Source organism: Brachionichthys hirsutus, chromosome 18 (assembly GCF_040956055.1).
Source record: "Brachionichthys hirsutus isolate HB-005 chromosome 18, CSIRO-AGI_Bhir_v1, whole genome shotgun sequence".
Taxonomy (NCBI): domain Eukaryota; kingdom Metazoa; phylum Chordata; class Actinopteri; order Lophiiformes; family Brachionichthyidae; genus Brachionichthys; species Brachionichthys hirsutus.
The window spans coordinates 9,039,469-9,244,457 of record NC_090914.1 but is presented as its reverse complement, the minus strand read 5'-3'; the positions used below and the strand labels follow the sequence as shown (position 1 = coordinate 9,244,457).

The following is a 204,989-nucleotide window of genomic DNA, read 5'->3' as shown; positions in this document are numbered from 1 at the left end:
TACTTATTTTTCATTTTCTTCGACAATAAAAGACAGACAAGGATTTCTGACACGTGTGGTTGACTGACTAACACCTGGAAATGCTTCATGCCACTCTTGTCTCCTCACCGTTCCCACTAACCCTGACACAGAGCCAGTTAAGGTTGCCAGGTCTGGAGGCTGGGGGGGTGTGCACGGCTTTTATCCTCCTCTTGTCTGGATGCGTAGACTTTTCCTCTCTGCTCTGGGTCGCAGGACAAGCAGAAAGGAACAGGAAGATAAAAGAAACCCTGGAACGACATCTGCCTGGAGTATTCAATGCTCTTTTCAAATATGTTTAATCCGACCTGCTCAAATCAATATACTCATCCGATGTGGGATAATCAATGTTTCTTGGCACCGACGCTAAATCGTTGGGCTCTAAGGGAGCAAAAAGATCCACAGCCTTTATTTGACAGATTTTTGAGGATTGTGTGAGCGCAGAACTACGCAGGGTGTGTATCTGTGTGTGTCTTCCTCAGACTGAGTGTGTGCTAATGATTTTCATCTCCCAGGCTACGGTTCAATCCATTAGGACGAGAGTGGATCTGCCTTGTCTCAGCTCCGTATTGATGACATGACTGAAGCGTAGGAGACCATTTATATAAAAAAAAGAATGACAAATAATTGCTTGAATGCATCAGGGATGAATAACATGACGGCGTTTATTGAATCCATTGCGCTGCCTCTCCCATCTGACCCTGGATCCCATTTGTTTAGGCTCACGGATCTGATGAGGTGAAAACTCGACATTCCTAATTCCTGATGTTGCACCGTGAGCGTATGCAGAGGATTTTGCTCTTGGGTGTGGCTGGATGAGCTCATACTGGATGTTTTAATGGATTTTTTTTTTCTACCAGAGATGGAATAAGATGATGAAATTCTGCCTCCTCAGCGCTCTGAGGCCTCTGGGATCTCACTCATTGTGCTGCCCTGATTTCTCTGTCGGTCTCTGCAGCAGCTTTCTGGAGAGCGTTCCTCTCAGTCGAATGTATTCTGATGTTTTTTCTTACGCCTCTGATTCATTCACTTGGTGAATAAGTCACAGTCGCAGAGGTCATGTGTGCAAATCCAGATTTATCTCAGGAGGAGCTGCACATTCACGCCGCCGGCGCTCAAAGGCCGCATTTTTCTTTGTGATAGAGTCAGCTGCTTTACGTAAGCTGCAGGCTCTTACTTTAAATGCATATCATTAATTTAAAATGCATGATGAGTCTTCACAGGCAGTGAAGACAAATGTGTTGCAGTGACGGCGTAGATTTCACATGAACATGGTGCAGCCTTACAGATTATTTTACAACTGCTTACAACTCCAAATTTAAAGGACACGTTGGGAACAGATCCACGACTGTCGTTGAGCCAAAGCTGGAAGCAGCTCCAACAGGAGCAGCTGCAGCTGTCAGATATTTGTGCAAAATGAAGGAGAGACTCGTCTTCGAAATGAGAAAATGTCAAAGGAAATCAGATTTGTTTCTCATATCTGTCAGTGTGAGGAACGGACCTGACCTAAAGTCTGAAGCATATTGAGCCTTTCTTTTCACATTGTGCAGTTGTGTGTGTGCTAACTGTTATTTGAGGCAATGGTGAAGATATTTAAACAAAGTCTAAAAAAAATGTACCCAAACTCTCATTTTTGATTTTTGTCTGAAATGTCCTTTAAATCGAACTTTAATTTAATTTAATTTTAACACGAGCGATAAAGAAAAGGGCAAGAGGAGAAAGAGAGAGAGAGAGAATCTCGTGCGTCAGAGGTGGTGGAGACACCCCTCATCATCCCCCCACCCCTCGGAGACTCACCTGAGATCAGGTTAAACACCCCCCCCCCCCCAGTGGAGCCGGTGGGTGACGGACGTGTGCGCGCGTTAGCGGGCGCGGGTGGAATGACCCGGCGCTAGGACCGTGGCTCTGTCAGTGCGCAAATCCCAGCAGAGCGAGGCAGCGCTCCGACTCAGGAGCCCGATCCAGGGGGGGGGGGGGGGAGACAGAGGCGATCTGTCCTCACCCATCACCGGCCGGAGCGGCTGCACCGTCAGCGCAGGGCGGACCTGAACCAGCCGGGCTCTCCACCGGAGCCCTCCGTATGGGCTCACCATGCGCAGGATACGGGCCAACGCCATCGCCATTCTGACCGTAGCGTGGATCTTGGGCACGTTTTATTACCTGTGGCAGGACAACAAGCCCCCATCGTCGCCTTCGTCGTCTGTGGCGCAGACCCGCGGCCGGGGCATCGGGCCGAAAGCGGTGTCCGGTCGTCTGGAGATCCACCGGGACGACAGGACCATCCCGCTGATAGTGAGTGAGCGCTGCTGGGGGGCTGCAGGAGAGCGTGTGCTGCATGTTGACGCACAGCTGCGTCCAGCCACGCCATAAGTCTGTCTGTCTTACATGCCGCACAGTCAGCGCGCTGCTCGCGCGTAAGAGGCTTTCCGTAAGTCCTGCGCGTCAAACCATAACGCGGAGGCGCTTTCCCGGTTTGCGGCAGGCGAGGTGAGAATCGGCTTTGACACGGAGGAGAGGCGGAATCCCTGCGCTCTGCGCGCCAGCCTGTCGGCGGAGGTCAGGTCTGCGTCCGGCGCAGCGGGAGGTGTGACCGGAGGAGCGGTGGCCATCGGGCATGCGGGAACCGAACCGCTCCACGGTCAGAACTGGTACCAGTGCTGGTACCGGGTCGAGTCCAGCAGAGCAACTGATCAATACACAGACTAATGATTGATTGATTTTAGTCAGGCACTTGCAATTTTCTTTGTGCGTTGGTTTTGCTCCATTTGCGGGCAAAACAGGAAACGGGAAGATTTCATTTCGGGGAATTTAATTTAATATCTTTAGAATTTTTCTTCCCTGACTGAAATATGAAATCTGATTTAATTTTAAAAAAAATCGATTATTATTTGTGTGTCTTCACTTAAATCCTTACATGTGACAACTTTTCAAGTGTGATGCAAATATGCAGCTTATTCTTTTTACATGACCTGGTCCCGTGACGTCACGTGATGACAACAAAACATAAACAAAAGCAGCTGCTGTTCAGGAGATGAGCTGAACTTGCATGTATGGATGCTCTTTCGTTCCTTGTTTACAAAGCGCTGATCTTCAATGTCAGTCGTTGTTTTGAGGTCGGCGCCGGCATGTGATGTGGTGGCAAATCCCAAGATGAGGACAAACAAGCATGGAAGCGTTTCGATTCATGGGAGAGGGAACGCCGTTCAGTAACCGCCGGTCAGACTGGAATGTTTCCACGGTTCTGTGTGTCGGCTTTCATTTGCTCAGCAGGTCGTTCACCTTCTCCAAAGTCTGCGGCTCTCTGTGGTTTGTTCAGGTAATCTGACCTGGATCACAGGCTGCAGGTCCAGCGGTCCACCCGTCCAGCACCGGGCTGGCTGGCTCTCTGTCTGTCTGCCTTTCCTTTTCTCTCTCCATGCTTGTGTTTTTATTCTCTTGAAGTCGTTCCAAATTCTTCCACCTTTCTACCTGCCTTTTCTCCTTTTGTCCTGTAGTGAAAACAGCTGCTTGTCCTCTCTTTACACTGAGTGTGTGTGTGAGAGAGAGTGTGTGTGGGCACTGCTGTCAGTCCGAATCCACTTTCACACTCACGTTAACCAGCCGCCTCCCTGCAATCAACACGCCCGCCATCATGGCCTCAACATCAGCAGTGCAGATGCTGGAATCATCCAGACGCACGTCGGCCCGCGTCTTCTCCGTAAACGCGACACGACTCTGTTTGATATTCATTAGTTTGCCCTCAGGTTTAAATGCTCAGACCTTAATCCACTTACTTCCTTTCTTCTGACTAATCCAATGACATTTTTAGACCGGACATGTGACCAAGAACGCTTATCACAAAATAACCGGGTTAAATGTCGACAGGCTCGTCTGAGAGAGGATTCATTGCATTGTTTCCATTACATCCAAGAATCCTGAGCCAGTTTACAAAATCAAATATATTTAGGCATCGACATTTTGTGTCTCGTGGTTTAGAACATGAAAACAGCCTTGCGAGGATGTTTCCCTGGATTCAAGTTTATTTGTAATTCAATTTTCAACACTTGGAGAGAACGTTCCTCCTTCCATGCCTTTTCAAACAACCAGGAAATAGATTCCAGGCGCAGCCGCAAAACAAAAGAACAATGACCAGAAACATATTCTGTTTCATTCATGTGAATGTGAAGGACAATGGTTGTTTGTCTTTTTTTTGCGTGTGCTATGTTCCCCTGCTCGATGCTAACAGTGTCTGACAGTAGTTTTTTTAGGGTCTTAGTCAGTGAATGCAGCACAGTGATGTCAAGATTCATTTCTCCGTGGGTGAGTTGTGGTAACGTTCAAGCTGTTTCTCCAGAGAGATTGAAAATGAGGTCAGTCTCACTTGAACCTACGGGAGCTTCTTCCGAATCCACCATGCAGCCCGTCTTTAACGCGAGTCTTCATCCCCTATCTATCATCGCATCCATTGGCTGTTCACTAACCTCCCACTCGGGAGTGTTAAGTCCCCTCGTGGAGGAAATCCTGTTAATTACAGAGGATTTATAAACTGTATGCTCTGATCTGATGATCCCTGTTTGCCATGCGGCCGCTGACACTGTGACCTGAATTTTAAAAATCTCATTTCGCATTTTAATCATTTGGCGATGGAATGACAAGTTTTAATTCTAGTACCAACAGCCTTGCAGGACTGGGGTTCTCTTTGTGTAATCCCTGTGACGTGGATATTCTGTCACCTGCCGGCTGTAAAATGTGCCAAACAAGCTAAACCCATTGGACGTTTAGCCTCGCTTTACTCACACACCTGGTTGTGTCCTCCACAGGTGACCCAGCCCCAGCGGGCGGAGCAGCAGTCCCAGCTGCTGGGAGGCTTCGATGAGAAAGCCTACCTGGCTAGTAAGCAGCTGAAGCCGGGGGACGACCCTTACAGGGAGCACGCCTTCAACCTGCAGGAGAGCGACCGGCTGGGCAGCGAGCGAGGCATCAGGGACACCCGCCACTACAGGTGAGCAAGGGTTAACGCCGCCGGCTCAGTCAGTCTGCTCCATCAGGGGACCGAGCTACCTGAGCTGCACGTCTCAGACGCTTCGACGGAGTTTAGTGGAGTTAGTTAAGTTTTCCAGGACACTTCAAGAAGAAAGACGATGCAATAAAACTGTGGCGTTTTTTTTTTTTTTTCAAATGTAATTATTTTCGGGACATCTCTGATGTTACGCTCCAAATATAACAAGAGCAGAAGCAAAAGTCTTCATAATTAGTGCATCGTAATTAAAACATGTGGATGAAACGTTTACATGTTGTCTTCATACCTGGGCTCAAAACTCCCAGCGCCAGGTAACAGATTAAAGCAGAGGGTCAGAAACAAGTACGCTTGTTGCCTGGCAACTGGGTATCTCCATGTCACCGCAGCAACGATGCTACGGCAACTCCGCAGGGCAGCAGTGCAAATCACATCTGTCCAAAGTGCTGCCTGTTCTGAGTCGAACTCCCTCAGGTGATTTCCTGTGACGTTAAACCGGCTCTGGCTGTGGGACTATTTTCTCTGCAGGTGTGCTTCCCTGAATTATGACGCAGAACTTCCCTCCACGAGTGTCATCATTACTTTCCACAATGAGGCTCGCTCCACTCTTCTACGCACCGTCAAAAGGTAATGAGGTCGGACAGGAACAGGCAGGAACAACCACTTACGCTTCCTGATATCCATTTCCCCTTGTTTCCCTCGCAGTGTCCTGACGCGAAGTCCTCCGCCTCTGATTCATGAGATAATATTGATCGACGACTTCAGCACCGACCGTGAGTTTCTTCCTCATTATTGATGGTGAACGCTGTGTGCGAAGGTTAAACTGATGATAGGGGGCGTAGTGGGCCACACCCTGCCTGTCAAGGTGGATCAATACATTTTGAAAATGTGCTTATCTAACGCCGGTGAATCAAGGTTTTAGGAAAACCTAACTTTAGAAGCAGAATTGTATTCTTTATAAAAAACCATCATCACACGCCGGCAAGCTCTTATCTAATTCCATTTCCAAGTGCAGTTTATGAGCATGCTTGGGAAGGATGTTCTCGCTCCCATCGCATCAAATATGACAAAGAAGGAGAAGAAAGATACAGCTGAGGGGCTGAATGAAGCCCACAGTGGTGTCTCCCAACGATTCACGGTGGTCCCACCTGAAAGGGCCACTAGCTTCATTAAGTCTCAGATACACACCAATAGTTAACCGTCTTCTAATCCGGCGGTTAATGAAAATAAGGCCAAAATTGAAGAATATTTGTTTTTCGTGACATCCTAACTTTTTATGATTTTTGAAGTGGCTCAGAGACATCAAAGATGTCTCTGAGTGGCTTCTCTGAGAAGCCACTTCAAAAATCCAGCTAGAAACAGGATCCATCGCTTGGCGATGCCTCTGCTGCAGTTTTTTTTTTTTTTTTTGCTGTACGCCATCAAAGCCTCTTTGTTGCTTAAAGCCAACCAAAACGTGGTGCAATCTGATAAGATTGTCCTCCTACATTACTTTCCTTTTAATCTTTCTGCCTTCAGGACCCTTGCTAAGTGTTTCTAGTCCAGAAACACATTTAAGGTCTGTGTTGAATTGACTTTTATGGCCGGAGAAGGGGGGGCTGCTTTCAATAAGAGCACAACGCTTTTTAACTCTGTTGTCCTACCTGGGCGTGCTGAAAGCAGCGATACAATTCAATCTGGATATCAGCGTGTTTTAGGCTGACACTAAGGGTGCTAGTCTCCGTAATCCAGATATTTTCTTGCTAATTATTACGATTTATAATTAGAACAAATATATTAAAGCCAATAAAATAGACTAATAGAGGCTTTAGAATGCGTCCATGTATAATTCAGTCAATTTGGAGAAAGATTTTAAACCTGCCCGTAAAGGGAGATACAAGATGATCAGAAATAAAGCAATTCATTTAAAGTTTGGAGCCGTAGCATCTGTGCTTCTTAATTCCCGTCTGTGGCCCTGGGTGGCAGCTCCTTTTTATTCTGCCTTCTGTTATGAACGTGTGTGTGATGGAAATGTCAAAGGAATCTTCCAGCGCTGGAGAAAGAGAAATAATAGGAAAGAAGCGTAGGTGGCGGATAATGTCAGGAGACAGGTGTGGCTTTGAGGACGTCTGATATCACAAAAAAAAAAAAACAGAATTAAAGGCGAGCGCATCGGGAGGATTTGCCTACTTTTAATTGGCGATGAAAAGGAGACAATAGAAATAACACAAGAGCGGCGTGAGAACAGCGTTATCTATAACTGGCCTTGACATTCAGAGCATAAATCTGTGCATCGCTGTGAAATGCAGATTATAGTTTCACGCAGCTGTGGATTTAGAGGCTAAGCACGTTTGAGTAATTATTCCCCTTGGTCAGCATTAGGCAGAAGAATTACCCGCTTTATGCCTTTAGACTATCCGCAGCATTTTCTCTAACTCCCACCACATGTCGGGTGTCTCTGTGGGACACACATCGGCTGTGTTCACGCTCACAGGTGTCCGAACTCGCCAGCGTTTCATCACCGCTTTTGTTTCTCTCCATCCTTCATGCCATGAGGTCAGAGCGGAAACGCCTCAGAGCTACTTCTTCTCTTTGACTGAGACTTTCACTTCCTCCCTGTTTTTGAATTTCAGGATTTTATGCATTGATGTGAAACCGCTGCGGGTTCCTGTTTGTGGCTTTTAAGCTTTGATCCAGTCTGAACTAACAATCCTTTCATTAGCCAGCTAGTCTGTTTCTCCCCAGCTCTTTTCTAAAGCTGCTTTGCTACGTTTTCGCTACAGAATGGTTCAGTTAATCTGTGGTTTCAAGACCAATTTAAAGGCAGCCGTTCGATAAAATCCCCCAAAATCACTACAAGATGCGAACTAACATCAGATTATTTCTTTAGGATTGCACGGTTCTTTTTTAGCTTTAATGAGAGTGCAAAATGAAATCCAGTCCAAAAAATGGGCAGGCAACACGTCTTTAATTACCAAAGATCAACAGAATACAGACCTAAAAACCAGAGGGCAAGAGCGCAAAGCACAAACCGGAAGAAGCAAAGGTAGAGAGGGCTGGTGCAAATGTTCAGGGAAGGGTAGATTAAGGATAAGAAGTTGAAGCCGACTGTGTTGAACTGCTAAGTGCATGTTTAATCAGCATCACACACACATCAGATCCATGTCCCATTACCTTTTATTCTTAATGTAATGTCTCCCTGGATTATTTTATCTTTATGGTTCCTTATTGATTTTGTTAAGAGGCTGATTTGCCTCCAAATAATTGAAGATGTAGAAATGCAGCTGAGGCCCTCTGCTGTGTCGAATGTGATGGTCTGGCTTTTCCAAGCAGCTGTGTTTCAAATTGTATTTTCAATAAACCCTGAAGGCGAAAGAGTCGGGGTGGAAATCTGTAAATGAAGCTCATGTGACCGAGACTAGCCTTTCTGTGAGGTTTCATCCCAAATGGGTTGTGCTCACGACGTTATCTCCACGGCGCAGCAAAGAGAAGCTTTTCTGTTCGGCATTTTTTTAAAAACTACATTGGTTGTGTAAGTGTGAGGCTGTTCCACAAAGATGTGCTGAAGATCCTGTTATCTGGCTGCTCCCAGGAAATGTGTGTGTGTGTGGGGATTGGAGCAGCTGTTCGCTGTCAGGTTGGAAGCACAAGGCTCACAGTGCTTTTCCACTGCGTTTGGAATAGTGTGTGTGCTTTATTTGTAATCTTCCCATACTAAAATAGTAGTTAAAGCGATCCGGATATTGAAGGGAGGTAATTAAGACGGTCCCAACAGGTAAGGTTCTGACAGTATGGTCGGCAGATGTGACCCGGCGGGCGACGTCTGGAGGAGGCGGAGGACGGATCATCCCGTCTGAGCGTAATCCCATTAAGGCTTGCTTTAAAACGTTGAAAACCCGGATGGTAGTAGCAGCACACGGATGCAGCTGTGTCTAATAACTGTGTGTAATAACTGTGTGTAATAACTGTGTTATGCATGGACTCACTCACTATCTGGCTGAATGCACACAACATCTGCTCAGTGGGGGTGATCTTTGACTTTCTGCTCTCCTTCCCAGAGCGGTTAAACCCCCTTCCTCTTCACTCCACACACACACACACACACACACCAGCTGTCACCTTCTTATGAGCGACACTGAGTCACTAATACACTCCTCTTCATCCAACTACAATCTGTCAGGAAGTTCACGCTCACTCTCTGCTGCTAATGCTAATCCTGTCCGGGATGTGTCTGCATGTGTGTGCCTGGTTGGAATGATGTCTATCCGTATGTGTGTTCCTGAAGGCCTGCAGCAGCCGGGGGTGCACGCCGGCGGGAACAGCCTGCTTCCTGGATGTGTTTATGTCTTTCGTGGTCGCTTTTGTTTAGGTGTTTCTGAATATTTATGGATGGACGTGACACATTTGAGGTCACGCACACACCGCTGGAACTACCTACCTACTACTCTGTGTGTTTTTGTGGGTTTGTGAGTGACGGAGTTGTGAGTCGAGGCGACGAGGTTGTATGTTTTTCTCAGTGTGTGTTCTGCTAACACCACAACATCCCATCTCCTCTGATGCCTTCCAGCTGAAGACTGCCAGCTGCTGTCTCGGATTCCCAAAGTGCGTTGCCTGAGGAACAGCAGGAGAGAGGGTGAGTTTGGGAGGGGGGGGGGGGGGGGGGGTTGGTTTAATGAAAGAGACCAAGCTCCAAGGCGCTGTTGTTTTAACCAAACCAGCGTGAAGAAATAAGACTTGAACTGTCCCTTTAATTAAATTAACCCCACATCATTAAGCTATTTAATAACTCTGTCCATGTAACTGTCTGACCTCAGTGCGCATTTGACTGGGACTGAAAATGAATAATGAAATGTGTTAAATAAGAGTCCAATATGGTGTCTCTTTTTTTTTTTTTTATTCCCCTTGAAAGCAGATTAAAAACATTATAATGATTTGCGATTTAATAAAGAAAAACACATTCCTTGTTTGAGAAATGACGTAAACTCGATTATCAAAAATAGTTTTAAGGCTGCACTTCCTGTTAGTTCAACAACAAGGTCTGACATGACTTAATGGACATGCACCACAATCGAGCTGAAATAATTCAATTCCTGAATCAAACTAAATCTGGAATCACCAAAAGGGCAGCGGTGTTGCTGATTTGTAGGATGGCCAGACGGCTTTGTACTCGAGGCATTTGAGCCTCATGCTGACAAAACGCAGGGAAGCTGAACTCATTAAACGAGGGGCGAGGATCCCGTTCCTGTGCTTAAAAGTAATGAACCCAACCCAGCAGATAAAGAAGGTTAAAACACACTTAATAGATCGAGATTTAAATATTCTCTCCAGCAGCATCAACATTCTGAGCTTGTGATCAAGGTACGCTCGTGGAGACACCTTTACACATATTAGTTTTTATGTGATCCTGTAAACAGAGAAACAAACATGTCGCCCTTGGCGGAGGTAATCACTCATGGCGGCTCCTTTTTTGACGCGCCCTGTCGACCGAACGCCGCCGTTGATTTCCCCCGAGATGTCAGAGATTACAGGATTTGCTCCTTTTGTGTTTATAATTGCAATCGTGCAGAAGATCCACATCCAGGGCTGCTTATCTTTGTAGCGATTGAAACATTAAAATGTGTTAATTTCATGAGGTGTTCTTGTTTTTCGCCTGGGTGCAAAAGAGAGGCATTAATTAAGTGTAAAAGCTGGAGGAAGAAGATGATCCTGCTCCTCCTCAGTTCCGTGTTAAATGCAAATTGAGGGGCAAACACACCTTCGTTCCCATTCATCGCCCGCCTGCAGCAATTATGTTCCCAACTCGGTCTTCTTATAAATAGATTTTTGCTCTCAGCTCCAAATTAACGCGTTCTTCCCCAGCAGACAAAGCAGTTGATGGGGCAGAAACCCATTCTGTTATCCACTGCAGACTAATCCAATTAAACGGTTTCATTTCAAAAAGGATGTTTATTCTGTCGAAGTTTTTCCACTTAAAGTTGAATATCCCAGAATTAAAAAAAAAAAGGGGGGGGGGGAGCACTCATTTGATCAGCATAAGTGTTTGGAGCCTAAAATGATTTAAAAAGTGGAGAAAATGTGAGCTGTGGAGACCGTTTCAACTGCTCAAAACGTCACTTGTCATTAAAGACGACAGTTTCTGCCACTTTTATGATGTCCAGGTTTAAATCAGGGACCGACCGTCAGAAGAGGCGGAGACTTGTGTTTCTGTCACAGTAAACAAGATTCAGTCATGTGTGCAAAGTATTATTAAAACTGGAGTTTGTTGCATTCAAGGTTTAACTAGATGTGTGATGTTGCGTGCTTAGATTCAAGCAGGAGACTAAAGTGAACCAAGTCATCACGTCCCAGTTCTGATTGGAATGTTAGTGGCCTTTTGGGATTTGTTGGATAAAGGTATTATGGCTGTTTCCTCTAAAAACGTTTTTTAGACTAACGACTTCTCTAAATCAGACCAGCATGACCAAAATCACATCATCAAAACCTCCAATTTAAAATCAAATTTGGCCTCAAACTGGGCCAAAAACAGAAAAAAACAAACAATGTGTTTCACTGGAAAACATCCCTCCGTATTATAAAACGTCATCCAATCAATCTGTACGTGATTGACTGGTTCCCGTTCTTCCCTGTGCCTCCCTCAGGTCTGATCCGATCGCGTGTGCGAGGAGCCAACACGGCCTCGGCTTCCATCCTGACCTTCTTGGACAGCCACTGCGAGGTCAACACGGATTGGCTCCAGCCGATGATCCAGCGAGTCAAGGAGGTACACACACACACACACACACACACACGTGATGCACGATTTTTTGCTGCTTTCCAGGCTTGGTTTTATTGACAGTAATGAAATCTGTTGGCATCAAATGTAGTTGAATAAACACTTCATTTGTGCGGTTAAGATTTGAATCACACTATACTAGATGCCACTTTGCCATTGCTGGAAACAGTGTGGCCCCATTTTCCCAACCAATCCCTTTGCTGCTCGACTCGGGAGCGCTGTCCGCGGCGTACATGGCTTGTGGCGTGCACGGTGAGACTGTTTGCTCTCGCTTCGGGCTTGCAAGCTAGTCCTCTTTACCGATCAGTCCCTTTTAATGCGGCAGGAATATTCCCTGCATTCACCGCCTCCCGCAAATGTAATTATGCAACCCACCGGGGACGCTGCCGTCGCATCCTCGCAGGAATGTTTTGTACTTCAGGATAAAACGGGGATGGACCAGCTGCTCTTCGTTCTGAAGGGGCTTTGTGCTCATTTTGTATTTTCATATGAACCTCCGGGGGCATGAGTCCTCTGTGGGTCTCATCTCTGTGTCCTTTTCTGCATCAGTTTTGATATAATCAACACGTGCAGCGCATGTAAATGTCTGATTTATGGACTCGTGAGCACCTGCAGGGACGCACTAAGGGACACCTGCGAGGCAGGTATAATGAAGAGAGCTGGGGGGAAATGACCTTCATCACTTATTAATGAAGGACAGGTTGTCCCCTCCCCCGGACACGACTACTACTGCTGAGTTGAAATGCAGTATAATGAGTTTAAAATTCCTATGTGTGTGTGTGTGTGTGTGAAAATTGCAGCACTCTGTAACAAATTCAGACACAGACAGAGGACCGAAATATGGAGGATAAAAATATCTGCTTATGGAAGTGCAACCTCTTCGTGCTTTTCCAAATCACAGCAGCTCATTAAAAGCTTAGTTAAATGTCTGTTGCTTAAGGCTTCTCCAGGCATCACTTTTCATACTGCTATCCGGCAGCGTGGCATTTCACACTCGCTCTGCCCAGAGTTCACCGGAGGTTCAATCTCTGAGCAGAGAGAGGAAGGGCTCGAATTGGAGAAAAGTCCTTTGGATTGTGCTGACGTTAAACTGCTTCCCTGCACCAAATGCCCTCTGAGCAAACAGGAGTGTGTGCATACACACCGACGCCATCAGCGATCAGCGTTTAGCTGATCATTTGAGCTCACAGTTCACTTGGCATGAATTTGTGAAGAGCTTATTTTCATCACACCATCCGAAACACTTTTTTTTTCAAACACCACACAATTCAGGAAGTGATTTTAAAGTTTAAGTTTGTCTTACTACCTAGGAGGTCATCATTTAAATGGGCAATCCTTCTTCTTTCAGTTTAGTTTCCACCTCAGCAGCCTGCTCTGTTTTTTTCATTGATTCATTCAGATGCAAAACTACTTGAAACATGACACATTTAATCCTATTCAAGCGCCGATCAGCGATCTGTCTGCCTCCCTCCCTCCCGTGCAGGACCATACGCGAGTGGTCAGCCCCATCATCGACGTCATCAGCCTGGATAACTTTGCGTACTTGGCGGCCTCGGCTGACTTGAGAGGAGGTCAGGACACGACACACAAAATCATTCACAGTGATGACTGACAACGCACAGCTGTAACACAACCCCCCCCCCCTCTGTGTGACACCGTAATCTCTGCTGGATCAGTTAAAGCCACACGATAGATAGGCTGGAGAGTCGCTCCAGCGGGCGGAGATAAAACGCTTTCATTCCAGAGCTTTGACTTGATGTGAGATCCCCTTCAGCGGGAATCGGATCGGTTTTACTCTTCTCTGCTGTTTTATTGGACCTTTTATCGCTCTTTTTTCTCTTCAGGCTTTGACTGGAGCCTCCACTTCAAGTGGGAACAGATTCCCATTGAACAGAAAATGGCCAGGAATGACCCCACACAGCCAATCAGGTTCATCTACGACTCTCTTCCTTTCCTCCCCTTTTATGGACGAAGAATCCAGAAAAACAATACCACAGACCAACATTATGTATATTTATAAATTATAACATCATTCATTAATACATACTTTTCCCTTTAACTCCTACCCCAGTTAGCTCAGCCCTATAAATAACAATGTGAAACACAGTAAATGTGGAAAACCTTGTGCTCGCTAGGACTCCTGTCATCGCTGGTGGGATTTTTGTCATGGATAAGAGCTGGTTCAACCACCTGGGCCAGTACGACACCCACATGGACATCTGGGGAGGAGAGAACTTTGGTGAGCTCATTGTTCACTCTCGTTAAAGTCACCCAGCCCAAAGATGCAGCAGGTGGGAAGTGATGGAGAGCATGACTAGACTAACTGACTTGACCGTCCTGCGCCTGTCTTCCTGCAGAGCTTTCATTCCGGGTGTGGATGTGTGGAGGAAGCCTGGAGATCCTCCCCTGCAGCCGCGTTGGTCACGTGTTCAGGAAGAGGCATCCGTACGACTTCCCAGAAGGCAACGCTCTCACCTACATCAAGTGCGTCGGTTGGTCTGAAAGAAAACCTGGCTTGCTACTTGACGCTGTGCATTTAAGTGAATTTTCACACCAAATCTTCAAGTCATTGTTAACATTTTAAGTATATTTCCTTATTAAACTGCTCAAAGTGTTGCTCTTGGCGGCAGCGGCAACAAAGATTTAACATTCTCTACAGGAAATGCTTTTGTAAGAGTAATATTTATACAACTTTATAGGCCATTTGTCATGTTATTTCTTTGCAGTTGTGCATCCAGGCCTGTTCCTCTGGGAGTTTGTTTGTTTTTTTTATTCACAGATTGAAACCCAATAAAACAGCGCTAGCGTTTTCCCGACATAAAAAGCAAAAGCATGAGAAACCCTGGTTTAGGGAAGCAAGAAAATGTCTTGCACATTTGCCACAATAAGCTACATATTTATCAACTTAAGCTAGAAGAAACAGCTGTGAGTACTTTACACAAGTCAGAATGGAATGGGACGAGCCAAACGGCCCCATCTGCCCTTTTCTACAGCCTCAGAGTCACAGAGAATTTAAGATGAAACTCCCGATGCAGACGGGTCTCCGCCTGTCGCCCGCAGCATCGTCATGAGTTATGTGTTGTGTCCACGCAGGAACACCCGGCGGGCCGCTGAGGTCTGGATGGACGAGTATAAACAGTACTACTACGCTGCGAGGCCGTCGGCTCAGGGCAAGGCCTTTGGCAGGTTTGTCTACGAACTGCCTCTCTCCTCTGTCCTCCAGCAGATCGGGGTCAAACATTCAGCAGATATAAAGCACCGTCCGACAAGACGCCTGTCTCCAGTGCAGCAACTAATGATGTCCATTACAGCATCACGTTTTGATCAATCATTCAATTGTTGTATCCATGAAGGAGATTATTTTGTATTGTCAAGGAGGGACTCTAAATTATTTTACACCTCCAACAGTCTCACATCTTAATGTATTCACACATTTTATTTATGAGCCATTTAATGTTCTATGTATATAAATATATAGAACTCCTTCTGTATGAGAAACCGGAGCTAGCAAATGACGATGAGCGTTTATATTTGGAAAAGTTACTTAAATAGAAAAGATGATTAGCAACATTGTCCTGCTCGTAAGTCCCTCTCTGTCATGAGTAGAAACGGGTTAGAACTCAGAACGATCATGTCCCTCCATCCTTTCTTGTCTTATTTTGTCTCCCTGCAGCATCACAGACCGCCTGACGCTGCGGAGGAAGCTGAACTGCAAACCGTTCCGTTGGTACATGGAGAACGTCTATCCTGAGCTGAGGTAAGCCGCTGCTGTCCCTATTTTCTGCTTTCTTTCCATGTTTCCATGTCAAAAAGAAGGAAAAGGAGATGGAAAAAGGCAGGAAATTATCCTGCAACTCCGTCGGGAGTCATCTCCTCGCTCAGAAGCAACGATCTAAATATATGTGGTCAATGTGGGAACCTCTGAGTGAGTTATCGGTGTGTAACCCACCAGCCTGTCCGGGTGTATCAGATCGATGTCATGCCTCATGATGATGTGGCCTCATGAAATCTGACTGTCTATTATTTATAAGTATTATTGTAATGGGGCGGCCAGCCATTCCCATCTATCTGTTGCTTATCATTGCAATGAGACCTTTTGTTGGCTTCCCTCCTCTCTCTCTCTGGTTCCCTCAGGGTCCCAGAACAGGAAACGGTTCACAGTGTGCTGAGACAAGGCGGCTTGTGTCTGGAGACCCACGGCATGGATTCCCTTGTTCTCGCAGAGTGCAGGGGCATCGGCGCCAACAGGCCCCAGCCGCAGGTCAGGACTCTACCAGTAGGGGGGAGACTGGGGGTCGTACGCGTAACACCAGTTAACGTGAAAATGTGCAGGGAGACCAAAAAAATCTGTCATTGAAAACATTTATACCTCCGACAAGGAGGTTATGATTTTGCTTGCCTTTATCTGTCTGTCTGTCTGTTAGCAACATAACTCAAAACGTTACAGCCGGATCTTGATGACATTTTCAGGAAATGCTGGGAATGTTACCAGGAAGAGATGATTGAATTTTCGTAATAATCCAGAAGAGATCCTGGATTCTGGAAAATATGTTCTTCAATATCTCAGTTGATTATTGACTGATATTTATGGAATTTGAAGCTACCGTGTAGGGTTGGAACCTCTATCTTTCCACCGAATTTTATCCGGATCGGCTCTGGACGATGGATTTTATCATGATTTTTTTTTAAATGGGAGTACACTTGCGAGGTCTGCGCTCTCTGAATGCTTTTCTCGTTTTGAATGTGCCACTTTCTTGTGCTTGTTTTTCAGAGATGGGAATTAATAGAGCCTCTGATCAGGCAGCAGGACGTCTGCCTGGCCATTTCAGCCTTCTCGGCGGGGTCAAAGGTCAAGATGGAGCCCTGCAATTCAAAAGAGCCCAAACAGGTGGGGAGAAACGGCGCTAGCGAGTCACACATTAATGTTACGGAGCATTTCATTTTCTTCATTAAGAAGTTACTGTCATTCGCCAAGGGTTAACAAAAGAATCGTGACCTACGGCGTCGGTCCCGTGACAGACGCTCGGAGGCTGAAGGACACCAATGGAGGAGCAGTCGGTTTTAGTAGATGCAGAACAAGCACCCATAACTCCACTCCACGCCCCGCTCTTTCCCAGATCGCCCTGTTGTGGAGCGTTAGACACTGGAGTCCCACGTGGACATCAGCGTTGATTTACCGAAAGGGAGTCGTTAACTCAATCCATGTGTATGAGTGAGGAAGACCACTGCCAGGTCATCTCTTCTCGCTCTCAATCCTTTGAGAGTTCTTTGGAAGCCCGCCCAACAAAGCCCAACACACAAATGGTCTCTGCCCTGGGAGACGTTTGGCGTCTTTGTCCTGAGTGTTTAAACCCCTAGAAATGTTACTCAGTAAAGTAAAGATTGAAACGCTTTCGCTATTAACTATTACCTTTTGTCTACAAGAAGATGTGAGTGACTTTTAGTGTGATGATTTGAGTTCCGGACCCAAGTCTAATCTTGGGCGGTTATTATTTTTGTCACGGTGATGCAGCTTTTAGAATGTCATGAGCTGGAGTTTACTGGTCTAAACGCGACTTTAGAAACTTATTTACGCACTTGTTGTAATAAATGACTGGGAGCTAATGCTAACAGAGTAAATATTTAGTCTTTAAAAAAGACTAAACAATTACTCAATAAATAATGACAATAATCACAAATATATTATGCAGTTGTTTTTTTGTATAAATATATCTTTGAACGTCTCCACTCTCCAACCTAATGTCAGTTTGCAGTTCATGCCTCACCCTTATTGCACTAATCATCAAAGCTCCCCAAGTTTCCTCTCTGCATTTGTTGCACAATCATGCGCACGTTTTTTTTTTTTTTTTCATGCAACAGTACACGCTTGGTGTACTTGACACACAGATTCACTCCTCTTCGAATGGATTAAGGATTCACCTTTCGTTCACCTCTGGCTTGTGATAAGCCCTCTGAAATCTGTTGCCTCGGGTTGACCTCAGTCTCTTTAATCCTCCAGCTGATAAACAAACCTGTAGGCCAGGTGAACCACAGACAACCTCCAATAAATCTGGTTGCTGGAATTCAAATAGAAATAATGTTGTATCAGATTGGGAAGTATTTTAGAGAGTGAGATGGTTAGATAGCTCTTTGGCGTCTCCCTGTGGTCGTTTTCCAATTGGATGGATGGATTTGCAACCTTTGGAATCTTATTTCTCACTAGTTCACCAACAAAAAATAGTGATTTTGACAGGTATGTTTCTAATTTTCATACATAATTTCTTAGTTTACTGGATCTTAATCTTAATAGTTCACCAAGTTGCCGTAAATTGTTGGTGCAACAGAGAACAAGTAACAATTGAAGCGAAGAGTAAAAAGCACAATATTTCTCTGTGGAATAAAGTGAAATAGAAGCTTGAAGAAGTATGAAATGAAAACGTAAGAGTGTCAGCACAAAGTTTGTGCTTTCATGACTAATTTGATGACTGAACAAATATCTCCTTCTCTTTTGGGATGCCAGTTTGCTGCACAGTGACTTTCCACTGAGCGCAGCCAGTCATTCATTCAAGTGATTACCTTTATCCAGATCTTACTCAGTCCATTAATCAAGTCTATATTTGTGAGCTAGCAATAACACAAACCAGACGAGGCGCAGACGTCTTTCCATAACTTTCCATAACTCCACCTGACGGGGACGAATCCCATCTTTCTCTGTTTCTCTGCAGAAGTGGAAGCCTAAACGCACGGCTCTGCAGCACGTGGTCAGCGGCCTCTGCCTGGACAGCCAGGCCCCGGCGGGCCCTCTGGTCATCATGCAGTGCCGCCCCCAGTCGGCCAGCCAGTCCTGGGAGCCACAGATTATCACCTGAGCCATAGCGGATGGGGGGGACGGACGGACTCCCATCTGCAAACCTGTCTGCCGCCTTGCTGAGGGATGAAGGAAGTGAGATCTGTACTTTTGTGATGTCATCGTCCGGCTCCTACTCGTTGTGTGTCGGTGACAAGACATTTCAGGCCTCGTTGAGGTCTTTCGTGTACAGAGCTTCATCCCTCCTATGGATGCTGCAGTCCTTCTATGTAATCTAAACGTATCACTGAAAACTGTTGCACATCTCACTATTTAATTTCTGCATCTATCCTGGTCATGGATTTTCTTACAATTGGAATAATGGTCATCAAAACAAACTAACACAAACTGGACTGCAGCAAATGTGTTGGGTTGCACCTGACCCAGTCCCAGTTACTGCATGTCCTGTTGCCTAGTCTTAGTCTGATGACTGGTTGGACCGGGGCAGTTTTATATACAGCCAACTAAAATCTGAGCTTTTTGTTCTTGTTGTTGTTGTTGTTTATTATTATTGCTGGATAGAGCCATCATCAATCACTGTCGGGAACATTATTTATTGTTTTGCATGGTCAGACCCAAAGAATGTTTTTTTTTTATGTCTCTATAATGTTTTCTGTAAATATTTGAAACAGATATTGGCTTGTTTTTTTGTGTAAAGTAATCTATATGTTGTTTGGAGAATAAAATGTTCTGGTGCAATATATTATTTTATATTTTATAGGACGTGACAAAATCAGGTTGCGTTAAAAAAAAAAGAAAAGAAATAGGATTTCTTCAACCCTAGACAAAGTGGCACCAAAAGTCCCAATGAAGTTACAGAGAGTGACCACTAGAGGGCAGACGATCACCGCAGATGTACGAACGGCTCGCCGGCCACTATTTTAAGACTGTGCGAAGATGAATGTTTTAGAAGTTGTTTAAAAGGACTTTTGAGAGTTTTGATTTATTTAACTATAAAAGAAGAGTGACCACAGAAATGTGTGTGTCTGTGTTTAGGAGAGAGACATGCTGCAACTTCATTGTGCAAGTGTGCATCGGCATGACAATAATCAACTTCAACAGGCTTGACAACTTTTTGTTAGCCAAAGGTTTTTCTTTTTTCTTTTTTTTGGCTTTGCAATCTACCTGACCTCAAAACATGTCACACCGCAGCTTAGACGGTTTCGTAAAACTATGTAAGGAATGTGACTTAATGCTGATAAACCTCTGGCCTTTTGAAGGGGCCATGGTTTCATCATGGAGGTCAAAGGGTATATGCAAACAGCACAAGTATAATTTGGATTCGTCTTTAGATTAAGTGTGAAAATTATTATTATATTAACTTATATGCATTGTAATGTAAACCTATATAAAGTGTACAAGGGAGGTCTTGTGAATGTTTTAGTTTTGATTGTCAGTCAGGCCAATCTAGAAGCTGCACCGATAATTCTAAAGTAGCAGAAGAATTCAGATTTTTCTTCTTTAGTAAAAACAAAAAAAGAATATTCTACAGCCAGATGTAGTCTGTTTATGTAAAAAAACTACTTTATGCTTTCCGTCAAATTGTGTGGAGAGGCGGCCCGTGGATCAGAAAAGCTGAACAGACATGATTTGTTTGGCCTTGATGGACACGCTTGACTGAGTGCCAGATTCTTTGTTTGTCAGCAGCACAAAAAACAAACTGTGGACGGATTTAAATTCTACCTGGTGGTGGAACTATGGTGCATGAGCCAGAAAAGAATCCATTAAAGTTTGCAAGGCATCTACCTTGACGGGGCCATTCCAAGCTACACAATCATTTAACATTGTGTAGAAGGCTGTTTTACAGGATTTTACACAACAGAGACTCATAAACTTTGTGTGCAGGTGAGCGGAATGTTTCAAATCTCATGGAATTAAAATACTCGAGTATTGCAGAGGTGCGTCAAGATTGCAGCCCAGTTAACTGCAGTACTCGAGTAAAAGTACTTGATACTCCACTACCGCTCCACCACTGCTCTTGAGCAATGCGGTGGAAGTCTCGCTCGAGGCAGGTCCGCTCTGTGGTCCATCGATCACCTGCGATTGGCAACCGCTGACCAATGAGGTGTCGCGGGGGGCGGTCCGTTGCTATGGACGAGGTTTGGCTGAGTTAACGTGTAGCAGCCATTCAGCAGCAGTGGCTGAAGTGATTGGACTACAAGCCTCTTCTCCCCCCCCCCCACCCCCTCCATTCAACACTTTCTGTGGAATTCTACTTATTTTGGAGCTGCGCCGTTCGTGGGACACAGGTGACGGCTCAGCGGTGATCAGCGGTGAGTAAAGATATCTGGATTTCAGCCACCCTTGCCTGTAAGTGCTTGTTAGCACAGAGAGCTAAGCAGCGCTAGCTTAGCGGCTCGCAACCCCCCCTCCCCCGTAGACTTACGGCATCTGGGTTAGCTTGCGTTGCCCACCTGGCTAGTGACAGACTGGACTAAATGTGAGGTGTGAGGCTGTGTGCCGTCATCACGACAAACATTGATCCCTGATACGACGGAATGAGGTTTGCTAGCTAACGCCAGATGAGCAGCTAACGACGCCCAACTTTACCTGCCTCGGTTAACTTTAAGGGATGAACGCACGTCGGCGGAATGAGAATAAATGACGGAATCAAGTATCAGGAGGCACCAGATTCTACCCTTTTTTTATCTTTCATTGTGTAGCTGTTATTAGCGCGTTTGACATGCGTAATCTTATACACAATAGTTAAGACATTGCTGTTTTATAATGATGTGAGGAGGAGGAGGAGGAGGAGGCATGTGATGTGAAAAATTCAGCTGTGAATCTATTTTGTTGAGCAATTAGAAGATGTCTATTGTTTAATTTCTGCCTCACAAATGTTAACACTTTAATATTTATTTATGTTTTCTGTGATGGTGATGTGGAAATGTGTTTTTTTTTGCAGTCTGTTATCAGTAGTTTCTTCTTTTTTTGACCCACTTGTCAAGTTGAATGACGCCGTACTTCATCTGTCATGTCGTGCAGTGTTTATTTGCAATGAATGTACATATAGAAAGGTAATTAGGGAACTAAAATTCCTGAGGCAACTCATGATCGAGCTCATTATTATTGGCAGCCTGCCGCAAAACCCACTGTGCAAGTCTGTCAGCTGTTTGGGAGGAGGTGACTGTGAGAGTGGGTCTGCAGCTTTCTTCCTGTGGAAGACACCAGCAGTACAATCGGAGGAGGAGGAGGAGGAGGAGGAGGAGGAGGAGGAGGAGACCCTTTTCTTGTCAGTGAGCTGTACACATTGAGTAGCGATGCAACACGGAGGGATGAAACTTCAGATCGATAACAAAGCAATCAAACGGCTCCAGTTCTGTCCCCTGATAGCAGAGAGGTATTCAAGCGTTGTCAATGTCGTCTTAGCTCTCGTGTTTATCTCCCACACATGTAAATGATCTGTGGGCTTGAAACCGTCTCTTGACTTCTCGCTCGCCTTGCTTATTTTTCCTTTTTAGCTGCAGTCGTCCTCTTTCGTCATCACCCTTAACCTTTGCTTTTTTGTCAACATCACAGCTCACTGCACGTTGTGGACACAGCAAGCATATTGGGAATGACTTGATACAACACTCAGGCGTTTGCTTATTCAGGTCAATACGTGTGGGAAGGCCGGAACACAAATCAGATGGGTATCATTGATCTGGAGTGAGTATGTGATCCATGAATGTCAGAGAAGGTGATGAGAATTGAGACAAGCTACATTTGCTACCCTGGGATTAAGTGCACAAATGCACCGGAGTGTGTTTTTTTTTTTCTGGTAAAACAGATAGAAATATGCACTTGTTGGATCCGAACACAGAGCTCCATATTCTGAGCTGATTGGGACTCGATCCAACAGAGACACTCTGATATGATTCAAGCAAACGGGATGTTTTGGAATCTGGATCTCAAGTGAGCAGCTGACCCCATTTCAAAATAAGTAGCCTAAAATAGCTTGTGTGGAGCTGCGGAGTTGAACTGAACTTGTGTATTTGTTGTGTTGGTTAGTAAGCAGTGCTATTCTCCACCACAGAGGGAAATGGTTGTTGGTACCCGGAGCAGATCGCACACCGGCCCAGACGTGCACAATATAAATACTTACTATCGGGTCATGGTTCTGGATGGTTTGTTTATTTGAACATTCTAAGATCTGTTTTTTGTGGGTTTTATTTATTTATTTACATTTTTGTACCGCAAATCTTCACCAACCAACCCCCAAGAAGAGAAGTGATCACCTGTACCACTGTAATTAAACTTGGACTGCATTTCCTTGAAAGGAAATGACAAAGGCTGCTTCCTTTTCCCCCTTTTGCCTCCTTTTTCTATTTCCCATTTTAGCATCCACCAACGTGATATTAGATCATTTGTGATTATTATTATTATTTTCCTGGGATATATATTTTGAAAAAAAGAATGTTTTGGATGGTTGTAGATTGATGTGTTCAACGTCCCGTTTCATTCTTCAGGTTCTTCTGTAGTTGTAGCGCGTGGCTCTCGCTGCACCCATTTCAAAAAGGAAAAACAACAGTGCTGGGGTTTTGCTCTGCACTTCATGGAAGTTCTTTCAGGGTCCCCTTTTGGGACAAAATCGAAATTAATTGGGTCCAAGGGGCATTGAGGTCCTCATTTTGCCTTGAATGTTCCGGCTGGCCGGGTTGGGGGGGAGCGTCGCTGTATACTCGGAGTTGCCTTGCAGGTTTGCGCCGGTATCACTCCTCCCTGGATTTGGTGAGAGACTCAGGGGCTCCCTTTGTCTCTCCAGGCAGCTATATAGAGTGATACCTGATCTCCCCTGGCTGGAACAGCTCATGCTTTATTCAGCCCTGTGATCTCTGGTTTAATTACTAGTGACCCATCATGGACGGTGGGACATTTGGACTGTTTACAAGAGCAGACGAGCCTTTTGTCTTAAGTTTGTATTTATTAAACAAAAGATGTATTAAAATGTTCTTCTTTTTTTTTCATTAAGTTGCTGCAACATTAGGAAATCAAGTCATTCCTGCCTCTGCTTGTCATTTCGTTGTATAACCTGCTTGGCAGAGATTTCACTTTTGGATTTCAGGAATTTGCCTTCTGAGTCTGATTTGTAACCCATCCTTATTCTCGTCCTTCGTTCTGACTCCTCAGACCATCCAGTATTACATTTACCACTAATATCAAAGAGACGTGTTACTTTAGATTATAAAACACAAATAGTGACTTTAGATCCGGCCCTTTTGGGCTTTGTGGAAGAAGATATCTATATATATGAATGAATGAATGAACGACTGGGTGGACAAGATGTGTGTGTGATGTGTGTCCGTAGCGTGTTTAACATCGACACTATTCTATCCGACGTTGTGCACCTCATCCATTGGCCGATCAGACAGTCTGCACATGCGATCTGTTGTTGATTCCTGGCCTTCCATGGCCCCTCCCACGGCCCCTCCCACTGCCGTCACTCTTGACGTGGATCAATGTTGCCTTGGCACCGGTTCCCTGGTAACCACTGTATTGGTTGGTGTGTGATAGTACATCGAAGAGAACAATATGATCTAATAAAATGATCAGTGTTTCACCCGTCAAGGCTCAATGATTCAGAGTCATATATTGAGGATGGATGGATGAGTGTCTTCAGAAGAATAGAAGCAGACGGGAGTCGTGTTTGATGCTCGTCCTCAAGCTGCTGCCTGAGCGTTTTCATTAAATTCTGCTCCAGAGTCTTTAATAATATTTCTTTCCAGTTTCCAGTCTTTCTTTTATTATTATTGTTTCTTCTCGTCTGTACTTGAATGCCACCATTTGTCTTATTGTGTGTATTTCCACCCGTCATCCCCCCCACCCCGCGGCCGTTAATTGGTTGTGGAAAATTCCAGCAATGACATGCCATATTGGATTAAGACGGATCAAAAGTAATGTATAGAAGCAAGTAAAGTGGCCTGATCTGGCACACAGACACTCCTGATCTTTGATTTCATTACATCTCGCAGTCCTTTTTTAAATTTTTTATCTGAGACCTCTTTATCGCTAAACGGTTTTCTTTATCACTCAGACAATATGGAAAACAATCTTGGTGGGTGTAGTTACTATTAACGGTGAGTAGAAGGCGTCCTTGTGGCGGTCATTGTAGCGTCGACAGTGGAGGGAGTAGCACACAGACGCACAGCATCATAGCCGAGCCTAATCGTAATAGATGAAGAATTCTTCACAGCACAGAACTCTATTATTAATGAGCTGAATATCATGTTCTGCCTCATGTAGCGAGGCTTCTTGCTTATAAATCATAAATCACAACCGATGAATCCAAAAACATTGCACTTGCGTCTAAGGCGTCTCTCTTGCACAGCATGTGAAGTCGGGAGCAGGTAGTTGCATCTTTCCCCGGCGGTGGGGAAGGCGTTCTCAGTGCACAGGTGCTGCGTGGAACGCCGTTTTCCTTGCGTTTGGAGCGCTGCCGCTATTTGTTTACCACGGAATCACAGAGACGGGTGTGTGCGCTGCATGCTGCCGCACATTTGTTCCATGTATCCCATTGCAGGCAGCACAGGCATAAGGCGTGAGCGATCGCAGGTTCACACGCTGCCCACCGTTGCACCGTTCCTCCACCGCTGAGCGGCCTGTGGAGAGCGATGTCAGGCTTGTGAGAGCGCCACAGTGCTGAGTCGACAGGAGGGGAACAATTACTGCACTGTGCCACCGCTCCGTTTGGCCGCCTCCATGCGGCAGTTCAGCGAGGGGCACCGCGGGCTTTTGGCTCAGTGAGTCGTGTTGACCGGCCATTCGCCTGCTGGTCAGTGACCCGTTGTGCCCACGGTGCCGGCTGCTCGTCAGCCCTCTGAGTTCTGCTGATTATCTCACCGTAATTGGTGCCTGGGCGCTGGCTGATCAAAGTGCACAGCTGATTGTAGAGGCCTGTTTTTCCCCCCCATCCCTGCCTGTTCACCCATCTTTCCAGGGCCTTGGTGTCTGTCTGACTTTACTCTTACGAGCTGAGGATACAGAGCTGTCCTTTCTTTTCCCTTTTCGAAATTCGTACTCCTCTATAACTTAAATGTGTGACTATGGAATTCTGAGTAGAACTTCAAGGTTGAACCTCTGGGCACATGTTGCGTAAGTGTGTCTGTGTGTGTGTGTGTGTGTGTCAGTCATGTGACTTGGAAAGCCTTCCCCGAGCACGACGCCTCCGCCTCCTTCGGTTGCCGCGTCGCCTTCCAGTGAGTCAGAAGCCTTTTACTCACAGTTGTATGGCACATCCTGTCTTCAAGGTGTGGCGATCAATGATCAATGACATCATTCAGTTCAGTCCTCGGTTGGAATGAAAACCTTTAATCAAGCATGGCTAGATCAGACTTCTTGGAATCCTGCTTCTGTTTTCATATTAAAACCTTATGCTGGGAGCGCTACCGAAGAGTCTGCCAAAATGTTTGGAAAAAGAAGGCGTCTTCCACGACCGTTGAATCATTCCTGGCCCTTGAAATAAAGCTCTACGCCATGGAATATGTTGCTTACTATTTAGAGACCGTTTCTTACATAAGTATTAGCCTTTGTGAGGTTAGCCTTGGAGCGAGACTTGAAGTTTAGTACCCTGATGTCATCGGTATGTCTGTCTGCTGTAACTATAGAAACATTATTTATCTTGAATTGGAAACATTACTTTTACTTCACTACTTTTATTATTATTTATTATTATTATTCACCTCGTATTCAGAGTAAAACAGTCTAATCAGGAGCAGATTGAAGATGCGCCAGGTCGATGACGTCGGCAGGTGAACTCTTCCTCTGTGTCGTATACGTTCTAGACTCGTAACTATGAGTGTGTAAGTCTGTGTGTCCTGCCCTGGCCATTCCAAGTCTGCCCCCCCCAGCAGGAAATTCCTGTTCCACTCTGTTCTCCCATCATGCCTGCTGCTGGACAAACTCTGCTACTGACTGACTAATGGAATTTCATGAAAAGCCATATTTTTGACTCGGTAGCTGGACCCCTGGAGTGTTTCCTACTAGTGTAATCTGTTCTTCCTCTCTCCCTTGTCTCTCATCTTCTGCTCTTTGTCCTCTGTATGCAATAGCGCAGGTTCGAGGACCCTTATCCACACATCCCCTCTTTATTTACACCGGACAAACTTTATTTCTCTGTAGAATGATGATGTTTCACATTTTTTACTTGTCTGACATTTTCATCTCATCTTCTGCTCGAAGGATGAGACTTTCGTGGAACTTCTGTTGTCTCCCCAAATACGGAGGTATCTTTAATTAATTTTCATCCCCCTTGTGTAAGCCACAACTTGCTGTTAGCTTGCTTTTTATATCTTCTGGTTGTGGATTACAAAGCTAACATGCCAGTGAAATATCCCCTCCCAGTCTAGCGCCTCGCCCGCTCCTTCCTTTTATAGATGCATTGCTGATTCAGCGCTCTTTTTACCGCCGCTGTTAAATTGGAAGCAAAACATAAATGATTAAATAAACTTTTCTGCTTCCTCAACATTTATACTGAAGAATAAGGCGTGTTTATTAGGCTGTTTCTTTTCTCTTTGACCACATCTGAAATTTGAATTATTCAGCAACATGGGATTACAAATGATGGTTACTTATATTTATAATCAAAGGTGGATTTTTGCTGCACTCCTTTCACGTCTTGCAACCACATATGAGCTTAGCTCTGTCATCATATTAACATGCAACCTCATGATAATGCAAAAAGCAGCTACCAGGATATCCACCGTATAAAAGCATATTGTAATGAGTCTGTAAATCACCAGTGACAGCCTGATTTAACATTTTCCCATGTGCATCAGCAGCACTATGAACAGGACAGAATTTTCTCCATGTATTCTGGTATTAACGGAGGATTTGTCTGCGGCTGTCGAGCCTGTTTCATTGCCCCAGGCCAATGCCCTGTAATCATAGGTTCTTTAAAGAGGGGAGGCTGCTTGTTAGCTGTAGTGCACCCTAACGGAGAAGAAGGGGGCTGAATCGGACGAGTGTAGGAAGGAGGAGAAAAAGCATATTTGGGAAAACAGGGGCCTTGGTTTTGCCACCAAACAGAAAAGGAACTGCAACCGTTTAGCCTCGTGAACATCCTCAGCAGAAGCTGTGGATCATGTGGTCGGGTCACAAGTAAAAGAGAGAATTATTTATGTCTCTATTTTCATGTTGTTGTGCTCAAAGTAATGTCTTCCCTCGGGCCTGCTCGGCTTCTTCAGTGGACTTTTGCTTACAGGGATTGTTTTTTCTTTGTGGTTCTGATCACCTTTTTGAGAACAGAGCCTGCTTTGGATTGGTGCTTAAATGGGGAGCGTATTCAGGGTTATGGGCGGCTAATGGTAGCCGTGTGTGTACATCAGCAGGAGTGCCCATTTTGAAAACCCTGCCAAAGATTGCCTCTTACTCCCCCCGACATAATCACTTAGAAATGATGATGCTGCTGGAGGGGAAGAAAGGAGACTTAACGGTCCAATCTTTGGTGATTGCCGAGACCCAAATAGATCATTGTGCGTGTGCCACTGAATCACGAACATCGCACAAGAACTGATAACTTCCTGTTGGATATTTAATTCTCTCCTCTGAGTCAGCAGCTCTGAAGAAAGCGTGCTCTGCTTCCCGTCTATTTGCACATCGCTGCCCTGCTTGTTATCACGCCGGAACAACCAGACCTGTTTGGCTTCACACCGTGCATCTGTGTCGGATGTGATTTGACACAGCTCGAGCTATTTAGCACTTTTGAGTTAGAATCTCAGCTTTTCTTGAGCATATTCGGCTTCCAATTTGTCATTTTCTGTCGTTCCCTGTCAAGAGGATGGCTATTTTTTTCAGTGTAAGCAAGCCATAGGTAGGATTAATAGATCACGTATTAGCAGCACTTTGCTGAGGCCCTGGTGAATATGTAACATCGGCTGTGTTCCCTCGGGTCAGCGCAGTGTTGGGTTGGGTAGAACACGGTGTAGAGGATGTTGCCCTGATTTCTCCACCTGGCTGCAGCTCTTCTAATGGCACTTTACGCCGTAATGGAGCCTGACTTGTGAGCTTTTGCGCGCTGTAATTTAACATTTTTGATGTATGCCAGGTTTGGGTTTATACATCTGTGTATGCTCTGCGGTTCTTCCGCTGTGTGTGTGTGTGTGTGTGTGATGAAATGATGTCAAGGAGAAAAGTAAACATTGTCTGCATGAGTCTCTTTTTCGCTCCAAGGTTTATGTAAAGTTTCCCAGGAGAGGTCACTTCACCGTGGTTCACTCCGAGTCAATGCCTGCAAGGAGGTTGGGTTCCAGCCCAGTAGTTTGCGTTTGCACAAGACTGCCCCCCCCCCCCCCAAAACGAAGAGGGACGATAACAGTTCTTCTCAATTTAAAAGAAGGACACATGACTGTTTCAGGTCAGCCGGGGGAATAATGTAGTAGCCGCTTTATAAAATCCTTCCCATGTCCGTCACTTTAGTGGGCGCCTATATTGCAGCCCACCATAAAGGGGGGGAGGACCAGTCGGGGCACCCAGACCTCTACATCAAACCCCTCCTCGGAGGACGATGCTTATCAGCAACCCCCGTTTAAAGAATAATAATCCAGCGGCAGTCGGATCCCTGTTTCCGTTCTCCATCTCGCCCCTAACCCCGTTCCGTCGTGTGTACTCAGGAAACGGAGGTCAACGTGCCTTGCTGGGGGGGGGGGGGGGGGGGGGAACAGACTGAAGGACTCTGAAGTGATTCAGTGTCAGGCAGGGAATGAGCGGACCGTGCAAACAGGAGCCAGCACTCGCCATTCCCACCATTTCCTTCCCGTCAGCCGCCCATTTGTGCTTCGCTGTTGTCTCTTGTTCTTGCTCGTGTTCCGGCTCTGAAAGAGTTTGAACATCCTGAAATAAAGGCTTTTCAGGATCTCATTTCCCCGCTGACTTGTTATTTGTTCAGCATGCTCTCATGCAAGTAGTTATCGTTGTGAGATAAAGAATAGGTTCAACTGTAGGTTAAGTTTATAGCCTTGTCATTGTGGGTTTTTGTTTTTATCGTCTTGGGTCTGGTTGCATCCCCTTTTTTTTTGTGCCTGGCAGATCAAATGATTCAGATCATTTTAGCGACGGTGATTGTGGTAAGCATACAGACCGGTGAAGCGGAGGAATGTTTTGATGGAGCAGCTGGCTACGAGTTCCGCCTGTTTACTGCCAGCTTTCCACCGGCGTGGGCACGCTGGTACCACTGCTGTGACCAAATGTGTCTCTCTTGAGGAAAAAAAAAAAAGCTTCTTTCATTTTGGTCGTTCCATACTATAACTTTGCCCCCGACCGGACGTTCTGAAGAGCGAGCAACATTTAGGTCAGGCAACCCGCCCTTTGATGGCACAGAATAATTATTTATCTGCTGATGTATGTGACCCAGATTACCACATTGAAGGATTAGCCTGATTAGCATTACGTAATATAGGGAATCAACAGGAATCTTCATCTCCCTTTGTTGTCTTACTTGAACACCAAATGTCGATGTCATTAAATTAATTTCAGCCCCGAGCAATAATGTTAGTTTTGAGTTGTGCAACTTTGGTTGTTGACAGTTTAATTGCCTTTGTTGTGCAATTTTGCTGGGAATATTACTACCATAAACTCTTCCAGCAGTATGCCACAAAGTCGGATGTCCCTGACCTTTGATCATCCCAGTTCTCTCAACCTTTCCCATGCGTTCCTATCTTGACTTTCCTTTTCATCATCATCCATGTTTTCTCCTTGGTGAATTTTTTCCCCTTCCCACCCATCCTTTTATGTAAGTATGCCAAGCTACAAAATGGGGCCCGGAAAATTGGATTATCACATTTTTCAAATTCTCTCTTCACACAGCGGTTTGGGAGTAGGATGGGGAGCATGATCACCTCGAGACCGATGCCTAACCGGGTTCGTTAGATACGAATGGGAGACGAGCTTTGCATTATGGACGGGCATCCATATTGGTTTCAGCGTTACTCTCCATACCATGAACTCTGAGCAAACGGTGTGAAACACTCTGAAGTGCCCGTCTTGAACTGCCACCCATTCCTTTTCCCTCTCTGCCTCTTTGCCTCTCTCTCCTTCCCCACCCCATCTGTAACATCCAACCGTTATACTCATCCCTGGTATTCCTCTGCAAGTATTAATCAGATTTCCATTCCTGGAGAGATTATTCAAAGGCTGTTACGTCTACAACCAGCAGCAGGACTCCCCTCCCTCCTTCCTGAGAGGCGGCACAGACCGCCGGAGGAAAGAAGTATCCCGTTAGTTCTCCTCTCCTTTCCTTCCGTGTTCCGTAGGAGCTTCATCACGTGTGGAATTGCACACGAGAGTCTTCGGACGGCTCTTTGCTCTTTGTTTTTTTCATGTGTACATGGACACACACAGTATAAATGGTCTTTATGAAATCGTCCTTATGAGCGCCGGGAGGGGAACAGCTCGAGATTTTCACTGTATGATTTGTGACGGCTCCATGCAGCGGAGTTCAGATCCTTCTTTCCTTTACCTCCCCCCCCCCCCCCCTCTGTCCTAATCCCACTCTCCGCCTTCCCATTCTACATTTGTTCCTTGTTTAGTTTTTAAAAAGCAAATGAAAGGAGTTGATCTTTTTGGATGCCCTAAAAGCCGGCGCTCCTGACAGATACGCCTCAATGCTGTCAGTGAAGAAGATTCTATTTGTGACCCGTGGCTTTGAAGGAACTGTTGGAGCAAAACTATAAATCCAGACGTAGTCTACTCGCCCCCACGCTGATGGAAAGTTGGGTGAAGTTTCTTAGTCTGCAAAATATTTCTGGAGGTTGAAAGCAAAATTGACGCTTCTACTGCAGGTAACTTTAAAATCCTTGAGGTCACGAAGTCGCAAAACTTTTTAATCCGTTTGAAAAAGAAACATTTGAAGAGGAAGTGCATTTTAATTCGACTGTAATCAACACAAACCTCAGGCAACTGTTCACGTGTCTTTGATCTGCTGTCTCTCCGCAGCTTCAATGTTTTCCAATTCTGCTCTGCCTTCAGTCTGTCCTTCTCGCAACTTATCTCAACTTTTCCCGTCCTTAACCTTCATTTCATCTCGCCTACCTCCGTCTTTGGTTCTCACCTTCCCTCCCCCAGACACTCCCTCTTGCGCGTCTATCCAACTCATGGAAGTATTCAGATTTCCTAGTCGTCCTCATTCCAAGCATGTTACGTTTTCACATTCCTGCGACGGTTACACATTATTCATATTTGAAATGTAGGCTGTCCTTCCCACACTTGCGTAAATGCGGCATCGCTCATATCCCTGCCTTCTCCTTATTTGTCTCTCTCGCTGCAGCTGAGAGAAGTTGTGTGGGTTGTTAAGTTGGCAGAAGCTGAGGTGCTAAGTGATTTAGAAGGTGAGTTCGGCGATGCGCTGTGAGAGGAGCACGGAAACGTTGGTGTATCGCTGGGATGGCGTGGATGTGCGAGGCTCGTGGAAAAACCCAAAGACTTGAAGAAATCCTCTGTCCAGCCGAGGAGAACCGAAGATCCTGTATGTGGAAGTCACAACAGGTGATCGCGCTCACATAAAAGTGGGGGAGTTATCGATTAGTGCAGCTTATAATTATCTTAGCGCGGTGGACATTGACAAACTTGTTTGCCATAAAACAGATGTTTCAAACTTTGGCAGTGAGATATAGTGAAACCTGTTTAATAGGTCACTCTGCGGTGTCACAAACTCACACGTGACTCAGATCTGTCTTGCTTTCTTGACGACGTGAAAGAATCACATAAAATCTCTTATTGTGGGCTTGTGACGTCGCCGTTTGTTGTGCGTGGGGGTCAGTTTAGGAGTGTGGCAGCTTAACGTTACCAGCTTAAGATCAGGTCTTGCCACAGTCGAGCGCCACAGCTTTGCAGCGTGAAAATGTGTTAACCTTTATTCACAACACGTGCAAACATCATGCAGGAACACTTCAATTTGCTGCAGACAAATCCAGCTCCTCCAAAGATGACCTAAATAAACCGCCAGCGTGTTCGTAGTGAGGGATGAAGTGAGATTTCTCTCCTCCCTCTCATTCAGTTGTCTGGATTCCGAAGGCGTCGCTCTGCTGCCGGATGCATTTTGTCCTATGCTAGTTATTATGGTTCCTCTTGATAGTTTCATGTTAATCCTGATATTTCAACAAGCTCCTCCCAGGATGACAAACAACTTCCTGTTCTCTGAGCGTTGCTGGCTTCATGGCTATCTTGTGTCTAATGACGATTTCATATCTGCGTGTACAGAATGGAAGTATTGTCTGTTGCTATTTGCAGATCAGAACTTGCCACTGGTCAGGCGACTATATATGTTTTGAAAGTTGTGCTTCATTCATGAAATGTAGCTGTCTTATAAATGGCGATTCAGTGGCCTGAGACTTTCCGGTCTCCTCCTCCGGGTTGCCGTCGCGCAGCGACAGAAGTAAGTGTGACGTAGTCGTGCATTTTGGTGACCCGGTGGAGGCCGACGGCTTCATTGTGTGCTGCCTGCTGAGCTGACTCGGAACAGATAAAGAGCCTTACACGATGGGCTCACAGGACAGGTTTCACTATGCAAACAGACAGCTCTGTCCAGTGTGTGTTTAGCAAAGTAGGCGTGTGCACGAGGGGTTCCGGTGTGTGTTTATTCGTACAGACAGTCGGTTCTCCTGGATTAAAGAGCTTTAATCCCGCCCGATCTCCCCCATCAACTCAGAGGTGAATGGGTACACCGCGTTAGGCGGTGTACCTCTGAGTTTCCTCTGATCACGTGTCAAAAGTCAGAATCTCACGGCTGAGTGGCTTCTGCTCCTCGGCTGTGATTGGCCGAGGGCGATGTGAGCCAGGCCTTCGATGATGGATGCACCTCTCACTTTTAGTTTGGATCAGCAAATCTTAAAAGGGCCTCCGGTTTTGTTTTGTTTTTCCTGCTTTCTAATCCGAAGCCAAGAACACATGCATGGTTCAAAGTAAAGTAGTGCTTTTAGTTGTATTAATTGTGTTGAAGACAGCAGTTTGACTGAATGGCATGAATCTGTTTTAGTCCTTTTAAAATATGTTAATTGAGTTCATTATTTTGAAAACACATTTTGCACCCTGCTGCCTGTCTGAGTGACAAATGAGGGCGGGTGTATTTGCTGACGCCCGTTAGCTCGAGGAATATCGGTGTCCTCCAGTGATGAACGAGAGCATAAACAGAAGGAGCGCAGTTATCCTCTCCGCCGCAGCGCTTGCTTCGGTTGTACAATGTTCAGCGCTTTTTGGTCAGTCAGTCTCCTTTGTTACTGCCGACATTAAAAATATACTCCTTTGGCCTGAAGCGCTCGTCTCTCATCGGGTTAGAAGCTCTACGATGAGGCGGCGCGGACCGTTCTCCGTGTTGTCTGTTTTCTTTCAGCTTCCCCCTTGTGGGTCTGAGTGACACCGCTTCTTTGTGTTGTATAGTGTTTAAATCATCCCTTTTTACAGACGCTCGACAGGATGCGTGAACGCGCCAGTGTCGCGCTGTGGTTCAGCTTCTTATCCGCTGTCAAATGCAGGAAGTTGACTAATTTCCATGTTCGCCTGCATTATTAGCGGCACCAGAATGAGTTAATATCCCAGACTTGGAAGCTTTTATCATTCCTTAATCTGTTCCGCTGTGACCTTCGTTGTCTTTTCAGCGACCTCTCCAGCCGGTGCTGCACATTTTGTGTCGAGCTGCCCCTGACGGCCCATTTCCCACCCTCTGCCTTCACTCGCAGGGAGCTCAGCAATGAACAAGCTACGGCAGAGCTTCCGTCGGAAGAAAGACGTCTACGTGCCAGAGTCGAGTCGGCCGCACCAGTGGCAGACGGACGAGGAGGCGGTCCGCAGCGGCAAATGTAGCTTTGCAGTCAAGGTGACTCTCCACAAAACACACACACACACCTCAACACAAAACACAGGTTTCACAGACTGTGACCTCGCCGTTGCGCATTCATGTCTCTGAGAATCCTGCTCAGCACCCGCCTCCTCAAGGACGCTGCCGGTGATTTAATTAAAAACATTCAGAGACTGTGTGTGTAGCTTTTATCCAAGATGCCTTCTGAACATTATAGGATGTGCGTGCAAAATGGCTTCCTGGTCTCCAACGGCAAAACCACTTGGATCATCAAGTACACAAAGAAATGAAGTCGTCTTTAGCTGACAGAAGACAATTCGAGCAGCTCTGCAACCGGGCAGCGGAAGACGCACCGCTCAGTCGCTGAAGCTGGATCAGCCTGCAGGCGTCTCCTGGACGCTCTGTGCTGCAGTTGATTGAGTGGAGTTCTCTATATTGTGGCAACAGAACTCTCTACTTTTGCAAACAGGAGTGCAATGATACACTTCCCCTCATCAAAGGGGTCCACAAACTGTCCTCGCTCAGAAGAAAGGGGAACTCAAGAACCGCAGAATTGGAAAAAGCGAGAGTTTTCAACTGAATATGGAAACGAATACTAATTTCCTGCTTCCAGTTTTTTTTGTCTGATGCTGTTGAAGTTGTTTTGAGCGGGTGTGCACTTTGTCCCGGCTTCTGAATGTCCCACACAGACACTCTCCACCTGCTCCCTATAAATTGTCTCCTTTCTCCATACTGAAAGCTGAATTAGTTGCGCTCTTCCTTCACACGCCGTTGAAGTAGATGAAGTGCTTCTTACGTTCTGTTTCAGATTGCTGCCCCCCTCCTGCAGGAGCGCCGACTGTGATCGCTGTCTGAAATGGGTTCTTACAAATTGTCTTTTTATAGCTGTCATTAACGTACGGTGAGATTTTGCTTCCTTAACATGCTCTGCCGCTAAATGATGAATGAAGCAACACTGTTGTTCATTTTTTAAATCTTTTACAATTGCAACTATTTTTGTGCAGAATCTTGAGCTGCTCTAAGGACGCGCTGCACGCTGTTGACGTAGTGAAAGCGGTGCGATGAAGAGGTCATGCTTTACTTCAGTACTTCTTCAGTCACATGCTCTATTCCACCGGCGGGGTTTTGTTTTTTTCCCTTTCATCACTCCGGTGCAACCTACCATGCTACTCCTCTGGATGCCTCCTCCTCCCTGTCTCCTGCTCTAGGTGCCTCACAGGAGCCCAGTTGTGTGTGGGTTGGAGGAGTTGCGGCGAAATTCAGTTTGCCGCACTGTAGGCAAACTGATAGAGGGTAGAAGAGGAGATGTGCTGCGTGTGGAATGGCCTTGTGTGTGTGTGGGGGGGGGGGGGGGGGGCATGATGGTTCACCATGATGGGGCGAAATGAGCCTTTAATCCCTTTACAGTCATAGCATAAGACCATCTGTGTTACATGGAGCTGCATTGTTAGCATATTTATGCTTGTGTGTTTCCAAGTAGAAATTACAGCGACAGTAATTAATGCCTCGTGGGTTGACGTGCTATATTATTCAAATGCCTTTGGTTTGAGCTGCCGATATATTTCACGTCTGCTAGATTCCAACCGTTGTTCACACATTAGCGTTTGCAAAGCTGTGCACAGCAGGGGTTTATTATTTAATCCAACTGAATTATCACTGAACCAATTTTATGGCCAAAAGTCTGCTTTAATTCCTGGAATCCATCTGGAGCACGTCCAGAGGATTTCCCCGGCCAGGCTAATAGCATTGATTCTCCATTTGATATTGATAGATATTTGTGAGGTGAAAGCGTGCCCCCGTTACCGCTCATCATTGATCGTCTACAGCTTCATATTCACAATGTAGAACCTGTGACCTCTATCTCATCTCATCTCATCTGTCTGTCTCTTTATTTATTGTCCCACGTCTTGTCTTGAGTCGCATGCAATGCCGAGTAAATGTGAATTTTTAAGAGCATCCCACGGTTTCCCATGATATTTTCTTTGTTTTACCTCCGTCAGCCCTTTGCAGCTAAAAGAGCAATCGATGGAGAAAAGTGAATACAATATTTCATGATGTCGTTCCTTATTAAGCTCCAAATTAATTTGCTCGCTACCATCTTCCCTGCAACAGATGGGTGCAGCTCTCACATCACTGTTGACGCCACAGCGGATGCAATTCATCCTATTTAAAATGTGTCTCATCTTGCCTCACTGTAGGATTAGTGGAACTAATCCCTGAGTAGGCTCACAAGTAAACCTGAATGCTGAACCAAATTATCTTACACGTGTACGACACACACAATTTCTTCTTCTCTTTTTCTCTCTCTCTCAAACGCTTCGGTTGAGTGCATCTATTAAATACGAGCGCCCCCCCCCCCAGATCGTTGCTGCTAGCGAGTTACTAGCACGGCAAAGATGCTACTATAAAGCATCTGGTTGTGACACTTCATGCCTCCCCTGCGCTTGCTCATCTCGTCTTGGCCAAGTCCGCGGGCCGATATCCTGTAGCGACGCTATCTGCCCACAGCTGCCTCTGTGCATCTCTGTTGTCCTCAACACACACGTTTCTCATCTCTGCGCGTGTAAACGCTGGTGTCTGCTTCCGTGCACATTCCCATTCTAAAACGCCGCCGGTGCGGCTCACATCCGTGACATCATGTTCTCAAAATAGCAGGGCCATAAGGCACAGGGAGACGGGGCGTGGGTCAGCGTCGCGCGGTGCGAGTGTATCTCGGAGGAAAGGGTAAGGACTTCCTCTCCGGCACAATGGCTTCTGTGGGAGTCGGGGTCGTGAATCCAGAGCGACACGCAGCAGGGTGAGATGCCGCTTCGCTTCCGGAGGGGCAGGGAGGGAGGGAGCGAGGGTCAGCTGGAGGCTGCATTTCTGTTCATTCAGTTGCAGTTAAATCCACTCGCATAAGATTCTCAAGTCACAATTGATCAGTTAAAAGGGTTCAATCATTCATTAAATGATGACTAGAAGCGTTATAAAGGTGACAGCATTACCTGGCCCGCATTTGTCTTTCATGAAGTGAGTCCAGTGAGTTGGAAGGAATTTTAGGACAAAAGAAAAGACAAAAACCTGTCGGGTGCGTCTCGGCTTCACATTCACGGGAACACAGATTACCTGGTTGAAATAAACTTGCCCAGGTACATAAATAAATTAGGAACGTATGAATCCACAGCCCCAGCCTGTCGTGGGATTTGTGACGGCTTTGACTGAAAATCTAAATTGTCATGTTATTCCAGAGCTTATAATCGTAACTTGACCTCAGAAGAGAGAGCTTCTGGAAAGTTTTGTCACAGCGTTACTCACTTCCTGTCCCTTTGTCTCTGCCTTGCAGTACCTGGGACATGTGGAGGTGGAGGAGTCCCGAGGCATGCACATTTGTGAGGACGCAGTGAAGCGGCTGAAAACGGTAGGTTTCGCTAAGAACCCCCCCACTCCATGCTTTCAGGAACAAGGCTGCTGAATAGCGATCATGCCACTTCCTTGAAGCGATCCGTTTCTTATCTTTTCCTTCACTGAGCTTCCAGCATCCCACTGACTCCTAACTTTTATAAAGTAGTTTTGCTCTGTTCCTGCCTCCTCGTCTCTGTGCATCAAGGCTACTGCCATTCGTCATTGAGGGTCTCCACCCATCTCGGCCCTCACGCGACCCCCGAGAGGTGTCCTACATGTCCCTTAATGTCTCTCCTACGCTGTCTTGGTTGGAGGAGATGGATCGGCGTGTATTTCCTGCTGCAGTCGATTCCGGGGGACTTTGGTGGGATATTTATTTTATTGTGTGTGTGTATTGTTTTTGCAACGAAGCTCTCGCCATTGCATTCTTGCCGTTCATCCCTCTTGAGCGGTGACCTGGATGTCGTGGCGTACCTGCGCACAAGCGAGGCTCGCCTTACAGGAAATTCCACAAAAGCAATGACTGCTAGTTGAGAACTTGAGCTGACTAGGCTTTTCTGGAAATGCATAAGAACGGTAAAGTGGCATTCGTGGGCTCTGGGAAAGCTCTACACAGACGGAGCGGTGGAGGGGTAAACAGAAAAGTATGGTGCTGTGCAGCGATTGGGCCACCATGCTGTTATCCCACGCTGCACTCTCTACAATGATACAGCTAAAAAAAGACCAGCGCCTCGGCTCACACGGTGAGGTTTGACTCCGGGGCTTTCAGCTGGTGGTTGGAATCGTAGATGTTTTACCTCGACGCCGTTTGAGCCCTGTTAACTGTCAGAAAAGGCATGACCCCCCCCCCCCTCAGCAGAGAAATGGGAGTAGTAGTACCGGTAAGAGGAATACAGTAAAAATAATATACAGCAAGCTACTATATCCGCCACCAAAGAATCTGTAACCATCAGGGTCGTCAAATAAAAGCGTATGACTTCAGTTACAGGAAGTGTGACGTCTGTCACTTCGGTCAGCAGCGTTTAAGGAGTTGAAAAACGAGCCCAGTGAACTTTATGCTATGTACAGCCTCGTCCCACCAGCATCCGTTCAAGCTAACCTCTAGCTCATGTAGCTTGACGCTACACGTGTCTGGCACAGATGCCAGCTATCTGTGTTAAAACTAGAATGCCCAGACGAGACGAGGGCCACCCTTCAAGCAGGTATACAATTACAGAGGCCCCGTCGGATCCCGGCTCATCCCCAACAGACTCTTTAATAAGCTGACTGTTGCCAGGCAACACATGCAGTTCCTACCAGCAGAGGATAGCACTCAGTATTTCCCTCAGCCAGTCAACGCCAGAAACTAATAATTACTCTGGTCAGCAACCAGACTTGACACCCGTTGGCACTTAATATCTGGTGAGGCTCGTTTCCTGGAACTAGCAGCTGGACCAAACACCAAACAGCAGCTCCCAGCTGGGTAAGAAGGGAGAGCAAGCACGCATCTGCGTTTCCCCCGGCGACGGGCTGCAGTCGACTCCGGCGTAGAATCTGGCCTCTGAGAAGATAACGAGAGATTTGTCATGGTTCTGAGATCCATGGCTCAGAGAGGAGGAGGAGGATGAGGAGGAGGAGGATGAGGAGGAGGAGGAGGAGGAGGAGGACGAGGCTGCACTGCAGTATCATCAACCTCCAAACTTGCCTTTAGCATTGTCAACACGACATCACTTCCTGCTTCTTCCTGGCCAGCGGCCCGGGGTTGGAGGTGCATTCTGTGTTCTATTAGTGGGAGTGTTTTAGCTGTAACTCAGGAGCTTGTAGCGACCCGGGAGTGTTTCCTCCGAGACTGGGCGGGGCACCCAACCAGGAGATGCTGATGTGCTGGAGGAATTTCCGTTGTGTTGCGTTGGTGCGTGAACACCCGGTAAACAAAGGCGGCATTGCCGACAGGGTATCGTCCATTCACCGAGGTGTTCGGAAGCTGCTTCTTTCATCGACGGTTACTATAATGAAAGTAAACACTCTTAACAGGAACATTTTCTCAAATCATGACTTCAGAAAATCAAGTACATTTTTACATTAATTGATTTTTCTCAATTGAATCAGGTGTTTTCTCACGATTGTGAGAAAATTCATCAAAATGACCGAACAAATTCAAAATGCTGAAACTTTCTCAAAGTAATGGCTTAGTAATGACACGGCATTTCAAAATAAGAGTCCTCTTCCAGAAACATCATTATTCTTTTGAGGTAATGCATTATTTTAAGCGTTTGTTTTTTTTCTGACGATACTGACTCATTATTTTGTGACACTAATTTGACTATGAATGTTTAAAAAACGTACATTTTCTTCCCACCTTTGTTTCATTTTCACCTTGTCATCTTCCTCTCGATCTTTCGCTACTATCCTATCTCCCTCCTGTAGTTTCATCCCAGCTCATACATTGAATGCCTGAATATTGTGTCACCTTTTTGTTTGTGTTCGACATAATATTTTGTCTTTTTAAGCAGGTTTTTATTGTGGTGTTGCAGAGAAATGCCTTTGAACCCCCTCCCCTCCTCACTGCCCTCCCATTGTGTTGATCTCACCCCTTTAGAGGCTTCGTCCCCCCTTAATCGTGGTCTACTAAAACCGCTCTGTGATCATTTGCATTTCTGTACAGCACTAACATGCGCTGAGCTCATTGCAGCACTGGCTAACACGCTAAATCATGCATTAACACCGTGCTCGTGGGTGCCGTCTCCTCCATGGCCGTGTATCAGGAGCAGAGTTGAGCTCCTTTTTCACGGTTTATGGCAAGGAGAGGAAACTCCCGGGGACGAAGGAGGATTAAGACCTGGCCGGGGTCTGGTTGAGGTTCATTTCTGTGGTTGTTGCAGCCTAAACTTGACCCGCTGATTCCTGACAAACGGGCGAATCGCAGGTTTGACTCGGAGGTCAAGCTGCTGTCCGTGGGAATCGGTCTCTGTCGGCCGCATGACCGCGGAACGGCCACGTCTCGGTCTTGGGATCTGAAAGAATGGATGGGATTGGGGATTATCCCCCTCCACGTACTTGCACAGGCACGCACCTGAAGATCTGCCGCCTCCTCTGTCCAGACAGCTTCTTGTGCTGTCGTCGACACGGGATCGCGGTACTTTTGTTGGGTTGTTGTTGCTTGTTTAAATGCCTCGCAGTCGGGGAACAGAAATAGGGTTTACTAACCGTTACCATCATAAAGACGATAACAACCGCACCATCAGGCGTGGAAACGTCCCTCACTGTGGATTCACCTGGAGTTACCTGATCCGTCGCCTCACTCCTTTACTCACAACCCGGCTTCATTGCCACCAAAACAAAAAACCAAATCAACCCCCCCCCCCCTCTGGGCTCCAGACAAATCTTAGACTTCCTAGGTAACATTTTCATGCCTTGTTCCTCCCCCATCTCCCTCCACCCTTGTCACCCATCCTACCCTGTTTGTTTTTTTTTGCCACACCCACTTCCAGGACAGGAAATTCTTCAAAGGATTCTTTACAAAAGTAAGTTGTGTGTGTCTGACTGTGCCTCTTTCATAATGAGCAGCATCGTCATTATTATTAATGTTCTTTTTTTCCCTCCTCTCACGTAACACCTTCACCGTTTGATCACATCTAAAGCCTGGATAAACACACACACACGTAATGATGCATGTGTCTTTGAGCAGGTGGGGGCAGTTTAGCCTGAGGTGGGGCACTTTGTGTGTGCGTGGTTTTGATTAACAGGCGTGCCTTCTTTCCCACCAGCCCTTCTTCCATGATTCAATTGAACGACGAACAGTTTGTGTGAATGAATGCGCGCACACACACACACACACACAACTCTTTACTGTCTTCATTCTAACCAATGAGGGGCACCACTGTCCACCGCATCAGCGCACCAACCTCTTTCATTATTAAACACCTCACTCAGAAAAAAACCCGACTCCTTGGTTGGATCTTCTGTTGTGTGTCTTACCTGGTGCTTTCTCTTTATTTACTTGTGTGTGTGTTGATGGATATATTTTTTTCATGAATAGGTGCCAGTGGGGGGAAAGCTTTTTTTTTTTAAAAATTTGGTGAGGAATGGAGAGGCTGATAACGTTTCCTCATTTCTGACTTGTCTCTGCTCCTGTGTTTTGTTCGCAGGCTGGAAAGAAGCCGGTGCGGGCCGTGTTGTGGGTTTCAGCGGACGGTCTGCGAGTTGTAGATGAAAAAACAAAGGTAATGAGTCCCTTCAGGCTCGCAAAAACCCCTTCATCAGAAATAAAGATCGGTCGGGGGGGGGGGGGGGGGGGAGTATGCGAGGCTTTAGTGAAGGAGAAAGCAGTTAATAATCAGACTGAAGCTGTCTTCCTGTCTAGTGACCTGCAAAAAGACCTGCTATGAAATATGTAGTGGCTGCACCTGCAGCAGCAAATAATCGTGACGGGTACACTGACCCCTGCTGGAAGGCGCCGGTGCCACAGTGAAGCGGCCTTACGCTGCAGAGCACAAACTTTAAAGAGAATGAACCCGCTGCCGTGCGGTCATCGGCGCCGGCGGTGTTCTTTGAGCCACGAAAACTGTTGCGTGGAACATTCTTGTGTGGGCTGGTGTCAGAGATTAGCCCATCGTTTCCCGAGTTCAGTCGTTTTCAAGCGCTCTTGAACTCGATCTTTCACATCGCCTCTCATTACGCAGTCGTTCAGCCCACGTTTTGAATTAACACAGTCGAGCATCACTTCACTCCCACCCGTAGATTTGAAGCACATTGATAACGAGTGGAAAATGGCTTTTGCAGGACCTGATCCTGGACCAGACGATAGAAAAGGTGTCGTTCTGCGCTCCGGATCGGAACTTTGAGAAGGCGTTTTCTTACATCTGCAGGGATGGCACCACGCGACGCTGGATCTGCCATTGTTTCATGGCCGTTAAAGACTCTGTAAGAAGTCGTTCTCATAGTACAATGCAATTTGATGATATTACACATTGATCACCTCCGTTTTAATTGATTATTTTTATCTGACCTCCCTAATCTTTACAAGCTTCAGTTTTTTACGTAATTTTAATTACGTAAAAACGTAGTTTTATGTATATCTTGTCTCGTCTCCGTTTGGCGTTGCCTCTTTCAGGGGGAGCGCCTCAGTCACGCTGTGGGTTGCGCGTTCGCCGCCTGTCTGGAGCGAAAGCAGAAACGGGAAAAGGAGTGCGGTGTGACGGCGACCTTTGACGCCAACAGAACCACTTTCACCCGCGAGGGTTCGTTTCGTGTTACCACGGCAACGGAGGCGGCAGAGCGGGAGGAAGTCATGAGGCAGCTACAGGATGCTAAGAAGGGTCTGTAAATGTCGTCCCATGCTGGAGAGTCCATTCTAGTTCGGAATGCTTTGGTTTTAGCCCCGCCTCCAGCTGTTGCGTCCTTGTTTACCGCCGCTGTCTTCCAGCAGCAGAGGCAGATGTGATCGTCCTTGGGAACTCAGCCACCAGTCTGACAAACACCTCAGTCCACCAGACGGGAGGCTCCCCGTCCCCCACATCCACCCCGCCTCCCTCTGTGGGCGCAATGGGACCCCAGGCGATACCACGCCGCCATGCACCGGCCGATGTTATTGCCAGGCAGGGCTCCTTCAGGGGCTTCCCGGCGCTCAGTCAGAAGACTTCGCCCTTCAAGCGGCAGCAGTCACTGCGCATGAACGAGCTGCCCTCCACCATGCAGCGCAAGTCTGACTTCCCCATGAAGAACACAGGTGACTTTGGCTTCGTCACCCTTCAGTCCCACGCGCGACTTTTACATCTGCTTCTGATAACGTTTGTCTGTTTCCCCTCCAGTCCCCGAAGTAGAGGGGGAAAACGACAGCATCAGTTCGCTGTGCACGCAGATCACTTCAGCTTTTAGCGGACCGCAAGAAGACCCCTTCTCCTCAGCGCCGATGCCTAAACCAGCTTCATCCCCGCAGTCTCCTGTGGCGCCAGGTAGCAGCAAGCACACGCCCAGCACCTTGCGTCCATGGCTGGGCATCTCATCTGTGAAGGCTGTGGATGAGGGTTTTTTAAGTAACCCAAAAATGAGAGTGAATTCCAAATTTACAACCGAAGTGTAATTAAGGTCTCTAGAAGTTGATCTAAAAAGATGTTTACTTCATTTTCAAAGCTGAACTCGTCACTTTAGCCTCCACGCTAATCACACTAGCTTACATCCCATCTGAGGACTCTCAATCTTACCTCCAACAGCTTAGCTTAGGAATCTCTGTGAAGAGTTAACTTTAAAAGAAAGGGTGTCAAATTAATCTTTTCGAATTAAAGAGGTCTCTCTGGACATTTGGGTTACACTACTCAACTCCATTTATTTCCCATGTGTGATTAATACTTGTTAACTTTGCTAATTAACTGCACGGTCAGATTGTGCATGTCTAACAAATGACGTCGCTCCGCGTCAGCGACACGCCAGCATGCTTGTTCTAGCGTCTGTCTCCCATCTGCTGTAGTGAGCGGCTCAGCTCCCGCCTTCTCTGTTCCCGCTGCTGCTACTGCTAACCCCCCACTCCTGCCCACTGCTCTTCCCGCCCGAGAGACTAACCCCTGGGCTAAGCCCCCGGCCTCAGCGCAGCCAGGTGAGTGAACATGTCTCTTTGCGTGTCACAACGAGCGGCGGGAGCCTGCTGCCGGGCGTGAGTCACGCTTTACCTGCTTTTCTCTTTTCATTTTTTGGGCTTTTTCCCTGATATGTACACGTGTTCTTCCTGTCAACAGGAAGTAACTGGTCGTCCCCTGCTCCGGTGATCATGGCCCCGCCCACGTCTTCTCCAGCGATGCCCTCCCACAGACGCACACCATCAGAAGCAGACCGGTGGTTGGAAGAAGTCACCAAGTCGGTCAGAGCCCCGCAGCCTAGCCCGGTCATGGCGGCAGTCCCGCCTCCCTCCCAGCAGTTCACTGCCCCGGCGCCGGTGCCTGTGGCGTCCGTCCCCCCGGTGGCGTTCATGTCCTCTTTGCCCTCTGCTGTTCCCATGCTGCCCCCGCGCCAGCCTGCCTTTCATGCTCAGGTTCCAGCTTCCTACCCGATCCCAAACGGGCTTCCGTTTCCTCAGCCCAGTGTGCCTGTGGTCGGCATCACTCCTTCGCAAATGGTGGCTAACGTGTTTGGCTCAGCCACGCAACCCCAGTCGTTCCCCGCGGCGGCTCCCGCCACGCCCCAGCACGGTGCCCAGCCCGTCAGCCATGCCAGCCCGTTCATCAAGCCTCCACAGCCCACCGCAACGAACCCTGCTCCCGTCCAGCCGTCCAACGGTAGCGCGACCTGCGTCGGCGCAGACAGCTGGGCTGCTCTGACCCAACGTGCGCCACCTTCCCCAGCCACACAGCCGCTTCCCCAGCCGCCAGAAGATGCCTTTGAGGCCCAGTGGGCAGCCTTGGAAAGCCGCTCGCACCAGCGCACCACGGCGTCCCCGACAAATCCGTTCTCCACCGAGCTGCACAAAACCTTCGAGATCCAGCTCTGAGGATTGTGTTTAGGCCATGGAGGTTGAGGAAGCGGATAGGGGACCCGATTGCAGAAGAGTCTCTTTTTCATCTCTGAGTGGGGGCGGCAAGAACGGGGAGAGGGTGGAGAGCAAGGGCGCGGCTAACCTGACATTTCATTAGCATCGTCTCTATCGTTTTGTTTATATTGTGGAGCGAAATGCTGTTGTAACCCTGTGGAATATCTGTGCTGAGCCACACCCCACCCAGATGCGGCGGCTCCCATACCTTCACCTGCCTTTCGTCGGCCGGGCTCCCACCATCCTCACTCACCTGACAGAAGAGCTGCAGCACTGAGGGAACTCTTCCCGATGAGAAGTTCTCAATAATAACTTTTCAATCGGAAAGATAGATTAATGCCAAAATCTTTATTTTTATGCATTAAATATATTTTAAATAGCTTTGGAATCAAACAGAAGAGTTGTAAGTACTAATAGTGCCAAAGGCACAAGCTAGCTGAGACAAGTCCACGTAAACAAGAAATGACCGTATATATTATACATACATACATATATATATATATATATAAGTATAAAGAATCTATGCTGTACACACAGCTCACAGCAGTGCTAATTTTTATTGTGGCGTTCAGAGATTTTGTGAAGGGGACAGCTGCTTTATTTTCTGGGTTTTATTTTTGAAGAAAAATCTCTTTATTTTTGTCTTTTGCCTCCTGTGATTTTAATGCAAAGAATCTCACTTAAATAGGGTATCATTGCAGCAACAATCAAAGTGGACCTAGCAACGGTGCCGGTGCCCAACTGGTTGCCTCTCTGACCTGTGCTCAGTTTCTAATTAGTGCACATCAGTACTTAACGTTTTAGTTCTTCTGTCTCACCATTCTTTTATTGTGCGTTTGTGGTAACCTTTTTCTTTTTACACCGGATGAGTCATCTCATGTTTCTCCACCTCCTCTGTTGTCTTTAAGCCATTCATTTCTATTTTTTATTTTGCACAAGCACTAAAGAAGAGGCTTTGAGGTGAGGCTCGGGTTAGTCAGTTGCGTTGCTGCAGGAGGCGAGAGGCTGCATTTGCTGACCTTCCAGGACCTTCAGCAAAAAACTACAGGGAGATAAAAGTGGTTTCATTTCTCAATGTCTGGTTTCTCTCTGTCATGTTTTTATTTTATTTTTAATCAAACCTGTGAATATGATCTATTACCTGATCTATTTTTCCATTTTGTAATTATTTCATTTTATTCCACATGTTTGGCTGAAGCTAAAGCGTTGAATAAAAACTGATGGTGGTAGAGAAGATGGATCTATTGTTTTTGATTGAATACCGTCATGTTTTGAATACAAACATGATGTATTGGAATATTTAAACATTGCTAAGTAAACACATGGGGTACCAACTATTACCAAGGATTATTTATGAAAAATTGTAGAATGAAGAAAGAACTCTTTACATTTTGGAGTGCATCCTGAAAAAAAGAAGGGGGGGGTTATGTATGATTAAATTTTATCCGGTCATTCTCAGATCAATTAGATAATAATAATTCTGCAGCATGGCCTAGAATGGAAGCAGCATCGATTTTGTTGTCGATCGTCTCGGTTGTTGGTCCGTCCTGCCGCCAGGGGGCGCTGGCTGAAAGCGACGTCCTGCTGCAGCAGCATCCTCATAAATAGAGCCCGGAAGACCGGGTTCACAGTTTATCATGGAAACCTGTCGTTGTGTTCGTTCAAAGTGAAAAGGTAAGCCTAAAGCTTTACATAGCAAGTCCTTAACTGTTCATATGCATCGATATGATGTAGCACCGGCCTGGGACGGCGCGGACTCATCGAACTACCGATGTAACCGGCTAGCCGTGGCGGTAAGCAGGCTAATGTTTCCTTTAGCAGAGCAGAAATGCCATGCTGCTGTTTGACAGTCTCTCCTTTTAAGTAAAAAGTAAAACGTTTTGGGCGAAATAAAACAGGTCGCAGGCGTTCGCGTCATGCTGTTGTCACAGGACACGTTGAAAACTTATAGTTCACTCTTAAAATGCTAGCTCTTAGGTGCTGCAGAACGGAGCAAGGCTCTAATGCTCGTAAACTAGAGCTCGGTGTTGCGTATGAGCCCCACACATTGGTCACTTGAAGCTGAACTTCAATCAACCGTTGTTTCTTTGGTGAGCGTAAGGCTGATTGGCCAAATCGAAACGCGTATTGGCAAACTAAGGAGCTAATCTGTCACACGTCTGCGTCGTTGACGGAGTAAGAACAATTCCAGATTAATCCTGATCACACGCGTGACTTGTCAACTGTTGCCCGACACTTGCAGCTTGTTTGCGGACTGGGTAATGCAGGACTTGTCCACGGGGCCCGGGATGTTTGTGCTAATAAAGTTGTGCGTTGCTGCATACTGCCTTTCTGCGCTAACACGTTTTGTGTAGTATTTGTACTCCTCGTTTCTGAATTTAACATCTGTGGTCGGTTTTTTTTTTATCCCGAGAGATGCAGGCCTTGTCCGGATCACAGAAACAAAGCCAGGCTTGCGTGGGGGTCCACTGACACCGGAAAGGTGAGGCACCGCGACCCTTTTAACAGCAAGCCGCTCGGGGCATGAGGAGAGACTGGATTTGTGTTTCGTGTGTTTGTGGCTCCAGGGTTGCACTTTTCAGCCGACTGCCGATTACAACCAGTCGGCATGTCTCGCCGAGGGCCTTTAGCTGCTGTCATCACCACGGTCCTGGGGGCAGCCCTGGGGGGGCTGCTCATGTGGAGAGTTTACCGCACAAAAAGGAAAAGGCTGCCTTCCGTCCAGAAGGTGGCTGATCCTGGGGAAGCTCCGTGTCCAGTGGGAAAGACGATCGCAGCCACGGTGTGCCAATGCGCCCGAGCTCCACTGCAGGAGGAGGAGAGTCGGAGCCCACCGCTGCCCCCTCCTGTACGGATACCGTCTTACGAGCAGCTGCTGGGTGTGAAACCATTGATGGTGAGCTCCGAGGAGGAGTGGCAGCGGCTGTGGCCGTCGGTGCAAACGGAGTTGGCGGTCTACCCGGTGCTGGGGCTCGACTGTGAATGGGTAAACGAGAACGGCGTAAGAAATACATCTTGCATGTTTTTTTATAACCGAAAAGGAAACCTCCACGCTGATTGTAACCGTTTGGCTTCTAACCACGCTCGTGTTCCCGACCTGGCTGCTGTTGCAGGTGTCTGTTAAAGGCAGAGCGTCTGCAGTCTCCCTCTTGCAGATGGCCACGTGCACGGGTCTGTGCATCCTGGTGAGGCTGCAGGCCTTTCGCATCAGCCAGCAGCCGCTCCCCGTCAACTTAATTAAAATCCTCGGTGACCCACGCGTTTTGAAAGTTGGCGTCGGGTGCTACGAGGACGGCAAACGTCTGACGCGCGACTACGGTGTGGCGCTGTCGTGCACAGTCGATCTGCGCTACCTTGCCTTGAGACAAAGGTAGAATCTGCTCGCTCTTCAAGCGCTTCAAGTGTCAGTCGGTTTTTGAATTTGCAGGTAAAGTTCTAACGCTCTGCCTTCCCAGGCTCGCTCCCGTGAGTAACGGCCTGAGTCTGAAGTCTCTGGCAGCCGATCTGTTGAACGTGTCTCTGGATAAATCTCTGGCGCTGCGCTGCAGCGACTGGGAGGCGGATCAGCTGACACTGGACCAGGTGGACTTTCATTGCGTAGCGGCGCTCCTCACAATTTTTACATTTCGTATTTTAGATGAGGAATAACTCGGCAATTCAAGGAGACTTTGAGCGTAGTGTCCAATAAATGCAATCGGTTCAAAGCTTTAAATGGTTGGATGTATTTGGCAATTGTTTGATTTGTCCTCAAGACCCTTCTGATTAGCTTAGTCTCCATAGCAACAGCTGCAGAGACCGGTAGAGTTCAGATACTTCTGTTTGGAGCAGAAAAGAAAGGACTAAACTTGAACCAGTCGAGATTCATTCTGTTCCCGTTTTCATCTAAATCTCCGTCCTCGTCCGCGCAGATGATCTACGCTGCCAGAGACGCCCAAGTGTCCGTCGCGCTCTTCTTCCACCTCCTCGGCCTCCGCTCTGAAGCCGGTTCCGCTTCGCCCAGCGGGAGCTCGTACGCCGAGCTGACCACCCGCTGCCAGGACCTGGTGGACGTGCCTTTCAGAGGTCAGGGAGACGGAGACAGAGACAACGGGGCTGCCGATGGAGAGAGGAGGCGGAGAGTGCGGAAACAGCCCGCGTCTGAAAGCCCAGAGGCTGGAGATCAACAAGTCCCAGACCCTCGAAAGAATTATAAGAGGAAACCGCTGGGTGTGGGCTATTCCGCCAGGTGAGGAGCGATCCGCCTCAAAAAACAATGTAATGCTTGATGCCAGTTTCTTGATCATTCATCTGTATGACATAATTTAAAATCTATTGATTGCTCTCTGACGTTTTGCTGTGGGTGTATCTGCTGCAGAATAATGTCGCCCTGTCTTTGTGTCTCAGGAAGTCCCCGCTCTACGATAACTGCTTCCTCCACGCGCCGGACGACCAGCCTCTGTGTACCTGCGACAAGAAGAAAGCCAAATGGTACCTAGATAAAGGAATAGGAGGTACACCGGATAACTCCCACGTGTCACCATGGAAACACAATGTCTCATGCCACGTTTCTGAGCATTTAATAGAAATCAAAATAAATCTCCGTCAGCCAGGAAAGGCAGCTCAAACGTGTCCGGAGATTATAACCCACGTCCTCCGCTTCTGTCCCAGTGCTCCAGAGCGAGGATCCCTTCGTCGTGAGGCTTCTGTTTGAGCCGGCAGGACGTCCCGACTCCCAGCAGGACTATTATCTGACCGCCAAGGAGAATCTCTGTGTGGTCTGCGGCAAAGCAGATTCCTACATCAGGTGTGACGTTTGAGTTTGTCTGAAAGTGACTCGTCGTTTCTGAAAGATTCAACCTGAGGCTTTATTTTTTTTAACATTCACGTGGCGTGACGATGGAACTCCTGGTTTCCTCCGTCTCCACAGGAAAAACATTGTGCCGCACGAGTACCGGCGGCATTTTCCCATCGAGATGAAGGACCACAATTCCCACGACATCCTGCTCCTCTGCACCGCCTGCCACGGCGCCTCCAACGTCCACGACGCCGTCCTGAAGCAGCAGCTGGCCGACGAGTTCGGCGCTCCTCAAGGCTGCGAGGAGGGAGTTCGTCTGCTGGAGGACTCGGACCGGCGCCGGGTGCGCTCGGCCGCCCGCGCCCTGCTCACCGCCGGGAACGGGCTGCCGGAGCGGCGCCGCGACGAGCTGCAGGATCTGATTAAGAACTTCCTGAACATGAATGAAGCGGAGGAGCTCACGAGCGACACGGTGACGCAGGCGGCGGGTTTGGAAACGCGGTGAGTCTCGAGTCGATCCGGAATCCCTTCTGCTACGCCCATAAGAGCCACACCTTTTGTAATGGCGTTTCTACGCAGTCCCTAACCCGTGCTTCTCTCCTCGGAAGGATTTTTAATGAGGCGTACGTTCCTCATGGTCTGAAGGTGGTCCGGGCCCATGCCAAGAAGGGCCTGAAGGGCCTGATGGGTCTGGAGCGCCGCTGGAGGCAGCACTTCCTCTGCAACATGAGGCCTCGCCACCTCCCTCCCCTCTGGTCCGTGGACCACAACCACGGCAAGTTCCTCCGCAAATACGGAGCGGACCTGCCCGTCAAGCTCAACTGAGAAACCGGACCAAGAAGTGGAAACGGGGTTTTCGCATTCCGTCTAAACGCCGGTTGGATTTCTCCATTTTACAAGCCAAATATTTTTTAGTAACAAACTAAAGGCTTTGATGTACGACCCAGGACAGAAATGACGCCGGCTCGTGGCAGCTGTTGAGTTGCCACCGGTGTTTCTGGGAACCAGCCAGATGCTGCTAGGTGACCACCTGGACCCTGACCCAACCTCACGCCTCCTCTGGGGAGAAATCCAGCACTGAATCTGAAGAACGCCGCTCCGCCGCCGCGGGCGCCATGAGATTCCCTATTTTTTAAAAGATGAAAGGTATAATATTTATGTAATACTTAAATGTAAGAAACTTATTTACAGTAAAAGCTGCGGCCTGCTCTTAATTCCCCCTAAATATGACCCCCCCCACCCCCTGCAGGTTTGCAGCTTTTACATCCATCAATTGAGACTCGATGCAGAGCGAGGGTCATTTTAATACGACCTTAAATGATTTGGCGCGTCACCCTGCTTTTCGTTTTCACTCTATTGTCGGTCAGTCGATGGATGAGATTCCCAGAAGCCCATTGAGGAGATTAGTTTCTTCTCGAGGTGCCTTTGGGCCTGAATGTCTGTTTGCTTTTGCAGTTGGAGATGAATACTAACCACAGTAAAGCTGGCCGCTCCGGTCGATCATTGAATCTCCTCGTGTTCGCGTCCCGCTCGCCGGCGCTCCTGATGGCTGGGGCGCCGCCACGGTTCATGTTTTTTTTTAAATGCGCCTCTTAATCCCCAAACCCGACTGGAGTCGCGGCGGCGGGACGTGACTTTTGTTTACAGCCACTTCACTACGACGTCGTCTTTCAGAACCCAAACTGCACAGAATGGAAAAGCTGCCAGCTCTAATGTGACTTTGAAAAAAATGTCTTTAACATTCAAACCTAATTTGTAAGGTTAGGAATTTGAATCTTGTTAAATCCCAGCTGCTTTTGTGTGTTTTTGTTACCCTTGAATGTGAATGATACAGAAAATTAAAGGTATTGTTTGTATTCATCATGCGACTTGTTTATCAGTAAATTCTTTACATACAAACACGACAACATTCACTTTTCTTTTTTTTTACAAAATCACAGTTTAATAATAAATAGTCTGTAAAAATGAGTACAAAAGCTGTTTTCGTAACATTTCATATGAATCATTCGTGACTTTCGGGTCAAAGGAATCTCCGTCAAGAAGGACATTTCTCTCTTTTTTTTTTTTAACTACAATCTAGTTTTGCTGAATTAAGGCCTCTTGATTTTGGCATCAGAACAATCTCTCAGTCAAATGTTTCGTATCTGGAGTTGAATTATCGTAAAGTTATGAGCTCCCCTGGTTTCACAGTTTAAGAAATAAATATACACAAATACCAAAATGGCTCAACATGCAGATGTGATCCCTTTATCCTAAAATGCTGAGAGAACTAAGCACACTTCTAACGGTCAGTGTTGGACACTGCAGACAGTAACAATGACACATGAGGCTGGTTCATCCACAGCGATCCCACCAAAGCTGACATGAGAAAAAACAAAAGAATCTCAGGCAAATATCAGGAAATACTTATAATTCAATAACCTTGATTTAAAACATTGTCAAATTTGTGAGTTTTCATTGGTGGATGAAATGTTTCGGCATTATGTTGCTACATTGCTGCTAATTTTCATTTAACTTGGCATAGCATAAAGGAAAGTAAACAAATGGCGTGTCTTTATTTACAGCATTTTCTTTCCAATGTGTTAACGAGTTTCAGCTGCACTAATCGGCATATATTGTAAATTCATTTTCAAGTCTGTAAATTAGCACATTTTAAGGGTCAGAATGTCAGGAATGGCGGCCTGGATGTTAAGAGGCTATGCTACGATTTGTAGCCATGTATCATAGCATTAAGGCGGTAAACGCATAGCATTTGTTAATTAGATCAACAGTTGATGGTAGATGGATGTTGTGATGGCTTTGAATTTGCAGAACGTACATGAGATTGGTATCAAATTGTATTTCCCAAATAGGAAACTAGGATGTAAATCCAGTACTGTGTGTCCAGCCGTACTACTGCAGAGGATTTCATCATTAAACTACTGCATATTATAAATCCTTTTGTTTATTCAACAAAAGACCATTTAAAGACATATTTAAAAAACAAAAAAAGACCGTTTAAGACACGAGAAGGCGTGTTTGATTTAGCCCCAAATCTCTGGATGTTGTTTTACTACGAGGGGACACATTCCTTTCTTTGCAGATTCCATTTCCGTAAAAGTACTGCACGCACAATGAATTAACAATAAGGCATATTCCAAACATGTCCAATTTGCAAGCCAAAAAACATCAAATGATGAAGCACATTTTCAATTTATATGACAGAAAATTTGTTGCAGCTTTTAAACATTTTGACCTTCAAGGTAAAACACCAATCTGCAAAGAAAACATTGACGAGGGAATGACCTTCATTCTCTCGAACAGAATTTCCTCACAGACAAGCAAGATTGTCGCTTTAACGTAAGATGTTGCAGAAATCATAATTGCTCCATGGCGGCCGTGTTAAAACAAAACTCGTTAAAACGAACTATTAACGTAATAAATAAACGAAGCAGATGATTCTCTATAGTTTTTGGTCAAAGGCTGTTGGATGATGCAGAGAGGCTCTGCACAGTGTGTTGTGGAAAACAGCTGCAGTTTTGGTGACTTCTTTCTTCGTCTTTTTTTTTTCTTTGTCATTTAACCCCCCCCCCCCCCCTAAATTGGGTTTTTATCAACTTGCTCCCGGGCCAATGGAAATCGAGGTGAAGCTGCTTGGTGCACACAAAATTACATATAGAAAAGATATGGCGCAATACAAGCGTCCAGAGAATCCTAAAATGATTCCAACTTTTACTCTGGACAGAGATTTTATTTTATTTTTTAAAGGTGTAAATGCAAACCAGTTTTACATCTGGGGGGGGCGGGCTTCTGGACGCTTGGATTAAATCCCACAAATGATGCAAAAACGCCTTTGCAGCATTCTCCTAAGCGATTCAAAGAAAAGCTCGTCTCCAGATGTGCCGCCAACCTAAATTAAATCGGAAAGGGATGCTTTTCTTTCAATCTCATCGCCGACAGATGAGCGTAAACATCTGGATCTGATCTCTCACGCTGCCACGCCTCTTCTTTTTCCCATCTGCACGGAGGCGAGCGGATAAAGGCTGATTTTTCAACATTTAGGTGAACGACAGGTTTCAATGACAAAATAAGCATTGTCACATTCCTCCCGTTTTCCTCCCTCCCCCCTATAGCTGCACCAACGCTGCTCCCCACGACCAAACTCATTATTGCTTGCTTGTTAAGACAAAGTATGAGAAATCACTCGTGTCTCAGTAAAATACAAATGCTTTCACAGCCAGACTCCAGCATGACACAAAAAGCATGACGGCCAAAAAAACGTCTTTTGTTTTCTCCCCCCTCGGGTTCTTTCTGCTTCTCCGAGGACAGACTCCAGTTAGTGGGAAGAAGAGACACGTCGTGGACGTTTGCTGGTGTATTCAGGATGTCACAAATTCTTTGGAGTTTCATTCAATAAGCTGAGATGAATGAGCCTGCAGGGTTTGTGTTTTTTTGTGTGTACTGTCCCATCGCAGGATGAAATGTCACACATTCCCTTTAGATCCACACAAACTGACTTAAATAAAGACACACACACACACACAGGTTCACACACACACTGGCTTTCTCAATGCAACTCATCTGAAAACACAATTGGCACGGATTATCAAAATAAATACCCTGGAAGGAAGCTTGGCACTATGCAAAGGAAATTTCACATTTTTGAAAGAAATCTTATAAAAAACTATTAAATAATCTCATTCTACTCCATGTTGCTCGTCATCCTCACTATTACTTATATTCTATATGCTGATGAAGGTTGCACCAGTGTCGTAAACCTCTGAATGACTCAACTACCACTGAAACAATATAGCTCCTATTCAAATACGTAGATATGTAGATATTTTTTTCCACAAAGGTACACCAAACTGAAGTATCTAACACCTATCGGACTATAGATAGTGCCGTTGTCTGCATTTCTTTAAGTGCCTTTTCATTTTTCCCCTCCTCTCTCTGTCGGTTCCGTAAAAGAAATCTCTGAATCCCAGGAACAAAACCTCACCCCCCCCCCCCCCCCCTCCCCTTTTCTTCCCGTGTCCCGTCTCGGACCGGTGTTTCTGAATCTGCGTCTGTCAGGACACATTTACCTCACAGGTGTCCCTCCAGGATGCTGGTGACAGCCTGGTCCAGCGAAGGGCCCGCAGGGACCCTGGTGGGGGCAGCAGAGGGGCCCTGCAGGCGCTGGAGCTCCAGGATGCTGTCGATGGCGCTCTGCAGGTGTTCACTGAGCATGTTGTCTTCCTGGAGGGGAGGGGGCGGCGGCGGCGGCGGGCTGAACCGCTGCTCCATTCGAGGAGACGCATCCAACCTGGAACATTTCAGTTTTGGAGCGCTGACATCTCTGGGAGGCGACTCGAAGGAGCCAGCCGGCGGCTCTGGCATAGAAAGAGGGTCTGGGGCTTTTAGTCTGGAGGTGGGCGACGTGCGTGGGACGTCCCGCGCCGTGTCACAAGGCAGCGCACCGTTGGGCTGAGGTCGCTGGGGCGCTCCCCCGGGCGCCTTAGAGTGCCGTTGGTTCACAGCTCCGCCGCCGTTGGTCAGCTGCCCCGTGTGGTCCCGCTTGAGTCCCGGGTCACAGGCCGAGTTGTGGACCACCTTACGGGAGCCGGACTCCTGCTTGATGGTGAGTCTGAGAGCCCCGCGGGAGCTGGAGCGGTACGTCTTCAGGCCCGGGGGCCGGTCGGACAGTCTGGACCAGGCCGGAGGGGAGGAGGGGGCGGAGGAGTGGGAGCCACGGGGGGAAGATGCTGATGTAGCCAAGGCCATCGTAAACGACTCTGGAATAAACGAGAAGGACATTCAAACCTATTTTTCCTTTATTCCTGCTTCATTGTTTTACAAGCAGACAGAATCAGCCATGCCTGACATCACATTCTCCAGGATACCCCCCCCCCCTCCTTTGACAGCTTTTAATTAACATAACAGCCCTGCTTTAATTTGCTCCTAACCTCCCATGTAATTTTCCCATCATCATGCGGAGTCATTCTCAGCACGACCCCCCCCCCCCCGCTCCGCATTGACACAGCTTAATTACACGTTCACATCTGGGAGCTGCTCCGAAGCCAACGTGCAGGTTAAGTGTTGCGCTCCGAGGCTCGGCAAAATTAAGCAAAGAAAACACAAGCGTGTCACAAATTAATCCCCCACCCCCGCAAAAATTCCGTCTCAGCCCTGGGAATGGAAATATAAAGGCAGACGATCACATTTCCACACGGGTGGGTCGTGCGTCCCGGCCGGTCACCCACCTGGATCTCTGCGCACTCGCCGTCTGTCTTCCGCCAAAGCGCATCGTTCCGCCTGGAGGAAGAGACGCTCCAGCATCACCATCTCCGCCGAGGGGCTCTCCTGCTGTGGAAAGCGGCATCACGCGTATCAGGTTCACCCCCCGGGATGAAAGCTCTCACTGCTCAGGTAAAGAACGGGTCTTACCTGGGCTTCTCTGACCAGTAGCTGCCTGTATTTGTTGACCATGTCCTTGGTGCGTTTCAGCAGGAAACCGGACACCGTGTCAAACTCCTGGTCCACTGCGAGTCCCCAGAATAAAGTCAACCAATTAGTTCTAATAGGGCTCTGGATTCTGACAGGTTCGGTCACAATTCACTGATTTGTAAGGAAAAGTATTTGGATCAATATCAGATTTTCACAATAAAACTCAGTTTTCACTGGGGGGGGGTGAACAGTACCCCTCTCCTCCTCCTCCTCCTCCTCCCCATCCTCTGTTAAATATTAGTGCATTCATTCTTATACGGTGAAAGGAGCTGCTGATGGGACAGAGAGTTGGGAGATGGTAAACATAGATGTGTGTTAAAATAGCGATGCCCCCCCTGGCGTTGTTGGTTGCTACGAACCCGTTGTTTTCACCTCGTCCATCTTGGGGGGGGGGGGGCAACTTAAAAGCCGCACAACCCGGGTTATAATAATTATATCTGCAGCACGCCCCTTAATTGATCTTTCACATTTCACTTTTTAAATCAGCCTGACCTAAACTGAAGTTGTCCTGATTGGGCAGGTGACCGGCGCAGGCGTGGTACGGCAGCAGGCGTCTCACGGCGTCCCTCAGCGTGGAGAAGGCCGGCCCGGTGAAGGGCTTCTGAACCGCTGCGTGGTCCAAACACATCCGCTGCTGGAACCTGGTGGAAAGCGACAAGAATGTGGCATCAGCCGTAAGTAAATCCTGGTTTAAAGGGGTCGGAAAGCGACGGGATGCGCCTCAGAAACCAAACCCGCTCTTTTATAATAATGCTGAAACGACTCCTTGGATTGTTTCTTACCTGTGCCGGAGCATCGCTGGTGTGAGCCTCTCCTCTCCATGCTGCTCCGGAGGACCTGCCAGCTGGCAGCCGGGTAACATTTTGGGGAAAAGGTCAAAGGATGGAGAGGAGTGTATTTTACAGTCATTAATGAAAACCCACAGACTCATTCTGAGTCTTGGCACAAAGTTTAACATCCGTTAACCAATATAGAGCTGAAACTGTGAGGGTTTTTCTTATTTATCTCCAATGTTCTGTTGCTCTTGCTCCTGTTTTATAAATAATAATACATAAATTATGAGCTCTCAGTGGCTAAAAAAATAAACATGGCCTTTAGATAAACAAACCAATATATTGATCATCCTTCTTATATGTTTGGGCTGCATTTCCCACCATTTTAAAATCTGATGTACATGGTATTTCCAAAATTAGCTGCACTTTAAGGATCTTTTGCTCACCTCGGCGCCCGTCTGCTGGCTCGTCTGGGAGGGGTCGCGCTCTCTGGGAGGCGGGGGTCTGTGAACCTGGACGCCCTGGGCTGCAGGAGAGGATGGACCGATGTCGAGAGTTAAGGGTTTACTCTCCACGACCAAGGCAGCTGTTGGCTCTGAAAAGGAACAGAACCAGGAGGGGGAGGATTGGGTCGGAGGTGATATGAGATCAATCGCAGAGTATTAGAACTCACTGTTGCGTGTGTGCTGCTGGACCGCAGCGTCGTCCCCGTTGGAGACTCCGGCAGCTGTGGGTTCAGGCTGCTGCTGAGGCACCGAGACATGCAGAGGGGAGGGACATCCGTGGACCGTGGCGTCGACGGGGGGCTGAGGCTGTGAAACAGACATCTGGACCTGATTCTGGGCAAATAAGGCCTGTGAGACCTGGAGCTGCTGATGAGGGATCTGGTACTGGACTTGAGTCCCGATGTGAGGCTCAAGAGCTGGGATCTGTGGGACGGAACCATCGGGTTCAGACAGAGCGATCTGAGACCCGGGCGGAGGGTTGAAACTGGTCAGAGCCAATCTCTCTGTGCTGGGGAGGAGCGGGGAGGAGCAGATCAGGGATGTGTCCTCCGGGTCGGAGTGGAGCGGTGAAGCCTGGTCCGACAGGACGGTGCAGGAGTCCCGTCCAGAGACTGTTTGGATCTGTAGTTGGGTCTCTCTGTCTCGCTCGCTGGGGACGGGGGAGGCGAGCGACTCCATCGGCACCACCGGCAGCGCTTCGGCCAACAGGTCGGATGAGATGGGAGAACTAAGTGCTTGCTGTGGCGGGAATGATGAAGACAACGAAGACGATCATAAATATGTATCTTAATAGGAATAATTTTAGATTAAAATATAATTTGAAACAATAATAGTTTTCCTCATCACATATTTCATTCAGCGTGTTCTGGAAAGGAATGAAGGATGTGTGATATTTAAAGTCCGTTAATAAAATCACCTGCAGTATAGATATTACTACGATCAGTAAAGGACAAAATATGGCAGATAGATGACTTAAAAAATTATATTCAATCATCTCCCCACCTGAGCGTCGTCACAGTAACGAATCAGCACAAAGATCTCATCACGGAAGTATAGCAAGAATTCACTTACCTGTTGCAGATGCTGCATAAAGGCCTTGTTCTGACTCATGGAGCGGGCCGCCGCCTCCACTGCGTGGGTGATGTCTGCCGGGGGCATCGGGAGTTTAGGGATCCCCACGGCTGGGTCGGGGCCCAGAGGTGGTTCAGGAGGAGGCTGCAGGACTGTAACTACAGCCGGAGAGGAGGTGGGCTGGATGGAGACGTGCTGGAGGACGTGTCCGTAGGGCTACAAAGGAGACAAACCAAGGAGTTAAATATTGAATAAAACAAAAAGAATAGATATATATATATAATCTATATTCTTATTTGTGCACATCCCATGAAGCTTCATGAAGTCCTTATTTAGTCAAACTTTATTTGGATCATTCAAAAACGAGACTAAGAGAATTATTTTAGCCATTTATTTTACATTCATCTACGATTTAAGTCACGTGTCCTCCTTCTCCTGTTAGCCTAAGACTTCATTTAAAACCGTTTCATGTTCCAGAATAATTAATCCAAAAAAGTAAAGGTGAGTTTTCACAAAATATTTTAATAGAAAACAATAAAAAAGGTTCAAAAATCAAGACCGGAGGATTAAACATATTAAAAGACGGCAGCCTGGTTTGCTAACACAATCGGAGGACTTGATCCCCGTCCCCAAAGCGGCGGCGTCTCACCTGTGGCAGTTGGTGGAAAGTCTCCTCCGAGGCGGTCCGCTCCTCTTGGATGGCTCTTTCAGGCACCAGAACCACAGAGGCCTGCTGGAGGCTCAGCTGGGATTCCGCCTGAGGGGTCGGTGCTTGGGCAGCGAAGGGCAGCCCCTGGACCATGGAGGGGCCGTTAACAATCGAGATGGAAGTGAGATCTGGGGGGAGAACCCCTGAACTGTTGATCAAGGTAATGTGGTTTCCAAGAGCGGGGCTGTGGACCAGGGCGGCACGTTGCCCCTGCCCCCCTGCTGGAGTGTAGGTTCCAGCCAGTTGCGCTGGCATCTGGAAGACGGTCGGAGGCGCTGACTGTAGCTGCAGCGGTCCAGAGAGCACAGTGGCCCGGCGGAGCGCTAGCTGCCCCGCGGGGGTGGTGAAGACGGGGCTGAAGTTCAGCTGTCTCTGGGGCACGGCTAGGATCTGAGAGCCATCTACGAGCTGCCCAGCGGAGGGCGTCAGGCTGTGGATGGACGGGGCTTGGTGACTGGGGGTCAGCAGCGGCCGAGCTGCACCGGCAGGCTGGGAGATTGTAACGGGACACTGGCCTGGAAGGAGGAACTGGTTCTGTCCTTGGAAGAGTCCCTGAGGCTGGAGCACAAAGGAGCCGCCCTGGTTGACCAGCTGCAGGCTGACCGGTTTGGGGAGCTGCTGGGTGGGCTGCGTCGGTGGCGCTGCGGGCTTTTGGCCTGGGGGCTGGGACAGTAAGATGTTCGGTGAGGCAGTCCCAGGGACGAATGTAAGTCCTGGTGTGTGTTTTTGCCCAGGAGGCTTGGGACTAATCTGAACCAGTCTGGGCTGAATGCTGATTGGCAGTTTGGGTTGGATGGGAAGAGGCGCACGTTGCAGAAGGATCCCCGGCGCCGCCGCCGCCGCTCTCAGGGGGGTCGGGGTGATGAGGGGACGGCTGGTCACATTGGGAACAGCCTTGTGGATGATCATACTAGAGCCCTGGGCAGGACTCAGGGAGAAGGGGGTGTCCGGAGGAGCAGCGGGGAACACGCTTCCAGGCAGGAGTCCCATCAGCTGAGGAGGGGCGGCGGGTTTTAGAGAGGGGCAGCCTGGACCGACAGCCAGCAGGGAGGGCTGCGGAGGGTCCACTGCTGCTTGTGTGTCTCTGGGCAACGCTGGGGCGACGGGCAGGGTCGCGGGCTTGGATAGGAATGGTACAGTCGGTGGAGAGAGGAGAGGGGTCGGTGAGTACAGAGACAAGCTGTCCCCGGTTTGGGACAGTCCCGCCTCCAGAGCCATGGTCTGCTCCGTGATGTCGGCCTCCTGCAGGCTCTGCTGGAGGATATCGCACGCCACCGCCGCCTCCTCGGCTTCCTCCAGTTCTCCCTTTTTTGCCTCAAATTCAGCCCCCACAGGCGTCCCGCCCCGCAACACCTGTGGGTCTTCTCCACCCTCCGGCGATGACAGGAGGGCCTCCTCCAAGAAGGACAGGTCCACACAGCCGGGAGGAGGCGTGTCTGGGGAGTCGCTGCCATCTCCCAGCAGGGAGACGGGGCTCTGGGGGGGGAAAACCAGCGGGAGACAGACAGAGGAGGAGCAGACAGACGACAGGATCGGGGAGAAAGGGAGCAGAAAAGGAGGGGGGAGAGCGGCGCGATTAGCGGGAGCTAACAGGGAACCGTTTCTGGAACAGAAGGACAGGAAAATGATTCTCTCCTGGGGGAAATGGCGGTTGTTGTGACGCTGCTGGCTGTGGATCCAGACACTCACCGGGGCATCTGCGAAGAGGGAGGGCTCCCCAGAGGAGGCGTTAATGAGCAGGTCTTCAGTCTGCAGCTGGTGGGGTGACATCAGAACATTTTAGGCTGGCCTCTGCGTTACTCGTCTGGACTTTATTCATTTTCTCTTTGCTTTACCTCGTTGGTCCCATGAAGGAAGTCGTTCAGGGCTTGAGGGTCACTGCGAAGACGGGGGAGATTCAAATCGTATAAAAACAACAACGCCAACAGTTGATCTTGATGTTTAATCGCCAGGGTGGTTTATACGCATGTCTGAAGTGTCAGACTCACCACAAAACATCAAGGAGACAAGTCCCATCGTCATCCTCCATGTCAACTATAGGAGGAAGAGCAGAGCAAATGCAATCAGGTGGAGCATCTTCATCACCGGAACAAGGGATCGATCAATGACGGAACTCTTTTGTTTTTGCATGATAAGCTATAAATTCACACTCCAGATCAGATCTGAAAAAGCATCGAACCACCCCTGCCCTTAAATAATAATGAATCCTCTCCTCTGGCTCCGGATGATGATCCGGATTCAAAGCAAGTTCTAATGGATTGCTCCTTCAGCCAGGGCGACGTCATCGGACGCGCTCTCAGTTCACAACACCAGCAGAACTTTGTTGTCTTGCGGAGGCGTCCACCTGTTTGTGTTGTCCCCCAGTAGATGAGACAGTTTCAATATCGAGCTTTTTTTAACCTCGACCTGTGACCCTTACGCCAGCTGAGGAGTTATGAGAAGTTAAAAGTTTATTCTGATTATTTTCCTAGATTATTTGTGATCAGCAGCAGCACCGCCCTTTGAATCGATGTCCCGGGACCAGAATATAAACCTACTTCATCAATAAGAGGCCCCCACACAGAGCGGTCGAGCTGAGTTCTGGTGGCGGCCTCATGGAAAGTGGTGGCCGGGCTTCAGCGTCTGGAGACGCAGGGCAACCAGGCCGAGGCGGCGGGATGGGGACGGGTCCTCCCTCTGCTGCAGCATCGCTGCGTCCTGGGGGGGGTGCGAGAAGCCGGTGGACACGCTGGATGACGGGGGGGGGGGCAGACGCCACATGCTGTCAGGTCACATGGGGTTACCACAAGCCAAAAACCTATCCTCTCATTGGTTAGACGTAAGATCAATATCTGCTTTGGAGACATCTGGACCGGCGCGTCACATTTCTGGACCGTATCGATCACGCCTGAGGCGGATGAGGGGAAAGCTATTGTTGTGGCTATCGCAGACACGAGAAGCTGTAAATAGACCCCCCCCCCCCCCCCCCCCCGCGCCGTGCGTGTCACCTGTCCTCTCTCCTCATCGTGGATGGGGGGGGGACAGCGAGGAGAACTCAATAACTGAATTACGCACAAGCCTTGCGCTCAATTTCCCGAGGAGATGCCGATAAAAACGATCCTCTCTCGCCGGTTCCGCTGACGGGTTTTCTGTTTACACCGCGACAGCCGCATTAACAGCCTCAAGGTGCCGCATCAGCCCAATGAAATCACGGCAAACGACCCCCGTCGAAACCCGCAGCGGCAGAGCGCGCGTTATCCCCGACAACAGGACGGCGCTCCGCTGATGCGTGCGTTAAGATGAAGGATGCGGAGCTTGTGCTGTTTCTCAGATCTTTACATATATTCCCCCCCACCGGAGTGGGGTCCACGGCAGCTGCTGTAAATCATATCGCGCTAACAAAAGACGCCTTGTGTTGGATTTCCACGCAGCCAGCCCCGAGCGATCCATGATCGTTGTGCCATTAGAGTAATTCAGCCATTCACAAAAAAAAAAAAAAAAAAAAAAACCAAGCAAGAGGAGGGAAACTCACCCCTTCTTTGTGGTTTATTGTCCTGTCAAGCGGGCCTCTGCGCCATCGATTCTCACTCAGTGGTCTTTTCAGATGCTAAAGGGAGGAGGAGAGGGTGGGGGGGGTAGGGTGGGATAGAGGAGGAGGACGGGTGTGAGAAACAGACTGGGCGAGCCGATCACAACACAAAGGTGCAGAAAAACCGAGAGGAGTGACCGCCTTCTGCGCCCCACCAGGCGGCGGACACCTTCCAGCGTCCCCCCCCCAGCGACCCCCCGCCAGATGTGCGTCGCGCATTTTATTGATTTTCTCTTCTGTCCCCGCAAGTCCAGAAAAGTGTAAATGGTTTTCCGATGGAGAGATGTGGAAAATCAATAAATCGAGACGCACATTCATTGCGCCAAAGGGAGGAAATTAACGCGCGCGACACGGCAACGCAAATTCCAAAAGAAAGTAGGTACATTACAAAGTAGTACTTTCCGCTCAAGAGGGAGAAGAAGTGAAACCATCGGGAGAGCAGAAAGAGAAAAGGGGAAAGAGGACAATAAGACGGGAGAAATGCAGAATGAGTCGTGGATAGCGCGTAAACTCAAAGTGTTCAAGATGCAGTTAAAAAGAAAAGAGATGAATAAAATAAAATTATACAATAATACAAAGGACACAATCGCCTCTTATTCTCTCTGAATGGAGTCTAGTATTGCGTGAAATTAAAGGGATTATCATGAGAACTACAGCAAAGTGAAGCGACATCCTCTGCAGCATTTATCATCAGGCAGCAGGTTGGAGAAGAAAAACACTTTACACTTTTTCCCTTTCGGTATAATTTTCCTTAATTATGTCGCATCATTTGATTCTTATTCCTGTTTTTATTTGGAATACTACTTTTCAAAACTGTACGAGACATGGCAAATTGTCTTTCTCATGCCAACCTCTCATTAAGAAGAAAAGTCAACTCAGAGCTTCCATTACTGAAAGGAAATATTTATTAATAAGTCAAACTTCAAAATACAGAAGACACCTCCACAAGAAAGAAACTTTATTATAAAAAAAAAAAAAACTTCTGGAAACAACTTCAATGAAATGGTTTGAATCTGAGAAAGGCGACGAAAGAAGATCTGGAGCTCGCTCCTCCTCCTCGGCCTTCACTTCGCCGCCAGCTGGGCCTGACGGCGAAGCAGCACGTAGATCTTCTCTTTGATCCAGTCCTTGTTGTACGGCTGGTACGTCTGCGTGTCGGCCCGATACCTGAAGCATCACCACAAATCAGTCAAATACTTTTCATGTTAAAAGGGCAGCTGAAGGACATTTTCTCACAGGAAGAAAAGATAAAGAGCCATCCTTCCTGATTTCTGTTAGCTTGCCCTCTCCTCCAGGTCCAAAGTCACTGAAGCGGGCTGACGGTTTGCACTTAAAGGGGTTTTAACATTCACAGTTGTTTCTCTCAAATTAACTAAAACGCTAAACTGAACTGACATGACTTATAGCTTTGCCCGCTGTTGCTGGATATCTGCAGTGGCGTGACTTTGAATACCCGTACTACATCTTCTGAAATCACTAAATCACTAAAATAAGCTGATCTTGACAACAAGATGGGAGAATGGTGAAATGACTCCATTCAAAATATCTTGTATTCTGGTTAAAAGGTTATGACAGGCATTAAAGTACTCCACTTTGTTCTGCCAGCAGTCACGTTTTTGTGTTTAATCCTGCAGAATAAAGTTACTGCACAAGCCTGTAGCACAAACAGCATTTGTAAAAACTGTATTTAGATGCAAGCTAATATTTTTTTATTTGATCTCATTGTGTTAAGAGTTGCATCTTTACATTAAACATTTTTTTAAAAGCCATTAATGTCTGGAGATTGTTTCCTTGTCCAACGTACACCAAGCAGCTGAGGTCAGCCAGGTCATCGATGAAGTCAAAGAGCTGGCTGATGTCATACGTTATCGACGGACTGTTGGGATTCACTCTCTTTAAATGCTCCTCGTACATCTTACAAACACCTGGGCAGGAGACAGAAAACACAACATATACAATATAACAACCCTCTTTACATAACGTGTAGGGCAATGATCTATATATGTAGAAAACAGAGTCACTGCTTTTGTTTACAAGCATTCTGATTAAAAAATAAAACAATAAGAAATGCCAGCCTATGGTGACTGTAGGAGTAAACTAAAAGCACCATGATCTCACCTTCCATGCACTCGTTGACAGATTCATAATCTGCATACGTCCTTCCCTCTGGTCTCTTGGTGGGCTGCACCAACAGGATGGTGTGGGACTGAAAGAAAAGACACTTGGGCTTTGTCTTAAATGCTAACACTTCAAATAATTACTATTTATAGCCAAACTAATCTATTAAAGAGGCAATACATTCATGGATGGATTCACTACATGACATAATTAATTTGTCAGGAAATAGACTGCAGCTATTCACCAAAAAACGTGAACCCCTAGTTTTCGCCATTATTATATTATTATAGATTTATTTAAATGTTAATAAATCCGAGACAAAGCAAAGAGGCGCACGATTGTGGCTATGGATTTATTTACATTAGCTGCATACTAGCCACCACTTATTAAAAGAAAAGGTCGAGTAAATTGACTATTATAGCGATAGCTAAGCGGTAATAAGCATTGTGGATGCGGATCGTTGCAGCTGTTCGAGTGCCGAAATGTCCCCCTCGTATATGCTAACGTTAGCGACGATCTTACAACCTCATTACAGCCTACTTTAAATAAAATGCAAAATCTACTTTATCTAATTAAATGTCTCCATGAATACAAAAACACAAATTATACGTCGTATCGCGTTATACTAACCATTGCTCCAATGTTTCAAGCCGGTTTCAGTCGATTTTATCGGGCCTTGCCTCCTCACGAACGACGTGACCTTTGACACCGGAAGAACAACGAGCCGAACGTCGTTCTTATTTTGCAGCGGTTCAATGTTCTTATTTTTAATTTTAAAAAGTGGTTGTTCGAATGCTAACATTCATAAGAGTTAATTCAGATAAAATTGTAATTTAATATTATTAGGAATATTATGTAATTTAACTGTCTCCGACGCTCTATGTCTAATATGCAAATGTTTCCAAGAGACTAATATAATATAGTGGAAACAAATAACAAAGGTTAGGAAAAAAACACACTAATAAAACACACGAAATACAACTTTGATACGCAAATTGTCAATTTAAACCAACGCAACAGTAACACTTAAAACGCTGAACCGACTGTCTGATCTTGAACGCACCTTGGTCGCGCGAGAGCAGGAAGTATTTTACTCTGTCGGCCCGGATGCTTTGTGAGAGGGTAGGATCAACAAAAGGGAGAAAGTACCCGGTTTATAAACCTTCTTGGGGCTCCACCAGCACGCCGAAGGAAGGAGGTTGTTTTTGATTAAAGTAGGTGAATTAAATTAATTTAAACCCGCTGTTCAGGAACTGCCTTTTGTTTTAGTTCTCCAGCCTTTGTAGCGTTAGCCTCCAAGCGCGGCCGCTGCCTTTGTTTTTGGTTTGCCGCTATGGCATTATGGCTAACTAGCCATTCGTTTACAATACAATGCCCCTGTTTTTAATAATGATATGTAATTATGGTATACTGCTCTCTATTTTATCAAGTAACAATAACAAGATGTGGCATTTAACCATTAGTAAATAATAATACAAATTAACCGGCGTTTATTCTGTGCCATAAATGTTATATTCCCATCGTAGGTACTGGCTCTTTGCACTCTCCCTTTTTCCTCCCGTAACCTTTAAATATTGATAGATCTATTATCTGAAGTGACTTGGAAGCAGGATTTATGGATTTTTCGAATCACTGTCAAGATCGGTCTTTGAAAACCATTAGTTCACGTAACACCCTCTATTTGAGTCAATGCTGTCAGGAGAATGCTTTCATCATACCCATTTTCTGTTCTCTTTCATCAGGGCAAAATACTTTGGCTTGCATGTAAGGACAACAGACTGCCGAGCCAACCATGACGAGCAATGCAGAGGATATCGAAAACAATATGGTCAGTTTGACAGAATGCGTCACGTTTTCTATAAAACAAGGATCCTGTCTGTGCTGGTGGGTAAAGATTAGCTAATGGCTAATGTTCTCATCTTAAATGACGGAAACATCAGTTTGTTTGTTTTTTGGTTGGTTTGTGATGTCAAGCATTGGATACACTTTGTCGTCATATAAATAATTGAAATGGTTTGCTATGCTCTGATAAGAAATAAGTCTTGGACTCTGAATAAGTAGAGACATTAAGAACTGCCTGCATTTATTACTTGCTTTAAATAAAGGGTAGGGCCTCCCGCGTTGTGAAGTCAAAGTCCTGCTTTACTGTCTCAGTGCCGTTAACTAGAGTTTGATAAATCTTGTGTTTGCTGCATTACGACATGCAACTCGGTCTCAGAACTACAAAACATGTCATGCAGCATATTACGGTCGGTCAGACCAAGATTTTCAGCGAGGTCATTCTTGAGACAGACCAGTATGTTTAACCAGTATGGTTATTTTGTGTCGCAGCCCGTTTAGGAGCTCTGGGTGTTTTCACTCGGAACACTCCACGTATCCTGGTGAGATTGCTCAATGTCTGCTCCTCCACATGCCTCGACTCGCCTGACGTTTTAAGTTCACACACTCTCCTTGATTTTTCATTTTGTCCTGATGGGACAGATCCCGAGGTTCAGTGGGAGAAAACTCCATGTTGTTATGAGGAACTGGCCGAGTGAGTGTAAAAAAAGCAAACACGAATCACCTGATAACATTTAGTCCATCCTGTGGACACAAACAGATGAAATGCTTCAGATGAACTTTGATAATATGGATTTACATATGATTATATGCAGATGTGGAAACAGAAATGGAAGAAGTTAGATTGTGACTGCTTTATTAATTTGGTCAATTCTGTTCTTGCAGGAAGGGTTTCTGAAGCTCGCTTAACTTTTAATCATTAAATGTATAAAGAGTGACGATAAAGCTTTTTTTTTTTAGTCTGGTGCCCATTTCAAAAAGCAAACGTGTACTGTTTAAGTTCAGATTGCATATTGTGCCAGCTTGTATTTCATATTTCAGGTTATTTTTGTCTGCTATTGTCATCTCTTTGTTTAGTACACAGCAGGGAGCGACAGGAATCGCAGGGAGAAAGTGTCGCAGATTGGACCAGTGTTGTCACGGTTACTTTAACACTGCATGCTGCCATACAGTGTGTTGCTGGATTAAATTATCCCTAGATGGAAGATTTGTTCAATAGACATCTTCTTGTTTGTTCTGGGCGTTACATGTTCGTGCAAAGATGGAAGTTCAGATGATATTTCCTCATTCCTATGTTTGTCCGTGAAATAAATTAAATTCCTGTGCATTGAGTTCACTAAAAAGTGATTGTTCTCCCATATCCAAAGGACCAACAAGAGCCCAATATGACCCCCGAACCTCCCCAGCATCCGCAGGAGGTGGCAGGGACCAGAGCACGATCCAGAGGAGGCTCAGGACCTGGAGGAGGCAACGGTAGCGGACCAGAACAGAACGGGCAGCCCCCTGCCCCTCATCCGCCGCACGTGGTTGAGACCGAGGAGGACGAGGATGAAGAGTTAACCTTGAAATACGGGGCCAAGCACGTCATCATGCTGTTTGTGCCCGTGACTCTCTGCATGGCTGTCGTCGTAGCAACCATAAAGTCTGTCAGCTTTTACACCCAGAATGATGGACAGAGATTGTGAGTGTCGTCGTTTTATTGGACTAAGGGGAGAAACGAGATTTGACTTGTGCCAGAGGCAAAGATCAATGTCTGCATTTGTGTTTGATTTATTTTTCATGAATTGCAACCCTACCCTTGTGCCACTAGGAGGCGTCAATGCAGTATATATCATACATAAACTGCTAGAATTAATGGGTTTTTTTGGGCATATTTTTATATCCAGATCAATTTAATCATTCTGAAATCAAGTCACTAAAATTGTTTACAAGCGGCTGTAAAAAAAAAAAAAAAAAAGAAAACCCCACTGCACGCAGACAGTATATAAAATACACTGCAGCATATAAACTATTGATATTTTCTGTCCTGTAATGTATTATTTCTTCCGTTGTGATTTAATCTGTCGCTCAGGATCTACACGCCATTCCCTGAAGACACAGACACCGTTGCCCAGAGAGCGGTCAATTCCATCCTGAACGCCACCATCATGATCACCGTGATCATCGTCATGACTTTGGTGCTGGTGCTCCTGTACAAGTACCGCTGCTACAAGGTACCGGCGGCAGCTCCTCACATCACATCACATCATTGGTAGACTTCTGGGGGAGAGTATTGATAACATTGGTGTAGGTAATAATAATTAATTTGTCTAGTGACCCCCACCCAGCCTGGTTGTCCTGGTAGCTTAAACATAAATAGCTTCAAGTTTTTGCAATCACCAATTTTCCATTAAATCCCGTGACGCTGCAGGTGATCCAAGGCTGGCTCTTCATCTCCTCCCTCCTCCTGCTCTTCTTCTTTTCCTACATCTACCTCAAGTAAGCCACACAATCTTATAAATGTCAACATTTCAACGTTGGATGCACTGGTTTCAGGAATGTCCGTCCCAACAGGGAGGTTTTCAAGACCTACAACGTGGCTATAGACTACTTCACCCTCGCGATGATTATTTGGAACTTTGGTGTGGTGGGCATGATGTGTATTCACTGGAAAGGCCCCCTGCGGCTCCAGCAGGCCTACCTCATCATGATCAGTGCCCTCATGGCGCTGGTCTTCATCAAGTATCTGCCACAGTGGACTGCTTGGCTTATATTAGCAGTCATTTCTGTCTACGGTAAACTCCTCCTGCCTCTTTTGCTTTGACATCCGGTTATTTATATCGTGCTCCCTCTGATTGGTCATCGTCTCTCTGGACTTCTTTCTTTCAGATTTGTTAGCGGTGCTCTGTCCCAAAGGGCCTCTGAGGATCCTGGTGGAGACGGCTCAGGAGCGGAACGAACCCATCTTCCCAGCTCTCATCTACTCTTGTGAGACAAAAGACTCGCATTCATTGACGTTTCGTTGCAGGAAAATAGAGGCGGGGGGGGGCTGTTAAATATTTGACGTTTTAAATCATTCCTTTATGAAAACACCCGGAGGTATGAATAGTTGTCTCATTAATCCGCAGCTTGACTTTTAGTGTTAAAAAGTACTGCCCTTTCTTTATCGGGTTTTAGCCCGATCTTTATTTAAAGGATTCTGTTAAATCTCTGCTAAAATTAGACACCTTTTTAATATCTTTCTGCTCTCCAGCCACAATGGTGTGGCTCGTCAACATGGCCGACACTGAAAGGCCACCGGGGAACTCGACAGACGCGGCGTCACCTCAACAAGAGCCTCAAGAAGGTGAGCGGGTTGGACGGCGGCTTGAACAACAACAACAGCGCGCTCGGTGTTTATCCTGACGGTTGTCCGTTGCTCGTAGCCGTGGCGTCGCCGACTCCCTCCGGTGTGTCTCAGGACGATGGAGGCTTCACCCCCAACTGGGTCGACCAGCAGCACCACCAGCTGGGGGTGCTCCACTCCACCGAAGAGACGAGACGCGAGGTCCAGGAGATGCCTTCTGCTCGTCCCGTTGAAGATGACGACGAGGAACGTGAGTGCCGAGGGGGGGAACGTTTACGCTGATTCATCCGGTGTCCAGGAGAGCAGGCGTCGTCAAAGTTTTACTGGTGGAATTCTCTTTTTTTTTTTTGCTTTGTCCAGTCCGAGTCAGTTTTCCTGCGTTCATTACTATCAGGTATTGGTTTGAGGGAATTACATAATGATCGATTTATATTGATCTATCAACCCTAATGCGAGGCTGAGCTCTTGAATTCAGAGCGAAGTATTCCCAGATCATCCGCCTCCTCCATGTGTAGCCATCATCTTTCGGTTCCTGTGAAATTAGTATGCATGTAAAGACGACGCACGTGTTTTTAGTTAGGAGGCAGCTATTCACAGAAAATGCTCGGTTTCATGGGGGGGCCATTCGAACACACGGCTTCAATAAAGACGGGGCCGGATGGCTTATTCCAGAGATTACAGACATGATTCCTGTGGGGCTGAGGTGGATCTCATACTTAAACCTTCTCCTGTGATCTCAGGGGGCGTCAAGCTGGGACTTGGAGACTTCATCTTCTACAGCATGCTGGTGGGAAAGGCGTCCGCCACAGCCAGCGGCGACTGGAACACCACGCTCGCCTGCTTTGTGGCCATCCTCATTGTGAGTGACTTCTCATTTCGGTGCCTCTGAGGTCTCATCCGTCTCGTTGCACGGTCTCACATCGTGTTATTTCTTCTGTGTGTTGCCGCCACCGCAGGGCCTCTGCCTGACCCTGCTCCTCCTCGCCATCTTTAAGAAAGCGCTCCCCGCTCTGCCCATCTCCATTTTCTTCGGGCTGGTCTTCTACTTCGCCACAGACAACTTGGTGCAGCCCTTCATGGACAAGCTGGCGCTCCACCAGTTCTACATTTAGCAGGACGCTGCTGTGCTAGCCGTCACCCACGTAGCCCTCAGGCCAACAACACGAGAGCAGGCCCCTCGCAGTCGGGCAACAATGGGCAGTGCGGGGTCGCCTCCAGCCCCCACATCTCCTTCATCATTTACGATGATGGGACACAAGTTGATTTCACTCCGCCTTTCTTTTCTGGCACCGTGGGAGAGGATTGCCCAGAATAGCGGTTCTTAAATATTTTATTTCTCTTTTTTAAATGACATTTCTCAGCAGACTTGGGACCTCATCTTCACATTGTTGATGGCTGGTCTCAGACTCCAGCCAGCCTGGGAGTGTGTTGCTGTTATTTATGCTTCCTTGTTTGCAGCGCGCTGCTTCACATGTTTCACACTGGGAGCTTCACGCTACAACTATGGGTTTCTGCAGCTGCCGCTGTACAGCTGTCTGACTCGGTGACACCTTAGCGGTAGATGATTGGCAAAGGGAGCTGGGTTCATTACATCTCTCTTTGATCAGACTTTTATCCCCCCCCCTCCCCCACCAAAACCTGAGCTACCAGCAGCCCCAAACGAAACCCAAGATTAAAAAGCCTTCATCAAACCAATGGATTGGTTGTTTGATTGCGCTTGAGCCAGACATGCTTTCCTCGCTGCCGTCACGATCAACATGTCTTCTTGAGCTCTTAACTCAATTCACACCCTCAAAAAATAAATCGAACAAGACTTTTAGAACTGTTCTCACCAGAGGAAGGTGGAAAAATGTCTCTCAAATTAAAATATGAGTCGTTTTGTGACAGCAACTCACAGATTTTGGGTTTCTGCTCTTAATTTGAATTGGCGGCCCGCGCAGGGCAGAAAACGCCAAACCCTGACACCTCAGACTTGCCTGCCATGCACGCTGATCAGTTCTGCTGGAGCAGTTGGAAGTTCGGTGCCTTGCTCGAGGGCATTTCAGTAGCAGTCGCTGATGTCATTGGACAGAAATATGCTTTTCCTTTTGATTGAAATGTTAATTTTCTCACCCTGTCCAAGGATTGTAACCTGTGATCTTCTGGTTATAAGCTCTGAACCTTTAGTTTATATCTGCCCTGATGACACTGGCCTGGTGCTACATCAAACCAACCGTATCTTCATAGATACTATTGTTTTCTTTCCAAAATATGCAGACAAGAAACATTTAATTTGTTGAAATGCAAGGATAAATTGTTTTTTTTTTATTCTCACACTCAACAAAATTCTCAAAAAACAAGAAAGCTGTGCATCAGAAAAAAATCCTTATGAGTGAGAGAGATGTAGATCTAGTTTAATTTGAAACGTGAAATTGTGAACATTTTTGGAACATAATTTAATGAAGTTAAAAAAAACAGACCAAAAACAAGGTGAAGACGTGACTTCAATGATATTTATGAGACGGCGCTCGTTGCTGAAGCGGAACGAGCTGCACTGATTGCTAATTCGTAGTTCCGCTCAAGTTTCACGCAGACGGAGGAGAAGAGGGAACAATGTATCGATATTTGTTTAGAACCTTTTTTGTTTTTAGGGAAATTGTTCACATGCATATGTGTGTTATGCAAGGTTATTCAATTCAGATTTTGTTTTTAAATAAACAGTGAAACTCAAGATGCTCTTTTTATTGCTCTAAATGTGACACACTGTTCTGAGGTCTGTAATTTAGGGTTCTGTTGTTTTGTTTGTCTTCCATGCGGGCCTCTGCAGCCCTTGTCGACCACGACGTGACACTTGTGGCGATGAATGTTGTCTTTTAGCGAGGAGTTGAAGGAACACATTCACACAACTCCCTCCTGGGATTGACAAAAAAGCACGTATTCCAGATGGTGGGAATATTGTGGAATTTCCTCAATGTGCTGATGCCCTGGCATCCTAGGCTCGCCGTCGGCCGTGCCAACCCGCTGACGGGCGCTGCTGGCACTCTGCCTGGAGCGTTGGATGCATAAACTGTCGCCATGGGGACCATTTGTCCCTGCTTTCCTCGTACTGTGACCTATCTAACAGCCTTCTGTGAGGACTCATTCTGGCATGTGAGTTAATTGCATGAGGCTTCATCGACTCCAGACACCTGTTCCATTCAGATTGTTACAACGTGCACTTAAAGCTGTTTGGACTCCTGCAGAGAACCAAACTTTATGTTTTTCTAACCCATCGCACCCTTACAGGCGGTGATATTAGAATGAAATGGTGTAATCTGCATCAGAACAGAAAACTTGATGGAACCAGGACGGAAACCGGAAGATCTTTAAACACTGGGTGTCCATGTAGGCTAAATTAAGCACAGCCCCCCCCCCAAATATATTTAGATTTTAAGTCCTAAAGGAATGGATGTAAACCTCAGTAATTTAAATGTTTACTTTAATGCTGTGGCTTAGACCTCCTTTAAGTATTAGTTTCTATAATTAAAACAAGTGCATGCTTGGCTGCACTGCTCGGTAAAGATTTTATTTGATGATAGCCACGGAAAATTATTTTTAGCTGTTCAGTGGCTGAAAGATGTGGGTGGTCACGTTGTAAAAACTACCTGATTATCCAACCTTTCCTGGCCTCAACTTTGTGAGAGGGTTCCTCCCTCCAAACCGGACACAGAAAAGGAAGCAAATGTGGCTTAATATATGTTATCATTACCTCAACGTATCCTCTGTGTTCAAGCCAATGCAAGATTACACAGAAAGCTGCAGTTTAATGGTTTCTTGTTCAACCTTAGTCCTCGTACTTAGTACGTGCTAAGTAGATGTGATTTTCTTTGAATGCCTTTTCAAATATGTACAGAAGAATAATTACAAATATATTAACCCTACACCCAGACTTATAAGCTTGTCAATGCGGTTATCTGTCAATAAAACGTTTGTATATTAATAAAAAAAAAAAGAAAATCATAAAATATACTTTAGGGGGTTTACTGGCTAATTATTTCAACCTGCTTTCTCTCTTTATGCTTAATTAGAGCTAACCATCTCCTGACTGTATATTTTAATAAGCAGAGTTAAATTGACTAAAGCTGCCCTTTGGTAGGTTTTTATTTAAATCTGGTAGTAAATGTGCTTATTGAATCCCGCAAAAAGCCCACATCTGCCTTTTGAAAAATGTGTTTACATTCATTAACAAGAGTTCTATATATGGTAATGATATATATAAAATTATTTTTCACATGATGGAAAAACATCTCTGGAGCTGTTTCACACTGCCTGAATGACTCCTAGACAAAATAAATCATAAAACATGAAAACAGTACACAAGGCATGTACACATTACCAAGACGTATTTTTACTCAAGCCCATGATTGCATAACTTTCTCTTCAGTAGTTTTGGGTTTGGAACCACAGAAGGGAGGAAGGGAATGGTGAAATGGTTTTGGGAGGCAGATTGGCAGATGTTTAAACACAGCTCTGGTGGTGGCTATGCTGGATTTTTCTTTGAAAACCAAACTATGCAGCTTTCCAAGCTATTTTGATGCCATTTTACTTTTCAGTCATGCTGTCAGAACATTTGTGTTATTCAGAATAATTTAATCATTGAAAACCCATAATAAATAATGGAAGTGTTCAGTTTGGAACTCGAGACTGTAGGCCATCTTTAAGAGTACAAAACACATACTTAACCTTGTTTTATCTTGATGATCATTGCTTCTAAACACAATTTTGAAGTGAATGCATTTTTAAAAAACTCTATCTCAAGTTTTAACATGTGGTCTTATGCTGTTATCCCTCAAAACCCAAATTACTGTATTCAAATTTACATTGGTGGTGTTTTATAATCGCTTATTTAGGTTTAGCAGAGCTCCACAATAACATCACAAATCAAAATAATTATTTTAAGTATCCTCTGCAATTAACATCTAAAAGAAAAACATGATTGATTTTGTCATAATTCTGTGCATTCTTAAGATGACCGGAAAACATTTTAATGCCATGGAAACAGTTAACAAAGCCCTAACACCGAGAACAAGACAATATATATATTTATTATTATTAATAATAATAATAATAATAATAATAATATATTCTTATTGTATTTATATTATTATTGTTTATTACTATTATTATTGTATTTATATATTATAATATATTATATATATATAATAAATAATATTCCAATTCTCAGCATTCTAATTTCATTTAGGTATTTAGGTCAAAAATGTAGGTCAAAGTATCAAAGCGTTGATTGGCTGAGCGGAATGTAGGCCAAAGGTTGACCGGATGTGCAGAATGTAGGTCAAAAATGCAACAATGTAACAGCGTTGACCTGGTGAGCGGCGGATGACGGATTTCCGGTTCCGCGTGATGACGTTTCACAACATCCGGCATGGCAACCGGAAGCCTTGCTTCGCTTCTGTTTACGAGTTACGGAATATTTCATGGTGTTAAAATATCTCCTGTTAGTTAAAGTGTAGTTTCAGTATATATTTAAACTATGTCGACGCTGCTGCAGAATATCTCTGGGAAATTGGGCTTTATTGATTGTAGCATCATGTAATCGAGAGAAAGTAAATAAATAGCGTTACTGTTAGCTTAGAGTTAGCATTGCTAATTATACTGTGAAAAGAAGAAAATATGACTTTTAAACAGGCAACCAATTAAATATAAACCCCTGCTGAAAGCGTATACACCCTATTATATACTTATATCATGAAAATTGTCTTATTTTGCATCGCATGACAGTTATATTACCTTGTTCATAAGATTATGGAGGTTTTTATGTAATAATTCAATTGCTCGAAAATGTCAAGTCTTATATAAACAATAAAAAACAATCAAAACGAATGACATGACAACACTTGATTTCAATACACTACTGAAAAGGTCTTCATTTTATGAAAATATTAGAATTAAATGTAAATTATTCATGAGCTGCTCCCAGCACAACACACGCCAGCTCCTTTAAGTCAAGTTGCATTGTGCGTAATGTATTCAAAATATGTTAACAGTGAAGAAGAAAGTATTGAATTAAAAACAGATTCATTCATTGTTTTGTAGCTTCTGTTTCATTAAGTAAAATAAATGAATGGACTTACAAATTAGTGTCTTTGAGATTGTAAAGTAACATTTAGCATCTATTTTCAGACTAATTATAATCCTGCCTGTCAGAATCACTGACAGGCATCTCTTCGGATGAGCTCTCTGCACGTACAGTGGGAGAATATAATAATGTGGCTTTAGGAAAGTGGGAATAAAGTTTTACCACCCCCCATATAGGCTTATGGCAGCCTTAGAACAAACGAACATGCTGATTAACCGTTATTTTTATCGTTTGAAATTACATACTGTGCGTAAAACGACCCCATCTCTGTTAGGAAGGGCTGGATGAGCTGCCGGTTAAATGAGGCGCCGATGACGCCGCGGAGGAAGCTTCCTGTTTGACAGGCGAGAGGGAGAGAGAGGACAGCCCGATAACGCTCGTCGGATCCAGGACACCGCAGCGCCTTCCAGACGCATCTCCAAGTCAACGCTCCGGAGAGAAACCCGCTGCGCACGGACCGTCCAACAAAGAGCTTTTGGAAGCACTCAGGACAGTGAGTAGTCGAGGAAATGCAGCCTAAATGTAACGGGGTTTTTTTCACATGTCCGATTATCTGTTATTATTGCGCATGGGAAGAATTTGCTGCTTCGAGTTAAAAAGAAAGATAATTGTTTTATGAGTAATAACCTGCTGTTGATGTTTGCAGTTCATTATGAATATAAAGGTGTTCAAATATTTTTAATAAAGTCATAATAAATCACAATATACAGCTTAAAAGTCAGACAAATATATTTTTTTAGAAATACAAACATCCTTCTAGAAATCATAAGACACTGTTTATTTTGATGGAATTAGTAATAATGAATGAATGTGTGGCCAAAGATGAAACATTTTATTAGCTCATATAAAAAATGAGGCATTTGGGGATGTCTCACAAACCATTTTCAGCAGCTGCTATTTAGTTCTTCTCAACCTTACCAAAATGATAACCGGTCAAATCAATAATTGATTCACCAAATTATTAATTCTAATCATTGATCTGGGACGGCATGTTCATTATTTGCTGATTCCAGCCTCTCAAATGTGGACCAGATTGGTTTTGTTGCCTTGAATTACTTTATTTTAAAGTACGGTATTTAATGTTTTGCTTGTAAATACCGAGCAGCGGATTTAAAGGAACAGTTCAGTCTGTCCAAGCCCACAAAACATTTTTAGAGCTTCATGACAAAATATCCTTTAAACATTCCCTTAAATGACTGAAGAAGATGGAGAAACACTACAGTCTTAGATCTGGAAATACATTATTTCCACCATTACAAAACTTCTCTGAGCAGATGATGACTTAAAAACATGTAATTCTATTTTAATTAATAGGAAAGAAGGGTCAACGGCTCGATTAGTAATGAAAATGATTATTGTGGCTGCATCAGCGTTAGTGAATACTTTCTTCATCTCTACAGTAATTAAATGTAAATGACTGGCGCTCAGACAGAGGTGAACAGTCCCGGACGAGCGCCACCCAAGGAAATTGCTCAATTTTGGGCGTTTGGTGTAGTCAGTGTTTGTTTTTGAGATCAGACATGCTGACTGTCTGTCTTTCAACTCTGACATCACCCCTCTGACTTCGCCACAGTTGTTCACGGAGGTATGTTCCTGGCCGTAGTTAACTTTCCTATCTGTTGGGGCAGAGGAGTTTCGACAGACCCTCTATTTTCCCCGTAAAAACAAACAAAAATAAACTTTATTTCATTTAAAAGTGTCGAGTTAGCAGAGGGTAATGATTAGCCTGCTGTTAATGGAGATCTCAGGGAAAGCTTTTAATTATACGGGTATGGCTAAAATATATATATTTAAACATGTCATTAGACCTGAATGTACATATTTGCATAATTTTCACGTAACACTGTCAACGGTTGCAACTAACGTGGGTTCATTTTTTTCAGGCGATCACTTTCACTGGAGAGTTACCTTGAGAACGAATTAATGCCAAGGGTATATATTATTATGTTTACATACAATATTCCACATATATAAATACACAACATGTAAATGCATTACTATCAGAATACACACAGCTCACATATCAAAACACAACTAACATATAAATACACTGCCAATGCAACATTTTCCTCATAGACAGCCCAGATCCAGCTGTTTTTCTGTTAGCTGCTGTGATCGGTGGCTGCAAGCCAAACCACTGATCATAATTTTTGCATCACGAAAGCAGATTTTTCTCAGACATGTCTTGTAAATGTTATTTGGCGTTCAGTATTGTTTCTCACTGCTCTGACTAATTTCCAGTAAAGTTGCTCAACAAACTGCCGCGGCGACTAATTCAGTCTGTCCTCGCTTTTTTTTATTTTTCCTTCTAGGGAAAAAGGAAGATGCTGCTCTCCGTGGTAATCTTCCAGCTGCTCTTGGCTCCAGCGCTCACGGTAAACTCCCAGAGGAAAACATAAACACAGAAACAATTATAGCTGCATGCTAAGGGTAGCATTGAAACCAGAGACGCCTGGATCTGTCAATCATTTTAAACAATGCTCATATTTTTTCTTTATCTGACCACTTTGATCATTTCCCATTCATGTGACTTTGAAAAGTTCAATCTTGGCATGTGACACCTGCTTTGGCTGTGAGGCTTCATGTTACTGTTTGATGTGAACCACTGCCTTGTGTCCAGTTGCCCCGTGTGGATCACTGGGAATCCTGGGGTCCGTATGGAGAATGCAGTCGAAGCTGTGGCAGCGGCGTAACCGTGAGAACCAGACGCTGCAACACCTACAGGTATGCCTCCCTATGGATTTTTAATGCACCTACACGAACATGCCTGTGTGAATACAGTTTTTTTCCCCCTTGTATGAATAAAGCTGATTGTGAGCGTCCCAGGCACGGACAGTCCTGGTTTTTGAAAGAATTCCTTGAAGTCGCAAAGGCGTGGAATTGTCTTCCAATCTGCACCAACTGCAGGAAGGAACCCTTTCACATTAAAAGGTCCTCTTTGCTGCTGCAGAGGGTTGGATGAAGAGTGCATATCTTATAGCTCTAGAAAGCAGGAGTGGTTTTAAAGAAATCAGGCATCTTCATCATCAGTAGTTTATGAATTGTCATCAGAAATGTGATAAAGATCCAGATAATTATCATCTAGATATAATTTCTTACCTTTTTTTTTTTTGCCATTGTCATGAAACAATTATTGCGCGATCAAAATAAAGAGGTGTATTTATTAAAGAGTCAAACACCAAGAATGCTGCTTTATTATTTAAAAACGAAAGCATGTTTTAAAGCTCATCCCGGCGGCGGCGGTGGAGTCGAAGCACAAAGTAGCACGAAATGGAAATATTCCATCAAAGCAGGGAGGTGGCGTCTTTGGCAAGCTGTTTCTTTAACGTGTCCGGACAGTTTTCTGCTTCGCCCCGTTTGACATTTGTTGCATTTGAGTGAGGTCAAAGCGTAGGAAAATCTGTCACTTTAAAAGTTTGCACAAGCACAGGTTGGTGATGTTTGACGCGCTGCTGTGAGTTTTCTTGCCACACAATTCCAGCCAGCGACGTGTTTGTGCAGCGAGCCGGCCTGTTTCCTCTTCAGCTGAATGAAGGATGAATTGTTGTCTCTTGTCGGCCGGCTTTTCCCGGATCTCGCCTCCAAACACTATGATTAGACGGCTGTTGACTCGTTCTGCAGGAATTCTGCCCCATCAGTCATTTTAATAGGATATTTCCTGCCCTCCATCCAAACAGTTCCTACAATTCACATTTGAGCAATTCCTGGTCTATAACCATTTTGAATTCTGAGTGATCAGTTATTTTGAGTGAGTACCCTTTTCGCCTGTCATTCCTCGTACGCCTTGACGGCCTTAATGTTTATTTTGCGCTCCCAGGCGAACGGTGAAAGCTGGATGTTGTCGCTGAGTGTTAGGACATGTTGTGGCGTCGGCTTTGCTGCGCTGACGGGAGCGTTTTGTTTTTTTAAGGCTCGAGGGCAGGTTCTTTTCTGAGGAGGTGATTTACAGTAATCATGAGTTATCAGACAGCCAGAATCTGCTCACCGCCGCGTGCGACGACGTTTGCGTTTTAAGGTCAACGGCGATGATGTCAAGGCTTGGCCTTCTTCTAAAGTTTAAGACTGAAAGAGCAGAGTTTGTAAGAAAATGATTTCGAGGTCATGCTTAATCAATTATTCATCACAAATCTTTTGTTGATCATTCATGTTTGAACAGAACTGATGGAGGACACAACTGCGTCGGCCCAGACAAGTCTTATCGCTCCTGCAACATCCAGGTGAACAAATATGTGACTGCTTCTGTTCTGTACTAAACCTCTCTATAACGTTTTATTATCATGTATGTATAGCCTATAAACGTTCTTATCCACGCAGCCTGACTTCATTTTAACCTTGTGATCAACCTCACCTGTCTCCCACTGTTCCATGCAGGATTGTCCGGAGGGTTCCAAGGATTTCCGAGAGGAGCAGTGCTCGCAGTTTGATGGGACTGACTTCCAAGGGAAGCGCTACAAGTGGCTCCCATATTATGGCGGTAAAAAGCAAAGTGAAAGACCAGCTAGTGGGCATCCGATGTGGAAATATATCATCTCATATCACAGCCCTTATCCTAATTTCAACTACAGCGGAGAACCCCTGTGAGCTGAACTGCATGCCAAGAGGAGAAAACTTTTTCTACCGCCACCGCACCGCCGTGGCCGATGGTACACCCTGCCACCCCGGGAGGAGGGATGTTTGTGTGGGCGGAGTTTGCAAGGTAAGCTTTATTCAAGCACTTTTTGTTCATTTCTCTGATCAAAACTGAAATGAACTTCATTTATATTAGTTTTGGTCATTTGTTTAAATCTAATGAAAATAATTTTGAGGGGAAAAAAACAATCCTTTATGCACTAGTTGAATGCACACGTTACAGCTGGTGGACGTGGAACACTTTTTTGCTGTTGATGGTTTCGTCTACGGAGGTCAATCCACAGCAGAATCAACTCCCACATCTCTGCAGGGAAACATCAGTGCGTCTCGGGCACCACCAGCTTTCTTTTTGCTGTAAATCATTCCCTTCTTTTTCCCTGTTCAGCGTCTGGGCTGTGACAACGTGCTGGAGTCTCCTCAGCGGGAAGACCCCTGCCTGCAGTGCGGGGGCAACGGACAGTCCTGCACCCGCGTCAAGAACAGCTTCTCTTTGAGCGACCTGCCGACTGGTAAGCTGCACATTTTGTGACCTGGCAACACACGACCAGATGTTTTCAACCAGCAAATTTCCCTCTAAATCACTGAAATACCGGAAAGATGGTATTAAAGAAGCAACATTTTTTTTATCTCAGGCTACAACCAGATGTTTATCATCCCTGTTGGAGCCACTACCATCAGCATCAGAGAAACAACGGCCTCGCGCAACTACCTGGGTAGAACCAATAAATAACCGGGACGATTCTGTGCTTTGTGAGTGCGATCTCAACTCACAATGGCTTCTAACCTCTATGCATGATCAGCGATCAAGAACCTGCGTGGCGAGTACTACCTCAATGGCCACTGGGTAATTGAGTTTTCAAGGGCGACACCCATTGCTGGAACCATGCTGTACTACCAGCGAGGAGCTGAGGGTGACAGCATCCCTGAAACCATCATCGGCCGCGGCCCCACCACCGAACCGCTTGTTGTCGAGGTAAGGTTGAACATATATTTAGGGAATCATTCATTTATTTTATTCATCTGACAATAACGTGTCACAAGAAACTCAGTCTGAAACAGTTAATAATAATAACCCGTACTGCTTGAATAGAATCATTTACTGCTATATTCAGTCTGTCCTGCAGGTGGCACTAGACTAAGGGTCAAGAAATGTAATTCATTTGTGTGTCCATCTATTTTGTCCTGCCTAATCTTTAACTGGGTCCTGGAAGCAGCAGGGCTTTTCAGGAAATCTTGGGTCATTGGCAAAACTGGAAGATCAGACTGGGATCATTTTCAGAGAATCACCTCAGCCTTTGTAAATCGTGCCCCACCTTTATGTTCAATCTCGTCCTCCCAGCTCATCAGCCAGGAACCAAACCAAGGAGTGGAATATGAATATTATCTTTCGAATGGACGCTCCAGAGAGAGCTACTTCTGGAGCTTTGGGTCCTGGTCTTCCTGCAGCAAGGAATGTGGATTAGGTCAGAGTCTTAGAAAAACACTCTATAGAAACTATTCAAAACGAAAACTGGCCTTCAGGAAAATAAGACATGTTGTCCTCTTCCTTCAATAGGATACCAGTCTCGGCTGGTTTTCTGCACCATCGATAATGAGTCCTATCCCGACTATCTCTGCGCATCTCTGTCGAGGCCACAAACCAACCAGACATGCAACCCCCATCCATGCCCAGAGATCCGCAGGTAAATAAGAATTCATGGGTGAAATGTAATTAAGTGAAGAGTTCAGCAGTTCTACGGCAAAACAGGGGAGGAAACACGAACTCACCTGCAGCGTTTTTGACTGTTGTCGTGACTGTTTGAAAGGATGGCGTACCTGTATCCACCACAGTTGTGGAGATCCTCAGAAACACCCAGAGTATTCAGGTAACCCAGGATCTGGGGCTGTAGTCACTTCTTAGGAAGCTGCAAACACGGGGGGGGGGTTTCCTGATTCCTGATTTCCTCAGCGTACGTCACGTCCTTCACGATCATTCCTGGAAAACAACTTTAGCTGCTAACATTTCAGAGATGCATTGATTGAAATGCATCGATCTCTCGCATCTGTTAGCATCTGTGCATAGCGTGAAGCAATTTTCCTACACGTGGGGTGTGAAGGAAGGTGCGGGGCAACAGTCCAGTTCAGAGATCTCATCTTTGTTGCAGACAACACCCTTTATAAGGAGGAGACCTCTTTGTGATTTGATACCAGATTTCGATCACTCCTCTTCCTTTAACCCCCCCCCCCCAGCATGTGGCCCCCTCGGGCTGATCCCTGAGCTGGGCTGCTGCTCGGCTGCTGTAGCAACCTGTCTGTTAGTAGCGTAGCTGCTGTCGTGAGGTGTTCATGGGTTAAAGGTCATCATGCAGCGTTGGAGCTTGTGTTCATCTCAACGGGACGCAGCAGTGTTGTAGTAAAGGGCCGGGGCTTCACTCGCTGACTCTCTGGTATTTCCTGCTTCTTTTCTTTGATGCTGCTGCTGCTCAGAAATGTGAGATGTTCATGAAGCTCGGGTGACGCCAGCCGCACCCTCATTATCTCCGAGACACCAGAGACGTGTGCGCTGAAGCTGGAGCAGATAAACCGCTAGCTCGTGAGCTGGTCACGCTAGCTGACCTGACTTCCACTCTGTTTCCACTAATCAGTGTCGACTGTATTTAAATTAACCAGGAAGTGGCAAAAAGTGTGTGACAAGTCCTACTTGTGTTTGATCAGATCCGCTGCACACACAAATTTATAAACCTTGGATTTAAAGCTGGTGCTGGATATTTCTTGGCTGTTTCGATCTATGAAACATCCCATAGTAGGAAGAGCGTCGAGTAAACTTTTCTGCTGACCACGCCTTCATGCCCGTTTCCCCAGCTGGAGAACCGGCGAGTGGAATACCTGCTCGGTTTCCTGCGGCGGTGGCTCTCAGGTGCGTCGCGTGGACTGCGTCTCCCATGATGCCTCAGGCCCCCGTGTGGTGGAGGACGCCGTTTGTGCCGCCTCCGCCGCCGCGCCACCGTCTCTGCAGACCTGCAACATGCACAGGTGTGCAGAGTATCGTGCGACTAGATGGAGCGCGGTGAGTAACCGAGAGCAGAGAGGCGAACGGATTCAGCTGAAAGCAAAACCAAAGAATCGGAGGTGAATGGAACGATGAAGCCGCTGTTGTGTCTGCAGTGCTCGGTGACCTGCGGCTCAGGTGAACAGACCAGAGAGGTCACCTGTGTCGGTTCAAGAGGAGTGAGGCTGGAGGAAACATCCTGCAGCACTTTGCTCCTCCCATCTGCGGTCCGACCCTGTCGGATGGCGGCCTGCCCGGCAGAGATCGGCTGGCACGTCGGAGAGTGGGGCCAGGTGAGAGCGGCGGAAGCACAAAGAGCACATTTTATATGGCTATTTATAATAATAATCATAATATTTGGTTATTATTAGACAGCTGGTTCTAATCGCTGTCTCTCCTTTTCTCCCAGTGTTCTCGGAGCTGTGGCTCCGGCTCACGGGATCGCCAGGTGATCTGCTCGGACCCGGAGAGAAACCAGTACCCGGTGGATCGCTGCAACACCCAACCCAAACCCTCCACAGTGGAGCGCTGCAACATTCAGCCCTGTTACAGAGCACAGGGTGAGCACATTCAACACGAGCTCGGAGGGCAGAGTAGTCCATTGGGAGTGGAGTAACTCGGCTACTCTCCAACTAGCGTTCTTTATATTAGCCTGCTGGGATAGATTTAGCCCATTTAAATCTATTAGCAGCAGATTTGATTCTGTCCTCCATCAGCCGTCTGTGGATTCTCCTCTTTGGAGACAGAACCAACTCAAATCATTGACATCACCCACTCTGCTCGATGTTTCAGTGGGGAGGGTATCTGATAGTAACAGTAGGTGTGATTAGTCATTACCCTGCCGTTCCCTGACCCCCCCCCCCCCACCCAGACCTTGTCCCAGCCATAATTATCCGGACCTGATTGACGTGTTTTCCAGGAACTGGATTAAATCTGATTAAAATAGTTTCAAACTACACTCAAAGTGTGCCGGCGGTGGCGTTTCTGGAATGTTCTGGTAATTCTGCATCCCTGGCCTGTCAGGATTATGAGTGCATGTTCGGTTTATTCTGATCCCGTGCCATCTCAACTGTTGCCCGGTTTACGTTTCCAAAATCAAACTGGCTTTTGTTTATTTGTTTGTGTAATTGTGTGTTCTTACTTCGCTTTAAGACTCGGTTCTCCCATTTGGTTTCATCGTAGCCCACAGACCTGAGATCGATGCGTCCCAGACGAACACAGTCCACGACCCTCACGGCTCAGTCCCCGTCCTCCACTGCAGCCAGTCCTATTATGGTTGCTGCCCAGATGGACGGACTTCAGCTGGGGGCCCCCAGGGTCTGGGCTGCCCAATGGCCCAAGCTCCTGATCCACGGCAGCCATCCTGCAGTCAGAGCAGGTATCCCGCTCCCTTGTCTGTGCAAACACTCTCACCAGAGATCGTTTGGCAATCAGTGCGATCATAAAAACAACCCCTGAGTACACAGACTCCCGAGTTCAAATTTTTGGCTCCAGCTTTGGGTACTATACGTGTTTTATTGTCTGTTGCCTTCCTGTTTTGTCTTTCAGCTACGGTTGCTGCCAGGACGGGCTGGCGGCCGCCCAAGGCCCAAACATGGAGGGCTGCGTGGAGGACGTAGCTCCCGCATCCACTGTAAGCAAAGATGCGTGGAATTCTCAGTGTGGGAGATCGACTTCAACATTAAATGGATGCTGTCTGTCCAAAAGCAACAGCTTAGAAAACAGTTGCGAGAATAGATGTTCAGGAAATGAAACTCCAGCTGCTGCCGACTCTTAAGCAAGAAAAACCATCAGCAGCGACTCGAATGGATGTTTTTAATGCAACAATTGTGTGAAAACTAATTTCTTTGATCTAATCCGTCACATCCTGTTCCATCAGGTTGCTTCTCTCCCCACTGAGAATGCGGTTCAGTGTCGTACCACCACCTACGGGTGCTGTTACGACCGCACCAGCCCTGCAGCAGGACCCAGCGGGGAGGGCTGCCCCAACCCGCCCAACCACAGTAAGAGAAAGAGTTTCAAGTCTTTGGACTCTTTATTGATGAAGGATAGGGTAGGAAGAAAATAGATAGAAAAGTTTATGCATGACCTTAAAGTGAGAAAATCTCTCTATTAATAGAAAGCATGTAAATATCCGGAAAGCCTGTCGGTAATTATCCCGTTTCTGCAGTCGAACGCTCCTCCTGCTCTCTGCCTCGTGCTGCCGGCTCCTGCGACTCCTGGGTATCGCGCTACCACTACGACGTCCTCACCTCCAGCTGCAACCATTTCTGGTATGGAAGTTGCCATGGCAACAGCAACAACTTCATGAGCCGGGAGGAGTGCCAGAGGGCGTGCCAGGCTCCTTCAGTGAGCCAGCGGGGCCCGGCGGCGGTCGATCCGGCTCCAGAGCCGACTGCTGGAAGAGAACCCGCCGCTGAAAGGAGCCCATCCGGAGCAGGAGGAGGATCTGGATCTGGCGGATCGCACCACACGGGGCGGGGCGGTACCACCCACAGAGGCGTGGCTGCTGGTAGACAGGCAGTGGCTGCTGCCACTCACGCTCACAGGGGCAGACTTCATCTCCGCTACCGCCGGCCTCCTCCCGCTACTGCCGCGCAACGTGCTGGTCCAGCAGCGAGGTAAGACCCACGAGGATCCAGTCGGCATGACGACGAGCCCCGGCCCCGGCCCCACCTCCACCAGCCTTCCGCCGCTGCTGAAGGAGCCCCGGTGGGCAGGGACTGGGAGTGAAATCAGAATGAAGTAAACCACAGTGTAATACTGAAACAAGCAGGCCGTGTTCAGCTCCTATTTAAAGGTGTCATTTTAAATAATAGTCACTGCTTTTGAACTGAATATTTTGTGCGTTGTGCTTCCCTTCATGCAACACGCTGCGTAAAGTCGCTCGACTCTTGTTCTTGTGATGCCGATGGCATCTAAGTATATCTCTACTTCTCTATGGAGAAGACGCCGCCCTCACGCTGACCCTGATTGGACGCCTCTGTTTCACGCTTCTGGGACTTTTCACCGTCTTATTCCTCTTGTGCCTATTTGTGCGTGCTTGCCTCACTGTTTTTTGTCGCCGCCGTGTTTGTGTTGTCACCTTGGATGTCACTAGATGGAACTAATAAAGGTTCTGCTGTGAAGCCTCACCTCCGGTTGTCCGTGTGTTGTCACCAAATGTCTGTCTTTCCTGATGTCTTTGTAGAAGACAGGTTTGATCTTTTTTTTTTTAGAAGCATTGCTTCTTGCTGGGGACCCACTTTGTGACAGGATTTGTTGTTTTGTTGATTGTTTGTCTTGTTGTCTATAAATGCTGGATCTCCCTCTCTCTCTCTGAGTTTCCTCTGAAGCCAGGTTGTGGGCGATCTTTATGCTTGCTTTGGTGACGGTTAATCAAAATACCCAAAGTTGAGCGTAAAGTGACTTCTTCATCTCCCTTCCATTTTTACTTTCTTCGTTTTTCCAACTGTTTTCTTTCATCCCTTCCCTCCACCCTCCCATCTCCTCCTGCATTCTCAGTTTGACCCTGGGAGGAGTGACCATCGATAAAAGCGACCCCTCTACGGTGGAGGCCTTGGCCGGCCAGACGGTTGTGCTGCCCTGCAGAGTCAGTCCCCCGCCGTCCTCCACTGTCACTGTGGAGTGGAGGAGAGACGGCATCCCTCTTTCTACTCACAGGTTAGGAGGAGCACCTTCTTCGATGGCTTAATATGCTAGGCTATCAGCAGCAGGACGAGGAGTAGGACCCGAACACAGTAATATACAACAACTGGGAGTGACATTAAAGTGTAAAGGAAGGAAGTGATGTAACACACACCTGGCCTTCATTCATACCCATCTGATCCTTTTCTCCAGGCATCACCAGCAGCCCAACGGTTCCCTGCTGGTGGGTCCTCTCACGAAGCTGGACTCCGGATGGTTCCTGTGTGCAGCGACACGGGAACGGGAGAGAGACCACCGCTACATCTACCTGTCTGTCACAGGTAGCAGCCGATCTCATTCTTCGAAGGGGGCCTTGGGTTTAGTGCTAATTATCAGGCTACAATATGGTAATGTGACTTCATGCGAGTAAATATTGTGTCTCAGAGGGATCTTCAAAGCTGACTCCGACCTCCCTGCCCGGCGATGGTCCTTTCCCTCGGTAAGAACAAGCTAATGGTTTCTTTTATTCAACGCTGAAACCTGACATAGTCGTTTCCTTAGTGCTTTCTAATGTCGGATAAATGTCACAGATGTCATTTTTCTGTTGCCGTCATTTCTCCCAGGTTCAGCATCGCGCGGTCGAGCTCATCTTTGCTGGAAATGCGATCTGGACAAACTGCCAGGCTTCCATGTAAGATCATCCCTGCCTCGGTGCTGCAGTCTGTCCACATTCAGTGGACCAAAGACGGACAGATCCCCTCTGACTCCAGGTCAGTGCAACAGCCGGGAGGAAAACGCTGCTCAATGCTGGAAAATCTCAAATCGCTTTACTGGAAAGGAATCTGATTTCTAGTTTATGTCTATTTACTCTATGTGGGCAAGCGGGAGATCTTTAAAGCAACGACCATGTTGCTGTGTTGCAGGTACACTCGTCGTTCTGATGGCACGCTGATCATCAGCCCGCTGGAGTCTGAGGACTCCGGCGTTTACACCTGCACGGCCTCCACCCAGCATCAGCTGGAGCAGAGGCAGCTACAACTCCGAGTGCAGAGTGAGCGTCGCTGTTGAATAACTGCGTGAATGTCTGAGGGCGTTTTTGGTTGAGCAAACATTCCATGTGTAGTTTTTGGTTTGATATATTTTGTCCAGCCGACCTGAGGATCACCACAGCGCCCAATAACGTCCAGGTGTCCGAAGGCAGCACTGCGCTGCTCCCCTGCGTGGTTTCAGGAGACAACGTCACCATCGGCTGGTCCAGGCAGGCAAAAATAATAATAATACAACGAACGCACTGTATTCACACCAAGAAATATAACGTGAAGTAATAAAACAGGCGCTCCTCTTCAACCGCAGAAATGGCGTCCCGGTGCGTCCGGATGGTCGCAACATCCTGACGTCCTCTGATGGCAGCCTGATCCTGAATAACGTGAAGCCGTCGGATGAGGGCACGTACACCTGCAACGCTTACACCGGCATCTACTCCGTCAGCGCCACGGCCGAAGTCAGAGTCACCAAAGACGAGCAACAAGGTGAGATTAGCAGCCTCTGACCCATTCACACAACATGAAATATATGTTTTCATTCAGGCCACCGCAAGGGGATAGAATCCGGCACATGAGCAGTAATTCATCAACGAGATAAAGTAATACTCAGTCCTGTGCCGAAGGGGAGTCTAATAGCCCGACACAGATCCTCACGTTCCATTTATGATTCATTTACTTCACTCAAATGACGTGAAGAGGCTTCTTGAACTCTTCTTCAGGCGCAGATTTGCCGCTTGACTGCGTGGACCAACCCGACCTTGCCAACTGCGAGCTGATAGTTTACGCCCGACTGTGCTCGCACCAGTACTTCACCAGCTTCTGCTGCGCCAGCTGCAGCAGGCATTCACAGGGCAGCGGCCTCGTTCGGCTAGGCTGAAGCAACAGCTCGCCCAGAGACTCGGGGATGGATGGGAAAGGGAGAGGGCGACCGCTTTGGAAGGCGGTGCTTTTGAAAACCAGCGATTCCTGAATGAAAACCGGACTGATGGCTTTGGATCAGGAGGTTGCAGATTGAACGTGTTCTCTGCTGCGATAAGGATTCATTCAATCGGAGCCTCAAAATTAAACGTCTCACAAAACCCCGTAAATTCTACTGAATGTCATGAAGTCGAAATGTTTTAATTTAGATCTCTGCATCATCTTTAAAATAAGTTATTTGCTCGCTGGACCTACTGAACATGTTCTCTGTTTTCTAGAGAATTGTTATCATTAAAAGGATTTAACACGTAAATCCTTCCATGTCTGCTGTACTGCTCTTTTAAACTATATTTTCACTTTTCTAAAAGTTTGCTCTTCGTATTGTACATTTTTTGATAATAAAAATAATATTTTGGTAAAAGTTCCTGGTGTTTTTGTCCATGTTCCAGTTTTCACCACAAGAGGCGCTCATGTTCTCAGAGTTTATTCATTAGGCGCTTCAACCTTGAAAATAATATATAAATAAAATAAAATAAAATATCAAAGGGCTCTGGTCCAACAGAATCTGTCCTCTACACTTCATCAGCTCTGATCCAGAATGGAAGATGACCGTCATACTTGCTCTGGTGAAGATGTTTTGTTTTGTTTTTTAAAGTTTTGGAGATTTTAAAAATTGAATTGGCTTTATTCCTGAGACTACAGAGAATTTGGAAACAATGAGGTTTGAATATTCAGGGTAGAAATCACCGAAACTAATTTTTCGTGCAACTTGGCCCTCTGAGAATGGGAGGTGCACACCCGGATATCCTCTGATGGCTGTCTGGCTCCTGACCTGTTTGCCAGGTATGATTTTTGTCATTTTATATGTTATATGTGGTGGTGGTGTAGAGTGTCGCCAGGACACTCTACACCACGGTCAGGTGGGGCCATCGGTCACTGGAGCACAAATCAGACGGTGACAGCCCCCCCCCCCCCCCCCTGCCAAAAAAGGCTTTTGGACACTGGACCTGCCTGGAATAAGATTGCACGGTTGGTATCAAGTCATTCTGTGGGACACCTAAGACACCATTGTCCAAGGTGTCAGTTTAAGGGCTTGGTTGCTTTCTCGTGCATATTAATGAGCATCACCTAAAATACACAGAACTGTTTTTGTGTGATTGTGGCTATGAAAGCGACCATCTTGATGTGAAGGGGTTTGATTGGTTTTAAAAAGTTTTGTTGTTTATCACAGCTGGAGCCTCGAGGCAGAGGTTGGATGGCGGACGTGTTTGAAGTTGCATTTGATGACGGCAGCCGTCAGAGGGCGAGGTCAGTATATTAGCGTTCCAGTCCTGGAGGGACTGGGACGTCTCCTCCGGGCCTCGTAGCCTGTTTAGAGTGTCGTGTAATTAAGGACAGAGTCACTCAGAGGATCACAGGACACCAGGAAGCGATACTGGTTTGCATGTGCATCCAGATGTAGAACAGGACTGGAAAACTAAGAGTCACACACCGAGGTGTTTTATCATTTAGTCCCAATTAGGAAACTATTTACACATTTTTCGTGCATTTCGAGGCTTGAATGAATCGTTTCAATTGAGGCCTTCAAAGGTTTGCTGCCAGTCAGGTTCGTCAGAAACCTGCAGGTGAAACGTTACGGTTGATTCAGGATTCAGGAAAACTAATTTCTCAAGTTCGGTCAGAGCCGGTGCCGATTGGCCGAGGCCGCTCGCGGTGACGTCTCTCAGCAGAGCCCTAGTTACAGTCGCCTGTCTCGGGTTCAACGCTCATGCACTATTCATCGCTGTATCGCATCACTCCTGCTCAGCTTCAGACGGGGACGATTCTTTTCTGCACAGCTTCAGAGAAAAGTGGAAAATATTTCTGTACAGTTGTTTCATCAACAGTGAAAATAGAAGGAACCTCTGAGCGCGTCGGAGAACAAGCATCGCTTCCTCGTATGGTTTGTATCTTAAATTTAATCCATCTGCAGCATCTCAAGAGAAGATTTTACAAGCAGCTGTCTGGTATTTTGGCTTCTTTCTGTTGCATTCTGTAGAAATAGTTTGTGATTGTTTTTAGTTTTTTTATTCATTTCTAAAGTCGTTTATTTTGCTGAGCTCCTGGTTTCATGTTGAGAGAAATGTGTTTCAAAAGGTTTGGGGTTCAACTCAACAATCCTAAAAATATGACTTAAAATAACCAGAAGAAAAACAGCCAGGAATAAAATTCCACCCGTGAATTTTTAAAAATGATAATCGCAAAGGTAGAGAATTATTATTATTTTAAATAATTGAAACTATGCAAAATGAAACCCAGTGGGTTAATAATTATTTTAGGTGTATTGTTTTTCATAGTGCATGTGAAACCTATCCCGGTTAATTGATGTATTAAGGACAACTGACATGAATAATTTAAAACTCCTTTTGAAGCTCAACCAAGGTGTGGTGGCTGTATAATAAGTGTTCAATGTTTTACATGCTCAGAATTATTTACACTTTTTCCAATTGTTCTGCAGACTTAATTATTTTTAAAAGTACAACAACGTAAAAACGAGCAAATAATATCAAATTAAAAAAAAGATTCTGAATAAATAAAAGAAGTGACTACATATTGATATTGATTTATATAACTTTTGTTAGCATCCTGTCTGGATTAAAAATGCATTTGTTTGATAAAAAAAAAAAGAAATTATACACCAGGAATAGAAAACGATTTTAAAATGAATTTTACGCGAATAAACATCTGCAGCGAATGAAAACAGCCTGAAATGTAAAGTGTGAATCTGTTTCTGATCCGTTTCAGAGACGTTTGAATCATGAAGCGCAGCAAACACCGCGGGCACAAGGACGACCGGCACGGAGGTGACGTCAGATAAGAAGTTCAAGATGCTCGGAAGTTACATCTATAGTTACTGAAGCCAAAGAACCAAAACGTTGTTTTTATTCTGTAAAACTCAAATGTGTATTTGGACCTATTTAATGAATACTGCAGTGGATTAAATGGCATTATGGTGTAATTATAATATATCAACTTTATTTGCCTTTTAAATGTCTTTCCATTTTCATCTGTCCTATGTCACAAAAAAATTCCCTAATTTGTTACCATGGTTACAAAGGATGAAGTCTCCCGGGTTATAGCTCATCTGTAAATAGACCTTTGATGATCTCTTTTCTCACCATGTTGCCCTGTCCTTCACCCCTTTGTCCTCCAGACGAGCCAGCTGTCCTGGAGACGGAGAACCTGGACCGTCAGGGCATGTTCATGGGCGGAGGCCCAGATCCCGACGCCATCTCAGTGGCCTCGGTCACAGCCGTCACGACCAACGTGTCCAACAAGAGGTCGGGGGGATGAATCTAAACGCTTCCATTGCTGCTGTTCATCGTTTGAATCTTCATCGTGTGTCTCGTTCTTTGCCCTCTTCATTACTTTCGCGCTCTTCATCATCGCCTTCGTCTTCTTTGCTCCTTACAGGTCAAAGCCAGACATAAAAATGGAGCCCAGTTCTGGGAGACCAGTAGATTACCAGGTGAGTTAAGTCTTGACCCTTTTTTATTTTTGCCCCATGCCGATGGTTTCCCTTCTGACTCGCGTGTGGTTGAATCCCAGGTCAGCGTGACGGTGATTGAAGCCCGGCAGCTGGTGGGACTGAACATGGATCCAATGGTTTGTGTGGAGATTGGAGAAGAGAAGAAATACACCTCCATGAAGGAATCGACCAACTGCCCGTACTACAACGAAGTCAGTAATTGTTTTTTCTGTCAAAGATTGAATATATTTTCTACCCAACAACATCGTCAGTGACTCTTTTCTCTTTCCAGTATTTTGTGTTCGACTTCCACGTACCTCCAGACGTCATGTTTGACAAAATCTTGAAGTTGTCTGTAAGTTACTTTGACGTAAATCTGATTCATGCAACGCTACAAGACATGCGTTTGATGCTGCGGCGTTTATTTCCCACCCTTCAGGTAATTCACTCCAAAAACCTTCTGCGTAGTGGAACCCTGGTTGGAACCTTCAAACTGGACGTGGGAACCATCTACTCCCAGCCTGGTACAAAAAATACAAATTTAGATCACTTCACAGTCAAGGATTTACGATATCGTAACAAAATCCTCCCGCTTTATTCTGCAGACCATCAGTTTCACCACAAGTGGGCTTTGCTATCCGACCCTGACGACATCTCCTCTGGTTGTAAAGGCTATGTTAGATGTGATGTTGCAGTTGTGGCCAAAGGAGACACCATAAAGACTCCACACAAGTCCAGTGAGACAGACGAAGATGATATAGAAGGGTAACTAAATTCTTATTGCTCGTGATTCATCCTGAAACTAGAAGAGCACTCCGAGAGCACAGACCTCCGCCAAGCAGCACCCTGCATATGACTGGGTCAGTAATCCAGGATCTCTTCTGGATCATCACCAAAATGTAGTAATCTGTTCCTGGTAACATTCCCAACATTTCCTGAGCCATCCAGAACCTTTTGAGCTCTCTGGCTAAGGGACGGACGCCTGCAATTCCATAACCTCCATCTCGGTGGAGGTGAAAATAGGATTTGTCAGGTTTATTTCACAAGTGGTCTGCGCTCTGAATGATGTTCTTTCGCTCTAATTTCTTGGTCGAGGTTGTTGCTAACCAGTGTCGGGTTGAGGAAGCGTTATCTGGAGGATTATATGTATTTATGTGGGGATTTATAGCTTTTACCCTCAGCTATTTCTCACAATACTAAGCTTCATAATGAGGTATCTCAATTGACATGAATGTTCTTAAAAAGCTGTCAATAATAAACATGTCTTTGTTTTTAATATATCCGATCCTCTTCCGGTTTCAGCAACCTTCTTTTGCCAGACGGCGTTCCCGCAGAGCGGCAGTGGGCCCGTTATTATCTGAAGCTCTACCGGGCCGAGGGACTCCCCAGGATGAACACCAGCATCATGGCTAACGTCAAAAAGGCCTTCATCGGAGAAAACAAGGACCTGGTTGATCCCTATGTTCAAGTACAATTTGCTGGGCAGAAGGTCAGCAAAACTCTGGATCCCAGTGAGGTGAAGGGATGTGACCCCTGCCGACGGTTCTCATGGTGGCGTTGTGTTGCAGGGGAAAACGTCCGTTCAGAAGAGCTGCTATGAGCCCATCTGGAACGAGCAGATAGTCTTCACTGAGATGTTCCCGCCGCTGTGCAAACGCATGAAGATCCAGATCCGCGACTCAGATAAAGTGAACGATGTTGCCATAGGAACGCACTTCCTGGACTTACGGAAGATTTCCAATGATGGAGACAAAGGTGAAGTTCTGAGATGTGATTTGGATCATCGGTTTGAACGCGTTTGCTCCTACAGATCTGAACAAGAAGTTTACAGGCGATTCAATGTTTGTCCCCCCCCCCCCCATCAGGTTTCCTTCCGACTCTGGGACCAGCCTGGGTTAACCTGTATGGCTCCACCCGTACCTACACTCTGATGGATGAGTACCAGGAGCTGAACGAAGGCCTCGGCGAGGGCGTGTCCTTCAGGGCCCGCCTGCTCATCAGCCTGGGCGTAGAGATCCTGGACGTGTCTTCGCCGGACATTTCCAGCTCCACAGAGGTGCAGGTGGAGGGTGTTCCCAACATCTCAGAGGTGGGTACCGCCTCGGATGGGCAGTCGTGCGGGGAGGAGGATTGTTTGGGGTCCTGGTGAATTATTGATCGTATTTCTTTAGCACCCCTGGTGAATGAAACTTGTCGTTTTCACAGACCGCTACGGGGAAGGTTGAGGAGTTTTTCCTCTTTGGCTCTTTCCTGGAGGCAACAATGATTGACAGAAAGATCGGAGACAAGCCCATCAACTTCGAGGTCACCATAGGTACCTTCTCTTCTCTGTCTTCATCTCAACGAGAAGCCAAAGAACCAGCAAGTTCACATCTTTGCAACCAGAGACACATTGTGTTTGTGCCAGGTTACTACGGAAATGAGGTTGACGGGGTTGCCCAGCCAAAAACCAAAGGGAAGAAGGATGGCGATGAGGAGGAAAGTGAACTGATCCACAACTCCAGTGAGGAAGAAATGGACGATGATGGTGGCATGACTTCAGTGGCAATGACGCCTCCCATGAAACCAGTCGTCACTGACAGGTCAGAGCATAAATCAGACAATGATGGAGTGACCGTTGTACAATCTGAAGTTTTATCTATGGTTTTCCCTTTTCCCTTTGTAACATACTGTGTTCCTTATTTCCAGAAACTACTTTCACCTGCCCTATTTTGAGAGGAAGCCGTGTATCTTCATCAAGAGCTGGTGGCAGGACCAGAGAAGACGGCTGTACAACGCCAACGTAATAGACAACCTGGCAGATAAACTGGCAAGTCGCCCCAGATCACTAATAACTAGATAGCATTCATGCAAATACGGATGTACCAAGTGACGTCGTCTTCATTGGCTGCTGCAGGAGGACGGCCTGAATGACGTGCAGGAGATCATCAAGACAGAGAAGCCCTACCCTGAACGCAGGCTGAGAGGCGTCCTTGAAGAACTCAGCCAGGGCTGCAGGTCTGTGGCTGCAAGCAAACTGGACACAACCAAGTCCAACGTCTTCGCCTCTGACCGTGCTCCACTTCTTTCAGTCACTTTCTTACGCTGGCAAACAAGGACCAGAGCCAGTCGGGTCGAACCAAGCTCGACCGGGAGAGACTGAAGCTGTGCATGTCGGAAGTGGTGCGTCGATCTTTGAACCCTACTTGGTGATTCTTGGTGTTTAAACTTTTTTTCTAAATGCGGGGCTGTGTCTGGATTTAGGAGGCCATCGGTCAGCAAGCAAAATCCATGAGGTCGCAGGTGAAGAAGAGCACGGTGAGAGATAAAATCAAGCTGGCTCAGAACTTCCTCACAAAACTGCGCTTCCTGGCCGACGAAGTAAGATTGACGGCATCATGTCTACCAATCAGAGGCAATCCTGCTGGTTGTTGCTTGATGGGAGTGTTCTTCCTCATCGCAGCCTCAACACAGCGTTCCTGATGTCTTCTTGTGGATGATAAGTAATGGGAAGCGGATCGCGTACGCTCGTGTTCCCTCCAAAGACATTCTTTATTCCGGTGTAGAGGAGGAGAGAGGAAAGGACTGCGGCAAAGTCAAGACTATCTTTCTGAGGGTAAGTCACACAAAATATAAAAAGATCATATCCCCTTTCATCCAGTGCTCATTTAGTGCCGGTTCACCCTTCATCTTTTGCACTCACGCTTCATACCCACCTCTCAGGACATTTTCCCTACGTCCAGCTTCTGTCACCAATGCTTTGTTCCTTGTGTTCCACAGATCCCTGGTAAGAAAGGTTTTGGGCCAGCAGGCTGGACGGTTCAGGCCAAGATTGAGATTTATTTGTGGCTGGGTCTGAACAGACAGCGTAAAGACTACCTGAGCGGCCTACCCAACGGATTTGAGGAAAATAAACTGTCTCGAGGACCTGGTCTGCCATGCTCCCCGCCCATCAGCCTCACCTACATGAGTAAGACCATGAACCCGTTTTTGTCTGGACCCTTCTTGTTAACCCTTCCTCATTTTTCTGATCATCTGTATTGAAACACTTTATCCATATACAGTGAAACAGATTTTCCAGCTGAGGGTCCACATGTACCAAGCTCGCAGCCTGTTTGCTGCAGACAGCACAGGTCTGTCCGATCCGTTTGCAAGAGTCTTCTTCTCAACCCAAAGTCAGGTCACTGAGGTGAGCTGGCTCCAGAGGCTTTTCAGGAAGTGAGCCACGAGGGCAACGTATTCTTACCTACATAGCTATGTTTTCTTACCAGGTGCTGGGGGAGACGCTGTGTCCAACGTGGGACCAGCTGCTGGTCTTTGAGAATGTGGAGCTGTTTGGAGAGGCCAGCGAACTGAGAGACGACCCTCCAATAATTGTCATTGAAATCTATGATCAAGACACAGTGGTAAGGATTGTTTGAAGATGGCAATGCGAGCAAAACACTTTGCATCTTTACAGCTTCGGTTTCCAGGTTTCTGAAGCATTTCAAAATTGAAGTTTGTACTTTATCTAACCACTCCCAATTTGATGAAAAGTCAAATCCGAAAAGCCAATCCGAAAAACTCTGGTTGGACACCTGACTTTCATCACAGTGGGAATGATCTGAGCATATTTGGCTGTTTCATTTTTGGAACGTCTGGTCTTCCTCTTGATATTTGAGTTTACATAAGTCACTTAAAGAGACTAAAACCTCTTTTACTTTTACTTTTTGGGACATGATATATTTGAAAGAATGCTTTTGCTGACTGTCCATTTTATATTTGTTTCTGGCATTAACGCCGTCATTTTGGACGACCCCTCTGGATAAGTAGAGTGTGCATTCTGATGGCTTGACATGCTGTAGGAGGAATGTGTGCAGACTAGATTCCATTGAAAGGCATGCAAGAGGAATAAGACTCGCTGATGGATTTATCCCTGTTGCATTCCTTGAAGTTGAATTTGTGCTTCTTCTTTTTTAATGGTACCAACAGAGAATTCGGACTCTTCATAACCACTAACTGCAAGGGAGGTTTACTAAACTGTCAAGGATTATATAAACGCACTGTTTTGCAGTTCACTGGTTATTTTTAATTGGCTTTTGCTTTTAAAAAAACTAACAACTCTCATCCATCTTGAAACATGAGCGACTGAAGCCATGTTTCAATAGGACAAACAATGATGATGCCGACGACGTAATGTTAACACTGATGGACTGGTCAGCTGCGAAGACCACTCTTTCAAATAGTCCACTCTTTTAACGGTGGGTAACGATTAAGGTTTCCTTTACCCCCCCCCCCCCCCCCCATCCTTCCAGGGTAAAGCTGACTTCATGGGCAGAACGTTTGCCAAACCTGTGGTCAAAATGGCCGACGAGCACTACGGTCCCCCGCGCTTCCCTCCCCAGCTGGAGTACTTCCAGATTTACCGGGGGAACTGCAGCGCTGGAGACATGCTGGGGGCCTTTGAGTTGCTTCAGGTTGGGCTGCCAGTCATTGTGAGTGCGACTAAAGCGCTCAGATCACACTGTAAATAAATGATTTCTTGTGATAGATTGGCCCAAACGGGAAAGCCGATCTGCCTCCCATAGACGGTCCAACAGATATGGAGCGGGGCCCGATCCTGCCCGTCCCCCTGGGGATCAGACCTGTGCTCAGCAGATACAGGATTGAGGTGATTTTGATGTGGGCTAACATTAATAATAATAATGCATTGGTTTTATATAACACTTTATATTGTGCATTCACTCCATACTTGGTGGTGGTGAAGCTACTGTTGTAGCCGCAGCTGCCCTGGGGTAGACTGACTGACAGAAGCGAGGCTGCCATCGGCCCTCCTGACCACCACCGGCATTCACTCGCTCGCTACATTCACACGGGCAATGTGGGTGAAGTGTCTTGCTCAAGGACACGACGACAGTGTACACGTGTGTGCACACTCAGAGTGGAATCGAACCGCCAACCTCTCGATCATAGGACGACCCACGCAACCACCTGCGCCACCAGTAAAAAAATAGGAGGGTAAAGCGATAGACTGAATGTCTGTCTCTCTCAGGTTCTGTTTTGGGGTTTGAGGGACCTGAAGAGGGTGAACCTCGCCCAGGTGGATCGGCCTCGCGTGGACATAGAATGCGCCGGAAAGGGAGTGCAGTCGTCCCTCATCCCAAACTACAAGAAAAACCCCAACTTTGGCACCCTCGTCAAGTGGTTTGAAGTGGTATGCTACTTAAATCATTTCATATTCGATAGCTCCTAATAAGTATTGATGATGTTAGAATGACAACAACCCAAAAAAACAGCAACAACTGAGAGACACAATAGTCTTAATGAAATAATGTTTGTGTGCCAGGACTTACCCGAGAATGAGCTGCTGCACCCGCCGCTGAACATCCGTGTGGTGGACTGCAGGGCTTTCGGACGCTACACTCTGGTTGGGTCTCACGCCGTCACCATGCTGAGGAAGTTCATCTACAGGGCAAGAGACAAGCAGGCCAACAGCTGGTCCACCACAGGTATGCACTGAAACCAGAGGCGTTAAGGCCAGTCGGTAGAGCATCCGTCCCTCCCGTCCTGCTGATGTCCTCTAGCGCCTAGCGCAGGTTTTGTTCTAATGCTAAAATTCTTAACAAACGATGCGCATGGTGATGATTTGTTTAACTTTCAGAGGAAATAATAGTCGTTGGCATGGAAACTGAGCCAAGCTTCAAGAAGATGGACACTGTGGTCAAACTAGATTCGGTAAGTTTAAAGGAAAATAAATGTCATCCCACGTTGGTAGAAGGATGTTGAGGATGGAACTCGCAGGAAACAGGGCTAGAGGTCGACCCAGGAGAAGATACATGGACGTAGTGAGGGAGGACATGAGAGTCGCTGGTGATGGGGAGGACAATGCAAAGGACGGGGTGAAGTGGAGAAGGTTGACTTGCTGTGGCGACCCCTCACGGGACAAGACAAAAGGAGAGGAAGTTTTATCTTTATTGTCAAAACAAACTATTGATCAGATGGCAGTTCCAACTCTGAGGCAACCTTCACAGACTTACTGTGGCAGAACAGGCCTAGATCTCCATCAGGGCTCGATCAACTCTCCTGAACCAGAAGACCCAGAATAGAGACTCCGGCAGCTCGGAACCATCTAGATTAGATAAAGTTGTTATGTTTTCAGCAGGCCACAGCCCAGCGTCACGGCTTTCTACAAAGCTATATTGGTGCTCGTCTTTAAGGATTGGATTATGTACCCTAACAGTTGCTTAAAGACCTGTACAGACGAATATTGTCTCGTTATCAGACATTAAACAATCTGGTTTTCCACCCAGGGCTCTGACGCTGTGGTTAAAGTTGAGGTAAGCAAAGTAACACTTAATGAATCAAAACTGGAGGATTTTTTTATCCACTCATTTATTCAGTTGTTTGTTTTTGCCACTGAGAGCATGTGTTTGTCCACAAAGGATGATGATAAGGATGGAAAGGGAAAGAAGAGGAAGAGGAAGAAGGGTGATGAGATTGAGGATGATGAACTGGATGAGAGCATGTTGGACTGGTGGTCCAAGTACTTTGCATCCATTGACACTTTGATGGAGGTGAGTTGTCGTAAGTATTTCGGGGGGGGGGGGTCGATGAAGCCGTTTGTTATTCCAGCGTCTTCCTCCAGACCCTCAAAGCTCAAGAAGCTGCTCTGTCAGACTCGGAGGACAAAGACGATGCGGACGTTGCAGATGGTGGAGGTAAGACGTGGGAACGACGCCACTGTTTTCTGATGTCATACATGAAGTAGTAGTTTTAGAGGATGGCTCACCCATTTATGCTTTGTTTTTAAAGTTTCGCTTCAACGAATGCCTCTTTTACAATCTCTCAGTCCTGGAAGGATTTCTTGTTCTTAATGACAAAATGCCGCACATTGAGCGACGCTTCGGAGGCTGCCTTTCGCATTTGAAAGTTTGAAAATGAAATATTCAAATTATTAAACAGAACGGTTTATACAAGCTTTCTGTCGGCAGGATGCTGTGACATCCCCAATGAGCTTTATACCTCAGCGGTGCACAGCTCATTGGTCAACTTTTAAAGGCTGGGCGTGGCAACTTTCGTGTTGAATTCATGTCTGGGTGCTCTGCTCCCTCTTCCCTCCATCCCCGACGCTGAATCCCTGTCCTCAGAAATCAAACTTGAGGACTCTCCTGTGAAAGGCTCCAAGAGAGGAAAAGGCAAGAAGAGGAAGTTTCCAGAACCACTGGAGAAGAAAAAGCCTAAGCTGGATGAGCTGAAGGTAGCCACACCAGTCATACGGTCGCTAGGAGATCCAGGAAGAAGTTTAAAATAGAATAATGCTTGTGTTCTGATTCAAGGTGTACCCGAAAGAACTGGAGACTGAATTTGACAACTTTGAGGACTGGCTCCACACTTTCAACCTCTTCAGGGGAAAAGGAGGCGATGATGACGACCAAAATGTACTGGACGAAGACAGAATCGTTGGAAAATTCAAGGTAGGGACAGAATGTTTGAATCCGTCTGTCCTCATTTACATCGGTTATAAACACCAGTTTGACCGATTAGCTCGTTGTCCCCCTCAGGGCTCCCTGAGCATGTACAAAGTGTCTGACGACTCGTCCAGAGAAGCGAGCTTCGACTCCAACATGGGAACGTTTCAGAACGTTCCACACAACGACCCCATTAACGTCCTCGTCCGCATCTACGTCATCAGGGTACGTGTCCCATGTTGATGAGCTATATCGATGAGATTATTATTCATGTTCAAATCATCCTGTTGTTTTTTTTGCTAGGCAACTGATCTGCATCCAGCTGATATCAACGGGAAAGCCGATCCGTACATCGCAATCAGACTGGGAAAGACCGAGATAAAAGATAAAGAGAACTACATTTCCAAACAGCTGAACCCTTTGTTCGGAAAGCAAGTAGAAATGCTTATTATTATTTGACAAATTCTTGTCGAGTCGCTAACTGGCATCCTGTGACCATTAGAATGCGAGTGTGTTAGATTTAGTGAAGGCTGACAGCAGGTGATGCCCCGGTTTAGTTAAACCTGATTTACAGTGTTAATCTCAGTTAACTTCTCTTCACATCTACAATGGCATCTTCTAGATCCTTTGACGTGGAGGCCACGTTCCCGATGGATTCCACCCTCACTGTGTCGATCTACGACTGGGATCTGGTGGGAACCGATGATCTGATTGGAGAAACCAAGCTGGACCTTGAGAACCGTTTCTACAGCAAACACAGAGCCACATGTGGCATCGCATGCAACTACGCCATGTAAGACTGACTCCTTTAGCGGGGATGGAACAATAGTGTTTTATTCTTACTTGATTTGTGTTTTTGTTTCTGTAGCCATGGTTACAATGTGTGGCGGGACCCAATGAAGCCCACCCATATCCTGGCTAAGCTATGTAAAGATCACAAACTGGACGGGCCTCACTACGGCCCTGCAGGACGGGTGAAGGTGGAGAACCGGGTCTTCATGGCTCCGACTGAGATCGAGGATGAAAATGGTTCAAACTCTTTAGCTTCTCCCACTGAGTTAAAGTAAACATTGAAAAAAATCTACGTTTCTGGAAGATTCCACTCCTACACTTGCTCTAATCTTTCCAGGTGCAGCACTGATTTATCTTGATGAAGTCAAATTAGTGTTAAAGCATATGGATGGTGTGATTTGTCAGGCTTGAAGAAGCAGACAGAAGATCATCTGGCTCTGACCGTGTTGAAGCACTGGGAGGACATCCCACGGGTCGGCTGCAAAATAGTCCCAGAGCACGTAGAAACGAGACCCCTGCTCCACCCTGACAAACCGGGCATTGAACAGGTACGTGGCTTTTGGCAAACTCCACATTTTAAATTGAGTCAAACTAAACTATTTAATCTATTTGCCTTCCTACTTTGTGTTTAACTACTTTCAGGGGAGAATTGAGTTGTGGGTGGATATGTTCCCTAAGGATATGACAGCACCCGGACCCGCTCTGGACATTTCACCACGGAAACCAAAGAAGTACGATCTGGATTTAAAACTCTTGTAGCAACTTTATAAACTGGATGATGCCTTTTGAGCTCTTTCCTAAATGAATTTTAAGGTTAGAATTCTGTATATTTTTGATTTTATAAAGCTATATTTTTGCTAATGTCTAGGTTCGAACTGAGGGTCATCATCTGGAACACTGACGAGGTCGTTCTGGAGGACGACGATATCTTCACCGGAGAGAAATCGAGCGACATATTTGTGCGAGGGTAATGATGCGACCTGTTGGTGCAGGAGTGCTAATTTATCGCTGCATTTTTGCACACAGCTAGACCACAGCAAATCCACGATAAATGAAATTATGCACAATGTATTAATGAATCTGTGGCTTACTTTGCCTTTATTAGCTGGTTGAAGGGTCAGCAGGAGGACAAGCAGGACACAGATGTCCACTATCACTCCATCACAGGGGAGGGAAACTTCAACTGGCGCTTCCTCTACCCCTTCGACTACCTCATGGCTGAAGAGAAGATCGTCATCTCCAAAAAAGAGTCAATGTTCGCCTGGGATGAGACCCAATACAAGATCCCCGCTCGTCTTAATCTACAAGTGTGGGACGCTGACCACTTCTCTGCAGATGACTTCTTAGGTGCATCAGATTATCAGTTATAAAATTGTTTTTATTAATATGACGTTATCGACGTTAACGCCATGAAGTTAAAACAGATTGTGCTATAACATGAAAGCCTTGCTTCCAATCAGAGGTCCTGACGTGCAAAGTTTCCCTCAGGATAGCTGCCACATTGTGTAGTAACTCGCCTGCTTAAAATGAGAGGGTTTCCTGTGAGTTAAATGAAGTCTCTTCACAGGTGCAATCGAACTGGACCTCAACCGTTTTCCACGTGGTGCAAAAACGGCCAAGCAGTGCACCATTGAGATGGTGACAAACGAAGCCGAAATCCCCGTCGTCTCCATCTTCAAGCAGAAGCGGATTAAAGGCTGGTGGCCGTTTGTGGCCAGAAACGAAGAGGATGAGTTTGAACTCACGGTGGGTCCAAAGGATATTTCTTTTGTCATGACGAATATCAAAATTGAAAATGAAACGTTTCTACATGTGTCAGAGTTTTCTCCTTTCAGGGAAAAGTGGAAGCAGAGCTGCACCTTCTGACCGGAGAGGAAGCTGAGAGGAGTCCAGTCGGTGAAGGACGTAATGAACCGGATCCACTGGAGAAACCCAAGTATGAAGGGCAATTTGTTTTCACCCACTGCCTAAGATTTATCGCCATTGTCAATTTGTAATTTTCAAATAGATATATATCATCCTCCGGCTTGGTTATGCTTCACTCTCGCAAAACGGGATGGAAAAAACTAAATTAATTCAATAATTACATTTATAATTAAAGACATCACAAAATGATAAGATAAATCAGTCAAAAATAAAACATTCTAAAACATGAAACGGGAAAAAACATAATAAAAAATACAACCCAAATATGGAATTTCCCAAAATGAGACTTGATCCTGAATCAACTACCGGTAGGTGGTTTTTTAAGAATTGTTTTTCTCTTATATTCTTGTGTTACTAATGTGTTTTTTTCCTCAGCCGTCCAGATATCGCCCTCCTCTGGTTCCTCATCCCCTTCAAAGCTGCGAAACACCTGGTGTGCGACCAGTACAGGTGGCTGACCATCAAGATCGTCACTGCTCTGCTGCTGCTCGCCATCCTGGCCCTCTTCCTCTACAACATGCCCGGCTACATGGTGAAGAAGATGCTGGGCGCCTGAGATTCATCCTGGATGGCACAACAAGTGTTTTTTTTTTTTTTTTGCCACTTGGAAACTTGACATGGCTAAAGTAGGAGGAGCTACTGCTCATATAATTTCATAGTGATTGTTAAGTATGGTAAGTTACATTTATCACAGACAGAAGAAGTCACAAAGTGCTTCACAAAAGAACAATTAAATACAGATTTAAGTTAAGTTTACTGTGCTTGAATTGTTGCTGTTCTTTGTACTGCTTGAAAACCTAATAGTGTGCATTATGTTCTGACTTTTGCCCTGATTTTCTGAATAAAGCACAGCGACAAGCATTTTGATCATTAAGGCAGGCGTCATACCTGGGGAGGCTTCATTTTCCTTCCAAGGTTCCTATTAATTCTTCTCATGTGACAAATATTAATTTGTGGGAAATACTGCCTTTCGGTTGTTTGAACTTGTCTTTTTGTTTCTCACAGAAGAACAGATATTTGTTTTTAAAAAATGATGACAATGTAATAAAAACAAATGCCCAACGTTTAAAGAAACTGAAGAAAGTGGGAATCCATCAATGTGAGAAAACCACACATTTTTCTGTATTTAACAGGAGCTGCATTTCCGTAGCAGGGGCAGGTTTTATGAACATTGTCAACAGCTGAGGTTTAGTGATTAACTTTGAGTCTGCAAACACAGTTTGAATAGAAATACAATTAATCTGTCTGTATGTCTGTACTGGAACTGCTATTAGTTAAAGTATTAAAAGGCTCTGTTAAAAAGTCCCTGTTGTGTTGGTGGCGAATTAACAGAAGTACACTACACCATTTATCGATGAATGCGTATCGGCATTTATGATATATAAATTGTAAATGCTCAAGTAAAATGAAACAAAAAATATATCACATAAAAGCATCTGGAGGATGCGGGCATCGATCCCGCTACCTCTCGCATGCTAAGCGAGCGCTCTACCATCTGAGCTAATCCCCCGTTCTTCAAGGAAACGTGGAAATCACATATTTGTTTGTTTGTTAGGGAAAGCAGCCGGCAAAGTGTAATGCCAATGTAGCCACCTTGAATATCTCATGGAAACTGCTACAGAAAGTAAGAATTATTTATTTTTGTTTTAAGTTTAGCAACGTCTCACCCTCCAGTCCAATAGGTGGCAGTAACTGCAACTACAAGCCGGTGCTCCAGCGGCAATGGCGTTCAAAAGAAGGAACGTGACGTAGGTTTGGAAACTTAAATCGTCAAATATCATTGGTAGATTTTCCTGAACGCAGCCGTCTGGTCCCGCCCCTTTATCTTGTTTACTTGGAAAGCTTCCTAGCATTACGGGAGAAGTTGTTTAGATGTTTTTTGTGGTTGTTTTACAAGTTTACACATTTTTACAGCTCTTAATTTTGATTTATTTATAAATCAAAATGTATATTATTTATAAATAAAAGCTCATAAACTAAGTCTCACTGTATGAAACGTAAGGCAGCTACGAATGCGGTTAGCGACTAGCTTAGCTCAGTAGCTATCACGTACACCACAGTTTGGTATGGTTTCGGTGTTTTTAATCCTACTAAATGTTCCTAAAACACTTTATCTAAACTACTTAGTCACGTCGCAGCGAAGAATGATCCATCAGTTTTGCGTTTCAAGAATGAAGTCCTTTCATTTTTTAACCCAGTCGAACTGAATGAGCGACATTACGATGCCTGATGATGCCAGCAGGTGAGCGTCCCGTCAATACACCTGCAGCCGAAGAAATACTCAGATACTGTAGTAAAACAGTCACAGCGCACACAAGTATTGTCAGCAAGCCAGATATATTGTCATCACATTTACTCTCACACTAATTTAAATGGTCAACTGAATATATACAAGCATAAAATGAGAGGCAGATGCATTTGTAGAGTTGCAGCTTTTTATTGTTCATTAATTAGATGTACACTTTCTACAGGTGAGATTGAAGAAGGGGCAAAGACCCGAGAGAGATTCAAGAAGCGTGCTGAATCTAAAAAGAAGAAGAAGAAAAGTGCTGAGACTCAGGAGACGATTGTGGTGCGTGTTCTGATATAAGCAGTTCTGCCGTAACGGGTGAACATCAGTGATGACGTGCAATCATATTCCCCCCTTCTCGTTTAGCTTCAGAATCTAAAAAGGAATTTCAATCTCGAGAAAGACTCAGAAGATGACGAGGCCATACTCCAGAACACGTACCACGTACAGGGAAGCCTACGGTACACCGAGAGCAAACGGAGAGAGAGGGAAACGGTGGAGAAGGTGAACACCAACGACGGTCGAAACAGGGAGGACAGCCAAACGTCTAAAGGCAAGAAGAAAGGTCAGAGACAACTTCCTCCCCTCTCTGTACCAGAGGACGCCTCAAACTACCAGGACGACGGTCCCACGGCTGAGATCGAGCCACACGGAGGGCAATCAAAGAGGAAGAAAGGGAAGAGCAAAGGAGTCGCAGAGGCAGAGGTGGAGAAATGGGTGGAGGATGGAGAGGACGAGTTGCTGCATGAATACCAGCAACAGATTGCTCAAGGAGAGGAGAGGACAGTGAAGAAGACAAAGGCCAAGCCGGAAGAGGAGAGCGTCGCCTCCCAAAAAACGACATTAAATAATGATGTTGGGAAGAAGAAAAAGAAAAAGCTCAAATCTGTCATCACAGAATTAGAAGAGGGGTGTGTATCTCTGCTGTTTTAACACAAACATCATGGTTTTCCTGCAGCACAGTAACGCACTATCTAATGCTTTGTGGTCCAGGAGGGACGAAGATGTGGAAAATGAAGCAGAACCCAAGGGAAAGAAGAAAAAGAGCAAGAAAAAGCACGGTAACTGGAAGCCAGCTGTTAGGAAATGACTCCGACACTTCCGTCTTGATGAATTTCGCTTGTTTCTATTATTTAGTTGCCAGAGAAGAGAGTGACGCCGAGGCCGAGCCGCCACAGAGACCGGCGTTTGATGACAGCCTGGTGCTGGGAGTCAACGTCCACCGAACGGATCGCCTCAAGAACGACATGCTGATCTCTCACCCCATGGTGAAGATTCACGTCGTGGATGAAATCACCGGGCAGTACGTGAAGAAGGAAGACTGGTGAGGCTTTTAGAGTTAATAGAATACATTTGGTGCATTAATTACCATCATAAACAACAGTTTGAGTTTTTGAGTATATCTCTTTTCACAGCCATCGTCCGGTGGCTTCGTTTTACGAGCGGGAGAGCGTCGGCCACATCCTCCCCATCATGACTCAACCGTTTGACTTCAAGAAGAACAAATCAATCATCCCCGAGTGGCAGGAGCAGATCATCTTCAACGAGCGCTTTGGGTACTTCGTGGGACGACCTGACGACAGCCCCAGAGTTCTCCTCTTCTTCGAAGTGAGAGACGCCGCGTTCAGACCGATTCGTCTTTGCCGTCATTAATAATCATTTGTTTGTTGTTTTGACGTCCCGTCAAGATCCTGGACTTCATGACGATGGAAGAAGCGAGAGCTAACGTCGACGTCGACCAACATGAGCGAGGATTCAGGAAGATTGCCTGGGCGTTCCTCAAGGTGCTTCCCTTATTCACGCGCTGTGTGTTTTAAACTTCAGTTGCTCTCACCGACGCACGTGTGTCTTTCGTTTTGTTTTTTTAGCTTGTGGGCACAAATGGCGTGCTGAACATCAACGCTAAGCTTCGCCTGCAGCTCTTCTGCCCTCCACCGCGGGCGAAAAGACAAGCCAGAACGATCGAGGTGGTCGAGTGGTGGAGGAAGTTCCCGCGACACAAGTACGCAGCCACCCTCTACGTCACAGTGAAAGGCATCAAGCTCCCGGAGCACGTGGGTTACCTTTTTTAAAGGCGCCGTTAAACTTTGTCATCGTCAAACGCTGATGTCGATAAAGTTTTCTGTGCTGCAGGTAGACCCCGGTATTCGGTCCATGATGGCCCTGCAGGAGGAGAGGGGGAGCAGCTCCTACAGTGAGCTGCAGAATGAGGTCACTAAGAGGAGCCTGACGCAGCCGCCAGACAGCAAACCTCCGGCGCTGAGGTGGAGCCGACTCCCTGGACAGGTGAGCCGATGGGGCGGGTTCAACTCAACGTTTTCAGGTGACCCGCTGACGATGGCGCGTCTGCAGCTGCGCTCCTTCATGGAGAGTTGTTTCGTTCTTTCCCAGGTCTGCCGGATCCCCAACACGCCCACGCTGTCATTCCGCGGCGGTCAGATGGGATGCTACACGGTGCTCTTCTCTCACGCCGGCACGATTCTGGCCGCTGCCTGCGCCGACAGAGACGCTTTCCCTGTTGTCGGTAAGAAACGGCGACTCGGCGGAAACCTGTCGTCCAATCAGCACCCTGTTGTCAACAGCTGATGTGAGGAATTCACTCCTTAAACTTGAATTTCAGTGTATGAGATTCCATCTGGGAAGGTTTTAGCTGCATTCAGTGGCCATCTGAAAATAGTCTACGATCTGTGCTGGTCCGGAGACGACAGGAGCCTCCTGTCCGCCTCCTCGGACGGAACCGTCAGGTAAATAAGACATTTTCCTTCATTAGGAGAACACTAGATTTCATCAGCAGTCACCATGTTCACTTTTTCTGGCTGTCTTCCCAGAGAGTGGAACGTGGCGGAGCTTCAGGAGACGGCCCGGAAGGTTCTGCCCCACCCGTTCTTCGTGTACTGCGCTCAGTACCACTCCACGGCCCAGAACCTGGTGGTGAGCGGCGGCTACGACTCTCTGGTGCGGGTGTGGCGGCTTGACGTGGACGACGTGAACGGCCAGCTGCTGCAGGAGTTCGAGGGTCACGGCAGCTTCGTCAACACGCTGTGTTTCGACTCTGAAGGTCTTAATGGTGTTTCGTTAGCCGCTAGCTGCTACTAGCTGATTCTTCAGCCCTCTGACTTCATTCAAAGGGATCAAATGTTGGTTCCCACAGGACGGGTTCAGTAAACCGGCGTCGGGATTGTCATCCTTTAGCGTTTACCTCTGTTTGTTTTGTCGTAACCAGGATTGAGGATGTTCTCTGCGGACAACATGGGACAAATCATCCTCTGGAAAACGGCGGTGAATGAGGGCGGGCATCCGTGTCGGAGCTGGAGTCTGGAGAAGGTGCAGGAGACGCCTGTGCGGCAAACGCGGCTCCTACTGCGGAAATCTGAAATAAATGTGAAGTTTTATTCCGGCAGAAAATGGATGAGAGCGACCTCAGAGGTGTCCCCGTCAACAGGCTGCAGCTCCACCCGAACGGGCGGAGTCTGCTCATCCACGCCAAAGACAGCGTCCTGAGAATGATGGATCTGAGGATGTAAAGCAGACAAAAATCTCAGCTTCATATCCGAGGATAAAGTGAAAACGGTTCTGACAGTTTGTCTGCTCCTTTTCAGCCTCGCCGTGAAGAAATACACCGGAGCCACAAACTACCGAGAGAGGATCTACAGCACCTTCACTCCCTGTGGGAACTTCATCCTCTCTGGCAGCGAGGACGGGATGGCGTACGTCTGGAATACCGACACGGGTGGGAATCTTTTATTCTGTAATTGGGAAGCCCCTCCGTCCCGCTCTACTAAACCCCACCCCTTTTTTCTCCTCAGGTGACCAAGTCGCCATCTTCTCCAAGCTTTGCTACCCCTCCTCCCTCCACGGCGTGTCGTTCCACCCCCATGAGAACATGGTGGCGTTCTGCGCCTTCGGTCTGAGCCAGCCCGTCCACGTTTACATGTACGATCAAAAAGGTTTGTGACGCGAGCTAACCCGTCTCCTCATGTCTGGGTGCTATTAGCACGGTGAGCTAACGCTGGGCTGTTCTGTAGCAGCATCCCAGCCCGAGGCGCACAGTGTTAAAGCAGCGTCGACCAGGTCAGCGTCCGCCGACTGGACCACGAGGGACACGCCGGAAACCAGCGCTTCAGCCCTGGACCAGGTCACCCAGGCAACAAGGCTGGCACTGAAGATGCAGCGCGTGAAGGAGCAGCTGGAGTCTGTGCTGGTTAAAGCTTCTACACCGCTTCTAAAATTCACCTTTTTTAGAGAAATCTGAATTCAAAATAATAATTTGTAATTAAATAATAATTAGCAAGCAAATAAGTAAATGAATTGAAATAGAAATCCTGTGCAGGATCAGAGACCGTCAACGCGTGGATACACTGACGATCACGGGGCTCGACCGGTGAGTGTTTCCAGCTCAGTTTAACTATGCATGCTGCCCCCTGCTGTGCTGGAGTGTAACTGCTCCTGTTTAGATTAGAGCTGATAAAGTATGAATAACGTTAGTGTATTGATTACATCCTGCGCCCTGTTGCATTCCCTCCGGGTGATTTTTTTTGTTTTTTGTAGGTCGTCTCGCTCTACGACTACAGAGCCAGTCGACCGAGTGAGCTGACCCTCCGACGCGGTGATGTCATCCAGGTTCTGTACAAAGACGACGACAGCTGGTGGTTCGGCTGTCTGGCCAACGGGCAGCAGGGATATTTTCCTGCTTCCTACGTGGCGGATCAGAGTGAGTGGCATCCACTCTTTTTTTTAAAGATGCCCAAAACCTTCCGATCGGTGCTGAATTATTTTGTGTCGTAGGAGAATTTGACGACGAGACGACTCGACCTTCGGAAGCTCGGGCCGCGTTGACTGACGGGACGGCGGAGAGGTTGACCCCGGCCAGGGTAAGGATGTCAACTGACCCAAAGCAGCTCTACGTTATACGATGACCTTCCTGGGGAGGAGCATCACCTTAACACACCTCCCAGTATCTGTAGACTCCGCCTCCTTCTGTCCTCCTCATTTAATATTTTCTCCTCCTTCCTCCCCTGAGGTGTCTGCTGCCATTAGTTCTTCTGGGGAGCTTCGGTTTCTGTCTGAGCCGACCCTCTCCGACACCGAGCCTGAACTGTCCAACAGCAGGCTAGTGGCTCACGCCTGACGTATTATGGTCTAGAAATAACAGGTCCTGATTGTGAACTGGGTTTTTTTTTTCTCCTGAAGAGCTAGAAGGAAGAAGGTGAAGAAGCCCGGCATTCCGGCCGCTTCCCTCAGAGCCACGTTTTCAGGCGCCGACGCTTTGCAGTCGAGCGTCATCAGGAGAAACAGGCCCCTCCCACAGAGGCCGAGGGGCCGGACTGACGACTTCGAGCTCTGTTCCTAAATAGAAACTTTTATTTTTGTAATTGTTTTTGTATTTTTACTACCATTTGTACTCTTCAGGATTTCTATTCCATTTACATAAAATATTGTTTTGTATAGTTTACATATTCAGTGATATAACATTGTGTAAATAGTTGCGTGACTGACGCTTAGCCAAGGTTGTTTCATGGCTTGAGAATATTTCTAAACATTTTGATATTAAATGTACAAATATTCTAATTGGATCATTTGGGTAATTTATATTTTTACATGCTATAGTAACCAGTGACAAGTTATGGAGATTTGAGATTGATACAAAATTATAATAAAAATGTTGATTTGCATCAGTCCGTCCATTTTCTTGCTGAAAATCTTTGCGAGATCCATTTAATTCAAGTGTTTGACTCCATTATTGATTGTGCTAAATTCTTCAAATTCAGTTTTAAGATGAAGGGGTTTTTTATACTGTAAGGCTGAACCTAATGTATACCATAGTATATCATATAAGAGTACTTAAAATACTCAATACTCGAATGAAATCATTTTACAACAAAATTTAATTCAAAAAATTTAACAAAACCAAAAATAAGACACTGTGGTCTTGAGGTCAATCCCCGAGTCGCCGCCGTTTTATTCTGAAGGGTGTCTTTCCATCAGGAGGGGCGTGGCTTCACTCGTCCGTCGTTCACACAGGTAATACAAGGCGATGAGGAAGGACTGAGGGCAGAGGTCACCAAATCATCAAAGGGGTTCAAACCACATTGCTTTTGTATCCTTCATGGATAAATGCTGAATAAATGTTTACTTACACCCAAGAACGCCAAAGCTCCTTGGACTACAGCCGCCCACTGAAAGCCCAGGTGTTGCGTGATGAGGCCTCCGATTGTCGGCCCGTAAAACATCCTTTAATACAAAAAGAACATTGGAGTAAGGATTTCCTGGATCTCCCGATTTTAATACATTTTCTTCTTCCTTGAATTATCTGCTCTTCAGGCAAAAACCAGCGGGACTTACCCCAAGGACCAAAAGGCACCGAATAGTCCAGAGACCATCCCGAGGGTGCTCAGACCTTCTTCATATCCCAGTTCACTGCAGACAACGAGGACGACAACGTCACTTCCCGTCACACACGCAAGTACAGGGTCACGGGTGTGAGGAGACTCACTATGTACTGGAGATGATTTCAGGGAACGTTGGGATTGCGGTCATTCCCAGAGAGAGCCCAATGAGAGACAGCATGAGGACCAGCAGCCACAGCTGACTGCAAACGTGAAGACAAGACGGACAAACACAAGGTCAGAAGAGCTAATCTGGGCAGGTCAGCTAACGGCGTTGGAGCCCGGTCCATCTGAGCAACGCTCCAGTGAGCATCTTACCCACCTGAGACGCTGGGTTTGACGTATAATTCTAATTAGGGTTCCGGAGTAAAAAAGCAGCGCTTAGAGGTTTCAAGACCTGTACTCTTGGGATAAAGTGAGGATAGAGCGGGGTCCGAAAGACGTCTAATAGGTAATTTAGATAGGAAAAATTGATTGTCTGTTAAAGTGAAATGTTGAGTCAAAATGGCTGCTGATGGCTCATCGGCAGGGCCATGGGGGGAGATGTTATGCAAACTTGCTGTGAATGGAACACACACACACAGCTAGCGTGGGGGAGCATGGAGATCTAAGGTTGCTATAAGTAAAAGACGGATGGATGGGGGGGGGGGGGGGGGGGGAACTGCAGCCCTGTCTTATCCATTCGAGGGAGACAACACCCCCACCTGAGAATAAACACCTAAATATAGAAACATATGTAGAATTGCAAAGCAGTAATAAGATACTGGTTGAAGAAACAACTGATGATGTATGACTTCTAAGAAGAAGAAGGAAGAAGTCATGTGTTTCGGTAAGTGAAGGAAAAAGTCGTTTAAGAAAGAAGGGAGAACTGGAAGACAATGGAGAACGGGTAAGCATGAGAGAAGGACACATGTAATAAGGAAAAATGATGCTTAAAGAGTTTAAGAACATCTTCCAGGTGCAGACAGAGCTGCATGGCACGGAGACAAGATGGCGAGCAGGACAACAGCCGAAGCTGCGGCCTCCAGACCAGAGCATTGGGGGCAGGTCTACACAGGATTAGAGGAGACAATTTAAGAAAACTCCAGATCAGCATAGTGGAGGGAAAATCACAAAATGGTGGGTTCAGGGAGGACGAGTGGCTGAATGCCTGTCTTTTTATGGCTGAGTTGGGCGAGAAGGGCCCTCTCACGTCCGCTCGGTCTTGGGACACGTTTGAAGCCATTCGACCCCCACCATTTGCTCAGCTAAGCACAGGAATGGGGATGTACCAGATCATCCCCCCACTTTTATAACTCCGAGCTCCGGAACGAGGGAGATAATAGCCACAGGGAGTTTTCTTAAGAACAAACACGCACATGCTAAGGGGGACAGGAGCAGGGGGTTAGAAGCACAGAACGGTGGACAGGTACGATGCTGTGTTTCTGTAATTATGTAAGCATGACACACAAACCATCCGAGAAGGTTCCAAGACTATTGATGATGAACCAGCGATGGACAAGAACAGGTAAAACGCACAGACATACAAACACTACACCTCAAGTAGTCATGACGACCACAGGAGAATAAACGTGTAGTCTGAATAAGAATAATAGGCTTTTTATGGCCCAGTGAGGCCTCAGTTGTATAGTTGAAAATGTAACTCTGGGACTGTTTTTCTCGTCAGCAGGGGGGTTGCCATTTGGTTATCACACACCCAATCCACCCTTAATGCCCCAAAGGGGGGGGGCGAATTCCAGACCTGGGGAAGGAGACACTACAAAGACAGTTTATACTGTGGGTCAATAAAATGTGTTTCCAGACCAAGCAAACCAGAGCTCTGGCATCAGCAGGGGACCAGAGGGGACGCCTCTGACTCCGGTGCTGTGTGGTGGGGGTGAGTCGCACTTCTTTGTTAAACACACACACACGCACACACACTCACGCACATAGATGAGCCTCATGTAGTGAGAGCTGTGTTTTAGGAACGCAGCCCTCATGAGCGGGAGATCCAAGAGTCACACACTCTCACTTAAAACACATTATTAAATGACTGAGATGTTAAGAAAGGGGAAGGCCCTTATTAGGCCCCACCGGAGAGAATGGCACCACCACACGGCCCAGTCGGCGAAGCTCTGCGGTCCACTGAGCGTCCAGAAGGTGAGAAACAAAATCCTACTCATCTGAACATGTGGCATCCTCACCTGAGCTGAAATGTAAATTACCTTGTAAACACTAGGGCTGAAGTTGTAATTATCTTGTAAATACATGAGTAAACTTCTAGATATCTTGTAAGTACATGTGACGTTTGTTTGACATGAATATTGGGACCACTTTAAGACAAAGACAATGGTCTCAATTCAGATGTGAATTGGAGACTGTAAGACTAGACGACGGAAACGACGAGACGGACTTCTGCTGATCCGAGCAGAAGAGAAGAAGGAAGAGACGGGTGGACAATCTGAGGCCTGTAATGTCAGGCCGAGAGCAGGAGATGACGTGAGGTTTTGGTAAATATGAGACTAAAATCCATGATCTCAGAGGACACCCGAAGAAAAACCCCAAATATGCGATGCCACTGCGCCTAACCAGGGACGGCGACGGACAGGTGACGCACACCAATTCACAATTTACATTGCTGGATGCAGAACACATAACAATAAGCTGCCATCTCCGAGAGACGGTGGAGACGCATGGATAACCACAGATGGGAGATTTTACTGACACAACAGAGGCGCTGTTTAGACAGACGTTGATTCGGACACTGGAACCTAAAATACAATCACATTTAGTAAACATCAGAGCAGTGGGCTACATATGTGACTCATTTCTTTGATAAAAATATAAATAAAGAAGCCGATGCGGACACTGAGCTAACTAAAACTCAGCTACAGTTAGCTAAAGCTCATTCACCCGTCCACTAATTAGCCCATCAGGGGACGAAGGTCCCAGGCTTCACGAGGATATTCACATCATCAGTATCCTCAGACACACCTCTCTCTCATCTAAATGCATCTCACACTAATTCTGTAGTACAGCTCTTGTCCCAATGTACAAGAAAGTCTTCTGCAGGACCCAGACGACACACCAGGAGACTGAACCCAGAGAGAGGGTTCTGAGAGAACATCGGGAACAGAACCTGGGATCCCCTCAGGCTGTACAGAAGCACAGTGCAGCCTGGAGATGAAAGGAAACATCCAGAAGATCAGTGATTGGTGGAACGAGTCCCTCAACATCGGAGCTGACCCACCAACGGACGCGGAGAGAGGACTCGGTGAGACCAGAAAACACCTGAGTGAGACGGAGGAAGAGGAGAAGACGGGAGAAGGTGAGTATAAGAATGAGAGGAGCCCCGTGTGGGACACGGGATAGATAGTTATTTTGTTAGACCGGCATTGTGTTCTAATAATGACGGTATAGTTTTTAGGATGTAGAATAGTTAGGGAGGATGCATTGAATAATAATAAACTGGAGGAGTTATATATTAGTTCAGTAGTAGAGGAGCGCAGGACAGCAGTGAAGGAGAGCAGGAGTACAATAGAGTAGCGTGTGTGAATGAGAAGGTCTCAGGGAGACAGAAGTCAAACGGAGTAGATAGATGGATAGAAAGTGAATGACTTCAGGTGTGCAGCGTCATCAGCGCAGAATGATGGCGAATGTGGAATGGAAGAGAAGAAGCGTGTGCAGCTAGACTAGAATGGGACGAGAAGAAGTAAGAAGTAGTAGTAGTATATTTTGTGTTGTGAGTAATAGTAGATGGACTGATTACAATTGTGTTTTTGCCATGTTGAGAGCAGGACCACAGGAATCTTACAGAGGAGGACTTTTTCTTTGATGAGGGGACATATAACGGAGACGCGGGCCATCAGCCCGGTGCTCCTGACAGCGTCCCGGTGAGGAGCAGGTTTACATTTTGAATCCGTGAGCATGTGAGAGTAGACAGGAATCAGGTTCGTTTGAGAAATGAGCAGATATCTGGCTGCAGAGTTAGCTTTGGCCAGAGCCGAAGGCGAGAGGTGTGGTGAAGACCACATGACAAAGACACCTGGACAGGACAGGCAGGGAGGCGTGTCTCTGTCTCTCTTTTCTTTCACCCATTCAGGTAAATATGGGCTTAGATTGGCTGGGGCAAAGTCCCGCCTTCAGGGGACAGAATGACGTGAGGACGAAGCAGGAAGCATCTTCATTCCAACGAAGCGCGGGCACGAGAGCTGTGTTGGAATCTCATCGCTGATATCTGAACTAACTGTACTGATCTGTTAATTATATAAATGTCTTAATCTTAACCCACATTCTCCTCATTGAATACGCACCCACAACGGAGAACAAGAACCGGAAGAGGGTTTGGTAAAACCCCTACAGTGGGTAATATGCTCACCCCCTGCCACTTTAATGCTAAGCAAACAGCATGCTCACCTCGGGATGTGAAGGAAGGGGGCGGGGCCGAGCATACAGAAGCCGACGGCTGTGACGCCGCCTCCAATCACCATTAACCAAGGCCTGATCGCCTGAGACGGAGAGAGAAGTTCAAAGTGTCCCGCTTCTGGAAGGGATTAGCCACATTAGCTTCCAAACTCACGGGATGCCTATCGGTAAAGTATCCGAGCAGTGGTGACACCAGGCAGTAGGGCAAAGACAGACCGAGCATGATGAACCCCACGTATCCGGGTGAGAGGCCAAACTAGACGCAACGGAAAGGGAATTAATGATTCCCGCCGCCTGCGGTCGGTCGGCTTCATCGGCTGAGGGGGGATTACCGTCTTCATGGCAAAGAGGGACAACGTGGCGTCCAGGAGGCCCAGCCCCGCGCTGAGGGTGAAGCTCACATAACAGATCAGGGCGATCTTCGCTTTGGTGAGGAGACGCAAGAACGAATCCTTCGACGGAGCCGCAGCTGGGAGGACGAAAGCAGAGCGTCAGCGGAGAGGATCTACTGACCCGAAACCCGAAAAGTGTCAAATTAGTAAATGCGCTGAAATGCTACCGATGGTCGGCAGGATGCAAATGTTGAAGGGAACCATGATCAGCAGGAAACCTCCCAGAAGCATGAATGGAACTTCGTATCCGAACGCCTGGTACAACCAGCCCCCGACTGGGGGGCCCACAATGAGACCCAGCCCTGTGAAAACCTCCAAACTGCCCTGAAGAGAGAGAGAAAGGGGGCGTTAAAACAACCCTCTGGTGAGTGTGTGACCGGATTGTGTATCAGCAGCAGCACCGGATCACTGCGGGAGGGGCAACAACAACAACTAGAAAACGACAATCAGAGATTGCAGACCCTCGCCTCCGAAAGACTATTGGATCTTGTGAGACAGTAAACAGGGCTTCCGGATCAGAGGGGCCAAACCTGCTCTAGCTTGCTGCTCCGGAACGTACTACAAGACTCCTTCTGGACTCTTTTCCCCCATCATGCCATTCGTGTCCCTCCCTCTTAAAGTGGCAGTTTACAGCACAGGCACAATTCCAGATGTAAAAAATAATTCTAGAATCGGGATCCAGATCCGGATCAACGGCATTCTCGGGGAGGACAGAGCCACGGACAGAACCTTGCTTGTGTTAAAATTTCAAGTCGATTAGGTTACTAGTTTTTGTTGAGTTATGCGCTCGGACAGACAAACAAACAGACAGACAAACAAACAGACAGACAAACAAACGCACCCAATTGCAACACCCTCGCCTCCTCTTCGGCGAGGGTAACAACAACAAAAACAACCGGAATGCTTTTCCTGTCTGCTCGTGATGCTAACGGCTAAACAACACAACCTTGTTTGCGCGACAATTGGCGCGCACTCACCAAAACAGTCGCCACATTGTTCGGGTAAATCTTCGCTACCATGGCAAAAGAGGAAGTCATGGCGGCGGCGAATCCCACGGCGTCGACGGAACGCACGATGAAACACATAACGATGAAAGGGGCTCCCGAAGGGACTCGCGTGAGCAATCTGCAAAGAGGGACACAAGAATCACAACATAACAGATAGGTCGGGTTCAAAGTTTGTGCTGAAAGAGTTGGAGTTCCGTTTGCGTCCATCGGATCAACACTCACCCAAACAGAATGGTGCAGCCCGCGGAAACGAAGAGCCCGCCCACCAGCATGAACTTTGCACCGATTTGAACGATCTGAGTGGAACGACAGCGAGAGTAAACGGCAGGGCAGTAAATCACGCACTACACAAAGCAAGCTGATGGGAGAGAATGCAGTGAACCTTACATATCTTCCCAGGATCAACGAGCCAATCAGATTGCAGACGGCGTAGCAGCCGAATATGAGGCCGATGACAGTTTGGCTGGCTCCCTTCCTCACCGCCTGCGGAGAAATCATTTATTGTGCAGGAGAGTCTTAACAGACACCAATACCAATGTTTCCATAGATATGATTAACATCTGACCGAGCTGCACCTGGGATTTGTGAGCATCCAATATAACACTGTTTCGGGACTCATCAAGTCGGGACATGAACTAGAGCATCAGGTTCCTCAAGAGGGCGTGTAGAGTGCTTAGTCCTGAGTCACAAAAGAGCTTTCTGGCACTGCTGCTCCTTGGCTTCCCCAGCAGTATCCTCAGGCAGTCATTATATGCCACCTGAAGTTTGCACAGGGTCTCCTTCCTATAGCGGACCCACAATGGGGCCGTGTACATAGGCGTGCAGTAAGCCCGAAACAAGCTCACTTTCACATCATCAGAACAATAATGGAATTTACGGACTAGCATGTTTGCTTGGACATACAACATCCGCATACAACATGCTGACATCCTATACATGTCAGCATCGTCTTCCATCTTGTCTGTTATGATGTGCCCAAGGTATTCCACACAGTTAGATACACAGAGGGATTGCCCCGACAGGTAAAACATTGGAAAGTGCAGCTTCTGATCCTCCTTGGTCCTACATATCAATACCACACTCTTTTTTTGCATTGTACTGTACATCAAACTCAACCCCATACTCGGAGCATATATCCAACAGCTGCTGGAACCCAACAGTACTGGGGGACATAATTGCCAAGTCTTCTGCGTACATCAGATGGTTTAACAGAGTGTCCCCGATCAGACAACCTGTCTTGCACTTCCCCAACTGCTTCGACAGGCTATCCATGTAAAGGTTAAACAGGGCTGGAGACAGAAGCCCCCCTTGCCGTACTCCATTTCCTGTACTTCCAAGCTTAAATAAATCAAAACTTCTGGGACATTTCAGAATCAATCTCTACCAGATTCCGTTCACGGTGTAACACTCGACACCGGTTTGTGAGGTCACAGCAATGTCTGACCTACACATCCTAATCAGTTCCTTTGATTCCCTGCTGCAGTAAATATTGATCAACACCTTGTTGTACATTTACAGCCACCCTTCGCCAACATGGCACCACCTGAGTGCTTCTATCCGATGACTAGAACAGTTCTCCAGCCTGCTCATGTCGAGCACATGATTCTTCCCCCCGCAGGGGGGGGGTTCAGATGGAGGTCTGCCTTCCTCACCTCTGACATGAGACCGTTACTAACTATTACGGCCTCCAAACAGGAGACTATTCTTTGTTTCAAAGACATGCTTTGTTTCTATAGCAGCTGACGCCTCTGTCCTATACAGAGGCATCAGCTGCTATAGAAACACATCCTGTGGCTAAATGAAGATTAGAACCTTTATTTCAACATTAGAACCTTTATTTAGATCCTGTTACTTTACGCCGCACTAAAGCTTCCCGTCGTCGGGGCGATATATGGCTGCTTTTTATTATCTGGCCTGCTGGGTGCTGTTCGTTCTACCACTGGGTGTGTTTTCTATTAGCCTAGTGCAAACTCTAGCCGGTGGGGGGGGGGGGAGATTTAATCCACCTTTAATCCACCCTTCTACGGTCACTAAGTAAAAGTTTCAAATCCTTAGAGGTCGCACCCTGCGGCACCTTCCCTTTCTAAATACATCTGTAATGGAGCTCACTTTCTTTCCCAGGTGCCCGGCACCCTCACCACTAAAACTGACCTTCTTGTCAGACCAGTTTCATCACCGATGAATTCAGGCTTTTAATGAACAGAAGAATAAGTAATAATAAATTGAGATAAACTTTATTGCTGGGGGGTCGGGTCGCCTCACCTCATTGGGGAAAAACGGGCCTAAAATGGAGTAGCAGATCATCGAACTGAAGTTGACGGACGCTATGGATATTAAGGTGAGGATCTCCTGCCTGCTCATCCTCCGGGGAGGGCTCGGCTCGGCCGGAGAGACGTCATCTGTCAGAAGAAAAACGTCACGTGGAATAACGTAGATGTGACATTATAATATATCGATAAGCGAGAGTTAAATTCATGAAGGAATTATTCGAAAACCTGCAGGCTAATCCAGTTTTTTTTTCTCCCCGGATGATTATGAAATGTGTGGCCATTAAATTACGCAATGTGAAAAGTTACCAAACAGTTACAAGTGACCAACCTGTTTGTTGCTGATTATCCTGCGCGTCCATTTTTAATTTCCCGGGTTTGTCGTCCTTTACGGAGAGTCGGGACGGACACGCATACCGGACAGGAACGCGAGAGGTCCCGGGAGCATGGACGGCGGTGATGTGTCCTCAACGCGCGCAGCAGCGCACACAGCGACGCCCCGATAAGGATTCCGCTACAACGCGTGACGCCAACATTTAAGAGCCACGCTTTATCCGGTGTGACTTTCAAAATAAAGGCACAGCGTTTCAGACTATCAATCAATCAATCAACCAATCAAATCTTTCTTGCAGTCACAATGGTCCAATTAAAAAAACACACATAATATTTACAACATTTACACACAATGTATGCCACCCTCAACTTCTGCATGCTGGCCTGTTTGTACTTGATCCACAAGGGGGCAGTATAGAGTGGCGTACAAAAGGCCCTGAAGAGGGTGACTTTGACCGCTTCAGAGCAAAAACTAAATTTCTTCTTCAGCATGTTGGCCTGCGCATACAGCATCCGCCGCTGTCTATACATGTCATCATCATCTCCCAGCTGGTCATTGATGATGTCATCATCATCTCCCAGCTGGTCATTGATGATGTCATCCTCATCTCCCAGCTGGTCATTGATGATGTGGCCCAGATATTTAGTTCTGCTGCAGACAGACAGCACTTGCCCTGACAGATAAAAGTTTGGGAAGTCCAAACCCTTATCCTCTCTGGTTCTGCAGACCATGACGGCACTCTTCTTGGCATTATACTTTACATCAAACCTGATATCATAGCCAGTGCATATGTCCAGGAGCTGCTGGGAGCCAGCACTGCTCGGTGACAATATGGCCAGGTCGTCAGCATACATAAAGTGATTGATCAAGGTGTCACCAAGCACACATCCAGTGTTACAGCTGTTGAGCTGCACAGAGAGATCATTCATGTAAAAGTTAAAAAGTACCGGCGAAAGAAGCCCACCCTGGCGGACACCGTTCCCCACAGTAAAAGGAGGAGAGACCACATTACCCCACCTAACCCGCATGGTCTGATTTGCATACCAATATGCCAGGATACAAAGGAGGCAGTTTGGCACAGCTCTCTCCCTCAGCTTCGGGAACAGCTTCCGATGGTTCACACGGTCAAATGCCTTAGAGGCATCGATGAAGCCCACCAATACAGAGGAGTTTTTAGCCTTATACATGTCAATCACTTCTTTCAGTCCATAAATACACGTCAGTACCATGCTTGGTTTTAAACCCAAATTGATTGGCACAGCTCTCTCCCTATCAATGAGTACACAGTACAGTACTGGTATTGCTGTTAGCAGGAGAGATATATCTATATAGATATAGATATAGATATCTAGATATAGATATATCTTCCTAATATAAAAAATAAAACATAGCACAAAAACATTTGGAACAAATTATTTTTATTAGATCTTAAATTCTATGTGAACATATATCTTTAATTGTACCTTCACAAAATAATAGAAATAAATCGGGCAAACAACTATTGATATGCAGTATTGCTGATCACTGACACACTGTCACTGCAGCCTGACCCAAAACACTTTCTGTTTATACTCTTTAAAATAACCTTTGATTAGCAGAAGACAAAGTGCAAACCCTTCCGCTGTTGTTTCTTTATACGTTAGCACCAAATCTACATGGAATTCCCACCTTCTGGAGAACCTTTGAAATGTTATTATTCTCACTCGGTATCATGTTAATGCAAAGGCAAAGTACAAATTACTAAAATTAGCAACATAAAAGCAATTTTTCAAGCGCATCATGAAGTCACTTAGAAAGTGCGAGCAGCTTTGCGTTTCCAAGTACATCGGCTCTATGCAGCGTTATTGCACATAAGCTCTACTTATCTAAAGAACTACTGATGTAGCAGCATCATAAACACCCACTGAAAACAACACAGAGCCAATCAAGAGAGCATCTCGGCATTAATGTGGGGATGGAGCCATTTTCCACCACCTTCCACGCTAACACTAAGCTAAACATGTCTTTTTGGATGTATTTGGCACATTAAGTCCCTGGTAGCATGACTGACTTGCTGAAGGGCTTCAGAAATTAAATGAAGATGAACATTTACACATGATCAGATCATTTTGGCTCTGACTCAGTAACGATCTGGTCAAGAACATATGAATTTCTGTTCATTGCAGCACTTCATAAAAGTATCATGAATATAGAATATATGTAAACTATGGTTGACTCTTATGTTGCAGTTATTAATATATTCTGTCAATTTTCATATAATGTAGAAAACATTTAACACAAAAATGTGATCAACTTAATCATTTAAAATGATTAAATGTTTGTTTGTTTTGCAAAAACTGTGTGATTATCTTCCTCACCCAAAGCCGATGGAGTTTCTCTGTTTGGAACGCATTCCTCAGACAGGATGCATTTAACATAGCGGCTATGTTGCTAATCTTAACATTGGTAAAATAACACTTGATTTGCACATAGTTGTCCTGTCTTCGCTTTATTGTTCAGTTTTGTTGCCCATCATCGATTATCACTAGTGCCATGAAGTACGTCAAAAACACTGTCTGTGTGCACACATATCTGGCCAATAAAGCCGATTCTGATTCTGGTTCCGTTTGAATGTGAATCTCCAGAAATGCTTTGTGAATTTATAAACTTCACTGGACTTTTATTCGATGTTACGGTGAAAGCGTTCCTGTTAAATCTGAATTGAATTAATGTGACATGGCTTTGTCACAGTATTGAAGCCATGTGAGCTCCTCTTTTAGAAAGAACAACCACAACACTTCCCACTGACAGCCCAACACACCGAGCTTCACAAAATAACCTTTTCACTTCAACCGTTGAGTCACGTTGGCCAAGGCAACAGCGAACGCCTGCACTGCTGAGAAAGGATACTGGAAATCTAGGATATAAGCATTCCCATCAATTCGTCCAAACTGCATCACCTAAGAGACAAAAAAAAAAGCATGTATTAAGGAACACAAATATTTTCATTGCATTTAAACTGATGGTGACTCTCTTGTTTTTGTCTTTCTAAATAGTGACTGGTGCTTCTGCGTCTGTTTCAAATCTAAAGGCAATCCCTTGAGGCATTCCCAGGAATTTACCTGTCGCCCATCCAGCTCAATTTGAAAGTTCTTTGCCGACTCCTGTGTGACTCGCCCTCCGAAATCAAGCTGGTAGACCTGGGTGGCTTCATTCCACAATGGCTGCTTGTTGGCCATAACATAGACAAAGCCCTGACTTCCCAAACTGCGGTCCTCCCTTTCATTTGCTTTTCGGCTCTTTATCTCCTCCAGCTCGCTGGCCATGCGCATGCTGCGCTTGTTCTTCCAGCTCTTCTTGCTACTCTGATTTTGGTTCATGAGCTCGTCGCCGCTGATGAACAGCTCCGGCTCACTCTCCGAACTATCCTGGAACTCGTTTGCGGTCCTGCTCATCTTCTTGGTTTTGTTGAGTTGCTCTCTCGGGCCCTTGGGCTTCTTCTTCTCCCTGCTGCCAAGCCTCGGACTTGAAATAAGGGAGTTGAAGTCAGAGAGCCCACGCACCTCCTTTCTGGATTTGCCCTCAGAGACGGTGGACATGCTCGCCTCCTCGGCTCTGCTGTCCAGCCTTTTGCGGCTCTTTTTGTTGAAGCGTTCCGACTCTTGCGCAGGGCTCTCAGTCAGGGACGATGGCTCCGGAAAGTTGTTGGCAGACTCCGCCAGATCTTCGGTGGCACTTTTGGGTAGTGGCTCATTTGGTGGAAGAGGAGGAGGGGGCAGAGGGGGTGGGGGAGGAGGTGCGGTAGGAGGAGGTGGTGACAGAACCGGCTTCTCTAAAATCTGGTGAGTTTTCGTGGGGAGAGGGGGTGCCGGAGGATCTTGCATGGGAGGAGGGCAGGGGTAAGGGTTCCAAGGGTGAAGGTTGACAGGGTGCAGCTGAAGTCCAGCACACGAGCTGGCCCCAGGGTACATTGGAGGGAGGGGACAGCAAGCCAAGTTCGCTAGATTCGGAGAATAGCCAGGAGGCAACACCAAGTTGGGATCTTGCTGAGCGAAAGGGACAGAAGCAACCACTTCATTTGGAGAGCACTGCTGTGGAGGGGTTTGTAGAGTCTGAAGTGCAGGGCCGCTGTGACCCACCCCTGGAGGAAAAGGCGAAAGAGATATCTGGTACCCTGATGGGAAAGTAAGCGTGCCCGTGGTCGGACTGCTCGGAGGTTTGGCCGTGAGGACAAACGGCAGTCGAGTCATGTCCAAGTGCCGAGCCTGACTAATGATGAGTGGAGGCGGTTTATGAGGTGGCGGGCCTATCATGGTTTGTTCTGGGGTCAGCCAGAACTCCTCTGTCGTGGAGGTGTCCCACTGGTAAGGTGGGGGGTGTTTGACTGTTAAGCTGACATCGCCAAGGGCCAGCTGACGTTTGTCAAGGTGACACTGACTTAAAGCCTCGTCTTCTGTGAAGGCAGAGTTAACGTACACCGTCCTGTCTCTGCTGTTGTCGACAGCACCGAGAAGGCTGTAAGCCGACTGGGAAGCCAGAGGCGAGGCGCCCTTGGAGTGCACGATGATGGTACTGTGATGCGCTCCCTTCCCTGGTGGGAAGTCCTGCCTCACCACTGTACCGCCTGCAATGCCACTACTCGTGGTTCCGCCACCGGTGACACTGACACTGGTGCTGCTGCTGCTGCACTGCGTGCATGTGTACAACGCAGTGGGCACCCTCTGCTGGTAGCTGAGCCCCAGTGCGCTGTTTATTTTCGCTTTGGAAGGAAGGGTTCTGGAGCTTTCCATCAACTGCGGCACTTTCAGTCCCATGTCCCTCCGTTCACGCCGTAGCGTAGCGTGAATCAGACTGCTGTCGATTCTCTGGGGTGGAGGAAGTGTAGTGCTTACTTGATTGGCTGGATCAGGGTAAGGAGGAGGGTCTCCGCTAGGTATGGAGTATCGAGGGACCGAGAGACGACTCAGTGTCGCTGAACTGTAGGGAAGCTGAATTTTTTTGTTCTCAGAGGAAGTGACTTTGAGCGTGGCTGAGCCCTGGATAGCATAGGCGGTTTGGTTGCGAATGGCACGCCGTCGTGGCCGGCAAACCTCCTCCACATTTCCACTACTGTCAAAGGTTGTGATCCTTTCGTACCCCAGCGGTGTTGGGTACTGTAAGGTGACGGGATGAAGCAAAAACTCATCCTTCTTGAGACAGGGTTCTGGCGCCAGGACGCCTGGGCTGTCACAGTTTGTGACAAGAGTTTGAGGTATAGCAGCTGTGGCTTGCGCCGCAGACACCATCGTGCCAGGGTAGGGAGGAGGTGGATTGACCTTCCTCATCTGTATCTCTATAGATCCTTCCATATCAGTGAAAGGAGGCAAGGTTCTCGGCAGACTTGGCTTAAGAGTGTGTCCATGGCCTCCCCTGTTAAGCCCTGGTCCGGTGGTGGGAGGAGGAATCTGCGCCAGAAGGTGAATCTGCTGTAAAGAAATGGTAGGGTAGCCGGTTGGAGGAGGCGGCAGCGTCATCTGCATCTTCAGCTGCTGCTGCATCTGCTGGTGCTGCTGCTGCATCTGTTGATGCTGTTGCTGGATCTGTTGATGCTGCTGCTGGAGTTGCTGCTGCTGCTGCCTCATCTCCTGGATCTGCTGCCGGATCTGCTGCTGCTGCTGCTGCATCTGCTGCTGCTGCTGCTGCATGTGCTCGTGCTGCAGCTGCATTTGCTGCTGCTGCTGCTGGATCTGGTGTTGGTGCTGGAGGTTTTGTGGCGTCGCTTGCAGTTGATTTGGTTGCATCTGTTGGTGTTGCTGAACCTGGTGTTGCTGATGTTGCAGTCGCTGCAGCTGCTGTAGCTGCTGCTGCGGCGGCGCTTGGGACGGATGCTGCTGTTGCTGTTGCTGTTGCTGTTGCTGATGATGATGATGATGATGATGCATTGTCTGCGCTTGCTGTGTTTGCATTTGTCCCATCTGTTTGGGCTGCTGGGGACGAGGCTGCTGTGAATGCGACCTCTGTGGGTGAGGCTGTGGCGGGAGACGGTGAGGTGGAGGAGGAAGAGTGCCGGGAAGAAGGGGACCCATTTCCATCCCATTGACGATCACCTGACCGGGGCTTGAGTATCGAATCGGTACTGGGTAGGGGGTTGCATCCTGGCTGTGATCTGTGACGGGAACAGAAGCAGCCGACGCTGCCGCCGTGGCCGTCGGGTTGGTCAGGACGTCAAGCTGAATATTCTGATTGGCCAGAAGAGATTGAACCAGGCCGATACTCTGAGTGGGAGACATGGCCTGAGCCGGGCTGTGGATTGGAGCAATGGGAATGTTGACTGTACAGGGAGGGTTGTCTCCTCCCACTCCAGATGGACCCATCGCTGTAGAGAAACACAAAGGAGAACCGTTAACATGAACTGAATTAATTTAAGAATACAATACAAATGATTTATTCATACCCGGTAGATCATCCTCATCCTCACTGAACACATTGGGGTTGAACACAGGCAGGCTCATGAAGTCATGAGAAATCTTCCTCACTTCCGGAAGGTAGATCGTCATCTGCCTCGGTTGCAGATGAAGCAAACTTGTCTTATAGATGACTGGAACACAGGAGAAAGTCACCGTGGGGGGAACAAAATATTCCACGAGGCGTGCAGCTGTAGCTTCTGCAAAGTTTACCTGCACCGAGGTTGGCGGGGAGAAAAGAGGCGAGTCCGACAATTTTGAACTTTGTGCCCCAAATGTTGGATGTGACTTGAGCGAGGTAGTTGTGCTTTGGCGCAGAGAAGATAAGAATTAAGTCAGGTGGTGTTTCATGGTCCAAAAAACATTTCAGGAGCTTCACAGGTTTACATTAAATGATTGTGAAAAAAAAGTATTTTGACATATGAGGCAAAAAAAACTAGATCCACACCTCTGTGATCCCATCCATCAAAAACTCTCGCCGCGTCAGACTGGGAGAACGAACTGCGGGCTTCTTTGTTGGCAGCCGTGGTGACCGCTGGCCTTCCTGGTTGGCGCGTGAATGCTTGGGAGATTTTCTCGATTCCATCATGTTCAACCTTTCAAATAAAAGCGGCAAATTGAATCAAATGCTTTGGGACATACTCGGGATTGGGAGATTAAAAAACAATGCAGGGATTTGGGTAAAGGTTGCTTAAATAACGTCTGACATGTAGCGCTGGGAAGACCTGTTTCCACGGGATAGCTTCGGCGACTTCTTGCCGACCCACTCGTCGCTCAGCTCGATGTCACTGGAGTCCGAGCAGTTACAGCTGTCAGCGTAGGAGATCACGGGGTTCACACACAGCTCCTCTGGATGGGCAGAAACGGAACCGGTTCAAGACACGCCCTCTTGAATGTGAACGGAACATTAAACTTGCTTGCCCCGACACTCCCCGGGTGCTCGCCTGCTTTGCTGTCCGTTTTTGGATCCATAATGACAAACTCGGGTCGTAGTTTACTGATGCGCCTTCCTTTGAGAATAGGCACCAGTCCTCCTAAATACTCAAGGTACAGAGTGTAGCAGGGTCCGCCTGCGTCCGGACTGTCCTCTGCTCGCTTCATGGTGCAGTGGAGCCTCTCGTTCCCGGCTGTGGGATAGCTGACAAAGTCCCGGATGTTGTTGGGCTCGGGGATCGGGGGCTGGAACAAACACGTGAAAACATGTCTGAGTCAGCAGATGAGAAGCGATGAGACGCTGGACGCTAGTCATGGAGGATGGCGCACCTTGATGGTGGGGATGAAAGCACTGGTGACGTAAGAGCAGAGCAGGGAGGGCATGTTCAGTTTCCCCACGTCCTTCTCCTCTCGGAGGGCGCTGGCGATTCCTTGCTGGCAAAGCAGCTGGAGGCTGGCCACCCGGTGCTCCACGCGAACCACATACAGGGCCGGTCCGCAGGCCAGAAACAGACGGGAGTCTCTGTGACCCCAACAGATGGTGGTGATGGGTCGCTGGGAAACAGTTCAATCGCCATCAGCTCTCCGCTCACAGCGAGGGGAAGCAACGTCCATTTTATCTCATCTCACCTGTGCCGGCGTTTCCAAAGTGTAGATGTGCTCTCCTTGAACATTGTAGAACTTAACAAGCGCATTCCTCGCGATGGATGCGCAGGCTGACTCCGCATGTCTCTCCATGCCGGCCACAGCCAGCAGGTCTCCCTGGGAACACCACTGGGCCTCGACATCTGCTCAGGGAAAGAGCGCAACAAGCGCTGTCGTCAGAGGACCGGCGCACTCGTCGGCAAACACGGCCGCTAATACCTTTCAGCCCTGAGCCAATCACAGCAGGAGCGAGATCGTCATAGTTGTTCATCAAGCTGATGTCTCCTGACAGGAAGGTGACCGTCAACACGGGTTTGACTCGCCGCACTTGAAAGAAGAGAAATGGGCGAGCGTTTCACCGCTGGACGCAGGTGGCGAGTTGCCGTACGGGCGGGGCACGCACCTGAAGGCAGCACGTCGTCAGAGTCGGTGTCGCTCTCTGTGCTATCCTCCACCAGGAAATCGGGGCAGTTCCAGGACATGCCGACGATTCCATCCGACTCGTGGAGCAGGACGTGGGCGAGCATTCGTCCGTGACAGTCCATCACGATCACCTGACCGTCCGCTGTACCAAACAAGACCTGGAAGGAACATCGTGCATTCAGGTTAGAGTTAACGGATTAAGTAACGCCAGATGTCATTCAGGAATGGAAAATGCACCTGTTGGTCATCAGGCGTCCAGATTCCACAGGTGATCTGACTCTCCAGGTTGATCTCGGAGGACCAGTGTCTCTGTCCGCTGACTGAGCCGACCAGCACGAAGCCGTCCCGGTACGCGATGAGCGCCTGAGTGCCGTCGTGTGACCAGGTGAAGTCGCTCACCTGGAGGACAGGCGGCAGAATGAACGTCATCTACACGTCTGTCTGTCCCCGCCTCGCGGCGGAGGACACTTACCTGTGCTCCTCTGTCGTTCACGAGCTCGACGGACCATCTCCCTTCGTACTGGATCCAGACAAAGATTCCTCCCTCCATGTCACAGGTGGCCAGCTTCTGAAAGGGTTCGTTCCAACGCACCAAGACAACCTGCAAAAGTCCAAAAATACTACTGACAGGAAGTAAGGTGAGGGAGAGAATGTCATCCTCTGCACTACATGTAGAAGACGTGTAGATGACGTTCATTCTGCCGCCTGTCCTCCAGGTGAGCGACTTCACCTGGTCACACGACGGCACTCAGGCGCTCATCGCGTACCGGGACGGCTTCGTGCTGGTCGGCTCAGTCAGCGGACAGAGACACTGGTCCTCCGAGATCCACAGAGCGGTCGTGTCCGCCATTCCTCATCTTTATATTTCAGGATTGTTATTTGCTTTTGGGTAACGCTTTAACTCTTTTTCTTTTCTTTTTTTATACCAAAGAGAATAAACCAATGATATTTTGAGTTTGTCAACGTCAGGTTCATCAGAAAGCTCTCAGGGGAAGAAGAAACTCTGCCACTTTCCGTGATGAGCTTAAAAACGCACCTCGCTGTTGTGTCCCCGGAGGTTAAAATTAATTCTCTGAGGCGTAGTTCTGTCCCTCCTGCAGTGGCTCGACGTGAACGTCACACCAACGACTCCTCTCCCGTTCCCCGTGGCGAGCCAGCCCTCCTCGAAGTACCGCCTCCGGCACACCGGCTTGTCCTTTTCGCTCTTTGGGACTCGGCCTTTCCACGAAAGGCAGAGGATGTTGGAGTCGCTGCAGAGGATGGGACCATGCTCCACGGCGGCCAACATCCCTACTGATTGGCCAGGCTGGGAGGCAAAGCAGAGGAACGGGGGTCATTCAGCTTACACCAAACTCCCAGAGGTCGCATATGAACGCCTCTAACAGCTGAGGTTCTCTGGATCTGATGATGATGATGATGATGATGATTTTTATTTTGGTTGTCAGATTGAGACAAAAAAATTAATCAATACAACTTAAACAAAACTAAACATACATTACAACCAAAAAAGGAATAGGCAGAAGCAAAGCTTTTTGAAGCCTATCCTATCCTGGATCTGGATCTGGATCTGGATTCTAGATCACATGTTTCACTTTGTTGTATGTAGAGACTTATCCAGATCTATTCCCTTATGTCGGGTCATAGCGACAGAGACAGGACACCGCCCCCTACAGGTAGTAAAGATAATGCAGGGTCAGTGTTACTTTGACATGAGGCAGAAAGCCATGCCATAACGGTGACATCACCTTGCCCTGATTGTGATGATGCAGTCGATGACGTCATTAAGATGAAATACTCATATTGTCCAACCCCCTTTTCTCCTTTCAGATGCTCACTGATAGACATCAGAGGGTTCTGTAAGCAGCGAAACACACCTCATAGTTCCTGGGCATGTTGAGTTAAGAAGCCTCCATCGACGGTGTCCATGTCTCCGTGCAGGTGATGCTCTGAAGGGTGGCGGCCGCTCTGCTCTCGGTGCATCCAGCACAATCCAAGGGGAAGTCAAACGCACCACCCAGACAGACGCTGTCCATCTCTGCACATCCAGGTGAAGCGAGCGGCTCTGCACCTTCAATGAGGTGGAGGTCTTTGAGGACGGTGGGTCCACGCCATGTCTGCTGGAGAGAGCCGTGCAATCCTGCAGAGAAGAAGAGGGCAAATAAAAAAATAAGTCAACAGGTAAAGAGGAAGCGAGGTGGATCTGGCTTTAAATAGCTTCTCGGTGCAACAGGAACACCGCATTGGAGACCAGAGCGCTCTCGGTCTCCATGGGTACTGGATCAGTCCTCCTATTCTACGTCAAGCACTGAGCAGCCAGCCAAAATGAACTACCAGTCCCTGCATGACGGACGCCGTTAAACGCTTTCAGCGGAATTTAATGAACATACGGAGCATCCGGTAAAAACATAAAACCGATCATCTCCTCTGTGAAGGTCTCATCAGTTCACACAGCGTCTCCCAGCGGAAATGGTTCTGACGAGATCAAAGAGCTGCAGAGGAAGATGAAGCAGGCGCCTTAATCAGATATGTTATTCATGGTATATAAGGCGCGGCATTACGCACCTGTCACCGCCGCTGATCCAGACGCAGTCGGCGCACAGAGCGGTCGTGTCCGCCAGGCGCTTTTTCCGCTGGCGCACTTTGGGGTTGGTCTCTTTAATACGGGTTGCCATGACGCCGGAAACACGGAGAAGAATAGAGCCGAGCCGCACGTCTTGGTACGAAGGAGACAGAAATGCATTTAACACGCCCGTCAATCATAGACCGGGGTCAGTGCGTTTAGTGTGATTCAAAAACAACCCATTCCTGAATGGAGTCTGGCACAAAGGCGACTAGAATCAGCTGGACGCGCCTCCTCAAAGGGGGGTTTCTTCCAGAATGGCAACCACACAGCGACTCGTTCTCATGCAGGGTGACGTCTCTGACCTTAATGTGACGTATCACGGGCAAGTCCAATCAAATCTGGTTTATTCTAGTCTTGTGAATTTAGAGAAACACTGGTCTTACTTTTTTTACATCAGATTTATAATAATAATAATGATAAAAAGACAAACAAGACTGAGAGTTTCTTTTCAAATGTTTGTTTAATCACAAACCAAAAGTGCAACAAGCAAGTCCAGACCGGATTAATCCTGATCTGTTTACTTTTATATGTTCTTTTGAAAAATTGACCATTTCTTATTTGAACAATGTTAAATAATGGTCAGCAACAGAGTTATAGTGGGTAAAACTATTTTAAATGGATCTACTCATTCCACACCATTTTATTCATCAACTGATTCCACTTTCACACAAAACTATGAAGCACATCGTGGGTCACGAGATCCAAATTCCACTTATTAAAATAATCAAATTAAGCCTCTACATCATAAGAAGCCACAAGCAGACGTCTGACGAAGTCAAAGGGAAGTGAAAACCCCCCCGGGATCCGCGTCCTTATTCAGAGCCACTCCCAAATGTAAGATTTCCTCCTTTCCCATGAAGTTTTGTAAAAGCCCATCAGGTATTATTTGTGTGAATTTGCTAAGAGACAAACAGACATGAAGGTATAACCTCCGGGGAGGAGGATATTAATCCAGTGGTGATGATGAGGATGTTGCCCCTAATGAAGAGCAGGAAACTTTCAGTTCTTGTTGTATTTGCGTGGGGCCGTTTCAGGCGCAGGTCTCCTCAAACGCATGGATGACGCTGTCATATGCAGGAGGCGGCGTCTGCGATGGGAGGAAACCTTTCAGTCCGTTGTTGCCCAACCAGAAGGAGTGCCTCTTGTTTGGCACCAGAGACGCCGAGTCTGAGGAGCTTGAAGCGGCTGTGTTGTCAGGCATGGCGACCTGAGTGTCCTCCCCCATGTCCAAGGCGGCCCTGCTCCTCTTGGGTGTTGGGCGAAAGGTGGAGGTCTCTAATCCGGGTTTACTCCCCAGGGGGCCCACCGGCTCCAGGGAGGGCTGTCGGTAAACGCTCAGAAAGGTGCTTCGGTAGCGGCCCATCAGGTTGATCATGGGGTCGTTTGTTTGTGAAGAACCGGATTTCTTATTCGAGCGCCTGCAGGTGATCGTGGCGGTGGCCCGGCGCCTGGCCGCCCAGGTCAGAAGGACGTAGACCAGAGCTCCCAGTAACAGGCCCACCAGCACAGACAAGCAGAAGGCCAGAATCACGTCGCCTGGAAAGGAACAACTGTCAGAAAAGTTGAGTTTCTCCAGCTGTCGGCCCTTTGGCAACACTTAGAGGTGAAGCTGGGGAACTGATCTATTAAATAAATGTCAGAGAAACATGAACAATGAACAGAGCCGGCGTTCCAAGATATTCATTCATTCAAGTCACTGTCCCGTCTTCACAGCATCACTACTAGTCAGTGGTTAAAGTTAGTGACGTGCTGGTTAAACTACAGCTTCAGACCTTTCCAACGAGCCCCTGATTGTCTCTGTGTGCAAAGAACTCACGCTAATAACCCTGTGCGTAAAGTGTGTGATTGTCATAGTTAATCGGCCTTACGCACGCTCCCGTCGCGCGTACTGCTTATACCGGAGGACAGAGAACCAAACTGTGTATTTTTGCGCGCCTCCACTTCAGTTAAAAGCGTCCCCAACTCCCTCTCGGTGAAGTTTCTCTTATTCCCGGCCTGACTCATCCTTTCGTTTCATTTTCTGGTCGCGCCGACGTGGGAACCTCAGGTGCAGGGCTCATTTACATATGATTTGCGTATGTAAATGAGGTTGGACAGGGCGGGGTTCGCTACTCCAACATGTGCGCTCGATTCCACGTTGATTGGGATGTAGGAAGGAAATGTGCTTGGATTCACGCGCGTACGCACAGTTTCATACATCCGGGTTTGTTTTTTTGTGCGTACGCCATGTTTCAGTAGGAAATCCACGCAAGTCTTGATGCATGAGGCCCCTATTGAAAATGATTTTAAAAGAATGCAAGAGATGAAAAATAGGTGTAAGAAAAACATTAGCTACAAATTTGGATTGACAAATCCTCACGTTTAACTCAAGTAAAGGAACGTTTTGACCATGGAGAACCGACGGCGTCAAATTTGGCTGCCGTTGCCATCCAAAGTGTAAGAAGTTTTAGAAGCACGGAAAGTCACGAGAAACAAAAACTGAATCGCTCACCGAGGTGAAATGATTTTAGTATCTCCAGAAGTGGATGTGTTTCGTTGTGAGCCATTACTCCACCAAGCGCCGGCGTCGGGTTCCTCCCGGACTCCAGACCAACTGAGCTTTTTCCACGATTGTCTTTTTTTCCCCTCCTTGGTTAGCGGAAACTTTGCTGTCATGCTTCCTTCCCCTCCGAGGCTTTAAAATTAGCAAGTGCATTGCTTATCAGTGTGGGACATTGCACTGGGGGAAGCAGGGCTGTTTCCTTTTGCATCATTTCCTCATGGATCAATACTTTACAACAATGGCTTCTCCTCCAGCTGGAAAACTCATTTGTTTTGCTTGATGTGGTTGAATAAAAACAATTCAAAAAGATTAAAATAAGGTGTCTGGATCTAAACCATAATACTCCCTGCTTTCTCTGGAGTCTGCAGACCATCAAGCTGAGAGTTTCTGTGGGGATTTCCTTCTATTGTGTTGATCTGTTCCCGCTTCGCTGCTGCTCTGAGTCTCCAAACCCGACGACGTATTTAAATATAAAGACATAATTATTACCTTCACGAATCTAAGTAAATCTGATGCAAAAGGATGAAGGAAATAATTTACCTTTCTGGCAAATCCCAATGCAGAGGCCTTGATGGGGGGGTCCACAGGTTCCACTGGGTGGCGCTGATGTGCTGGCTATGAAGTCAATCACAGGAATTTTTTAATTATAAATTTGTTTGAAATAAATGGGGAAATTCACATAAATCAGCACTAAAAAATCTCGTTTTGTAGAATATTTGTGTGTTTCCCATCAGTGTTAATATTCCTGTCACCTGGTGAGACACGCAACTGACGACAACAAAAATGAGAACAACTCATTTTATGAGATAAATATTTTATTATCTTTTGTCACCTCATCAGAAATCAAAAGCATATAAATAGATACTGAGTGACTTTAGTTAGTTGAGTTTAAATAAGAACTAATGAATTACTTTGTTATAGTTACTCTAATTATATCGAAATGACATGAGTGTGTTGTTTTGCTCGGAAATGAAAACTACAGTCGTATCTGCATATCTACAGTCAGATTAAATCCCATCCACCTAAAGTTACAGACTCAGATAAGAAGAGAATATCTACAACAGCATCCGCTGAATCCTGATTGGTGCATTTTTTAAATGCCGTTGATCGATTACAAATGGCCTCCGCACTTAATAGGATGATTGATTGACTCAGATCTGTCTCAGTGAAGACGCGCGGGGCGCGATAGTTACAACGCACGTCTGTACGTAAAGCGCTCACAGCGAACACCTGATCACAATGTGAATGAGATCCATCAGAGGCACAAACGTTGGACATCTTATTCCAAATGCGGTGATCGAGACGGTGCAAAAGACGCATTCAGGTGCCGTCAGACGGCAGGAGTGTCACGTGAGAGTGTGTGGAGTCGTTGGATTTATTAGAACTACATCAATGTTGCACGAAAAGCAGCCAAACGCATTCCATCAGCAGCGCGGACACGTAGCAGCCCAGCATGGGCATCGGAGTTCACCGGGTTCCGCGTGTTCACAGCCCGGGCAGAGGTTTCAACCTCGCAGCCGGTGTGTGATCAACAAACAAATCATGCACAACCACAGGAATGCCTGTCCTCTCTGGATAAAAAGAAATGCAGGGTGAGGGGGGGGGGGGGTCAACGTCCTGCGTCATTCCACATTCATTAGTGCTCATGCAGAAAGAGGCTGCGTCATCCGAAGGTCTTAAAACTCGATCTTGCAGGCGGGAAAGGTCTCGTCCTGCATGGCGACGGTGCTGTTGGAGCCCAGCACCGTGATGCCCAGCTCCTTCTGTCGGCCCAGAGTCTGCTGGTACCACTCCTGCATCGGCGCCGATTCAAAAGTGGGAATCACCGTCACCTGTGGACGTGGAGGAACATCCTTCATTTACAGATCACCCAGAATCTTCCTCAATCGATTCGTGGTGGCGGATAATAAATATTTTGGGCTCTCTTTCCCAACTTTGGACTTTCTCACATTTAACGATACCGTCTGTATCACAAACCTGCATCGCATCCGGCCAGGACGCCTTACTGTCCAGCAGCGCGTCCAGCGAACGCCTCAGGGCTCCCTCCCTCTCGGGACTGTGGCCGCTGATGATGTAACACGAGGAGTGAATGCATTTGAAGAAGTCCGCGTTGATCGTCGGAGAGGCGGCTCCGGAGGGAACGTAGGCCAGGTCGACGTAGACGCTGGCGTCCCCGGCAGAGGACGGCTTGGAGCCTGAGACGGGAGGGACGGCAGCATGGGACCAGAAGCAGCGGACAGTAGTTCATGGCAGTTGTATTTTGCGTCTCCTACCTTGATGGGGTGATTTTGTTGCCGCTGAGCGAGCGTTGAAGGAAGCGGTCCGAGCTGAGGATACGTTCCTGGTTTTCCCTGACCCGGATCTCTGGGAGGCTTCGACTACCTGAGGTTAAATGAAGGTTTTGGTCAGATTAACAGTACCCAAAATAGTTTTCTTGTCATTTGAGCAACTTCTTTTCTGTTTATTTACAGATTTAAATTTGTCATTTCCTTTTAAACAAACTGACCGTTGATAATTTCTTCCCTTGCGTCCCGGCGGCTTTGACTCTCTTCCCGTGATTGCCAGAGTCAGACTGGGGGACAGGCATGGCTGTGTCCGGATGTGGAGGCAAGGGCGGACTGTCCCTGGCTGGGATCGGAAGAGGGTCCCGGGGCAGACCCGGACCGGTGCAGAAGTCGTGGGGGGAGTTGGACGGCTCACTGCACGACTCATCGTCAGAGTCCAGAGCGCCGTCTACCGTTGTAGACGGGCAGTCTTCCACGCACGCCCGGGGATACGACTCGCTGGGCGATGCATCCTTTGCTTTGTTGTTGTGGTGATGCTGTGGATCAAAGGACTTGCCTGCACCTGAGCCGGAGTCTGCTGGCCTAAGATGCTTGAACTCGCAAGGAGAGACCAGACAAAGATCCACATCGTGGGCCGACACCTCAGAGTGAAGTGTGTTCGGCGCCGGAGGGCGCCACATCTCGGAAGCCTGTCCTGAAGGTCTCAGATGGTTCCTCATTGGTAAGGACACCCCCATCGTATGACCGCCGCTGGAGTTGGAGTGATGAACACTCTCATCCCCTTCTCTTTGGCTCATAATGGCCGGTCCCTGCTCTAAGGACATGGACAAGGACTCGTCCACTTCCGTTGACTGAGGTGAACTCACCTCTGCTGGCATGGAGTGTGTGGTGGTGGTGGTGGTGGCGAGAGACGGGGAGGGGTCTGAAGAGCCTTCTTTAAATGTCCCCAGAGAAAGGACGCTGAGGTGCTTGTCTCTGGAGGCTCCGTGGCTCTCTTGAGTGCTTCTGGGTTGGCATGGCTGGCTGTCGCTTTGCTTGGATGATCCGTCAGAGGACTCTAAGCTGCCCGTATGGGCCGGTAACCTGCTGAGAGAGGCCCTGTTGCACCACACGTCATCTGGAGACAGACAGTAAGGGGTGTGGCCAGCGCTGTTGGGCCGCGAATCCCGTGAGTCGGGCTCTACGTTCTCCTCGCCGAGGCTAGCCAGGGCCGGGTTGTCTGGAGAGGATCTGGAAGGAGGGCTGCTCCTCAAAGCTCCGTCCAGGAGGGTGAATTCCGTTGGGGTTAGGTCGAGCTGGACGGAGTGCTTAGTCGTTGGCGTCTTGCTTAAGGGAGAAGGAAATCCCACGACGTTGACCGGCTTGGGAACATTTCGAGGCGGGGCTGCTTCCCTTCCAGTTGTCAGAGCAACGTGTTGCTCTTTATCACTGCTGTCTTCGCTTCCCTTTGCTTCATCTGTCGTTTCCATCTTTGCCATAGTTTCCTCTTGAAGCCTGAGAAAATCAGCAGTCATGTCCTCCGGTGTGGACATTTTGGAGCCACAGGGGTTCTCAGATGTCTTTTGATTCTGCGGTTTGGCATCAAAACTCTCCGACGTTGTCCTAACATCGTGTTTTTGTGAGTTGCCCTTTTGCCTTTCCATTTTCATCTTCTTGTCATTTTTTGTCTCCTTTCCCGATGGCTTCCTTGTTTTGGAGTCATTTTTAGCCTCCTTTTGGAGCTTAATTTTATTCTCATTCTTTGGTTTGGGCGGTAGAGCATCCCTTTTCCCCTCCTTCTTTCCTCCTGTCTTTGGAGTGTTCTCTGAAGATGGTGCTTTCTGCTTCACTGCAGTCTCTTTGATTCTTGTAGCGACTCCATTTATGACTTTTCCTTTTTCCTTCACCAGGAGATCCTTCCCCTCTGTCCCCCGAGACTTCCCGCTGTCCTGGCTATCTGTCCATCTGGTCTTCTTGTCCTCCCCCATCTTCTCCAGGTCCCCGGCGGTCACAGTGGGTTTCTGTAGGAAGGCCAGTCCCTTCAGCTTCTCCAGCCCCTGCAGCAGTTTGGCCTGTGGGGTAACGCCCGGAAACAGAACCCTGACCACCTTCTCCTGGGGGCACGCCGGGTGCCAGACGAGCAGGGCGGACACTGACGCCAGGACAGGGATAGGGAGGGTTTGGGTTTTGGATGCTGATGACACTGCATCAGGCCAGCTCTGCATGAATGTGTGATACTCCTGGCTATCCTTGCTGGGGTTGAGGACGTATAAATCCAACTGCCCCACGCCCATCTTCTGGAACAGGGTCAGTGGTTCAATACAGACCCCCTGCGGTCGAAACAATGGCTGAGGTCGAATATCTAACTTCTTTAATAACTGCACAGTGAGTGCCGCCTGGTGTTTGCTCTTCAGCACGCCGTCCACACCTGAGAGAAAGAAGGAAAACTTGAGACGAACGTGGGCAAAAAAAACAACGTCAGGCTGCACAGGACTGGACAAAATGTTTTGTGCATCACTCACAAGGCTCCGTTTCCATCTGCAGCCTGCTGGGGGCGTTAAAGAACACAACGCCCAGCTCTGGGGAGATGAGCCTTTTTGACCCGTCATCTGCTCAAAGGGAAAAGAACTTTGGGTAAGAAATCCAAATCCCGAGGATCTCGGGATATGGAGTTGTGTGAATAATGATTCCTTACTTTTGATACCAGAGCTCAGTTCCAGTTCCGCCACCTTCCTCTCCAGGAAAGCGTTGACCCCGGGGAGGTTCTCTGTCCCGATATGTGTCAGCAAAACCGCGTCAACCCGGTCGAGGTGGCGGACCAGCTTCCAGAAACAGGCCTGAGAGTCTGAGCCACCGTCGATCAGCACCGTGAAACCGCTGACGGCAAAGAAGGCACAGTCGCCACGGCCGGCGGGGAAGACGTAGCAGCAGGGGCGGGACAGCTTGAGAAACCCCACGGTGGTGGGAGGCTGCAGAAGGTCAAACGGAGACGGAGGGGAAACGGTGCCCGAGACGAGGGAAGTGAATTCCCCCAGGGCCTCCATGGCTGGCAGCACCTCTGGGGGGTTGATGTGCAGGGTGATGGGACCCCGGGGGGGCTGGGTCCCCAACAGCGTCTCCCTCCACCGGTCGGTGTCGGGACAGCGGAGGGTGAGATGGACTTTGGAGGACTCTGAGAACTCTCGCTCAAAGAACTAAAGACAGAACACTTCGTCAGCAGTATATAATTATGACGTCATCACGGGATGAAGGTTGCCTCTGGAGGCGGAGCGAGACGCCGTCTTACCTGCGCCGTCAGGAGTCGCTTCAGGTGGAGAGGTGAGAACAGCCCCCTGTCAAACAGCAGCTCTCCGCTCTCCTCCAAACTCTCGCCGGCCAAGATCAGCAGCTTAAACGCCGATTCCCTGGACAACAGCGCCGAAACCTGCCCGGCAACAGAGAGCCATTAATCCTTTTGTGATGTTACAATTATACCTCCAAATTCCACACTTAAAAGAAATTTGGAAAAAAAGGGGGGGGAGCGAGTGGAAAATAAAGAAGAATTTTGTGTTTTCATAGTTTTAATTCTTATGAAATCTGTCATTAATATAAATTAAGATCAGGATATTTGTTCCGGTGCATTTCTACAATCCCCCGGCTTGTTCCACCAGCTTCCACCTCCAGGATTCATGTCCTCACCTCTGAATGGACCTGATCCTGGGACGGACTGATCAGCACCTGAGCATCCAACACTCTGGTACAGTGGCGAAGACACTTCTGCCCTGAAGACGCAGAGAGAAAACAGAGAATAGAAAGAGCAGGTCAGCCCAGGAGAGATGGGGGGGGGGGGGGGGTAGGAGATGAAGGAGCACTCTGACTCCCTCCTCTCCTTCTGAGAGAGGGAGGGAGGGAGGAGGCAAACAGGAAGGGAACTCAGGAGAAGTCCCGGAGAAAGGGAACCTGGCGGCAGATTGAGGAAGGAAATGGAAAAGCTGAGTCAGGGAGGATGAGAGGTGACGCCGGAGAACGCAGATCCCAAATAAAGCGACTTTAGAGACGAAAATGAGGTCACTGCATTACTGCAGAACACCCCTGACTGCATCGAAACCTCTCAGGGTGTTGTTGTGTTGTTGTCTCTGTGGATTCAGAAACACTCGGGCCCAGTTTAGAAACGGTTGTTATATAGATATAAATAATGCCCTGATTTTTATGCTGCCGTTTCCTTGTTTCTTGTTTGTGATTTATTTTGCGTTAAGCATCAATTCATTCACCCTGACTCTGTGGAAAGTTTGAATGTCAAGCTGTGATCTTTCCCGTCCTTCAAAATGTCACATCCAGAATAATAAAGCCTTCCTGGCTGTTATTTTGTCCTCCGTACATGGAGGTTTGTCGGTTCTGGTTCTCGCCGCTTGGCGTCAGCTCGGCTGCAGCACGGCCCTCTGAGTCTGATGTTTGTCAGCCTTGTCACCATTTTCCTGGCGAGGCTTCGGCTCTGCATGCTAAAATGCTAAAATGTGCACATGAAGGAAGCTGATACGTCAGCAAGTTCTTATTATGTTCTCTCCAAAAAAGGCCCACCCATGTTTGACAAACATCCAAATGCCTCTGCACTTTCCTTCCTTCCTTCCTTCCTTGAGCATCGACTGGCGAAACGAGGGGTTACCATGGAGACAGGGCTTCCTGAGCGATAAAGGGCCGAGGGACTTGGAGAAGGAGCCGAATCAACTTACCTGTTCCTTTAAAAGATGCCGTGTGATGGGAAAGAAACTCTTGCAGAAAGACGTTTAGGTTACAGGACTTTAAGCTGACATCCCATGATCGTATCCCTGGAGACAGGAAGGACAAACGATCACATGGTGGACCAACTGCAAACTATTTACACTTTAAACCTGTCGGCTGAAACCGCGGCCCTATCGGTCATCAGTGTCCACCCCATGTGTTGTGATTCTGGCAGTAATCCAACTCCGTACGGACCGGCACAACCTCCCGATGACGTCATCCTAGAACGGTGGCGCACCGTGGAGTCAGAGTCGCTGCAGAACTGGGGGTGATGTCACCACCCCAATCATTGGGTCTTTTTTTTTTATTATAGAGGATCAGCAAGAGATTCGTGACATAAAACATTTCATCTTCAGTTTAAAAAAAACAATTTAAATGTGTTTTCAGACCCAAGATCCTTCACAAGGATCAAATGCGACCCAATAAATACAACAGAATGATGAGAGCATCGGGTTCACGTCTTTGGATCGTTGATTTTTACTCTTATCTCAAGATGGATGTTTCCAAAGTGCCATTCTGGAGGAGGCAGGTTCCACCAGCTGATAATAAATCTATCTTTATTTCATTCTGCCTGTCCTCGCATTCCCTTTATTATTAATTCATCATCCAGTTTTAACATAAACAACACCGCCCTGCGTCATGCCTCCCGTCTCCACGCAAAGCTTCACGGTTTTGTGTTGAATGAATCTTTTCACAGACAAATTTCCCCACGACCGCCCCCCCCTGACAAAATAATACTGAGAACAAACCACCAGCTCCACGCGGGTTTTAATTACGACGCGCCCCGTGGGATGAGGCGACGCGCCCGAAGCTGGTGTCCCGCCAGATGACGCATCCTCGGTCTGTTCGGCTGGATGAGAGCCCATAAATGCTGCAGCGGTCAGTTTAGCATCACCGCTGATGATTCAGGTGAAAAGAACCGGGTGGGATTGATCTTTTCTTTTTTTTTTCTTTTTTACGCGAACGGAACAAACGTACCTCGTTCAGTCTCCCCGCGGATGAGACGCGTCTGTGCGCAGTGAGCGCTCCGTCCGATGACGATGAGCAGCGAGTATCTGTGGAGGCAGAAGTCGAGGGTTGCGGTCGCGGGTCGTCTCGGCTGCTTCTGGACCTCCCTCCCCAGGACCCGGCTGGACGCCATGTTGGAAACTTGACTGTGATGCGCCTTTTATTACCGGGAGATGACATCTGGCGCAGTGAGCGTGTGGGAAGAGGATGAATTATTGATGACGCGTGGCAAAAGGAATCGATGTGTTGTTCTTTATGGTCGTCCCTTAAGTGTTTTATTAATTTGTTGGGGGAGGAAATTACCAATAAATGTTTGTGGGGAATTACAAAAAACAGACACAGACACGTGAGTTTAACTGATTTATTTAGTTCATTATATTACAAATGTGTTTCGAAATAATTGCTGCCATGCATGATCTGGATGAAAGAGAATCTCCACAGATAATTTCACTCCAGGATCAACGGAAAAAACTGAGGCGCAAATAAGTACATTAAAATATATATTTTTTAAACCTTCACCAAGTTTATTAAATAAAAACGTGCCCTTTATTAATCACGTGTTACACCCTTCTTATGATTTCTGTCATGACCGATTAACAACTGCGTGTTTGTTTTCCTTCACAAACATTTGAGAACGTAAAAGTTGCAGGAAGTTCCTCGGGGACAGCTGCACAGCGTGCCGATACGCGCACCTTTACGCACGGCGCACGGCTCCCCTGCGTCACACTGAAACGTAGAAAGCGAGATACATTCATTAAAATACAGATTTAGGTTGTAGATTTACTTTCAAAAATAAAATGCATTAGAAAAGTTAGATATTTAGCCTTTTTTTTAATTTATCAACTTCTAAGCATTTTTTTTTAAGCAGATATAAAAAATTACAAACTACTTTAATGATTTCCAATCAGGTGCACCTACCGAAGGCAGCCAGCCAAGCCTTTTCTCTAAGGGCATCTCTTTGCTCCTCAGCTTCTCCAGAACTTCTTGCAACGCGTCAATCTGTGGAGAAAAGCGATTAAAACAAAGGTCGACCTGAGTTTTAACGTTTATCCTGCATGAGTTTATCCCTCAGCGGAAACATTTCACATCGATGTTGCCTCACCAGTTCTTTCTCCTGTTGAGTTTTCAGGGTGAAATCCGAGGAGCGCGTCTCCAGAGAGGAGTCATCTGCGCGTCCGAGCCACAGGAAGGCGCAACAGCAGGTGGCCGCGAGGAGGAGAGCTCTGACGCTGAGCATGGTGCTGAAAGAGGAGCAGGAGATCTGCTGAGGATGGGAAACGTGTGGATGTGTCCTGGATACTGACCTCCTTTTTATAGGCACTAAACAGCAGCAGGCCTCTGAAATATTCATGGCCATCGTTGACACGGGTGACCCCGCTCAGCACCTCTGTGTCCCCGGGATAATCACAGGAAGGGACCCGATGGGATGATGGCTAAAGGTGGGCTTACATTGCATTAAACATTTCTGAAAATGTATTTGCTCCTTGAATGAGTGTCAAATGCCAAATGTTTATAATCTTACTGTAATATATTGTATTTTGAACAACATTTCACGTTCTGACGTGAACCTGCCTTAAAAACACACGAAGCTGGCACCCAAGAGAGAGGGCGCAGCAGTTTGATCAAAAACATGACACCATGCTCTTTAGATGCATGAGAGTAAACCTTCCTTCCATGCTTACTAATCTTCACTGTTCAATAAATGTTAAATCAGATTTCAGGTTAACCCACATTGACACCAATTTGTAATGAGAATCTAATTTCCTTTTGTAGGAATAACCTCGTCCACACCTCAGCCAGCTGTTTGACAATTCTTGTTACGCCTCGGAGACCATTCCTCTGCTTTGTTCACAATCTCCATGGGGAAAAGGGACACCTGGTGAATATTTAAAGTTGAGTGAAATAAATGATTTGCCAAAATAATACTTTCCATTATAATGTATTGATGCTATGATTAAATCTAAATTACAGTAAACATACCTACTGATAACCATGGTGATAGCTCTTTACTTTAAATGCACATTTCTTACAGTGTTTCAGACAAGATAGATTAAATACTTCCAATGATAAACGTATTAAACAATGTCTACTTTTATTACTTTATATTTATCTGTTTATGATGTGATAATAATGTCGCTTCATTGTGGCTTTATGCCTGCTGTTACTCCTCCCTTCCACTGGGGGCGCAGTAGCTCATGCAGCGCTGTACAAATAAGGAATGCCATTGCCGGAAGTTCGTTGTAAACAGCTAGCTTGAGCAGTGCGGAGTTACATTTTACTTTAGCTAACGATTCATTTTTCCGTGTCGTATTTGTAGTAAAGGCGACAATGTCCGAAAGAAAAGTGCTTAATGTAAGTATGCGGGCGCTGAGGGTTTACGCAACATTTAAAATCGTCGTAGCGTACCAGCTGTGTAATAAAACAAGCGGGCTAATGCTAGTTTAGAAGCTAAATCGAATCACAACATTTAAAGTTCCGTGTAGTGAACACTGGATTGGGTTTATTAAAGCTGCTCATCGAAATCTATCACCATTACTGCATTCGTTGCTGTTAGTTTCATCGCTGTTTCACGTCCCGCAGAAATACTACCCTCCGGATTTCGATCCAGCCAAAATCCCAAAACTTAAACTCCCTAAAGATCGGCAGTATGTGGTGAGATTGATGGCTCCCTTCAATATGAGGTATGTCATCTACTGGTTATTCATCCTGTAGCATGCTTTACTTCCACTAGTCAACTATTTACTACACAGTCATAAGCGACATCATGGCGTCATCACCGTGACTGGTTGCTCGCAGGTGTAAAACATGCGGCGAGTACATCTACAAGGGGAAGAAGTTCAATGCACGCAAAGAGACCGTTCAGAACCAGCTGTACATGGGGCTGCCCATCTTCCGTTTCTACATCAAATGCACTCGATGTCTGGCTGAGATTACGTTCAAGGTGAGAGTTTTTCATGCAAACACGAAAGCCCAACCGCATCTGTGATGCTAAACTGTCTTTCCTCCTATTGTGAGTACAGACTGACCCAGAAAACACAGACTACGCCATGGAACACGGCGCAACGAGAAACTTCCAGGCGGAGAAGCTTATGGAGGAGGAAGAGCAGAGAATCCAGCAGGAGAGGGAGGACGAGGAACTGAACAACCCCATGAAGGTCGGTGACGTCAATGTGGAGTTATTACTTTAAATTGGAGGACAAATGAAGACGGATGAATTCCCAATCCTCTTCCAGGTGTTGGAGAACCGCACAAAGGATTCCAAGATGGAGATGGAGGTTCTGGAGAATCTCCAGGAGCTGAAGGAGCTGAACCAGAGGCAGGCCCAGGTGGACTTTGAGGGGATGATCGACCGGTACAGAGACCTGGAGAGGGCGGAGAGGGAAAGGGCGAAAGAAGAGGATGAGCGCGAGACAAAGTGAGTGAGGAAGGTTCAAAGTGTGAATCGCGTGAGCTTTAAAAAAAAAAAAAACGGACTGCTTTGCTTCTCAGAGAGATGTTGGATCGCGCTCTGGTAAAGAGACTCAGAGACTCTGACTCGGAGGAGGAGGAGAAGGAGCAAAGCAGCAGCTCCAAGTCAACGATGTGCAGCACGGACAACCCAACGGACATCCTCGCCCCTGACGCACCTGCAGAGACGCAGGTATGTTCGACCAGTCGTGGTGAACGGCCGTGTGTCCAATAAAAACTCAATAAAGAATCTGGAATCTGGATTTCCTCCCGCTCTTTGCAGGGAAGCTCAGCTGGAGGAGCAAAGAGGGCCAAGGTGGAGAGCTGGGAGAGGAGCGTGGGGACGCTGGGTGGAGGACGGGCACTGGGGGCTCTGGTGGTGCGAAGGAAACCAGCAGCGATGAAGGCTGGTCCCGTGTCACAAACAGGTGAGCCGCCATTACACCCCTGCCGCCGATTGATCGAGTTTGCTCTCGATCAGGAATCATCGTTGGTCCTCTCTTACAGATTCTACGCTTGACTCCACCTCTAAAGCAGTCGCCACACAAAACGTTCCGTCGTCTCTCAGTCTGTTGGGGGCGTATTCGGACAGCGACAGCAGCGGCACCGAATGAGAAGATCCGCGCGGATCGATTCTGATTCCAGGGACTCGCATTTGTTTAAATAATGAGCGGGAATCACATTAACCCGTTCGTGGAGCTCTCTCCCTGACATAAAAACTGATGAGTCAGTCAGTCTGTTACCAGGATTTCTTGGGAGACTATCTGTTGTATATTTTATGGTTTAATAAAATACCTCTTTGTGACTGTCAATGTCTTATTTTTAATTGTAACATAGGATGACAGCTTGAGCCGCTTCGTACCCTCACCGCCGTGCAGATGATTCATTTATAAGCTTTTATAGCATTAGCTCTGTCTTGGATATTCTCTTACCAGTAACTTAATATCTTAAAAAAGAAATAAATCCTATTAGATCGATCTGCTGCTTTAAGGTGAATAACTTTGATGTCATTATTCACTGGGAGTGCATCATCGAGACAAAGGATTAAGATGAAGCTTGAACATCCCACGACCAAAAACATCCCACCTCCCCCTTGAGTGTTGCGTTCACGGACAGTCGGGGATGGTCTGGTCCAGCTGACATTAGCTGCCCGACCTCTCTCGGCTTAGAAACTGGACCGATCTTCGCGGATGTTTTCATTTTTAGTCCCGGTAACGTCAAAAACGAATGATAACCAGACTGAAGCGACCAAAACCGGTGCGAAAAGCCGTCAATGCCGGGAAGGAAGGTGGGACACCATTTCACTCACGGCTTCGACGCTAGCTAGCTAGCCACACTAGCTTTCTTTAAAGAGCTGTTTTCCGAAACAAATGACTGAAAACTTTACTTTTTTTTGGATGAATAGCGTAGAAACCGGTCCGGGAAACCGTCTCTTCATGAAATCCTGCTGATGGCCTCCCGCTGCGAATAAGCGACTCACGGAAACGCTTCTTTGTTTACCCGCCGATGCTAACATGCTATTGTCAGTGTTTGCTAACTTAGCACGGTGGCTAGCGTTCACCTCCGGTTCCGAAACCCCGCAGAAGTAACCTCGCGAAGCCGCTGAACAATTCACTGGACCTGTTGAGCGACGCTGAAATCTTTATTCTCAGAGAATTCAAATCATTTCGGGACATTTTAACTACCAAGTAAATTTTGGTCGGCGTAGACTAAAATCCCTTCAGTAGAGTCCAGGGTCCAGTTCTGCTATTTCACTGTTAATGCATGTTTTTTTTTGACTTGTGTTCATTTCACCCCTTTTCCGCTCCCTTTCTTAGATCCATGGCAAAGTGGCTGAAGGACTACCTGAACTTTGGCACCAGACGCGACCCTCCCCGGCCCCCCAGGCCAGATTACAGTGAGAGTGACTTCCTGCGGGCCTACAGAGCTCAGAAGGAGCTGGACTTCGAGGACCCGTACCAGCATCATCAGGGCGGTGGGTTCGGGCCCTGCAGCGCCACGGCGAGCCTCCCCTCGTTCCCCGCCTTTGGGTCGGTGCTGCCGAACGGCGTGGAGGTGAGGCGTGCGTGGATGATGTCATTTCTCCGTCCTTTAACGTGAACGCTAAAGAGGGAATGCTTCTGTCCCAGGTGAAGGTGGTGTCCCCCAAGCACCGACTCATTAAAGTGGACTCCCAGGAGTTCGGCCGCTGTGAAGTCCCTCTGGGTCCCGCGACGGGCCAAGAAGAACCCGTGAGAACTTTTCTCGTTGGCTTTGCTGATGGCGCTCCTCTCATCCCTCGCCTGAGACGTTGTCTTCGTTTCCTCCCCGCAGGTCGTCCCCTCCGCCCCGGCGGTGCTGGACGCCGCCACCAACTACTCTGACCCGTTCGATGTGCGCCCAGACCCGAGAGGCTGGGAGAACCGGCCGGCGCCGGCAGACTGCCGCAGCTACATGGAGCCATTCGAGGCCCAGAGGATCATCTCAGGTTGTTCTATTGTTTGTAAAGCTCTTTTCATAAATCTAGAACTATCATTACGCAAACGTTCCCTCTGGCGTCCGGCCCGGCGGGTCGATCCAGCTCGACACGCGTTTTCAAGTTGGATTCTCTATTGTGCAGAGCTTCAACACGGCGTGATGACGACCCGGTCTGCGGGCGGTGACGGGGGCCAGTTGTACGATAACCCATACGAGGAGCGGACGTGTCGCCCCAGAGGAGCGCCGCCGCCGCCGCCGGCTCAGAGGGAGGATGGCGGGCCAATGGACGGCAGGGAGAGCAAGCTGCCCCAGGATGACGAGAGGCCGGCCGAGGAATACGACCAGCCCTGGGAGTGGAAGAAGGACGGCATCTCTAAAGCTCTGGCAGGTTAGCATCGCTAGCAGGAGCGTCTCGCGGGTCTCCTAAATGAACTCATTCCGTGTTCCCGTCCGGCCTCAGTTCAGTTTGAGGGGGAGCGATCCAGAGTCCAGCCGGAGCAGGCCAGGTTCCCCGGCGCGGGAAGTGCGCCGTCCTCGGCCGACCCCGCCGCGCCTCCTCTCCTGGGGGAGCGAGTGGATCCGTCTGTGCCGCTGGAGAAACAAGTGTAATCTCAAGATTTCATTTCCGTCACGTTGTTGGCGTTGCGGACTGCTGAACCCGATCCGGTTCCCGTCACGCAGGACGTCCAGATTGAAGTGAAACGTTCTAGTTCTGCGTTCTGCTGCCGGTCCCCAGGTGGTACCACGGGCCCCTGAGCCGCTCGGGGGCAGAATCCCTCCTGACGCTCTGCAAAGAGAGTTCCTACCTGGTGAGGAAGAGCCAGACCTGCAGGAACGACTACTCCCTCTCCCTCAGGTGGGTCAAGTAGAGACGTCCTTCCAGTCTTCTGATGATGGAGCAGAAAGTCTTACCTCCTCCTTCCTCCTTCCTCCTCCTCCTCCTGCTCCTCCAGGAGCTGCAAGGGCTTCATGCACATGAAGTTCGCCCAGTCCGCAGACGGGCGCTTCGTGCTCGGCGAGAACAGCCCTCCGTTCCCCACCGTCCCCGAGGTCGTGCACTACTACACCACCCACCGCCTGCCGATCCGAGGGGCCGAGCACATGTCCCTGCTGTATCCCGTCGTCGTGCAGACCCTCTGACACGCTGCCGCCCTCCGGCCTGCTGGTGCTCCCGAACACTTTCCTCCACGCCTTCTGACTTCCGTTCTGCCGGCGCTGCTCCCGGGACTCCGGACCCGGTTCGGCGCCGTGATTCCCGTTTTAACACTGGCAGCTTGTGAACGCTTACGAACACCGCGCCTGTGAAACGGTTTCATCGCTGACGTTCTCGCGTATTCATCCCACGGGGCTTCTCGGAATCATCGGTTATTAAGATGAGTTTTGTGTTTTCATTTGTTTGGTGCCAACCGTCCAGGCCGTCAATTCTTGTCTGGTGGTTTTCATCCTTAAAATAATTTATTAAAAACCAATAATACGTACGAGGCCGGGAGTTTAAACTAGATCGAGTAGAAAATGCAGAAAAAGTGTCTCGGCGTTGGACTCCGTTTCACCTGCTGACATCTCTAAGTTCCCCTGGCCTTTGAATGTTACTTGATGCCCCCCCACCCCCGCCCCACAGCATCCTCTGCGGTGAACAAAGAGGAATGACGTCATGGCAACGCGGACCTCCGGCAGCAACCGACTCCTGCAAACGCAGCTTTGTGACGAAGATCTGCGAGATTATTTCCTGCTGTTTTTATAAGAGTTTGAATGTTGAAAATAAATGTTTAAATTGTCCTTGTGTGTTTTTTCCCCCCGAATATTTGAATAGCAAATCATTTCTAGTTGATACTTCATTTTTTTGGCTGCTGATAATTTTAGTTTAACAGCAATAAAGTTTTAGAATGTGAGAGACTTTAAAACAGCTCTAATAACTGACACCTGCACGTCCTCATATAACACTCAATCCTTCTGGCTATTAGTTATTGATTGGAAAATATCGGGCGTCATGGGAGGGCCGGCTTCACTCGCTCTGCCTGCAAAGACGATCTTGGGGTCACCCCTGGCAACCGGCAGGCGTCTGTGTCACCGTGAGAGAACGAGACAGGTAAACGTCCCCGCCGGGACAAATCCAGTTACACGCTGAATATGAGTATTTACCTGTACTCTGAGTACTCCTTCGTGTAATCGGAGTAAATTAAGTCACCATTATATTGTTGTGCATCCGTGTTTAGGGAATGACGTCTCTCCCGTCAACTCGGCTGTATCCATGACAACCCGGACGCAGGACCTCGCTCGGCCCAGACCCAACCGACTCAGACACCCGGACCGGTACGTCTGACCCAACTCCTCCTCTTCTCCTTGTCTCTTCTCCTCTCTGATGACTCCTCCTTTCCTTTCTTTCCAGTCGGTCTGTCTACCGGCTGGATGAGCGGCCACCGGTGACGACCGGCTCCACCAGAACCGGAACCGGTACCCCCCCCCCACCGGTGCATTCCAACCTATCCCAGCAGTATTTATTTTTGGTAACAGTGTATTTGTGTTTGCAGACTTAACCCCTCGCTGGTTGGAGCTGTGCCGAAGCAAAAAGTTCTGCACCCAAGTGTCGTAAGTCAAACCAGAGGTTCTGATGACGGAACAAACAGAACAAACTTGAAACTGGACTCTTCTCTTCAGGCGTTCTCCCATATGGGAGGTTAGCAACCTGGCTCTCAGGGCCGTTGCGTCCAGCAGGGTGTGCCACCTGGCTCAGCCCCGGGCCCCTGCAGCCGGTTGGCGTCCGGACCTCCCGCTGCTGGACCCGGTCAGTGACACGCGGTACTTTTCAGCGTGTGCGTTTATTCTGATCTGACACGTGATCCGAAACGTGATCACAGGTGAAGAGAGCAACACAGACGGCCGTCGCTTCAGCACGAATTTGTCAACTTGCTCAGCCGAGGAAGAAGCCGCCTCTGGAGGACTCTGACCCCAAATCTAGACCGGGACCCAGAACCCCGATGCCCCGCAAAGCATCAGCACACACGGAGCTGCTTGCCAGTAAGTCGGACATTTGATTTGGTCTCATTTCATTGCATCCTGAGGGTCACTTTCCCCTTTGCAGCCCCCAAACGTGACCACCCCTCGTATGAACCGGCGCGCCCAGACTGCTGGCCCACCTCCAGGGCCGCCAGGAGCCACGTGGCCAGCAAGAGGCTCCTGGAGCTGTCCGGTGCGAAAGAGAGGAAGCCTCTGTTCGAGGGATACGACCCCTATGTCGTGAGCCGGGCGGCTCGATCCGCCAACGCCTCGACCCGAATTCAACAACTCTGCCGGCCTCTGCATCGCAAATGTAGCTCGAGCTAGCAGCGAGATATTAAATATCATCCCGTGTAAAGCAGAAAAAAATAAATGTTGTATTGTTCTTGTATAATTCAAAGGTGTTGTGTAGATTAATAATTGACAATTAAATTTTGACGGTTAGCCCGATTAGCGCTCATTCATTTCTCATGAGCGCCCTCTAGGTGAATTGCATTCATTTTCGGTGCAGCAAAATAAAAACACTCGATTACATTTTCAAGATTAAATTTAAATTAAAAAAAAAATCTACACACGAACATCCTGACATAATAAATAAATATGAATAAAAGGCAGGTGAGAAAGACAAATGAACTCTTAACATCAGGAAATGATTCATTAAGGATCAGAAAAACCTAAAACACAAAACACTAGATGGCAGCAGAATAACTTGTTTTAGTTCTTGAACCTCAAACCAGCTGAAGATTCAAACTCCATGCAGCCAGAAGGCGTCTCCTCCTTCACAGCGCATGCGCGCTGGAGAGGTTGTCTGCAGTTTACTTAGAAGAGATAAGATGCTTTTTTTTTGCACCAGATTTAGCTACAAGCTCAAATATTCAGTTACATCCAGTTTGGGCCAAAATAAAAAGCCACATATCTGATATAAAGTTTTGCAGTTTTTGCAGATGTTTAAGGATCCAACTTTGCAGTGTTCATATTAATTATATATTTTTTTTACATCGCTGTGTGATGAAGTGGAGCACCGTTTAGTTCCTGTGGCTCAAGCCGAACCTGTTCCTCTGATAGCTTCAAGTTTATTCAGCGTATTTGTGCTAGCATTAGCAATAAGAAAGTGTTGACAGAGTAACCCCGAGCCAAAAATCAATCATTAGAATCCCAATCAGGAAATGTTGGGAGTGTTACCTGGAACAGATGTTCACATTTTGGTGATGATCCAGAAGAGATCCTGGATTCTGGATCACTGAAATCTTCTGTTTACATTGCAATCAATTTGTTCCTCAATATCTCGGTTGATTAATGATGAATATTTATGGGATTTGACACACACACACACACACACACACACACACACACACACTTTCAATAATATCTCTCTCATCACCTCCACAAAGGAGGTTCTGTTTCTGCTGGCCTTCACCAGGACACTGTGGAATTAGTAGCGGACAAACGGATTTGTTGTATCTCCAAAAGCTCCAGAAAAAGCTCCAGAAGATTCCGCCGTTACTGAAAGTGTGCTTTTAGTAAATAACTTCTAAACTAATAATTATATCAGCGTGAATCTAATTACTAAACGTTTGTTTTCATGGTTAACGAATCTAAATGACAGATGAAATAAATGTAGGGGCATTATTTTTTTGGCGTAAATCACAACATAGGGCGACTGATGTGCTTAATTTAACTCTTTTGATCTGTTAGATCTCATAAATCCGGACGGCTGGCCGGTTTTATGTCGCCATGGGAACACGGGGAAGAGAAAATACAGTTTATAAGAAACTTATTGGGGAGACAGAAGGTCCAAATCCATCGCTGTTGGGTAGGAAGGACACCCACACCCCGTGCGTAAAAAGGCAGGACGGACAGGACGCGGCGCGGCGCCTCCTCTGCTGCTCACCTGAACCAGCGCACTGAGCAAACAGCAAGGAGGGCAGGTAGACGCGGAGCCGGAAGAGCACGCACGCCGATTTGAACCCACCTCCGAATCCTGGCAGCTCTCACAGTTCCAGCAGGAGCTCCGATCCAGACCCGGTCCGATCCAGAGCCGGTCCGCTCTTTGACGCGTTTATTCTAAAAGCGAGGGAACATGACGGAGCAAAGCAAGAGGCTGATTCTGATCGTGGTGGACGTTCTCTGCGTCTTCGTCGGTGAGTGACTCTCCTCTCCAACATGGCTGAACGCATGACAGCTCCCAGGTGGTGCGTTCAGGTGTTCGCTGCGGCTCAGCCACAGGACTTCAAAAGGCCTGGAAATAGAATTTTACTGCAAACTTTGACACGTGGGGGGGGGGGGGGGGGAGACTTTAAACTTACGTATGGATTCAACGCAGATAATCCACGTGATGACAGTTTACGCACACACACCTCGTGGAACGCGTTATCTCCGTGAAAACGGGCTTCAACAACATGACAGCAACTCGACTCTAGAACAAACAGTGATTCTACTCTCGGCAGTCACAACACGAGTCCCCATCGGCCCGAGCTCTGTTCCAACAGGCCGAACAGAGCCGGAGTTTCACAACACCGAGGCGCTGAACGAATGAGACCGCAGAGGACGCTTTACGCACCGAGCGCAGAGCGTTCAGGGGGGTCTGTGTGTGTGTGTGTGTGTGTGTGTGTGTGTGTGTGTGTGTGTGTGTGCTGCTGGTTCCATCTGAAGATGCTTTCAATCCAAGTCAGATTTCTTTATTTTTATTTTTACATGCCCTACAATGGTGAAGCCTTGACCAGCCCTCCTCTGCCTCTGATTGGCTCAGACAAATGTTATTGTTATATCAAGCCAATCAGCAAAAAATAGAGCCAAAGTAGAATTTGTAATTGTGCTTTTTCTGTGTGTGTGTTTTCTGAAGCTCTGTTTCCACAGCAACCATTTTGGTGATTTACATTACATTTTTAACGTTTTTATTTCCTTTAAAAATCAACGAGATCACAACAGATGATGCAGCAGATCTACAAAGAGGAGCATTATGAAATGCCGGAGCATAAAACAAACCGGGTGGAGCGACATTGTTGTTGTTTTTGTTTCCCCTGAAACCCGTTTTTTTTTAAATGCTTACGTTTTCAGGCCGTTCTTAAGCCACAGGAAACGAATCCGAGCAAACACCTGTCAAACGCAGCTTGAGTTTGCTCTTTATTTGTACTCGTATGACATCGTGTTTGAATTCTAAATGACCGGATGTTGTCCTTTCTGCGTTTGTTTAGTCCGGCCCAGGAAGAAGTCCTGTCCCTCTTGGGCTCCGGCACTCTAGAAAACAGGAAGACCTTTTAAGCTTTGCGTCGTGGAGGGTCGTGACATCAGCCCTCGCCGCAGGACAATTGTCCAATGATTTAAGAGACGGGTTTATACGCTTCTGCTGCTGAATCTGAGCCTTTTGTTTTGCAGAGAAACTGTTAGTTTTCTGTCTTCTGTTCACATAAACCCATAAATTCATGTTTGGCGGGCTGTTTATGCCCCAGCGGTGTGTTTACGAGGCCGCTTGTGTTCCACGTCTTCATGTTCCTATAACGGTGTGTGTCTGAGTTCAGTCCTCGGCTCCCAGGCCCTTAAATGGTGCCCCAGTGTCAAAGGTCACGGCTGTCCCTTCCCACGTGTTTCCATGGTGACACGTATGAGTTGTCGAGCTCCATCGATGACAAATTAATTATTTTGGCAGCGCCTGGCCGTCTGTCTGGAGCCAAACGCCCTGTTCTGTGTTCTTAGCTGTTTCCTGAGCTGCTCCTCGTGGTGGTTCGGTTCTCTAGTGCAGGGGGTCCCCAACCGCCGGGCCGCGGCCCGGTACCGGTCCGTGAGGCGTTGTTACTGGGCTGCACAGGAAGAACAAATCTGTTGGATGTGTCCGTTCTGGTTTGTTTCTTTTTTTCTCGTTGCACATTCAGGAGTTTCTGAAAGCCTTCTCTGTCAAACGTTACAAAGCAGGACCTTTAAATCGGCTACGTCTTATCAGCCGCCGCGCCGACTCGGCTAAAACCCATCTGTATCCCACGACTGCGGGATCGGGATTAAAAATGTGTCGACATTTGTGAGATTAACGTCTGTGTTGCTCCTCCAGCGGCGCTGCCCTCGGCCATCCTGACGCTGATGTTCACCCCCTACCAGAGAGGAATCTACTGCGACGATCAGAGCATCAGGTATCCCTACAGGCGGGACACCATCTCCCACGGAACCATGGCCGCCGTCACCATCACCTGCTCCATCGTCATCGTGAGTGACCCGAACAAAGTTGATGCCGGAGTGACTGAAACTCCCCTCCTCCTCTTCCTCACGCCTCCTCTCGCCCTCCTCACAGATCACCACCGGAGAGGCCTACCTCGTGCACACGAAGCGCCTGCACTCCAACTCCCAGTTCAACCAGTACCTGTCGGCCCTCTACAAGGTGGTGGGGACCTTCCTGTTCGGAGCGGCCGTCAGCCAATCCCTGACGGACCTGGCCAAGTTCACCATCGGCCGTCCTCGCCCCAACTTCTTAGCCGTGTGCGCTCCGGTTAGCTGTAACGGCTACATGCTGCAGATCAACTGCACCGGCAGCCCGCACAACGTGACCGAGTCCAGGTGTGGTCCCGATGACACTCGGCCGGTAGAACCGGTCGTCAGCTGGACTCAAACCCAGACGGAGCATTCCATGTTTCCATTCAGTGTCCGATCCGGATTGGACTAAGTCACTGTAGATGTACAGATTTAATGAATCTGAATTCTTACACACTTCTGTCTCTTGTTTCATTCCTCAGGTTGTCCTTCTACTCCGGACACTCGTCCTTTGGGATGTACTGCATGCTCTTCCTGTCGGTGAGTGTCTCGTCGTCATGGCGATGTTTTTTTTCCCTTTACGCCTCTGTGTTGATGTCGTAACCGTATATATCTTATCTTGGGGAGGGCTTCGGGAAATTTCAGCTACCGTATATTGGCCAATCATGTGAGTGCACACAAGGCTTTTTGCCGTAACATGATTGGTTAGCAGAAGCATAAAACCAGGAAGTACCTCGTTAATATCATCAATTCGACTTACTCCCACTCTCAAACATGTTTTCTCAACACTTTAAAAAAAAAAATGCTGAGTCATGTTTTCCGTGTCCAGCTGTACATTCAGGCCCGGATGCAGGGGAAGTGGACGCGGCTGGTTCGACCCACCATCCAGTTCTTCCTGGTGGCGTTTGCGGTGTACGTGGGATTCACCCGCGTGTCCGACTACAAGCATCACTTCGGCGACGTGCTGATGGGGATGCTGCAGGGGGCGCTCATCGCCGTGCTCACCGTGAGTACGACACTTTTGCAGCATCACTTGTAACCCCAATCAGAACTTTGAGTGGACCAGCATTTCCTCCCCTCCAAAAGAAACCAACGAAGGAACAACAAGTTTATAAATTGACCCTCTCTATTGTATTTGCATCACATTTCCAGCCCGCTGCCGACTCTTCTTCTCTTTCAGGTCCGCTACGTGTCCGACTTCTTCAAGCAGCGTCCTGCTGTCTGCACACAACCGGACACGGCCGGGATCGAAAACCTGGAGCGTAAACCGAGCCCCCGGACCACCGACAGGAACCACTACAGCTACTCCGGTCCCGTCTGAGCCCCCCCACCCCACCCCACCCAACTTCTCCCACTCCCACAGGCCTCCGTTCTCCATCAGCAGCTCCACCGGAGGACCTGGGACTTGAACCAAAAACCACTACCTGGAAACCCAGACTCACAAACTCCCAAACTCCTGTTGGAGCTGCAGCGCCATCAGCAGTCTCTATGGATGTGTGTGTGTGTGTGTGTGATTGTGTTGCTGAATGATGCGTTTTTAATCTTGTTTAGTTCAATTTGAGCTGCGTTTAGATGTGCGGAGGGAGATTTCGTGCTGCAATGTGAGCTAACGGCGAGCTCAGGGCGTCCTCTCCCGGAGCCGAGCCAGAAATCACTTGCAGTCTTTTCTTTTAGGACTGGATGCTGCTTCACCTCCACCGGAGCGAGAGCGCCGCCCTGCAGACTTTGCCTCGTTTTACCGTCTGTGATTTTTACTGATGTCTAGTGTTGTTATTCCGTTTGGACCTGCTGTATCTGAATGTAGCACCACTACCTTGCAGCTGGCCTCCTCGTTCTGACGTGACCTGAGCAAATTCATTCCATTGTTGGGCTTTCCTGCTTTCAGTGCCTGAAGAGCGACAGCTAAACTCCTGACGTGACCTGAACGCACCACTCTCACCTCTTACCCAACATGTTTAACCAACATATAAACCATTTCCTTGTTTTTATACTTTTCTTGAGAAAGAAATTTCTCAAGAAAGAAATAAAACTAAACACACCCAGAGTGTTGGTGTGTGGGATTCTTCTTTCCTTTTGTTTTACTTGGAATCATTTTTGCTTCCTTGTTGGAAACTGCCTAACAATCAGATCGAGGGATCAAGTCCGGACCTGATGGCGGTGGAATTTCTCAGCGCTGAAGGAATGAGCCCCCCAGCCCCAATAGATTAACACTAGCAGAGGTCGTTTTAAGTCACTGAAATAAAATCACTTTACTGGGATTATTTGAGCCAACAGCTTTTATTCAGCATCCTCTTCAGTAAGAGCAGCTGAAACAAACGTCGTCGCTGACAGTTTATTAAATCAGCATCGCTGAAGAAATGTGCTTCATGATCTGAAAATGAGCAAACCTGAAGAAACGTGATGAGCTGGAGCAGACGATTCAAGCTGACGCGTTTCGAATCAGGCCAACTAAAGCTAACCTTCCATCCCACACAGTCACTGGGAGACAAAGCAGCGCTTTAATCATAGCTTTTATTTGTAAGGCACCAGAGAAGCTTCCTTACTGCTAAAAGGTTGATTCATTCTCATTTGAGTCGTTTGTTTACATCTTTTTTTGGGGGGGGGGGGGGGGGGGGTCGTCTAAGAAGGGTGCGCCACGTAGCCAAATCAACGGGTTAGCGAGCCCAGATCGCCATGGTAACTGATGCTGCAGGCTTGTCTTGGTCTGAAGGAGGTCGTGTTGGGAGTTTGAGGAGATACCGGTGTGGATATTAAGTCGTGTTTAATTTGCCGGGGAAAAAAATTACAAATAAATAAACACCCGTTGGAAAACAAGCGTTGGATTTGATGTTTAGTCGTGTTAGGAATCTAAAAAAAGGAGGAAATTGAGGAGAAAAAAAAATGCCAGAGTTTTTATTTCTTGACCTCCATCTCGACCCAAGAAGGCCGCACGCGATTGGTCGATTTTGCGCAGGGGAGGATCCAAAGACGGCTGATAACCGCAGTTTGAGATGTTTCAAGTTCACGAGAGCGAGCGCAGCGTCGTAGTTCACCCCTCCACTACGAACCATCGACACGTTAAACTGGTTTCCGAGACATTTACGAAGCTAAGGAACAACGATCAAGGGGTCACCGTCTGGCGACGGGATGGAGCAGGAAGAGGAGGAGCTACCGGGTAACAACGCCGGGCCTCCCGTGCCCAGAGGCCTGTAATGCGCACACACACACAACACCAACACCTTCCATGATACACACGTCAAAAAGCAGCTTTGAAACATACAAAAATGCTTTAAAAAATATGTATATTGATATATTCATATGTATACAAATTGGCCCTTCAGAGCAAAAGCAAACACACACACACACGCACACGCACACACCAGTCGTACGTCTGAGGAGGTTCTACCAGGGTTCAGCACACAGAGCGCAAAGAGAAGAAGCCGTCCGTTTGCACTCGGTGTGTTCAACGCTGCGTCTTCAGCTCGACGTCAGACAGGAAGAAGGAACGCCGAACAAAAGCACCGAGCCGCACCGCGAGAGCTTCCTGAACTCAGGTGGAGAGAGGCTTGAGCATCGATGGCGGGTGGGCTGGAACTTTAAAGGCGGTTGTTAAAACGGATCCTGACCCGAACGCCGCGGCGTGCTAACGCTAACGCGGCAGGCATGAACGTCCTGGGGCCTCGGAGCCGCCGCCTTCACGATGAGACGGAGATAAATCCCTACGATCCGGGTTCAAGGCTCCACAGAACAGCGGCCCAAAGCTTCTGGGGCTGATCGACATGGTTCTGAGAAACCGGGTCAGCAGTGGCGAGCATCTTTAAACCTTTGGGACCCGACTGCTGAAGGGACATTTAGAGACTCCGAAGCCACACAGAAACGGGGCGGAGCCGGGCCCACGGAACAGAAGCGGGCCGGTTTGGCTTTGCTGTGTTCCTTAGGCCAGGTTGAAATGTTTTCTCCCGTTTGATGCGGACAGAGCGACACACTAAAACCCCGACAATTCAAACAGCTCACCCCGACAATCACGCAGCAGGTAAAGGAGACAGGGAAAGAAAAATGAACATGGATCACGACGGGCTGGTTCTGAAGTTTAGATCCTGTTCAGGTTTGTCTGGGTCAGAAGACGGACGAGGTACGGAGAACATTAAAAATTTAAAAAAATGGCCAATTTATCTTTAGGCTTAAAGACGTTAACGGTCAGAAACGTCATTAAATCAGAACGCGAGAAACGTCTGGTTTAAACCTGCGAGAGGCGGATCCGCCGCCGCCGCTAACGCTAGCCCTCGCACTCCGAATGGGGAAACATTGATTTGAAGCCTGAGGCCTTCACTAAAAAAAGGTTCTACTTAAAGTGGAGAAGCCTGAACTGAGACGATTACCGCTAAATAATAAGAACATTTAACTCTCACTCTCGGCCAATCAGCAGCGTCCTTCTCTGCTCATCTCAAAGCTCCCTCCCTGTATTTACGCTGACAGGCAGCCGGACTTACATCACTCTACATGTACAGTTACACATTTACCTCCTACAGCTCACCGCCCCCCCCCCCCCCCCTCCTCTAAACCGTCCTCGCCGTGTCTCTAGTCGGATTTGTCGCCGTCCTCTCCTCGCGGCGCTCTCTCCGCCGCCTCCCGGGCCTTGTCCTCCTTCACTGCCTGGGCCTGCCCTTGCGAGTAGTTGGCCAGGATGGAGGAGAGGGAGAGCAGGCCGGAGCTGGAGCCGGAGACGGCGGGCAGGTTGGGGGGCGTGAGGCCCAGGGGCAGCGGGGTCACGGGCAGTGCCAGGCCCTGCAGCTGGGACAGGTGCTGCACCTGCAGCTGTTGCTGGAAACACACAACAGGCTCATTTCACTTTTGATCTTCAGCTTCATGGAACTGTAGGATCCTTGGTGGAGGTAAAAAGACTAATCCTAAACCTTGCATGCCTGTCAGACAGTGCAGAGGGCGCTGCCGACACGCAGGCAGCGGCGAAGAGCGACAGGAAGTACAACTCACCCGAATGATGGAGTTCATCTCGGGCGGTGTGACTTGCTTGGCTCTCTCTATGGCTCCCATGACCTGCTGCTGATGCTGAAACAAAGACGACACACGCAGAGCAGAATAATTAGCTCGACAAACGTTTAATAGCAACGATAGATACAACCCAGGCTGTGCACTTCCTGTTTGGGCCGGAGACTGCCGCACCCGCGCCGCCTTTCAGCATCTCCATGAATGGAGAGCAGGTGAGGCGACGGGATGGGACAACGCCGTTCCAATTTACAGCTGGTAGCAGTTAACCGCTAGCATCTAATTGGAAGGGCGAGGAAAATGAGCAGCTCAACCATCAGGCGTCGTGCCCGAACGTTTACGCGTAAACCGTTTAACCCAAGCACAACAAACCTTTGGATGCTTGTTTACAGGACAAAACAGAATTTGACTTGCCTAAAACAAAATTCCATTGTACCGTTGCCATGCCAACAGGCAGGATGCAACTCCTCTGGAAATGCCTACGTCACACTCCTCCATTAGCGTTGACATAGATTTTGCTGGTTGCATCGCCATCTACTGGCCTGGCATGCACACTGCAGCATTCCCAACCATTTTAGCTGAGCCTTTATCTACGAGGATCGTTTTTGAAAACGCAAAGGCGAAGCTCGTCTTCCGTATTTTGATCAGTGTAAATGAACGAAAGCCGGGTTTGGTCACTACCTCTTGTGACAGGTAAGGCAGCACCTGAGCACAGATCCCGTTGAGCCTCTTCACGATTTCAGCCTGCGAAGAAAGGGAGAAGTTAGGATGAATCCGGCCCACTGCAAATATATAACAAGTCCAAGAGAATTTAAGTAGACGATAATGACCTGTTTGTGCATTTCGATGTTGAGCCCGTAGGACATTTCATAGTACTGGAACGCAAGAGGACAAACGTCACCTTTCGTCCACACACAGCGCACAGGCGTGACAATTGAACACATCTGTCTAAAAACCAATCGGTGGAGACAATCGACACCTCCTTAGCAGGCGTTCCCGGAGGATCAGCCAAAGATCGCACGTCTTACCATGATATAGTGGCGCTGCATCTCCGACTTCTCCGAGGCCAGTTTATCGCACTCCAGCTTCAAACTGGGAGGAAACATTTCCAAAGTCAGTTTGAGTAGAAACAGATTTAAGGAATCTTTCAACTTGTAATATTTATTCCAATAGATCATCGTTCTTAATAGAGTTGGCTGGTGTCCGTCCTCCCTCCCACCCACCCCTGCCAGAAAGCACTTCTTTTTTTTTTTTAAACATAATGAAATCATTTCTTTCCGACCGAGTCGGGAAGACAACGCGGTTTCTTTCCACGGGGTGTCATTGGGGTGAGGAATGGCGATCCGGGGGGGTTTACCTGTGGTACTGTGCTTGGAGGAACTGGAACTCATCCTTGATGCGGTCGCAGGAGTCAGAGGTGGTGAACTTGAGAGCCTGGCTGGACTGAGCGGACGCCTGAAACACAAAGACGATCCGTTTGCGTATAAAAGGACACTCAATCCCGCCCTGACGCAGGTCCAGCTGCAGACCCTCGACCTCCGCTCAACCAGGAAGTAGGACACATTCCCCGCAGACGCTGCTTCCGCTGGCGTGTGAAAAATGCGCGTTTCCTTCCACGTGTGCTCGGGGTTTGTTTAGAAACTTCAGATTAACCCTTCCAGAGGATGGCTCAAATGGAGATCAGCCGGCGGCGTGTTTGACTCGCCGGCAGATCGATGTGCAACATCTGTCCCACCGAAGTCACGGGCCCGAACGCCATCGGGAGCGCAGATTGATGAAATGTGTTTACAGACGGCAGGATTAATGGGCGCCCGTGGTGACCATATGTGAGAGGAATTTAGAGGCTGTATTAGAAGTCTGGATACGTGGAGACACTTAAACCAACAGCACAAAGCTGTAATCCAGAGTTTATCCGTAAATAAGAGGCACAGGGGCAAGAGGTTTCCAGCGGGATTAACGGAGCGAACGCGGTCATCACAGACCGAGCTCTGCAAATACACAAAAGGAATATATGAACTAAGAATGAATGCCTCACAACGCCACTTGCCTTTTAAAACTCATGTGCTCATTTCTTTAAAACGATCTCAAGGGCTCGATCTTCATTTGGTACCTGACAAACAACACGAGGTGCCGCGACGTCTAATTCTGTTTGCACAGTTCTCCTTTGTCCAGAGGCGTTTCTGTCCTGCGTGTCTCAAAGCGGCTCGGCTGGCTTTTATGTTCAACTAATGTTCAATTTAATATATTAGATTAAGAGTCCTATTTTGTGCACCCGTTTCCTGTACATTTTTGTTTGTTTGTCTACAACAACAACAAAACAAGACAGGAAACTAGTTTGAGCAAATATTCTATGTTAGAATGTTCCACTTGAAGAAACAAACGTTTTGGAGTTTGGATTTTTAAATGTCCTTTTAACTTTGTAAAACATTTTAAAGTGCGCATAAACTACCTGTCAGTCGAGAATCAGGTGGAAAAGAGCAACACGTGCTGGAGGGGAGATCTAAATAAAGCCTCATCTTTATTTTAAACTTTCTGGGGAAATCCCTGGCTTTGGATATGGATTAATATACTAGGCCGATTTAATAAGTTAGAATATCGATGGTTTAATTTAAATAGTTGTATTCATGACGATGATAATCGCCTGATTCCTCCGCGCTTCACGGAGCCGATTATGGCTGACACACAAACCGAATGTTTCCAGAATCAAATTAAATTCATCTTCATCTACAAACTGTAAAAGTGAAAGCGTCACGTTAGCAGAAACGGCGACTTAAGGCCATGATGGGAGGCAGAACCGACAACTTAAATTAGCTGTTTTACCCAAACGCTAGCTAGTAGCATACAGTGTCAACACCAGAATCAAGGTCGAGCCATTGTTCCAAAGCAGGGTTGCATTTAAATTCATTTCAAGCTTTAATTTTCCGTCTCTCTTCCACCGGGAAGCCTTAAACGTCGTGCGGGGAAGGTCTGGCATCGTGAGCCGGAGCTGACAGCGACCTGCGTCCAGCGGTGCTAGCATCAGCTGTCGGAGGCTAACCTAGCGTTAGCTGGGTTAGCTTCAGTTTCACCGCCGAGACAAGTTGGACTTACCGTGTGCCTTGATTGAGGAAACATCATGTCAGCAGTGAGTTTCACCGTGTGCCCCGGTTCTAAGCGGACTACCAGGCTAGCTGGCTAAGCTAACAGCTCCCCAAATACTAAAAGAGTGGAGACGCGACTCGCACTTTGTACTCAGTCATCGTTTAAAGCAGCTTTTTAGCTAACGTCAACGCAGCCGGGGCCGAATAGCGCCTTCTGGTCTTTGTAGTCAGATAAAGCCGCCGCTCGTGAGGAGGCTTATGCTAACAAAGATGAGATGATCGGCGACGGGACATTACGGGTTGTTTTCTTAATTAATAGAATAGCGTTAACTCTCCTCGGGGAAGCCCTGGCCGTTGACACATGAGCCCTGACTTTCCTCTGCTTTGAAAAGAGCGTCACCCGGAAAAACAAACCGAGCAGCAGGCGAGCGGGCGCCCCGTGTGGCACAGAGAGGAATCGCAGACAGGGTCGGAGCTGCGGGGCTTCTGAGGGGCAGGAAGTGTTATATTGCCATCTCATAGATTATTTGTTTGTAGCGAAATCAATATCAAATTGACACCCAGAGCAAGTATAGGAACAAATTTATTTCAATTTAAAACAGATAACTTTTTCATTATGTTTCTCTCAACGAAGGCGGCAATGATCAAAAATCATGTTTGAATGACATCAGGCAACAGTGGTCGAAACTAATACATGAAACACATAAAAAAAATATGGCAAGAGTTATGTTAATCAATAATCGATAATCAACTGATTGAACCCCATTAATTGGGGGCTCAGCTTCAATGAAATCCCCAAAGCCCACACTTCCAACACAAAATTAACAGCACATGCAACTATAATTAGTTTCTTGAAAAAACATTGTTTTTCAATCTTCGATTTTAAATACAGAATAAAGTCTGATTTATCCTTTAACCTCCGGTGGGGGTTATTTAAAAACTGGGGGGGGACCATCTCTGGCGGCGGTCCTGATGATGACCTCAGCGTTGGCACTTGGAGAGCCTGGCTCAAGAGAGTGGGGTTGGCACACTCAGTATAATACATCATTTACATTTGGATTACATACATGATAAAATAAGAAGCATTTTATACACCACAACACAAACGGCCTTCAGGTTTCATTGGCGTGAGGACAAAAAAAGAAATCCGAGTGATCCTAAATAGTAGTGTCCTGGCAATGTTAAATATGGAAAATAAAATAAAGATTTAAGTTTAAAGATGCCAAAAACGATCAATATGATTCCACTGACTCCCAACAAGCCCCCGCAGGCGTCAAAACAACCCCCGACCCAAAAAAGCAAGGTCACCGAGGGCGCCGTTATTCAAGTCAATGAAAGGCAATAAATAGATGGGAGTGAAAACACATCCAGTCTTTACACTGGTTTGAAACGTGGATCCAAGAAACACTGCAACACGGGACCGCCAACACGCTGCGACGCACGCCGGCGGCGTACGCCAGAGTTGTAGTGTCAAATCTAATACAACATGGAGGGTGAGCTGCACTCAGCTAGCCTGATGAATACTTGGGTATCCGTACTGGTACGCTGCTCGCCGTCAACGGCAGCGTCACTTCCAGCCTTAGCTCCATTAGCTTACCATTTCTGACACATTGCTCGAAAGCTTCACCATGCAGGATTTTCCTAACAAATCTATACGCAAAGAAAAGAAAGAAACAATCCCTCCTTAACACAAAGATGTCCGAGCGATGAGTCTCATTCTGGAGTTGTTGGGATCTCATGACCCGGGAATGAGACGGAGCCATCTCACAGCAGCAACCAACACATCCTGCATCGTGTCATAAGTTCGTATGAACCTCTCCTCATCGTTTCCCAGACACCATTGATCGACTTTATAGAGTTCATTTAGCTACCGAGTCGCTCTGAGCCAGTTAGCCTTTACCATCTCCTTTTTCTTAGGATAATGACAATAAAAGGTATGTTGGCTTTGACTTAGTTACCAAATTCACACGGCCTTCAGCTTAGCTTGGAGCAACCATTACGTGCGATGCTCCCTGTACCGACGCGCCGCACCACAATACGGGCTTGAAGAATCAAGTAAAAATCTAAACGAACGAGTTAACGGGATAAAAAAAAACATGCACAGACTAAAGTGGTCGTTACTTCTAGTTAAATACTTGTTGGGATGTTTTCTAGTGTCTTTAGGGTTACCGATGCAAACCAGCAGTAGCGGTCAGATCCAGAGATCGGGTCCACTTCATTCAGCCACAAGGTCCAGAAGCAAAAATACAGAAGGACAGACGGCTTAGTGTCGGGAAACGCTAACTTCTCATCACACAAACTGCATGCAACCTCCGTTCAGGAACCAGGATGACCCGGTCCTGTCCTCCCATGATGCAGTGTGATAGCCCTTAATGTAGATGAAGGATCAGTCACCTATAGAAACGGTCGAAGACCAAAGAAAGTATATCTGCACTTCACTGGCACTATCAAAGCGAGCGTGGACCACACGGGCCCCAGACCATCGAGAGAAAGAAAAGCCCACCTACGTTCACAATGTACATTTCTTTAGGTATGCGATACGGCGATGCACCTAGTAGTTAAAAAAAATTACATTAATGACCGCGTTAGTGTGGATGGAGATGCAGGAAGTACAGCTGGAAAAGTCTCAATAAAAATAGAGAGCAGAGATTAAATCCTTACTATAACCAGACAGTTTTTTTTTGTGTGTTTTTTGTTTTTTACAGCAGTTCAGACTCAAGTAGGCTCCAGCGGGAAAAGGAGGAGGAGCTTAATTATGACGGAATCAAATTATGAACATCTTCAAACCTGGTCCATAAGTTAGATAAATAACTACTTTAAATCGTTACCATACTGTGACGTTTTTCTTTTTTTTTTTAAACCAGCCCTAGGTTCGTGTGGTCAAAAGCCAGGGCGTCTGGAGAAACTACGGCTCCTGAACGCCTCTCAGCTCCTTTGTAGTCCCGTTTGTCAAGCAAATAAAACCCAGAATTCACAGTACCACTACCACCAAAGTCAGAAGCAACCGCTAACGAACGAACTCCAAAGGTTTTCTGTGTGTTTTCTCTGGGTTTTCCTTTGCCAAACATGATGTACCGCCAAGCGTATTGTGTATATGTATTTACAAACAAATATACACAAACATGTTTTTTAGCGAAAAGTCCATAGCCCCACCCCCACCACTAATCAATAAGCTAATTTTTTAAGAAACATAAAAACAAGAACAGAGGAAGTAAACAAGAAACAGAAGCACAACCTGATGATGTCACCGTCAGGAAGTGCGTCTGATTGGACGGCCGAGCGATGCAGGTGTGAGGTCACAGATTTTGCTGCATGTGGGTGTGTGTGTTTTTTTAATTTATTTACAGCTTTCCTTTCGATTGAGCGCCACGCAGCCCGAGCCACGCCCCCTTCACCTCCGCTTCCACCAATCAGCGCAGATCTGGTGCGAAAAGCAAGATCCGACTTCTTTGAAATAAAGGCGCGTCCACCGGAAGCTCTTCCCAGTGAGTCCGTAAGTAAACCATCCTGGGGTCGGGGGGCAACTTGATTATAAAAAAACGAAACCCACAGATCTTTCAAGGTCATCAGGTCCGTTTCTAGTGGCTTCATTTGATTTTTAACCGATCTAGAAGTCAACATAGCAACAATCGTCCATCATTAGAACCTTTTTAAAATCTCAGCAACAAACTAATTGATTAGTTATATCTTGCCCGCTCGTGCTTTTTGACGTGTGTGTTTACATATGCAGTTACTTTATAATATATATATATTTCTTTTTTGCGTTGCTCACACCGGCGGGTACATTCATGGATGTGAGGTGGAGACAATTCTCGGCCAAAGTCCCCACACGCCCGGGAACCGCCTCACTTCCTGTCCACGTCGTCACCACAGGAAGTGGAATGTTGCGTGCCCGGGGGGTGGGGTGGGGGTCCTTGACTGGTTTGAGAAAATTTTCACTTCCTTCCCAAACAATGGGAGCTCGGGGAGAATGCGACGAAGGACATGACGTCTCCCCGCTGAGGTTCAATTCCGAAGGGGTTCGATGCCGCCGTTCACCAAAAGCTCCTCGCTAGCCAATGCTGCCCCAAAAAAAAATCCATTTCAAGGTACCACACGAGTCTCCATCAGTCACTGTACAGCTGTGGTGAGAGATCCGCGTGCCAGAGGCCAAATCTGACACGTTAGCAGCTTCGGGAGGAGCGACGACTCGGACAACAAGCTGCCGGGCGAACGACCAGAAGGCGGGCTTTGGTGAAAAGAGGAGGGTCTGCGTTTGTAGTGTGGAACTAAAGCCCAGGGAGGATCTCGTGTGTGTGCGTGTGTGTGTGTTTAATGCATGCGGAGTCGAGTGCACACGCCTAAAGCGGCGTGCGTTTGTGCGATGGGGAGGAGCCGCGCGTCAGCCTCACACCAGATTGTACTCTTTCAGGTTGAGCTGCAGGATGGTGTCCTTGACGGCTGCAAACACAAAGCGGATGTTCTCAGTGTCCGTAGCGCAGGTGAAGTGGGAGTAGATGATCTTGTCGCTGTCGGGGTTCAAGTCCACAAACATCTTGAGGATGAACTCGCGCGCCGCCTGGGGGTCCCTCTGAGGACCTGCGGTTCGGAGGAGACGACAGATCACTCTTTACGCCTCAACGCCCGGACTTCGCCCTGCGAGCGAGGAATCGGGGCGACAAACGAGCAGCAAAAAAATGACCTTACCGTCAAACTCGGGGAAGTAGTCCACCAGGTGCGAGTAGGAGATCTTCTCCTCCAGCAGGTCTTTCTTGTTCAGGAAGAGGATGACGGAAGAGTTTTGAAACCAGGGGTAGGTGATGATTGTCCGGAACAGAGCTTTACTCTCCTCCATGCGGTTCTGGTGAACAGGGGAGCGCAGGAGGGCGGTGCTGAAGTGAAACCGCGACGCGACGGCACGACGCCGACGCAACGTGGACGTACCTCGTTGTCCGACTCCACCAGGACCTGGTCGTACTCGCTGAGCGCCACGAGGAACATGATGGAGGTGACGTTCTCGAAGCAGTGGATCCACTTCCTCCTCTCTGACCTCTGACCCCCGACATCCACCATCCTGACGGCAGGATACGCACGGAAGAGGGAGCAAAGTGAGCGGGCAGCACAAAGCGTTCGCGTTCAGCAACAGATTTCTAGATCGGGGTCTCGATCGCCCCTCCAAGTCCTGCAGGTCAACTCTTTCGGCTCTGAATCCATCGACATTAAAGACACCCAGGATCTGTCCCACAGACGTTGCTCTGGTGGACATTTCTCAGTCACTTTCGGCTCATGACCCAAATTAAGACGCGGTCTCCGTCCTGGGACCCACGAGAGCGTAGTTTCACTTTTATTTGGGGTTTCATGCTTTAATATGCAACAATGTGATGGATTCAGCACCGTGGTGAGAGCGTTTCAAGCGCCAAAGCGTGCCCTAAAATCAGAGAAATGAAAGCAAAGTGTCGTGACGCTTCCGCTGCGAGTCATGCACGCCGCCACCAGATCAGAGCCGTCATCATTTAGGACTGATCTCGGATCAGCCTCGACAGGAATGCCACTCAAAATTATGAACCAAATCCGGACACGCGGGTTTTCCCAACAGCAGAATCCCAAACACACAGCAAGTCTAGAGCCGTCCTCCCTTAATGAGGAGCATTCGTCCGAGTCAAAGATCTGATCCCAGACCAGCCTGGGCTTCTGTTTGGAGTCTCTTCTTCCCTTAAGTCGGTTCTTCTTCCCAACATGTGCAATAACACACCCCAAAGTCAGTTCTGAGACATACCTGAAGACAAACGGGAAACAGGAGGATGAAATGAGGCGGAAAGGTCAGAGGACAGCAGCGAGACTTTCAAGGATGGGGGGGGGGGGGGGGGGGGGGCATCTGTGACATTTGAACAGAAAATGACTCCAAATAATAATTAAAAAAAAGCAGCAACAGATTACGGCTGAAGAACGTGCATCTCCCTGGTGCTGCAGCTCCCCTGAACGTCTCCTTGACAAGGTCGCCCCTGATTGGTCGGGGAGTTCAGGTCCCACCTTCATTAAGGCGACCGATTCTGATTGGCGTCAATCTCCTGAGCAAATGGCATCGGAATCAATTTAATGGCCGACTTTCTGGACCCACGGGTGCGTCGCACCGCCACACCAGGGTGCAACGTGGTCCCACAAAGTGAGACTAAGCACTAAACTGGGAGAAGTCGCCAGGCGAGGCCGCCCCCTGGTGGAGGCCCGGCGGCCCACAGAGACGCAGGGCCAGTATGGGCCCTGCAGGACAGGCGGCCCAAAATAACATTTCTCCACCGCGGAGAGGACGACCTTGTTTCTTCTGCCAGCCGGAGAGGAGAGGAGGAAGAAGAGAGGAAGTGACCCATTTACCGAAACCGGGAACCAGAACAGAGGACTTGGTGTCCGTCAGGAGGGTGTTGTGCTACGATTAACGCTGGACAGGACGTCAAAGAAAGTTTACGAGGAGACCGCTTAATGTTTAGGATTTAAATCCGTCCAACCAAGGCGTAAACCAAGAAAGGTAAATGTGGAGGAAGGAAAAGAATTAAGGTTCATTTGGGGTTTGGGAGGAAAACAGACGGCGTGAGTTGATGATGTCACGACAGAACACAAGGACGGACTGAGCCGGAACCGACGTCTACCTGAAAATGATGCTTTGCAAGTCGAACGGATACTCTATGATTCCTGTGGTGGGGATGCGCACCCTGAGCACATCCTGCTGAGTGGGGAGATAGCTGGAATCTGCAATTCGATCCAGATCGGAAAGATAACTACAGGCAGACCAGTGGGGGGGTGGGGGGTGGGTGGAGAGAGATAAGGAGAAAAAACAGACAGGAACAGTTATATAAAGCATGAAAGGCAATTACCCCCCCCCCCCCCGCCATTCCAGGAAGTCTGGATCGGTCCTGTCGAGGAAGCCTCAGAGAAGAACGCCACGCCTCAGAACGGAGAGGGTGTTGGCGAGCGTCACCAGGCCGCCGCCGACCCGTCCACAATCCGAGACTTGTGAGATTAGCCGTTAGCTTGCTGCTATGCTTGACCCCCCCCCCCCGTTTGAGACCACGTGCAGCGAGGTCAAGGAGGTCGTGGCCTGTAAGGCGGCGGCGGCGACGGGAGCAGCGAGTGTCGGCAGCGGCGCGGCAGCACCCGCATTCAGATGGAGGCGGCTCGGACCCCGGAGGTCACGTCCCGCCTTTGGACCGGGTCAAGGTTCTAACCCTCCTCCACCTGCTCGGGTGCTGCTCCTCGCCCCGTCGCCTTTTCATCCTGGAGCCAGAACTCGAGCACAGAACACAAACCACTGACGCGTCGTTACCAACAGGTGCCTCAGATCTCAATCAGCGTTCCGGTCGATCAGTCAATCATCTCAATTGATCGTTTTTCCTGGCATCGTTCATTTACAAGATGCTCCTTCCTCCGTTCCCGTCAGTGGTTTCTGTCCCGTAGCCGTGGTGACGCCGTGGCTCTGGTGCCGCTGGGTACCTGAAGATGACGTTCTCCAGGTCAAACGGGTACTCTATTATACCCGTGGTGGGAACGCGGACCCTCAGCACGTCCTGCTGGGTGGGAACGTACCCCTCGGCGGTCACGCGATCTATGTCGCTAAGGTAACTGGACTACACATCACATCTCTGTCAAACATGCAAAAACAAACAGTTTAGCAGAATGTGGAACATGAAGAACTTTCGGGGGGGGGGGGGGGGGGGTCCGCATCAAACACGCCGACATGTGGCGCAGGATTCCTCTGCAGGACGGCGCCTCCTAGCATCCGGATGTAGGATCCATCCCGATGGCCGTTGGTTCAAAACCGTACATTCTGACACAGCCAGACAGACTCACAAACGAGACGCGGGACACACGGACGTACTATTTGGTGGAGTCAGACAGCTGGTACTCTCTGCGCCGGTCGTAGGACTCCTGGATCCCCGGGTCGGCCCACAGGGTTTTGATAGCTGCGATGTAGGGCTGGTCGAAACCGTTGATCTTCTCGATGTCCACCTCCTTCACCAACAAGGCATTCGACTGGAACCGGGGGGAAAACGGGTCAGACAGACACCCCGCGTGGTTATCGGTTAATAATCGGTTAACCCTGGGGAGGCGGGGCGGTTCTTACCCGGTTCTGCTCGAACTTGTAGGGGATCTTCAGGGTCTCGGTGGCGCGGATCATGGACTGCATGGACGTGAAGATGTTCTGGTACACCAGGCGGATGAAGCCTCTTTTGTCCTCGTCCGAGTACCCGGCTCCATGGATGATCCTCATCTGCTTGATGAAGGTGCTCTTGCCGCTCTCGCCCGTACCTGACGGGACGGGGCGGGGGGGGGGGGGGGGGCGGCGGAGCGATTAACAACATGCTGCACATTCGGGATCCGACAGTAGCTGCTTCAGCCGAAGGTGACGGCAGGGGTCATCGTCAAAAGGCCGCATTCCCCCCGACAATCCTCCTCGGCCCCCCCCGCGAGTCCATATCTGGCCGGAGGACCGGAGCGGTGTCGGGTTTCCAGAAATACACACATGGCGAGGAACCGAAGGAAAGGCGTGGATTACGCTGCAGACGCGTAAAAACATCGTTTTCAGTCCTGATTTCAAAAAGGGCAAATCCATAATATCTGCAAAACTGAAAAGGAAAAAAAATAAAGCGAAACACTCATCTCACCACCACCTACATTCAAGGTTTTTGAAGAGCAGCCATATTTCCGTTACCATAGCAACCCCTCCTCTGTCTCCATATCGTTTCTGATTTCCCCCCCCCCCCCCCTTTAACGCCTCATGTCCACAGCTCGCTCCCTCCCTCCCCCCGCCCCTCCACGACCACCAGGCCTCCTCTGTGCTCATCATTCTTTTGGCGTATCACAGAGGAGGCCTTTTGGCTCGGGGAGCGATGGCGTCTCAAGCCCCGCCCCCACCTCTGATTTGGGGCGTGGACAGAGGTCTGGGTCTCGACACCAGCTTCTGCCTTTCACTCGCTGCAAAGTGAGCGATCGAGACGAGGCAGCGAGGACGTGGCTTCCCCGTCAGCAACCGTGAAAAGCAAACCAGAGCGCTTCGTCAGATCGCCATGATGTCTGATTTATTTCCCGTGACTGTCACAAGATCTTCCTCTGCTGAGCTCCAACTGCCCCCCCCCCCCCACCCACCCACCAGACGACACTGAGCCTCTGTCCTCTAAACGCTGAAACACCAAGATAGATAACGTCGACATGACCTCACTACCTCCTCGGTACAGACGCGGTTCGGTTCTCTCCGTCTCCTTTCCCGCATGGCAACCCCCCCCCCCCCTCCTGGAGATCTGCCTCCGTTCTCATACCTCTGTTTAGGATCTCCGGCAAAAGAATCCAGCCCTTCTTTTTTGGTAATGGCCTAGAAAAGGGAGGTCATCTTTTCTTAGCCCTCCACCTGGTTTGATGCTTCCTATTCCAGGTAGCCGGAGGAGAAACGAGGCCGGCGGCGTGACGACAGCCCACCCAGCGCTGCAGACACTTTAACAGAACCCGCGTCTAACAAAACGACACCCAAAATGTTAAGCCATTCCAGCCCGGATCACCCCGGCCTCTCTCCAACGCCTGCTGCGGTCCCGAGGGGACAGAGAGGAGCCACATCCCGCCTCGTTCACCTCGGCACCTCAAGGGAAGCAGCCGTGAACCCATTTAGGGGTGGGTGCGTGTACAAATGAGAAATAGACAGAAGACACCAAGTCAGAGCGTTTGCTAGCGGATCAATAAGATCCACTGGTCCAGATCCGGGATCAGCCCAGATCAGGCCTGCTGAAAACGCGGCGAGTCTGCTGGAGATACGCTTCGTCCTCAAACTAAGAATGCCCAACGTCCTCCGGAAACAAGAGGGCGGCTGGCGCTGGTTTCTTATTTCTGATAATCCCATCTCTTCACAAAACCGCCCAGGATCTCCGACCCGGAAGAGACACCGAGGGCCACGAGCCGGAAAACCGCATCTGGAATTCGGGACGCCTTAATGTGACAGAAGCCCGGCGCCGATCTTCTGACACTTCCTGAAATCAAAAAAACTAGATTTGAAAATCTATCGTTTCACCCCCCCCCCCTATGATTTCCATGTTCCACAGCTTCCAATGGAGCATTAACTGACCAGACAGACACACACACACACACACACACACACACACACACACACACACACACACACACATGGGGCTAGAAGATCCCCATTGCCATATATGATCAAAATAAAAAGCTTGGCAGGGTCTGCAATAAACATGCGAGTCCGACCCCGGATCATCCCGGTTCAATCCGTTCCTCCCGGTAACAAGGGGGGGGGGGGGGGGGGGGGCGGGACAATCAAGGAGCACGAACGACATGATCAAACTACAGGGACGTAGTTCTCGTACAGGATGAGGTGGACGCCAACGTGCTTTTTGGTGCGTTTCATGTGAAGCATCAGGGCAGCAGTTCGCCGCCGTTAGCCTGGAGCGCTAGGCCCTTCATTTACCCGACGCAGCAGAGGCCACAGCTCCCGGGCCTGCTGCGTTTTGACCAAGTAGAGGCAAAGCTCAGCGGGGCAGGAAGCCGGCGGTATGGCCCGATACGGCCCCTCGGCGACAGGCAGCCGGAGTGTGGGCATCGCCGCGCGCCGAGCCAGACGCCGACATTGAGGCACCGACAGCTTTTTACCCAAAATACAAAGCCTCGCTGAGCTCTGTGTCCGGAGGCTTCATGCCTCTCCGGCACAAAATAGAAGCAAACCTCAAAACTGTATTTTGGCAAAGCGGCCCGGACCAGCAGGAAGGGAGGGGGGGGGGGGGGGAACGTCCCGGATTACAGCTCGGGAAACGTTTGGCTCTGGAGCTCAGCAAGGAAGCCAGACGGTGAAGGAGTTTCTGCCAGATATGGGATGTGATCTGCAACACCCTGACACGACAGCGCATGCTAAACAGAAACGGAAGTCGAGCCTCGCTGGAAAGCCACCCGTCGGCATCCGGCGCTCCAGATCTCCTCCTCCTCCTCCTCGAAACGCTCCATGAAGCGCAGTGGTGCAATGTTCAGAAACAGGTTTCCCTCCTCCGGTGAGGCGTGGAGCGACGCGCCTGGGGAGGACACCGATGGATAATCGCCGTCTGGGCGGCGGACGCGTTTAACCGGGCCTCTCCAGACTCGCACCGACCCGGCCTGACCCAGGCGTCAACTGGCAACGCTCCCTGAGAGAAACCTACGCCCGATGTCAATCACCTATGAAATAATGGACCAGCTGAATCACGAGACATCCTGAACCCACACCTTTATTGATCGTCTGTCAGAAGACAAACAACAGCAACACAATAAAGAAAGGTCCCTTCTAACCCGCCCAGCTTGGACACCGGGCCCAACATATCTGCACGGAAGTGGAACACGTCCCTATAACGTGTGGCCTACTTCTGAGTCCAAGGTATTCAGGGGGGGGGGGGGGGCTAAATACACGGGACCCCTTCATGCGGGAGAGAAACGGGAGCAAACGTTCGGAGACCGAGCGTGCAACCCAGATAGCATGAACGGTCCTACGAAGCTGCGCCCGCCTTCTCCGAGGAGCGTGCTCGCCGTTTGTCGCGTCAGAGAAAGTTCCCAGAACGCATCAGCGATGGAGCACAGCCGATCCCGTCCCTTTGTGTTCCGCATGGGCCGAACCGATGCGTTACAGAGCAACTTATTCAGCAGCAGCTCCCACCTGCCCACACAGGCTGTAAAAATAGCTAACCTATTCAGATGGAGGATGAAGAAGCAAACCCCCCCCACCCCCCCCCCCCATCCCATCCTCCAGGATGGCAATGTGCAGGCTGTCAATCGAAAGACGGATTAACGAACGGGCATCAGCAGGATGCACCACGGGCACCCGACGACGCTTATGCAACGGTGCAAAACATCAAAAACATTTTCTGCCATTACCAAGTGACCGTCTTCACATTAGCCTGGGGGGGGTGGGGGGGCAGGTAGAAAGGTGGCAGCGACCCAGGAGCATCCACCGACCCGACCCAGAGCTCCGCTGCCAGGCCGGTACCGGCCCGGACACCTCCGTGTTCATCGCGCGTCTCGCGTCGAACACATGAACCCGCAACGCACCGATCCCCGCACCGGGCTTCCAGCTAGCAAGCCCGACCAGTAGCATCCGCCTGCTAGCGTTACCGAGCAGGCCCCGAGGTCGGGTCTTCATTCAGCGACGCGCAGACAATGACAATAAAGGAATAAAACAACACACATTCGTGGATTGGCGCGGATTAGCGCGGCACGTACCGAGCAGCAGCAGCTTCAGCTCCCGCCTGGAGTCGCGCTTGTCTCGGCGGAGCTGCTTGTCGATTTCTGCGTTGATTCGCTTCGACTCCTTCGCCTCTTCACTCAGGCAGCAAGCCATCATGGACTCCAGAGTCATCCCCCCCCCGCGGTCGGCAGCCCGGTTCAGGAGGCACCGCGGTTCCGGCTCACCCCGGCTGGACGGGAGTGGAGACTAGCTAGGGGGCCTCGAAGTGAAGTTGTCGCCCCCCCCCGGCCGAGAGGGACTGCGGCTTCGGCGGGGTGTTCTCGGCGAATGACGGAGATACTCGGGCAGGGGGGGGGGGTACGTCAGCGGGGCCCTCCCGGAGATGCTGCTCTACCTCAGCACCGCTGGTTTAATTACTGCGACAGACCGGCCATTGATCGACGTTTAACACCGCTTAGCGCGCCCCCCCCGCCCGCCCCGCTGGGTACCTCCTTCACGATCCGTCAAAAGGTGGCTCTAAACCGCAGCGTCCAAACCCGTTAACGCTGGTCCGTCCGTGCGGTCCCTCCGACGCTAGCTAGCGGGGCGGGGGCTACACCTTGCTAACAAGCTAGCCGCGCCGCAACTATGCGTCCGCTCCCTCCCGACATTAGCCAGCCTATGCTAAATCAAACGTAGCCGCGGAGGCTAACTCGGCTAGCCCGCTGGATCAATTTAACGACGCCTCCGGCGCTAACGCCGCGTCGAGCCGCAGTGATTGAAGGAATTCGTCTTCCCGGCTAGCGATGGAACGGGAAGCACCCCATCCCGCCCGGACCCGGTTCTGACAGTGAGACCACCGGAAAGAGGGGCAGGAACGTCCGCTGGACCGGCCGCGTAGGTCAGGAACACCCCGGCGTGCAAAACAGCTGGCGTTCGATTAGCTCATTGATCAAGGTCGGCGCGCGCACTTTGCCTGACAGGGGGAGGCAATGAGTGACAGGTAATAGCAAGAAACAGGCGTTTTGACAGACCAATTAAAAGAAGGAGGAGGCGGGATCTCGCCGTCGGGCGCAATCGGAGCGACTTATAGAAGCGTCGGTCTTTTGAAAAATAAATACATTAAATCATCGTAAAACTCCTGAAAACGCTGCCTTTGTGCTATTATTGATGAGTTCATCAATAACCTGCGGGATCACGCAGACAGCGTCAAACCGGATCGATTACACCGAGGTCTGGCGCACCTGGATTTAACATCCCGGGGCTTCATTCATCCTTAAAGATCACCTGATTTGTATAAAATATTGTATCCACGCGTTTCTGTCTGCATTTAAGTAGCTTACACCGATGATGGTCCACATTTTAAACCCCAAATAGCTGCTCCACTGACGCGTGAGTCCACGGCAGCAAAGACGAAAGACGAATATACACAAAAATAGTCTTTACTGTCGTGATGAACGACAATAAAACACAAAAAAAAAAATCATTTTTGTGATGCTGATTGAAGTTAGAAAATAAATGTGGACACACGGTGGCGTCAGAGAGCAGACATTCTTCTGCCCTAACCAAATGTCCTTAGAACTAAACCATAATATATTTGACTTTAGTACATTTTAAACAGATTTCATCTGGGTGGGATGCACAGCGTTGGATTCGGCTTGTCTGGTACACTGTAAACGGAAACAAGATCGCAAGGGCTTTTTTGAAATGCTCCTCTTAGACAGGATGCCTGACTGTATTTGTACTGTAATACATGCTACTGTGTGACTGTACTTGTACTCTAACATTCTATCTAATAAATATATTCATCATCATCATCAAAAAAAATACATGTACAAGCACAAATGTTTAACGAAGATTTCAACAGTACACATTTATAAATTAAAAGCTTTTTCAGGTATTCCTCTGCTCAAAATAGTCAGAAAAGAGGAGTCGGACTTCCTCGGCGCCGCGTTGGTCCAGACTGCTTGAGAGGAGCTCCTTGTTCTTCGGTTGGGGGCTCTCTGCCTCCGCCACCTCCGCCTGCCACGCCTCCTTGAAGGCGTCCCCGTGGGACTCGCACATGTTGTGCAGAATGCAGCAAGCCAGAATCATGGTGGGCACCACATCCAGCCCGCAGTCGTTCCTCTTGCTCAGGCACTGCCAGCGCGCCCTCAGCCTCAGCAGCGTCTCGTCTGGCGCTCGCAGGGCGCCGCTCAGTCGCCGATTGAACAGCCGTTGCTGCTCGGTCAGGGCCGCGTCACCGGGCCGCCTGCCCTTCTCCTCCGGGTACGCCGTCATCAGCCAGGTCCGGAGAGGGTAGCAGGCCGCCCCCAGCAGCACATACCTGGGCACAACATGAAATCTCAACAAACAAAAAAAAACTGAGGTTGCGAACAGATGAAAACAAGAAGAGGAAACTTGATGTACAACCTGCGTGGTTCGCCCAGGAAGACCGGTGGCGGGACAGGTGACAGCCCACCTTCTGCAGCTGAAGCCCACAGGGATGAGTTCTGTAAGATGTCTGCCGGGTCTGTCCCACCGGGGAAGCTGGCGCAGACGTCCCAGAATAGCCCCTGACCGCTAACGGCCACCTGCAACACAAGAGACATGGAAAGAGCCTCAAAGCCGAATGTAATGTTGTCTATAGCGAACCGGTTTACCTGAGACAGCACCGACAGCCATCCAGCCGGGTTGACATAGTCGGACGCATTGTCGGACGGCGTGATGATGGCAGTGTGGAGGGTTGTCATGGCAGCAACGCAGTGAGGGAAGCCCCAATGGGAGCGGAAGAGCCGAGCCGACTCGTCCAGCTCCTGCTCGCTGGGCGAGCGCAGGTAGGTGGCGCTGAGGAGCGACACGATGGCGTGACACATGTCTCTGACGCACCTGCACACGGTGGACTTGCCCACTCCGAACAGGCTGCTGATGGTGCGATATTCAACGTTGGACGCCAGACGCCACAGAGCCACGGCGACTCGCTTCTCCACCGGCAGCGCCAGGCGGAAGCTGGTGTCCTGGCGCGCCAGACGGGGCCTCAGCTTCTCACAGAGGTACAAGAACGTCTCCTGGCTCATGCGGAACCTGTCCAACCAATCAGATGGCTGGAATTCTGTCATCACGACCCGCTCCCACCAATCAGTGCTGGGAGTGGTGGTCCAAGGGCGCGTACGGATGCGCGCGCCGGAGCGGATCCCGCCTGATATCATCATCTGAGGAGGAGATTATTGATAAAATAAAGATTGCAGTTAAATGATTTATTCACATCTTGCAAATGCTATTAATAACAATAATTATATATACGAACCATCAGCATCCTCCTCTGCTTCTGGAAGAAATGCTGCCGATGCCTGACGCGCCTCTGGATCTCGTTCCGCCTCTGGACGTTCGCGTCATTGATGTCTCTCCTGCGCTTCAGCAGCACGTACGTTAAGAGCAACATAAAACACCGCAGCTGCTGCTCTTCCTCCATTTTCTCCAGATACTTCTGCGTGTTTGACGCAAACGAGCTCAGGTGTCGCCGCTACATCTCGCCTCGTAGGAAGCTGGGTGCCTCGCTCACCGTACTTCCGGGGTTTCTTGCTCGTGTGTAATAGTGTAATAACAACCCCGGAGTGCTGCTGCCCTCTAGTGGCTCACACCGAGTGGTTCATAAACAAACAATTATTAGTTGCAAACACACAAATAATCACGAATTGGTTAAATCAGATTCAATTACAAGACCTGACAGCTGATTAGACGTCAAAGATACACACCTTTGAACACAATAAAATAAAATCAGAAGAATAGAAACCTGCAGGAAAATATTTCAGGAACTGAAGAAGCTGACCGTTCCTCATTCGGTGCAGGAGCAGCTGCTTCAGAACAGATTTCTCCTCTCTTCCTCTTTAATGAGGTCATTAACAAACAAGAAACGACAGGTTTTCATCCAGTAGAACGACTGGATTCAGCGTCTTTATTCCGTCTTCATATTTAGGCCTTCAACAACGGGTCAAAGGTTAGAGGAGTGACAGAAAGTAATTATTTCCTCTAGGATAAACTAGAAATTACTGTACATTCACTTTTTAATTAGAAAACCTACAGGAGACCTACGACACAACTTTAACCCGCGTGATAAAGAGTGCCGCCGCCGCATTCTCAAACTCCTTAGCGTCCATATCACCCCCGGGGCCCCGTGTCTGAGCTCCGGCTATAGCCTGAGCTATCTTATATGGGGCGATCTTGGCACTGGCCTCCAGGTAGCACTTAGCCTTCATGTTAGCCTCCAGACAGGAGGGAGCTTTGGTGTAAACGTTAACGTAGCAGCTTGTTTCACTGCCTCGGGAAGTCTCCAGGGCTTCCTTCAAGGTCTCCAGCACGGCCAGGCCCAGAGCCCGGGAGGGGGGCCCCTCGTCCGGGCAGCATACTTGCGCGTAGAGCCTCTGAGCCTGACGGATGTAGTCTGAGAAAATGGCGCACGTCATGATGCTGTGACGGAAGACATCGTAAGGGACGACCTCGTGGTCCTGGCAATGGAGGCGGCGGAGGAGCGGGGCGGAGGTGGAGGCAGGGACTCCGCCCTCGCTGCAGAGGCACCGGAGAGTCTGCGTGTAGAGGCCGCCTCTCAGCCCTTCTCCTGCCAGGCTGGCGTAGGTCCCGTCTGGACGTCCACTGAGGTTCAAAAGGTCATAGGCCACAAGGACGTTGTTGCTGAAGGCAGATCTGGGTTGAATAAAGTTTGGTTAAAGTTGCGTTACACACAAAGGATAAACAGCAACCACAACCTGGCAACCCAAAGTCTGTTTCCATCACTGGATTGGAACGAAGCCCCCGGTTGATAAGCCTTGTGTAATGATTTTTATTTATTATATTTTTTTGCAGCTTATCAGTCAAAACAGCTGAATTACTTTAAATGTGCAAGGTACACATTTAAACACAGCAGTTTGATTAAAAGTTGTACTTCAATAATATTCCCTTTTATTATTTAAGGAAACAAAGGCGTAAACGTGTCCAGACCTCTGGGAATGGTGCACCAGCCGCAGGTGCCACAGCGCCCGGCTGAGACGCTGCTGCTCCTGCGCGCCGGCGGCGAGCGGCTCCGCGTCTCCGCATCCAGCCGCGCCGGCGGAGGCCAGGTGGCAGAAGTGGTCGGCCAGGAACCCGATGGGATCGTCCGATCGGGCCTCGACCATCTTCAGGACGGCCACGCGGAGCAGCTCTCCGACCCCGGCCCGCGTCAGGAACTCCCTGTCGCTGTCCGACTTGGAGGTTTTACCCTCGGGCATCCCGGAGGGAGGTGAACCGAGCCGGCGCTTCTCCTTGTCCGCCATTGTGGTGACGTCAGACGTCGCAGGCCTTGCAGCGGAAGCGATCGGAAATTAATTTTAGATTCATGTCCGATATTGAAAGTAACATTTGTTCATTCCAGAGTTTAGATGATTGAAAAAGGAGAATAAATGTTTCATATTATTTTGTTGAAATATATAAATTTAGAATCTTGCAAAAGAAAAGCTGTTTAATCCATTTTGAATACGATTCATATATTGTAAATATTCAACAAATGTTCATTACATTCCTTTATTCTATTAATTTGCGATATAAATTATACCTCATATTTTATCTGCCTATGACAATATTTCATCACATGCACATTTTTCTTTGTGACGTCTGTGCTCGTTTCCCGTTAACGTACGACTCATTCATGGTTAGAAGTTGCAAAGTTCCAATCAAAACATGATGGCATCAGTTTGTGCTAATGAGGCTAATCTGCTAGTCAAAGTAACTATTAATTGTCAGTCACAAACAGGGACATTTGTGTTTAATGCCAGCAGCAACATAGAAACAGATCAAAGACAGAATGATTGACTTTATTGACAAAAATAAAGTTCAAACACGATTCAAGTTTTTATTAGATGTAAAGTACAGTAGTGTTGATTAAGCGCCTTAACACGTAAAAACCAAACAAACATACTCTTCTAAATCTCCTTCACAGCCTCTGCTTAAATACGACGCCTGCTTGCTAAACACAATGATCTGCTTTCAGGAACATTTAGCACCACACTAACAAGGATACAACAAGAGAAAAGCATTCAAGTAACAAGAAAGACAGTAAAAGGCTGCATTCACCTCTTAAAACATTCAGTACATGAAGACTTCGGGGGGGGGGGGGGGGGCAAATAGTCAGACGAGGCTCAGTAGCTCTTACAGATACACAGAAACAGAAGGAGGTCACAGGTCACAGGTCAGGATTAGCTAAACACCCACAGTAAACGCACCTTAGCTAAATTACAAGACGACTGTAAACTGGAGGCGCTCTAATAGCAGCGTGATGGAGGGCGTGTGCTCATCCACCCCGGGCCGTGGCGGCGTGTTTGTGGTCACGACGTCGGCGTGCGCTCAGAAGCCGTTCGCCACGGGAAGACGGCTCCCGTGTGTGTGAGCGGCTTTTTTCACGGCGGCCACGTTGCCGTTGACGTGCGTCGTTTGCGGCGGCAGGAAGTCTCTCTGCAGCTTGTGCTCCAGCAGCATGTGGTTTTGAGGAGGAAGTCCGATGCACGCCCTGATGAAGACAAGAGGGGGGGGGGGCTGCCGTCACCAGATGCAGGATGGGCTTTACGCCTCGTGTTTTGGCGTGCGCTTACCTCATGATGTTTTCTATGCAAGCCCTCTGGCGGAAGAAAGCGTTCACGACCGGGGTCCCCTCTGGAACCAGAGGGGCCTTGCAGAGGAAGGAGAGCAGCGCTAAAACGCTGTGGAAGGACAGGAAGGCGTCTTCCCCCTGGGGCCGGACGGTCACGCGCTGGCAGAGCTCCGTCAGCATCACCAGGTCCAGGATGATGGGACTGGCCAGCAGAGAGTCCTGGAGCAAAAGGCGGCCTCCAGTGAGGTAGCAGCAGCAGCGTGTGCGTGCGTGCGTGTGTGTGTGTGTGTGTGTGTGTGTGTGTGTGCACGACAAAGGCTAGCGATAGCCGTAAATCCAAGGTTGCGTGACCGCGCACTGACCTCACAGGTGTTGTGCAGAGCGAGGGTGTTGGTCCCGCCCATCATTATCTCAGAGGTGTATTCATCCATGGCCCGCTTGCTGTCCCCCACATAGGGGACGTATTTAATCACCACCTGAAAGGACAGGGACATTCCATCAACCCGAGCCTCCCCGCGGCGCTCGCCGGTCCACCGGTCTCACTGGCGTCCCGGTCACTCACGCAGTGGTCGGGCTTTTCTCCGGGCCGGTACAGGATGGGGTTCGACCGCACCATGTCGTCCACCACGTTGCTCTTGGAGATCTCTTTGGAGCGGAATTGCTGCGGAGCCGACAGGTTCTTCCCGTCGTTGTTGCCGAGGTGATTGTAGCTGACGATGGAGGTGGGCTGCAGAAGGGGGGAGGAGCTTACCTTAATCGCTTTTGTTCCAATTGTTCCCCTTTCTGAAGCTTCCCGTTTATTTCTCACCTTGATACCGGCGCTGACCAGGAAGTCCACCAGCACCGACTTGATCTTGGTCTGGCCGGACTTGAAGTCGTCTCCGCCGATGAAAACCCCCCTCTGCACAGCCAGCTCCACGGCCCCCGGTACGAACGTGTTTTGTGGCGAGCCGTTGATGTAGGCGCAGCCCTCCAGGATGCTTGCCACCGCGAACAGAGTGGAGGGGGAGACCTCAGCTCCAGCCTGGAGGAAGAGGGGGAAAAACATTCCATTCGGTCACTGGAAATCCGCCGCCATCGCGGCCGACAGCGGGAACCTCGTCGCACCTGGACCGCGGCTAGCAAGTTCTCCGCAGTGTCGTGGACTCCGGGCGTGACGTCACAGAATCGCTCGGTGTTGGCGGTCCACAGGACGATGACTTTGTCCACGCCGCTCGACAGACGGAAGTCTCTGATGTCGGATCTGAGCTGCTCCACCTGGAGGAACGCTCAGTCGGATTAACGGACGCAGACGACTCGGCGCCAGCCAACGAACGCGGACTTCACCTGCTCCGCCATCGTCCCGGTCAGGACGTTGTCCGCCCGACTCTGTTGGTTCGCGGCGATGAAATCCGGGTTGTAAATGGACGGCCTGGGTTTCATGAGGCTCATGTGTGGCCGGAGCTGCTCCTGTAACAACCAAGGGAACACCTGAGCTCTCTCCATCGCCATGCCGACGTCCATGCGGGAGATATCCCAGCCTAAAAACACAAAGACACTCTTCAGAAACGAACAGGGAACCTCGCGTGTGTCTGACGAAGCCCGACCAGTCCGAATAACCGAATTCATCTTATAATTACTATAATCAGAGGCTTCCGTCATGAGGCTAAAGTTTAAATCCGACCTTTATGAGTCACAACTTTCCAACTTTCCTTCAAAACTTTGAATTCCTGACTCAGTTGCACAGGAAGAGGACGTCAATACCCCCCCCCCCCCCCCCTTATCTTCAAACCTCTAGATTAGCTACTGTCCCTACCGTCAAAGACGATATCATCAGGGTGCACCATGGGTAATAAGTCACGGAACGGCACATTGACCTCGCCCTCTGGCCCCGACCCCAGACAAAGTGTGGACGACTGCAGGAGGGAGCCGAAGTAGTTTGCACTCTGTGGAAAACAGGGAGATAAAGGGGATGAGCTCAATCCCGATAAGGATTATACTTTCCCCGTTTATTACATCCGCCATGGAGGTCACGCCGCCACGCTTGTAATTAGAGTACTTTTCTAGTTTTCTGGCAGAAGCAGTCGGACGCAAAGGTAAAGATCTGCCCATATAAAGAGAACACCGCTAGCCACTCCTCCTACCTTCACGCCGGTCTTGGTTCTCCAGCTGAGACCCAGCTTGTTGGCCAGAACCGCTCCGACCACCGTGGACCCGTTGTTGCCCCCCAAGCCCACCAGCATCACGCCCAGCCGGGGAACGCGGCGCTCGGTGCGGAAGATCATCTCTGTAGTGCAGGGGGTCACCTGAAACCCAATCACTCCACGGATGAGCCAGAACCACAACAGAATGTAAAGAGGGGGGGGGGGGGGGCTTACTGTGACGTCATTGCCCTCCTGGTGCACCGCTGCGGTCTGGTAGGAGTACTTGGACTCGATGTGCGTGTCGGTGTAGCTCACATTCGGGCTGTTGACGTGAATGACGGGCATGGCTGCGGTCTGTGGACGGATCGAACATATTGGTAAAAACGTCTTTGGGTGTGGCCCAATATCAGAAATACGTCACAACGATCTCAGGCTACCGGCACGCCGGCTGCCAATGGAGGCTTTATCCCCGGCCTCCCGAAGCGGTTCATACGGTTCAGAAGAAGCTACCGTGGGGCAATCTGGAGATCACGCTGCCCTCGAAGAACCGGTAAATACGCGGGGACTTCCCGCAACAGCACGGAACTAGGAAGCGCCCTCACCTTCTTCCGGTTTTTTTCACCGTCGAGACGTCGTGACTGTCGGACGGAGCCGGTTCTGCTGGGTCCCGTAGGAAGGAGTTTTACGGTTTGAACGGGGGAATGAAAAGCGCCCGAGAAAAGTCTAGATTTTCCCTTGTTGTACGCACTAGGCCTATCAGCCAATGAGAACCTGTCACGTCATTGGACGTCGCCGGTTTCGGATGAGTCACGTGAGGCAGCGAGGACCCGTCGCTCCACATATTAAATTAAATTTGATTGTCATCTATTTTTTTAATAGATAGTAAAATCAATGTTTTAGTCTTTACGGTCAATAAAATATTCTGCATTAATGGAATGCATTAAAACCTTAAACAAAAGTTACAAATTAGAAATAGAACCATTATATGACGTTTCGTCAATGTGCAATCTGATTGGACGACGTGCGGGTGCGTAGCACGGTCCGGATGATGACGCTCAGACTCGTCCTCAAAAACTTCCGCCTTAAGTTGTAAAGAAAACATAGAAGCTAAAAGGCAAACGACGGCTTAACCCACACATTTAAGACGTCAGAGCAAAGGGAGCTGCAGGTACACACCTGGCACGAACACGCCGATTTACGAACATGTTCTCGAACAATTGTTGACGCGTTTTAGCTCATAACCAAATACAAATGTCCAGTTTATTGTAGCTAGCATGTAAGCGAGGCTGCTAGCTACCTTCGGTTTCGTCGGCCACAGGCCTCACACCAACACGATTATATCGCGATGGGTTTATCGCCGTGACATGTCGGTAATCATTCTGACAATGGCTAACACAGTCCCACCAACTTCGTTCTGCCTTGTCCAGTAGGTTAGCTGTCGCCTGGGGATATCTGCATTCTGATTGATAGCCAATTTAGCTTGCTAGTTAGCCGCACATCGCGTAAGACATTACTACTGATGATCGATAGTCTCATGGAGTTTCTCTTGTATTGGCCAGGTTATGAGTGGCGAGTTTAATCGATAAAAGAGTCAGATTAACTATTGTTTTAGTACGTTGATTGAATAATAAATTAGATATTATTCAGTAATGCATGCTAACTAAAACTGGACAGGAACGATGTCTTGCTACTAAAAGCTGCTTTCGAGTCTTTGTTTTCATTTAGCATTTAATTTCATCTTCCTTTTGGCCACAATAGCCTTGTCAGCAGCCAGGTGGCGTGTCTTTGTGTTTAGGGTTAGGGTTAGTAATGGATTTAATTCAATTGATCCAGATTGGTCACGTCATGGAACTCCACTCTCCTTCATATATCACTTAGGATGCCAATACGTAACAGTTTGATTTGAAGTATCTATTTCTGATAATACCCAGATATAAAAGAATCCTGCTAAAATACTTTTCTCCTTGTATAGTTACAAAAAAAAATCTAAATTCTAAATACCTTTCCATTGTCTGCCTCTCTTTTTTTTCCCCTCCAGGCTCTTGTCACGCTGGAGCTTGTTTGGTTTTCTGGGTTTGTGTATGTGTGTGTGTGAGAGAGAGAGAGAGTGAGTGGGGTGAGTGCAGTTTATGTGTGGGTGTGTGTGAGCTACAGTTTTCTCTTCACCTTTTCACCAAGAGCTGCTCCTCCCCCTGGAGGATGACAATGGAGGAGATGAAGAATGAAGCGGAGACAAACTCCATGGTTTCCATGACGCTCTATGCGGTGATGTATCCAGTTTTCAATGAGGTAAAATATCTGATTCAGTCGGGGTTTTTTTTTTGTCAAATGAGTCACATTTGGTGCGCAGGTGATCTGAGGCTGCTCTCTGATTGGTTGCTTCGGCATGCAGCTCTGTATGGCCCCGCACCTCCGTATTTATTTGCAGCAAATTTAAATTGCTGTCACTAAAATGAATAAATGTATGAATCCTCAGTCAGCCGACGGTGACCTTGAAGCTCCCGGCAAAAAATTGAGACGCCTAAACACACGTCTGGTGCTGCTAATGTCGTTAGCGGGAAGCCGCCTATCAAAGAGCCGCACTGATTTCTGTGGTTGTTTGTAAAGGGGTGGATGACCACTTTGAAACCCGTTTTGTTCTGGCTTCAGAGAGATGAAACACACACGCTGGTTCACAGAGCAGCATTGTGGTCGGAGCGTTTGTGTTCAGGTTGGAGTGGAGCTCCGTTTGAAAAGCATTCGGGGTGTGGTTGGAACCGCAGCCGCTCCAACATGTCCAGGTTTGTCTGATGTTCTGTCTCTCTTTGTCCTTAGCTGGAGAGGATCAACCTATCAGCAGCTCAGACGCTCAGAGCAGCCTTCATAAAGGTAGGACGCGTGACCTGCATTCCATGGAGCCCACGTCTTCCTGGTTTTATAGCTTTGTTTTTTTTGTTTTTTTCCTCTCTAGCATCAGAACTTATCGTTTACAGAAATTCACCTTGAGGTGCTTTTAAAATACTTCCTCAGCTTCGGTTCGTGTTTACATACCTGGCATGCATTCGGCAGAAATGACAGGTCAATTCAAGGAAGGAGGTGGACATGGGTTCAGTGCACCGTAAATTATTACCGTAATAAAGGAGAAGCTGCTGCCGAACTGACCTGTGATCCCCGTCGGTGCTGTGTGTTTTGCTTGCCTCCTCCTCCTGCTCCTCTAACTCGGCTCCTACGTCTTCAGGCGGAGAGGGAGAACCCTGGCCTGACTCAGGACATCATAATGAAGATCTTGGAGAAGAAGAACGTCCAGATCAACTTTACCGAATCTCTGCTGCGCATGGCGGCTGATGACGTGGAGGGTGAGTTGGAAACGCCGTCCTGTCCCCGGGTTGCCCCACATTTTTCTCATATATAATATTCAGTTTCTAGAAATGTGCTGTTTTTTTGTAGAGTTCATGATCGACCGGCCGGAGCAAGAGTTCCAGGACCTGAACGAGAAGGCCAGAGCTCTGAAACACATCCTCGGCAAAATCCCAGACGAGATCAATGACAGAGTACGATTCCTGCAGACAATCAAGTGAGCGCTGGCACACACACACACACACACACACACACACATGGTCAGGTGGCTGTGGAGAACAGGTCATGTGACACAGCCTGGAATGTGTTTGATTCATTGTCCTGTTGAAATAGATAGAAATTTTGGTCCAACTAAACACAAAACGATTGTGATTAGAGACGCGGTGGAGACTTTGAGCGACACGAATCTTTGTTTGAAAAGTTTCTTTTATTTACAGAGTCTTAATCCATCGCAGCACAACAATGTCAACACAACTTAATCCAACTAAACTGCAGCTATAGAACTTAAAGCTTGTCTATGGGGTGGAGCGGTCATCAACGAGGCGCCGGGGCGGCGAATGCTCGCCGTTCCACAATAGGGCATCTCCGTCGGTGCGTAACACCCCTTTAGCTCGCAGCCGGATCCTCGTCGATACCGTTGGTGGACACTCAAAGAAGCCATTGTGTTAGTTTGTATGCTCAAGGTGTCAAAGATTAAACGGCAAGCCGCCTCCAAGCAGCGCATTCCCGTTTTTTAAACAGCGATACCGAGTGAGGGGCGTTCAAGTGACGCTGCGCCGTGGACGGTTCCTTGTTGCTCTTTGACAGGAGCTCGTGTTGTTGTTGTTGTTTCAGAGACATCGCCAGCGCCATCAAAGAGCTCCTGGACACGGTCAACAACGTCATTAAGAAATACCAGTACCAGAATCGCAGAGTGAGTAACGGGAGCCCACTCCCGAGAACGGTCCTCCCTCTTCCTTGTTTTTGTGAAACGACAAAGTTTTTCTGTCTTGCCGAAGGCCTTGGAGCACCAGAAAAAGGAGTTTGTGAAATATTCCAAAAGCTTCAGCGACGCCCTCAAAACATACTTCAAAGACGCAAAGTGAGTTAAGTTTGACCTTGTGAGGGGGGGGGGGGGGGGGCTGGGAGGAGCACTGGGAATGTCGGAATAACTGTCTTCAAATGGCAAGAACTCCCTTTGTTTCTAGAACATGTTACAAGCCCCGATCAAAAAACAAACAATCTTCCCTCATTGTTTGTTTTGTCACAATTGCTCCGCCCACACGTCCGCGTCTTGTCATCCGCCTTGACAAACAGGTGCCCATCACGTTCACTAAAGCGACACGGGATTGATTGTGACCGATTGAGCTCCAGAACGCTTTCTTCTCCCCGTAACTTGATACTAGTTGAAACAACGCGGGCAGGCTCGGACCCGCGTCCTCACATTGTGATTCCCGATTGTGTCTCCAGGGCGATAAACGTCTTCATCAGTGCGAACCGGCTCATCCATCAAACCAACCTCATACTGCAGACCTTCAGAACCGTGGCCTAGCCCTGGCGGACGCACGGCCCCTCCCGACTGCAGCGTGCCGGGAGCCCGAAGCGCATCCTGACCCGCATGTGTAAATTAGAAAGAGATGATTTTTAGGGTTGGGGGGTCGATTCCATTCAAGTCCGGATTCAAGATTCCAGTTCAAGAGACTGAAAAGTGCCAAAAAAAAAAAAAATCTTTTCAATGAGGATTTTCCAGTCTTGAGCTGGAGCTGAATGGGCCCAATGTCTCGGTTGATTCATTTTATCTGGAGAGTTTTAATTTATAACCCTGTTCTAGTTGGGAGTAGGCGAGGCGAGATGTTTATTAAAGACTAATTGCCATTTTTCTAATATATTCATGTCGAGCATTTTAATCTGAGCTCTTTCCAACATGGCTTCACATCTCGGACGCTTCATGGGGTTTTGTCTCAGTTGTCCGTTTTGCCGCGCTCTGTATGCACAGGCTCAGCTTCAAGCAGGGGAAGCTCGATAGGTAGACTCGGATTTCATTTCTCTTTATTATCCAAGAAAGAAAGCCAAATGACTTCCAGCACAGCGTGCGCCTTTTACCGAGTCCAGTAACATTCCCTCCTCTCAGTTTAACGGAGTGGAGCCAGTCCCTGCTGTTGGGATGTAGAGAAAGAGTTGAAGGTTCTGTATTTAACTAATATCTGGTTGCAAATGTTCAATAAATAGTTTCCAAATGATGCCGTTTCCCAGTGTGGTCGACTCCTGCATATTTGACGTGTGCTTTATTTTGAAAAGGTAATGCAGTAAGATGTGAATGTGAAGTTTTGTTCTTACTCCCTGTTTAAACGATCTGTGATCGACTTATTTCAGTCCAGAGGTCTCCCATTAAATCTGGGACGGCGAGAGGCGTCCATCCAGACCACATAGCTCAAAGATGGGGATCCTATTATTAAAGGCATTGTGAACAGAACTGCCCGACATGTGAGTTGGTATGACAACAATAGACTGCTGCCGTTCAGCAAACGGAAGAACGAAGGCTCCGCAGGAAAGGCTCCAGGGTGAGGAACCTTCCTGCTGAGCCGGATTTCTCAGTGGAAATTGAGATTGGAAAGCTCGTGTTTCAGTTGGTGCCGTGCGTCACGCGTCATTTGATCCACCTGGATTAGAATATACAATTCCAATCGAGCTGAGACACTTCATGAGGAGTATTTCCTCCATGTTATCGGCGTTGTGCAGAAACTGGCTGCAGTTCATCTAGGGGGCGCGCTTGAGGGAATCAAAGAATTGAAGTGAAAATCTCAAAATCCAACCTCAACAGAAAATAAAGTGAACGCGTAAAAATTCATCCTGTGCTATTTTGCAATCGGTTTGTGCTACATTTCAAGCATCCGGTGCAGATTGTGAGAGAGCCCTTAGTTTAATGAATTGTATTAAAACAGCATCCATAAATCAACCAGCTGATGCGTATGAAGTCAAAAGCTGCAGGCAGACGAGGACATCAACCTGGACAACGTGTCCAAACATTGGAGACGTGAGAAGGACACAGGACAAATTAGGTGTTACACTGTATCTTGCAGACGAGGAGTTCAAGGACTACCACAGTGCAAACATCCTTCGCTTGTTGATTTTAATCTCTTATTTTTATGTTATTTTTCTTATACTATTGTGGACTCTGAGATTTGCTTTCAAATATATAGTGCATTTAAAATAAAATGTATTATGATGTTGCTCACAGTTTTGGTTGCCAGGGATGTAAAAGCAACAAGAAGATAATGCAACCATTTCCCCTTGTTTGCACAGCTTTTCTGAGACAGGAAGCCGGTCCCGGCTTGCAGGACCGGCTCAACAGAGGTCAACAGCGTCGCTGGAAACGACCTTGTCAGGTGGTTAAAGCTCCAGGTCAATCTGTAGCTAACCGTCCACGCCGTCGCCAGTCTCACGTCCCTTTGCATGACTTCTCATCCTGATACGCAGATGCTTCCTCACCCTTGCAGCTCACTTCCTGGATCCTCGCCCAGTCGGTCGAAGTGCTGCACTTTATTCTCACAGGAATGAATGTTAGCGGCTCTGCCTGGAAACGACACAACGCAGACGCACCAGGGCTCCTCCGACGAGCCTTCCCATTCTCCCGCTGCATGGAAACGAGTCATTAATGCCATAGCAGTATGAAAATCCTTTTAAAGCCCTGGATGCAAAAATCCAGTTACACCAAGAAGAAGTACTGGAAGCGTCCGAAACATAAAAAGAATACGGTTGGTCGTTTCCTTTCTTTTGCATGCATGTTTAAAAATTATTTTATTCAACTGATTTCATTGAAAATGCACGTGATCGCCGCCGTTATGCCTGCAAACAAATCAGAGCAGAGTCGATAAAGGGAGAAGGTGTGAGACACCTGCACAGGTAAAGCCGGAACAGGCGGTGCATTTATCAGTGTAAACTGTATACACAAATATAGAGAGAGAGATTCATACTTTACATGATCTGGATCACTTTTTCCTCTTAGATATTTCTTTTGCCAATATAGTAGGGGAAAAAATCAAAATGTTTCCAAGGACCAATAAGAACCAGCTCCAGATTGTAATCTGTCCCATAATCCAGATGGGGCATGTGTGTGTGTGTGTGTGTGTGGGGGGGGGGGGGGTGTCCCTCTGCCTGAGTTTCATCTGGGATCCTTTAATTGTATTGCTATTTTAGCTGCCAACTCTCCTGATGATAAACACAGGAACTCAGTTGCCCGGGTCAAGGCCTAAGGCGGCGCTTCTCAACTCAAAATACTTTGGTGTCAAACGATAACGTCGCTTTCTGTTACCCGAATGAGGAAATGAACCGAGATAGCGGCAGCACTTTGCGACATCAGATCCTGGAAACCGTTTCCCAGCCCGCCAGACTTCAGCGACGGCTCTGTTGACGGAGCTAACGGTTCTTGGTCGTTCCTTTTTGCAGGCTGTTCTTCTGCTCCGTTTGTACAGGGCAGGCGGTTCCAGGTTTCCAGATTGCACGGCGTTCACTTTGCAGATGGTGTTGGATAAGCATTTGTTTACCAAATGAAATGACTTTGTCTGAGAGTCCGCGTAGAAACAGAAATCACTTCGGCACGGCTAAATAATAATAATAATTATTCTAATTATAAACGGTCCTGCGTCTCAACGCGACACGTTGAGTCACTGTGAAACAGGAAGTAGAATGACAGAATGAAAAACGGCGAGCGGTTCCCTTCAGACTGCGTCATTCCATCTGTAGGACAAGAGGCGGTCCAAGTTCACCGCTTTACTTCCTGATTGGTGATTATAGGCTTCAGCGGATCGGGTTCTCGTCAGGCAAAAACACCTGCTTACCACTACAAACAAGGAGGAGACTGGGGACACCTTCAACACACAAAAGGCGGACAGACGGAATGTCTACCAGGGAAAATGCGAGCGCCTTCAGTCCAGGTTCACAAAGATCGCACAGGCGGAACTAAAGGCACAGAACTCGCAGCGTTCCTGGTCAACGTGTAGAATTGATCAAACAAAACGAAAACACAGTTTTACCAGATGCGCCTTAAAATAAAAAGAGATCTTGCTGCCGTGGACAGGAGAAAAAAAAAGCGCCAGTTGTTCACATTGATATCCCAAATATTTAGACACAAGTCTAGACTCACTATGATGGCGTGTTACTACAAAACCAGAGGCATATTAAATCCTTCTGAGAAGCGTACAGCAGCTCGTCTCCATTTCACAGCCAAAGCAAAAAGACGCAAGTCTTTTTATCCGACATGCAAGAAAAAAAAAACCCAAAAAAACGCACGAACCAGCAGATGGACCGGAGGGCGGGTCAAATAAAACTATTTTAATAAAAGGGAGCCACGACCCAATCAGCTTTGCCCTTCCGGGCTCAGTAGCCCCGCCCTCTTCAGTGCTTTGTCCACATTGGGAATCATTTTCTTGCTGAAGGCCCACAGCCTGGTGTCAACGGTCAGCTCCTCCAGTTTTAAGTTCCCACGCATAGGAACGCGGACGTGAATGAGCCGACAGACGTCCTGCGGGACGTTGTACCGCTGCCCAAAATTCTTGAGAACCTCGTGCACCGAAGTCTGCTCCACCATCCTGTGGTGCACAGAGACAAGGAGTCAGTCTTTAGATGATAGGAAAATACAACATAATGGGATAAAGGAAGTTAAACTACAGAGACAGATTCATCTACGAAGAAGGTGGCGATTCCACGGTTGACTATTGAACGTCACGTATTTCTTGAATCTACTACTGCACTCTCCATCCTCAGCATCCTTCTACCGATATAGTCCCCGTCTCTCCTCTGGACATGTCCAAACCATCGAGGTCTGGTCTCTCTGACCTTCACTGTCCCTCTTCTTGCCTCATTTCTACTCCTATCCAACCTGGTCACTCCGCCTCCCGTCTTTGAAAAATGATGCTTCATTTTGTGAATATAAAATGATTAACAAAGACGGGTCGGCTCGTTCTTCCAGTCAGATGTAGATGCCAAACTCTCAGCTTTTATTCCTCTCATTTCAAATATTTGTTCGAGGCACCGCTCGGCTATTCCTCGGGACAGAATATGGTCTTCAGGGTTCTCCTGCACTCTTCTCCGGGTTCCTAGGAGAACTGCATACAGCATTCGCTGGTAGAGTTTCATAAATGTCAGAATATTTCACTGTGACCCAAACAGAAGAGGATTTGGAGGCCAGTTGTCGGTGTGGAGCGTACCTGGGCTGAACGATCATCTTGTGAGGGTGGTACTGACTCCTGTCGGGCTCCTCCTTGAAGATGTGCTCCAGGATATTAACTCCTGGGATCCCCTCCCACTGGGGGAGGTGAAACTTCCCACTAGACTCAAAATGTATCTTTGGGAAGATATGATTCTCGATGAGGAACACCCCAACCTGAAGGATGAAGATGGGCAATAAACAAAAGCATGGATATGGATGTTTGTGCCTCTCAAACGCGCACACGAGCGCATCTTACCCTTGGATTGTACTTTTGGAGGTTCTCCATCAGAGTCGTGAGGTTGTCGTATTTATAAGGCATGGCGATCTCGTCGATGTCGTTCAGCAGGACGTATCTGGACCGCTCCATGGATCTGTAAATGCATTCGTTCAGCGTCGCCTGCTGGCCGAAGTAGTGAACGTCCCCGCCGCTCCGTGAGAAGAGCCAGCCCGTAGACGGGACCAGATGCTTGTCGATGGGCCAAGGGACCATCTCCACGAAGCCCTCCTGGACGTAGCCCTGCAGCAGGCGCTCCAGGTCCGGGCCACAGTTGGTGTTGTAGATCACCACCCGGCCCACGCCCAGCAACCTGAGACCAGGCGAGACGAGGGCTGAACGGTTGGAGCATCCAAATGACAAACAAATATTCGTGCATGTAGTTCTGACGATGTCTAACCCTGTGGACAGCCGAGCACAGGAGTCCCCAATGACCGGGCCCGGTACCGGCATTTGTTATTGATTATTAGAGTCTGACAGAGGTGTTTTATTTTGAAAAACGACAGGAATTTCTCCGACGTAACATTTACCTGTCTTGGTCACGTGACGCGTTGCTAAAAAAAATAAACTAGAGAAAATCAGTAAAATGAGGAGGACGAAGAGGAGCCGACGGCCTCCAAGAAAATAATTTAACAGACTAAAAACAAAGCGTTCATCCACAGGTGACTGGTGCACGAAGTCCTCTCTGCATGATATGTAGACAAGCTAGAAGACGAGGCAATGATCAGAACATCTGGGTTCAGATCGGGGCCCATCTGGACGGAGAGACTCTTCTACAGATCAACTCAAAAGCGTTAAGCCGCACGCCAAAGCAAAATGGTTTTAGGAGAAATTAGGACCTCGTCTTGCGTTCGCGCGTGTTAGCGTGTTTGCTGCGGCTGCGCTGACCTGTACATCTCCAGGGATTGGGCCACCTGGAGGACATTGTTGTAGCCTCCAAACAGGGTGGAGATACAGACGGTGAAGTTAAACTGCAGCTTCCTCTCCTCCGCCCGGTTTCTGATAGGAAGCCACGTCTGGTTGAAAACCTGCCGTCGGTCTGTCAGGAGAGCGACGTGTGTCGCTCTGCAGCGGTCGGGAATCTGACACAGGACATCCGTGGTGGTGTAGGGAAAACCAAAGTTGTCCGAATGTTGGATAATAGTCGCAGGAGTTGTGGAGGATATCCGGGTCGTGCAGCAGAACCGGCAGTAAAGGGGGCGGATGGAGTCCCGCTTAAATATCCCGATGATGCGTAGGTCGAATCCCTTCACCCTCTGGTCCACGTAGGCCGACAACAGCAGGTGTTTGGTGTCCACGAGGGGGGTGATGGTCTCCTCAGAGACCGACGAGGGGCAAATAGGTTGAGGCCTCCATGGCGGTGGGAGGGAAGGGTTTGTCCTGGGTATGTTCATCGTGAGGAGGAAGAGGAAGGTGAAGGTGACAGTGAAGAGAAGGAAGAACTTCTTTTTGGAATTGTCCGAGTCCATCCCACCACAGATGAGGTAAGAGTCCCGACCTGAGGAGGAGTCGGGAAACGGAGTTAGATATGAGGAGCTGAGCTGTGACATCATCACACTGCTGCATGAAGCTGATATTTTCTTTTTTAAACAATCTTAGTCTGTTATTTCTAAATCAACACCATAAAACGTATTTTATGTTGACAGATATTGCTGACAAAGAGTTTACAAGCAGAAAAATACAAACCAGCGATATCGTTCAAACAAAGTTGAGAACAACAGGGTGGTGGTGGCGCTGGTGGCGCTGAACAGACAACAGACAGTCACACAATGTTATTGTAGCAGGCGTTCTGGATCCCAGCCTGTGTAATCAGATGTATCTGCTATAAAAATACTCACACCCAGGTTTGTGGATCTACCAGGTGTGTGTTTCTGAAGCTGGCTCCATCTCTTTTGTTTTTCTAATGTTACGTTGCATCAATTGAGTAATTTAATATTGGTTTTATTTTTATTTGTATTGTTAAATTTGTATTGTTAATTGTGGATGATTTATGTACGAAGGACTTTCAACGGAAACAAGACCGCAAGGGCTTTTTTGAAATGCTCCTCTTAGACAGGATGTTTGACTTTATTTGTACTGTAATACAGGGGCGTCACTAGGTTTTAAGGATAGGGGGGGCTTAGCCCCCAGGAGATGAAAAGGATGTGAGCAAATGTAGCGTACAAGCACAAAACCTCACAAATGGATAACGAGGACTGAGAAATTATACATTATTATTATTTCAGTCTGTTTTTCAATACAGTACAACAACAAACAGTTTTAGACAGTAACAGGATGTTTACAGCATTAACAATAAACAAAATGGCTAAAATTACAAGTTACTTGGTGGAAGGAAGCATCAAAGAATGCGTCTGTTTCTAAGAGTCGATCACTCTGTTGTGATTCTGAAGCTCGTCTTTTTCAATGACTGCAAGACTGTGAAGTCTTTTCTGGCTCGTTTGAGCCAGACGCAGGGCACTAAAGGACCTTTCACATGAGCAGCTGCTTACGGGCACCGTTAGGGCAACTTGGGTAGAACCTTCAGAGAGGGAAACATGTCTGAATCGAGGAGGTTGTGCACAGACAATATCTCTTTGGGTAAACATCCAGCCTCTGTTTTCTGGCCACCAGAACCTCCTCTGTTTTCAGGCTCTAGTGTTGAAGTTCATTCAAGTGTGATCCACTCAATAAGTTCTCACATTTAGGACACATTTAAATCTTAACTCAAGCTCGCCAACCATCCTACCCACTCACTGTATCCGAGTTCTAGTCAGTGCGTGAACCTGCAGGTTCCTCCAGGTTCTGCAGGTCTCTGCACCTGATTCAGGGAGACTGTGGGTGTGGCTCCGGGCTGTAGTTCTCCCATACAGCTCCATATGTATCTGTGTGTTTGCCTTTAAATCTATCACACACTAACTAAATGTTACTACCAGCAGTGATAAACTTACTTTCTTTATAAACTTTCTCATATCCATTCTTCATCCATCCGTTCACGTTCTTCTACTAAAGCTTCAAACATGCTGCAGGGACCGACGTCATACAATTAGCGCGGTCACAGGGAAAACGTGGACTGGAGTTTCAGTGATGTGGGCATTCTCTATAGGAACAGGTGGAACGGGTTCTCTACCTTACGCCACGAAGTGAGGGGAAACAGATTCATGATCAGATTTAAGTAAATAATGACAGGTTACATGTCTTTAAACATATATTCTGGCGACTTTAATAGAATATGTCCGCATTTTTTGGTCACTGAACAAAACAAAAAAAAAGATTTTTTTTTTTTTTTTTTTATAAAACAACCCAAAATTATTTAGGGGGGCTTAAGAATATTTTAGGGGGGCTGAAGCCCCCTAAAATAGGCCTAACGACGCCACTGCCGTAATACATGCTACTGTGTGACTGTACTTGTACTCTAACATTCTATCTAATAAATATATTCATCATCATCATTTATTCCACCTTCTCAAACTCACCGGGGATTATAAATTTCCTTTTTGAGAAGGTTTAATTGAGGATTATTGTATTTCATTTATTAATTTACTACATGCATCGAGTCGAGCTGTTTTTACTTCCTCATAAAAACACATTGATTTTCTGAAAAAAGAAAAAAAAAAAAAGAAAAAAAAAAAAAGCTGCTGCAACACCAGGAAATGGAATAGATTTATAATAATCAATTATCAAAGAGAAGCGGTCTCTCCTCGGAGCACTTTCAGTGTCTCTTAAGATATAAACACAGGCGAATATAGAATCGATATTATCCCACGATTATCTCATCTAAAACATTATGACGGCGCAACTTGGAGTGGAAACAAGCGGAGACTGTTCTTCTTCCATCTTTGGTCGCTTTAATCCCCGTAATTTCAACCCGGACAAATTCGTCATGAACAAACATTTGTTCTGAGCAGAATTAAATCATTATTTACCTGTTCAGAACGAGACGTCGCCTCCCGCAGCCGAGGCGCACAACGCGCACAAAAAGCGCGTTAATAAACAACCAGCCCGGTGCTAAACTCGCGGAATATAATCTCCCAACATGACAAAAGGTGTTCTAATCCGCGTTAATCCACCAGCGGGTCTCACCCTGGAGTTGGGGAGTCACACTAGGAAATAGAAGCGGTACGGGTTGAGGATGAAAATGACAGTTACCGGTACTCACCGGGAGCAGGAATTCCGCTGCGCGGAGACCGGAGGCGCGACGCCGGGGCGATCTTGTGTTCCTGCGTCTGGGTTCGACAGTTGTCGCTTTCTGCTGGCACTATCTCTGATCTTTCTGCCCTTCCTGGTGTTTTAACCTGACCGTGCGCCTCGTTACGCATGGGCGGGGCCGGCGACTGATGTGCCCTCAAATTAACGCGCTCCAAATTAAAAGTAGTCGAAACGTAGAAGTCATTTTAACCCAGAAATAATCTGAAACCGGTGCCCCCCCATCATGTCCTGAAACCCCAATTACGCCCACAAAGAGACGCCTGGACCATTACAACCAGTCCAAGCAGAACTGGAACCTGGAGCCACGCTGAAAATTATATTTCCTTCCTAGATCGCTTCATCAGCAAATCTGATCCCAGCTCAGTCTCTACTATTTAAAACAAAAATTGCAGTACAGTGCTGAACGTTCCGTGAAACCTGTGAACACGTCATCACAGAATGACGTCATAGCAAAATGCACCGAATTTGAATGATAAGAAAAATTCTGAGTGTAAGAAAAGTCTAAATCTAATTTTCATGTTGAAGTAATCTAAAAACGATCCGGATGAGATAACAAGATCAAGAACCCCCGTGTGATTGATCCTGCGATGACGTCAGGGCATGAAAGGCAAATTAATCCAGTAATTTCCTTTCCAAATCCGATAGTGAGTAGAATTCAGGCTGGTATCGATGCTTTGTGCAAATACACCTAATGTGTCTGGTAAAAACAAAAAGTGTATATCAAATCACAGCTTCATAAAGAACACCAGACATCAGAGTAATTCATTTATTTAAAACTCAGGACGTGATTATGAACTCAGACGTATCGCAGACTCATTTATTTACAATATAGCTGCAAAAGAAAGAGTAAAATCATAAAATCATTCAAATAAATTACTATAAAAATCAAAACTTACATCTTAATTCAACGTTACATGAAAATATTGACATGTAAACACTTTCTTTCCCTCATGCTAGGGATTCACCAAGTTTTACGTGATACATTTCATAGTTCTAATTAGTTGTATAGAGCAGTGTTTCCCAACCTTTTTTGAGCCGCGGCACACTTTTTACATTTACAAAATCCTGCGGCACACCACCAACCAAAATGACGTTCTAACAGTACATATTAGATTAGATGACCTTTATTATAATACATATAGTTAATAATACAGTTTTTTTAAATGTATTTATACTTAGTAGGAAACCTGGGGCTGTTTGGATGAACACAAAATGGATATCCTGCAGTAATGGCAGAAAGACACACACAAAGCTCTTCCTCAACAGCTCTGTCTCTCTGTTTGTAGTTTTTATCACCGTCGAGCTTGAGAAGCTCAGCTGCACAGACATGTGGTCGAAAACGGGAGCAATGTCAGAATAGCTTTGTTGGCTAGAACGGGGAACTCCTTGGCAACAGATAACCAGAAACTGTCCAAAGGAAGATCAGCAAAGTTTAGCTTTAAACCACCATCTTGTTTCAGTTCAATGTAGTGATGGGAATTCCGGCTCTTTTAAGAGAGCCGGTTCTTTTGGCTCCCAAGTGGCTCCTCAGATTTTTTGTTGACAAAATTAATTTAATACCAAATCATGTGCATTGTGTAAAATTAGCTACTAATGTAAAAACATGCAATATATCAAATGTTTATTAAATGTATTTATTTAAATCCTCTTTTTGCACTGCTAGCTACAAAAAACATATTATAATATAATATAAAATACAAAACCAAACCAAACACATCTCACAGAGAACAAGGTCAAATCTCTGCATGTAAATCTCTAAAACACATCAAGAAAGCATAAATTAAAAAGTGCAAAAGATAAAGCAGCTTCAGGTAACAAACAGTTCTACTGTTTTACTGAAGATTGGCATCAAAGAAAACCAAGTGGCTCAGCTTGGAGGGGCTGATCCTTCTGTTATCATCTGTCCTGTTCTGGAGATTCTCTCTGGGGGGACAGTCTCCGTGCCATTGCGTGTGTAAGACGTGGGGAGACTGAACACCTGGACTCCCACCAGCTCAGTGGGTCTGCACTTCTTTGGATAAGCGGCTCCTCAAGATACGAGCTTACTTTATTTTATTTTGCCTTTGTGTCAACCGCGTTAAAATGTGTCCGGATTTCTACGTTTTCTATCGCTCGTTTTTTCCTTACCCTTTCCAGCGCGTCGTTTGTCTCTGGTCTAAAGTTCTCTCTCTCACTGCCTCCCTTTCGTTTCGTCCGCTCGCTGTGCTGCATGTGCGTAACCCCCCCCCCTGCTCGTTGTGGACGCGCACACGCCCACACACACATCTCGACCAATCACGTTAGACTTTAACAGACTTTTTTTTTGGCTCACAATCACGGAAACCAGCTTCTGTCGTTCACTTCAAAGTCTGAAGCGCGATCTACGGGCGGCACACACTTTATTACAGCACGGACACCCGACAATGTTAATTAGGTGATATTAGAAAAATTAAAAATTAAAAATATTTTTTTTTTGGGTGATATTGGAAAATTTCTCACGGCACACCTGACGATCTCTCGCGGCACACCGGTTGGGAAACACTGGTATAGAGCCTAAAAGGCATCACTAGGAGTTTAGAGTCCTGATACCAAAGGTTAGTGAGAGTAGGAGTGAAGAGATGCCTATAAAGAAAAAAATAGTTTAGACTGGTTAAAACTACAAGTAAATAAATAAACAATAATAAAATACAAATAATAACCCAAATGGCAACTTCTGGAAGTTGAGCTTCATAAAATAGGGGCCACCAATTCAAAACCAGAGACCCGGGGCGAAATAATTAGAGGTAAAAACATTTTTTTTGAAAACACCAGCTAAAAAGATAAAAGATAAGATTGAGGAGTTAGAGGAATTGTTACAAAAACAGTTTAAAGGGGGTCTGACAGGTCCATTTTCAGACCCAGCACTGACACACACTCACTCAGTGAATCTAATAACAATAACTGGAATCATACTTTGACAACATTCTAAATAAGGCAAAATTAATTAAAACTTGAGAATGATTTAAAACACACTAAATATGTGGTGCAGGAAATTATCAGTTACAACTATGCAGGAAAGAACACACACACACACACACACTACACCCAGGTGTCCTCCTTTTACTTTTGGGAGGGGGTGGATGAGGGACGGGCCCTCCCACATCAACCGAAACCCGAAAGCACAAACTTTTTCCAGAACGCAATCATTCAGGAGGAAAATCAAACCCCGCCCCCATACCAGCCTGGGCCTTACACCCAAATGAGCGTGACGTTACAGCACGCTCAGGAAGATTTAGATATGACTAGAGCACACACCGCACACACACTCATACTCCAAAACCAGCTGATCAATAAGCATTAATGTAAATAACAGAGGGAGTGTGAGAAACTGAAGACGATGGAGACGCGATAGCTGCGAGGTCAAAGTCAAGTAGGGGGGAGGAACCTCAGGTAAGCTGAAAGCGATGGAGGATTTAGGCCTGCAAAAACACACAACATAAATCAAGACTATCGGGGAGTGCAGAGTCCCAGTTTACGAATTTATAGAAGAAACATAGAGGACGAAGAGTTCTGAAAACATTCCGGGGTCGAGAACCAACAAGGCCACTAAATCTAAGGGTAGAACATCAACTAACCTCGGCCATGAATAGGCGGCTGATTCTAAACAATGTTGGGCAGACAGAGACAAGCTCAGGCGGCGAAGATAAGGAAACAAAAACACGAGACAAAGTGAAGGACAGAGAAATATCCAAACGTATGGCGTCCTTGTGTTCGCCAATCAGATGGGAGATATAGAGGACGAGGCGAAATGATATCACAGACCAAACGCCGCCTGGTGGCGAAACCAGTGCAGCGTAGGCCGTGACCTATGACCTCAGCAGCCCGGCTCTCTCCAGAACCGTCTTCATACTGGGGAGCAGCTGGTCTTTGAAGTCCCAGAGCCGGGTGTCCACGCGGAGCCGCTCCAGCGGTTTGGGCTTCGGCACGTGGAGCGGGCTGTGGATGATATGGCAGAGTTCCGGTGGGACTTTTAAGACTTGCCCGAAGGTCTTGAGGACTTCGTGCACCGAGGTCTGCTCCACCAACCTGTCGAGGACATTTGCGATTGGACGCTTCATGTTAACTGGATGCGACGCCTTCCGGAAAGGTCAGCCTACCGCGGATCGACGATCATCTTGAAGGGGTGGGGTTGGCTTCTATCGGGCTCCTCCCTGAAGACGTGCTGCAGAATATTAAAGCCTGGAACCCCTCTCCATGTAGGCAGGGGGCCGTCCTTTCTGTCCTCAAAGGGGGACTTCGGAAAGATATGGTTCTCGATGAGGAAGACTCCCACCTGAAGAAGAAATTAAGAGTGTAATCCCTGAACGGGATGCAACAGTTAAGGTCCTGAGGCGTCCTACATGTGGGTGCTGCTGCTGGAGCGTCTCCATCAGAGGCTTCAGACTGTCGTATTTGTAAGGCATGGCGATCTCGTCGATGTCGTTCAGCAGGACGTATCTGGACCGCTCCATGGATCTGTAAATGCATTCGTTCAGCGTGGCGAGCTGGCCGAAGTAGTGAACGTCCCCGCCGCTCCGTGAGAAGAGCCAGCCCGTAGACGGGACCAGATGCTTGTCGATGGGCCAAGGGACCATCTCCACGAAGCCCTCCTGGACGTAGCCCTGCAGCAGGCGCTCCAGATCCGGGCCACAGCTGGTGTTGTAGATCACCACCCGGCCCACGCCCAGCAACCTGAGACCAGCGACGACAACAAACACTCACTTTTTTTTTTTGCACCAGGTTTTTATGAAGTTCTAAATAAATAAAGACACAAAAAGTTGAACTGCAAGCACGCGGGTGGAGCGCTGGCTTAAATATTAACAACACGGGTCAGCAAAGATGAACTCAGTGCAAAGCTTGAGCCATCAGCTGGTTAGCATAGCGTAGCATGAAGACTGGGCATGATAGGAAGAACAAAGGGGGCATTCCAGGGAGGTTTAAACACCAAGTTAGTTCATTAGCTTTAGGATGTAGCAGGTGTTTTATTTTATTTCTTGTGGTGCTGATGCTGCGCTGACCTGTACATCTCCAGCGTCTGCGCAAACTGGAGCACGTTGTTGTACTTTGCAAACAGGTTGGAGATGCAGACGGTGAAGTCGAACTGCGGCTTCTTCTCCTCCTCCTCGCTCTTCTGGTTTCTCACAGGAAGCCAAACGTGGTGGGAATTCTCCGGCTCGTCTCCCTGAGACAGAAGACTAACGTGCGTGGCGTCGCATCCCTCAGGAATCTGACACAGGACATCCGTGGTGGCGTAGGGAAAACCAAAGTTGTCTGAATGTTGGATAATAGTTGCCGGAGTTGTGGAGGATATCCGGGTCACGCAGCAGAACCGGCAGTAAAGGGGGCGGATGGAGTCCCGCTTAAATATCCCGATGATGCGTAGGTCGAATCCCTTCACCCTCTGGTCCACGTAGGCCGACACCAGCAGGTGTTTGGTGTCCACGAGGGGGGTGATGGTCTCCTCAGAGACCGACAAGGGACAAGTGCTTGGAGCCCAGCGCGGCTTCGGGACAGCCGTGTCCGTCCTGGAAATTCTGATGGTGATGACGAGGATGAAGATGAAGGTAGCAGTGAAGATGAGGAAAAACTTCCCCTTCAGTTCTTTTGCCATGTCCGTTCATCCAAAGACGGGATGCGTTCCCATCCTGAGGCAGAAGTAGAGACAAGAGGAAGGAAGAAACAACTTCCATTTAGAAGCGGTTTAAACCTGTCTCTGATGACGTCACTGATTTTTAATTACAAACAAATTCTAATGTCTTTTCTTTAAAAGGTGTTGCTTCATCCTTTCATCTTCCTAAAGGAAAATGCAGCTTCTTTTTCACAACCAGAATTCACGGG

The 204,989-nt window shown here is 47.8% G+C and overlaps 25 protein-coding genes and 1 non-coding gene across 27 annotated transcripts; 11 read left to right on the top strand and 15 right to left on the bottom strand.

Moving 5' to 3' along the window:
* The first annotated feature begins 2,109 nt into the window (after positions 1-2,109).
* galnt16 (UDP-N-acetyl-alpha-D-galactosamine:polypeptide N-acetylgalactosaminyltransferase 16) lies at positions 2,110-18,613 on the top strand. Its single transcript, XM_068751706.1, has 15 exons — positions 2,110-2,310; positions 4,818-4,999; positions 5,543-5,641; positions 5,720-5,787; positions 9,561-9,626; positions 11,632-11,753; positions 13,249-13,336; positions 13,610-13,694; positions 13,901-14,004; positions 14,123-14,249; positions 14,859-14,951; positions 15,439-15,522; positions 15,900-16,026; positions 16,537-16,653; positions 18,470-18,613. Exons 1-15 carry the CDS (start codon positions 2,110-2,112, stop codon positions 18,611-18,613), a joined length of 1,707 nt encoding a protein of 568 aa, XP_068607807.1.
* A 3,170-nt stretch (positions 18,614-21,783) lies between these two features.
* On the top strand, positions 21,784-46,464 carry numb (NUMB endocytic adaptor protein). Its single transcript, XM_068751744.1, has 11 exons — positions 21,784-21,931; positions 34,236-34,372; positions 37,680-37,754; positions 41,209-41,241; positions 41,866-41,940; positions 42,500-42,640; positions 42,831-43,035; positions 43,146-43,445; positions 43,528-43,671; positions 44,184-44,309; positions 44,449-46,464. Exons 2-11 carry the CDS (start codon positions 34,247-34,249, stop codon positions 45,195-45,197), a joined length of 1,974 nt encoding a protein of 657 aa, XP_068607845.1. The 5' UTR covers positions 21,784-21,931; positions 34,236-34,246; the 3' UTR covers positions 45,198-46,464.
* Positions 46,465-47,844: 1,380 nt separating this feature from the next.
* exd2 (exonuclease 3'-5' domain containing 2) lies at positions 47,845-50,835 on the top strand. The gene is made up of 8 exons (XM_068752354.1): positions 47,845-48,237; positions 48,350-48,606; positions 48,692-48,818; positions 49,145-49,461; positions 49,620-49,726; positions 49,884-50,019; positions 50,143-50,511; positions 50,619-50,835. The coding sequence occupies exons 1-8, from the start codon at positions 47,845-47,847 to the stop codon at positions 50,833-50,835; spliced, it is 1,923 nt and encodes a 640-aa protein (XP_068608455.1).
* A 4,242-nt stretch (positions 50,836-55,077) lies between these two features.
* si:ch211-168d23.3 (BRD4-interacting chromatin-remodeling complex-associated protein) lies at positions 55,078-61,569 on the bottom strand. The gene is made up of 12 exons (XM_068752399.1): positions 61,526-61,569; positions 61,373-61,415; positions 61,227-61,292; positions 59,478-61,013; positions 58,829-59,044; positions 57,925-58,495; positions 57,698-57,846; positions 57,261-57,322; positions 56,971-57,119; positions 56,419-56,513; positions 56,235-56,337; positions 55,078-55,766 (listed from the first exon to the last, which is right to left on the bottom strand). Exons 1-12 carry the CDS (start codon positions 61,564-61,566, stop codon positions 55,078-55,080), a joined length of 3,720 nt encoding a protein of 1,239 aa, XP_068608500.1. The 5' UTR covers positions 61,567-61,569.
* A 2,423-nt stretch (positions 61,570-63,992) lies between these two features.
* Positions 63,993-65,954, bottom strand: LOC137907901 (enhancer of rudimentary homolog). The gene is made up of 4 exons (XM_068752260.1): positions 65,854-65,954; positions 65,224-65,311; positions 64,910-65,030; positions 63,993-64,272 (listed from the first exon to the last, which is right to left on the bottom strand). The coding sequence occupies exons 1-4, from the start codon at positions 65,854-65,856 to the stop codon at positions 64,170-64,172; spliced, it is 315 nt and encodes a 104-aa protein (XP_068608361.1). The 5' UTR covers positions 65,857-65,954; the 3' UTR covers positions 63,993-64,169.
* Positions 65,955-66,341: 387 nt separating this feature from the next.
* psen1 (presenilin 1) lies at positions 66,342-73,097 on the top strand. Its single transcript, XM_068751780.1, has 11 exons — positions 66,342-66,437; positions 66,966-67,051; positions 68,430-68,743; positions 69,134-69,275; positions 69,473-69,540; positions 69,616-69,836; positions 69,931-70,029; positions 70,295-70,387; positions 70,467-70,637; positions 71,128-71,246; positions 71,344-73,097. Exons 2-11 carry the CDS (start codon positions 67,016-67,018, stop codon positions 71,497-71,499), a joined length of 1,419 nt encoding a protein of 472 aa, XP_068607881.1. The 5' UTR covers positions 66,342-66,437; positions 66,966-67,015; the 3' UTR covers positions 71,500-73,097.
* A 5,732-nt stretch (positions 73,098-78,829) lies between these two features.
* On the top strand, positions 78,830-88,292 carry paplna (papilin a, proteoglycan-like sulfated glycoprotein). The gene is made up of 22 exons (XM_068752143.1): positions 78,830-78,880; positions 79,126-79,229; positions 80,662-80,722; positions 80,877-80,979; positions 81,071-81,201; positions 81,520-81,643; positions 81,767-81,847; positions 81,935-82,107; positions 82,474-82,597; positions 82,690-82,816; positions 82,940-82,999; positions 83,976-84,180; positions 84,279-84,455; positions 84,572-84,722; positions 85,345-85,540; positions 85,711-85,795; positions 86,042-86,165; positions 86,333-86,511; positions 86,603-86,874; positions 87,667-87,825; positions 88,003-88,130; positions 88,234-88,292. Exons 1-22 carry the CDS (start codon positions 78,830-78,832, stop codon positions 88,290-88,292), a joined length of 2,874 nt encoding a protein of 957 aa, XP_068608244.1.
* Positions 88,271-104,958, top strand: LOC137907618 (otoferlin). Its single transcript, XM_068751971.1, has 45 exons — positions 88,271-88,288; positions 88,413-88,559; positions 88,713-88,840; positions 88,939-89,047; positions 89,143-89,323; positions 92,946-93,070; positions 93,204-93,258; positions 93,339-93,470; positions 93,551-93,613; positions 93,698-93,782; positions 93,864-94,023; positions 94,561-94,747; positions 94,827-95,013; positions 95,124-95,347; positions 95,464-95,572; positions 95,666-95,840; positions 95,947-96,067; positions 96,155-96,255; positions 96,330-96,420; positions 96,502-96,618; positions 96,701-96,853; positions 97,018-97,207; positions 97,302-97,426; positions 97,509-97,643; positions 98,532-98,693; positions 98,768-98,887; positions 99,269-99,430; positions 99,563-99,725; positions 99,878-99,951; positions 100,527-100,562; positions 100,659-100,790; positions 100,862-100,934; positions 101,364-101,473; positions 101,553-101,690; positions 101,778-101,909; positions 101,988-102,115; positions 102,307-102,477; positions 102,553-102,713; positions 102,882-103,024; positions 103,119-103,207; positions 103,345-103,443; positions 103,582-103,823; positions 104,044-104,222; positions 104,312-104,412; positions 104,778-104,958. The coding sequence occupies exons 2-45, from the start codon at positions 88,450-88,452 to the stop codon at positions 104,956-104,958; spliced, it is 5,859 nt and encodes a 1,952-aa protein (XP_068608072.1). The 5' UTR covers positions 88,271-88,288; positions 88,413-88,449.
* An 881-nt stretch (positions 104,959-105,839) lies between these two features.
* trnaa-agc (transfer RNA alanine (anticodon AGC)) lies at positions 105,840-105,912 on the bottom strand. Its single transcript has one exon. It is a non-coding gene; the product is annotated as a tRNA-Ala (tRNA).
* Positions 105,913-106,624: 712 nt separating this feature from the next.
* ahi1 (Abelson helper integration site 1) lies at positions 106,625-112,359 on the top strand. The gene is made up of 22 exons (XM_068752142.1): positions 106,625-106,644; positions 106,857-106,974; positions 107,059-107,603; positions 107,686-107,753; positions 107,830-108,016; positions 108,108-108,300; positions 108,381-108,476; positions 108,561-108,746; positions 108,826-108,978; positions 109,084-109,216; positions 109,313-109,436; positions 109,521-109,750; positions 109,916-110,016; positions 110,094-110,212; positions 110,292-110,422; positions 110,499-110,639; positions 110,718-110,893; positions 111,023-111,073; positions 111,241-111,403; positions 111,478-111,563; positions 111,713-111,801; positions 111,883-112,359. Exons 1-22 carry the CDS (start codon positions 106,625-106,627, stop codon positions 112,040-112,042), a joined length of 3,270 nt encoding a protein of 1,089 aa, XP_068608243.1. The 3' UTR covers positions 112,043-112,359.
* A 199-nt stretch (positions 112,360-112,558) lies between these two features.
* On the bottom strand, positions 112,559-121,609 carry slc18b1 (solute carrier family 18 member B1). Its single transcript, XM_068751982.1, has 13 exons — positions 121,480-121,609; positions 121,144-121,280; positions 119,269-119,364; positions 119,104-119,177; positions 118,852-118,999; positions 118,042-118,198; positions 117,815-117,951; positions 117,637-117,738; positions 117,474-117,565; positions 113,186-113,281; positions 113,035-113,109; positions 112,830-112,923; positions 112,559-112,737 (listed from the first exon to the last, which is right to left on the bottom strand). Exons 1-13 carry the CDS (start codon positions 121,508-121,510, stop codon positions 112,651-112,653), a joined length of 1,326 nt encoding a protein of 441 aa, XP_068608083.1. The 5' UTR covers positions 121,511-121,609; the 3' UTR covers positions 112,559-112,650.
* Positions 121,610-124,304: 2,695 nt separating this feature from the next.
* On the bottom strand, positions 124,305-131,797 carry tulp4b (TUB like protein 4b). Its single transcript, XM_068752228.1, has 15 exons — positions 131,780-131,797; positions 130,942-131,211; positions 130,378-130,506; positions 130,143-130,304; positions 129,886-130,063; positions 129,702-129,809; positions 129,468-129,625; positions 129,168-129,392; positions 128,849-129,083; positions 128,612-128,753; positions 128,353-128,500; positions 128,118-128,211; positions 127,895-128,038; positions 124,584-127,816; positions 124,305-124,421 (listed from the first exon to the last, which is right to left on the bottom strand). Exons 1-15 carry the CDS (start codon positions 131,795-131,797, stop codon positions 124,305-124,307), a joined length of 5,361 nt encoding a protein of 1,786 aa, XP_068608329.1.
* A 1,761-nt stretch (positions 131,798-133,558) lies between these two features.
* myct1b (myc target 1b) lies at positions 133,559-135,074 on the bottom strand. The gene is made up of 2 exons (XM_068752140.1): positions 135,020-135,074; positions 133,559-134,064 (listed from the first exon to the last, which is right to left on the bottom strand). The coding sequence occupies exons 1-2, from the start codon at positions 135,072-135,074 to the stop codon at positions 133,559-133,561; spliced, it is 561 nt and encodes a 186-aa protein (XP_068608241.1).
* A 1,672-nt stretch (positions 135,075-136,746) lies between these two features.
* On the bottom strand, positions 136,747-143,233 carry LOC137907782 (microtubule-associated protein 1S-like). Its single transcript, XM_068752139.1, has 9 exons — positions 143,071-143,233; positions 141,013-141,095; positions 140,621-140,758; positions 140,039-140,528; positions 139,857-139,943; positions 137,577-139,762; positions 137,344-137,452; positions 137,048-137,265; positions 136,747-136,902 (listed from the first exon to the last, which is right to left on the bottom strand). Exons 1-9 carry the CDS (start codon positions 143,231-143,233, stop codon positions 136,747-136,749), a joined length of 3,630 nt encoding a protein of 1,209 aa, XP_068608240.1.
* Positions 143,234-143,718: 485 nt separating this feature from the next.
* LOC137907895 (cocaine- and amphetamine-regulated transcript protein-like) lies at positions 143,719-144,337 on the bottom strand. Its single transcript, XM_068752256.1, has 3 exons — positions 144,203-144,337; positions 144,019-144,099; positions 143,719-143,826 (listed from the first exon to the last, which is right to left on the bottom strand). Exons 1-3 carry the CDS (start codon positions 144,335-144,337, stop codon positions 143,719-143,721), a joined length of 324 nt encoding a protein of 107 aa, XP_068608357.1.
* Positions 144,338-145,356: 1,019 nt separating this feature from the next.
* On the top strand, positions 145,357-147,349 carry yju2 (YJU2 splicing factor homolog). The gene is made up of 8 exons (XM_068752297.1): positions 145,357-145,452; positions 145,681-145,781; positions 145,897-146,041; positions 146,121-146,255; positions 146,334-146,515; positions 146,590-146,740; positions 146,831-146,975; positions 147,055-147,349. Exons 1-8 carry the CDS (start codon positions 145,429-145,431, stop codon positions 147,159-147,161), a joined length of 990 nt encoding a protein of 329 aa, XP_068608398.1. The 5' UTR covers positions 145,357-145,428; the 3' UTR covers positions 147,162-147,349.
* Positions 147,350-147,729: 380 nt separating this feature from the next.
* Positions 147,730-150,774, top strand: LOC137907594 (SH2 domain-containing adapter protein F-like). Its single transcript, XM_068751948.1, has 8 exons — positions 147,730-147,835; positions 148,365-148,602; positions 148,677-148,778; positions 148,861-149,014; positions 149,147-149,392; positions 149,465-149,609; positions 149,741-149,860; positions 149,958-150,774. The coding sequence occupies exons 1-8, from the start codon at positions 147,738-147,740 to the stop codon at positions 150,142-150,144; spliced, it is 1,290 nt and encodes a 429-aa protein (XP_068608049.1). The 5' UTR covers positions 147,730-147,737; the 3' UTR covers positions 150,145-150,774.
* A 3,222-nt stretch (positions 150,775-153,996) lies between these two features.
* Positions 153,997-158,339, top strand: LOC137907434 (phospholipid phosphatase 2-like). Its single transcript, XM_068751770.1, has 6 exons — positions 153,997-154,139; positions 156,041-156,192; positions 156,278-156,540; positions 156,717-156,774; positions 157,064-157,240; positions 157,415-158,339. Exons 1-6 carry the CDS (start codon positions 154,079-154,081, stop codon positions 157,553-157,555), a joined length of 852 nt encoding a protein of 283 aa, XP_068607871.1. The 5' UTR covers positions 153,997-154,078; the 3' UTR covers positions 157,556-158,339.
* Positions 158,340-158,491: 152 nt separating this feature from the next.
* Positions 158,492-164,678, bottom strand: LOC137907334 (TLE family member 5-like). The gene is made up of 7 exons (XM_068751650.1): positions 164,308-164,678; positions 162,575-162,672; positions 162,246-162,309; positions 162,048-162,092; positions 161,899-161,961; positions 161,206-161,280; positions 158,492-161,034 (listed from the first exon to the last, which is right to left on the bottom strand). Exons 1-7 carry the CDS (start codon positions 164,332-164,334, stop codon positions 160,792-160,794), a joined length of 615 nt encoding a protein of 204 aa, XP_068607751.1. The 5' UTR covers positions 164,335-164,678; the 3' UTR covers positions 158,492-160,791.
* A 4,006-nt stretch (positions 164,679-168,684) lies between these two features.
* On the bottom strand, positions 168,685-176,643 carry gna11b (guanine nucleotide binding protein (G protein), alpha 11b (Gq class)). The gene is made up of 7 exons (XM_068751607.1): positions 176,508-176,643; positions 172,390-172,574; positions 172,144-172,298; positions 171,759-171,887; positions 169,221-169,350; positions 168,984-169,137; positions 168,685-168,875 (listed from the first exon to the last, which is right to left on the bottom strand). Exons 1-7 carry the CDS (start codon positions 176,641-176,643, stop codon positions 168,685-168,687), a joined length of 1,080 nt encoding a protein of 359 aa, XP_068607708.1.
* Positions 176,644-178,344: 1,701 nt separating this feature from the next.
* Positions 178,345-179,549, bottom strand: LOC137907781 (uncharacterized). Its single transcript, XM_068752138.1, has 3 exons — positions 179,094-179,549; positions 178,864-179,024; positions 178,345-178,777 (listed from the first exon to the last, which is right to left on the bottom strand). Exons 1-3 carry the CDS (start codon positions 179,547-179,549, stop codon positions 178,345-178,347), a joined length of 1,050 nt encoding a protein of 349 aa, XP_068608239.1.
* An 845-nt stretch (positions 179,550-180,394) lies between these two features.
* On the bottom strand, positions 180,395-181,739 carry tpgs1 (tubulin polyglutamylase complex subunit 1). 2 transcript variants are annotated; one of them, XM_068752454.1, is made up of 3 exons: positions 181,426-181,721; positions 180,723-181,131; positions 180,395-180,662 (listed from the first exon to the last, which is right to left on the bottom strand). In XM_068752454.1, exons 1-3 carry the CDS (start codon positions 181,692-181,694, stop codon positions 180,519-180,521), a joined length of 822 nt encoding a protein of 273 aa, XP_068608555.1. In that variant the 5' UTR covers positions 181,695-181,721; the 3' UTR covers positions 180,395-180,518. The 2 variants fall into 2 exon arrangements, with proteins under 2 accessions (XP_068608555.1, XP_068608554.1); XM_068752453.1 differs by having other exon boundaries at positions 180,395-181,131; positions 181,426-181,739.
* A 518-nt stretch (positions 181,740-182,257) lies between these two features.
* LOC137908086 (inositol-3-phosphate synthase 1-A-like) lies at positions 182,258-185,849 on the bottom strand. Its single transcript, XM_068752452.1, has 11 exons — positions 185,775-185,849; positions 185,407-185,526; positions 185,173-185,334; positions 184,845-184,974; positions 184,376-184,569; positions 184,157-184,306; positions 183,858-184,073; positions 183,612-183,776; positions 183,412-183,525; positions 183,051-183,268; positions 182,258-182,968 (listed from the first exon to the last, which is right to left on the bottom strand). The coding sequence occupies exons 2-11, from the start codon at positions 185,515-185,517 to the stop codon at positions 182,806-182,808; spliced, it is 1,623 nt and encodes a 540-aa protein (XP_068608553.1). The 5' UTR covers positions 185,518-185,526; positions 185,775-185,849; the 3' UTR covers positions 182,258-182,805.
* A 411-nt stretch (positions 185,850-186,260) lies between these two features.
* LOC137908089 (programmed cell death protein 10) lies at positions 186,261-190,725 on the top strand. The gene is made up of 8 exons (XM_068752455.1): positions 186,261-186,340; positions 187,211-187,461; positions 187,987-188,040; positions 188,390-188,507; positions 188,599-188,725; positions 189,343-189,421; positions 189,507-189,589; positions 189,958-190,725. Exons 2-8 carry the CDS (start codon positions 187,372-187,374, stop codon positions 190,037-190,039), a joined length of 633 nt encoding a protein of 210 aa, XP_068608556.1. The 5' UTR covers positions 186,261-186,340; positions 187,211-187,371; the 3' UTR covers positions 190,040-190,725.
* A 1,526-nt stretch (positions 190,726-192,251) lies between these two features.
* On the bottom strand, positions 192,252-199,264 carry LOC137907779 (uncharacterized). Its single transcript, XM_068752137.1, has 5 exons — positions 199,105-199,264; positions 195,858-196,467; positions 194,952-195,282; positions 194,694-194,869; positions 192,252-194,075 (listed from the first exon to the last, which is right to left on the bottom strand). The coding sequence occupies exons 1-5, from the start codon at positions 199,262-199,264 to the stop codon at positions 193,844-193,846; spliced, it is 1,509 nt and encodes a 502-aa protein (XP_068608238.1). The 3' UTR covers positions 192,252-193,843.
* Positions 199,265-202,978: 3,714 nt separating this feature from the next.
* On the bottom strand, positions 202,979-204,762 carry LOC137907778 (uncharacterized). Its single transcript, XM_068752136.1, has 4 exons — positions 204,170-204,762; positions 203,513-203,843; positions 203,270-203,445; positions 202,979-203,198 (listed from the first exon to the last, which is right to left on the bottom strand). Exons 1-4 carry the CDS (start codon positions 204,760-204,762, stop codon positions 202,979-202,981), a joined length of 1,320 nt encoding a protein of 439 aa, XP_068608237.1.
* Positions 204,763-204,989: the final 227 nt, after the last annotated feature.

Bases quoted from the DNA above. Each gene is read 5' to 3' on its own strand.
- galnt16 (XM_068751706.1), top strand. From the start codon at position 2,110: ATGCGCAGGATACGGGCCAACGCCATCGCCATTCTGACCGTAGCGTGG. The intron at 5,642-5,719 runs GTAATGAGGTCG...TTTCCCTCGCAG, and splicing joins CTTCTACGCACCGTCAAAAG to TGTCCTGACGCGAAGTCCTC. The intron at 11,754-13,248 runs GTACACACACAC...CCTCCCGTGCAG, and splicing joins TGATCCAGCGAGTCAAGGAG to GACCATACGCGAGTGGTCAG.
- numb (XM_068751744.1), top strand. From the start codon at position 34,247: ATGAACAAGCTACGGCAGAGCTTCCGTCGGAAGAAAGACGTCTACGTG. The intron at 42,641-42,830 runs GTAAGAAGTCGT...TGCCTCTTTCAG, and splicing joins TCATGGCCGTTAAAGACTCT to GGGGAGCGCCTCAGTCACGC. The intron at 43,446-43,527 runs GTGACTTTGGCT...TTTCCCCTCCAG, and splicing joins CTTCCCCATGAAGAACACAG to TCCCCGAAGTAGAGGGGGAA.
- exd2 (XM_068752354.1), top strand. From the start codon at position 47,845: ATGTCTCGCCGAGGGCCTTTAGCTGCTGTCATCACCACGGTCCTGGGG. The intron at 49,462-49,619 runs GTGAGGAGCGAT...TTTGTGTCTCAG, and splicing joins GGTGTGGGCTATTCCGCCAG to GAAGTCCCCGCTCTACGATA. The intron at 50,512-50,618 runs GTGAGTCTCGAG...TCTCCTCGGAAG, and splicing joins GCGGCGGGTTTGGAAACGCG to GATTTTTAATGAGGCGTACG.
- si:ch211-168d23.3 (XM_068752399.1), bottom strand. From the start codon at position 61,566: ATGGAGGATGACGATGGGACTTGTCTCCTTGATGTTTTGTG. The intron at 56,514-56,970 runs GTCAGGCTGATT...GGGGACTCGCAG, and splicing joins TCAGGACAACTTCAGTTTAG to TGGACCAGGAGTTTGACACG. The intron at 56,338-56,418 runs GTAAGACCCGTT...CGCTTTCCACAG, and splicing joins TACTGGTCAGAGAAGCCCAG to CAGGAGAGCCCCTCGGCGGA.
- LOC137907901 (XM_068752260.1), bottom strand. The intron at 65,031-65,223 runs GTGAGATCATGG...TCTCCTGCCCAG, and splicing joins TGTCAACGAGTGCATGGAAG to GTGTTTGTAAGATGTACGAG. The intron at 64,273-64,909 runs GTACGTTGGACA...GTGATGCTTCAG, and splicing joins GCTGACCTCAGCTGCTTGGT to GTATCGGGCCGACACGCAGA.
- psen1 (XM_068751780.1), top strand. From the start codon at position 67,016: ATGACGAGCAATGCAGAGGATATCGAAAACAATATG. The intron at 68,744-69,133 runs GTGAGTGTCGTC...TCTGTCGCTCAG, and splicing joins CAGAATGATGGACAGAGATT to GATCTACACGCCATTCCCTG. The intron at 69,276-69,472 runs GTACCGGCGGCA...GTGACGCTGCAG, and splicing joins ACAAGTACCGCTGCTACAAG to GTGATCCAAGGCTGGCTCTT.
- paplna (XM_068752143.1), top strand. From the start codon at position 78,830: ATGCTGCTCTCCGTGGTAATCTTCCAGCTGCTCTTGGCTCCAGCGCTC. The intron at 81,644-81,766 runs GTAAGCTGCACA...TTTTTATCTCAG, and splicing joins TTTGAGCGACCTGCCGACTG to GCTACAACCAGATGTTTATC. The intron at 83,000-83,975 runs GTAACCCAGGAT...CCGTTTCCCCAG, and splicing joins GAAACACCCAGAGTATTCAG to CTGGAGAACCGGCGAGTGGA.
- LOC137907618 (XM_068751971.1), top strand. From the start codon at position 88,450: ATGCGATCTGGACAAACTGCCAGGCTTCCATGTAAGATCATCCCTGCC. The intron at 96,068-96,154 runs GCAAGTCGCCCC...TGGCTGCTGCAG, and splicing joins ACAACCTGGCAGATAAACTG to GAGGACGGCCTGAATGACGT. The intron at 100,791-100,861 runs GTGAGTTGTCGT...GTCTTCCTCCAG, and splicing joins CCATTGACACTTTGATGGAG to ACCCTCAAAGCTCAAGAAGC.
- ahi1 (XM_068752142.1), top strand. From the start codon at position 106,625: ATGCCTGATGATGCCAGCAG. The intron at 108,017-108,107 runs GTGAGGCTTTTA...CTCTTTTCACAG, and splicing joins TACGTGAAGAAGGAAGACTG to CCATCGTCCGGTGGCTTCGT. The intron at 109,217-109,312 runs GTAAGAAACGGC...CTTGAATTTCAG, and splicing joins AGACGCTTTCCCTGTTGTCG to TGTATGAGATTCCATCTGGG.
- slc18b1 (XM_068751982.1), bottom strand. From the start codon at position 121,510: ATGGACGCGCAGGATAATCAGCAACAAACAG. The intron at 117,739-117,814 runs GTAATCCCCCCT...CGTTGCGTCTAG, and splicing joins CCCTCTTTGCCATGAAGACG to TTTGGCCTCTCACCCGGATA. The intron at 112,924-113,034 runs GTAAGTCCCGCT...TTTGTATTAAAG, and splicing joins GGTGCCTTTTGGTCCTTGGG to GATGTTTTACGGGCCGACAA.
- tulp4b (XM_068752228.1), bottom strand. The intron at 129,810-129,885 runs GTGCGTGCCCCG...TCTTCTTTCAAG, and splicing joins TGACGACGTGCTGCCTTCAG to TGCGGCGAGTCAAACCCGTG. The intron at 128,501-128,611 runs GTCAGACGTTAT...TTTATTTGAAAG, and splicing joins AGGTCTTCCCAGCGCTACAT to GTTGAACATGATGGAATCGA.
- myct1b (XM_068752140.1), bottom strand. From the start codon at position 135,074: ATGGCTCACAACGAAACACATCCACTTCTGGAGATACTAAAATCATTT. The intron at 134,065-135,019 runs GTGAGCGATTCA...GTTCCTTTCCAG, and splicing joins ACTAAAATCATTTCACCTCG to GCGACGTGATTCTGGCCTTC.
- LOC137907782 (XM_068752139.1), bottom strand. From the start codon at position 143,233: ATGGCGTCCAGCCGGGTCCTGGGGAGGGAGGTCCAGAAGCAGCCGAGA. The intron at 139,944-140,038 runs GTATCAAAAGTA...CCCTTTGAGCAG, and splicing joins GGAACTGGAACTGAGCTCTG to ATGACGGGTCAAAAAGGCTC. The intron at 139,763-139,856 runs GTGAGTGATGCA...TCTTTCTCTCAG, and splicing joins GCAGATGGAAACGGAGCCTT to GTGTGGACGGCGTGCTGAAG.
- LOC137907895 (XM_068752256.1), bottom strand. From the start codon at position 144,337: ATGCTCAGCGTCAGAGCTCTCCTCCTCGCGGCCACCTGCTGTTGCGCC. The intron at 144,100-144,202 runs GTGAGGCAACAT...TTTTCTCCACAG, and splicing joins CTCAACAGGAGAAAGAACTG to ATTGACGCGTTGCAAGAAGT. The intron at 143,827-144,018 runs GTAGGTGCACCT...TCTACGTTTCAG, and splicing joins GGCTTGGCTGGCTGCCTTCG to TGTGACGCAGGGGAGCCGTG.
- yju2 (XM_068752297.1), top strand. From the start codon at position 145,429: ATGTCCGAAAGAAAAGTGCTTAAT. The intron at 146,256-146,333 runs GTCGGTGACGTC...ATCCTCTTCCAG, and splicing joins AACTGAACAACCCCATGAAG to GTGTTGGAGAACCGCACAAA. The intron at 146,976-147,054 runs GTGAGCCGCCAT...CCTCTCTTACAG, and splicing joins TGGTCCCGTGTCACAAACAG to ATTCTACGCTTGACTCCACC.
- LOC137907594 (XM_068751948.1), top strand. From the start codon at position 147,738: ATGTTTTCATTTTTAGTCCCGGTAACGTCAAAAACGAATGATAACCAG. The intron at 147,836-148,364 runs GTGGGACACCAT...TCCCTTTCTTAG, and splicing joins CGTCAATGCCGGGAAGGAAG to ATCCATGGCAAAGTGGCTGA. The intron at 148,779-148,860 runs GTGAGAACTTTT...TCCTCCCCGCAG, and splicing joins CGACGGGCCAAGAAGAACCC to GTCGTCCCCTCCGCCCCGGC.
- LOC137907434 (XM_068751770.1), top strand. From the start codon at position 154,079: ATGACGGAGCAAAGCAAGAGGCTGATTCTGATCGTGGTGGACGTTCTC. The intron at 156,193-156,277 runs GTGAGTGACCCG...CCCTCCTCACAG, and splicing joins TCACCTGCTCCATCGTCATC to ATCACCACCGGAGAGGCCTA. The intron at 157,241-157,414 runs GTGAGTACGACA...CTTCTCTTTCAG, and splicing joins CGCTCATCGCCGTGCTCACC to GTCCGCTACGTGTCCGACTT.
- LOC137907334 (XM_068751650.1), bottom strand. From the start codon at position 164,334: ATGATGTTTCCTCAATCAAGGCACACG. The intron at 161,962-162,047 runs GTCATTATCGTC...CTTTCTTCGCAG, and splicing joins ACATCGAAATGCACAAACAG to GCTGAAATCGTGAAGAGGCT. The intron at 161,281-161,898 runs GTAGTGACCAAA...TCTTTGTTTCAG, and splicing joins TGCCTTACCTGTCACAAGAG to CATCAGCAGCAGGTCATGGG.
- gna11b (XM_068751607.1), bottom strand. From the start codon at position 176,643: ATGACTCTGGAGTCCATGATGGCTTGCTGCCTGAGTGAAGAGGCGAAG. The intron at 172,575-176,507 runs GTACGTGCCGCG...CCGTCCCGTCAG, and splicing joins GCTGAAGCTGCTGCTGCTCG to GTACGGGCGAGAGCGGCAAG. The intron at 168,876-168,983 runs GTAAGGTCATTT...TCCGAACCGCAG, and splicing joins CTACTTCCCCGAGTTTGACG to GTCCTCAGAGGGACCCCCAG.
- LOC137907781 (XM_068752138.1), bottom strand. From the start codon at position 179,549: ATGACAGAATTCCAGCCATCTGATTGGTTGGACAGGTTCCGCATGAGC. The intron at 179,025-179,093 runs GTAAACCGGTTC...CTTGTGTTGCAG, and splicing joins GGCTGTCGGTGCTGTCTCAG to GTGGCCGTTAGCGGTCAGGG. The intron at 178,778-178,863 runs GTTGTACATCAA...TGTTGTGCCCAG, and splicing joins TTCCTGGGCGAACCACGCAG to GTATGTGCTGCTGGGGGCGG.
- tpgs1 (XM_068752453.1), bottom strand. From the start codon at position 181,739: ATGGCGGACAAGGAGAAGCGCCGGCTCGGTTCACCTCCCTCCGGGATG. The intron at 181,132-181,425 runs GTCTGGACACGT...TATTCAACCCAG, and splicing joins CTGGTGCACCATTCCCAGAG to ATCTGCCTTCAGCAACAACG.
- LOC137908086 (XM_068752452.1), bottom strand. From the start codon at position 185,517: ATGCCCGTCATTCACGTCAACAGCCCGAATGTGAGCTACACCGACACG. The intron at 185,335-185,406 runs GTAAGCCCCCCC...ATTGGGTTTCAG, and splicing joins AGGAGGGCAATGACGTCACA to GTGACCCCCTGCACTACAGA. The intron at 184,975-185,172 runs GTAGGAGGAGTG...TGTTTTCCACAG, and splicing joins GAACCAAGACCGGCGTGAAG to AGTGCAAACTACTTCGGCTC.
- LOC137908089 (XM_068752455.1), top strand. From the start codon at position 187,372: ATGACAATGGAGGAGATGAAGAATGAAGCGGAGACAAACTCCATGGTT. The intron at 188,726-189,342 runs GTGAGCGCTGGC...TTGTTGTTTCAG, and splicing joins CGATTCCTGCAGACAATCAA to AGACATCGCCAGCGCCATCA. The intron at 189,590-189,957 runs GTGAGTTAAGTT...TTGTGTCTCCAG, and splicing joins ACATACTTCAAAGACGCAAA to GGCGATAAACGTCTTCATCA.
- LOC137907779 (XM_068752137.1), bottom strand. From the start codon at position 199,264: ATGCGTAACGAGGCGCACGGTCAGGTTAAAACACCAGGAAGGGCAGAA. The intron at 194,870-194,951 runs GTAAGATGCGCT...TTCATCCTTCAG, and splicing joins TCCAAAAGTACAATCCAAGG to GTTGGGGTGTTCCTCATCGA. The intron at 194,076-194,693 runs GTACGCTCCACA...TGTGCACCACAG, and splicing joins AAGATGATCGTTCAGCCCAG to GATGGTGGAGCAGACTTCGG.
- LOC137907778 (XM_068752136.1), bottom strand. From the start codon at position 204,762: ATGGCAAAAGAACTGAAGGGGAAGTTTTTCCTCATCTTCACTGCTACC. The intron at 203,844-204,169 runs GTCAGCGCAGCA...CGCTGGTCTCAG, and splicing joins CAGACGCTGGAGATGTACAG to GTTGCTGGGCGTGGGCCGGG. The intron at 203,446-203,512 runs GTAGGACGCCTC...TTTCTTCTTCAG, and splicing joins TCCAGCAGCAGCACCCACAT to GTGGGAGTCTTCCTCATCGA.